Below are 288358 nucleotides of genomic sequence, written 5' to 3'. Positions count from 1 at the left end.
TTTCATCTACAAATGAGTCATCAGTGACGCTCGAATCAAAAAAAATAAAAAAGGCCAAATCAAGTACGAAGTTGAATAGCATTGAGGGCAATGAGCATCTTGTGTTTGAGCAGTTTTTAAATAACAGACGAATACCCTTAACCAGAAGACTGCTTTAGCAAGACTTCGTGGAAGAATGACTTAAGATTGTAACTTAATATTTTTTTCAGTCGCCACTATGCATTGTTTGTTCTTAACATTGTCACATTGTTCTGCTTCTCACTAAATTAACTAGCTTTATAGATCCCAATTAATCTCTATGTCAATCTGTATTTATTCTCGGTTTCGTCACGTTTCTGTTTTTGACAGTTACTAATCTATTTTGCTACTGAGTTTGACTTTGAAATCGTGGTACTGGTGATGCATGCATGCCAGGAAAGTATTTTTAACGTTTGATTTCAATTCGTTCTCTTCCGACCTGATCTCACTCTCATTTTATATCAGACTTAGAATATAAATATTGACGGAAATCGTTTTTATAATCTTTTTGACCAATAAGAACTGTCAAACACCATTATAAACAATCCTAAAAAAAATCATTCAGATGACCGGCAAGTTATAGAAGCAACTTCTCTTACAATATAAAAATAAGGAGATGTGGTATAATTGCCAATGAGACCAGCTATCCACCAAAGTTCAAATGAAGCGAATGAAAGCAATTATAGGCCACTGTACGGCCTTCAACAATGAGAAAAACCCATACCGTATAGTTGGCTTTAAAGGCCCCTACATGAAAAATATGAAACAATTCAACTGAGAAAACTAACGGCCTAATTTAGTCATTATTTCGTCGTGAAAGTTACTTCTTATCAATGATTGACTTATTATTCATATTTGTCATAAATTCTTATCAGCCGATGTCAAATAAAGTTACAATGCACTCTTCACTTGTGTTAGTGATTTTACAAATTACTGCGTCCTTTGGATTACTTCTTAATAATGTTGATATATCTGATTTAGACCGAATAAAACAAGAAATTAAAGCAGAGCTTACTAAAGAGTTTGATCTTAAATTAGCAGAAATAAAGAAGAATGTCTCAACTGGTCTACCTAATGTTTGTAAGTAGCCTCTGACTTGATAATGTGAACTTTCCCCAATTTTAAATGTTTATTTTCTACTATGTCATCTAATATGAAAAACTATGTGTTACTTTAAACTGTTTATTAGCTGATATCCTTTAATCTCTATTTTCTAAATTTCCTTTCCTTTTTATTTTGCGTTCTGCAAAGCTTCATTTCATTAGAATCTATATTTGGAAGATATAACTACATGTATGCTAGTAAAAACCAGTATTGATAAATGTCACTAGCTCCCTTAAAAAAATGAAAACACGACTTCGAAATCCGCAGCTATAAATCTGCTTTATCTGATCACAGAGTAGCTTACATTTCCCTTATTTGAATGACTCTGGGGCAAAAAGGGGGTTGCTGATTGTACTTCTAAGCTATATTCATTTCACATGTCTTTTATCCATAGTAAATAAACATCGAACTTTGTAAATATTTGGTCCTGACAATAATATAATTTTGTCATTGTCGAGGTTTGATATTTATACCTGTCGAATGCTTTACATTGTTCAAAAGTATCCAAGTATCAAAACAAGCGATTCCTGACAATAAACGTTTTTTGACAAACACAAAATCTGTGAAATTAATATGTCAACTCTATATTAAGAAATCTTTATAAAACGTCTTAATAACACAATTTACATTTGCATGGTTTAACAAATACATATACCGTATCATTACTACTTAAATGGTGTTCGAATACGTTAATTGGGCTTCACATTATGCCGGTATGATCTACCACGGTGTTCAACGCCTTTTATTTTCTATTTGTCCCATTCTTATCATCCGCGTTGTAGTCTGTGCTTCCATCTATATTTGCCTCGAATGTTTGTATAAGCATCAAGCGGATAGATTTGTCAAAAAGCTACATCTGCGCATTGATAAGCACAGATACAGAGACACAGACTTCAGCTGGCATAAACAGACAAATTCATTCAATAAATACTGTCATAATGTGCCCGACAATCACATTGTACAATAGAGAAACATTATGTGTGATTTTTTTTACAAAATGGTGTATTTAACGATCAAAACAACTGTTGCACAATACTAAACATGCTATACTTGGCTTTCAAATATTCATCTGTGGGCGTTCCTGATGAAAGTAAATACAGAAAAGCGCTTCGGACGCATGAAATTTATAAAGTGTTGTTTTCATTTTTTACAGCGCTGGGTCGATACCTCTGCTGAGCAGGGGTGGACTATCAATCCCCGAGTGTATCATCAGCCCAGTAGTCAGTACTTCGGTACTGACATGATTTATAAGAAACCTGTCTAAAATTGTCCTTTAATAAATTTTGAAATTGTTAGAAAAATATGGTTTCAACTCCCTCAGGCAAAATTTACCTTAGATGGATTTGGCTATTTTATTTAGGTCCATATTGGTTATATAGCTCTTCAACTGTTTCGATCCTTGGTTTTCAAATATTCGGCTGTGAGTATTCCTGATGAAGGATAAATCTAGAAAGCGCTTCGGACGCATCAAATTTATAACGTGTTATTTTCACTTTTTTTTCTATCATCGTCGTACAAAATTATATACAAATAGCACGCGTGTTAAATTACACACTCAATGCTCTTTAGGTAAATTCTAATGATGACATTTCATGGTTGTATTATCTAGGTTTTACTTAGTAAAATACCAAATATTCCTTATAGATATAGATAAACATACACTATTTACTCCCAACTTGCAATGTATTATCAACTTTTACTGATGCTAGCACAAACGTTCTTATTCTGGTCTGAAAAAAAGAATCATATATTGACTCTTAATTAGTCTATGTATCCTATAAAAAAAAGAGGCAACATTATATGTAATAAACAAATTTTGCATTCAGATAAAATGTTTTTTAAACCAATAGCGGCGAAAATATTAGGACAATAAAGTTAAGGCGAATTCAAAACTTCAATAAAAAATTTTCAAAACAAATTTATCATGAATATACGTTTACCATGCATATTATCTATTTCAGCACCGATTGCATTTATGGCGGGACTGTCACATAATATTGTCAATCCAACCAGTGGCCAACACTTGATCTTCGACCAGGTCATCACCAACGTAGGAAACGCTTACCGAGCGCTGCATGGTATATTCACTGCTCCAGTTGCCGGATATTATTCATTCACTCTAAATATGGCAATTCAAAATATTCCAGCCTCACATTCCCTTCACATGTACATTATGGTAAACAGCAACACAATGGGATATATATTTTTTGACGGTCAGCATAATTACTGGTTAAGAAGATCCGATACTATAGTTGTTCACTTGAACCAAAATGATGATGTCTGGCTGAAGAATACACGTACCGGGAATGTTACAATCTACTCAAATTTCTTACATCAACATCTGTCCGGATTTCTCATTGCAAGAGATTGAGATGGGATATTAAAGACAATTATGAGCTTGTTTTACTTATATATGAATATACATGAGGAACATATGTCAATCGAATAGTATTAAACATCACTGACTTAAATTTTGTTTATTCTTGTGCAAGTAAGTTTGTCCCGGTTAAAGTTAAGCTTACATGGAATGCAATATCAGCACGAACATTTCCAGATACATATTACAAATAACTACACTAGGTACACATGCCGATAGTGTGATTGGTTAATTGATTGCTATTTGCTTAGCGCAAAGTGAAAAAAAATTAATTCATACATATGCAAGACAGGAATCTTCCTGGATAAAGAGCAGAATATCTAAACTGCCACTGAAAAACTAAAAATCTCAACATAAAAACAAACGCCGCTCTTTAGCGTTAGTGACCAGTTATCTATACCATTTAGGCTGCCGATAGTAAGACCCTCGTTGGTTCAATGATAAAATTAAGAGTTCATATGCCCAAATGTTGTTAACACCTTTTGGTTTGACTTTTTACCTTAACATATATTACAATAACTTTTTTTTTAGATTTCTGCATAACCTGACACTACGAAAAGTATTCAAAATTTCATCATTGAAACGATTAACTTTCCTGATTCTAATACTTTTATTAGTATTCAAAAGGACAATATTGCTCCTATATCAAACTATAAATACCAAAATACTTGCATTATTGTCAATAAAAATTCAAGTGTATTCCCTGATGCCCAATTCTATGAACACTTTGGGCCAATAGGACATCCAAAAAGTGGCCTTAACATTGACATTTCTATGAATGATTTCCACAAATGAATCAGTTGTATCGATCTGATGATAAAAAGTCTAATTACAGCGCACCATTTTTGGACATGCAGTGATATCGACCTAATATTTTTTAATTCCTGTTTTTACTAGAAATGATACTAACTGTGCCTATGAGGCACTTTATATCAAGCATCAATTTGAATGTTATTTGTTGGATAAAAGACAAACAATCATTGTATTCTCACTTTCCTTGTACGGTTAGTTGTTAATACATATATTCAACAAAAAAAGAGGCAAAAGATAATAGTTAGTAAAGGGGACAATACAAAAATACAACTTTTAAACAGACAAAAACACCATGGTCAACAACATGACCCCCCCCCCCCCCCCCCCCCCCCCAAAAAAAAAAAACACAAAAAAACAAAATAACAACCGGTGATTCACTGAGAAGTCGCATTCGGTAATATTATAAGCGAGGAAAAGAATGTAGGATTTTCAATACGACATGTATCATACATGTACGTCCGTGGTCTTTCAATTTCAGAATTTTAAGGCCACGTGTGATTCTATAGTGATTTTTTCGTTTCATATATCATTGTTCATTGCCTCTTAGGAAATGCATGTGCTTCTTAAGTTGAACCCGTTTGGGGGGTAAAGTATGTAGTCACTAAATTGCCATATAGGGCGATATAGCAAAAGTCAATCATTTCATTAAGGTAGAAATAAATCAATAATTAAGCAATTTGAACTTCATATTAATCACTGCCTTAGCTTAACTTGTAAAATTGCCGAAATTCCTATTTGAAAGTATAAGAATAACTTTGTTTCATATGAGAGAATGGCCAACGTAGATACACATTTTTTTTTAGGAAGAACATTTGGTGGACGTGTTTTCAGCAGACAATCAGGATTTCAATGGGAACCAACTGTGATCTCTTCCTTGTCGGCTTGTTCATTTATTCGTTCAAACCAAAGTTCTTACAGGAGCTTCTCAAGTAGAATTAAAAGAAGAATATCTTCTAACTGTATGTTCCGCTTTTTAGATGATGTCCTGTCATTAAATAAGTCAAAGTTTGGTGACTATAGTGATCGCATTTACCTCGTAAATCTTGACATAAAGTAAACCACAGAGAATTAAACATTACGACAAAAGAAATGATTTAAACTTTCACATTGTTAAACTCTTCATTTCTTTGTAGAAACATTCCAGCAACATCTGCATACTGAGTAATTATCTCATGTTGTTCTCTTTTCTTCGATTGTGACATCAACGAATGTGACTTATCTCCGAATTTTTTACTCAGCATGAGTAACAGGACGGGTGCCACTGGAAATGCAAGTACTACTAACCGTTTTGTAGCTGCTAAGTTCACTACTGATTTTGGTGAGGTTCAAGTTGTACAATCTCAAGTTTTCTAAGTGGTGTTATGAGGATATTGTTTGTCTTTACGAATGGTGTTTTTTTAAGGTATCTCCTTTTTAGCTCACCTGACCCAAAGTGTCAAGTGAGCTTTTCTCATCACTTGGCATCCGTTGTCCGTCGTCGTCCGTTGTCGTTGTTAACTTTTACAAAAATCTTCTCCTCTGAAACCACTGGCGCCAAATTAAACCAAACTTGGCCTAAATCATCCTTAGGGTATCTAGTTTAAAATATGTATCCATTGACCCCGCCTATCAATCAAGATGGCCACCATGGCTTAAATTGGAACATAGGGGTAAAATGCAGTTTTTGGCTTTTAGAGCAAATCTGACGGGAAAAATTTGTTCATCAGGTCAAGATCTATCAGCACTCAAATTTTCAGACAAATCAGACCACCCGTTGTTGGGTTGCTGCCCCTGAATTGGTTATTTTAAAGAAATTTTGCAGTTTTTTGTTATTATTTTAAATATTATAATAGATAGAGATAATCTGTAACCAGCAAAAATGTTCAGCAAAGTAGGATCTACAAATAAGTCAACATGACCAAAATTGTCAATTGACCCATTAAGGAGTTATTGCCCTTTAAAGTCATTTTTTCACAATTTTTCGTAAATATTGGTAATCTTTTACAAAAATCTTCTCCTTTCCAAAACCACAGTAGATACAGGTGAGCGACACAGGCTCTTGAGAGCCTCTAGTTTCTGTTGCATTGCCATCATTTTAAGGCTATTCTGATAAACATACGTCTATGTACAGTTTAAAACATGTCTTATTTATTTTCAATTGTACAAAAATATTTCACTAGAGAAAAAAGATAAAACTATATTTTATTTTGCAGTCCCTTTCACTGGTATATGACAATCATGAAATGTTTTATATTGTAGAAACACTATCTAAAACAATAAGAACACAATTACCCTCCGAAATTAACATTTAATAATTTGATATACTGAAATTTTACATAATCAACAATTAAAAGCAAGTCAAAGACCATTCCTCTATAAAGAAACATTTTTTTCCACAATGTGATGATTAAGACATCCATTTTGGGAGCTGATTTGGACTTCCTCTGTTATTTCAATTGGTTTGAATATCGAGCAGCATTCAAACAAAATAAGCTTATCTTTTATTTTTAAAATGACGTTCGATATTATGATATCTTTATTAGAAACACTACGTCTTGGTTGAAAGTCGGTGAATACCATATGTGGCTACGGGAATTGTTCGGGAATCATAATTGAACGTTAAACAATCATTATGCCAGAAAAAAAACAAGCAAGAGATAATCAAACAACTGCTAAAAAAAATAAATAAATTGGACTTATTTGATTTTTCTATTCTATTTTCTAGTTCCAGCTTCAGGCTAAATATGTGATAAAAAGATCATTTAATGGCATTTTCACTGTTAGCCCTTGTATCATCTCTTGACCCATATCGGACCCTTGGGTTTAAACCGTCGGTCCGATATGTGAGTACTGGGCAGTTACCATGGCCGATATGAAAAAGCAATGTAATAATGTAAAATTTTCTTTGGAATTCTATCTAAATTTTACCAGAAGACAAAATGTGCTAGCGTCTTCTTTATGTACGGTATGTTCGTAGATTAGCTAAAATTACGTACATGCATCAGACGTAAAATTGGAAAAAAATTGGACCATGAAAAACTAGTTTGTCAAACACAATTGTTAATTAGAAAACAAATACATTAAAAGTCTATCAACTAGGTTATATACACAGACAGTAGATGACAAAACAGAAAAACCCTGGAGATCGTAGATATTTGGTGATATCATTTTTATTCGATAAAAGTGATTAGCTTAAAAGGCTTCTGTAAATAATTCATAACTTTTGTAATTAAAAAATCAAATAGTAGTTGTTATCTGACACTTTGATGCAGCATGTGTTATATTGTATGACAGCGTATATAAAGATGGGGATTTTATTTCTTTTAATTGCATTTATTTCAATTTTGTTGACATACATCCGGGTTTTTTTTCTCGTGATCATAATTAAAACTGAATATTTTATGTTTAAATTATTGAATTGGTAATTCCGGGATATAATTCAGCTACGACCTGAATCAAATTGATTTCTCGGAGCATTATTTTGATCAGATCAATACATAAACCAGCTATTCTGTAATATTTTGTAGCGTTGACACATGTGTTGATCGAGTTTTGTCTAAAACAGAGGAAATGAAAACAACGTAATGGTATAAAAAGAACTTAATTAAATCAAAAGGTTTAATAGTAATGATTAAATAATCTGCAATACAATTTTGTAAACATCACAATAATCATAAGTTTCCACATGCTTTCATTTTTCTATCTTCTTGTTATCTAACAACGTTTCTTTCTTTTTCTTTTACGTTCGAGTTTAAAAAATCAATGTTTTTGTGTTCGTCTAACGGTCACGCAAGCTGGAAACAATATAAATCATTTCTCGCTTTACTATATCTGTCCATTGTTTGACAAATATGTTGTTGTCCCCGCAGATAGAGCCCCAAACATCACCGTGTTTGTGTGTAAATCACATTATAGATTGCTTGATTAATGAATTAGGTAAAGACAATTCACTTGGAAACTCAACATATACCCCCCACGACACTCATGATGGAAATCCTGGATAAACATAGGTCTCTTCTATGCTCTTTTGGAATTTCAACCAAAGATGAAGAACTGAATCCCCCTTCTCTGTACTGAATGCCTAAATCACATAAGTTTCTTTACAAACAACGTTATATTTCTAAGTCTTCGTGCTCCACGAAACCCCTTTCTATGTTATCAACATCAATTATATCAGCAATCAAAGCCGGGCTTCAAAGTTATTGTGAGACTACTTGTTCTAGAGGTGGCGTAAATCAGATGTGGATGCTTAAAAAAACCCAAAGATCTTTTAGAGTACATTCAATCTAAGACTCTTTCATCTTGCGATAGTATTAAAACATTTGACTTTTCTACACTTTACACAAGTAATCCTCATTCTAAACTGAAAGACAAATTGAAAGAGTTGTTTGGTCCTGCTTTGTTTCATAAAAAAGAATGGCCAACATAAATACAAATTAGGGAGGGATAAATCGTACTTTGCAAAAAAAAATCACTCTGATTCAAACAAAAAATTCTCTGAAACTGACATTATTAAGATGCTTGATTTCTTGATTGACAACATATTTATTACGTTTTTCTTCAACAAACAATCGGCATTCCCATGGGAACCAACTGTGCTCCTCTGCTTGCCGACTTGTTCCTTTATTCAAATGAGGTCGATTTCATACAGGAGATTCTTACGGAAAAAGAAAATAAGTTAGCAGTATCCTTTAACTTCACTTTCCGCTATATAGATGATGTTCTCTCACTATATAATTCAAAGTTTGGTGACTATATTGAATGCACCTATCCCATTGAACATGAGATAAAGGATACAACAGATACAGCTAAGTCTGTCTCATATCCAGACTTACATCTAGAAAATGACAATGAGGGTCAGTTGAAATAAAACTTTTTGACAAAAGAGATGATTTCAGCTTTCCAATTGTGAACTTTCCATTTCTATGTAGCAACATTCCAGCAGCGCCTGCATATGAACTATATATCCCCCAGTTGATACGATACTTCAGGGCTTTCATTTCCTATTATTATTTACTGGATAGATGGTTGCTGCTCACAAGGATGCTATTAAACCAAGAGTTCCAAGAGGTGAAGTCGAAATCACCTCTTCGTAAATTTTACGGACGCCATCTCGATTTGGTTGACCGTAATGTAAAATCTGTTTCACAGATGAAGACAGATATTTTCCTATTGTTGTAAGCACAATCCCGTCCTCTTTTCTCCGAATGTGACATACCGAATTAGACTTATCACCGGGTTTGTACTTACATGAGCAACACAACGGGTGCCACATGTAGAGCAACATCTGCTCACCCTTCTAGAGCACCTGAGATCCCCCCGGTTTTGGTGGGGTTCGTGTTGCTCAGTCTTTAGTTTTCTATTATGTTGTGTTTTGTGTACTATTGTTTGTCTTTTGGTTTTTTCCCTTTTATTCGACTTATGCGTTGGAACGGCCCATTTGGTATCTTTCGCCTCTATCCTTAAAAGAGTCTGGCGAGATTGCCTTTTTTATTTATTGTGGAAAACGGCACTCAAGGTAAGTGCTTGAAATTGATTAAATCACCTGATAGTAAGTAATGTATCAAATAAAGTATTTGTTGGTGCTAGTGAAACAGGTTTTTTTCTATCATAAATTTGGACTAAAACAAGGGGGTATTTTGTCTCCTACACTTTTCTGTGTTCTACAATGAATGACCTCCAAGTATGCTTGATACCAGTAATTCGGGCGTCGTGTCGGGCTATCCTCACAAATTTTGAACTGTTTAATGATTCGCTGACGATTTACTACTTATTGGGGAAGTCCTAGGAGGAATTATTGTGTCTTCTAGATATAACAGCAAAATTTGCATTAAAGTGGAATTTAAAATTAAACCCAAACAAATCTGGGTTTATGATAAAAGGAAAGTGCTTAGATAAAAAAAAACCCTAAGAAATGGCACCTAGGAAATGAGCTTTTGGACAAAACTAATGAATACAAATATATCGGAGTTCATTTAAGCCGTTGTTTGACTTTTTCTTACCATATCAATCATTACTTAAAAGATTACTACGAGCGCAAACTGAATTATATGACTGGGCTTATAAATGAGCACGGATCTTTAAATCGCATATCATTTGGGAATGCTCTTTGAAATTTGGTTATGCGACTATCTCTAGCGAACGGATGTGCCGTATGGCTGCCGTCATTCTCTTCAGGTCATAAAATGCTTGAATCATGAGAAAACAAAACGGCAAAACTGATTTTTGATACTGTGACAAATATTCTAAAACCCGCAATTTTCTAAGACTTGGGATGAGATCCAATAAACGATTGTTTTCTTGGTAGACAAAGGGTGTCTTATCTTCCTAACATTCATGGCATTGATACAAGTAAATAATGTCGAATTAGGGAAAACTTTGCAAGCCTAGATTGTTAACACGAACAAACTGTCTACCTATGAACCCAGTCATACAGAATGAATTTTATAATGAGTCCCACTAGTCAAACGCGTTAATGTAGATCTGACGAGTCCGTTGAAGACTTCCTACTTGAGTGTTCTGATAAAAAAAACCTATACGGATAGGTGATCTTTTATATCAGGTTGATAAATTTATATCATAGTAAAAACCCAGTTTGAACAAAAAAAAACGTTCAGTGGCAATTATTTTATGCATATTCTGGACGAAAACTCAGTAACAATGAATACACTAGATAGGTTCTACAAGGTGGGGCAATCAGGGTTAAAGGGCGAGAAATTTGGGCACCAAAAACCCCCAAAATATTTGTGTTTCAAGTGTACTGTTAGGTGCAGATTGCGTGGCACTATCTCTCCGTTGTATCTGAAACGTCTCCATTTCTTATCATATGATACTGAATAGTGTATTTGCGGTACATTCATATCATCGTCCTCATTACTAATTTTTTCGTTATTATTGTTCCATCTTTTTTTCAATAGCTAGACTCGTAAAGTATTGTATATTTTGAAATATTGTATGCTCATATTAATATTGTATTGTTATTTATTGTTATTCGGAGCAGACTTCACAAGTATGGTTTACTTGTGTCCCAATTCATTTTACTTTGAGTAAATAAAATATGTTTAAACTAAACTAAAATTGTTATCTTGAAAACCATGAAAGATCAAATAAGATGTTTATAAAAAATATTTTAAGAAAAAATCACTGCAAGTTAGTGTACAAAATGTAGAATAAAAATGCAAGTCTTTCTTTTTCGAGAGAAACCTTCTTGAAATAAAAATTTGTAATAAAACAGGAATAAAGCAAAATAATGTAAACGGAATAGACACCAAATAGAACAATTGACTGACGAACCGAATCAAATAACATAGCAACACTTGTTTCCCGAACTGACAATCAAAATAATGCATATATTGCTTCAAATAATTAGATTTTAGTGAAACACCTTCAAGTTATTTTAAGGATATAGTTTATTTATTATATTAACAGAATTCAAAACGTCATTGGCCGTCCTTTAAAACAATTTCCAGCAGACGTAATCATCATGAGAATCACCTGCTGTTTACAAGTTTGAGTTTTGAGCTTATCCTTAAGGTCATCCTTACTCATTACGGTTTTTCTTTAAACTGTATGTTTGACAGACTAATTTACTGATGTGTTTTCTTTGATGCAACACTTTTTTATGGGGTGGAGCATGGCTTTTTCTTCTCAAGACACACTTCCAACTTTAATTTTCTAAAAACAAACTATTTTTTTTCAATATATTTACAATCATTTTTGAAAATCAATGCTGTTTAATTTTGTGTCTTCCTTTTTTATATGAACATGTTTACTCGTGGTGTTGGTGTCTTATAAGATACCAGACGGACATTCAAACTTATAAGTCGAAAATAAACTGACAACGCCATGGTTAAAGAGGGAAAAGACTAACAGACAAATAATAGTAAAGGATAGAGAAGTCAATGTCCCAATACTATTACACGAGGTAGGACACTATTATTGTGTGTAATCCAAGAAGCATGAGAAACCTTTTAGCATCTACATCTGATTAAATCTCTCAGTTTTTGTTTGTTACTTTGATTTGTCTCCTCTTAATCTATTTACGAGATTTGAATATCGGTAAACTACAGTAGCTTTAATTTACATCACCCCTTAAGATTGCAGTTTCCCAGTAACTCTGGGGCTCTGTTTTGATTGCTGATAGAAAAGATCTTATTAGTCGGCCGGATAATAATATGAATTGGGAATTAGCACAAGTGACAATGACAATTAAAGTTGTGAATAATGATTTAATGTTAAATAAACTCAAAGTTATATTGGATTTCTACTAGTTCCTAATTTCATTTTGTAAATTTGAATTTCGATATCGTATAAATAACAACTCGTTATTCAGTTGCTTAATTTGCACAGAAGTCATTGTATCAATAAAAGCAAATTAACTAATACACATTTTTTAAATAAAACTTGATTAAGATCTTATTTTATTAGTTAGTTGGGATGTGCCAGTAATCTCATTTAATTATCAACGAGACCTGTAGAAAATAGTTACGGATTTTAATGTGCAAGATGATCATTAATTTGTTTCAACATCATAAAACAATGTTATGGTATATTGTAAGCCAAGAGTAAACCGATATTATCCTGTCCTATACTGGGCAGTTTACTTGCGAACGCTCGGTGAATGCAGTATCTGCTCCCCGGAGCACTTTACATGTGTATATAACATCGTCAGTTATTGTGTTTGGTAAGGTTCTCTGATTGAGTAATATTTATGTTCCTGTATTTGTTTGTTACTGTGCTATTTGTACAACTAATGGTTTTCCATAGATTTTAGTTTTGAACGAGCGCCCTCCAGCAACTATTTAGTTTCACCTGTGTAAATGAATATTCTTTTTTTTATATTTTATTTAGAATAAAATAGTGTTATTTCAATATTAATAGTTTTGTTTGTTGAACTGTTTGAATAATACGACGAATCAAGCATTTCTGACAATTCTACTAGTAGTAAACAATGCAGTGCATATGCACTAAATATAAATTTCAATTCATATTTGTGTTGTCCGACGTGATGGGATAAAGCTTACTGTACAAATAAGGCGGCTATTGCTATGGCATTATATAATACCCTAATGCTCACCTAAAGCTGTTAATAACATAAACGGTACCAATCTTTCTGCACCAGATGCGCATTTTGACAATCAATGTCTCTTCAGTGATGCTCGAGGCCAAAATATTTGAAAATCCAAATCTTATTAAAAAGATGAAGAGCTAAAAACCAAAAAGGACAAACAAAGTATAGCCAAAGCCGGGCAAGGAATCAGAGCTTTGCATGAGGGAGATACATTCCTAAATTTTAAATAATTTCCAACATTTTGTAACAGCAAATTTTAATAATACAAAATCCGTATTTTCATGCCAGTACCGAAGTACTGGCTACTGGGCTTGTGATACCCTCGGGGACTATCAGTCCACCAGCAGAGGCATCGACCCAGCGGTAGTAATAACATAAACGGAACCAATTTTTCTGCACCAGATGCGCATTTCGACAATCAATGTCTCTTGGTTGATAATTTTATTAAGGTTTGCGTTATGTTCCCTATTTGAACTTACCACCAAGAGAATAGGGCTATCTTACGTTCCTGAGCGCTCAAGCGTTTATATAAAAAAAAATTGGAAAGTCTCACGTGATAAACAGAACCAATAGTTGTTTGTCCTTAAGATATTGAAAAACATAGATTGGAAATCTTCTCGAGTTAACCTGTGATTGTCCTTTACCAGAAAACTATATAAAACAGTTCATCACCTCAATAATAAAAATTTGTAATAAACTAGGAATAAAGCAAAATAATCTTAACGGAATAAACACCAAATAGAACAATTGACTGACGAACCGAATCAAATAACATAGCAAACACTTGTTTCCCGAACTGATAATCAGAATAATGTATATATTGCTTCAAATAATTAGATTTTAGTGAAACACCTTCGGGTTATTTTAAGGGTATAGTCTATTTATTATATATACGGAATTCAAAACGTCATTGGTCGTCTTCTAAAACAATTTCCAGCAGACGTAATCATCATGAGAATCACCTGCTGTTTACAAGTTTGAGTTTTGAGCTTATCCTTAAGGTCATCTTTTCTCATTACGGTTTTTCTTTAAACTGTATGTTTGACAGACTAATTTACTGATGTGTTTTCTTTGATGCAACATTCTTTTCCTAAAATAAGTATGTTGTAAAGCTTAATCGACTACGATCAGATATCTTTTATGGGATGGAGCATAGCTTTTTTTTTTCTCAAGACACACTTCCAACTTTAATTTTGTAAAAACAAGATATTTTTTTCAATATATTTACAATCATTTTTGAAATCAATGCTGTTTAATTTTGTATTTTTCTTTTTTCTATATGATATAAATAAGAAGATGTTGTATGAGTGCCAATGAGACAACTGTCCTTCCAAGTCACAATTTGTAAAAAGTAAACAATTATAGGCCAAAGTACGGCCTTCAACACGGAGCCATGTTTAATCATGGTGTTGGTGCGTTTCATTTATGATGCGTTCCTCCTCGTTTCTTGAAATATACAGTACAGCAAATATCCTGGCTAACACGACAGGTTACACATGTGGAGCAGGATTTGCTTATCCTTCCGGAGCACCTGAGATCACTCCCTGTTTTTGGTGGGGTTCGTGTTGCTCCGTCTTTAGTTTTCTATGTTGTGTTTTGTGTACTGTTGTTTGGCTGTTGGTCTTTTTCTTTTTTAGCCATGGCGTTGTCGGTTTATTTTTTACTTATGTCCCTCTGGTATCTTTCGCTTCTCTTTAACAATAATTAGCTTATGAAAATTTGTGCAAGCAGAAAAAAGTGTTGTTGTTACGGAAACCTTTGACTTTTACTTGGGGCTGCTTTATTTAGCGTAAAAAACTCTTTTTTGTCCCTTCCTCAACAAGATACTATTAATTGTACATATGCCACTTCTTAATGAAAGTTTAAAATGAGGAATGCGTGTGTAAAGGTTAGAAAAGTCAATGTCCTAATACTATTGCACGAGGTAGGACACTATTATTGTGTGTAACCCAAGAAGCATGCGAAACCTTTTAGCATCTACATCTGATTAAATCTCTCAGTTTTTGTTTGTTACTTTGATTTGTCTCCTCTTAATCTATTTACGAGATTTGAATATCGGTAAACTACAGTAGCTTTAATTTACATCACCCCTTAAAATTGCAGTTTCCCAGTAACTCTGGGGCTCTGTTTTGATTGCTGATAGAAAAGATCTTATTTGTCGGCCGGATAATAATATGAATTGGGAACTAGCACAAGTGACAATGACAATTAAAGTTGTGAATAATGATTTAAGGTTAAATAAACTCAAAGTTATATTGGATTTCTACTAGTTCCTAATTTCATTTTGTAAATTTGAATTTCGATATCGTATAAATAACAACTCGTTATTCAGTTGCTTAATTTGCACAGAAGTCATTGTATCAATAAAAGCAAATTAACACATACTAGTACACATTTTTTAAAAAATAAAACTTGATTAAGATCTAATTTTATAAGTAAGTTGGGATGTGACAGTATGCTCATTATATTATCAACGAGACCTGTAAAAATTCGTTAAAGATGTTAACGTGCAAGATGATCATTAATTTATTTCAACATCATAAGACAATCTTATGGTATATTGTAAGCCAAGAGTAAACCGAGAGTATCCCGTCCTATACTGGGCAGTTTACTTGCGAACGCTCGTGGAATGCAGTATCTGCTCTTCGGATCACCTTTACATGTGTGTATAACTTCTTCAGTTATTGTGTTTGGTAAGGTTCCTCTGATTGAGTAATATTTATGTTCCTGAGTTTGTGTGTTACTGTGTTATTTGTATAACTAACGATTTTCCATAGATTTTAATTTTTAACGTGCGTCCTCCAGCAACTATTTAGTTTCACCTGTGTAAATGAATATTCTTTTTTGTTTGTTCTATTTTAGAAAAAATAGTGACATTTCAATGTTAATAGTTTTGTTTGTTGAACTGTTTGAATAATACGACGAAATAAAGCATTTCTGACAATTCTATTAGTAATAAACAATATAGTGCATATGCACAAAATATATAGTCTCAATTCATATTCGTGGTGTCCGACGTGGTGGGATAAAGCTTACTGTACAAATAAGACGGCTATTGATATGCCATTATATATCCTAATGCTCACCTCAAACTGTCAACTGCTTGGTTAATAATCTTATTAAGGTTTGCGTTGTGTTCCCTATTTGAACTTTCCGCCAACATAATAGGACTATCTATCATTCCTGATCGCTCGGGCGTTTATATGCAAAATTGGTAAGTGTCACGTGATAAACAGAACCAATAGTTGTTTGTCCTTTCCGGGAAGCTGGAACTATACAGTATTAAGATATTGAAAAAACATAGATGGAAATCTTCTCTAGTTATCCTGTGATTGTCCTTTAGCAGAAAATTATATAAAACAGTTCATCACCTCAATTTAAATACTAACAGTATATTTGTGTCCGGCAGAGTATAACCATAGAATATTTAATCTGTTGTATTAAAAATGAAATAATAGATCAGCTACATACATTCCTTGCCATGACACCTGTACATCATATGTTTTCAAATGAAAAACTAATTTCACTTCCAGTGTTTTACACATTAAAGAAAACCATTTGATTAACTTATCCATCTTAATCTCAACCTATGTACAAACATGACTTGGAAATTTAATTTAGCTGTATTTTAGCTGATGTAATGCCCCCTCTTATATTTGGTAAAAACTTGAATCTTGACTGGCGATATTCATAAAAAATAGTGGATTACTGCCACACATGTGAATATCAGTATAAAATATTTATCAAGCTTGCTACGCATAAAATATATACTTATTTGAAAGACTTCCGACACAATCTTCTCCCTATTTGTCTTTATTACTTTTTCCCAGTACCTTACACTCCCCCTCTTTTCAGAAATGAATTCTCCTGAATTAAATCTACGAGCACATGCAAATAAATTTGAGTTCAAGAAATTTATGTTCTTTCGTTGTCTTCTCCAAGTCTAAGTGGTATCTTCAGAGCATCATTTTGTCTATCACACAATCTGTTGAGTTGTCTCTCTCATTTAAAGCAGTTTCTCACATTGTGAAAATTTGTGATTATTTTGATGTGTCTTGTTTGTCACTTGTAACAATATTAACTATTGCTTTGTATAAATAAGATCTTGAATTCATAGCCACGGTGTTCTCCTCGTTTCATGTTCCCGGTAATGCCAAGAAATGGTATTTGAGTAATAATTTCTCCTTTGCAAATAATAGTTGTTTTCCCGAAGATCAATTCCGAAGCGAAGTAATTTTGATCTGTGTCATTCCGTTTTACAGCGTTATTAGTGTTAAAACTTCCTCTTTGCAAATCTCCCCTTCCAGCCGGACAACGTGGCATTACACCTTTTCTAAAGAGTTTACTTGTCCGTTCACTGGGGTTTTTACAGTGTGAATCTCTTCATGTTTCATGATCTATGTATGTTTCCTGCTCTTCTCTGTTAATTTCTTAAGTTTGTAGTTGTCTTAGTTTTTCTTTTCCTTACTTCCTCTTTTCCTCCTGTCTTTTGCCTTCCTCAAACAGAAGTTGCTTGGGTTTTTCTTCTTTTTGATTCCTGTTTTCCTCCCTCCTAAACTTTTCTACTCTTCTGTTTCCTTTATTTGTCCTCGATTCCACTTCTTTCTTTTCTTTGACTTGGATTTTCTTGAGCTCTTCCTCCTACAACCTTCTTTTTTCATCCTGTTTCTGCTTTTCTTTTGTTTCTTTCTCTCCTATTTGTTTTCTTTTATCATCTTCTTAACTGGTATCTATGATGAGTGAATCCTGTTGTTCTTCCTCCCGAATGTTCTTGTCATCCTTCTATTAATCCTTTCTCTGATCAAGTTTCTTGACCTAGTGGTGTTCAACCTTTTTCTTTCGTTTCTTTCCATTTCTCTCTCCTCCTTCTTATTTTTCTTTTGATTTGTGATATTCTAACTTTCTTGTTGTTCCTCATTTTTTATCGCTGTCATCCTCTAACATAATTCCAGATGTTGATGGTGTTTTCAAAGGAGATAATGTCTTTGGAATTGTTGTTTGTGGTTGTTTCCCTGGAAATAACTCATCCTATGTTTTGATTTCTTGGTGATTGATAGTTTTCTAGCCACTTCTGCTGTTATGACTGACCTCGACTCCCCGTCTGTTGTGCTGTAGTAAGCAAACACACCAGTGTAATTCATATTTACCATTGCTGTCATCCTTCTGATCAAAACATCCAAATCTTCTGCTGCTAAGGACATTGTCTTTCAGGTTAACTTGATAATATCTGAAAGACACACCAAAATCCAGTTTAAATATGGAGGTGGAGTCTTTATATTCAAATGTGAGTTGTTGTAAAGCCAATCTCTCGTAAATTGTTGATCTGCTTGTTGGGTTTCTTTAATCATTTCTTTGAGGCATTTCCAACCAAGTATCCATTCTTTTGGTTTTCTGTTGCTGTTTCCTACTCTGTTAACAAACTGGAGAACCTCGATCCTTGCTTTCATGGCCTCTTAAGAATTCTCATTTGATGGAGAAATTACCTTGGCATGCGTTTCCGGATAATCCGCCATCCAAAATCCATTGTTCTCAGAGAGAAAGCTGTATGGCATCAGTTCAATACTGCTCATATGGTTTGCCATGATATGTTCTTTCAAGTCAACCAATCTCCTGTACGTTTTCTCCCCAAGACACCAAACACATGTGACGGAGATTCTTTTATGTGGAGCTGACGGCAGATGGTTTTTCATTTGCCTTCTAGTCCTACAGGTCATTGGACACAGCCAGCACTTCACCTCCATTTGTGATGATGGTATCATGTTGAAATCGAATCAAAATTTGTAAATTCCTACACCATACAACATATAATAAAGTAGAAAGATGTACATTTATGTAGTGTGCTGTATCGTTACTATATTTTATTGTGATATTGTAATCCTCCCCCTCCCCATATGGCATCTGCTGGTTATGAACAGATCAGCCTAACGATCAGTAATAATATGGTTTCCCAAATTTCAAGCTTTTCTCAAAATCAAAGTTATCATCCAAGTTGTCCCTACACACTGATCGCAGTGCAACTTGTGAATGTCTATTTTCGGCATTACATTCAAATCTGCTATTCCACTGGCTGGAAGGTCCCACATAACAGTTTCTGACCCGCCAATATTCTTAGTAAAAAATAATTTTGCCCTGTCAGACATATACTGTAAAAAAGTATTTGACCCGCCCCAATTTACATCGGCCCATCCCTCAGATAAATATTATACAGTCCCTTATATTTGGTCAAAACTTAAATCTTGACTGGTGAGATTTATAAAACAAAATAGTAGATTTTTCTACACAAGTGATTATCAGTATAAAATGTTAAACAAGTTTGCTACCCGACACTGTCGTATCCCTATTTGTCTCTTTTACATTTCTCCAGTACTTTACAGTAAACATACATGTAGCAACCGTTTTAAAGGATCAGATTATTATTTCATAATAAATACACATAGGACATTAAGTCTTTTATTTCAACAACAATATACAAAATGATGGTAACTTAAACAACTACTTCAATACAAAACTAGATCCATCGAAGATGACAAAATATGTTGTTTAAAAACGACTTTTACAAAGTTTTGTCTGCAAAAATAAGCTGGTTTTAAATTAGAGTTCTTCGTAGGGGTTCAATGAGGTATAGACATTTATTCATAGGGTCTTCCTTCAGTCCGGCAGTAAATCCAATGCTAAAGCGGGCCGTCTGTTTGGCTGTCAGGCTGTATGAATACACAGCTACGTCCGTGCTGAATAGGGACGTTAAATCCGATGACTCGTATAGGGAGAATGACACGGTTCAAAGACAAAACAAAGACAAAAACTCAAATATATATGTAAGACTCAGATCGACGTCCGGTCTCTAATCGACGTCCGTTCCTCAAATCGACGTCCAAATCTGACGTCATAATAAAATAAGATTCCAAATTGACTGCCAATTCATGATATGCCCCTCTAATCGACGTCTTTCTTCTTGTTAACAAATCGACGTCCTTTTTACGGATTTGCCGCAATGACATCACAACTTTATTAATTGGTGGACTTAACCTAAAACTCAAAAAGTCCAAATGATAATACTTTTCAACAATTGGCTGTACTTTTCTATTCTGTTTATTGTAAGACAGTGTATATTGCCCTCTAAATGTCAATTGTTGTTGGGTTGTTGTCTCCTTGTCGTATAACCACATTTATATGAATATGAAAAAAATGAAAACAACACGTTATAAATTTCATGCGTCCGAAGCGCTTTTCTGGATTTAGCTTCATCAGGAACGCTCAAAGCCGAATATTTGAAAGCCAAGGAAGTATAAAAACCGAAACAGTTGAAGAGCTATATCACCAAAAAAGGACATATAAATAGCCAAATCCATCTAAGGTCAACTTTGCCTGCGGGATTTCAAAACTTAGTTTCTTATAATTTCAAAATCTATTAACGGACAATTTTAGAAAGGTTTGTTATAAATCATGTCAGTACCGAAGTGAAAGGAATATGACAACGTAGATCGAGAGGACTCTTTTCACCAAATTATTCAAAATGTGCATGTACATGTAATATGATGTCGGTAGTTGTCTTATTATCTTTTTCTGTTGTTTGTCCTTTTATTTTGATAAAGATATAAGAAAACAATTAGTTTCTTTAAGAAGCTGTACACTAAGACAAAACTATACAGATAATATAAACAAAGATCAAACTAAAATAAATGATTGAATGCTATTGGACATCGACGAGAGGAGACTCCGATTGCGAACATCGTTTTGGTTTTGGTAATACACAACGTCATATTGGACGTCGATTAGAGGGTAAAAATATTGGACACTGATTTGAGAACGTGACGTAACATTGGACGTCAATTAGAGGAACAGACGTCGATAAGAGACCGGACGTCGATCTGAGTCTAACATATATATGTTTATAAGGAAGACAAGGTTTATTGATCAACATATTATTTTCAGAGCTTTTTCCTATGTTGTCTAAAAGTTTCATCACATCAGAAACCTACAAATTTTCATAATCGAATTTCAATAGTGTTTGGCCAACCAGTTTTTGCTTTCTTCTACGGCTGACAATATGAGTTTCATTCCTATTCGAACGATGAAGTCAACTTTTCACACTTTTAACTGCATTTTTTAAAGAAAACAAATTTTAATCACGCAAATTTTATATTTATTGATTGAATCTATAATAGATAGATATTGAAATGCCCAAAATTTCTTTAACCAATAACTCGATTGAATCGTTAAAGGGTTTAATATCTTATTTCTTTAAGAATGTTATTCACAGTCATGACAGTTTAAGTGTGGCAAAATCAATCGACAAAGTCCTTGAATGATTTCAACAATAATTTGTTTTCATCTAAATAAACTTTGAACAACAACGATGTTCTTCAACCTAGAAACAACGATATTTCATGACCGATAAGTCATCAAAGTAACGTGTTTTTTCGGTTCGTTTCCAAACTGATAAACGTGTTCAATCCATGCTAAAGGGTAAGGATGTCAAAACAGAAACCGAACTATAACACGGCAAAATGAAGCATAGGAAACACACAAAATTTAATAAAATCAATTAAGAACCTGTTCAGAGGGATATATTTGTGAACAGTAACCATTTGACACTGTTAAGTTGTATTTAAATGTAATGTTAGAAAAAAAGGGCTGCATATTTTCTTTAAAATTCTGTAATATTTTATATAAGAATGAAATATTAACTTCAAAAATCCATTACATATAGTGAAAATGAATCAGTTAGTACGTCTATAATCTTTAATTTGAATCTGAATTTTGCGTGGTTTTTTTTGGGGGGGGGGGGGGAGAGGGAAGGTGTTTATGTTATATTTTGCTGTTTACTGTTACGCTATATTTATTACTGATTTTAAGGTTTCACATTAACATTTGTTTTAAAACATAAGCAACATAAGCACAAAACACAAAAATATACTTTGGATGTTGAGTATCGTAAATGAAACCGAGAAAACGTATTTTTCCATGTATATAGTTGTGTAGCAATCATATCTTGAGTAAACTTCATCGGCATGTCATTTTGCAGCTGACTTTGGCAGAGATTCTATATAATAGCTATGTCAACTTCATTATGTGGAACATTAATTTTAAGTACTCAAAAATGCAGAATTATTGTAAACAAACAAGGATTTGGAAAATATTTCTTTACAAGTCCATAATTATTGTAACATCTTAAAACACTCCCTGGCCCCCTACACAATTTGAAAATGTCATTATTTACTTTAATCACGTCAAATATCGTTAAGATTTCTTTGGTGTGACTACACCGTGAAAATTACACAACGAAAGAGTGTAAAGCAAGATCATGTGCTTTACAATTGTTTGTTTTGTAACACATTGTTACAATAATATTCAATGTTTTAAAAATACACCCCCACCTTACCTCTCCACAAGATCGCTTCACTCATTCTACGATATTTGTTACATATTTATGGTAACCTTCATAATTCCCAATATCTTAAAACATTTGACTTCGGTAACTAACAAATTTTCGTAATTATCTAAAAGATGATAGATTTAATACCAATTTTGGTTTTCAAATTTAAGGTCATACAAACAGAGCCTCACCATTCCCTTTTTTATATAGCTTCAATGCAACTTTTTTTATTTTGGTTATTAAACTTTGGAGAAGATAAATATTAGATATGCAAATTTTAAGAAGTGAACAACATTTATTTAAAAGTATTTAGATCGACTGATTGATACTTTGTTTTCCTTTTTTTCTAGGGTACTGTCTGTATTTCTTCAACTTATTGTTTTTGTATACTTTGATATTTTCTTCATCTTTTTATATGATCAGAATTTTTCATTACAACAATCAACATACAGAGTTGTTGTAATGGTTTTTTAACTTGCAGAGAGCGTGGCATTCTCCCTATACGAGTCGTCGAATTTAACGTCCATACTCGGAACGAACGTGGCTTCCTGATAGCCAATCAGCTTTAACATTGGTTTTACTTCCGGACGCGGTAGTCCCCACTCACCTTAGCAAGAACTTAATTTTAAAATTGTTAAGTTTTTTCATGACGGTTTCAATCAATTGATAAAACCGAATTTTTAATTAACGTAGTTTTACTGAACTTGCGTAGTCCTCAATTGTCGCGTCCTACTTTTCAACAGTTAACCCAACTACGCCCGGTCGGATTTTGGACGTTAAATCCTCTGTTCTCTGCACGTTTAAGAACCCTTGCAACATATCAATGAGGGGTCCGCTGGTAACCTTTTGTAACCCTATACAACATACCCACTTTTCCTAACGACAATCTAAATTATCTATCTTTTGTATCCCAGTCGGTCTATTTTCAAATTAAGCATATTTGATTTGTTTATTCTCTTCTGAATATTTATGAAATATTTGCCACCGGATGTTAAGCAAACATCAATCAATTTATTAATCCAACTGTACACTGATCATCGATAAAATAGGATGTTCACACAGACAGAATAAAATACATGTACAAAAACATCGGCTAGTGATCAAAGCCAGTTAACTAATAACCTGTATACGAGAATATATAATAATTAATCTACTTCTGAACTATTTGATAGTTATTTCTAGAAAATTAGTTGTTGATGCATTTTTATCTGTTGACTCTTATTGTATTTTTGGTTACCTATACACTTACTTTCGATTGCGCTCATTCTGTATTGTAGATACAATGAATAAGCGTTGATTCTTGAAAAAGAAACCATGAGCCCGGAGTCCATTGTATCTCTAACTTAAACTATTGTGTTGGCGTCCTTTCAAAATTAAAGCCTTTTTTAATTAGAATATAGCAAAGTGCTCTCGACCAATGAAAGCGTAGAGTTTGGTGTTCCTAAATTGTGAAGAATGAATGTAAAGCATGTTCTTAGTAAGGGATTATCCTTTTGTTTCGGCCTATTTACAGTTCAAAACAAAGAATTTCTATAAATGAGTTACAACTGCCCGAAGCACATTTACAATTGATACCGTTTGTGTTATTATGCGAATATTTATAACTTTCAAATTACAAAAAAAGCAATGTCAAAGCAATGCTAAAGAGAAGAAAAAGAAAAAAAACTTTTTTAGATATAAATTGAATGAACTTTTGAAATTCCCATAAAAAGCCTTTTCTTTGAACATTAAAACTCTAATTAATTAAGTAGTATTAATTTTGATGTAAAGAGCTGGAATAAAATTGGCTGTGCAATACAATTTGATTTTTAATTTATTAAAATGAACTGTAAATAAACAAAAAGATAGCTCCTCCAAAAATATTACATAATTTACACCCATACTCACAATTAGGAAACTTATACAATTTCTACCATTTCATTGTAACGTTGTGTCATCTAATGTCTAAAACACAATTTATTTAAATTTCCCAAATTAAAAATTAGTCCTTACATCACTTAGACCAATACATAAATAAAATGCCTAAAAGGGAAGTCATTCATTAATTATAAACTTTGCACTGACAATGAAAAAAATTCTTGAATAATACCAATTAGGAGATCATTTGAAACTTGAGCACTTTACAATATTCTAAGTTTGTAAGAGAATGATAATCCCTTTCATCATGATAAGTACTCGCTAACGCTCGTACTAAATCATGAAGAAAGGGATTATCATTCTCATACATATACTTAGAAGATATTGTAAGTGAGTTTAAATAGCCATTTTATCATGTTCAACGATGCATTAATAAATCTAAGTTCACAATTAATTGATTAAAGAAATACAAATATAAAATAACACGTCTGTACTCAAATTATCAGGCATCTGAATATCATAATTTACAAAATAAGACATATTCGAACTGATTTCTTAGTATATATATATATAATAAGTATGCTACCGAAAATTCTATAAAAAAAGCCTAATTCTAGGTACATCACGATCTACTCGCATTGGGATTTGCGAATTAACATTTGTTAAGATAGTATCGTGTTCAGTGCGGACGAGACCATTTTTTGGCGCGCTCAAGTCTCCCATTGACTGGGTTAAATTAGGTGAACGTTCGTCTGTAACGCTCACTTATCAACGTCGTATTTATCATAAACATTTAAACTGTGGGGTCACCAAAGGTTCTCAACGCCTGACTCAAATAATTCGAAAAACTAGTACAGGAATAACCTTTGCGTTTTGATTAATATTGAATACTTAAACGTTCTTTACTTGCGTTTTTTTATGTTTTGATCAACAATTTCATTTTGTGTTTCGAAATGTGTAACAATTGTTTATCTAAATCCCCACTAGAGGGCCTTTGTCAGACTTCGCGAGCGTTAAAATCATTGTTATCGATAGCCGACGACAAACAAGTAAAGGTAAATGATTCAGTAGTATAAACAACAAAAGTACTACGGTTGTCCACACTGTTACGGGAATACCTCTATGTAGTTAAACAGATGAAAACATACTATATTTACTAAAATAATGGACAAATTGAATGTAATCATTTTCTTTTCAAATATGTGAATAGCTAGTGATAATCCAAAAATAAACGGGAAAATCCATCATTATTACGAAAATATCCACAGTAACATACAAAATAAGAAAAACGGAAAAAACTAAAAAAGGGACAACAAAGAGGATACAGGTTTTTGAACCTAAACCGACAAGTCTCTACCCTTAACTTGACATGTTAACTCATTGATCTTAACCACATGTTAACCTCGTGGCTATCAACTTATACAATACGACTGTCTATTATGTATACATAAAGGTACAAGCCCTGTGTGTCCGTTGTACGTAATAGTTATTCCATGAGGACGCGGTTTTTCAGTGTAAGATCAACCCGATGGCCGGAGGCCAGAAGGGTGATCTTACACTGACACACCAAGTCCGAGTGGGATAACTATTTTACATCCCAGCTCTTTTAGACTATATGAAAAAAACATTTAGGCTTCATAACATCTAGCTCAGAATGCCATACAATAATTATAATATACTTTATTCATTACTTTATAGTATATACCCTTTATGAGCCCCGGATACAATGTTTAAATATGTTATATTAACAGTGAGTGTGTATCCAGTCGTCCTGGTGTAGGGGTATGAATCGTTGCTTCATATGCTTAAGGTCTTTAGTTCGATTCCCCGCATAGACACTGGAAATTTAGTGGATTTTTTTTATTCCGAATAAATATTTCTAAGTTTTATTGTGTGTTCAACATTCCCGCCAAAATGTTACAGGACAAAAGAAAGCATGCAGAACAAAGAAACTCAAGGAAGGATGATTTGGTGGGGATGATCCGACTCGGATCACCCCTGTTAGAACAAAGGAATTGGGATGTAACGATATTTTAAAAAAAAGAAAAAATCCACTAAATTTCCAGTGTCTATGCGCGGAATAGAACTCAAGACCTTAAGCATATGAAGACACTATTCATACCCCTACACCAGGACGACTGGATACATACTCCGGCCATTGAGGTGATCTAACACTGACACACTGCGTCCTCATGGGATAACTATTACGTATCATATGTTCATTTATATATATATAAAATAGACATTTGAATTGCAACCCATTGGTAGCCTAGAGGTTTTGTTGGTGAGTTAATGTTAGTTACACATAACAGATTTCAAGGAGGGGTTCGATTCCCAGTGAAGGCATCTAAAATTACAAAAAAATTAAAGGTAAGTTTTTAAATTGATTCCATTAGTGAACAGAAATCAGTAAATTAACCAATTCAAACTAATGGAACTTAGGCACACATAGGAAACAATTAAATATAATTTGGTGAGTCCAGCGACAGATTTAGGAAGCGTTGATTCTAGAAAAAGAATCCTCAGTAAATGAGTATGCTGACGTCACGACAATAGTTTGAACTGTTTTCTTTATGGGTTGTCCGATAATTTATCTTTGTCATTTGCAAATTTTTAACATTCTAATATTGATATTTTAAAAAAGTATCCTGCTAAGACTATCCATCAAACATCAAACTCTGCTTGAATCACTACATAGTAGTAAAGATTATGAAATAATATCTAAGATGGGCTATTATGAAATTATTAATCAAATTTGCCATGTCAGCTTTTTACAATTAAAATCATATTTCTTCTAAAGTTTAAAAGTCAAATGCAAGGACTGCAGCAGTAAATGGATAAAGTCGAGAACAAAACTATCAATTTTATGAGTAAATATTGAGTTAAATTAGGTTAAAGCTTTCAGTTCCCCTTAACTCCGTCACACTAAAAAATTTGCTTATTTCTTGATTAAGTTTAAATAGTCCATCCTTCAATTTTTTAACTTTTTAATATTGATATTTTTTAACAGTATCCTGCTAAGACTATCCATCAAACGTCAAACTCTGCTTGAATCACTACATAGAAGTAAAGATTATGAAATGATATTTAAGATAGGCTATTATGAAATTATCAATCAAATTTGCCATATCATTTTTTGACATTTTAATCAAATAATAAAAATAATAATGTTTACTAAAGTGTATAGAGGTCAATAGTAAAAAAATATCAAATGCAAGATAAGCAGTTATTAATGTCATTAAATGTAAATCTTAAGTTAAATCAGTTTAACACTACTAGTATTAGTTCTGCAATCTCCGTGATACTATACAATTGCTCATTCCTTGATTTCGTCCTCGATAATTGTCCATCCACAGATGTTTCGATAGACACCCAGATAAATGTCTAGCACAAAAGGTACTCAAAAATTTGTGAAAACATATAGGTATAAAGTCAGAAGAAAAAAGTCATTAACAACTGAAAATATTGGTAAAATATTTGACTAACTGTCTTTTTTTTCCTGGATATGTTCCGTTACTCTTATAAACCACAGTTTAGAGCAAAGTACCTCTAAAGGTGACTGGGGAACAGAAGTGTGGTTACTTTTGGTATTCTTCCGACCGGCAGTAAAACCTTTGCCGAAGTGGGATGTCCCTTTGGCTGAGCGGGATGTACAAGTACGCAGTCACGTCTGGTCAGAATGGGGAGGTAAAATCTAATGCCTCGTGTAAAGAGATTGTCACGCTCTCTGCACGTTAGGAATCATTGCAACAACTACTTGAGGGGTCCGTATGTTGCCTGTTGTAAGGCTAAATTTCTGTCTCTATCCGCTATACCCTCACTTTCCAGTGGCAGTCCAAATTTTCCAGACCTTCATCCCGGAGGGCCTTTTAAGGATCTACCTATTGTATTCATTGTTAATTTGTTCTCGTCCTGAACATGCATAAACTTTTTTTACACTGAACGTTAAGGAACCAACAATCAATCAATTATAGCAAATTTTTATTAAGACCCATCTAACCATTCATCTTAGATTTTTTAGCAATACTTGCAGACTGAACGTTAAGCAACCAACAATTAATCAATTGAAGTTGTTTTGATTAAGACCAAATGAACCATTACATCTTAGATTTTCAACAATACTTGCAGACCTATCATTCACATCTTTTCTAGATTTGTTCTTTATATTCCAGTGAAGTGTATCCTTCCTGAAGTTATTCTTACTAAACCCAATGTGAAAACACCCAACGAACCATTACATCTTAGATTTTCAACAATACTTGCAGACTGAACGTTACGTTAAGCAACCAACAATCAATTAATGATAGCAAATTTTTATTAAGACCCAATGAACCATTACCTCTTAGATTTTCAGCAACCAACAATCAATCAATTATAGCAAAAGTTTATGAACACCCAACGAACCATTACATCTTAGATTTTCAACAATACTTGCAGACTGAATGTTAAGCAACCAACAATTAATCAATTGTAGCAAGTTTTGATTAAGACCAAATGAACCATTACATCTTACATTTTCAACAATACTTGCAGACCTATCATTCAAATCTTTTCCAGATTTGTTCTTTATATTCCAGTGTAGTGTATCCTTTCTGAAGTTATTCTTACTAAGCCCAATGTAAAAACTGATTGCTATTTTTTTAAACATTAATATGAGAACGTTCTCTGCATGTTAAAGCAATCTTCTAGAAGAAAAAAATCAATAATATTGCCACCAAACGGGACCACTTTACAATCAGCATTTCTTTAAAATGTCCTGCGTATTAATGCGATGAGTCGTACATTGATATACAAGATTTCGATGTTATGTAAGCAGTCGCTACGTCGTCTTAGACCCTTCTATACAAATAGAGAGCTTTATGGACAATTAGAAGGCTGATTAATTGGTATATTACAAATTACTAGCAACTATGAATTATATTAGCACCAAAAGGTAGAATGCCCCTTTTAGCAGCTTATAATCATTGAAGTATAAAGGGAGATAAATCCAAGAATTCAATAAATAATTTTATTTTGTTTGGAATAATTAAAATTATATAATGAACGGGACATGAATTATACCTAATATTTAATATTTAAAACATTGACAAAAGGGTTTAAACATAACGAAGAAATAACTATGACCTACACTTACTTTTTCTGTCTAGTTTTTATTCCGTAGTTGTCTTAAATGTGGAGAAAGAAAAGCATACACCTTGATTTGAAGACTTTGTCGTGGCTTTATTTCAACAATCAAATTTTCAAAAGGCCAAAGAATGGACTAAGTCAGGAATATGGCAGTTGTTATCACATAGTCCGTTTCTATGTATGTTGGCGTTTGTTTTTGTAGCAGTTCAGTGTTTCTGTTGTTCCGTTTTGTTTCCTCTTATAGTTGATGTGTTTCCCTCAGTTTTGGTTTGTGACCCGGATTTGTTTCAGTTAAATCGATTTATGACTATTGAACAGCGGTAAACTACTTTTGCCTTTATTAATGACAATTAAATGTTTTTGACTCTGTTCAGATTAAAGCAACCACTGTTGCAAAAAGATGGTAACATGGCTTCCGTCACCTAAAACAGACAGATTTCGCCAATTAACAAACATTTTTAACACAGCCAAATAGTTTTACAAAAAAAACTTCTCATATGAGACAAGTCACAATTACTGCAAATGAAAAGATCACTTTAATCACATTGATTAACAATAAAAAAATAAATAGATAGGCCTCCTCATTTAAAAGTGCAATAATCGTCCTTTCACCATCAGCACATTTTATCCCTGACTAATAAAGCCAAATGATGTTTGTATTATTTCTTATCAAAGCATATATTTGCATTATGATCTGTTTCCTGGATGTTCTAAAGTCTTTTTCTTATTAAAGACGACCCAACAATCCAGATGCCAATGATTTCTAAATAAAATAATTAACTGAGACGTATGTATCGTATTAATGTAGAGGACCTCCAACAACCAATGCTTTTATTTCATCTTTAGTTTTCCCAATTAATGTGTTGCTGCACCTATTGTAACGGAATATAAATCGAATCGCTTAACATCATAATCAAGAAAATCTAATGTCGGTAAGAATTAAATGAAATATATATCTTGTGACTGCTTTTCCGTCTAATTTACAAAATATTAGACCATCATTTATTGGTTTTAATGAATTATAAATTGCAAGTGCACATATCAAAACTGCTGCTTGATTCTATTGCGTATGTAGTTGTCTAATCTACTTAGTCTGTATTGATAAGGAAAAGTAACAAAAATAATCTTCATATTTAAATGTATAGTAACCTCATCCCTCGGCAAAACATTCGTCATATCATTATCAGACTTGAGACCCATTTTCCACTCTTAGACATGGACCAAATTCTTATGACATACTCTCCAGAATAAAGTACTTTCATGTTCAAGTAGAAAAAACGAATATTATCAAACATAATAATGCATCACATCGGCATGTTATAGGCTGCCTTATATCAGGACGATAATTCAACCTAAGAAAATTTAAGTATTTCAGGGCTTCCATCACTTAAAACAGATAAATTCCATCAAAGTTAACAAAAAATGTTTACATCGCCAAACAGTTTTTTAAAAAAAAGACTAGCATATTGATTAGCTAAATGCCCAATATGTCAAAATCCTCTAAATACACTTTCAATAACTGAAATGTTGACATTATATCAACTTTTGCTAAAAATGCTCGGTGTACTAAATTTTTAACCATACTTATTGCATTGTCAGATGATGAATATTTGACTTTTGTGTAAATTTCATCCAATCATTTGCAAAGAAATTAGGTTGATATTATCAAGTGCATTATTTAAAGCCCTCATTCTTTTAACGTATTAAACAAAAAATGTATCAAAGATGATATTGGAATCTAAAGGTCTATCCAGTCTTCCAAGGTCGAAAACGTTTCTAAGTTTTTAACAGTTTCATATGGGCTCTTTAACAGACAATAGTATATATCAATTCTGTTGGGTATATTTGAAATGTATTATTCAATTTAAATCCCTGTTTATGTTACTATCTACCAATAAGTTTGCAAAAGAAAAATAAATTGGTAATATTTTAACATATTTTCCAATACTAGTATTCCAACTTTTATGGACGAGAATCCTAAGTGCCATATGTCAAATTTAATTTTTTTCAAAATTAAAAGAATAGAAAATAAAGTGTTTTGGCTAATTTATTACAAACATTTTGCTGTAAACGTCTGCTTTAATTCAGATTGCGTGATTGCAAAGTTCTATTAACTATATTCTGAAACCTTGGCCTAGCGTTATCTTAACCTAAATATCTCCTACATCATATAGCTGGGTGATTCAAATTTCATACTAAAAACATGTGAATGGAATATTAATTATTACGAGTACAGCTTACCTTTAAAGTGAAAGTCATAACATTTGTTAATTCGTGGTTGTTCCATATAAGAAGCAAAAGTCATTATTTTAAATCATAGTATACCATCAATTATACCCCAATTATTAAAAGGATCTCTTCGGGAAACGGCAGAAATAACCAAAGGGACAATACAAAAATCATAATTCTAAGAAAGGCCAATAAAACCATATCAGATAATTAAAACAAAATCGACGAAATGATTTCAACTGGCATACACACTTCTCAATGGTAATATTGGCTGCCTTATGTACGCTATGTTACCAAACAGCCGACTAGCTTTAACATCATGGTGTATCTGAATTAATACTTGTGAATATGCTTAATAAAGGCAACAGTAGTATACCGCTGTTCGAAATTCATAAATCGACAGAGAAAAAAACAAATCCGGGTTACAAACTAAAACTGAGGGAAACACATCAAATATAAGAGGAGAACAAAGACACAACAGAAACACTAAAATACAACACACACAGAAACGAACTATAAGATAACAATAACCATTTTCCTGACTAGGTACAGGACATTTTAATAAAAATTGTTGGGTCGAACCTGGTTTTGTGGCTAGCCAAACCTCCCGCTTTAATGGCAATGTTAAATAGAATACAATACAATACAATAGAACATTACGACAAGCTGATAGTTATCAAAGGTGCCAGGCTTAAAGATGAAGAGCATTGAGTACCTAAAATTTCCAAAAGTTGTGCCAAATACGGCTAAGTTATCTGCCTGGGATAAGAAAATATTAAGTATTTAGAATAATTCTATTTTTGCAACCAGTAAATTTATAAAATATAAAAATGACCATATAATTGATATACATGTTAACACCGAAGTGGTGACTAACTACATAAACGGTATCTCTTTAGGTCTCGATATTGATCTTGAAAAAATATGAAAACGAATATTTGATTATTGTTTTCTTTTGCCCAATTTGCTTGAGTAACCAATCTTGTATATTTATATCATGATAATAGTGCTTATCAAATTGAATATTGAAATTGCCCCATTTTTTTGTTTTTAACTGTTTAACTAATAAATACATCAATATATATATATATATAAAGATCAATTATTTAACTTTCTGTGGAATTTGTTTTCGGTGAAATTTATGCTTCGCATCTTAAAGATCTAACAGAGTTTAGCACCTACCATAATCGACTGTTTTGTGAACATTTGTCTACGAATATCTCTAAGCATGTTTTAACTTGAGTAGTTACACTATATAAGGTGCAATAAATCACAATGAATGCACCTACGTTAATCTTAAAATGCCATAGAAACAGATGTAAACAATTCAATTATACCAATTTGGTCATTTTAACCTTCTCTAATAAAGACTTCCATTTCTATTGTTTGATTTCATTTGAATATCAGCATCAAATGATTCATCACATGATACATTGTCAACAACATTGACCTTTTAGATAGGATATATGTGAAGCCGGAAGATGATTTACATTAAAAGCATCAAAGGTGGGAATATCACTATCATGGTTTGACTGAAAAGAGATATTCAAATTAACTTCTGGAACAGCCTAGCCATAACGACTATTTGTGTAGGTTGTTCTTGTGTACCAAAATGTTGCACCCTCTTTCTCAAGTTTTGAACTGGTTAGCCAGGTTATTACACTGATGTTAACTTATATTCGTTCGGATAAATGAGTAGAATAACTTACTTAATTTCGTAAGAATAGTAAATCATTCTTGTGAATTTTTTTCTTTTTTTTTCCAACTTCAGATATTTCTGATTTTTTTTCTTAATTCTCAGCGTTGGTTTAAAACAGAAACACATGTTGGGCATATCCCATGCAGAGACTAATATTTAGTTAATAAATCATTCGTACAAAAATTCGGGATGGTGTCCTCCGTGACCGTAACATTTTCTTTCTTCCAACCCCTATGGTAACCCCAAGAGTTGCCTAGGATATAGAAATATGGTCATCTCATGGTCTTCCGATCGATAATTAAACCCTTGACAATCAGGGGCGTTCGTTTGGCTGTACGGGATTATACATTGGCAGATAAGTCAAGATAGGGGGACGTTAAATCAGATGCCTCGTGTAAAAAAGTGTCGATCCTTGTTTCCTTTTTTTCTTACATTGTCATAATATTTTGATTTATTTGTGTTTGTTGAAAATTTTTAAGGAATACTTTATGTGTGAGTAAAAATATATTACTACAATTCAGCTTGAAATGTTATTTGTATCATGTTATCTATCCTTATTATTTGAAATTATTGTTTTTGGTATATTTTTTCTATTTGTATTCATTCATATTATATGTGTTAAAATGAACAATTTTAGAGACACGTTTTAGTTGTGAAAAGTGATTTCTTTGTTGTTATCATTTCTGTAATTTTAGATAGAAAGCTTTCCCCATTAAAAATCCAGAATGTCCGCATCAGTGAATATTGTTCAATAATGTACAACAGCCCGATTCTTGCTCATACCTGTGCGTTTTGATTCAAACTGGATATGTGGTATTCCAATAAGACAGCTACAACAATTGTTAATGATACATGATTACCATGCAATGAGACAACACATAGTTAGAGATGGTGTCTGATCGCAAGAAAGACAATCACTAAAAATTGATATTTTGTTTGATAGTCAATACGACTACTACAAACTTTTGGAGATGTTGCTTGATTGCGAATGAGAAATACCAACAGTTCAACTCAATGTAATTGCTAACAAGACAAGATCAACAATTAGAGTTGTGTGGTTGCAAATAAGACAACTACCAACAATTGATGATGTTATGAAATAGCCAATAAAACGTATATCCACAAATTGAGATGGTATAAATGACTGTCAATAACACGAATACCAACAAATGGCGATGTTATATGACTGTCAATTACACGAATACCAACACATGGAGATGGTATATGACTCAATAACACGAATACCAACAGATGGCGATGTTATATGACTGTCAATTACACGAATACCAACAAATTAAGATGGTATATGACTGTCAATAACACGAATACCAACAAATGGCGATGTTATATGACTGTCAATTACACGAATACCAACAAATTTAGATGGTATATGACTGTCAATAACACGAACACCAACAAATGGCGATGTTATATGACTGTCAATTACACGACTATCAACAATTAAAGATCCGTTGTAAATACAAATATCAATAGTGGGAGATGTGGTAAGGTTGCCAATGAGACAACTACCAACAACTTTAGGTAATGTATGATTGCCAACAAGTGAACATGAGGCTAATGAGATTACTATCAATAATTGGTGATGAGACTTAAGAGAAATACAGTTACAACTGTCAACGTGGTAAAAGAGAAACCTACCTACCATAGTCAATCAGAAACCTACTGCGGAAAGGACGAGAAAGAAAGTAAAAATGTGTTATGTTGTTGACTTTCACTCGTAAAGCGTTGAGTTTAGCACTTACACTGAGATTTCTTGTTCAAATCTAAGCTGCATCCGTTGAGGGGATTATGGGAACATTAGAGTATCAATATTAAGGCGTAGTAATGTAGCAAGTAGCCCTTCTCTTGATTTTCATTATATTTTGTAGATTTTCATACACGTATCCGGGCCACCGTCAATTCCTTTTACAACTGGTGTTGTCTAAGTAACAACTGCTCGCATGTGTGAGTTTGCTTTTTATTTGTTTTTGCTTTTTTTATCTGTTCTTCCAGTTTTATTCTTCTCTACGATATATAAATCTTATTAAGATGTGGCATTGGTTTTGGTGTTCTGTTTCTCAATTAAAACCCTTATTTCTTTTATTGTTCTTGTTGCTACTGCAAGTGCATTTATTTGATCAGTAATTTTCAACCAAACTTTAGACAATTGTTCATTTTAGACAATGTTACTGTGTTGTCCCCTGATTGAAATTTGAACTCTGTTTGATTTCAAGCTTTGATATTGAATATCGCTGAAATGGCTAATTTACTTTTACTGGACCGAAGAATATAGTCACTAGACAGAACAACAGTTTTATCGTCTGATCTATACATGTTGTGTTAATTATTCGCGTGTAATGAATTTACACTTAGTCCCAGGAAATGTACTTTATGGAAGAAATCAATATACTCAGAATTGAATCCCTGAAGGGACGGATTTTGTCTGCTGTGTGACATAATCTAAAGGAATGAATAATCATGCCATATTTCTAATTACCATAATAAATATTCAACTAGGGAATATTGCGAACAGTTTTGCGATTATTAGTTTTCACCTTTCCTATTAGTGAAATTTGTTTATTTCACCATTGGCTTAAATCAATATTCTGAAAGGTTCATCTTGCAATGAATATGTTTTTATTGTTTGGTCCATTAATACTCGATCCCAGCTACTAGAAGCTTATATTTCTTTCTCTTACCTCCTTTAGATTTGATCGGATGATAATCACGGTTGTAAGAGGTAATCGTTGAATAGACTGACCAGTTTTCTAAACTACAAAGAAAAAGTTAAGTGTTTAGTGTATTAATGATTGAAAGACCATCTACAAACAATCCTCATACACTTAATGTTAAGCGGTTGGCACACATTGCAGCATTAGTGGCAAAAAGTGTCCATTATACTTTCTTCTTGGTTGATTTAAACCAAAATTGACAGGAATGACGTATACAGGTCCCCTACATTAGAACATAATGAGACGAAAAGTGTTGTCACCAGGGGCAATCTTTAGACTGATTGGCCAATTTCAAAATGCTCTTCTGAAACTAAAATGACATATCTAAAAAGTTTATTTTATGGTTTAAACAAAGCTGCCTAAAACGCTTAATCTGTAAGAATAATTTTTTTAGCAGTAAATTTGCCAACACATAAGACATCTATAGTTCAGTTTTATAAACAATGATTTTGTCAGATTAGCAGTTTTAAAGAAGATTAAGGATGAAAACTGAATATTTGGTAAAATGTTCGATATCTTTCCCTAGGTGTGCAATCAACATTTATGTTCCAAGTGGTGAAGTTGAAATCGTCCCTTCGTAAATTTTACGGACGCCATCACGAGTTGGTTGACCGTTATGGAATATCCGTTTCATACATGACAACGGCTATGTTCAAATTGTCGTAACTACAATCCCGTTCCCTTTTCCCCAATTGTAACCTACCGAATTAGACTTATCACTCGGTTTACTGTCATAAGCAACACAATGGTTGCCACATATGGAACAGGATTTGCTTGTCCTTCCGGAGCACCTGAGATCACCCCCACTTTTTGGTGGGGTTCGTGTTGCTCAGGCTTTGGTTTTCTGTGTTGTGTTTGGTGTACTGTTGTTTGTCTTTTTCTTTTTTAGCCATGGCAGTTTATTTCGACTTTGAATGTCCTTTTGGTATCATTCGCCTCTCTTTTATCTATTAAAACAAAAGTTCCCTTTATATAATTAGAGGGGTTCGTAGTGGGTGGGGTTAAAAATATTTATAAGATGGATTTTTAACTCTTGTTTTTACGATACAAGAGACTCATGCATAGTTTGTATGCTTTTTTTATTCCCCAAAAGTCTACTTGCTCAGTTAGATAGATAAAACTCTAAAGTGATATGAATTTGATGTTTTAAATTTATCAGGATTGCATATTGTTCAGTATATTCCAAATATTTTCTATTTTATCCAGACCACCACTTGCACTTTTGGGGGAGCTGTAAAGGGTAATTTTCTATTTGTTAGTAAAACTGTTGATAAATCCAACATTAAAAGTGAAAAATTTGACCCTTTTTTCCATTTTATTGAAATCATGTTTATTTGTTCGTTTGTTTGGTTTTTTGTTTTTTGGTTTTTTTTTGTTTTTTTTTTTTGGAGTTGCAAAGCTGAAACTGTCTTCAACATCTTGGAATTTATCCAGAACTTTTATTGTATATTCTCTCAAATACTGGGCTACTTTTTTTACCGACATCGTCATACAGATTGTTGGATTTAATATACATGTTATTGTCATTATTATAATATAGGTAATCTACGACCAGAGAATTTGCTTCTTTCCCAAAGGTACTCGTTAACATTATTAAAAGTGTTGTAGTGATGTAAAAAGGAATGAACTGTAAGTATTTATAATAAGTATCATTTTATTTGATTGGTTTCAACTGATTATAAGCAATAGATTCATCTAAACACATGGTCACATGACTTTATTGACATCCGAGTAAATTAATTTTTTTGTGCGTTTGGTGTTCGTGATAATGTGTAAAATTGAATTGTTGTGACATACAAAAAAGCGTAATTTCGAAATGTGCGCTGAAATGGGAACCCATTTTCCATCAGTGACATAATTTAATTTACTTAACATTACATAATAATATTGACAATATTTTATTAGTCATAAAATAATTTGTTTCTGTGCCACCACATAGAATAATACCCAGAGGTTTTAGATAACGCAGTTAATATCAATAATGACTTCTTGATGTCGATATAAACTTTCCAGGATTGGTCTCATCATAGACTTATTATCCATAACACCATTTTACTGTATCGATATAACATGGACTTTTATGTAAACAATAGTCTATACAATATTCATATCTATATTACATATCGTATAAATGTCTTTATTTGCTGTGAGTATTGTCTGTCTGAACAAATATAGATTCCGTTTTAATTTATTGAAAATCAACACAAGTCTAGAATGTATATCGTATAAAGATATTATCTTTTAATTATACTTCTAACTTTTATTAGTTTAATGCAGTATGTTTATTTTTTAATTCTAGTTCAAAGAAATCACATTAGTAACACAAATGTCTAAAGTAAAAAGGAATCTCGGGAATAGCAGAATAATATGATATCCATGAAAGAATAATAAACACGTAGTGCACCTGAGTTCACCCCAAATTTTCGCTGGGATTTGTGTTGCTTAGCTTTGAGTTTTCTTTGTAGTGTTTTGTGAACTTTTTTGTCTTTACGTCGTCTTTTGTATTTTTTTTTTCTTTTTTGTCATGGCGTTGTCAGTTTCTATTGATTTAATATTTTTTAAATGTTCCATTGGTATCTTCCGCTTATATTTTTTTAAAGAAATATCAGCACCAAATATCACGTGATTCCATTCATACGTGAATGAAAGTTGACCGTGGCCTTTCAGCGCAAGATATTACAAATCTAACACAAAATGTATTCGAAAGCATACTCAAATCAGATATTTGAAATCAATTTATTATTGTTAGCAGAATTTCAATTTGAGATTTTGGATAAATTTATTCTTCGTGAACTTAAATCTCAATTTGTGCAATTAGTTATGATAAATTTTGAATTCTGAAATTCTTAATCACATATTAAATCAGTTATAACAACTTTTATAATCCAGTCAAGTAATGTTAGTTTACGAGAAAGTCATTAGATAAATGCTGCTAAAAAACCGTTGCATTCTTAAATCTCATTGCATTGGTAGAACTGAATGTAATAAATTCCTTCGCGAACTTGATTACCACCTCCACAAATCATATAGTTCGTTCCTGTCTATCTGTTTGCATTGTTGCATAATATAGAAATAGAAATCCACATTCAATTGACATGGTATCTCAGTCATGTCGACTTTAATTTTCTCTCTGCAATAAAAACATGTAAATAAGCCGCAATGGGGAACCAGCTTTGACGTTAATTTAACGAGACGTTCTATGCAATTGTAGAATCATTGTTTACGTTGAACTATGTTTTGTTTGACAGGAAACTTCTTTTAGTATTATTAAAGCTGCTAGGTGACGGTAAAGAAATGTATATACTGAAAAGAAAGGCGAAGAAGTAAAGTATTTAAGTAAAGATGGAACAATTGTTTATGTCTTAGGATTGCTGGTTAAAAAAATGATAATTTTAGTGCATTTAGGATAGGCTTTCGAAGTCTATAGCGTTGATAGATTTTTGGCTGTTTTCTTATCGCCTCATTTTTGTCTAATCATGTACTATATGACAAGACAATATACAGTTATTGGAACTGACATTAAGTAACTAACTATGAAATATCCATACAATTTATATAGAACACCCTAAATACATTCTAACTGCCGAAGATAGAACTATTTTATGCACAAAGAGACAAACATTCACATCAGTACGTATGGTTCTGACTCATGAAAATGGCACTGGACAATGATTTTGTTTCAGTTCACGAACACGGGTAGCAATTGATATACAATATTATTTGTATCTTGATTTTAATATACAATCGGTTATTTGATTTGTTTTTTAAATGTGCTTTACGATTCCTTACACAAGACTCTTGGGGTATCTGGGAAGTTATAGATAAAAGTATATAAACCTTTCGCTATGAACTGTGAGGTTTACTGTAAAAAATACTGTTCTGTTTTACGTGTAGCACCTTTCTATGCAAGGTTTTGATAGAATGTATGAAAAAAACTGAATGATACTGTTACTCGTAAGGTTGTAGGTATACTGCATTGATGTTATATATTATCTATAATTATTTAGAAATAAGAAGATGTGGTATGAGTGCCAATGAGACAACTCTCCATCCAAGTCACAATATGTAAAAAGTAAAAAATTATAGGTCAAAGTACGGCCTTCAACACGGAGCCTTGGCTCATGCACACCGAACAGCAAGCTATAAAGGGCCCCAAAAATGTCAGGATTCACCTCAAAAGCTAACAAAACCTTTAAACAGACTTATTAAGAAGGGATATAGTTACGATACTGTTGTCAGGTCATTAAAGATTGCATATTTTGGCTTTAATATTGATTCACTTATAGGGTCTTTGCATCGGAATTAAACATATTTATTCTAAAACCAGTTGTTGGCATGACACAGGTTATGTTCTTCTCATATATTTTATGACAGTATAATACTAAACCCCTAACAGAAGGGATTGTGCCTGATATTCATATGATGAAGACATAATCTTTCAATCAGTTTAATTGAGGTCTGGAGCTGGCATGTCAGTAACTGCTAGTAGTCTGTTGTTATTTATGTATTATTGTCATTTTGTTTATTTTCTTTTGTTTCCTATTCTGACATCGGACTCGGACTTCTCTTAAACTGAGTTTTACTGTGCGTACTGTTGTACGTTTGTTTTTTCTACATTGGCTAAAGGTATAGGGGGAGGGTTGAGATCTCAAAATACATGTTTAACCCCGCCGTATTTTTGCGCCTGTCCCAAGTCAGGAGCCTCTGGCCTTTGTTAGTCTTGTATCATTTTTAATTTTAGTTTCTTGTGTATATTTTGGAGTTTAGTATGACGTCCATTATCACTGAACTAGTATACATATTTGTTTAGGGGCCAGCTGAAGGACGCCTCCGGGTGCGGGAGTTTCTCGCTGCATTGAAGACCCATTGGTGGCCTTCGACTGTTGTCTGCTCTATGGTCGGGTTGTTGTCTCTTTGACACATTCCCCATTTCCATTCTCAATTTTAGTTTAAAACAATTCAAACAGGAAAACCAACGGTCTAATCTATATAAAAAATGAGAAACGAGAAACACTTATGAACAACATCAACAAACGACAACCACCGAACAACAGGTTCCTGACTTAGGACAGGTGCAAACAAACGCAGCGGGTTAAACGTTTTAATAGGCGATAAACTTCACCCTAACCTGAAATAGTAGTGTAACATTACAACATAGAAAGACACACTATAAAATATGCCTAGATGTAGTTCTTATTCATATTTGACCTATCGAATTGTTTGCGTTAATTAAACAAATGATGCTGTGTCTGGAATAACTCTCATCAGGTACTATCGAGACTGAAAGTTGGGAAATAAAGTGCAACAAATATTTGAGAGAATCAAAACCAAAAGGGTATAAAAATCCATCAAAGATACGAGGCTTATCCGCTCAAGCCGGTGCTAGGGACCGTCTTAAACTTTCATTGAGGTCAGAGTTTGGTTTTTTTTCAGATGAAGAGCAGCAATAAAAGCGCTGTTCCTTTGCTTTTTGTGTGTTTTTAGCTCACCTGGCCCCTTTTCTCATCACTTGTTGTCCGTCGTCGTCGTCATCCGTTAACTTTTACAAAAATCTTCTCCTCTGAACCTACTCGACCAAATTTAACCAAACTTGGCCACAATCATCATTTGGGTATCTAGTTTAAAATATGTGTCCGATCACCCCGCCTGATAACCAAGATGGCCGACATGGCTAAAAATAGAACATAGGGGTAAAATGCAAGTTTTGTCTATTATTTTGAAAACCGTCACAAGTAGAGAGAATCTGACAAAAAACAAAAATGTTTAGAATGTTGAGCTCTACCAATTGTTTATATACGTCAAAACTGTAAGACTTCTTATAGGAGATATTGCCCTTAAATGACAAATTTTACCATTTTTTTCATTTTTGCCTATTATCTTGAAAACTATACTGTAAATTCAGAAATTATTGCGTCCATTTATTATTGTGATTTTTGAAGAATGGACATAAATGCGAGATTAATTATTGCGATTTCAGGAAAAGCTGCATACAAATATATAAAATTGATCAGAAAGACAAGATCTATATATAAGTCTGCAATGGTCGAAATCGTCAGTCGACTCCATACTAGAATTATTGCCCTTTGATGACTATTTTTTCCAATCTTTTGTGTGTTTGCCTTATGTCTTAAAAATTATAAGAGATAGATAGAAACTTAAATAACCAAAAATGATCAACAAGACAAGATCTACAAATAAGACATATATGATAAAAATTAAAATAGATAAATACACACTTTAAATCACAAAAATGATCAGTAAGGCAAGATCTACTATTAAGTCAAATTCTGCCGATATAGTAAGTAGACTGTCACTCTTTGTAGGAGTTATTGTCCTTAAATGAGGATTTTTTTACCCTTTTTTGTGTTTTTTGATTTTTGCCATGGCACTGTTAGTTTGTTTTCAATTTATGAGTTTGAATTTTCCTTTGATATATTTCGCTCATCTTTTTCAGACGTGCCTACGGCTATTCCCTTTTTACCGTAGGTTTTTGACAAAATATTTGTTTTCGCTATTAAATGGATAACGTATCTCTCGTTTTTATTATACCCACTGCTAACAGAACAATTTCTTGGTTTGCAGAAGGCATAAAACTGTATTTGGGATAGCGCTTAATAATGTTGAATTGGATCGTTTAAGCAATTCCCATATCTATCGCGCAGTCACAATTTGTTGCCTGAAGGGTTGAAACCACTGGATATGATCTCAAAAATGTTTGGCATGTATGCGATTAATATTTGCATTGAACTTCGTTATGTTAGGTTTTGGGTCTGATTAAGAAGCACTTTTCTCATCTGCTGTGCAGCCACTTTTTTTTATATATATATTTAGAACGGGGCTTCATAATGTTTATTAGTACCCTATAATTGGTTTCAAGCATGTCGTGCATAAAAACTTCCTGTTTGTCTATACGTTAGAAGTCAACTGCGGATATTGCTTCCTCTGTTTACACGGCCCAAACATGTGTTTTCATTATTACAGAATAGCACGATTTCGTAGGAAACTTTGTGTTCTTACGTACATGTAATTTCATGAGATCTGGAAGGAATTTGCATTTTAATTTCACCAATTTGTTTATAAATTATCCTGAAATTTGAAAAGAATTTCAATATGTGTTACATACACATGTGTGTATCGCTATAGGTGATAGAGAGCATATTACATTTGTAAACTTCTATGTCATTTGGTCTCTGGTGGAGAGCTGTCTCATTGGCAATCATACCACATATTATTTTTATAATGACATATCGTAGTGAAAAACGATGCGTACACTAAAAATAAGTTTAAAATGTACAATAAAACAAACTATATGAAAAAGAATAATTAGCTTAAACGGTTTTCAATACATAAAAATGCAAATAGATCTATCTGTCCTTCGTTAGAATCAGTTGTCCAATGTAAAACTGTGGCAAAAACTTTTTTTTTGGAAATCATACAAACTCTAGAACCAGATATAGGCCAAAAAAGAAAAGCATTTCTGTTCTGTAATCTTGAGTAGCATATAAATTTATTAATAGATTAGGTGGGTCTTGCAAAGTGAATCGATCGTGAAGAAGGGCGGATAACTTCGACTAGACAGTCACTGGAAAAAAAGAAGACGAGATTTAAAATAAAAATAGATCACAAAGTGATCCCTGAATCTTGCAGAGAGCGTGGCACTTTTTGATTAATCGTCCAACCGACATGCGTATTTGTATATCCCGTCAAACAAAACGGATTCCTACTCTAGATACATTAGTATGACCCTGTGTCGTATCTAGTCCTCCTCCTCAGCATGGATCTTTAATACTGCCGGACGGGAGAAGTTATCAGATTTCAATAACCTTGTTAGCTATTTGTTTTTGTGCTGTGGCGCAAAAACAAGAATAAATGAAATGAATAAGTAAATAAAATAGACAACGAAGAGAGGCCATAAAAATGGACAAAAAGTTTAGTCTTAGTTTTTGTTGTAACACCAATGTCCCAGATTAGGGAAGGGGGAAGGGAGGGGTGCGATCACAAACATGGTTTACCCTGCCACGTTCTGTATGTGTTTGTCCCTCGTCAGGAGCCTGTAATGCAGAGATTGTCGATGATTGCTGTATGTCAGATTTGTTTTTCATTATTAATTATTTCATTATTTAGTCATAAATCAGGCCGTAAGTTTTCTCATTTCAATTTTTTCATATTTTGTCATTTCGGGTGACCTAACTTAGGGTCTGATAATAACAACTTTTCGTCCGCGCAACTGAGAAGATATGTTCTGTCACCTTTTGAAAGAACTGACGTAACAGCAATTGGCATATAATTGTCAGTAAAAATACCGGCTTTGAAATTAACGATAGGTACAAAAAAGTACACGGGTAAATTCCTTGAATATGACACAGTGAATAAAGTATAGACAACAATACAAGTAGCCTGTAGGGTGTATATTTCAAATGTTCTACAACAAGATCATCGCTGTCAGCAGCTTTTTAACCATTTAATGATTTTACAATGGTTGCACCTCATCTTCAGTTAGCTAGAAGGGTTTGGTGGTTTAACCCTAGATAAGAGTGAAGTGGCGGTGATGGTTGATTCCTGTTACTTTTTGGTCCTGTTGGGATCTGCCTCAGCACTGCTAAACCTCTTCTTAGCCTCCTGTCCTTGGCATAAGTCTTACCATGTTTCTGGTCTGCCCTCCACAGAAACTTAAAGCAGGAGTCACACCAGTGACTTACACCGTAAAGCTGTTCTATCTAAGGTCTTCTGATTATTGTTTTTTTTTTCTGGCAGACATACATAGATCTTGCTGCCTTGGCGACACAGGGAGCCTGACTTGTGAAAAGAATAAAATTTTGAATATCGTGACTTTGATTAATAACAGAGGCCATGGTTTCCAGGTGACCATAACTTGCATCGCATACATTAAAACTCATACTAGTCATCAAGTTTATACATTCATCGAGCACATTCTCTACAATGGATGCTAAGCAAACAATAACTTTATAAGGGCAATAGTTTTATGTACTTATACAACTCATTGTAAACAAAATTGATTTGTTTAAGTATTATGTAGTTATGCTCGAGGTATGAAGTTTAAACCAAGCAATTACCAATTACACACGTACTTAAACAAAAATCTTAAACAAATATACAGTTTGTCACTGTATTAAAAACCCTTATGGAAATGCATATCCCATTGCATATCATTAATTGATTGTACAATAATATTTAAACAAATAAATTATTTTTTAAATGACACTAATTGAAAATGGTAATCATTTACATCCATTATGATGACACCGATTTCAAACATGTTTATATTAACTTATTCGATCTTTACATAAATTTATATTATCACAGCCCAATGTTTGTAGTGAAAGTTTTGACAATATTATTGCTCATTTCTAAACTGATCACCATCTTATAAATGCATGAAGATGGCCAAAACCGTAATTCTGACTTTAGAGGATGTATCTCGAGAATTTAAAAGAAGCACATCGTTAACCGAAACAAAAATTATGTTGTAAGTGAAACTATGCATAGTCTTTCGGATGCAAATTAATTCAGTATGGTTAACAACGTCCTTCGATACAAAATCTGACAAAAAACATGTAAAAATTTACATTTTTTATCAACATGCCGTTAAGGTATAGAACCTCTAGTCCGGACCTGGTCACAAGAAAAAACATTTGTGTTGTTTTCGGACCGAGCCCGAATAAACGGAGAACTATGAACTCATTTGGAGTGGCCTAAATGTAAAAAGACTGGAACTTTTAAGCCCTGTTCATATTAATACCACTAACTTGACAATAGACTGATCGTTAAAGTTGGCAAGATAAACTCATGCATTTATTCTTTTGATTCTTTCCGTATCTAATTAGTGCATTTCATGTCAGTTTTAGTACCGAAAGGGAACGGTTTTGATGTTAACAGACGAAAGCATGCCAAGATTTATCCAACGATTATTATTAATTAGGAAAATACTGTTCAGTTAGATTATACGGCAGTGTCATATAAAGTCGAATAAAAATAGACATGCAGGCAAACTAAACCTTAAAACAAATGCTGTACATCCGAGACTGGGTGGTGGTGAGGGATATAACCTCCAAAAACAGTTAATATCGCATTTACCATAACCTTTAATTTACTTCAAGTAATAAGGAAAAGATCACTCAAGTTTGACAACGATTTATTATTGATTTCTTGATTGTTGTGATTATATTCGGAAGATATCAGTATATTGTAGGATTAAATGTTATTGTAGTTTTCGTTTTTAAAATCAAATGCGTAAAGTAAAGTTAAAATGTTGTATACCATAAAATGATTAATTGAAATAATATATTAAAGAGTACTGTGACAGTACTTTTTATGTCCAATTGTAATCCAAAATTCGAATTTTCAGACAACTTGATATTTTAACGTGGAAATAAAGGTTTCAGTCTGACTGGTTTATATTTTCTTACAACTAACCAGTTACATAACATTCGCTACACTTATTAAAAAAAAACCCTGAATAGTTGAATCTGTGTCAACTTCAAATAAATCGCTTTTTATAAGATATAGTGGGGTTCATAGTTTAATTGTATTCTCCAGTTTTTAAATCCATGAATTATGTTCCACTAGAGGTTAAGCAAACATCAGTTTATACAGAACAGATTTTTTTAAATTCAGTGGATTAATTAAGATTTACTTCTGAAATTGTATTTCTTTTCTTTTTGCTTTTTTTCTTTTTTTATGTTTACCTTTTTTGTCTCACGAACATTTCATTGTTTAAAAATATTTCTAAAATGGGCCTTTTATTGTGCAGAAAATGATAAAGCGTTTTCGTGGTGTTCTCGCTTTCGGTAAATAAGAACATAACAAATTCCCAACAGAATCACAGTTGATTCGAATATCTCGTCAAAATTCTAGATTTGTCTGAATATCTTTGAACATAACAGTAAATCACTACCAGACAAATATACAATAAAACCATTATGAGAACTGAGAGACTTAGATGTTTTCCTGAAATTAATTACTTAGATGTTGTACTTAAAGACTCGCCAAGTAGAAATATATTTAACCTTAAATAAATCTAATAAGTCACCATTCAGATAAGAATCCAAAAATGAATAATAAAAAATCGTACTCTTTATATATTTAGTGTGTCCGGGGCGCTTTTCTGATTTACACCAGGAACCACGTAACGATCTCCTTACGGTGTTGAGTATGACATCTTTCTCGTAACTCTGCTCCAAAACTCTGTTTTGTTGGTAGCTGTTACTTAAATAACGTATGTCGCACATTACCTATTATACAGTATGATCACTCAAATGAACAGAATTGAGCACCTGAGATGAACCCGGCTGTCTGTTGGGGTTAGTGTTGCTCAGTCTTTAATGCTCTATGTAGTGTTCTGTGAACTTGCATGTCTTTTCGTCGTCTTTGGGTTTTTTTGTCATGGCGTTGTCAGTTACTTTTCGACTTCTGAATTTCGAATGTCCCATTAGCATCTTCCTCAATTCAAAAGTTCTTTTCATGATATACATCGTTCCCCTTTTTATTGGCGTATTTTCAAAATTACATATTTTTACGTGGTCACTGTGTATTTTCTTATTTCTAATACCAGACTACCACTATCAATTGAATTCACTTGTTCCGTCTTTGGAAATTTGACCAAGTTTAAATGACGGAATCTAAACTAGTATTCACTAATCATAAACATACATATCTTCAACTATGAACCTTTTTATTTTCTACGGCGGTGTTAAGTTCTTGTTGACGATCAAAATATCATAGTGATGGAGCTGTAAGAGATACCCGCATAATAACTCCGCCATATTTTGAAGGAAAAAAAGGTCAACATATTTTTTCCCTTTACAGTAGTCCGACAGATACCTATCTGTTACTCTTCCGGGACACCTGAGTTCACCGTCAGATTTTTGTGGGGTTAGTTTTTTCTGTTTGGTCATGGTTTTATCTGTTTTTCTTCAACTTAAAATATTTCATTGACTCTTTGGTTTCCTCGTCCTCTTTTTTTGTAAAACCTTTTCGTCTGTGTTCTTTCAGCGTGAAGAAAAATCTGCATCTATCAGATGATATAAGCTAGATTTAAAATTGCATATTTTTCCGTGTAATTGCAGATTCCCTTCTGTATATGAATTTTTTTTAGAATGAGAAAAAGAATCTTCCAAATATGAAATTCTATAAAAAAAAGTTGATGCGACTCTTTAATCTCATTTGTTAAAAGTATGTCATAGTTCTATAGTAAATTTATACAGATCTTTTTATTGTGATTTTAGCTGAAATAATTATATTTTTTCATTTTATTGTGATTTTAGCTAAAATAATTTATTTTTTCAGTTAAACTTTAACGATTTCAATGGACATATAAATACAATGGTCTGAATCAATCAAACAGCATTTACATTTGAAATAGTAATGTAATAATAGAATTTGAAAATTTAATCCGTTTAAAATACAATCAATTAACAATAAAAATATCTCACAGCTTTCAATCTAATTATATTTGTACACTTTCATATATTTTTTTTCTTCCATAAAACAATTTTACATTAAGGATAAATTACTTTTTGTATTTATAAAACTCAGCGATTCATTTCACAAGAAATCTTACACGAGTAAAAACACTCGTGTAATTAATGAACATTTCAGTATAACTTACGATCAATTTTAGTTGTAAGATGTTTTGCGAAAAGCTTGTTTATGTGATGTAAACTTTCACAAAATTGGCTATTTTACAGTCTATTTGTGTCTGAAGACTCGTTACGCATTCGTACGCCATGCATTTCCAAATATCGATAGATGCATACTACTAGAACGACATGAATTCACATCTAGATGTCTATATGACAAATATGCCCCCGTCTGTAGCCTAATTGCGATAAGTCGGTCGTCAAAAACGAAACCCTTACTCTATCTGCAAGTCATGATTTTACGCTTATTTACTAAACATCAGCTCCAGACCTGAAGGCATTGCAAAAATAGTTTGGACAGGTAGAAATTTCTCGAATTACAAACCAAAAGCCATAATTCAGCACAAATGCAGACAATCGATACGAAACGCATCCTCGATCTTCATGTGGCCATTACACACTAATGAACCAAAAACAGAATCTTATCTGCAAGCAAAACAAAAAAAAACCAATGTTTGATTTCAGAAGGACGGAATGACATCCAATGGTAAGATTGCATGTGATCGACCACTTATTGGCGGGGGCGTAAAAAATACCTGGTCCGAGATTTGATCCAATTAATGATTTTTTTCCTTTCCATTCTTCGTATCATTCCCAGGGATAACCTTAGCTGTATTTGGCAAAACCGTTCGAAATTTTGGGTCCTCAATGCTCTTCAACTTCGTACTTGATTTGGCCTTTAAACTTTTTTTATTCGAGCACACTGTTGAGTCTGTTTTGTGGACGAAACGCGTAGTATGACGTACACAATTATTTTCCCAGTAATGTATCCATTAGATAACAGACTTGCTCTCAAATAATGATGTAAACGTTTCGTGACTACAAAAGAGTTTCGCATTTATAAATATAGCATTAAATCGATATATGACACTGAAAATGGTTAAACTAAATGTTAATGGAATAAAAACAATAAAATGAAGAAAAAAAATATGTATTAACTAAAGGTAAAAAAACTTGGGTCCAAGTCATTTATCAGGACTAAACGACATATATAGGAGAGGTAAGCAGCTAAGTAATAATGGTACATGTATAAACGATTTTTTGGGGTCTTTATAACAAGAAAAGAACCGTATAAAGTAAATATATGAATTTTATGTATCTGAAGCTTATCTTTCGACACATTGTAATTCAAATAATTATATCTTACACAACCTCCCTTTCTCCCGAGAAATAAGTCAAATGATTTCCACTTAACATGATTATCCTTAATTGATATCAATTTGTCACATTAGACATCTATATGTCACAATGCGGTCTTACAACTGAGATGGACAATCAACAAAAGCAACGTATTGCAAGATCTAAATTGTCGCGGGCTAATACAAGGTGTAGATTATCAGAGACAAAAATTAACATCAACACCAGATCCCTTAAATGGTCAAAAAGGAGGCAGCAATAACTACTGAAGATATTCAAAACTGTGGCAAAATTTCGACCATATATTGGTATTAAAAATAGTAAATGGTGGTAATAATTTCAGGCAATGAAATAAGAGGCTAAACAGTTGAAAACACGCGCACATAATAGATACAATTAAACAAAAAGCCGTTTAAATTTCAATAAAAAGTGAAATAACAAAAAAAGAAAACGAACTCCAAGGAAAATTCAGAACGGAAAGTCATTTATCAAGTGGCAAAATGAAACGCTCAAACACTTCAAACGAATGGAAAACAACTGTCATATTCCTGACTTGGTACACACATTTCCTTGTGTAGAAAATGGTGGATTAAACCTGGTTTTATAGCTAGCTAAACCTCTCACTTGTGTGACAGTCGCACAGAATTCCATTGTATTGACAACAATGTATGAGCAAAAATGTTAAACCTCTGGTGGTTTGTTTGGGTTGTAGGAGGAAAGCATATATAGTGGACATAAATACAGGTACAACAAAATCGCATGATATTAATTTCCGTGCGTAGGAAAAATATTTGAAAGTTAAGTATAATCATCAGTAAGCGTTCGGACATGTACCCCTAATGTGCGTTGTTCTGATTTTGAAAAAAAAACAAAGGCGTAAAAAAATCGAACGGAAACCTGAGATTGAAAACAACTGGTGAATAACACCATGTAACCGTAATTGATGATAGTATTATATAATTATCCTTGAACTGGATAAGTATTTCTTAATCAGAGCCAACTTAATTCAATCATACAAAATTAGTATTATGTTATCACGGGAAGATCTTTCCATTAAGACAATCGATTTGCAATATTGTATTCTAGAGGACTGTTGAATGTAATGTCACAAAATGGAAAATTGACTATCTTGTTTGGTTGACAAGACATGCTTTTTATAAATCTTCTATGTGATAACTTAAATTTCTTTCTCAATTTCTCTAAATATTCTAAATAAATGTTGAATAACTTCAAATGTATTCAATATTGGCGGAACAGTACAGACAAAAATTACGAAAGTTGATTATTATATCAAAACGGGATAACATAAAATGTCAGAATGATATGATTTAAAATCAACTCAAATCGAAATCTTTTTTTAGATACATAACTTCAGAAACATATATTAAATAAATCTAAAATTAACATCAATAGTTGTCATTTTCTAGATTTGGATGTTTCAATTTCACGCTGGAAAAATAAACCCCAAAAATTACAACAAGAGAAGATTTTCCGTTCCCTGTTGGGAATTTTTCATTTTTTGACCGGCATTTCCACAATAAATTACTTAAACCTTTAACTAGATTCTTTCATATCTTCAAATGTTTAGCTCTGTACCTGTAGAATCCTTATAAAACGTGAAATCACATCCATTCCTTTACTGTAATGTTGTTTATAAAACCCCTAAATTTAGATACTATCCATGCAAACTCAATGATCCCTTTGAATGGACTTATTCTTAAAAAGATATCAATTATATACCGTATTAAATTGATATTGTTTCATCGGTTACAGTTCTTACGTTGATTTTGTTTAAGGTGATTAAAGCCATAGTAAATACGTATTGCTATACATTAATATAAAACCAGTTTCAATACACCATTTTCTATACAAGGAAATGCCTGTACCAAGTCAGGAATATCACAGTTGTTTTCCATTCGTTTGATGTGTTTGAGCTTTTGATTTTGACATTTGATCAAGGATTTTGCGTTTTGAATTTTCCTTGGAGTTCGGTATTTTTGTTATTTTACTTGTTAACGAAAACTTATGGTCTGATATTCTGTCGATTTTGGTGTACTTTAGTCTGGGAGATCATGATGTATTCATAAGTTATTATTGTCGTTGAGCTAGCGTCCTGTTACTGCGAGAACTGTTAGATTGGTACTTTTGTCTTTTTTTAGTTGCATTTTATGCTTCGTGCCAATCTGATTAGTCAGGCAATTTTCGACTATTTTACAGTCTGTTATTAGGTTGTGCTTTAACACCACTGTCCTAGGTTGAGTGATCACAAGCATGTTTAACTCCGCCACATTCAATATATTCCTGTACCAAGTCAAGAGCCTATAATTCAGTGATTGTTGTTGGTTACTATCTGTCAAATTTTTTTTATTATTTTGTCATTAATCTGCCGTTGGTTTTTCGTTTGATTTGTTTCACATTGTGTTATGTCTGGCCTTTTACAGTTGACTAAACTGTATGGGATTTGCTAATAGTTGAATGCCGTACGGTGTCTCATAATTGCTTGAATCCACGTGATTTGTTGTGTCATAAGCAATCGTATCACATCTCCTTGTTTTGTATTAAATTATAAGGAGGAACTGTATAGGCATGAGCTGCAGTTTAATGTAGAAATTAATATTTTGTAAACTGCTCCAAATGTGTCCCTAATATAGATTTCGAAAATGAGACGGTATATCTGCTGTTTGATCGTATCAAAAAGAATAATTTTGTTATTATACACATGAACTTTCTTGCATTTATGGATAACTTTTGTTTAAAAATCAAAAACGTTTTTGTAATTGATAGATTTCCCCTCTTTGTACTACTATATTGTTCTATTGCATGGTAGATAATTCCATACCTCGTAACCATGCCAATTAGTGAATATGACAACCCTAATGAGATCGACATAATGAAAATCAGTCACTTGCTTTTAATTGTTTACGACATTAATCCATTTGTCGACCTTGTAAATTCCACATTGGAAATCGTTATTATTTTCCATATTTTACATATTAAGAGCTATCATGTGAAGTAGGCAGCGTGCTTAATTAGATACACTAGAACGCATTAATTGTATTGGCCGTCCTAGTTTATTAATATAAGTGTTGCATAATGTATACTGTAACAAATTGTTGCAGCTAATTACTTGAGTACATTAATCTAATGGAACAAAATACTACAGTATCATGCTATCTCTAGTCAGTTTTTTTTATCATATGAAAACGATTACCTTTGTTTTCAAGGATAAAACATTCCATCGAGGTAATTGATCAATTGTAGGTTTGTAAGTAAAAGCACTCTGGTTAAGCATACATACCTGTATTCAAGTACATTTATTAAAAAAGAAGATGTTGACATATTAAATAATCTGTTATTGTCTCGCCTTGACGGAGCCAAAAGGCGAGACATAAGTATGCTGTTTTTGCCTTTGGCGGAGGCGGCGTCGTCAACGATGTATTAGTTTGTGATTAGGTCAAGTTTATGGAGAACCACTAGTGGTCAATGATATTTGGTATGCAGTTCTATAAACATTGGTATATCTAATTTCCATGCAGATTATTTGGCCCCGCCCTCTTAGTCATGGTCTATTGTCTTTTACTTAGTTTACATGTATAAGTTTGTGATTAGGTCAGTTTATGTAGAACCACTAGTGGCATACTAGTGGCATATTAATGATATTTGGTTTGCAGTTGTATTAACATTAGCACATCTCATTTCCGTGGAGATTATTTGGCCCCGCCCCCTCTGTCAGGGTCTATTGACTTTTGAAACTCTTGCTTAGTTTACATGTATTAGTTTGTGATTAGGTCAGTTTATAGGGAACCACTAGTGGTCAGTCAGTGCTATTTGGTATGCAGTTGTATTAGCATTGGCACATCTCATTTCCATGAATATTAATTGTCCCTGTTCCTCTGTCATAGTCTATTGACTTTGAAACGTTTGCTTAGTTAACAGAAAAGCGCTTTGGACGCATAAATTTTATAACTTGTTTTCATTTTTAGCTCACCTGGCCCAAAGGGCCAAGTGAGCTTTTCTCATGACTTGGCGTCCGTCGTCCGTCGTCGTCCGTCCTCGTCGTCCGTTAACTTTTACAAAAATCTTTTCCTCTGAAACTACTAAGCCAAATTTAACCAAACTTGGCAACAATCATCATTAGGGTATCTAGTTTAAAAAATGTGTCCGATGACCCCGCCTGCCAACCAACATGGCAGACATGGCTAAAAATAGAACATAGGGGTAAAATGCAGTTTTTTGCTTATATCTCTGAAACTAAAGCATTTAGAGCAAATCTGACATGGAATAAAAATGTTCATCAGGTTAAGATCTATCTGCCCTGAAATTTTCAGATGAATCAGACAACCCGTTGTTGGATTGCTGCCCCTGAATTGGTAATTTTAAGGCAATTTTGCAGTTTTTGGTTATTATCTTGAATATTATTATAGATAGAGATAAACTGTAAACAGCAATAATGTTCAGCAAAGTAAGATCTACAAATAAGTCAGATGACCAAAATTGTCAGTTGACCCCTTAAGGAGTTATTGTCCTTTATAGTCAATTTTTAACCATTTTTCGTAAATTTTTGTAATCTTTTACAAAAATCTTCTCCTCTGAAACTAGTTTTTTGTTATTATCTTAGATATCAATATAATATCTAATATCTAATACTATTAATTATGATTTTAACCTTATTTTACATGATTTCCAAAGCATCAGTAAATACAGGTGAGCGACACAGGCTCTTGAGAGCCTCTAGTTATTACAGCACTGGGTCGATACCTCTGCTGGTGGACTATCAGTCGCCGAGGCTATCATAAGCTAAGTAGTCAGTAATTTGGTACTGACATCATTTATAATAAACTTTTGTAAAATTTTCCTTTTATAAATTTTGAAATTATAAAGAAACTAAGGTTTCAACTCCCTCAGGCAAAGTTGACCATAGATGACTATGGAACGCCACAGCTGTCTTATGTGGAACTCTGATATTACTTTATGTTGTTTTATTATTACTTGATGATATTTTGTCTTTACTTAATATGGTTTTGACATTACGTAATGATGTTTTGATATAACTCAATATGGAATAGTCATTACTTAATGATATTTCGATATTACACGATATGGTTTCGTATTGACTTGATGTAGTTTTGTCATTACTCAATATGGTTTTGTCATTACTCGATGTGGTTTCACCATTATTTAATGTGGTTGTGTCATTAGTAAATGTGGTTTTAACATTACTTGATGTGAATGTGACTTAACGTTATGTAGTTGTTTCAGTGCATGATGTGGTTTTGTTATTTTGTAATGATGATTTGCCTATTCTTTATATGGTTTTAACATTACGTAATGATGTTTCAAAATTTGACGATTTTACACTACATGATGTGTTTGTTTCATTATTTGATGTGGTCCTGTCATTCTTTGATGTGGTTATCCCATTACTTGATGAGGTAAAATCACGTGACCAATTCGGAAAAAAATATGTTCTATTTTTAAACAGATTTCAATATATCATCCATTGAGTTAAAGTTCAAATTAAAGTTCGAGTGGTTGTTCAGAGTTATTTGGTATGAAAAAGGGGAACGGCGGATAATAATAAGAAAAAAAGTATTAAAAAGTTTACAGTTATTCGGACATAATTGGGATATCCCCTAACCACTTGGTCTTGTAATTTTTATCCTAAGTTCTCAAACGGAAGCAGTATTTCTGTAATAAATTTGTAAAATATTCCACGGAACCCTGTGTCTCGCCTGATATTGCTGCTGTAAGTGTAAAAGCGTCATGTCGATCGGCTGTACATTTATCTATACATTTATCGGTAAAAACAAAATTAAAAAAAAAATGTTTTTCTGTAGATGCTTTTTCTTGAAATTGAGGAATAACTCCTATACAAGTTTCAAAACACTTCATGGAGGTTTACAAATTTATCATGTCAAAACAGTTTAATTCGGTTTTATTAAACTAAAACAAAACTGTATGGTTTTCAACAATAAGCAAAACCTATACCCTATAGTAAGCTATAAAAGATCCCGAAATGAAAAATGTAAAAAAACTAGAAACCTAACGATCTATAGATAGATAGATAGATAGATACTTTATTCTCTAAAAACTAATTACAAGTTTACAGAGAAACATACAATACAAATACAGATACAATAGTTGAGGTAAACAAATACAGTATGATATTCTAAAAGTACAAAATTATGATGGCATACATGTTTAGTGACATGTATAATGAAAGGTTTAACTCAATAGAATTTTTTTTAAATGGAGATGGAGACGCCGACGCCACTACCGACGAAGAACTATAGGTTTGTTGTGTCTCACTGCCGCTACATTGATGTACAGCGAACTTATATGAATATCAATCTTTTATTTGTAATCAATTGAAATCAAATGAATTCCCTGATCTACCTCGCACTAATTGAAAAATAAACTTTTTGGAATATCTGTTTCACATGTGACGACGGACATGTTCCAGTGGTCGTAACCATAATACCGTCATCTTTTCCTTGAATGTGAACTACCAAATAAAACCAAATCACTGGGTTTGTACTTTCTCGAATAACACGACGGGTGCCTTTCTGGAGCATCTGAGATCACCCCGATGGATTTATATTACCCAGTCATACCGATCTATTGAGTCAGCCAAATGAAACTGTTTTGTATGCCGCCGCAACTGGAAGTTGGGGTCATATTGTTTTACCCCTGTCCGTCCGTCCGTCTGTCCGTCCCGTTATAGCTATATAGTTATTCCGCATAACTCCTCCTACAGTTTGAATCCTAGGAAGTTTTCTCTTTACTGGCTGTTTGTACAATTATTGAAGGTGTACATGTGGTCAGGGTTTTTATTTTTATTATCATTTGCTCTTTTGGGAGATAATTGAACTTAAACTCCGCCACGTGCACTCTCTTTATGTACCTGCCCAAGTCAGGAGCATGAAGTTCAATTGTTGTCGTTGTATAAATGTGTGTCATTTTTTTTTTTGTAGATTGTTTAAATATAAATAAGACCGTTTGTTTTGTCGTTTGAATTTTTTCACATGGTGCATGGTGGCCTTTTGTAGCTGACCTGACTATACGGTGTGTTGAAGGCTGTACGGTTGCCTATATATGATTTCTTACACCCACTGCATTTAAACTCTGGTGGATAGTTGTCTCATTGTCAATCACACCACATCTAACTTTATTTCAACTTCTACATGTATGTTGCGTTTTGTATACTGTAACGTTGTTTATCTTTTGTACGCATACCCAGGAGCCCTTTTTTCGGAAGCCCGAGCAAAAGTCCTTGTTCCGCGATAGAAAATTTAATTACGAACTCATATAAGATAGCTCGAATTTCAACTCAAAATCTTAATTAATCTGAATGAGACTTAAATTCGAATCTTACTCAAACTCAAAAAGTGACTCAAATTTAATGTTGTAACTAGAACTATACCTTTAAATGTGACTCAAACTCGAAGTTCAACTCGAAACTCAATGCTTACTAAAACTTTAATTCTAATAATGACTTGAATTCGAAATCGAAGACTAACTCAAAGTATAACTCAAACAGTAACCCGAACTTTAATTTGAACTCTAATTCGATGGATGGCCACACTCATCCAAGGCACATATACAACATGGAAATCTATCTAAAAATAGAACAGGTTTTTCCGAATTGGTCACGTGATTTTACCTCATCAAGTAATGGGATAACCACATCAAAGAATGACAGGACCACATCAAATAATGAAACAAACACATCATGTAGTGTAAAATCGTCAAATTTTGAAACATCATTACGTAATGTTAAAACCATATAAAGAATAGGCAAATCATCATTACAAAATAACAAAACCACATCATGTAATGAGACAACTACATAACGTTAAGTCACATTCACATCAAGTAATGTTAAAACCACATTGACTAATGACACAACCACATTAAATAATGGTGAAACCACATCGAGTAATGACAAAACCATATTGAGTAATGACAAAACTACATCAAATCAATACGAAACCATATCGTGTAATATCGAAATATCATTAAGTAATGACTATTCCATATTGAGTTATATCAAAACATCATAACGTAATGTCAAAACCATATTAAGTAAAGACAAAATATCATCAAGTAATAATAAAACAACATAAAGTAATATCAGAGTTCCACACAAGACAGCTGTGGCGTTCCATAGAAGACTTTGGCTATGTTTTTTAGGTCCTTTTGGTTATATAGCTCTTCAATTGTTTCGGTTCTTAAACATCATTGGCTTTCAGATATTCGGCTTTGAGCATTCCTGATAAAAGTAAATCCAGAAAAGCGCTTCGAACGCATGAAATTTATAACTTGTTGTTTTCGTTTTTTTACATGTATTAGTTTGTGATTAGGTCAGTTTATGGGAAACCACTAATGGTAGGTCAGTGATATATGGTATACAGTTGTATTAGCGTTGGCACATCTCATTTCCGTGGAGATTATTTGACCCTGCCTCCTCAGTCAAGGTTTATTGACTTTGAATATTTTGCATAACTTATAAATGTTAAAGTTTTGCTCTTTTAATTTCAAAATTTGCATTTTACTATGAAAATAACAAAAATGTGAGATATATCTCTGTGTCAACAGTTTATCTATAAAGTTATTATGAAAGTGTAAAGACAGTGTATGTTTTTATTCCAATAATTTTGAGTCTTAAAGTGGAACATAAATTGCTTAAGATCGAAAAACCAATTCGCCGTTTCAGAATCTAATGCATCCTGGGTAATATTTCCAAAAGCGTACACCAAAACGTTGTGATTGGTTTAAAACGTTCTAAACAATGGATATTCAACCAATGACGTAACGTTATTTTCATTTTGGTGTACGAACAATGAGATTACCCATAGTCCTTTAGATTCTGAAACGGCGAATTACAGCAGAACATGTAATACAAGTAACGGCAATGATATCAAAGGTTAACATGACAGAAATGTGCAGGTAATACATACGAGACAATTAACAATATGAAACTGTTCAAAATGATATAAGAACCATGAGGAAGAGAGCTTACATTTTTACAATTTTAATAACATAATTCGATATAAGTTTTTGTTTTATGTCGAAAGAAAACTGCCTTCTAAAATCAATATTAATTGTACGTCATAAGGCACTCTTTCTGTCATTTCTTAGTATTAATTGTATGCTTTCAAAATTTCCAGAAAAATGAATTAAATCAAGAATATTATGTATAATGTGCAATTTTGTGTTTCTGAACTGAACATTTGAACACTCCGAATTTTACTAAGTCTTTTGTGAAGGTAAAACCATCATAATAGTTTGTCAATGGTGCAACGAGTATTTCGAAAACCATATTCAAATATTTTATATTCGGTAAAGCAAAATTCATCTAAAACTATTTCAAAAGAATATATGAATATTGATATACTGAGTATATTGATATAAAAGCCTAGATATAAATATATTAGGGAGTCGTTTTAACGGTATCTATACCTTTTTTTAAATTGCTGCTAGAGTCTGCAGATCATGTTTCCAAATGTAAGAGTTACTGATCTAATAACTCAAATTTGATATAATGTTAATGTCAAAAGAAAAGAAATCTTAAAAAATATGTAAATGCTGATTTTATGTTTTCCGGAATGCATTATGTATAAGTTCATATTAGTGGTTTGACACTGTGTACATAGATAACAAGAAAAATCGCATAAAGCCCATATACTTGGTTTGAAACTGATGTAAACAAAAAAATAAACATATACTAAATCACATCCCAAGGGTGACTGGGGAATAGAAATATGGTCATCACAGGTCTTCTTCCGACCGGCAGTAAAACCCTTGCCAAAGTGGGGCGTCCATTTGGCTGTGCAGGATGTATCAAGTACGCAGCCATGTCCGGTCAGAATGGCGACGTTAAATCCGATGCCTCGTGTAGAGAGAGTGCCACGCTCTCTGCACGTTAGGAACCCTTGCACCAACTCTTTGAGGGGTTCGTAGGTGGCCTGTTGCAAGGCAAAATTTCTGTCCCTATCCAATATATCCTCATTTTCCAGTGTCAGTCAGAATTTCCCGACCTTCATCCCGGACGTCCTCTATTGCAGGACCTACCTATTGTATTTATTGTTAATTTGTTCGCGTCCTGAACATGTATGAAATGTTTGCCACTGGACGTTAAACAACCAACAATCAATCAATCATATACTAAATCACAGTGATGTAAATAATGATCTCAAACTTTTAAGCTGAGGTTGAGACATTCAGAAGAAAAATTAAAACTACAAACTGATATTAGATTAAATTGTCGGTCTTAAGTTAGTTTTGTTTGTGCTTCGCGCAAATCCGATGAATCAAGTAATTTTCAACTGTTTTTTTTTACAGTTTGTTTTTATGTTTTTCGTTTACATCACTGTCGGGGAGGGTTGAGTGCCCACAAATACGTTTAACCTCGCTACCTTCTATATGTGTCTATCCCAAGACAGGAGCCTGTAATTAAGTGGTTGTTGTTGGTTAATGTCAGTCATATTTGTTTTTCCTTTATTGTTTTGTCATAAATCATGACGTTGGCTTTTTCGATTGAATTGTTTTCCCATTTTGCAATGTCGGTGACTTTATAATCGACTATACGTTTTGGGTTTTGCTCCTTGTTGAAGGCACGCCTACAGATATCTATTATTGCTTACATCCACGTTATTTTGAACTCTGTTAGATAGTTGTAAATATGCAATCAAACCACATTTCCTTTTTTATGTATATACACATTAATATTCAGTGGCTTGATAATCTACAATGCCATCCCTTGTATCTGAATCTACCAGCTATAATCTGCATGATGGCCCAATTTTTACAGTTTCAATAACTTGACCCAATCAGTATCAAAAAGAGAGGCGAAAGATACTAAAGGGACTCATAAGTCGAAAATAAACTGACAACGCCATGGCAATAAAAGAAAAAGACCAAAAGACAAACAACAGTATACAAAATACAGCATAGAAAACCAAAGACTGAGCAACATTATTGTCAATATAATACTTCCATGGTCTTACTAGCGATCAAGCTTTATCGAAAGATTTTTTTGTGAAAAGAGCACTAGGTTATTGAACAATTTATACATTGCTATACGAAATTTAAATACTATCCATATCTTTAAAAAGGTTTCAACAGTATCATATTACATTTACTTATACAGTTTTTGGATGATTTTTTTTTGTAAAGGAAGTTTTTGACTAAGATATATACCGTAAATATTCTTCATGAGAGATTTTATATACATCAAAATATTCAGTATATATTCTGGAAAATATTGTCCCTAAAAATATTAATTTGCATATTTAACGTAACGTTGACAAATTTTCCGGCTTCCTGTTTTTGGAGATTTCATGATAAAAATCTTAGTTTTTCCTCAAAATAGTTATTGTCTGGTTATGACATTTTGTCAGTTTCCTTATAAAATCACGTTTGTTATGTTTCAATTAGAGTTATGTTTTTGTAAAATTTTCCGGTTTCTTATTTTCGGAGATTTTATGATAAAATCTTAGTTTTTGTCTCAAAATACTTATTTCCGGTCATGAAATTTAGTCAGTTTCCGTATACAATCATGTTTGTGGTGTTTCATAGAGTTATATTGTAATAAAATATGTTGCTCCTTTGATAACATAAATATTAAAATTTCGTAGTTTTCTGTGTTTATTCAAAATAAAACAATTTTAACCAAAAATCATCAATTACCACCACTGTTAACTTTTAATATTTCCTTTCTCCTTTTAAACTGTATACTTAACAACAAAATTATTTTCATTTACCTGTGTATAATATTATTGTAAATGGCGGATTTTTGTTTAAGGTTATTGTTGTTTTTCTGAAATTGTTTAACATTTCACAGCGGTATAATACTGTTACTTTAATTATTCATCCCTTATTTTATTGATTTTGTATTTACATTGTATCATAGCTCAAATTTATTCGTTCAGTGTATGTTCACTTGTGTTAATATGTCTTTTGATTGAGTTAAGCCATTTCAATCGATATTTTATAGTGTGTCTTTCTATGTTGTGATGTTACACTATTGTTTTTAGATAAGGGTGAAGGTTTGGTACCATTAAAACGTTTTAGGAATCTGATGTTCAGTAGTTCAGTTTGTTGGTGTGGTTCATAAGTTTTTCTCGTTTCTCGTTTATATAGATTAGACCGTTGGTTTTCCCGTTTGAAAGGTTTTACACTAGTAATTTTTGGGGCCCTTTATAGCTTGCTGTGCGGTGTGAGCCAAGGCTCCGTGTTGAAGACCGTACTTTGACCTATAATGGTTTACTTTTATAAATTGTGACTTGGATGGAGAGTTGTCTCATTGGCACTCATACCACATCTTCTTATATCTATAGACATGTCTCTGCTTACTTCCACTTCATTTTAACTTTGGTGGATAGTTGTCTCATTGGAAATCATACCACATCTCCTTATTTTTATATGGAATAGCAAGACCAACCATGGTAAACTCTAAGAAAATGCAACCTCTGGTTTATCACAATAACATTATCTTATGAACTCGAAAAACTGTATCGAAGTACTAATATGCTTATCTTATACTATATTTTCGCTTTTTGCGTTATCGCATATGAGAAAACTGTGTGTTATTTAAATATACAGTTTAAGTTTAGAATAAAACACACTACAAAGATTAATCTCTTCTCATTGTAATGTCGTCATTATACTTTCTACTCAGTATGCTGATTTTTTTTTTATCTTATGGCATAGTTTTACTGTATTACTGTTTAGCCTTGTGCTCTATTGTTTTGTTTTGCATATATTTCTCTGACCAGTTATTCATCGATCAGTACTATGCAGCTACAAAAACTGCTGCTTCAAACACACAGGTAAACGAATACCTTTGTTAATTACTTATTTCCTCCCCTTATTCATATTTTTAAACATATTTGTTTTATATTGATTTCCTATGTCGCTTTTGGTTTCTAAATTTTCTTATTTTTTTGTCGTAAACAAGTTAGCAATTTAAATTTAATGACATCACATCATTGTACAGAGTTTCTTTTTTGTGTCATTAGCAGCCAAATCAATACTATAAATCGTTTTCATTCACTTTCAAGTAAGTATCAACGATGCCCTAGAGGTATACAAACAGAAAGGGAAATCTTTATAAGGTTTCACATGAAATGCCTGCTTGCCACAGATTTATGATGTTGACTTACTACTGGAAATTACATTTATAGGTAGAACCACTTTTTGACTTGCCAGATAATCTGTTGTTTTATTAATTGCCAACTTTACAATGTTTCTTTCATTTTCATTCCATCCACAATATAAGAACACGAAATTCTCCTGTAACATTCTCCTGTAACAGTATGGTCATCTGATCTTTTCACATCCAGCATTAAAACCCTTGCAAGCGAATGACACCCGTTTGGCTGATATAGATACGTAGTGACATCCGGTGGGAATAGGGACGTTGTGTCGATTATCGATGCCTTCCGTAGGGAAAGTGCCGCGCTACCTGAATGCACATTATGGAACCTTTGCGACATTTATTTGAGGATCCCAATGGTGCCATGCTGAAAAGCAAAATTTCGGACTTTTATTTCATATACCCACATTTGTAGTTGCAGTCCTTATTTCTTTGTCGAACTTACCTAGTGTAGTAATTATAAAAATAAAAAGATGTGGTATGTTTGCCAATGAGACACCTCTCCACCAGAGAAAAAATGACATAGAAGTTAACAACTATAGGTAACCATATGGCCTTCAACAATAATCAAAATCCATACCCCATAGTCAGCTATAAAAGGCCCCGAAATGACAAATGTAAAACAATTCCAACGAGAGAATTAACGGTCTGATTTATGTACAAAACAATGAACGAAAAACAAATATGATATACAGCAACAAACGACAACCATTGAATTACAGGATCCTGATTTGGGACCGGCACATACAGAATATGGCGGGGTTAAACTAGTTCGTGGCTCCAAACCCTCCCTCTAACCATTGACTAAGACTAAAATATCAATCAGTACACATCCAACATCCAATGGATTAGTGTAAAGACGTCATTAACAGTCAGAGAAAAACATAACAATGTGCAATGCAAAGATATAAGGTGGTTCTCGGCTGACTACTTCACTTTCTTCAAAGAGTGTAGCGTAATACAAACGGATTCCAGTTTATGCCAAGATATAGGTATCTACAGATGATAGAGTCATAAATGTTTATATGACAATAAAATTTAGTTGATTTTAAATTACTGATAACAAAATCAATATTTATACCAATAAAACAATATTCAAAGATACTGAATTGGTAACCTTTTAGAATAAATTATTTAAAGGATCGATAAGTTTACCCAGATCGTATCTAAATTTCCGGGCTCGGTAAGCAACATCTCTGTTAAAAAGGGGATATGCTATCTAGTTTGAAAATAAGTTTTCTACAGGTACAGCAAAACGTCCAAACCAAATATGTTGATTTATTAAAGAATTTAGTGAAGGTTTAAGTAATTTGTGGTAACGAAATCCCTGACTTAATAATTTACCATTAATACATAGATTACGTTCATTGAAATCTAAAACGTCACTACACATACGAGCATAGCGAACGAGTTGTGATTTATAAACATTAAGATGGTGCCAAAGGAACATCACCGTCCAAAAAAGGAAATTAACAATATGGAACGAAAAATCGTCCCTTTTGTCGTAAATTTTGTATAAATGTTTCCCGTGTAAAACTGTTTATTTGTGTAGCATATGCATCAAATATTGGCTTTTGGACATATGTATACAACAATCAATAACTAGTAATCATGATTTACCTTTTACTTGTTTTTTTCTTGCTTGTTCTCTTTCTCTAGAAGTTGCAGGCGTATCAGTTTATCTCCATGTAATTAATTCCCTGTTCTTAAAGACAACCATGGCTACGTAAGGCTGAATAAAGGGAGATCTGGGATTTTCGTCCATGAGAGAAAAACCGAACGACCCTAAAAACAAACGACATTTAGTTTTCAATATATGACCTTCGTCAATAGACAAGGTGTATAAAATATGACAAGCTCTAAACCTCCCTCACTTTGGGATTCTTGAGAATAAATAAAACACGGACTATCAAAGATCTGCAATATATTACTATGGACAAAAACATTAAAATATAATAAAACACAGACTATCAAAGATCTGCAATATATTACTATGGACAAACACATTAAGATATAATAAAACACAGACTATCAAAGATCTGCAATATGTTACTATGGACAAAAACATTAAAATATAATAAAACACAGACTATCAAAGATCTGCAAAATATTACTATGGACAAAAACATTAAAATATAATAAAACACAGACCATCAAAGATCTGCAATATATTACTATGGACAAAAACATTAAAATATAATAAAACACAGACTATCAAAGATCTGCAATATATTACTATGGACAAACACATTAAGATATAATAAAACACAGACTATCAAAGATCTGCAATATGTTACTATGGACAAAAACATTAAAATATAATAAAACACAGACTATCAAAGATCTGCAATATATTACTATGGACAAAAACATTAAAATATAATAAAACACAGACTATCAAAGATCTGCAATATGTTACTATGGACAAGAACATTAAAATATAATAAAACACAGACTATCAAAGATCTGCAATAAATTACTATGGACAAAAACATTAAAATATAATAAAACACAGACTATCAAAGATCTGCAATATATTACTATGGACAAAAACATTAAAATATAATAAAACACAGACTAATCAAAGATCTGCAATATATTACTATGGACAAAAACATTAAAATATAATAAAACACAGACTATCAAAGATCTGCAATATATTACTATGGACAAAAACATTAAAATATAATAAAACACAGACTATCAAAGATCTGCAATATATTACTATGGACAAAAACATTAAAATATAATAAAACACAGACTTTCAAAGATCTGCAATATATTACTATGGACAAAAACATTAAAATACAATAAAACACAGACTATCAAAGATCTGCAATATATTACTATGGACAAAAACATTAAAATATAATAAAACACAGACTATCAAAGATCTGCAATATATTACTATGGACAAAAACATTAAAATACAATAAAACACAGACTATCAAAGATCTGCAATATATTACTATGGACAAAAACATTAAAATATAATAAAACACAGACTATCAAAGATCTGAAATATATTACTATGGACAAAAACATTAAAATACAATAAAACACAGACTATCAAAGATCTGCAATATATTACTATGGACAAAAACATTAAGATACAATAAAACACAGACTATCAAAGATCTGCAATATATTACTATGGACAAACACATTAAGATATAATAAAACACAGCCACTAAAATGTTCTGGGGAAGTGTTTTTAATCTAGATCAGTGGAAAAAAACAAAAGATTCAGTAAAGGCACTCTTTTTCTAAACTAGCGGTATAGTAGACCATCACAAGGACAAGTAAAACGTTACTTAATATACTGGATTCAAGTATGCTCGAAATTACCGAGAGAAATTTATCAAAAAACTGAACCTGCTGATAAAGGAAATCGTATCGTCCTGTATTGTCACATAAGTTCTTTGATAGTAGCCGTGTATAATATCTCTTTTACGGATGTGAAGAGGGGAAATTTGCAAGTCTGACACATGCCCCTTACGTCTAAGAAAACCATAGTCATCTACAGAAAAACATTTCTGTCTTAGTCTTTACTGAATTGATTTGTTATGGGGAGAGAGAGAGGGGTAAATAAAAGGATATTTGGTTTTAATATCAATTTAGACAATAATCTAATATCGAAAATTTACCAAACAAGTATATTAGTCAATACGAGTTATATTAAGATTGAATAGCCCTTTTACATAAAAGAAAAGATAATATACCGGAAATATAACTTGAAGAGTTTTCATTCAAAAAAAATAGTTTTGTTTATTATAAAAATTTACGTTTGAAAGGCATTTTGCAATTTACAACTGTTTTATTTAAGTATTCTATAATAATCAATTAATGAAAAAATAAATAAATGAATGAATAGATGTATAAAGACGCCTGTCAGCTTGCAAAGTTAAAAGTAATCTGGTATTTTTGTGATCTTCACAAAAAATGCTGCTAAAATATTGACTGTTGCTCTCCGTATTATTGAAGTTTCATCATATAGATCAATATGTTTGGAAATATTATCCTCAAAATGGTTTCCTTGGGGATAACTAAACCGTCAAATTCCTAGACTCGCGGTTTCCTAATCAGCTTTTGTCGTTATATGCAATTTGATTCCAGTACGCTGATGTAACAGAAACGCTACACAATAGTCTAATGCTTTTGGTTTTACTCAAAATCAATTGTGAGCTACAACTTTACTAAAAAGATCTTTAAGGAAATTGTGTCTCTCTAAATGTAGTTTCATTAGATTTTCAGTAACTGCTATGAATTATATAATGAGATTACAATAAGACAAAGTGCTAACATTAATCTGTCAAACCATATTATGCAGGGCATTTCACGAATCTGTAAACTTACTTTTAAGCACCTGCTTTAAAAGTTCCATTTCCCCTGTGTGTTCCGATTGGGTACACAGTATGATGTAATAAATGTATAATCAGGGAGCGTATCAGTAAAAAAAAAAAGCATATATAATGGTCATTATTACAAAAATAAGGATATCAACAAATAGGCTCCATAATACTATGAACTATACCCTTAGCTGGCCGGAAACGAGAAAAAGTAGATTTAAATATAATAGATCTTTCCATGTTGCAAAGGAAACTCGTCGTTTCTTTGGTCAGCGATTACGTTAGACTGGGAATTTCTGGATATTTTAAAACATATTTCTAAAGACTGTCAAACCTTTCTGCACTCTAAAAATTACACGTGTTCATTCACTTCGTGATCTGCTTAATTAATCAAAATCTATGAAGTTCCGGGTGTTATCCAGTACTGTTAGAAATTCATGTAACAAATTGCGTGATTTTTTTAATATGAATGGGATGTTTTTGTTTGTTTCATTTTTATCTTATCCGTACCAAATTAGTTTCTTTGCTTTTTGTTATTAGCAATTTATAAAGCACCTTGCATTCAATACTTTGTATACGTGATGAAACATTCAATTCGATATACTTTTTTTTAAATGATCGTGATCGATTGTCGTATGTTTGTGTTTAATTTTAAATGACAATCAAACAAATCGATCTCTAGCGGGCGGAAGGGAAGATCTAATGATCTAAACTTGTGTGTGATTTTCATATTTTTGCACGATTGGAAATTGGACATGCGGTAACCTCTTTTGACTTTTTCAGCACTGATACGTAGTCATTTAGATGATGACAGTCCTTCGCCCAACAGTATTGACTGATGAATTGGAGGCGATGACAGTCCTTCGCCAACAGTATTGACTAATGAATTGGAGGCCGATTACAGTATCCCTTGAGCGGTTAAAAACATGTATCTCACAAAAATAATGAACGATAAAGATTTCTGTCATAACCATAATATGCTACATTTTTCAAAATAAATGTCTCAAGTTCTTATTATGGATAAGAACATATATGGTGTGTCATTTCCTGAAACAAAGCATTACGCTTACATGAAAAAAAAACCCAAACAAGTAGTGCTTTAATTGCTACTCTTCTGAAGTTCATACCAAGTCACAATGATGCATTTAACAGTCACCAAACAATTCTACTCTCACTGTAATTTTAAGATGACCCCTGGTCCCGCTTTGAGTGGAATTTTTTGTTAGATGTCAATCAAGCTATTCACAACTGTGCATGCAGAACACGGCTGTGGTATAAAATTTACAAACTACAAATTATTTCTGGCAAAGAAATCTAATAAATATTAACGGACGACGGACGCTAAGTGACGAGAAAAGCTCGTTTAGCCCTTAGGGTCAGTTGAGCTAAGAAAAAAAATACTCAGCTCAAACTGGTAGGGTTAATTTTATCATATTACAAAATGTATTCTGTAAAAGAGACTTGAATTAGCTGTGTCAAACTAGTTTAACGATAATCAGTACTTCCTATATGAAAGAACAATAATAACAATAATAAAACACATCGTAAAATTCAATTAAGAGAAAGACTTATTTAATAAGCTAGGCCCAAGAGAAGAAGAAAACGAAAATCGAAAAAGACACTTGAAAGTATCGTTGATTGCAATTTATAACTCAGAGCTAACTTAAAATAACATGCTAAAGAATACCAAAGACATTCGATATTATTAAACGATGAATAAGTTTTGATAAGTGTTACAACTGTATGTATTAGATACACATTGAGGGCGTTAAACAAACAATGTATGTATCTAATTTACACCAAGATATAATTGTTAATGCAGAATGATAGTTTTCAATAATTTAGGAAGGGGGTGTTTCAGCGATTTGATCGTATGTTATTGAAAAGCATGATAAATGCAGGGTTTTCAATTTCATTTAACGACATCTTGGTGTAAATTATTTTGTCAGCATTAGTGAACATTCTGTTATAATGGAAGTAACCGATAGCAGTGGAATTTTCAAAACTTATTCTACATTATCAGATGAATTCACACTATATAAATAACACATAGCTGAGAGGGTGATAGAGCAGATTATTACCCCGAGAAAACATTGTCAACTGAGGCGAAGCCAAGGTTGACAATGTCTTTTCGAGGGGTAACAATCTGCTCTATTACCCTCTCAGATATGTGTTATTTAATTTATTATACTGAATGTTCTGTTATTACTGTCTATTAAATATTCAAATTCAAAGTAATAAACTATGTCGTCTTGTTCAAAACAATCATCCGTATTTATTAAAGCGCACACTTGAGCAAGCATCTCCGTGAAGGGTAATAGAGTATTTGCCATGGGATAGAGTAAATTGTCTCCCTCGTATTAACCAATCAAAATCTGGCATTTTGACATGAAGTATAATAAATAAACATGTCTATCTAATTAATCTGTAGAGAAAGAAGACATTTCTAATATACTCCCACACGTTATAACTAGAAGCCCTCTGGTTGTTTTTCTTTTTATTGTGAGCGTTAATGCAATTATCAATACTTTCGCATTAAAGATTTTACTTGTTTAAATTTAATAACATTGCACAAGACTTGTATTGTCGATGGCAGCCAGGCTTCAAAAATCAATATAACTTAACGGGTCGTCTGTGTTTCAATAAATTACATATAAATGTCCCATAACACACCTGATACATTTTACATTATTAGTGGAACATGTAAATTTTAGAACTATCCAATGTTCACATAAAATGTTGACTTGACATTATTAATCCTTTTCTTTAAAATTTTACTTTACATATTACAGGGTGTGCAGAAAACCATGACAAACCATAGTTTGTGCATTATAAATTCAAGGACATCGATTTACACTTGACTGTTTTTTTCTAAACCTTAATTCAGTTGCAATTTTATTACATATTTTTAAACTGCAGATTATAAACGTAAACATCCATCTCTCAGAACATCGTAAGACTTTCACCCTGATGTCAAGAAATTTACAGATATGTAAAACATGTCTAAACCAAGGAATTTCAATTCCGATGGCACGATTAAAGTTTAAACTAAAGATTCCACTCTTGTGTTTGTTGATTTAAGTTTAAACTAAAGATTTCCCACTCCGGTATCCGGAAAAAGGTTTGAACTAGATATTTTCCAGTCCGGTACCAGGATTAAGGTTTGAACTAGAGATTTTCCAGTCCGGTACAAGGATTAAGGTTTGAACTAGAGATTTTCCAGTCCGGTACCATGATTAAGGTTTGAACTAGAGATTTTCCAGTCCGGTACCAGGATTAATGTTTGAACTGTTCCGGTGTCTCAAACAAGAAATCTTCGTTTGGTTTTCGTCTATTATGATTCTAAAAATACTATTCCATAATATTTGGCAGATATGTTTCAATTGTCGTATCTACAATCTTTCCCCGAATATGACCTACCGAATTAGACTTATCACCGGGTTTGTAGCAACACGACGGGTGCCACATGTGGAGCAGGATCTGCTTACCCTTCCGGAGCACCTGAGATCACCTTCAGATTTTTGGTGGCGTTCGTGTTGCTCAGTCTTTAGTTTTCTATGTTGTGTTTAGTGTACTAGTGTATGTCTGTTTGTCTTTTTTCTTTTTAAGCAACGGCGTTGTCAGTTTATTCTTAACTTATGAGTTTGAATGTCCCTTTGGTATCTTTCGCCTCTCTTGTGGTAACTGAAGAACTTAGGTTAAAATGGTATTTCCATACAGCGCTTTCTAATAGATATTGGGTTTGATGTTTTATTTACATTATGCAGCCATGCCTTTAACAAAGCTACTAATAAGAACGGAGAAATGCAACCGTTTTTTTATGGTTAGTTCGAATATAGGGATATATTATGTACACGTCATAGAACATCGACACCAAAAGACATCTAAAGCTCAACTATGTCACTCTCTAACACGGGACAAGATTAAAATATATTGCGACTAAAATTAACAAAAGTTTTAGAGTTAAATTATAAATTGCAAAAGACAAAATTTTGATATAACAGTTGATAGAGTAAAATTATGAATTGACATAAAAAAAAAACTTTTAATATAACGGAAGTACTAAGATCTATCGGCGTTACACCAAATTTCACCATTCAAATGATTAAAACGACCACCAACGAAGATTTTCCTAACTTGAGACAGACACATGAATATGCAGCGAGGTTGAAATAGATCTTTGGCCGAAATCCCGTGAAACACAAAGTTAAAATAACAATGGATTCAGTGGAGGATTATATGAGACAATGAGAAAAACGCGAATAAAAATACATAGATACTATCTTTCGAATGTGTTAAGCCCATGAGGTAGTTGACACAAATCATAAAAAAACTCGTACTTCATATATCTCTTAAGTCCCAAAAGTTTGTATAGAAAATGAAAGGATATGGAGTAAATGTACATGGAGCAAAATCGCACACAATACATAGAAACATAGAAAATTATCAATGAACAGGGCTTTTATTCCTGTTCTTCATCTTGACAGTTGATGAGGGTTTTCAAAAATGAACGAATCATTCATACCCTACAACAAGGTCAAGACGGCCCCTAGCGTCGACTTAAGCGGTACTATTGATAAAAATAAAACACAGTTCATCTTCTTGCTCCCCATCCGCCTCGGAGTGCCAACTTGTGCGATGCTTGTGTACGACGGTTCTCCAGTCGAAAGCAACAGGAATAAGAAAAGTGCAGTAATTTTGAAAGACATCGATCGCCGCTAAAATATGCCTTGAAGTTACGCATGTCGGGAACGGTCAATGAATTACTTAATTTATAATTACGGGCGAGGTTATACCTCCATGACAAATATGTTATTGTTATCGCGTTGTAAACAAAGCCCTAAACAATATCGTTTTGGTTTCGTTTTGTCGCATTATCTAAACTGCTTGATAAGAGAATCATCTATGGGTGATTGACATTGAAACATATACTTCAACGGCACTTGCCAAAAAGGAAAACCCGAACAATATAATTATGTTAATGTTTTTCTTCTTTCAACCAAAATGAACTAGGTCTTACTTTTCATTGCTAGATATTTTGATTGAACACATTTTGTTGAGGGTGTGTTCTTCGAAGGACAATCTACCTTCCTAAGGGAACCAACTGTGCTCTTCTTCTTGTTGAATTGTTCCTTTCTTCTTATGCGGCAGGTTTCATATACAGGAGCTTTTAAACAAAGAGAAAAGAAGGAGGCATTGACCATTAACACATATTGCGCTATATTGACGATGTCCTTACACTCGGTAATTCAAAGTTTGGTGACTATGTCGATTGAATCTAACATAAAACTTAAAATAAATGATATCACAGATACAGTCAAGTTTGCTTCGTATCAAGACAATGAGGGTCGGTTGATAACTAAATTCTACGACAAAAGAGACGATTTCAATTTTTCAATTGTAAACCTTCCATTTATGTGCAGTTACATTCCAGCAGCGCGTGCATATGGGGTATAAATATCTCCCAGTACATACGATATTCCAGGGGTTGGGTTTTATATCATGATATCCTTGTTTCGGGGTTGCTGATACCAATGAAGCTATTGAACCAAAATTCTATCCAAGTGGTAAAGTTGAAGTCATTTTCTACCATTAACTAATTCAGTTTTGCACAAGGACCGAATCTAGATAAATTAGAAACAAAAATGCATAAAAAATCTAACGAAATGTTAAAGAGCATTTAAAACTCATTTAAGGTAATATGTGCGTGAGGTCGCTGAACCTTAGATCTAAATATAAATTTTACCACACGTCAAATGGAATCTGTATATATGAACTAAACCTCGCTGTTTCGTTCATGACTATATGACAAAGACTCGGTACTTGTATATATATATAGTTGACAAGATAAACACTGTATAGCATGACGTAGTAAAGCCAATTTTATCTTCCACTAGTGCATCTTATCGACTCTGGTAACTTTTGAATTTTCTCTTACCTCGGAGCACAGTGTTATAATTTGTCATTAAATATTTTTACACGCACATTTTATATTGAAGTAAATTTCTAAGCAAAATCTCGTATGGCCTAATTCTATAAGCAATATGTTACAATATCAGATATCTTATTCAATTCGCCTGTTGTTATTTTTCTCTTACCATAAATCGATGCACTTATTACATTATTTAATTCAGTCAATGACCTTCGTTGACTTTCTATACAGATCTAGAAATACTTAATCTTCCTTGGTTTTCAATCATGTCTCATCACACTTTTATTGCTGAATATGATTAAGAACTAAAGGAGATATGTGCATAAGTCAATGAGATTGCAACCAAACGACACAATTAACCAAATAATAATAGCTTGCTATAAGGTATGGGTTTTGCTCGTTGTTGAAGGCTGTACGATGACTTATAGTTGCTAACTTATATATGAAAGGAATTAGTATTAGCCTATATTTAAGACCAGATCAAGTTAACCAATAAACCAATTTTGTTGATTTGAAAATACTTGAATAAATGTTGTACATTTTAGAGCTATTTGGAAAAAAAGAAGTGCAAATGGTATTGTCAGACTTTACACTGAAATATTTTATCTTCACTTCAACTTAAAAATAGTTAAAGCCATGTGACTTGTTTCAATGATCACTTATATACTTTCACTAACATTTCAATAATCTTTAAAAAACGCCAATAAAGTATTAATGAGACAACAGAGACAAGGAGGACATCTTTATATCTAGATCTTTGTCAATCTAACCAAAATATATATGGTGAAGTCCATGTTGTGCAATGAGAATCACCAAAATTCTTTATGTTGAACTACTGAAATAGGATACCCAATGATATTCTGTAAGAGAGATTCTTTGAAACTTTTGATGAAATTGCAGTAAACATACTTTGTACAGTGTGCCTTAATATAGAAAAAGAGCACTATACATTAACTGTTAAAAAAATTAAAAACTTTATAAAAGAAGCTTCTTGTTTTTGGTTATATTTCAGAGTTGTCTCGTTAGTTTTTACATTTAAGAATCGGTTATATGAGGTTGTAAGGATATAATCAGTAAGCATCGTCCTTGGTTTATTTTTTTGAAATGGAAAAAAAGTTAAGTAAATTCAAGCAACTTCCATATCATACTGTGATTTAAGATGTCAAATGCTTATATAAGAATTTTCACTCTTTTCGGTATTGTTTTGTTAATTACACCATTTCCAACACTTTAAAAATTATTTACTTTAGTGGCACTAACGAAGTATTTCTCAGGTGCGCAAAAAATCAACCATTCTCTACCTAATGCTTCCGTAATACGTATGTTGCCATTGATTTTCTACGCCTTTGATATGTCAATTTCGTATTATGTTTAGTAGTCCGTTAAATTCTTACTACTGACTAGTAAAACCTAGTATACCTGACTAGAAATATCTGTTTCATTATTGCAACAGATGGAATAAGGATTTATCTATAATTAAATATTTTACATTTTTATGGAAAATGAACTTATCAATAGGAAACAATTAATTGAATAAGTATACTAGTATGTAACCATCAACAATAAAAACGGTCGAACTTATGTTTTGTAGTTTTAATTCAAATTTAAGCAACAGTAGTTTACAGATGTTTAAATCGCATACATCGATACAGACTTGTAGTTTGGGGTCATCTTATGAATCTATAATTTTGTTACATAACTCGATATTACGGCATAATGTGCATACATGACACTGTTTTAAGTATGAAAATGACCCAGGTGCGAAATAAATTCAGGCGAAATTTGCCCTATAACTCTGTCCCCTAGAGTTTCATTCACATGGCCAAAAAATTCGAAAAAAATAATGAAAAACATAGGAATTTAGATTTGATAGGCGGTAAATAATATTTATTAAACAAATTTGTATGACGATTTTAAATCTGTCTACAAAATAAAATTCTGTTATAATTATATACAGCAGTATTTGGTCAAATTCGAATGGATTTAATATGAGATCTAATAATAGTTGAATATCATGTTGACTGTAAAAAAAAAACATTCACAGAGGAGCCAAATCTTTGGTTGAATCGTAAACCAGACTGAGTCATTGAAAATTTACAGTGCAAGTTGTCGAAAATTCAAATCCAATGAATTTGCAACCAATTCACATGCGTAACTTGAATTAGTCAAGCAACAACTGTCTACATTGCCCAAGGTTAAAAAGCATAATACCAATATAGACAAGTCATAAAAAAGTAACTATACTTTGTTTTCCAATTGTGAGTTGGGAGGAGAATGAACACTTTATTAACTTTTTGCACTTATTTAACACCTAAACGTATCAAAAGTATATTAGACCTGACTACATTGTCAATATTGCTATATAGAATTATAACAGAAATGGATAGGTACTTCCAGTATAATTGGCTCTCTAATTCAACATTATGATAGCATCATGACATTTTGCACATAATAATGTAGGCCGTGAAATCAAAGTCTATTATACCTTATCGTCTAGAACTTGTCAACCTGAATCATATCTACATGTCTCATTACAATTCTATTGAAACGTACACCAAATTGATCTAAGTTCCTGTAATTACACGTTAAAACATGCATTTATACCCAAAGGATGCTATCTATCATTTTCACTGGATGCTTAATGCACATTTTCCAATATTTGATTAAAAAGCCTACAAACAAAATACCGGCAGTGAAACAGATGAAAGTGATCTGTATAACAACATTCTAAGGATCAATGCAGAATGCGTAATGCTACGGTGACAGTCGTAAATATGGCTGGTTTGATAAGCCCATAACGTGACACAGTAATCATAGTTAATATGCATTTTGATTCTAATATAATTATGTCAGGCTGTTGTGTTGTACAAGAGATGCAATTTGGCAAATGTATTGTTACATACTTCCACAGTATGCAGGCAAAACAGTAATGCTTGATTGTATAGGGAAGTTAACAATTGTCCAATTTGAGCTAAACTTTTGCTCACCTGACCAAAATTCCGAAGTGATTTTTTTCAGTCGAATGCAAGATATATTTTTGTTGTCGGGTATACATCAACTAGACAGTACCCAGGGACATTAATAAATAAAACCAAAAGACACATAGAGGGTGACATATATACAGTAAACAATAGACAAGTTTTTTATACTCCGGCAATGTGTCAAGCTATTAATATTCTTGGATTTAACAAAAACAATCGGAGAGCTGTACCACTATAAGACTTTCTCATAATATAATAAATACATTGAGATAGGACAACCTGTGACGAGGTTGTTCTAGTTTTTTATCATATCGTAACCGTCTCCCTTTATCTTGATTGGCCACTTGACCAAAAGTATCCTTAAAAATAAATAGGATGTTTTTTAAGAAACTTGTCCATTGTTGAAGACCGTATATTGACCTATAGATGTCTTTTTGTATTCTATGTCTTTGTATTTGGCGTCATTGAAATAGATTCCACATTTCTTTTATTCCTACATAAACCAATTTGGTGTCGTAGGGGTAGACATATAAACTAAAAGAGATGTTATACGTCAATGAGGCAGTAATTAAAAAAACACAAACAAACCCAACCCAACAATATCAATCTTCAATTGGAGTGCCGATGGTGGTGTCGTCTCATTTTGTTACAAATCCCTTTAAAACGTTAAAAATAAAGAAAAGGACAGAAAAAGAGGAAAATTACAACTATGTATTCCTGCATGGTCTTTACTTGATCGTTCAAATTTACATTCATTGACCTCCGTCGCACGTACACTATGATACCCATAACCAAGCATAGTTTGGATTCAATCGGTCATGAAATAATTCCTAAATGCCATCACACAAGTATGAACCCCATAAAAACGAGGTGGACTTGTGCACTAGTTGTACACGTCTTGTTGCTAATCACTCGTTTTAGCAACAAGACTTGTATCACCAGTGGAGCATATAATGCTTCTATTTCGGAGAATTTATGGGCTCCAATTAGCTCAATCTTTAGTTATCTTAATAGTTTTGTTTCAACTATTTTTATTCTTTAAACAGTGGTATATCTATATCTTTTTCGACGTGGTTTTAATTGTTGAATTGGTATCTCTTGACTCGTTCAGTCAGTGTATGTTAAAATAAAACAAGAATCACTAGTGGAGCAAATAATGCGTCCATGATTGGGTTAATGTTGTTCAATCTTTAGTTGTTAACAATTGTATATCTTTTCGCCTTTATTCTTTTAACAGCGGTATATATGTATTTCTCTAATTCTTACCCAATTATCCTTTTCATGACCTGTTGATAATTTTATTTAATCAACGTGTGGTTCGTTTGATCTCAGTTATTCATTGGTCAAAATTTGATTATGACGTCAAATTTTCTTGCTTTCCTCTTAATTTCCTATTGTGACGTCATATACAAAGAACACATCTTTTTACAGTTAAGGCTGCCTCATATCTTGATTTACGTCTAGAAATTGACAATGAGTGTCGGTTGAAAACAAAACTTTACGACAAAAGAGATGATTTCAGCTTCCCAACTGTGAACTTTCCATTTCTATGAAGCAAAATTCCAGCAGCGCCTGCATGCGGAGTATATATCTCCCAGTTGATACGATATTCCAGGGCTTGTATTGTCTATCATGATTTCCTTGATAGAGGGTTGCTGCTCACAAGGAAGCTATTAAACCAAAAGTTCCAAGTGGTGAAGTTGAAATAATCCCTTCTTAGATTTACGGACGCCATCACGAGCTAGTTGACCGTTATGGAATATCCTTTTCACAGATGATAGCGGATATGTTCCAAATGTCGTAACTACAATCCCGTCCCCTTTTCCCCGAATGTGACTTACAGAATTAGACTTATTACCTGGTTTGTACTAAAATTAGCAACACGACGGGTGCCCCATGTGGAGTAGGATCTGCTTACCCTTCCAGAGCACCTGAGATCACCCCCAGTTTTTGGTGGGGTTCGTGTTGCTCAGTCTTTTGTTTTCTATGTTGTTTTTTGTCAGTGGCGTAGCTACCATTGACGCAACGACGCACTTGCGTGCACAAACGAAATGGCCCCAAAAAAATCATAATTAAAAAATCATAGCAGTCAAAAAAAGAAAGAGTGCGATTGACTGTCACTTTGTATATATAGGTGTTTCAACTTGTCAGAAAGGTTTCCGTGTTTTCTATCAGTTCAGTTTTGTTGTGCGTACATCGGTATACTAGTATACAATTTTTAGACCATCTACTAATTTAAAACGAACTACGAGATCGTCTCGTCAATTCGGAAGAACGTTTTCTTGCCCAAATGCTTCTTCCAAACAATCTGAAAAGTTTGAATCAGGACCATCAAATTCGCATATTTCGCGCCTACGAGTCCGATCTTCAATCAGAAGATCAGTTTCTTCTCAAAATTAAAAGGTGGGTTGCGCGATGGGATATTTATCGGTATCGGGTCCGTTCGCGCCCAATACACGTTCGCACCCTACACGTTCGCACCCCACACGTTCGCCCCCTGGGTCCGTTCGCACCCTTTTTTTTTTATTCAAAAACCCGATGAATTATAAGATGTTTTTTAAGATGTTTATCTCAAAATAAAGAAAAATATTTATCCATCTAAGAAACCAGACCATATCTGTGCAACATTGAAGATGACGCCGAAAGAATTTTGCCAAAATATATTCTGTATTCTGCAAATACTTCTCACCATGTCACCCTCAACCTCTACTGCTGAACGCTCTTTAAGCGCTCTGAAACGCGTAAAAACGTATCTGAGATCGACCATGGGACAAGAAAGACTTTCTTCACTTGCACTGCTGCACGTTCATTCTGATTTTGACATTGTCACTAAAGAAGTTATTGACACGTTTAACAATGCTAGGCAAATGAAAATGTTACTCTCCTAAAGGACCTCGGTTGTTAACTTCAGTCTTACATACGGTCTTACATACGAACGTCAAATTCATATATCACCAAATTAAAAATTGATTGTTTGAATTGCTTTGTTTTCGTAATGTATGTTAACATATATGTCATGAGAGGATCCAGTTCTCTAGCCCTTTCTTCCTTTGATGCATAATAAATTGGCGAGCATTGCAAAGTTTTTTGAATGTTTTAGTCAGTTTTAGGTCTTTGATTTGATATACTAGTATAGCAAAACACTCAACTGTGCATACTTCACTTCAAAATTAACCATCTTAGATCGAAAAAAGATTCGATTTCTGTAAAAAAGGGTCCAAAATTTTTTTCGCCTCGCTCCGCTCGGCAACTTCTGCGTACAGATCATTAAAGGGAAACTTCGCAAAAAAATGAAAAATTCATATTCTGTTCATTATGTATAAAAAAGCACAAATTCATAGATATTAAAGTTTTATTCTGCAAGTTAAGAGATCACCATCGATTTTAAATTTAGAGTATCAATTCTCCAGATGCGGCCATTTTGACATCCTCCCCGAATATTGACCACGATATATCTATAAACCACAAAGGACCAAAACAAGCAGTAACCTAACGTAGCCGTAATTGAGTGTCGATATCTTGTCAAGCGTACGGTTGTTTTATCCGATAAGGAAAGCATAAACAGTTTCCCGGGTCACAAAAAAGATTATGATAGACATGGTTGTGCAACCTTTCCTAACTAACTTGATACGGAAAATGTAATTTTATATATATTATTTTTTAAATAACTAGTACTAATAGTATGGTCTGTCGTTTTGAAACTTTTGTTTACGAAGTATTTAAAACAAGAAATTGAAATTAGTTAAAAAGTCAAAGTTCAAAGTCATAAATAAGTGTTCCGTGTAAAATTGTTTTTGAAAATCTAGTTTGTTCATAATTGTTTTATGTAATAAACTTTTTAAAATACATTCGGACCTTCCCTTATCTGATCACCAGAATGGCTAAAGGAATTGTTCCCAGAGGTATTGTGAGGTGACACGTACAGGTATTCAAGCGATTTCCTGTCGGGCTTTAAAACTGTTATTACACAATTACATAAAACAAGTTCGTGCATCACTTTTTTTCTGGGGGTATTGATCAGTGTACACGGCCGATAACCGTCATGTAACTTCCATTTTGAATCTATCAGGTGTAATATACAACTTTGTCTAGCGTATCCGATAGTGATATACTAGTCATTGCTAAACTCATACGCTTGTTTATAAATAACATTTTTGGTGTAAAGAATGATATATATGAAAATTTAAATAATAAAAAAAAAAAAAAGAATTGATGAAATAAAAATCTATTAACACATTTACCAAGGGTAAATTGGGAAAAATGTAAGTATATACTCGTTGTCAATAATTATGGACATTTTGAAACATACAAATATTGATTTAACAAAATGTGCGGCACTTGTCGATCATTGGTTTACACGCCTAGATGGAAGGTTTATAGGGAACTATGGACAGTCGCAATATAGAACTGATATCATACAAGTATATTGAATATACGAGAGAAACATCCAGAACCAATCTGATTTAAATACAGGTCGATATCTAACTTGCTTTGGTTCATCGAAGCTATAGACATAGTAAAATCACAGATTTATATTACAATAAGATTATTTCGAACAGTTTAAGAAATTCGTCATCATCACATTTTCCTGGTCCGACATGCATGTTATATATATATGCCACTGGACGTGCACTAATGATCCCCAAAAGCCTATTTGAAGAAATAAAGAAACTTCACTCCGGATAGACTGATGGTAGTTGTATTAACGTCTGGTCAGCTAGAGGGTTGTTTAATTTATTTAGTTAGCTTGTAGGGGATTTAACCACTCTTAATATTGCACTTATGCATTAGATATTAAATGACAGTACCGGTAATATAAGAGAAAATATAAATACGAAAAGTCGCATATCTGATAGAAAAGGACTCACCATGAACTATAGGATTGTACGTACGATTGTCATTCTTATTCGCATAACGGACAGTCATTTAAATGCATGCATGTACGCTGTGATAAAAAGGGGTGTCGCAGTTGCAAAGTATTCATCATAAATCTATTTCAAGTTTATTATTTCCTTTTATTTTTATAAGTTAACGCAGAGACATGTATACACTAGATCTCTATTTAACGACAAGCAACTATATAAATATCTGAATCTGATGTGACTTACCGTTCATCTCTTTCTTTTTTCTCATTTTTATTTTTTATTTTTGCAGGAATATAAACATTGTAAGATATACTGTTCCTCGATTTGGGGGGTGGTGGTGGTGGTCTGAGGTCATGTCTATCTATCTATGATTAACCTTGACATTTCCGGGTATAACAGAGCTACTTGTATATTACCTGAATGTGGTTAGGTGACGTCCCATGAGGTCTTACGTATACATGTTCATATTTATAATGGTTTCTGATATAACAATTAGGTTTTATAATATTCACACTTCTGCATGTTCTGTATACCAAATTCGTTTCTTTTTTTCAGACCGAATGAGGATGTGAATATTTTCCAGGATCAAATTAATTTCGGGATTTTTTTTATTTCTTTGTATTAAATCTCAGAAATTTACAGAATAGTTTAAACAGACGTATATATGTCTCTGGTTTAGAGTGGGTTTATGAATGAATGATAAGTCTTACAAAGGTACGAGATATCAAGCACATTGAAAATTGATTTCGCCGTTCTGTCTCCATTTAAAAAAGGAAAGTTGACGTTAGATTGATTCTGTTAATTTTTTTAAACATCGTTGGTCAAATAGCTTAAGAATTATATAAATACGTTGTGAGATTTATAATATTTTAATAAGGGCATTCCTGATTAGGTAAATGAAGATCGCTTTGGACGACAAAACTATATTTTCGTAACTGATAATTTTCTCTGCACATTTAAATATTCAAGGTTACCGATGATAATTTAAAATAGTACCGTTTTGATTTATACGCTCGTTTTCGTGGGCCATTTATAATATTTATATAATTATTTTATTGAAAGTGATTCAGAATTTCGATGTTACAACAAAATACTCACCTATTTATTTAAAAACTGAGCAAATGCAAAATGTTAAAAAAATATATATATAACGGCGATTAAGGTATTTTGCCACCATATTCCTCCCTTAATAATTAAAAAAAATCTGTCTCATACCTGCAACGGTGAACCCTTGAGGACAAACACCACTCTAGTGAAGATCAAAGGATTAAAATTACATAATGCTAATCTTTTAATTACCGTGAATTTAACCACGCCTTTACCAGGTGGTGTCAGCATAATACACATGCATTGTATTTACACAGTACTAGACAGAAGCAAGGATTTGTGTAGTAAGACAAATCCTCGACTGAAGTAATAGGGGAGAATACAAACGTGAATTTCTATATACTATCAGTTATATATGTTGTTCCACATATCCGTCGAAAAAAAAATCATAAAAAAAAATCGATTGTATGATTTGCTTTTATTTCTATAATCATATCAGAAATTCTTAAAATATAAATCGTAAATTTTAATTTTAAGATATGCACGGCTGATCACTTTTCTTTCTGAATTGTTAGTTGGTTAATAGCTACACCAAAAGTCGTTGATGCGCTTTAAATTGCGTTATTAGATGATTAACGAACAAGACTTTAAATGAGATTAATCCACTCCCGGCATGCAAAAAGACTTAAACTACGTCACATAAGTCAGGAAGTTTGAATAAATAGAATTAATAATTCCCAATTTTCTTCTTTATTAGTTTTCATATCCAGATAAAACTTGGTGAATATGTTTTTAATGGTATTATGAACATAATAAGATGATAAGTAAAAAATCGCGAATTTTCCCTTTAAAAGTCTAGCTTTGCCACTGTTTGTGTACTGTTGTTTTTCTGTTTGTCTTTTTCTTTTTTAGCCATGGCGTTGTCAGTTTATTTTCGACTTATGAGTTTAATGTTCCTTTGGTATCTTTCGCCTCTCTTGCGCAGAGCATCCGAAAAGAATGATTAAGATGGTCTGTATATCGTTTAAAAATCATTAGAAAAACAGATTCCACCACCAAATTTGGTGCAATACGATATTTATCAACTCTCGACAGTTAAATTTAAAATATTTAAAACTGAAAAAAATAACTGTCTCGAGTGGATTAATATCGTATCACACTTGATGCAGTGGTAGAATCTATATGTCTTTTAAGACGGAGTTTTAACTGTTCTCCTAGTATCTTTTGTCTTTTTTTAGTTGCTTTATGTTAATTGACTTATCTATTTATTTTGAGATAATAATTTCAAAAATATATATAGACTTTGAAGAGACAAAAAAGTACAGTTCTCACTGGAGATCCATTAACGGTTATAGTACATATGTCTTTTATTAGCACAGTGATTGGTCTTTTAATCTTGAATTTAAAACCATTTTTATGTCACATGCATGAGCATGTTCAGTTAAACATGTTGACATCGTTGATTGTTAAAGAACAATGGTGTCTTGATAAACCGATTTGAAGAGTAAAAGCAAATGCATACATGAATAATCATTTTACTAAAAACTTCATCAAATATTAAAGATTATATTTTCCTTGCAGTAATGAAATTTCATTCGTTATCCTTGATGAAAAATCGATCAAATGTTACATTAACGGTAACTTCGTGAAAGGTTATCATTAATAAATTCATATAGCGTTTAGAAACATAACATAAAATATCAAATTACATTGGGTTTAAGTATGTACAAGCTTTAAAGTTCTCATATATCGCTCTTTATTACAACACCTGTGAATTCCAAATGAATAGAAATATCAGCTCAGAAATATACATACGACACCAACTATTACTATACAAGTTCTATAATGTATATCAACATAAACTTGAAACTACAGTCTCGATCTTCCATCTCCCAAAAATAGATCGTATTGATATTTAAGTAATAAATCAAGATGAAAAAAGTCATCTATTAAATCTTCCAAGGAATACATGTACTGCACTGTGTATATGTTCATAATAATGTTTGGGTAGATTCAATGAACAAATCAATCATTCTTGTATTTTTATTTTGTGATGTATGCTTGTATGTTGTTAACATGTCAAAATTATCATAGGCCTTATCTTTTGGCTTCATAATATCTATATTTGTTTTGAAGAAAATGTATGTCTCCTTGGTATGTGGTGCCTCTTTTTTATATGTGTAGGCATCACGTGCCCTTGACTTTCAGATGGGACTAAATGTGTACCTCGTATTGCAGATTCGTTCCTTTACTGTTATGACTTTATAGTTTATGACCAAACTTAATAAAGTCCCAACGAAGCACCACTTGATAGATATTCGCGTGCTTGCAGTGATATCTCATATTTCATTGAACGTAATATTTTCGTTCTTACAAGATTTATAGCATGGATAAAGATATCATAAATCGGTCAGAACATTTTCTAAAGTTTATCAAAAATATAGTAATGAAAAAACACGTTATAAATTTCATGCGTACGAAGCGCTTTTCTGGATTTACCTTCATCATGCAGGAACGTTCAAAGCTGAATATTTGATAACCAAGGATGCATAAGAACCGAAACCGTTGAAGAGCTATATAACCCAAAGAGGACCTAAAAAATAGCCAAATCCTTAATTCCAAGGTCAACTTTGCCTCGGGGAGTTGAAACCTTAGTTGCTTTATGATTTAAAAATTAATAAACGGATAATTTAAGAAAGATTTGTTATACATAATGTCAGTACCGGAGTACTGACTACTGAGCTGATGATAACCTCGGGGACTGATAGTCCACCAGCAGAGGTATCGACCCAGTGCTGCTAAAGTGATATTTTACATCAGCTTTAATGATAAAAGTATCAATTCTATCAATTGTTCTCCAAATCTTTCTCTTTTGGTTTAAAATAATAATTACAGTCGACTCTAGTTATCTTAAAATGTTGACTCGAAATTTCATATATATATCAGTCTAAATATTACTGCGGACCTCGGATACAGTAATACTGCAGTTCAACCACAGCATCAGGTATTTTGGGGAAAATAAACATCACTGTTTACTTATATTTTGGCATTGGACAATGTCATGCGTATCTTAGACTGTTAATGATTGATTGATTGATTGATTGATTGGTGCTTAACGCCACTTTCAACACTATTTTGCTAATTCGTGGAGGTCAGTTTTTAGTGGTGGAGGAAGCCGGAGTGCCCGGAGAGAACCACCGACCTTCGGTAGGAAAACTGACAATCCTAGTAAATTAAGATTGGAGTCGAGTGCACCTGCCCCGTGCGGGATTCGAACTCACAACCTCAGTGTTGACAGGCTAGCGATACATAGTTCGACTACTTAGACCACTCTGTCACCGAGGCCCCGACTGTTAATGACGTCTTTATACTAAATCCGTTGGATGTGTACTGATTGATGCTTTAGTCTGAGAGAACATGATTTATTTATTAGTTGTAATTTGCTTTAAACTAGCTTTCAGTAACTGCGAGTACTCTTATTTCGGTGCTTTGTGTCTATTGTTTTTATGTCAGTTGTTGTGTGCCTCGTACAGATCTTTTGAGTTAAGCCAATTCTTACTGATTTTTGGTTTGTTCTGATGTTGTGCTGTTGCAACACTTTCCCAGGTTAGTGTGGGTTGAGCGCTTACAACCATGTTTATAAACCCGCCACATTCTTTATGTGCCTGTCTCAAGTCAGGAGCCTGTAGTTCAGTGGTTGTAGTTGGTTCATGTCGGTGATATTTGTTTTTCGTATAATGTTTTGTTATAAATTAGGTTGCGGTCTTCTCGTTTGACTGAATTGTTTCACATTTTCATGTCGGAGACTTCTATAGCCGACTATACGATATTAGTTTTTCTCGTTGTTGAAGGCCGTATGGTTGCCTTTAATTGCTTACACCTACGTCATTTGAAATCTGATAGATAGTTGTCCTATTGGCTATCATATCACAGTTCCTTATTTTTATGTCAATTTGCTTATTCAAAGTTTGAAGCAATGCTTAATGATTTTTTTCTACATTTAGAAAATTCTGTACAGTTTCTTTTGAGCACTGCACAAGATATTGTCTTTATGTACTGTTTATGACGTTGCTGTATAAAATCTTTTATGAAGTACAACAACTGGTATTATAGTGTAGAACATTATGAATTCATATGTGCAGTGAGCTTGCCTTCAGTGATTGCGAGCATTTTTTAAACGATATACTATTCTTGTTTAGTTTCAATTAGTAATATTTGTACTTTTTTATTCATCTATGGTATTGATATTTTATAGGTAACTGATTATTTTTCAAGATTGATTTTAATCTAATATTCTTTTACGTATCGTTTGTAAATCCACTGTTCAGAATTAAACATATGTATGTGCCTGTCCCTAGATAGGAATCTTGTCAGTAGCTGTGTTATGTCATTTTAAAATGTTTTATTACTTAAGAATTTCGTTTTAAAGGCAGTTATTTTATAGTTTCTGTTTCATTTTTGCGTATAATTGTATTGGACTCTAAACGATTTAGAGTTTGACATATTGATGATGATGATGATGATGATGATGATGATTATGATGATGGATACAGTGGCGGTTCCGGGGGGGGGGGGGATTCCGGGGGTTGGAACCCCCCTTTTTTTACAATCAATGCTTTTGAATGGGGACATATGGTTGGAACCCCCCCCCCCCCCCTTTTTAAAAAGCTGCTTAACGTCCAGCGGCAAATCAATATGCATATTTAGGACGAGAACATGTTAATGTAATATGAATATTAACCCTGCTTTGTACTAGACCGACACGCTGAGTGGAATTCTAAACGTTCTTGTTCACAAGGTAACAATCCGCAGGAAGACATATCACCTTACCCGGACACATTATTCTGACTCCGAGCCGACCAGTCTTTGCTCTTACTCCTTAATGCCGCGTGCTTGTCTGAGAAGCAGCAAATACCAATTTTAAAGTCTTTGGTTTGACCCTGCCGGGGTTCGAACCCACGACCTACCGCACTCGAGGAGAACACGCTACCACGAGGCCACCGAGGCGGTTTTTGACATATATTGTAAAGACCAGCTATTGTTGAAAACTTTTAGATAAATTTCGGTCATTTCTTCGTAGAGTTCCTGTCTCATTGACGTAACTTACCTGCATCTCCTTTATTCATAGTTAAATCATATATATATACATTTGGTCCATAGGAAGATAGTTTGGTCTTGACATATCAGGGGTTACGAGACAAGAAAATTTCTTAACAAGCAAGCATATGTTTTCTTATTCACCGGGAGGGGGATTACAATCTCCTATTCAATTTTCAAATTTAAAAATAAAGAGATGTGGTATGACTGTCAATGTGACAACTACCCAGCCGAGTCCAAATGACGTAATTAAGCAGATGTAAGCAACCATATGGCACCATACGGCCTTCAACATCCAGAAACCCATACCGTTAGGTCAGCAAAAAAGGCACCAGGATTACAAAATGCAAAACAATTCAAACGAAAAAACCAACGGCCTCATCTATGATAAGACATCAAACAATATTATACTTCACGTTAAAATGCCATATTTTGATTGGCTCATACCAATTTACTCTATTACCCTTCATGGAGACGCTTGATCAAGTGTGCGCTTTATTTAATACGACTCTGTCCTATGGAAAATACTCTATTACCTTTCACGGAGACGCTTTATCAAGTGTGCGCTTTATTAAATACGGATGGTTGTTATGTACAAGACGTCAGAGTTTATTACTTTGAATTTGAAATTTAATCGACAGTATTAACAGAATATTCAGTATAATAAATTAAATAACACATATCTGAGAGGGTCATAGAGCAGATTGTTACCCCTCGAAAAAACATTGTAAACCTTGGCTTCGCCTCAGTTGACAATGTTTTCTCGGGGTAACAATCTGCTCTATCACCCTCTCAGCTATGTGTTATTTATATCAGACTGCTGACTTTGGACAAGCATTCAGAATGTGGCAGCGTTATATATACATGTTTGTAAGCTAGTATTCATTTTACCTTCTAACGAAACTAGCAAGCCCAAAAGATATCATCACCATTTTTTCCAATTGAAGGGGGTGCGAGAAAAGTGTGCATCAACAGCATATGTTTAGGTTTGAGCATATATGCAGCCGTGCATTATTATCAATAAAAATAATTAAAAGGTAGTAGATTCTTTTTGCAAAGGATGACCATTAGGGAACGCGAAGTTATGTTTTCCACAAAAATTTACGGACTTCTTTTTCGCTACGTAAAGGTCTACAACTCAACAACGATAAAAGCAAAAATCGTGAAAATCGAACTTGACCTTCGTTAAGTCACAGGAAACAACACATCTAAATTTGAAAAGATTTCGTCATAGCGTTTTTAAGATATTGCACGGACACCGCCCTCCCAACCGCCCGCCCGGCTTGCATCACCAAATTAATAACCGATATTTTCCTTTGGAAATCCGTTTAAAAAATCAATAGGTTAAAGTAAATAAACCATAAAAGAAATACTGTTCCTTTCTTTATTTAGTTGTTGTCAAATGCTTGTAGTGATTTGTGCCATGAAATAATACATATAAAGCTACAACCCTTATTTCCAGTGCATAAACTTATATAAATATAAGAAGATGTGGTACGATTGCCAATAAAACCCCTCTCCACCAGAAACCAAATGACGTAGAAGTTAGCAACTATAGGTCAACGTTCGGCCTTCAACGATGAGCAAACCGCATGCTGCATCAGGTGCGGATTCAGGCGGGGGCGTGGCGGGCGTGCGCCCACCCTAAAATTTGCAAAGCATAGGTTGTCCTCAGCTTGATAAAGAATATTTCGATCATTTTACCTCAAAAAAATTTGCGCCCCCTAACCTAAATTCCTGGATCCGCTCCTGTGCATAGCAAACTATGAAAGGCTCCAAAATGACAAATGTGAAAACATTTATAACGGCCTGTACGTTCATTATACATTTGATCAGCGATGTTATCGGAACCCGATTCATTTTGCAAATTCTTTCAAAATATGGGAAAACTGGATTGGGACGTAGAACCAATTTTCCATATTTTTGTTTCAATCACAAAGTCAACATCTAAAATTGGTCAAGTCTCCTGGAATTTGAATTTTCAAAGACTCTATAGCAAATACTTAATTTTTTTCTAACAATTTTCTACATATTTTCATAAAATCCAACATAAATCGGCGATACATATTGCTTTTTAAGGAATGTTGATACAAACTAGCCAGTACCGGTACTGCCAAGATTTCATGAAGCAAATGCGCTAAAATTGTAAAGATCAAAGAGAAAAACAATAGATCAAAGGAAAATGCCGCCAAATAAGCATGAAAATGCGTGGGTTTCAATTTGTATGAGACTTGGCAGCCCTGCAGAACATGATTTGTAAATTTTTGTATCGCAGAACGTCACTCCAACAGCATCTTGTTTTTGGTTAAGGATGTTCTTCTTATTTATTTTCGGATACATACTCAAAATTTGCCAATCAGTTCTGCCAAACTTGCGATAATGTGCTATCGTCAGGCAATTATAACTTGGTCATCTGTTTAGAATTCGCCATAATAATGTAAGAACCTCAAAGAACACACATGCATGGAGCTGTGATGCTGTGAATATTTAAGATTGAAAGACTTTTCTAAAAATGGCCTTACTGTGAAATAAATCCAGTGGAAATTGGCTCTACTTCATTGGTTTTAAAGCCAAATCAACCTTGAATATGAATAAGCACACACATACACTCATGCATTCATGCATTACAATTTGAAAAAAAAATACCGGTGTATATACTATATGGCATGCTCTAAATCGTCCCGTGTAAAAAATTATGTTAAGTTGAGATATTTAAGCATAGATATAGTCACTTATGAATTTTTAATTTGTTAAAAGAGAAAAAAGACAGAATATTTAAACCTTTTAGCTGAATGTTTGCCCAGTTAAGTGGATTTTAATGAAATGTACTAACAAAATGACATGTTGTAGATCTGTTGTAGACTGGCAAAGATATAAACCAAAAAGTCTCAGCCAGAAATATTTTCTTTCAGTTAATTGTTTGAGGTCAGGCATTTATGCACCTTATTCCTATTTCCAAAGTCCAAAAAGACGAAATGTGTTTCTGATATACTCTGAATTTTCAATATCATAAATAGTCTATAGATGTCTATATATATGCGTTTTAATTTATTTTGTCAGGTTGGTGATAATAATATAAGGCTAGGTCCAAACCCTCTCATAAAAACAGACAAATCCATGGCAAAATAAAAATAAAAACGGTAGGAAAAACAACGATAACAAGACATGACAAAGACATTACATAATAATTAAACAATTGAAATTATGAGTATTGTAGAAAATAAAGGAATTCAAAATTTTATTATGGGATCATGGCAAAGTTAAGAAAAGGGTCAAGGATGATGTCTTGCTTTAAAAATTGAGAACTATTCATAACTAATCAAATAAGCACAAAATACTGTGTTAAAAATAAGAAAGTTTTATGTTGTGGATGTTATATAAGGGAAATGGGCAACCGACGCATACTGTATAGACACAAGCAAGTGTCACGTGAGTATATAATTATGGTCACTTGGACTTCTTTAGTCATTATCCAGTGTTCATATAGTGTCTATTACCTTCCTTTTTCAGTTGTTCCATTCGACCCTCTGTGTCCAAATAACCTAGCAAACTGGTTTACTAGTAAACATGTTATCTTCCTAAACGTTCCTTGAATATTTGACTCTGGGCGTACAAAAATTAACTGCAAATTACGTCTACCAGTATATACAGGGAGTTAGACAATTTATTCGCCAGCAATTAGATCTTTGGTATTCCGAATTAACAGAACTCCAGTACTTTGATTAAACTTGTCAAGAGAGAGACATTACGCAGAGTCTCTAGTTTCATTAAAGAAGGAGTTTGCAAGGAGCAAGATCTATATATCTAGAAGGACTCCAAACGAATCTTTCTTGTAATCAGAAAGAATCAGCAAAATGAGTTTTTCCCGTACCTGTCAAAGTCGTCAAAATCATCATGTAAAAACAGGCCGAACGTACTTGAATACCTTTAGTATTTCTTCAGTATTTGAGTGTTTCACGGAATGCCAAGTAAGAGATCAGTAACTGAAGTTTGACATAAAAAGGAGACCTGACAAGACAATTGAAGTCTCTTAGAAGTTTCTTCAGTCCGCAAATTTGCTTCAAAGTATGTGTATCCATTGAAGCCTTCTTACTTATTACATATGTTTGAAATGTGAGTGTGACAGTTTAGATTAAGATCTTTAGTAGCATCAAATAATTGAAATAAAACATCATCATGACTATATATATTATATATATAAGTACATCTAAACAAGTGACAACTCTACGACAGATCCATCTATTGGATCACCAGTGAAGGTGATACACGGCTGAAAACACATATTATATTCATAATTACTCTAAATATCAGCACAACAATGTTAAATCTGCAAATGTGCTCTTACCTCGCCGAGATTCGTACTAATGCTATTGGGATATCGAGACCAGGGTCGGATTCAGGCGGGGGCGTGCCGGGCGTGCGCCCCCCTAAAATTTGCAAAGCATGGGTTGTCCTCAGCTTAATAAAGAATATTTCGATAATATTTCCTCAAAAAAAAATTTCGCCTCGCTCCGCTCGGCTAAAATTTATGTTTGCGCCTCCCCTCCCCCACCTAAAATCCTGGAACCGCCCCTGGAGACAACACCTGCATTGTGTCCAGCGCTCTAGACCACTCGGCCGCCTAGACTGACCTTAAAATTCAGCTTTCGGTGGCCTAGTGTTACCTTTCCTCGTCAGTAGAATCAGGGACAGTCTACACTAAGTTAGTATAGACAGTCCTTGGTAGAATCTAGAATTGTATCACAGTACATGATATATATATATATATATATATATATATATTATATTGCTAACGCAACTTGAATTTACATTGTTGGGCTGTTATTTAGACGAATTATATATATATATATATATTTATATCTGTACCAATTCCATCTTCATGTCTTATATATCATGTACTGTGTTACAACGCTAGATAAAAAATGACGAGAAAGGTAACACCCGACCACCGAAAGCTTTATTATTATAGAGCCTAAGCGGTCCAGTGGTCTAGCGCGTCGGGCATTGTGCAAGACGAATTGGTGCCACGATATCTCAGTAGCATGTGTTCCAATCCCGGCATACCCAACTATATCAGTCCTATTCAGGACCGATAACTCTGTCGATAAATATTGTCGGGTATACAATGTTGTTGAAATCAGAGCAATTGTATTATATGTCTCTGTTGAAATGTATACAATAACAAATTTTTTTACACAAGTTTAACTTTTTATCGATTTATTGAATGCCTGGATTTTGCTTAAAATATTGAATTAAAAAAATAAATAATAAAATCATATTCAATGAAATCTCGTTTAATTTTTTACGAAATAATACAAAATAAAGAAACATAAATATTAGTTTGATTATTTTTTAAAGCAAAAATTATTTTTTTAAAGATTTTTTTTTATAATATTCATATTTTCTTTAAGTTTATTATGATACATACTTCTTCTGGTTTGACACGGGGAAGAGAAGATATTTATTTGTACAGTTATGAAAACTTTTGTATATCACAAAATTTAAACTCTGGTAATACATGTATACACAGGATGTTTAATGTCACCTGGTTGCTTTTGGTTTGCACGTCTACCTGACAATATATTGTTATGTAACATTACATCCAAAGTCAGAGTTCACCTGTTCGTCAAGTGATGGGATTTTGAAGGTATGGAATATTTATCTATAATAATTGTTGGGATTTTTTTCTCTCTTGGGACGTAAATATTTTTTTGTTCTAAAAGGAATGTATAAATATATTTCTGAAGAAAGATAAATTATACAGAAAACAGGAAAAAAACCTTTTAAAAAAAGAAGAGAAAAAATTTTATTATAAATTTTATTGTTAACTATTTTCTGGTAACAGTATATCCTGGATATCTGTCAAAATAAAATTTTCCCGTGTCACACTTAAAATAATATTTTTTTAATCAATAAATTTTGAAATCAATCATATCGAAATATCACCAAAGAAAATAACAGAAACATCAGAGATTCTACATGAAAATTAAATTAAATCAAGGAAAGTCTTACTATACAAATCCTCGATTTGATGCAACATTTCCATATACATCATCCGCCATTTTGAAAAATCCCGAAATATTCACTTTTTTAAATCGATTTTTGACCGAAATTGCCCAGAAATTAAACTGTTTTAAATAGTATTTTTCGCCAGATATATGTTTGAATATACTTAATCGAGTTGCAAAGTTTTATTTTTATTAACGGAATTTCTTTATTTGTTATACAAGTAGACATGGGTATCGGTAATTTAGCATTGAGTCAACGGAGAAATAACGAGAAAAAGTACATGTTTTTACGTACTCCAGTGACCGAATTTAATCAAAAATTAAACTGTTAGGACCAACATTGTTTGATAGAAATATGTTTGAATATCAAGGATTGATTTGCAAAAGTTAGAAAACGGGTCAGGTTCATGAGAAAACTCAACTTTATTGAAGCACCTATGCATTTTATATGGGGCAATATAATACAAAATGGCGGCTAGTATACGTCACAAAAGTCACGTGATGTCTGACTTAGTTGGATATGCCAGGTAACAACAAAAAATGTTCTTCCGCAAATTTACAGATCTAACCGTCATTGTTTGCCTGTTGTTTAGACGAATTATATACAAGTCTATTTTGAAAACAACGTTCAAAACAATGATTGCGTTGGATAAAAACTGCAATTTTTATACTCTGCATGTAAAATAAATTTATTGGTAGAGGGGCCAGTCTAAATACAGCACAAACAACATTTTCCAAAAGACCAAAAAAGTGAAAAAGTATATTTTAACAAAACGCATTTGACTAACAGGTCGAACAACGGAAAACTAAGATGTAAAAAAAATGTATAGAAATGATACTTATTAAGTGTCTATCGTTTTAATACACATTTTATCAATATAGATAGATTTGTTAATCCGGCTCGCCATACTTTTGCAACATTGACACCGGGCGTTGGCAAGGTTGCGCAAATAAATGCGCAGCATAGTATTTTGTATGCAAATAAGATGTCGTTAACGCCATCTTGATAAGAATTGTTTACTATTATTGAATCGGGGCATATCGACAAAAATAAGTGCCATCTAAGGCACATTTTAACGAAATCACCTCTATAAAGCCCCAGGATGGCTTCGACAGATCCTAAGTTGTCTACAAAGGAAAGAATTGTAAAGGGTAAGTCAATGGCTATCTCCGTTCAATACACAACAATATTTATGTCCGCCATATTGCCTGTCGGCCATGACTGCAAGTGATACTTTTCCGTTTATGGATGGTATCCTTGGCAGTCTTGTATATTTTACATTATATGATAACATATTTTCCATACAAAATCGTGCTTGTATATATTGGTCATCAAGCTTTTCTGCATTTTAAGTGCATGTTGAAATATCTGAATACTTGCGTCTGCAGTGATTCTGCTACCGTTGCTGCATAAATTTAAAGGGAGACATCTTCTTACTCCTATCTTTTTCTACTCATTTAACAGCGACGTACGTTAAGAGACCATTTTCGTGTTTGCCTTTACTATACATTAAATGTTCTGATGTGTTTCAAAACAATATAAGGCCATTCATTGTTGCTATTTATAGATTTTTTTTGTCAGCTGAGGATTGTTTACACTACATCAGTACATGGAAAAGACCTCCTTACTGTCCTAACATTCCTACATCATCAGAATACTTCAGAATTTCAATAAGTTGAAGATGACTATGTCAGTTGTATTAAATCTTTCATTTATCATGTTTGTATTTTTATCTGAATTCCACCACTTTAATTCATTAAATATTCCTGTAAAGATTACAAACTTTGTAACTTTGTTGACCTTTCCATTGACTAATTGTGAAGTGTTCACTGATTTGACAATCTACCAAACATTAAAGGAATGAACCATAATGACCTTTTTTGACTGACAAAACAGTCATCAGATGTGAAATTTTGAATCTGGAACAGTTGACTCCCATTCTTGTTAGCACCCCACACCCCAGGACTGTTTGCCCCGTTTTTAAAGGTTTTGTGTTGAATAAATTTTTTTATTGTTTCAAAAATAAAGTCACATTAAAAGAGCGTTTTTTTGTGAATATTATTTAAATTTGACGTAATGAATATTGTCATGATGATAAAAAAACTAAGTCATTCGTCTCTAAGATTTGTAAAAGAGAGACAGAAAATTCCAAACGGCTATCAAGCTAGCTACTTGTATTTTACTCTTCACCGAACACCTAACAAAAATACCAATTAGCAGAAATCTTAAATAAATCAGAGTTATTAATTAATCATCTAATCACAAAAAAAAAAATTTCATTAAAAAGAAAATCACAAATTTTTATTCCTGAAAATATAATATAATTTTTTGGGATATACATTTAATATTTCAACTGGTATTTGAGTAAAAATAGGGTGCGAACGGACCCTGGGTGTGAATGTGTTTGATACCTGAAATTTTGGTGGTTATGATCGACAAGTCCAACGGTTTTGCATAGTCTGTATGGGATCGATCGGGAGACATAACCGCCTCAGTGGTCTTGTGGTAGCATGTTCGCCTCATGTGCGGGAGATTATGGGTTCCAAACCTGGCCAGGTCAAACCAAAGACTTTAAAATTGGTGTTTGTTACTTCTCCGCTAAGCAAAGACTGGTCGGCTTGGAGTCAGAATAATGGGTCCGGGTAAGGTGACATGTTTTCCTGCGGACTGTTACCTTGTGAAATAGCACATTAAAATCCAGCTCAGTTTATCAGTCTAGTACAAAGCAGGGTTAATATGCATAATAATTTGCTGCTGGACGTTAAGTAGCCATCAATCATCATCATCAAAGAGACAAAGGTATTTTTCATACCGTAGGAACTCGCCTAATAATCGATCCCACTATAAGTCTGTTGCCTTTTTCAGCTCAAAATTCTAAGGATTAAGTCTTGACCCTCGTATAAGTCAAACAAAATTTCTACATTTTTTTTTGCAGCTGAGTTACAGAACGCCGGTAAAACCAATTCAAATCCAGGAATTATATTCATTTTTTGCATCTTATTAAGACTTCCGAAGACTGCCGATGGTCATATAACCCGGTATAAACATAAATATAGATATCAGATGATAGCGAAACGTGCAATTGGATATTTCTAGGTCTGTTTGATTTCATATTATAGGTTAAACAAATATGTTAATCATCGTTTTTAAGTATAAGAAGGAGTTTTTGTGGATCGAATCAGTCAACCACATGGTTTACCCTTTTTTCGCTTTCAATGTTGACATTCTTTTCCTTTTAACCTGTAGACTGCTACGCGTGACTATTGTCGTTCCGATAAAGCAGTCTGCTACTGCTACACTGAACTATTGTCGTTTCCGTATCTCATGATTTGTTTACACAGTTACCATGGAATGGGCGGAGTCAATATTCATGAGATTGCGGCAGTTTAGACTTGTATGGATTCTGATTGGTTAAAATTCAGCGTACTATCGAGTTTCTCTTGACTTTAAATCAGGTATAAGCGATGAAACCGAAAGTGAAAAATTTAGATGAAAAAAGTAACAAAATGGCGGAAATTGTTTGGAGTGATGGCCAACACGTTCAGAAGTATTTCAATGATAACGATGTAACAGCGGCGGCCAATTTTAATGACTTGGACGAGAACAGAAGATATAATAGATGGAAATAGAAACATTCTAGCAAAACTGCAAACAGAAGACTTTTAAAGCGGGAACCACGGGGATTCCCCAGACGATGTTCGAAATGGATGACATGAAACAGGATTTGCGACGTTTATCATTGCCCCTTTCAACTGTGAATCAATATTGATTACTGACATGGATAGATTCAAACATTATGTTTGTCAAGATTATTTATTGACGAAAATTATATCAATGAACTTGTTGTTAAAACATATTTGTACATGGAAGTAAAAGTCGAAAGTCGGATTGAAAATACCGGAAAATAGTTGCATAAAAAAAAACGTTGGTCCGAGAAGAAACTTTTTTCTTTTGATAATCGCAATGGAACTAGTTCTTAAAAGAGATTTTTAACAATATTGGTTCAATTCTGAAGTCATGGATACCTTTGAAAAGTTTTTACATTGATGGATTCGCGTTAATAAAACATGAAAAAAAAAAATTTACCTTTGTTTACCTCTATTTGCACCTGTACAGGTTATAAATGACCAGAGACTCACACAAAAATAAAATAAATAAAAAATACAGAATATAACAATACTTTTTTATACAACTTTTATTGATGAATATTCAATATTTACAAAGATATTGCAATTGTAAGTAAACATGTTTATTTCATCAGTGATTAAAATTTTATTCAGCAATAAACAAAAGTACAATAGAAATGAATGCAGCAGTCTGAGGGTTAATAGCTGAACTCGTCTAGTTCATTTGTAACCCATCTTAAGCTAATGGGTTAAACAGAAAGTCACATGAATACGGTTTCAATGAGGTTGAATTATTCACTTGCAAGTGAATAATTCATCAGCGATGTTTCTTGGCTCCTTTTTCCCCACTATTTTTGGTTTAAGATAATTAATACGCAAGAACATATTCCTATTGCTACCCATGAAGTTCATAAAATTTGTATTAAAATTTATTTTCATATTTCTGACACAAAACTATAACTGAAAATTAAAAGAGCTGTAGATTAAAGTACTATTCTAGATATCAAAGGAGCAGGCACATCAAACGATTTGATTTGGAACCTTTTTCTGTTGTCATCAATAGAAAAAAAAATGTTTTCATAAAATAAAATGTTTTACCTACCTACCCTACCTAATTTTTTTGGAGGTGAAATAGGAAACAAACTATTTATTTTGGCCTAAGGGAAGGGATGAGTTCAACTATTTTTGCCTTCAAACCTCCAAATTGTATGATAAAAAGTTATGTCCAATACAAACTGATTTGATGCATTTTGATATGTTGATGATTTTTAGGTGTTCCTTTTCCACCAAGTCACAGACTGTCAGATAGTGAAGTGTTCGACAGTAAAGATAAACCAAGACCAGATGTTCTCAAACAGCATTTTATTTTGGAAGGAAGATTACAGGAAGAGGTTGCACTTAAATTAATCAACAGAGGAGCTTCCTTGTTGAGGCAGGAAAAAACAATGATAGACATAGAAGCACCAGTCACAGGTAACTACAATTTACATGTGTTTATTTATCATAAGAAGCTTGTTGTTTTCCCAATACTAACATTCAGGGCTAGAAATTAAAAATAAATCCCTCATTGCCCTGCCAAGTTTATTTTTGTAAAATCAGGTCAACTAGCTCAACAAATCCGTCTGGCTGGTCTGCTAGACTAAAGGTTGCCCTTACATTTTCCAGGAACAGATAAGAGATTCCATGTTTTTATGCCCCGCCATAGCGGTGGTGGCATTAAGTTTTACCCTTGTCCGTCGTACCAAAATTGGTTTCCGTTCTCTAACTTGAGTTTGCCTCAACCAAATTTTATGAAACTTATACACAATGCTTATTACCACAAAACACAGATCAAGTGTGAATTTTGGTGGCATCACGTTAACCGTTCTAGAGTTATGCCCCTTTATAAATGGAAAAATTACAAAATTTTTAGTTTCCGTTCTCTAACTTAAGTTTGCCTCAACCAAATGTAATGAAACTTATACACAATGCTTATAACCACAAAACACAGATAAAGTTTGAATTTGGGTAGTGTCACTTTAACCATTATTGAGTTATGCCCCTTTATATATCAAAAGATTACAAAATTTTTAGTTTCCATTCTGTAACTTAAGTTTGCCCCAACCAAACATTATGAAACCTATACACAATATTCATTACCACAAAACTAAGATCAAGTACAAATTTTTTGTTTCCGTTTTCTAACTTTAGTTTGCCTCAACCAAATGTTATGAAACTTATACACTATGCTTATTACTACATAACACTTTTACCATTCTTGAGTTATGTCCCTTTATAACCATAAAAATTGCTGAATTTTTCGTTTCCGTTCTCTAACTTAAGTTTGTCTCAACCAAATGTTATAAAACTTATACACAACCGTTCTAGAGTTATGCGTGTTTACAAATAGAAAAATTGCTGAATTTTTAGTTTCATTTCTCTACTTAAGTTAGCCTCAACCAAATGTTATGAGACTTACACACAATGCTTATTACCACAAAACTCAGATCAAGTTCAAATTTGGGTAGCGTCACTTTTACCGTTTTTATACGACCGCAAAAAAATTTTTGTGGTCGTATATTGGTATGACGTTGGCGTCGTCGTCGTCCGAAGACACATTGGTTTTCGCACTCTAACTTTAGTTTAAGTGAATGGATCTTTATGAAATTTTACCACAAGGTTCAATACCACAAAAAGAAGGTTGGGATTGATTTTGGGGGTTATGGTAATAATTGTAAAAGGAATTAGGGGCCAAAAATAAGCATTTTTGTAACTTCCAGACATAACTTGTGTGTTAGTGTATGGATCTCTCTGACATTGTACCACAAGGTTCCATATCACTAAAGGAATGCTGGGATTGATTTTGGGGGTAATTGCCTCCAAATTTTAGGAATTAGGGGCCAAAAAAGGGGCAAAAAACAAGCATTTTTCTAGTTTCATGACAATAACTTGTGTGTAAGTGTATGGATCTTTCTGAAATTGTACTACAAGGTTCCATATCACAAAGGGAAAGCTGGGTTTGAGTTTGGGGGTAATTGCCCTAAACGTTTAGGAATTTGGGGCCAAAAAGGGGCCAAAAAACACATTTTTTTCTAGTTTCCAGACAATAACTTGTGTTCAAGTGTATGGATCTCTCTGAAATTGTACTGCAAGGTACCATACCACAAAGGGAAGGCTGGGATTGAGTTTGGGGGTGATGAATCATAATGGGGGTTCAAAAAATTTTGGGGGGGATTTATTTTTTTTTTCCTTTTTTTTATTTTTTTCCTTTTTTGTTTCTTTTAAAATTTTCCATTTTAAGTTGGTTATTTCTGATTTATATTTAAAATCAAATAATAATGATATGGTAGGAGATACACACCAAACAGGATGTGTAAATTATTATATAATAAGTATTGTGCAATAGCAAGAAATTTTCAATTGCACAGTATTGCACAATAGCAAGAAATCTTCAATTGCACAGTATTGCGCAATAGCAAGAAATCTTCAATTGCACAGTATTGCGCAATAGCAAGAAATATCCAATAGCACAATATTGCGCAATAGCAAGAAATTGTCAATTGTACAGTATTGCGCAATAGCAAGAAATATTTAATAGCACAGGATTGTGCAAAAGAAGATACTTCCTATAAATTGCTTATTTCTTGACCAATTTCAATGGGGTTTTATTCTTGATTTCATGGGGTTCTTTAATATGCTGAATCTAACCGTGTATTTAGTTTTTGGATTTTGGGCCCTGTTTTTAAATTGGTCCACATTGAGGTCCAAAGGGTCCAAAATTAAACTTTGTTTGATTTCATCAAAAATTGAATTATTGGGGTTCTTTGATATGCCGAATCTAACTGTGTATTTAGATTCTTAAATTTTGGTTCCGTTTTCAAATTGGTCTACATTAAGGTCCAAAGGGTCCAAAATTAAACTTAGTTTGATTTTAACAAAAATTGAATTCTTAGGGTTCTTTGATATGCTGAATCTAAACATGTATTTAGATTTTTGATTATGGGCCCAGTTTTCAAGTTGGTCCAAATCGGGGTCCAAAATTAAACTTTGTTTGATTTCAACAAAAATTGAATATATGGGGTTCTTTGATATGCTGAATCTAACCATGTATTTAGAGTTTTGATTTTTGGGCCCCGTTATCAACTTTGTCCACATTGAGGTCAAAAGGGTCCAAAATTAAACTTTGTTTGATTTCATCAAAAATTGAATTATTGGGGTTCTTTGATATGCCGAATCTAACCGTGTATTTAGATTCTTAATTTTTGGTTAAGTTTTCAAATTGGTCTACATTAAGGTCCAAAGGGTCCAAAATTAAACTTAGTTTGATTTTAACAAAAATTGAATTCTTAGGGTTCTTTGAAAAGCTGAATCTAAACATGTATTTAGATTTTTGATTATGGGCCCAGTTTTCAAGTTGGTCCAAATCGGGGTCCAAAATTTAACTTTGTTTGATTTCAACAAAAATTGAATATATGGGGTTCTTTGATATGCTGAATCTAACCATGTATTTAGATTTTTGATTTTTGGGCCCCGTTATCAACTTTGTCCACATTGAGGTCAAAAGGGTCCAAAATTAAACTTTGTTTGATTTCATCAAAAATTGAATTCTTGGGGTTCTTTGATATGCTGAATCTAACCATGTATTTAGATTTTGGATATTGGACCATAATAGGTGAATGTCCAATTTAAAATTTTTAAGTTCTTAGACCACATTCAATCTGTGTTAGAAACCTATGCTGTGTCAAATATTTAATCACAATCCAAATCCAAAGCTGTATCAAGCTTGAATGTTGTGTCCATACTTCCCCCAACTGTTCAGGGTTCGACCTCTGCGGTCGTATCAAGCTGTGCCCTGCGGAGCATTTTATTCAGTTATGTCCCTTTATAACTATATGATATGCAAGCGGGGGCATCGTCTGAGTCCACATTTATTTTGTTTGTGTTCTACAATGCCACAGTCACTGAGTGTAGTTGATGTTCTGACTTAAATTGTTAAATTGACAGTGCATCATTCGAAGTATGCAACAACATGTACTAATTCAAACAATGTGGTTCTGACAATTTTTGGATTAAAACCTTTATTACTTCCTTGTGTAATTTTTTTTTAACAAATCATATTTTAGAATGTATTTCTGATATTCTAAATTTTATTGACGATTGATTTGAAGGAAACTGCTTAAATTTAAGAAAATAACTTTAAAATGACTGATTAATAGTTTACCTGTCGCCTGAACAGGTAAATTTAGCTGTCGGACAACTAATTAACCTTGATTGTAGTGAGGGGATATTAAAGTAAGGTTTGTTTTGATAGTACTTTAGGAAAAATTATCAGCAGGATAAGATTACAAATATGTTAACCTGACTGAAATTTTCAGTTAAAAAAGTTTACTCTTAATAGAGTTTTTCCCCTTTAATAATGATTTTTACTGAAAAGTGGCCATTGTTGAAGATGCAAGTGAGCGACACAGGCTCTTAAGAGCCTTTACTTTTACTTGTATTGACATTACATTGACTGTGGTGACATTCCACTCTTACTCAAAGGGAAAATCTCCTCAGGTCTATTTTATTTTTCACCACCTCTTTCAACTAAATATATTTTTGCGGCTTTCAATTTTTTTTTCTCAACTTATTTTCCTCTTTGGGAACAAAATAAATTTCAATTTGCAGCGTTGACGTTACATGTACATTACATGATTAGTCCATAAACTATATATATATAGATAAATGAACCCTCAATTAGAATAGTTTATGTCTCGCCCTTGGTGGAGTCAAAAAGCCAGCCATTGATATGCTGTTTTTGGCGGTGTCATGGTCAATTGACTTTGAAAATTTTGTTTAGTTTACATGTATTAGTTTGTGATAAGGTCAGTTTATGGGGAACCACTAGTGGTAGGTTAATGATATTTGATATATGCATATGTATTAGCATTGGCACATCTCATTTAAATGGAGATTTTTTAGCCCTGTACCGTCAGTCATGGTTCATGGACTTTGAATATTTTACTTAACTTACATGTTAAAGTATTGCTATTTTAATTTCAACATTTGCATTTTACTATCAAAATAACAAAAAGGTGAGACATATCTCTGTGTTCACAGTTATTTAATTAAATTTCTATATACTGTAAGCAAATTACATTACAAAGGCAATAAAACTTTTTGGCTGCCCTAGGCCTTATTTTGTGGAATTTCAGAGTGCTAATAATTATATTTGTATCCAAAACTTCATTAAGTCTGGATTCTTCTTTAATCAGGTTATTGGATATTACTGTCTAGTTGAATGGCTCTGAAAAAAAAAGATCAGAGAATTTTTTTTTTGCTTTTGTACATGCAGGTGTCTCTTTTCTCTCCAAAAAACATATTTTTTGCCCAATATATATTTAGAGTGGAAGTTAAAACTTAAAAAATGAGTTTAAACATGTTGCCAAACTGTTATGAAGTACCAGCTTTAAACAATTATAAACAATTTATTATAGTTGTAAAACAGATCTTTTAAGTGACACATTTGACCACAAAATTTGTTTAAACCATACAATTAACACCTTTTTATAATCAGCTGATTATTGATTTTCTGTCAGAATCATAATGCATGAGGAGTTCAAGGTAAAATTTAAAGGTTGAGTATTGACTGTTGAGAGAAAATGTCAAAGAATTTGCTAAAAATTTGATTGAAGATGTCCAGTTCTTTTGCAATAGTTTTTTGCCAATAGTTGTGTTTTCGACACCATTTGATTTTTTTTTACAAAATTAGATAATGGTGACACCCAGCTTCCACATATCACTATAAATAAAAGTAATTTGTCATTTGAGCCTTTAAATATAAAAAATTAAAGGAGTTTAAAGTCATCAGTTTTAAAAGTAGAAATGTTAACGTTCTTACAAAAAATTTCAGACCTGCAATACTTCAAAAATTGCATTCTTTAATTAGAATAGCACATGTCTTTAGGATTGGGAATGTGAATTCTAAAATGGTTTTCATAGTTCAAAGGTCAGCTTGAGCTAATACATGTAGGAATTAACCAAAAGTAAGCTAAGTAATGTTACCATTTATGAATATAAATATCTCACAGTATGTTAAAGACATTGTTTTTCCTTATTTCTTTAAAGATTAATGTAAGGGAACTGAAAGGTTCACATTTATATAACATCATGTAATAATACAATATACATATCTATTGTATTTAAATCATGTTTTTATATGATGTTTGTTAGCACTACCTGCAATAGATGATAGGTGAATAACATTTTGCAAGTGGTTGGAAGTTATTGATAAGCCAAATTCTGTCTGATGGTAATTAAGTGAAAATCAATCTGATTATGACCTTGGTATCAGAAAATCATTGACAGCACACATCTATGAAGTGTGCAGTATTCTTGCTCTAACAGATAGTTGGAATTGATACTGACAACATACTTGTTACTGTAATAGAAGTGTGATTACTTTAGCAGACATCTTCACTATGCCCCACTGAACTAACTTGGGATGCCAATCAAAAATAACCTTGCATTGATAGATTTAGTGGAAAACTAGTATGACCAAAATTTTTCTTGATAGTAGTTTTTTTTCTCTTTTGAAAACATTTGGCAAAAAGGTTTATACAAAGTTATTCAAATGTAGCAAATAAGGGCATTTGAATTATTTACCCAAGTAGCTTAGCTAAAAAAGAAGGCTTTATTGCTTTGCATGTACAAAATGAAAACAGTTGAGAGGAGATTATGGCATAGTGACAAGAAATGCATAACTTTGTTAATGTGCTTACTTCTGATGAAGATGAATGTAATTGTTTTAATACCTCATTAGCACATTTTACAGATTGAAGTAATATGCTTGTGTTTGTTTGAGAACATCTCTATTTACAAATCGTGTGTATCCAAAGAGAAAATAATCTGAATTTAATTTTCTTTCTATTTATCCTAATTTATCAACCAGAAAAAAGCATAGAATTTTTATGCCCCACCTACGATAGTAGAGGGGCATTATATGATTCGGTCTGTGCATCCGTTTGTCCGTCTGTCTGTCCCGCTTCAGGTTAAAGTTTTTGGTCAAGGTAGTTTTTGATGAAGTTGAAGTCCAATCAACTTGAAACTTAGTACACATGTTCCCTATATGATCTTTCTAATTTTAATGCCAAATTAGAGTTTTGACCCCAATTTCACGGTCCACTGAACATAGAAAATGATAGTGGGAGTGGGGCATCGTGTTCTATGGACACATCCTTGTTTTACAGATAAGATAAGATGAGATACATGTAAGATAAGAATTTTATTAGTTTAAAATCCAAACAATACTATATAGCTATGAATAGAATTGTTACTAAATAAACAAACCAATACAAAACCAAAACAAAACAAAACAAACAAACAGACAGACAGGCATATTAATGACAAAACTATAGACATTAAACAATACAAACATGTAGCATTGAAAAAAAATAGTATAAAGATTATTAATATTAAGTAAAATACTATTTTTGACAGCATGACTCCTCTATAAAATTATCAATTCAAATATTATGATTATATATAACATTATAAGTTAAGCCACCAATCACACACAGTTCATATATTGACATTATAATTGTTTCTCTCATTATACATTTCACTTATATTCCTAACAATAAGTAAAATATCACATTCTTCACAAGAAAATATAAAATCAAATTTGTTTTCTTTACTCATTGAATTAAAACTGGGGACAATACTAGAAATTTCATGAAACATTTTGATCCTAGTTTTATTAATTTTTATACATGTTATGATAAAATGGTATTCATCTTCCACCTCTTATGGCATAAAGGACATATTCTATTTTCCAAGGCTGTTTTGTTGTATCTACTGCGTTCAACAGCCAGCATACTATTACTTATTCTTATTTTGGCATAATTTTTTGTAATATTTTTATCTAAATTCAATAAAAGGTACTTTTAAAAGGTACTTTTCTAGTTCATACTTTACTTTAAATTTCTGTAGGTTCTTAGTTTATTTCCAGTTATTGAATTATCATCATTAAAGGCACATTTTTTCCAAAATATAATGTAATTTTCATTGAGCTTCTTCACGAGGGCTGAAAGTAGTCAAAAAGAGTGAAATAGTAGTGCTATTTCATAAATAAAAAGTGACATTAATGACTGCAATGCTTTGACCTTTTCTCATGGGAAGGTAAATTAAATATTTACAATGTACATTTAATGCAAGGACAGAAATAGGCCTTTTCATATTTTATGTGTACATGCATTTCTGACTTCTTTTTTTTTGTCTTTTTTTGTTTGTTTGAAATTTGTCTTGTAAGGTATAATAAACAATTAATAGCTGGTAATGAGAGTAATGGCAAGTTTTTTTACCCATCAATACCAATATCCATGGCTTTGCCTCAAGCAATAGCTGGTGTCTCATGGATGACAAACTTTCTGATACCCTAATAACCAGTCACTAAGTATGTACTTTTTAGTGTAAAAAATTGTTCTATAGTTCAAAACAAGAGTTTTGAATTCAATTCATTAAATTGAATAAGACAGTCAGACCTGAAAGTTAAAAAAACAATGGTCAAATTAGATAATTTAGCATATAAAACCGACCAAAAACTGAAAGTGAACGTGTGTGCTGCGGAGGCGTAATCAGTTTATGCTATTCATAAAACATCTCCTTATTTATGATAACTAATGTTAGTTTCACCTTTGTCTTGAACTCAAAACTTAGGCATTAGCTAGCTGTGTCAGCAAGTTATATTTTTGTATTCTGTCTGTTAAATCTTATAGTAATTACCATTAATGGTAAGTCAATGAACCATTAAGACTGAAATTGTGAATTGTGTTACTATTTAATTTAACTGATATAATAATGTATGTGTATATAAATATTCTTTCTACCTTTTAGTTTGTGGTGATATACATGGTCAGTTTTATGACTTGATGAAACTTTTTGAAGTGGGTGGTCCTCCTGCTACAACTCGCTACCTCTTCCTGGGAGATTATGTAGACAGAGGCTATTTTAGTATAGAGGTAAGTAAAAGGACAATGAACAAGTGAAAAGTGAAACATTTATATATGTTTGTGTTCTCCTAATCAGTATGAGAATGAAATCCTCATGAATAGTGAATAGTATGCTTTTATTAAAGTACCAACAATAAAATGTTGTGTTACAGGTTTAAAGTTTTGTCTCCTCATGTTGATACTGTGTTTCATTTGATCAAATAGTTAAGATGCATTTCACTGGGAGTGTCCAATGAACTAGAATCTACTAGAAATAATAAAGTAGTTCAATACTACTCAGAACATGTAAAATTGTGTATTCCCAATCACATCTGATTATTAAATTGTTCAAATGTGAAAATCTACAGTTTATGATCAAACATTCATCCTAATCACACAAAGGTTCTGAAATTTAAACCTCAAAGTCTACTCTTGAGACCATAACAATGTATTGTAAGTAATGGAGGAGAATGAAAATGATACATAGAAAACAGGATGAAGTACTAACATTAACAATAACATTAAACATACTTTAAGCCAATTTTTTGGTCATCTAGTTTGCATAAAGTCTTGTTTCTTTGACATTTTTATGCCCCCGCCGTAGCCGAGGGGGCATTAAGTTTTTCCCTTGTCCGTCTGTCCGTACGTCCCAAATGGTTTCTGTTCTCTAACTTCAGTTTGCCTCAACCAAATTTTATGAAACTTATACACAATGCTTATTACCACAAAACACAGATCAAGTTTGAATTTTGGTGGCGTCACTTTAACTGTTCTAGAGTTATGCCTCTTTACAAATAGAAAAATTGCTGAATTTTTTCGTTTCCGTTCCCTAACTTTAGTTTGCCTCAATCAAATGTAATGAAACTTATACACAATGCTTATAACCACAAATTACAGATCAATTTTGAATTTTGGTGGTGTCACTTTAACCATTCTAGAGTTATGCCCCTTTACAAACGGAAAAATTGCTGAAGTCTTTGTTTCCAATCTCTTAAGTTTGCCTCAACCAAATTTTAAGAAACTTGTACACAATACTTATTACTACAAAACTCAGATCAAGTACAAATTTTAGTAGTGTCACTTTTACTGTTCTTCAGTTATGTCCCTTTATAACTTAATATGATATGCAAGCTGGGGCATCATCTGTGTCCCATGGACACAGTCCTCATTTCTACTCGTCGCGTGACTTTTTGAGAGATACCAAGTGACAAAAGAAAGGAACATTTTTCTTTAAATTAAATTTTCTAAAAACTTCAATCAATTATCTGTCAGATGAGTTTAAATTGGCCTGTTAAAATTTCCAATTTGATTGAAATTGGACAGCATTTATTCGGATAGAAAACTTCAGAAGTCCTTGAATGTTAAAGGTTTTCACCATTGATAAATGTTGTACTAAATTTTATTTACATCCATGCATCTTGGTAACCGTCTTTGTATTCAGTCTTTCCTTTTCCATGCTTAGTTTTCTGATTTAGTGTGCTAATGAAGAATAAGATACAAAACTGACATTTGAAATGCTATTGTAAAGAGGAAATATTACTTAAGGCAGACTATGTATAAATTTTGTTGTATTTATAGCATCTGAATAGAAAGAAGATTCCAAAAATATTGTGCTTTGGTCATGCTACAAGGAGTAAATAGTTACTAAGTGGTTCAGTGTTAAAGTTCTCATTAGTTCATATTCAGTACATTAAGTGATGTCCTATCCTATATACATGTATTGATGTGGCAGTCCATCAAATCACTGTTTTTGATCCTGCTGCAAAGCGTGCAAGAGGTGTCTATTTTTTAACAGGTTTTTATTTCTTAACATTGATTGCTTTCAAGGTCTTTTACCATGGCTAATAATATCTAATGGTAGAGAACTAGCTGTGAAAAAGCAACTGAAAATTCCATTAATCATCCCGGCTGAATTTGATTAAAAGATTTTATAAATTCTGGGGGAAAATATGCTAACATGAATTAAAAGTGAAAAAGATGTAAATGTCATGATCATAAAATTTCTGGTAGTAAGTTGAAAAAAATCAATAATTTGAAGGCAGTCTCCCACTATGTTGTCAGGAAGATGCAAATGGTTTGATCTAATTGGCTAATCAAGTTGTCAAATCTGATTTCATTCAAAGCTTTGACATGTTGCTGTTCACTTGTGGGTTTTTCTTTGTATATATATATATAGTAAACTGATAACATTGTAATTTTCATAAAATTTACAAGATTCTACCTAAATGCCTAATGATTCTTTTTATTTGGTGTTGACCACAGAACATTGGGCTGTATGGACACATAATGGCACTGGGATCACTTGTTGTCTTGCATAGTCCTCTTTGTCTGTAATGTTGGCGTCAAATTTTGTTAATATGCAACAACTTGAAAACAGCTTGACAGTCCAACCAATTACATACAGATTTTTCTACTGGACAATAATTGTCAATGTATAATATCCTCTTCATTTGAACTCTTGTGGATAGTGGTCTCATTGGAAATCTTATCACATCTCCTTATTTTTATATGAAGTTCTGAACCTGCTTTTTTAATTTTTAGCTCACCTGGCCCAAGGGGCCAAGTGAGCTTTTCTCATCACTTGGCGTCCGTCGTCGTTAACTTTTACAAAAATCTTCTCCTCTGAAACTACTTGGCCAAATTAAACCAAACTTGGCCACAATCATCATTGGGGTATCTAGTTTAAAAAATGTGTCCGGTGACCCGGCGAAACAACCAAGATGGCTGCCATGGCTAAAAATAGAACATAGGGGTAAAATGTAGATTTTGGCTTATATCTCTGAAACCAAAGCATTTAGAGCAAATCTGACATGAGTAAAACTGATTATCAGGTCAAGATCTATCTGCCCTGAAATTTTCAGACCAATCAGGCAACACGTTGTTGGGTTGCTGCCCCTGAATTGGTAATTTTAAGAAAATTTTGCAGCTTTTGGTTATTATCTTGAATATTATTATAGATAGAGATCAACTGTAAACAGCAATAATGTACAGCAAAGGAGTTATTGCCCTTTATAGTCAATTTTTTACAATTTTTTCATAAATTTTGTAAATTTTTGTAAATTTTTTACAAAATATTTTCCACTGTAACTACTGGGCCAAGTTCATTATAGATAGAGATAATTGTAAGCAGCAAGAATGTTCAGTAAAGTAAGATCTACAAACACATCACCATCACCAAAACACAATTTTGTCATGAATCCATCTTTGTCCTTTGTTTAATATGCACATATACCAAGGTGAGCGACACAGGCTCTTTAGAGCCTCTAGTTTATTTCCTCACCTTTCCCTTGGTTTGTTTTCAAGGGGTATTTAATGTTATCCATCAAATTCAGAGAATTTTTTTATTTATTCTTACTAGAGAATGCTCAGCTATATTGTCGTTTTGGATTGGTGACAGTAAGCTCCCTTTCTAGTTTGATAATTTATATTAAGTTTTTTTTTCTGTACAATTTTTCACATGTTCAGAATAAATGCCTTTTAAAGTATTGCATTTGATACTTGCATTAACTTTAAAATGTAGACGTATGGTGTATCTTTAGCTCCTAGTGCAGCCGTTTATTATTTTTTTAAGATCTGTTGAAAGCTACAGTTGAATCTAAATAATGAACATGAAATAGACTGCCTTTAATACAGTTAAGCATAACTGACCAGTTTCATAATGATCATTGATGTGGAAATCTAATAAATACTGTCAAATCCTGTCATTGATATCAAATCTTATCGTATGAAATGATAAAGGCAAATTTTATTTAGTTCCATGATTTACACATTTTTCATTGAGGGGCATAAAGGGGGGTATCTGCACGGAAGTACACAAAATAAAATTGCCATTTCACGATGATTGAACAATTAAAAATTTCTTGCACGTTGATCTTTTAACGGATTTCATGAAACACGGTGAATAACGAACCTTTTTCACAGCTGCACGAAAATAACCCTTTACCATCCTCTTCATTAAAAACGACATGAAATGTGGGATAAACCAGAAGATTTGAGCATGTTTGTCAAGTGATGCTGATCTGTAATACGGTTACCAATATGAATATATTTACTGTGGCTGAAATTGAAAAATTGAAACCTGCATGAGATCTTTTTAAACAAATTTCACCTGATTTATATTTTCAGTGTGTATTGTATTTATGGGCTTTAAAGATCTTATATCCAAGCACATTTTTTCTGCTACGAGGAAATCATGAATGTAGGCACCTTACAGAATACTTCACATTTAAACAAGAATGTAAGTATGTACAGAAAAATGTTAGATTCATTCTAAATGTTTATCATAATACATTAGTATACATAATATTCATCTTGTGACAAATCAAATCGAATCATTTATCAACATGTATTTTAGTGAACTAATCAGGGTTCATATCACAAAGTTTTCTAGAGTATTGCATCAGTATAATACATTCCATGTTCTACTGGAAATGTAGACATTAGTTGTTAGCCAAAACTTTATGTGGAATATATATATTATTTAAGATTACAGATACACAAGTTGGCTATTATTCATTATCAAAAATCTTTCCTAAAACCACTGTGACAGCTGAAGTCAAATTTAGTCTGCAATTTTCTAAGGGAGTTAACTTTAATGTTATATCTGATGACCCTGTCAGCAATCCCACATGACTGCCATGGCTAAAAATAGCATGTATGCTAAGTAATTACATAATAAAAAAAATCTGATATAACTTGTGCATCAGACTTCGTGGAAATTATATCTTTGTGCCCCTGTTTATGAGTTATTCTTTGTGAACCTACCCACCTACAGACATGGCCTGAGAGAATAATCCTGTATTTTACATAAATGAATAAAAACATGACCCTGTTACCGGAGAAAAATATGTGATTGGTTTGCTTTAATTTAATTCACTAGAAAAGATGTATATATATTTGACAAAAAGAAATTTTATTCTGAAACAAAAATTCTGATTGGGAAAAAAAGTGAATAATGAATATCAAAGTTGGATATATTAGCCAGATAAGCAATTCAGGCTTTTGTGAGCCTCCTGTTGAAAATTTACTCATTTTCAATATGTGATTTTTCTGCAAAGTAAATTAAACATATTTCTTTGCATTAACAGTTGTATTGTTTACAGGAGTGAGATCATATTGCAGATTCAGCTAATCACATCACAGTGTAAAAATACATAGCTTTATTGAATTGATCAAGTGGATCTGAACTGGTTATAATTATAAGTGTTGACAATTGATGATCAGACATGACCTGTCTATATTTGATACATATTGATATAGTATCATAAAGAATTTAGTTTTACACTGTACAGCAAAACAAACATGTATTGATTTTGTCTCTCTGTTTAAATGTCAATTGTTCCAGGTGAAAAGAGTATTAATTACAACCACACACAAAATATATGTTATATGGAAGGTGTTAATAGATCTATTGATAATGCTGCATTCATTATATTGCAATAGGACTTCCATTGTTGATAACTTGTATAGAACTGGTCATGAAAAGCTACATACATAGGAATGTTTCAGGATAAGACATATAACTTGTAAACCTTCCAATTGTTCATATCAATGTCCCCAGCAGTATTGTGATTGAGAGAAATAGTTATGGAAGTAATCTGTCTGATTATCTATATGCTGGTTCAATTGTAAACATGTTTCTTTGGGAGGTTTCTTTTCATTACTTAATTGTTGTATATGTTTTATAGTAATTCATGTTGATTTGTCATTTATTCACCTTATCAGAATTTTATTTCAGCTTTAGACATAGGACTTGTTTTTTTAAAGGCAGTGCTTTAATGCCTTTCTAGTTGCCGGGTTAATCCTTCCTTCCGCGATATCCAACTTATCTACGTGGGGGGTCATTAGACTCTAAGTAGATCCGGAAATGTTGAATTCTCTCCTCTTCTTATTGCGATATAAAATGTTTTTTGTTTCATTTCATTTACATTGGGAAATAGAGAAACGATCATTGTGTTTTGTTAGTTTTAAAAACTTTTGATATATTAGTATTTTGCATTATAAGCAGTCAACCGATTGACAAACTAGAATTATTTGAATTCCGTGTGGAAAGAGCTCGGGTTAATTTCGAGTGTTATCTGCAATCTAGATGTTTATAAATCATTTCAGTCGTTGATATAATAATTAAAGGTCGACTGAACATGAATTATATTATACAATTTAAAAGCGCATTTCTGTTTATGCACGTGAACCCGTCTAACGTTATTTTCGCAGTTTATATAAAGTAGCAAATTATCGTTCCTGAATAGGTGGCGCCGTGGTAGCGGATCCTGTTCCTCTTCTTCCGGTTTCTGCACTGTGCAACTATTTCAGTTATATTTTTAATTAACGATGCCAAGTACTTGTTGTTGTGTACCTGGATGTCATTTAAGAGGAGGACATGCATTTCCAAATGACTTAAAAAGAAGGAAAAGTTGGATCAACGCCATGGCCCATACGCAGATTGGACGAGAACACGATGATATCATGGAGTCCATCTCAATCAGCTGTTGTTTGCAAGGCACGTTTTACTGAAAAATACTACGTGCAGGAAACTATTCATGGTAAAACTCTATTTTATTTGTGAAATATATAGTTATATATGTAATCGCCATGCGAATAAACCAAAGTCTGTTTACAACCGCAATTATCGTTTTAGAATAAAAGGGGTGGTAATTCAAGACGTCATAATTTTTTGGATTACGATTCAATGTGATCTGTTTGAGATTTTTTGGTGATTGCTACAATTATAATGATTTCTTACAAGAGGTATATCATACTGAGAATTATTTTAGCAGTAATTATGCTAATGTAGTAATGACAGGAATGCATAAGCTATGCCTCATAGTCATAGACTTTCTTGAAAAATATCAATGACAATGTTAACAGGAACAAAACAATGACATGCTCTCATCTATATTATAGTTATTTAGGTACAAACAATGTACGTTTGTTGCATAAGTCTCTCATTGTTTGTCCTTTGGATTTACATAACATACATTGAATCAGGCAAACATAGTTTTATCCAGATTGTAATGAATAAATCTAGTTAATATTTCGCCAGGTAGTACAAAGTATACATTGCTAATGGAAGTTCATTTAATTATAAAAAAATTAATGTTTTATAACCTTTTTCAGGGCGCAAACCCACCATACAGAGACTTAAGTCTACTGCAATTCCCAGCCTATTTTCCTGGACCAAGCAAGAGACTGAATCGTCCGCAAAAAGAAAAATCAGGGCAGTTTCCTGTGAAAACAAAAGAACTAAACTTGATGAATATTGTAGTAGAAATCTAGAGGAAAGTTTTGATTGTAAAGTTGGTTTTCCTGAAGAAGTCATTCATACTGCAGAAAGGATTTATGACTGTCCACCACCAACTGCCGAGCTAATGTTGAGCTTCACAGATGGAATTACGCAAACACCATCAATGCCTATGTTTTTAACAGAATTTTGAAATGAAGACACGTGACACAGCCATGCATTTTTATACCGGTTTAGAGTTGTATACTAAATTTTTATTTGTTTTGACCACACTTGGTCCAGCAGCACATTGTTTGAGATACATATATTTTCAAATTGATAGGGTGTCAGTTGAAAATCAGTTTTTTTATGACTTTGATGAAATTGAGGCATCATACAACCAACTTTGAACTGTCTAGATTCTAGATTGAATCTAGTGTTAAGAATATTGTGTATACATGGATTGTTTTTATGTCTAAACAGTGGTGTGAGGCTAACACTTGGCCATCTAGTGGTTTAGTCAGGTATTTTTCACCATCCAACTTCAAATTAAAGTTTCCTACGACTTGGATTATTATTGACAGCACAGAATATCCCGTGATAAAACCTAAAGCTCCTAGAGCTCAGGCAACCTTTTCATCAAATAATAACAGAAACACTGAAAATTCTTGAATGTTCGACACCTGGTGGTTTAGTCAACTATGTCTCTATGTCACATAGAGCGAATTATTGGACTTGGCAAAACATACAAAATTCTAATAAATCCTATGAATGGAACTGAAACAAAACTTTCATCTGAAATAACATTTAGTTGTTTTATGTTGTGTAATTTGGACTTGGCAAAACATACAAAATTCTAATAAATCCTATGAATGGAACTGAAACAAAACTTTCATCTGAAATAACATTTAGTTGTTTTATGTTGTGTAATTTTAGAACTTGTATTGTGCCAAAGGATGCATAAATAAAAGTGACGCAATGAATTTTGTTCTGATATATATATATTTACAATTACATGCACATGTAAATTGTAATGCATATAAAAATAAGGAGATGTGGTATGATATTCAGTGAGTTTATCAAACTAAAGTGCAAAAGAAATGGGTTTAAGCAGTTACAGGTGTTACTGTCACCGTACAATCTCGAACAATGAGAAAAACTCGTACCCTGTAAAAAATTTCAGAGATCTTACAACTAAGTTTTGTTGTCTCACCTTGACTTTGGTGAATTTTTTTATATCTGTTGATGTAAATATAAAAAAGAAGATGTGGTATGATTGCCAATGAGACAACTCTCCACACATGCACAAGAGACCAAATGACACAGAAATTAACAGCTATAGGTCACAGTACGGCCTTCAACAATGAGCAAAGCCCATACCGCACAGTCAGCTATAAAAGGCCCAGAAATGACAATGTAAAACAATTCAAACAAGAAAACTAACGGCCTATTTTATGTAAAAAAATGAACAAATATAACAAATATGCAACACATAAACAAACGACAACCACTGAATTACACTTTTATAGGCTTCTGACTTGGGACATGCACATACATGTACATACAGAATGTGGCGGGCTTAAACATGTTAGCCGGATCCCAACCCTCCCCCTAACCTGGGACAGTGGTGTAACAGTACAATATAAGAAAGAACTATAAAAATCAGTTGAAAGAGGCTAAACTCATCAGATGGATAAATACAAATACAAGTGGACGTGGTCGGGTAGTTGTACATCCAAACAACAAAAAGACACTAAGTACAAATCTGAGAGTACTCGCTGTTACTGACAGCTAGTTCAAAGCCACTAACAACTGATAAAAAAATCTTGCATCTAAGACTAAATTATCAATCCGTAAGCTCCCTTTAGAATTTTATAAATTTTAGATTTTACATTTCTGAGTTATGGGGTTTTATTCATTAAAAAAGGGGGGATTTTCCAGTTTTTGGACAACAACTCAAAAATGCTTTAAGCAGTTCACAGGAAACTTTGGTGAATTATTTATAGCTATTGATGTAATCTCCCTATTGATTTTCATAAATTTCAAATATGACATTGAGAAGAAATTGAACTTTATTTGTTTATAGTCTGGCAACAGATTTATTAAGTATTGCACAACAGCACAGTGTATTGCACAACAGCAAGAAATCTTTAATTGAATATAAATTCAATTCATATAACCGATTTCAAGTTCATTGACTACATTTATTCAGAAACTATAATATGTCAAATATTTAATTACAATCCAAATTCAGACCTGTATCAAGCTTGAATATTTTGTCCATTTTTGCCCCAGCTGTTCAGGGTAGTACCTCTGCGGGTGTATCCAGCTGCGCTCAGCGAATCAGTTTATTTCTCAATTAAGAACTCCTTTTTATACGACAGCAAAAAAATTTTTGGGGTCGTATATTGGTATGACGTTGGCGTCGTCGTCAGAAGACACATTAGTTTTCGCACTCTAACTTTAGTTTGAGTAAATGGATCTCAATGAAATTTTAAAATAAGGTTCAATACCACAAAAGGAAAGTGGGGATTGATTTTGGGGGTTATGGTACCAACAGTTAAGGAATTAGGGGCCAAAAAGGGGCCAAAAATAAGCATTTTTGTAACTTCCAGACATAACTTGTGTGTAAGTGTATGGATCTCTCTGACATTGTACCACAAGATTCCATATCACAAAGGGAATGCTGGGATTGATTTTTGGGGGTAATGGCCTCCAAATTTTAGGAATTAGGGGCAAAAAACAAGCATTTTTCTAGTTTCATGACAATAACTTGTGTGCAAGTCTATGGATCTCTCTGACATTGTATCACAAGGTTCCATATCACAAAAGGAATGCTGGGATTGAATTTGGGGGTAATTGCCTCCAAATTTTAGGAATTAGGGGCCAAAAAGGGGCAAAAAACAAGCATTTTTCTAGTTTCATGGCAATAACTTGTGTGTAAGTGTATGGATCTTTATGAAATTGTACTACAAGGTTCCATATCACAAAGGGAAAGCTGGAATTGAGTTTGGGGGTAATTGCCCAAAAAGTTTAGGAATAAGGGGCCAAAAATAAGCATTTTTCTAGTTTCCAGACAATAACTTGTGTTCAAGTGTATGGATCTCTCTGAAATTATACTGCAAGGTACCATACCACAAAGGGAATGCTGGGATTGATTTTGGGGGTAATTGCCTCCAAATTTTAGGAATTAGGGGCCAAAAAGGGGCAAAAAACAAGCATTTTTCTAGTTTCATGTCACTAACTTGTGTGTAAGTCTATGGATCTCTCTGACATTGTATCACATGGTTCCATATCACAAAGGGAATGCTGGGATTGATTTTGGGGGTAATTGCCTCCAAATTTTAGGAATTAGGGGCAAAAAACAAGCATTTTTCTAGTTTCATGGCAATAACTTGTGTGTAAGTGTATGGATCTTTATGAAATTGTACTACAAGGTTCCATATCACAAAGGGAAAGCTGGGTTTGAGTTTGGGGGTAATTGCCCTAAACGTTTAGGAATTTGGGACCAAAAAGGGGCAAAAAAACAAGCATTTTTCTAGTTTCCAGACAATAACATGTGTTCAAGTGTATGGATCTCTCTGAAATTGTACTGCAAGGTACCATACCACAAAGGGAAGGCTGGGATTGAGTTTTTGGGTGATGAATCATAAGGGGGTTCAAAAAATTTGGGGGGGGGGATTCTTTTTCCTTTTTTTTCTTTAAAATTTTCCATTTTAAATTGGTTATTTCTGATTTATATATAAAAGCAAATAATAATGATATGGTTTGAATAGGTAAATTAAGTTTTTTTAAGTATCTTAGACCACTTTCATTCTGTGTCAGAAACCTATGCTGTGTCAAATATTTAATTACAATCCAAATTCAGTGCTGAATCAAGCTTGAATGTTGTGTTCATACTTGCCCCAACTGTTCAGGGTTCGACCTCTGCGGTCATATCAAGCTGCGCCCCAGCGGAGCATTTTATTTCATTCATAAATTACTTTATGCTTGGAAATATAATTTTGCTTGGAGTTGAAAGAGTTGACATGTTGCAATATTAATGTACATTTACTCTACATAGTTCTATGGTACCAAATCAAAAGTTTATATAAAGAAAGAAGTCAAAGGTTTCCCATCATAGTTTAGTTACATACATTTTTTTTGTACCTGAGGTCGTTGAATATAGATCATTATATAAATAAGGAGATGTGTTATGATTGCCAATGAAAAAACTAAGGATTTTCTTATCCACGGAATAGATTACCTTAGCCGTATTTGGCACAACTTTTTGGAATTTTGGGTCCTCAATGCTCTTCAACTTTGTACTTGTTTGGCTTTGTTACTATTTTGATCTGAACGTCACTGATGAGTCTTATGTAGACGAAACACACGTCTGGCGTATTAAATTATAATCCTGGTACCTTTGATAACTAATTTGACTATAAACATAGATAAAAAAGGTACAAACTGGACATAATGCACTAGTTCATAAACAAGTGAGAACAATAGCCTTCATATAGTGCTCAGAATATGACATTCATAAAACTTATTCAATATCATTAGAGAACTCTAAATCTTAAATACTGAAAGCCACCTCTGATAAGTACACTGTACTATGCAAGATAATGATATAACTGGACTTAAAATACACACAACCTGTAATTAACTGCCTTTACAGCGCTTTCGTGCTTTGATTTTTTTTATGTAACAGAAATTCAAATTAAAGAACGCCTTGAGAGCTAAAATGAGTCTGGCAATACTGAAATACTTAAATAACATTAGCGGAGGGGGCATTAAGTTTTACCTTGCAAGTCCATACGTACGTCCTAAAGTTAGTTTCCGTTCTTTAACTTTAGTTTGCCTAAACCAAATTTTGGGGTGGTGTCATCTCGACCGTTCTAGAGTTATGCCCCTTTGCAAATGGAAAAATTGCAGAATTTTTCATTTCCATTCTCTATCTTTGCCTCAACCAAATTTTATGAAACTTGTACACAATGCTTATTACCACAAAATACAGATCAAGTTTCAATTTTGGTGGCATCACTTTAACCGTTCTAGAGTTATGCCCCTTTACAAATGGAAAAATTGCAGAATTTTCCGTTTCCATTCTCTATCTTTGCCTCAACCAAATTTTATGAAACTTGTACACAATGCTTATTACCACAAAATACAGATCAAGTTTCAATTTTGGTGGCATCACTTTAACCGTTCTAGAGTTATGCCCCTTTACAAATGGAAAAATTGCAGAATTTTTCGTTTCCATTCTCTATCTTTGCCTCAACCAAATTTTATGAAACTTGTACACAATGCTTATTACCACAAAATACAGATCAAGTTTCAATTTTGGTGGCGTCACTTTAACCGTTCTAGAGTTATGCCCCTTTACAAATGGAAAAATTGCTGATTTTTTTGTTTCAGTTCTTTAACTTAAGTTATCCTCAACCAAATGTTATGAAACTTATACACAATGCTTATTACCACAAAATACAGATCAAGTTTGAACTTTGGGGTTGTCACTTTTATTGTTCTAGAGTTATGCGCCATTACAAACGGAAAAATTGCTGAATTTTTAGTTTCCGTTCTTTAACTTAAGTTTGCCTCAACAAAATTTTATGAAACTTATACACAATACTTATTACCACAAAACTCAAGATCAAGTACAAATTTGGGTAGCTTCACTTTTACCGTTCTTCAATTATGTCCCTTTATAACTTTATATGATATGCAAGCGGGGGCATCATCTGTGTCCCATGGACACATTCCCCATTTATTTTTTATTGATTTTTAACCAAATTTTCGAAGGAAAAATCAGTTATTGATTTGGGGATGTATGGCGGGCGGCTGCCAAACAGTGTCCGTTCATTAACATGAAAACACTGTGACAAAATCTTTTCAAATTTAGATATGTTGTTTCCTGTGACTAAATGAAGGTCAATTTCAATTTTCACGATTTTAGCTTTTCTCATTGTTGAGTTGTAGACCTTTCAGTAGCAAAAAGTGATAATTATTATTTTATTATACGACCGCAAAAAAATTTTTGTGGTCGTATATTGGTATGACGTTGGCGTCGTCGTCGTCCGAATACGCATTAGTTTTCGCACTCTAACTTTAGTTTAAGTGAATGGATCTCTATGAAATTTTACCATAAGGTTCAATACCACAAAAGGAAGGTGGGGATTGATTTTGGGGGTTATGGTACCAACAGTTAAGGAATTAGGGGCCAAAAAGGGGCCAAAAATAAGCATTTTCTAGTTTCCAGACAGTAACTGTGGAAAGGTGTATGGATCTCTCTGAAATTATACTACAAGTTTCCATATCACAAAGGGATGGTTAGGATTTGCTTTGGGGGGTTATGGCTCAAACCGTTTAAGAATTAGGGGCAAAAAAGGGGGAAAAACAAGGTTGTCCTGGTTAATGGACAAACACTTTAGTACAAAACATAATTTAAAGCAGTGTAAGGGAGATAAATCAAATACATCATTGAAATTATCTCCCTTACACTGCTTTTAAATTATGTATAAAGTAATGGTTAATGAACAATTAAGATAATTTAAAACAGTGTAAGGGAGGTAATCCAAATACAACGTTTTGGTTACTTCCCTTACACTGCTTTTAAATTTTGTTTAAAGAAATGCATATTTATAAAGGAAGACCAGTAAAAATATTTGCAAATGTTGCATCTTTTTTTTTTACAACAAAATCCATATGAAAGATTTGACACTATATTTTAAATTCTATTATAAAATAGATTAAGTTAGCACTATGGTAAATTTAAATGGGTAATTATGGTTGCAAACTCCATTGGAAATTTGAATTGAGATTATGACCATATCTTGAGGGAAAGAATTTTTTGGGGAAAAAAAGGGGGGGGGGGGGGTTTAAAGAAATTGTGGGGGGTCAATTTTTTCTCATTTCAGATTTCAGAAATTAAAAAGAATTATTCTTCAAATATTATTTTTTTTTCAAATTTCAAATATTGAAAAATTTCAAGAAGTAATCTTTAATTGGACAGTATGGCGCATTATATTTGTAAAATCTTTGACCACATTTATTTATTTGTTATGCAACATCTAACCGTGTATTTAGATTTTTAATTTTGGGTCCAGTTTTCAAATTGGTCTACATTAAGGTCCAAAGGGTCCAAAATTAAACTTTGTTTGATTTTAACAAAAATTGAATATATGGGGTTCTTTGATATGCTGAATCTAAACATGTATTTAGATTTTTGATTTTTGGTCCAGTTTTCAAGTTGGTCCAAATTGGGGTCCAAAATTAAACTTTGTTTGATTTCAACAAAAATTGAATATATGGGGTTCTTTGATATGCTGAATCTAACCATGTATTTAGATTTTTTATTTGTGGCCCAGTTTTCAAGTTGGTCCAAATTGGGGTCCAAAATTAAACTTTGTTTGATTTCAACAAAAATTGAATATATGGGGTTCTTTGATATGCTGAATCTAACCATGTAATTAGATTTTTTATTTGTGGCCCAGTTTTCAAGTTGGTCCAAATTGGGGTCCAAAATTAAACTTTGTTTGATTTCAACAAAAATTGAATATATGGGGTTCTTTGATATGCTGAATCTAACCATGTATTTAGATTTTTTATTTGTGGACCCTGCTATCAAATTGGTTCATATTGAGGTCAAAAGGGTCCAAAATTAAACTTTGTTTGATTTCAACAAAAATTGAATATATGGGGTTCTTTGATATGCTGAATCTAACCATGTATTTAGATTTTTGATTTTTGGGACCCGTTATCAACTTTGTCCACATTGAGGTCAAAAGGGTCCAAAATTAAACTTAGTTTGATTTTAACAAAAATTGAATTCTTGGGGTTCTTTGATATGCTGAATCTAAACATGTGTTTAGATTTTTGATAATTGGCCCAGTTTTCAAGTTGGTCCAAGTTGGGGCCCAAATTAAACTTTGTTTGATTTCAACAAAAATTGAATATATGGGGTTCTTTGATATGCTGAATCTAACCATGTATTTAGATTTTTTATTTGTGGCCCAGTTTTCAAGTTGGTCCAAATTGGGGTCCAAAATTAAACTTTGTTTGATTTCAACAAAAATTGAATATATGGGGTTCTTTGATATGCTGAATCTAACCATGTATTTAGATTTTTTATTTGTGGCCCAGTTTTCAAGTTGGTCCAAATTGGGGTCCAAAATTAAACTTTGTTTGATTTCAACAAAAATTGAATATATGGGGTTCTTTGATATGCTGAATCTAACCATGTATTTAGATTTTTGATTTTTGGGCCCCGTTATCAACTTTGTCCACATTGAGGTCAAAAGGGTCCAAAATTAAACTTAGTTTGATTTTAACAAAAATTGAATTCTTGGGGTTCTTTGATATGCTGAATCTAAACATGTATTTAGATTTTAGATTTTTGGCCCAGTTTTCAAGTTGGTCCAAATTGGGGTCCAAAATTAAACTTTGTTTGATTTCAACAAAAATTGAATATATGGGGTTCTTTGATATGCTGAATCTTACCATGTATTTAGATTTTTTATTTGTGGGCCCGCTATCAAATTGGTTCATATTGAGTTCAAAAGGGTCCAAAATTAAACTTTGTTTGATTTCATCAAAAATTGAATTATTGGGGTTCTTTGATATGCTGAATCTAAACATGTATTTTGATTTTGGACATTGGACCATAATAGGTAAATTAAAAAAATTGAAGTTCTTAGACCACATTCTTTCTGTGTCAGAAACCTATGCTGTGTCAAATATTTAATCACAATCCAAATTCAGAGCTGTATCAAGCTTGAATGTTGTGTCCATACTTGCCCCAACTGTTCAGGGTTCGACCTCTGCGGTCGTATCAAGCTGCGCCCAGCGAAGCATTTTATTTTTTTTTATTTTAGGTAAAATAAAGTATACCGAAAAAGTATATGATGCATGTATGGAAGCCTTTGATTGTTTACCATTATCAGCTTTAATGAATCAACAGTTTTTATGTGTGCATGGTGGATTATCACCAGAAGTTCATACATTGGATGATATCAGAAAAGTATGCATTAAATTGATCTTCTTCAGCTGCAGCCATTCCAAAGGGTTGTAAAACATAGGCAGGAGTCAAATAAACTTTGGTTCAATGCAGAGAGTAAAAAATCTGTTATGGTTTTTGTCTCGCCTTGAAAAAAGCGAGACCAAGGTATGCTGTTTCCGGCGGCGGCATCATCAATGTATTAGTTTGTGATTAGGCCTAGTTCATGGTGAACCACTTGTGGTAGGTCAATGATATTTGGTATGCACTTGTATAAGCATTGGCACATCTCATTACCATGGAGATTATTTGACCCGCCCCCTCAGTCAAGGTCTATTGACTTTGAAACTTTTCATAGTTTACATGTATTAGTTTGTGATTACGTCAATTTATGGAGAACCACTAGTGGTAGGTCAATGATATTTGGTATGCAGTTGTATAAGCATTGGCATATCTCATTACCATGGAGATTATTTGGCCCCACCCCCTCAGTCAAGGTCTATTGACTTCGAAACTTTTCATAGTTTACATGTATTAGTTTGTGATTAGGTCAATTTATGGGGAACCATTAGTGGTAGGTCAATGTTAATTGGTGTTCAGTTGTATAAGCATTGGCATATCTCATTACCATGGAAATTATTTTGCCACCCTTGATCATGGTTCATTGACTTTGAAACTTTTACATAGTTTACAAGTTAATGTTTGTGTTTAGGTTTGTTTAAAGGGAACGATGTATAATAAGTCAATGGTATTTGGTATGCAGTTGTATTAGCATTGGCACATCTCATTCCATGGAGATTGTTTAGCCATGTACCTTCAGTCATGGTTCATCGACTTTGAATATTTACATAACTTACATGTTAAAGTGTTGCTATTTTATAATTTCAACATTTGCATTATCAAAATTATAAAAAGGCGAGACTTATCTCTGTGATAACAGTTTATTGGTCCTATTATACATACTTTGTTGCTATTTACAAATTAAAATACATTATTTAACTGTATCTATTTCCTTTTTACAAAACACAGTTTAAAGCTTTTTTGAAGAACAGATATGAAAACAAGCAATTTATCATTTACTTTCCACTAAAAGTCACATCATAGCTCTTAACCATTGGTATCTTACAATCAATGCTGTCCTTTTTCACACGAGTCGGTAAAGGATGCTGGTTCAACAGTTTAAATCAGTATAACACTTGGGCCAAACAAAAAATGATTGTTCAGGGTTTCTTTTAGAAAAATAGGATAAGTAAGTAAAAAAAATTGTAATGAGGAAGAACTATATTTTCATGTCAAAATTTCAGCTTTTTTAGGTCTTTTAGATTTCATGATCTTTGGGCTGAGAGTTTTTTTTTTTTAAATTTATCAGTTTTAAGTTTTACATTTTCAGTTGGACAGATTTAAAGAACCTCCAGCATTTGGTCCAATGTGTGATCTTTTATGGTCAGATCCATTAGAAGATTTCGGAACAGAAAAGACTACAGAGCACTTTACTCATAATAGTGTCAGGGGTTGCTCATATTTTTACAGGTGAATATTTGAAAATGAAGCAAATCAGATTATGAATTCCTTGCATAATAGAGAACATTTTCATATTCAACATTTAATATGTAGACATCAGTGACAAATCTTGAATTTTAAAGACAAACCAAACATTTTTATGTTGATTTTTTTATACGACCGCAAAAATTAAAAAAAAATTTGGTGGTATATTTGTATCATGTTGTCATTGTCGTCGTCAGCGTTGTCCAAAGACAGATGGTTTCCGGATAATAACTTTAGTATAAGTAAATAGAAATCAATAAAATTTCAACACAAGGTTTATAACCACTAAGGGAAGGTTGGGATGGATTTTGGGGGTTATGGTCCCAACTGACTGGAATTAGGGGCCAAAAAGGGGGCCCAAATAAGCATTTTTGTAGTTTCCAGACAATAACTTGTGTTAAAGTGTATGAATCTCTCTGAAATTATACCACAAGTTTCCGTACTACAAAGGGATGGTTAGGATTGACTATTGGGGGGTTATGGTTCAAACCATTGAGGATTTAGGGGCAAAAACAAGGGTTTTTCTTGTTAAAAGGACAATTGAGACAATTTAAAAGCAGTGTAAGGGAGGTAACCCAAATCAATTTAAGGAACAATGTTTGATTACCTCCCTTACACTGCTTGTAAATTATGTATTAAGAATGGTGATTGTCTGAGATACTGACCATAAATTGAGGGAAAGAATTACTTTTTTGAATAAGGGAAAGGGGGGAGGTGAAAAAAATTGGAGGGGGACAATTTTTCTCATTTCAGATTTCAGAAATTAAAAGAAAATTTCTTCAAATATTTTTTTTTGGGGGGGGGGGGAGGTTAATATTCAACAGCACAACAGCATAGTGTATTGCACAAACCCCAAAAAACGAGGTAAAATTTTTTTGGGGGGTTGGGGTCAATTCGCATAGTGTTTTGCACGAAAGCAAAAAATTGAATATAAATTCAAATCATATAACCAATTTGAAGTTCTTTGACTACAGTTATTCTCTGTTAGAAACCCATTATGTGTCAAAAATTTAATTACAATCCAAATTCAGACCTGTGTCAAGCATGAATATTGTGTCCATTTTGGCCCCAACTTTTCAGGGTTGGACATCTGTGGTCGTATCCAGCTGCGCTCAGCGAAGCAATTTATTATTTGTGAATTCACAAGAAAACCTTTTCAAAAAATTAAATTTAACATGTAAAACTTCAATCCATTCATTGGATCTAAAAAGTTTGGTTCAGGTAAATTTTAAATAATGGATAAATTCATGAAGAATTTATTTTGTTTTCAGCTATGCAGCATGTTGTGATTTTTTACAGCAGAATAATCTATTATCAATTATACGAGCTCATGAAGCGCAAGATGCTGGGTGAGTTTACAACTTAATAGGATCATGATTTAAAGGGCTAAATTCAATTTTCTTCTGCAGAACTACATAACTAATGAACCCAAAATAAGTAGGCACAATCATTTGATGGTTCCCATACAGATTCGGTTCAGTTGCATCCTTGGCTACTCTTCAATAGGTAAACTCAGTTTGTGTCTCTAAATCTGATGTTTTGCAAAGGCCAAGGTTAATACTGTAAATTCAGAAATTTTTGAGTTTTTTGGTTGTAAGCACTACTTGAGTTTTTCATTGTATATTTTCATATCTTCATAGATAGCATTGAAATAAATGGTCACAATACTGTAATGTCGAAAAAATCAGTAAATTTAAATACCAATCTTTAATCTGTGCAATGTACTAACAATTGGTAAGAATACTTTTTAAAAAAGCAAGAAAAAGATTTTTTTTTAAATGAATGTTTTCTTGTGCTTGAGCTTATGTAAATAACGAGTTGGCCATGCATATTATCAGATATCATTAAATCATCCTTCATGTCTATTACAGGTACAGAATGTATAGAAAAAGTCAAACCACAGGCTTTCCTTCATTAATTACGATATTTTCAGCACCTAATTATTTAGATGTTTATAATAATAAAGGTAAGAATTGTTTATTGAATGTACCAGATGCTTATATAGAAACAGATGGAACATATTCTCTGCAGTAGAAAATGCATAATTCTATTTAAAAAAATGAAAATTGGTGCAGAAGCACTGTATTATGAAGTTGAATAACAAGATGTGATAAATTCTGAAAACAAAGAAATGAAAACTCAATATTTGATATAGGATGTAATGGCATTCACATATCTTATTACTCCAGGCGAAATACAATTTAGATAAACCAGTAGGTAAATATTGCAACTGTAGTATCAGTAAAGGAGACTTTAGGGATGGAATACTTTTGTCCACTAGTATCACACTTTTCAAGGCAATTTTATGTCAGCAGGATTATGAAATAATTCATGGGGGCTTGAATTTATTTTGAACGATATACTGTTCCCATTATTGAACACACTATTAATATTAAAGGAGAAAAAGAAGAAAACAGAATGAGTGACACGATTATATGATTTAAATAACATACTATTAAAGACCGGTTTGAAAAAAAGTTATATGATTATCTTACTTTTAAGAAAATGGGCTTTCAACAAATTTTGATCAACGTCTGTATATGTTTTCAAGTTAAGACGACCTTCATTTTCACTTAGTGTTTTTTTCTGTAGAATGCTTATGGTACATTCTAACATCATCCTTCAATGATGTCGTCTACACCGTCTGACCTTGGGTAACTCGTTCATAAATAGCATAGGACGTGGGAGTAAGATTGGAACAGCCCAAACGAATCATGATGTTGTCGATCAGCTAATATATAAATATATTCATATTTTATCACTGGTGTGTACTCGAAGCATTTGAAGAACGTCATATTAGAACCATAATATATGATGTCAAGAACAGCATAATATTAAATTCATATGTTGATCACATATTTATCATGATTAATATCTTGTCTACAAAACGTTTGAATGATTTTTTGATTTTTTTCAGCTGCCATATTGAAATATGAAAATAATGTGATGAACATCAGGCAATTTAATTGTTCCCCACATCCATATTGGTTACCCAATTTTATGGATGTATTTACCTGGTCATTACCATTTGTAGGAGAAAAAGGTTTGTACAAGACAAAGGTTTGTACAAGACATGATGATGCAGACAATTATATTTATATTATAGCCTCTACACTTATAGACTTTCAGTTTGGGTAAAAAAAAAGTTTTGTAAATACATAGTTGTTCATTGAATGAAACTACAAAAAGTTTTGACAAGATAATGTTTTTTTCGAGTTTGAGGTCAACATTATTCTTTTAGCTTTGTTATTATAAATTTCTTTTGAAAAGATCAAAAGTTCAATTTAAGTGATATTATTTTAGAAATTGATAAAGGTTATAAAGTGTTATTTCATTCGTACTTTGTTACAAATTGCCAATGATGCAGGAGCTTTAGTTACACAAGGTGGACAGACAATGACTAAAATCTGTATTACATTAATTACCTATATTCGTCTTTGTATAAATTCTTTTTTAAAAGTAATTAGATATATAATAGAAGTACAGTTGTTTGACTGGTACACAATATGTATAGTTATTTGTAACTATTAAAAGCAATTAAACATTGAATTTGTATTTAACAAAAAAGAATGAAATATGTAGGAAGACTTAAAATACAGATTAAAAAGCAATATTGTAAAAACTGAACATTAAATTGAGTGTGAGAACATGCATTTCTTTTAAAATTTGCACACAACTTCTTCTTGTAAGTTGTTAGAAGAGAAGTCACTTTCAGAGATTGATTCTGAAGTACTTTGAGCTCTTGTACCACTGAAATTTGGTATGGTATTGTATTAGCATCTGTATATTTTAATCAATTCATGAATGTCATATTATAAAAAGTAATTTTCACAGATGCTAAGTTTGGCTTATTTTTAGAAATCCAATATTTTATCCAGAATAACACATTCGTATGAATAAAAGGTGTGTGGTTTCATCAATAACAGCAACCCAACAACATAAATAATCAAACAACATTACAGGGCATCATACAATGTTCAACAATAGACAGGTGTCCAGCTCTATTTAATATTTGTAAATAAATTAATCATATTAATCACATTAGTCACAAACTAATTCTAACAGAAGACATTTGTTTTACAGTTACAGAAATGTTAGTGAATGTATTGAATATTTGCTCAGATGATGAGCTTATAATGGCAGGCGACGAGATCTTAGATGGTAAGTTTAACTTCTCTGTATTCTGTTTTACAGTGAGAATAAGTCGATATGTGTAGAAACATTTAAATTGCACCAGAAAATAAAAAGTATTTATACATGACTAAAACAGTTTATTGAAATTCCAATATAGACATAATATATAGAGCTCTTTGTGCTTCAAATAACCTGCCCATTGATGACTTATCAATTTATTTACATGTATACTTGAAACTTAACTGTTATAAAATAGCAATACATAATTATTAACAACTCAATTCATTATGTTCAGAAGACATGCTTCTGTCATTTGTCGAACGAGTATCATGTACTATGGTACTAATTATGTCACAACGTATAGTATTATGAATTTGACTCGAGAAAGTAAACACTAGCTTCTAAAAAGAAAGTTTTGAGAGAGATAGTCTGAAACAAAAGTTTATTTCAGTGCCAATATTGATACAAGGTATTGTTGATTGTTTGAGCTAGTGTTTTAGGAGTGAAGGGGCCTGCTCATATAATAGGGTCAGTGTTAAAGGTTTCACATCATTGTCACTCACTGCACTGTTTTACAAATAATATTAACTTCATTTGAATGTCTAAATCTGATCCTATTAAAATTAAGCTGAATTTATGAGAGTTGATAGACAATTCTGTTAAGTCTGGAGTATAGAAATAAGATCAATTCTGGCATATGAATTTTTCTGCCACACAGGTATTGGATTTCCCAGTAAATTTACCTCTTGCAAGCCTTCAAGTATAGATATAATTTGGTGATAATACACTGAGAATATGAATAGAATTCTAGCTAGAGTAAGACTAATTTTAAAATGGTACTAGAAGTGATTCGCTGCAGTACTTCACTTACCCATTTGTTGTGCATGTAGTACATGTTCCTACATAGTACATTGTTAGAAAACAAGCTTTTGAAACTCATATTAACTCTAGAAGTTAAGGCTATAAAGCATTCAAAGTATTGTTGATTGTTTGAGATTGTGTTTTAGGAGTGAAGAAGACATTTGTTTGTTTGTTCACCAGTCCCTTTGTGCAACACACTTTTCTCTGGTACTACTGTATTGATTACTATACATATGATCAGCAGCTTTTCAGTGATAAGTTGTGAAATCAGAACACACTAAGGATCTGCCAGACACTTACTTCCTATTTGCCAATATTTTGAAATTTTTCCCACACTTTCCTTGGGTACTAATTAACAGAGTGACTTCATATTTGTTAAGAAGCGTGACAGTGGTGGGTTGTAATGTGTCAGACATTGTCAGACACCTACCTCCTGTTTCCCACACTTTCCTTGGGTACTAATTAACAGAATGACTTCATATTTGTTAAGCAGCGTGACAGTGATGGGTTGTAATGTGTCGGACATTGTCAGACACCTACTTCCTGTTTCCTACACTTTCCTTGGGTACTAATGAACAGAATGACTTCATATTTGTTAAGCAGCGTGACAGTGATGGGTTGTAATGTGTGAGACATTGTCAGACACCTACCTCCTGTTTCCTACACTTTCCTTGGGTACTAATTAACAGAATGACTTCATATTTGTTAAGCAGTGTGACAGTGATGGGTTGTAATGTGTCAGACACCTACTTCCTGTTTCCCACACTTTCCTTGGGTACTAATTAACAGAATGACTCCATATTTGTTAAGCAGCGTGACAGTGATGGGTTGTAATGTGTGAGACATTGTCAGACACCTACTTCCTGTTTCCCACACTTTCCTTGGGTACTAATTAACAGAATGACTTCATATTTGTTAAGCAGCGTGACAGTGATGGGTTGTAATGTGTCAGACATTGTCAGACACCTACTTCCTGTTTCCTACACTTTCCTTGGGTACTAATGAACAGAATGACTTCATATTTGTTAAGCAGCGTGACAGTGATGGGTTGTAATGTGTGAGACATTGTCAGACACCTACCTCCTGTTTCCTACACTTTCCTTGGGTACTAATTAACAGAATGACTTCATATTTGTTAAGCAGTGTGACAGTGATGGGTTGTAATGTGTCAGACACCTACTTCCTGTTTCCCACACTTTCCTTGGGTACTAATTAACAGAATGACTCCATATTTGTTAAGCAGCGTGACAGTGATGGGTTGTAATGTGTGAGACATTGTCAGACACCTACCTCCTGTTTCCTACACTTTCCTTGGGTACTAATTAACAGAATGACTTCATATTTGTTAAGCAGTGTGACAGTGATGGGTTGTAATGTGTCAGACACCTACTTCCTGTTTCCCACACTTTCCTTGGGTACTAATTAACAGAATGACTCCATATTTGTTAAGCAGCGTGACAGTGATGGGTTGTAATGTGTGAGACATTGTCAGACACCTACTTCCTGTTTCCCACACTTTCCTTGGGTACTAATTAACAGAATGACTTCATATTTGTTAAGCAGCGTGACAGTGATGGGTTGTAATGTGTCAGACATTGTCAGACACCTACTTCCTGTTTCCTACACTTTCCTTGGGTACTAATGAACAGAATGACTTCATATTTGTTAAGCAGCGTGACAGTGATGGGTTGTAATGTGTGAGACATTGTCAGACACCTACCTCCTGTTTCCTACACTTTCCTTGGGTACTAATTAACAGAATGACTTCATATTTGTTAAGCAGTGTGACAGTGATGGGTTGTAATGTGTCAGACACCTACTTCCTGTTTCCCACACTTTCCTTGGGTACTAATTAACAGAATGACTTCATATTTGTTAAGCAGTGTGACAGTGATGGGTTGTAATGTGTCAGACACCTACTTCCTGTTTCCCACACTTTCCTTGGGTACTAATTAACAGAATGACTTCATATTTGTTATGCAGCGTGACAGTGATGGGTTGTAATGTGTGAGACATTGTCAGACACATACTTCTTGATTTAGTTTTAAAAAAAGCAGCTGTACCATGATCTTTTTATTTCTGAATATTTTTCAATTTTCATAAATGTTGTTGATTTTTCTATACAATTCCTGTTCTATGAAGTTTTTGAATTTCTCTTCATATTTGCTAAAATTTATGGTCAGAAGGTTGTAAAAACAAAAATGCTTAATTTTTGTCTCGCCTTGACGGAGTCGAAAAGCGAGACATAGGTATGCTGTTTCCGGCAGCGGAGTCGTCGTCAACAATGTATTAGTTTGTGATTAGGTCTAGTTTATGGTGAACCACAAGTGGTAGGTCATTGATATTTGGTATGCAGTTGTATAAGCATTGGCCTATCTCATTTCCATGGAGAATATTTGGCTCTGCTCCTTAGTCATGGTCTATTGACTATGAATATTTTGCTTAGTTTACATGTATTAGTTTGTGATTAGGTCACTTCAAGGGGAACTATTAGTGGTAGGCCAATGCTGATTGGTATTCAGTTGTATAAGCATTAGCACATCTCATTTCCATGGAGAATATTTGACCCTGCCCCCTCAGTCATGGTCTATTGACTTTGAAACTTTTGCTTAGTTTACATGTATTAGTTTGTGATAAGATCAGTTTAAGATAAAGTGCTAATGTTAAGTCAATGATATTTGGTATTCAAATTTATTGGCATTTGCAAGTATTGTTTCCATGGAGATTATATAGCCCCACCCCCTCATCATGGTTCATTGACTTTGAAACTTTTACGTAGTTTACAAGTTAATGTTTGTGTTTAGGTTTGTTTAAAGGGAACGACTTATAATAAGTCAATGGTATTTGGTATGCAGTTGTATTAGCATTGGCACATCTCATTTCCATGGAGATTGTTTAGCCATGTACCTTCAAGTCATGGTTCATCGACTTTGAACATTTGCATAACTTACATGTTAAAGTATTGCTATTTTAATTTCAACATTTGGATTATCAAAATTAAAAAAGGCGAGACACATCTCTGTGATAAAAGTTTTATCTTGTTAATGTGTTTGTTATGGGAAAAGCTTTTCTTCTATCTGTCAATGTTTTTTTTTTTTTTTTTACCACAAATCTCAAAGTATTTTGATATGTATGAAGTGGCATGGTGTTTTGAATTTTGAATTGAAAGTTAACTTGCTTAAGTTTAGTAGACACTAGAAAATCACCAGTATACTGTTATTGTTATATTTAATCCAGATAATAAATGATTAAAAATTGAGTGTGCAGGTTGCTTTAATGTTAATGTTTGTTTTTGTGATGTCACTAAAGAAATGTGTTCATAAAAGTTTAAACAAATATCAGATTAATTAACTAATGATTCATTATTGGAAAACCTTTTAATTGTTTGGAAGCTGGAAGTAACATCACAAAAATGAATTAAAAAGCTGTTCCATTAGAAAATTATCCAGTAGTTTTGATCAGTTAATTGAAGAAAAAAAAACATTCAAAATTTCTTTGTGTAAAAAAAAATTTTTTTCTCATTTTAAATTTACGTTTTCTTATTTTAACAATGTCGTAGTGGGACAGTCTTGTTTATATATACATATCAGCCACATATTTATTTTGCAAGCTGTGCTACACAAATTTTTGTTATGTTTTTGATGAATGTTTGTAAATGTGTTTTGTTTTCTTCTTTTTCTTTTCTTGTTGGGTTCCTTGAAAATCCCTGCATGTGCTCAATTAGGGCAGCGTAATGGTAAGTGCACAGCCCAAGCTTTATATATTAATAACTATATTACCTTTAAAAATGCTAGTTTGCATATTTTAATCGTGTTACAGTGTATAATCTTTAATTTGTAGAATTTTTCCGCATATCTGTTTGCATCTTTCTCAACTCTTCTCAAATCTTTAAATTCTAGACAAGGCGAGAAAAATAACAATAAAAGAGGTAGACAGAGAGACAAGTAAGTCTAAAGTCCTGAAAAAATAATCTGACATGGCTAAACATATGGTTTTATATATTGTGTTCCTGGTTTTTTTTAAGTACAACTCACACAGCATTCTGTGATGTCAAGTTTGATCTATGTTTTTACCTAATTATATGTACCGACAAATGTATAACAGTGCAGTAGTTCAATAACCTTCATATAAATGAATGTTTTATGTATAATAATAACAACAATAGTGATGATGATAATAACAATATTTCCCAACTTAACTTGCAGTACCATGTGTAACTTGTCTTTAGAAATTTTAGGGGTTGAAATGGTTTTTAGAATAATAAATTTCATATGTGAGGAATATTGTAACAAACAAATCAGGAACACATTATAAAATCATGAACACTTAACTCCATTTTTAATCATGTAATCACTGATACAAAAACAAATGTTTCTAGTGGAAATGTTGCCAGTCCTATTTTCTAAGGACTTTACCAAGCTTGCATGTTTGACATGTTTGACCATGTTAACATTGATGCATTGTTAAATACTGGTCATGTGAGGCCACTAACAAGTCAGGCAGCTTAGTTGCTTGACTCTCTGTCTGACTTATATAACCAAATAATCAGAATAATGCCTTATCTTTCAGATCTTTCCACGCTTTTTACTTTGCTCTAATTCACCTCAATATTTTTTACTGATTATGTCTTAGTCATTTGTTTGCTTTTTGTAGTAGTCCTGTGCTAGTTGTTAGTATGTTGCAAACACCAGGGTTCACAGTCAGTTGGACTAACAATTACACTGGTAATAAGTAGAATTTGTTTGTCACTAGTGAACCCTGGACTCCAATTTTCTGCTGTTCTTTATCTGGTAACCCACCAGTTTTGAGTGCAAGCTATTCTAGCACATGATGTTTAATTTAAATAAAAAGATATTTGATGAGTCTAGCTAGTTGCTTTGTTAGTAAATTGTTTCAACTGCAGCTGTGCAACAAGAATTGGCTATTTTACTATATAAATATTGAAATGCTGCCGATGATCAAAAGCTGCAAATCTGAATGGAGTAATAGCACAAGTAGGTTTAGATAAGGCTTTGCATTTGCCTTGCTGAGTTTTTACATAGATAAGTTTTATTTATGATTCTAAATTTTATTTTTATGATTTAACATTTTAGTTGTAACTTCTCCCTTATGGAAATTCTCTGCTTATTGAAATTGTTTTGTTTTGAAAACAAAGAGACAGTTTTCGTCATTTTTTTTGACAGAAACAATGATATAAACTAATTGAAAAATCAAGTTCATTTAACACAGCACAAGATGGCACTAGAAGGAATGTCAGTTCATGTGTTTTAACTGTTCTATAGCAGGGTAAAATGCAGATGTGCTTTGATTCCAGGGAGTACAGTAGCAGCTAGGAAAAAAGTGACTAAAAACAAGATCAGAGCCATAGGCAAAATGGCTAGGGTCTTCTCAGTACTCAGGTATGTTAGCTTGACAACTTAAATCTCAGTGTGTGTTTGTTAATTACATTACAGATGGTGCAGTGGCAGCAAGAAAAGAGGTGATTAGGAACAAAATCAGAGCCATTGGAAAAATGGCTAGGGTCTTCACAGTTCTCAGGTATGTCAGCTGACTTCATGATGGATTCTTACTTTCTTCCTGGATTTTTTAGTTTTTCCATGCTTAAAAATTGAAGCCTACAAGATTCAAAGAAAGAAAAAAAGTTATTAACAAGACAAATGTGATCATAAAGTTGCTTTGAAATCACCAGTAATCATGGCAATGAAATTTTATTTATGCCTTCTGCTTTTCAGTTCAAAAAAGAAAAATGTTAGATAATTGTTATTGAATTTTGTTATTTAATCAACTGAATTACAAGTATTTAAAGTGATTTCAATTTAATAAGCATGGGAAAGTTTTTTCTTTGATTTTTACAGGATTTTGCAATAGTTTTGTTTATTTTGTAGATGTTCACTATATAAAATATCTGTTTTGTAATATATACATTTCCAAATTTTTCCTACCCTATATGTGTACCTGCCATGTTGTATCTATTCACTTCTCTTGGTACTGGTGAAACCGCACACAATGACTAAGTAGATGAAAGTCAAGTTCACTGTTCTTATTGATGTACCAATTTTGGAAAATATTATCCAAGATAATATCTGTCGCAGAGCCATTAATCAGATCTTAATCAATGTTTAGGGGATAACTGCCTTGTTGGTGATAAATACCCTATTGATTTTGAAATCACTTGGTTGAAAGTCAGGTCACAGTAGCAGTTTAGACTTTAGATTTGGGCAAATCTTTGGTTTTCCATCATTTGACAGTTTTTATCTCCAAAGCCAAAAAGTAATTAGCACCTGACCCGTAAAATCTATAGTACTACAAATCAATAAAAATCGCAACTCAGCTTATGAAGGTGCTTCTGTAATTTTTATACGACCGCAAAAAAATTTTGTGGTCGTATATTGGTATGATGTTGGCGTCGTCGTCGTCAGAAGACACATTGGTTTTCGCACTCTAACTTTAGTTTAAGTGAATGGATCTCTATGAAATTTTACCATAAGGTTCAATACCACAAAAGGAAGGTTGGGATTGATTTTGGGGGTTATGGTACCAACAGTTAAGGAATTAGGGGCCAAAAATAAGCATTTTTGTAACTTCCAGACATAACTTGTGTGTTAGTGTATGGATCTCTCTGACATTGTACCACAAGGTTCCATATCACACGGAATGCTGGGATTGATTTTGGGGGTAATTGCCTCAAAATTTTAGGAATTAGGGGCCAAAAAAGGGGCAAAAAACAAGCATTTTTCTGGTTTCAGGACAATAACTTGTAAGTGTATGGATCTTTATGAAATTGTACTACAAGGTTCCAGATCACAAAGGGAAAGCTGGGTTTGAGTTTGGGGTAATTGCCCTAAACGTTTAGGAATTTGGGGCCAAAAAACAAGCATTTTTCTGGTTTACAGACAATAACTTGTGTTCAAGTGTATGGATCTCTCTGAAATTGTACTGCAGGTACTATACCACAAAGGGAAGGCTGGGATTGAGTTTGGGGGTGAAGAATCATAAATTTTCCATTTTAAATTGGTTATTTCTGATTAATATATAAAAGCAAATAATGATATGGTTTGAACAGGTAAATTAAAAAATTTTTAGTTCTTAGAGCACATTCATTCTGTGTCAGAAACCTGTGTTGTGTCAAATATTTAATCGCAATCCAAATTCAGTGCTGTATCAAACTTGAATGTTGTGTCCATACTTGCCCCAACTGTTCAGGGTTTGACGTTTGCGGTCGTATCAAGCTGCGCCCAGCGGAGCATTTTATTAATAGGTAGATTGGAAGGCATAGGCTTTCAAGTCATTTCTACAGATGCTTATTATTAAGAAAGACTATGTCAGGATCTTGACTTGAGATTATCATCAAAGTCAAATTTAAGATTGTCAACATTCTGTTTTTATTTTATCTAAATTTGTTACCAGTGACTTGGGGACCTACAATCACCAAGTTTAAATACTACCCAATAGCTTTAACTACTTTTCCTGTTACAGGAGTCTTACATAGTGACCTTTCAAAATCTTTTTAATTAAAAAAAGCCGTTAGAAGGATTAGCAGTTAGTATGTCATTGTCAGTGTTCATTTTGGAATATAATTGTGAGCTTACAAATAAAACAAGTACCGAGAGAAGTATTATCCTATTTCCATTTGAGACATTTTATATTTAGCATTTGGTGAAAGATTTCAGAAGATAACTTGTTAGATGATTGATATTTCCTCTCCCATTTACTGTTTAGATGCATTAAATCTTAAATATATCTAGTGCATGAACTACACCAATATTATTAAAATCAAACATCCATTTGCTCCCATTTACTGATATGTTGCATGGAGATCTGTTGAAATGAAGTGATCATAATTGGTTAACTGTATCATTGTGTTTAGCGTCTCTCATAAAACAAGTATAGGTTAATATGTGTGTGAAAGATTTACTAACTGTAGACATTCACCAACATTTACTATGGAAAAGTCTTGAAACGGGTCAAAGTTGATCATGGTCTGTATTTGTTTTGTTTGCCATTTTTGGATGTATAAAAAGTGAGACTGAAAGATGCTAAAAAGAACTGAGATAAATCAACATTACATGTATAGTCAGGAAGTCTAAACAAATTTATCCTTGATTTGCATTATATAAATCAGCTTTTTTGGTTAGTCTGATTTTAACATTTAAGATCAGCTGAATAATGCTGATAATAACTCTATCATCATGTAACATAGTTGTCAACGGAAGCAAATGAAAGTTGGATTTTAACCAGATAAGAACTGTGTATAGTACTATCTACTAGGAATGGGACTGCACTTTATATTCACTCTTTATTTGTTAACTAGTGCACACATTATAGAGTTATTCATTAAAAACACAATTTAATGTATTACTAAAACCTATAAAATTTGTACACTTTCCTGTATTATTGAATCGACTAATTTTCTAAGTTATTGCAAGATAGTACAAAAGAAATCATATTGTGTTTAAATTGAATTTCATGCATATATATATAAAGCCCATTTTACTGGAAAGTTAAACTAAAAGTTTTCTTGGTTAGATCTGGTCCTTGATTACTCTAAGCAATAGATAGGTATTTGGTGTGGAATTATTGTAAAGGATAATAGTCCTCCTTCAGCAGGATTCTCATGGATCATTGGTTATGCGCCGTTTGTGATTCCTGTAGGTAAAACCTTTATCTTGAATACTTTCTACATAAGTTCAATCATGATCAGTAAAGCAGTTAAGGCATTGTGTGTATTTTTGTTAAAAACCTGAAACAAGACTGAATTTGAAGAAACAACTAAAATTTATCTGTCATTTTGTTGGAATTATACATGTTATAGGCGAAACCAAAGGATATTTTATTTTGGGTTAAAGATTTAAATGAAAACCAATATGTGAAAAGATTCAAATGAAAACCATATGTAAAAAGTCTTGCCTAAGGGAAGCTAATGCAATATCACATTCAATTTGAATTTTGAACAGGATTTGATAATCAGATTATTATATTGATTACATTGTTTAGATGTCATAAAAATCACATCATTTACAATATACTGCACATGTATAAATGTTTTGTTATTTTGAATAGCTTACGTTTTAGTAGATGACAGTTTGTTTGTACATAAAACATTTTTTTTAAACGTGTGCATCAAATGATAAGATTGGCTGTGAAACAAAAACTTGGAATTGGAAAAAGTGAAATCAATGAACTGAAATGATCAGGGTGCACAATCTTCCCATCAATTCAATTATATCTGTAGTCTATTAAAGAAAATACTTTCCCAACTGCTAAGCCAATTGCAACCAAATTTACTTAAATCATCAAAAGAGTATCTCAAATCATGAAGAATTATTCTAACCATCCTGTAATGAGGTTTGGTACTAAAGATAGAACTAATGTTCATACAAATGACTGTCTTATGAAACCAAATGCATAAATTAAAAAGTTTTCCAGGTTCTGCAGGCTGCTGTCTTCAAAGACAAAAAATTGAGATGGAAAATAGTATTTACCTATTATTGCATTGGAACTCTTAAAAATTACGACATTAAAATTCCTTCAACAACATCAAATATAGGCTTGCGATATATATAAATGACTCTTGTCAGTCCCATACCAACTTTTCAAGCCAGCTACAGAACTCTTAGAAAGCAATTTGTCTTGCCAGACATTTGGACTGACTAAGATGGAAATTGGTCAGTCCTAAAAAAAAATCATTTATAATAGCCCAATTCTTTAATTCTATTGAAAAAATTGCTGGCTAGTGCTAGACATTTATAATGACATGATAACAGCATATTGCTGACATTTCACATTTTTATCAGACAAATAATCAGGACTGACACTTTTCAAGAACTCTGCAGCTAATGTTAGTAGTATCATAGAAATTTTTCAATAACATATATTAACAAGGTAAGTGTTGCAGGTTCAACAGAATATTGTTATATACCAAATGTGAAATATTGAAATATAAAGAAAACAAAATTTTATATTTTTCAAATTGCAGAGAAGAAAGTGAAAGTGTGTTACAGCTCAAGGGACTTACTCCAAATGGTCTTCTTCCAATGGGAGCATTATCAGGAGGAAAAGATACACTTTCAAATGGTATGTTATCTGTAATACTTGTCCATTTAGAGAGAATAAAAAATAATGCATACTAGTAATTGAAGTAAGGTCTTCCATTAAGTATGAGCTTCTTTCATTTTACAGGAGATGCCATGAAAGCTAATGTAAAAAATATCAGTTCATGTACCTGGTACAGCCCTCAATGAAAAAAAAAATTATTGTTATAAAATAAATATTTACATGAATGAAACTTATGTTTTACAATATATATAAAATATCTATTGGATATTAAAATCATTCATATCAGGATGTATGTATCAAATTAAAAATCAATTACTATTAAGCTTTCATTACCTGATAATACACATCTTTATATTTGTAGCTCTCAGTGGTTTTTCACCTACACACAAAATCAGTGGATTTGAAGAAGCAAAATGTTTAGATAAGATGAATGAACGAATGCCACCTAGGCGAGAACAGTTAAATAATACCCACAATAGTAGTTAAAATCTTATCAAATGACATGAATGAGCTGGTCTCCTTACGTGATAATTTTAACCATGTCCAATGGGTCTGTCCCAAGACATTCCTGACTAAAAGCTGGCCTATGTATGTATGATGTTTAAACTGGAAAAAGATTGTACATTTTGATCTCTAGTTTGTATATTATTGAATGCAGTATTTATAGACTAAAAGCAATTCAGAAACATAACTTAAATATTTTATTACTTGAAATTTCTGCTGAAATGTCTACACAATTCATAATTTGAATGCTCACAAACTGTATAAATGTTCTGTAAGTTGTTCCTTTCAAGATCTAGTCAATCCGTTATATGAATGTTTGTGTGTGTGTGTGTATTTGTTAGGCCAGCTTTTTCTTAGTATGTCCCTTTATGGACAGCTTAACGAGAGTTCTCCACAATGCTCAGTCCAACGCAGCTTAAACAGAAGGCAGAAGGTAACAGTCAGTTATTGGAATTTGTGGACCGGCTTATCACAGCAAGGACCTAGCAAGAAGAGACATTATCTTGGCAAACCATCTTATCTCTGCCTATTATTGGTTGTGCTGCAAGTGATGAGTACGCAGAATGTTACATTAGAACAAATAACTTTTTTTCTGAGATTCAAATATTTATTATTATAATTAATCAATTTTTTTATTATCCATGGCTGTAGATGTCCACATCGACACTGCTTCATAAGGAATGTTTTAAATCTGTTTGTTATATTTCCCCCTGAAGTGGATGTCAAGTAGGAACTTGCCAGATGAATGTTTTGTTTTAATCCTCTTTAGTCATAGTGCTAGTCCCAGTTTATTTTCATACTAAGTGTAATTGTCATCATCTTTTTTCTGTGGCATCTTTGTGTGCTGGGGAATAATTATGTTCCAGATATAAATGAAAAGATTTTTAGACCTATGTGTTTATAGTTGATGTGATACTAAGAACATTCAAGTTTGAATTTTTTTCCTTTGTAAGTGTTTGTTTGAATTTGATCAAAGTTTGTTCTATTATACATTGATTTCAACGTTGTTTTTTTCCCTCTGGAGCTTGATATACATTAGCAGTCATAAAGAACTGTAAGAATACAATTCTATATAACACTTCACGCATGTATAGTAAATACCATGAAGATATAAAAATTTATACATTTTTAAAGTAAAGTAGGATTGATTTAATTTGAGGAATCACTTTCAACAGATATTTTCAGTTAATAAATACAGTATCTTTCGTATATTTGTCTATTGGAAAACTACTACAATAAAGTAATCAAATAGTGCTTATTGAATGTTCTTGGTACTGAAGCACCTATTGTACTACATACATTTTCAAATGGGTAAATGTTATTATCTATTGTATGTCTACAAAATTTCTGTGATAATATCTAATGAAAAACATCTCAGGATTGTAAAATATAAAATATCCTGCAGTTGTTAGTGTCTAGAGTTTTTATGTTGCTTTTGCTTTCATGTGTTATAGCAGAAGTTTAGTTAGAAATGAAACTTTAATGTTTACCCAACAGAGTAATGCTGTAACTGTTTTAGCATATAATTCTTAAAATACAAGTTCTTACCCTCCCATGTAGATTAAGCCAACATTCCTTTCACTTGTAAATAAGAATAACAAGGTTCAGGCTTGTGATACAGAATTATCATTTGAGTTTCTTCAGTTCAGATATAGCTAGGAAGGTACAGTATCTGATATTAGAATCTCATACTTTAGCTGTCTGTGTTTATATTTGTGTGAATAGGAGTTTTCACATGTTATAACCATAAGTTACAGATATTTTCTTGTGCATAATCAGTTCAGAGAATGAGATGAGTATTACATAGATATAACTAAAATGCCACATGAAGTTTTTAAGGAAGTACAATTACATCGAGGTTTGAATTTCATCACCGATAAAACTCAAAATCCATCAGTTATCAAATACGCTGTAAAAATTTATAATGAACAAACAATTGATGAATGGCTTGTAACGCCTCCAAAGTGCAAACTTGGAAATTTTCTAGCAGCAATGAGTGACAACACTTCTCCATGTGAGGGAGAATGTGTAATTTGAAGGAGTATTCAGGTCAAAATTAACCATGCACAAATGTACATATCTCTTATATTTAAAACTGATCTAATTTATAAGAGAAAGAATATATTTAGGGGCAAGTGCAAGATAGATATAGAAGATTGTTCTTTAAACTTTTTATGTTGTGTACAGTATGTTGGTTCCTTTTTGTTTGTGTTGTTCATAGGTTTATTTTCCAGGGTTAAATGTCTTGTTCTAGCAGACTATTTTGTTTCTATCTCATGAATGGCTATATTATAAGTGTATCATACAACGTTATAAATTATATTTTCAATTTATTGAAATCCAAATGCAAGTTGATACGTTTTATCATTTGTGTATACATGCTCATGATGGTTGTTTGAGTTTTAATTGTGAGAGATTTGTGTTATGAATCTATACCTATTCCTTATATTTGCAGAATCTGTTAAAAGTTGCATTCCATATATTTATATTTATGTATAATCTTATATTTTCTGACGCAAAAACAGACATAATAATCCTTGGTATTTATTAACAACTGATACAAGTAGTGGATTTTTATTTGCTCCTTAAATTTGTGATATGGATGCTGGTCAGTTTATATTATATATAATATATCTTAATATGAGTGTACTGTAGGTGTCATTTGAGGTACTGGTATCATAATTACATTCACCAAAGCAGAAATGGTTGAACTGTCTGACAGTGCAATTTTGTGGGCAAAAAGTGATCAGTTGTTTGAAACAAATATTTAACATTTTATTTGCATATGTTGTAGTTTCATTCTGTGACATTTATGTTAACAGCAAAAAGGATTTTAATAGATAATTATATATCATATCTTATTGAAAATTAAAATTTTGCAGGCTGGATACGGTCTTTGATAACTAACTGAAATATTGGTATATCCAAGCATTTTGGCTGAAAACAAAGTTAAATGTAAAAACTTGGTTTTGGAAAAACGCTGTTGGACAGGTCATCAACTGCTGTATATAGTAAAATGAATAGTACTAAAAGTAATGCCCTCTTGAATTCCTCAAAACATTTTTTACAGTTTATGAGACAAATTCATAGACAAAATTAGAATAGATAACAAGGCCACATGATATCAATAAGATGCATACTTTCTTTTCTAAAGGAGTTATTTTTTTTAATAGTTTTTTCGGCAAAATTATTGTTTATATTTAGAACAAAAATAACTTTTTGATCCTCATTTGAGGATGTCAATTATAGCATGATTATTTTTTTATTGTAACATCATAAAGGATGCTGAATCTGTATAGTTGTACTAAAGCATTCTTTTTCAGTAAAATTGTCATATTTTAAGAATCTTAAACATTTTCGTTGTCTAGTTGTTCAAATTGTGTCTTTTGATATGTCTGTTTCAAGATTTCAACAAGTTATAGTATGTATAACTATGATAACTACAAGTAATGTTAGGGCAGTCATATTATAGTTATCTAGCATTTATAATTTGAGCTAGTAGTAAACAACTATACCAGGAAGAATGTCTTCCATTGAAGCAGATGAAGAATCCACTACATTTTATCAGTGGTGATATTTCAGTACAGTTGGTGCACTTGTGGTACAGTTTATTTCCTGATGTATAAATGGTATTATTATTATTGATGTTCATTCGGAACGGTTAATGTTCCTTTTTCATTAAAATGATTTTCAAGATTCAAATATGTTAAGAAGTTATCTGTTGTTAACATGCATTTAAATTTTTTTCATAAAATTTAAATTTTTGGAAATTTTAGGTGTTGTTCCCTATTAATAGTCTTTTGCTTGAATTTGAAAGCATATTGTTCCTTCACACCATTTTCTCTACCACCAAAATCTTTTTTTATACTTAATAAAAATAATTGCAATAATTTATGAACAAATCTTGTTGTCAATTTAAATATTGGGGAGTTCTGGAAACAATGATTCTGTTCTAGGAATCAAAGTTTGCCTGAAATTTCAAGTTAGATAATTGCGAAAAGGTTGTGCCTTGATTATTATAATGAAATATCAACTATATATGATACAAAGAATCAATATAGGAATTACAGATCCATCTGAAAGATGATCTGAATGTGATCTCATTTTCTTGATTCATCGATAGTCGCTAAGTTTCTCATGATAAAGTTAAAGAACCATAATCTAGAAAGTCATTCTAAAGTGTTCATTCTGCTAGACAGGGTGACAACCGTGTTCCTTCATTTTAAGAGGTTTAGGAGATTAGATAATTTTATCCAACATTGCAATACCAGAGGCATCAAATTTATTTATGAGTAAGTCTGCTAGTTAGTTTGAAAATTAGAAGATGTTGTATGATGGTCAATGAGACACTCTCAAGAGGACCAATTGCAGGACCTTTTTTTGGTTGGATTGGTAGTGCTTAATCTCGTTTTTATGCCCCCGCAGTAGCGGAGGGGGCATTAAGTTTTACCTGTGTCTGTCCGTACTTGTGTACGTCCCAAAGTTGGTTTCTGTTCTCTAACTTAAGTAAGCCTCAACCAAATGTTATGAAACTTATACACAATGCTTATTACCACAAAATACAGATCAAGTTTGAATTTTGGTGGTGTCACTTTAACCATTCTAGAGTTATGCCCCTTAAATGGAAAAATTGCTGAATTTTTCGTTTCCCTTCTCTAACTTAAGTTAGCCTCAACCAAATGTTATGAAACTTATACACAATGCTTATTACCACAAAATACAGATCAAGTTTGAATTTCGGTGGCGTCAGTTTAACTGTTTTAGAGTTATGCCCCTTCACAAATGAAAAAAATGCTGAATTTTTTCGTTTCCGTTCTCTAACTTAAGTTAGCCTCAACCAAATGTTATGAAACTTATACACAATGCTTATTACCACAAAATACAGATTAAGTTTAAATTTTGGTGGTGTCCCTTGTACAGTTCTTCAGTTAACTTTATATGATATGAAAGCGGGGGCATCATCTGTGTTCCATGGACACATCCCCTATTTATTTGTTTTTGCCATGGCGTTTTAATTTACTTGCTAGTTTGAACATCTGTATGTTATGTTGTCTCTTTTATGGCAACATTGAGCAAAACCCTTTAAGAGCTATAAAAAGTATGATAAAATGTTAACAATTCAAGAGAAAACTTAACAACCAGATTTATGTAAACAAAAACCAAATATGGCTGACTGCAACCAACAACCATTGAATTATAGGCTTCTGACTTTTAAGAAGGGCACAAAAAAAGTGTGGTAGGGTTTGTGAACACTCGCCCCCACCCTAACCTGGATTGGTGTAACAACAGAACACAAATACTGATTTGGTGTCATGGATGGATACCCTATATCCTTTGCTTTTCTATTACAAGAACAAACTAAAAATTGATTATAAAGGGCTGGTCTTTCAGACTACAGGAAGCATAACAAAACATTTTGAAGAGGAGACTAAGCATGAGTACTTGCAGTTACTGAAAGCTAGTTCAACAAAGCTTATTAAGAGTGCACACGCTGAAATGTCTCGCCTGCTTTACTGACCATTAATTTTATGTTGACAGTCCTAAATATAAAGCTTTACCACAAGTATCACATGTACACCTACAATCAATCTAAGCAAATATAGTTGACCTGTTGTTCATAGTATCTAAGAAACAAACTTAACCACGAAAACTTAACATTGACCAATGTACTATAAACGAGGTGAAGGTCAGATGATACCTGCCAGACAGACATGTACACCTTACAATCATTCCATACACCAAATATAGTTGACCTATTGCTATAGTTTAAGAAAAAACAGACCAAAACAACAAAAAACTTAACACTGACCAATGAACCGTGAAAATGAGGTCAAGGTCAAATAAAACCTGCCAGACTGACATGTACATCGTAACATATTTCCATACACCAAATATAGTTGACCTATTGCATACAGTATTAGAGAAAAAGACCAAAACACAAAAACTTAACTTTAACCACTGAACCATGAAAATGAGGTCCAGGACAGATGACACCTGCCAGTTGGACATGTACACCTTACAATCATTCCATACACCAAATACATGTATAGTAGACCTATTGCTTATAGTATCTAATATATGGACTTGACCACGAAAACTTAGCCTTGTTCACTGATCCATGAAATGAGGTCGAGGTCAGATGAAAACTGTCCGACAGACATGAGGACCTTGCAAGGTACGCATATACTAAATATGGTAATCTTATTACTCATAATAAGAGCACTTAACAGTACAAAAAATCTTAACTTATTTTTCAAGTAGCCACTGAACCATGAAAATGATGTCAAGGACCATGGACATATCACAGACGGAAACTTCATAACATAAGGCATCTATTTACAAAGTATGAAGCATCCAGGTCTTCCACCTGAAATATAAAGCTTTTAAGAAGTTAACGCCGCCGCCGGATCACTATCCCTAAGTCGAGCTTTCTGCGACAGAAGTCGCAGGCTCGACAATAAACCCATATTTTCTCGGACTAAATCAATCGGTGAACTGAATGGATTTAGTGTTAAGATATCAATAACACCGCCAAAATATAAGTATTGACAGAATAAAGGATCCTTGTTAACGGACCAGGATCAATCAAAACATTTATAACCCATGCACCAAATAGCATATGTATCTAGTTTTGACCTGTCTTAGTCATTTTTGAGTCTGGATGATGATTGCAACATTACATTATTAAACAGTCACACGTAAGATTTTGATTTGATTTTTTGGTGTTTTAACGCCACTTTTAAGCACCGCTTTTGGGCTATTTCGTTGCGGTCAGTTTTTATACGCCCGTTTAAGGGACGTATTATGGTATAGCGTTGTCCGTCCGTCCGTCTGTCCGTCCGTCGTCAACATGTCGGACATTAACTCAAAAATGCTTTAACCAATTTGCATAAAACTTTGGTGAATTGTTTATATCTATTGACATGAGCTCCCTTTCGTTTTTTATAAAATTTAGATTTTACGTTTCCGAGTTATGGGGTTTTATTCATTAAAAAAAGGGGGGATTTTCCAGTTTTCAGACAATAAGTCAAGAATGCTTTCATCAACTTGCAAGAAATTGTGGTGAATTGTTTATATCTATTGACATGAGCTCCCTTTCGATTTTTATAATTTTAAGATTTTACGTTTCCGAGTTACAGGGTTTTTTTTCATAAAAAAAGGGGGGATTTTCCAGTTTTCGGACAAAAACTCAAAAATGCTTTCAGCAATTTTATGAAACTTTGGTGAATTGTTTGTATGTATTGATGTAAGCTCCCTTTAGAATTTTATAAATTTTACATTTTACATTTCTGAGTTATGGGGTTTTATTTATTAAAAAAAGGGGTGATTTTCCAGTTTTCGGACAATAACTCAAAAATGCTGTCACCAATTCTCATGAAACTTTGGTGAATTGTTTATATCTATTGATGTAAGCTCCATTTTTATTTTCATAAATTTCTAATATGACATTGAGAATTAATTGATCTTTATTTGTTTATAGTCTGACAACAGATTTACTAAGTATTGCACAACAGCAAGAAATCTTTAATTGAATATAAATTCAATTCATATAACCAATTTCAAATTCTTTGACTACATTTATTCAGAAACCTATAATATGTCAAATATTTAATTACAATCCAAATTCAGACCTGAATCAAGCTTGAATATTGTGTCCATTTTTGCCCCAGCTGTTCAGGGTTCGACCTCTGCGGGCGTATCTAGCTGCGCTCAGCGAAGCAGTTTATTATTGGTGGAGGAAGCCGGAGTGCCCGGAGAAAACCACCGACCTTCGACAGGAAAACTGACAATCCTAGTCAATTAAGATTGGAGTCGAGTGCACCCGCACGAGCGGGGTTCGAACTCACAACCTCAGTGTTGACTGGCTAGTGATTACAGTAGTAACTACTTAGACCAATCGGCCACCGAGGCCCCATCACACATAAGATGAAAATCCCTATTGATTTCAAGGTAATAATACAACTACAAAATCCTTACCTTGAATTGGTACCACATTTAAATGTATGATTAGAAATGCCCCAATCTCATTATGGGATCACTTTGGCCAAGGTCAAAAGTAATTGAAATGGACGAATATGTATAGAAATGGAAACTAGAATCTCGCATGGGATTGAAATCGGAAACCTATATGGTCCATCTATTATCTCATATCTTGCACTGGATTGGAATCGTTAAAATAACGAGATGTATTATACTAGCATTATCATGACTTTCAACAAGTTAATAATAATCAATTATGCAGCCAAAATATTCTATTGGTGTCCAAACTTTTAAACTATTTTCTTTTCCATTTGCTCTGACATTCAATGTTGAAAATTCAGATATTGGTTAAGATTTCAATAAATGTTCTAGCGATTAAACCAATAATTATGTGGTGGGACAATGTCTATAATCAAAACCCACCAATTAACATGTACCTGAAAAACAAACTAGTCGAAAACACAATTGTTTTCAGTCTTGTCCTTTTCTCTAAAGGTTTCTTAAGGTGTTTTCTTGTAACAACACACATTGGGGTGTCAGAATTGCCCAGAATATTTAAGATTGAAATTTAAACAGAAAAAACCCAATTTACAACAACACGAGGTTAATTTCAAATGAATTAAAGGTTTTAACAAACTGTAGTTAACGTTTGTATAAGTTTTTGGATTTTCAAATATTTTCGCCCCGAGCATCACTGAAGAGACATTAATTGTCGAAATGCGGATCAGCTGCAGTAAAATTGGTAACGTTTGTTATTGCATTTGAATTGGGATTCTGCCTTGGAGCACATTTCATTGAAACATATCGGCATCGTAGAGCTGGTTTCTTCAAAAGCATATCGTTCTGAATGGAAATAACTCCATATAGTTATATAATTAAAAAGAACACAATCAACACCATGACATAAGGCCAAGGCTTCGTGTAGCAAAGTAAAACATGTACTTACAATCGTTTGTATTGTCTTGGACAGCCAAATGATGGGATCCACTTTGTAATCATCGTCTACCATAAAAAAGACAACACATTGGTTTCCACCATCTGGAAGATTTCCAAACGAGTCATAACTGAACAATATAAATTTCATATTTTTTCCAAGATTATGAAAGTGCATTGAAACTGGATCATGTTGCCCCTTCCTTACTATCTTGTTGGCTTTCTTCGTATCTTTCAATTGTGCTAGTCTTAAAATTTGATGAAATAGTAGCAACAACAAAAGTAATGTCTGGAAATGTAGTATGTCTTACCATCGTAATTGTCCTATTTTGGACCTCATTAAAGTCTGCTCTGGTGGTTTTCGCCCTGTCCTTATCTATTTAAAACTGTCTTCAACATTCTGACATAGTCGTGCTGGCTGAGAACAATACTATTATTACCTTGGCTAAGATCTAGTCCCAAATATTTGAAAGATTTACAGGATTCTTTCCTAACCTTGAACAGATCACTAGATATCGTGGGTATAACACTCTACTCGAATGATTTGGATCCTGCCCAAAGAAAATAATCGACATGAACGGCTTAGACACCAGTCGAACCTTTCTCACCAAGCCAATAAAATACTGATGATTCAATCTTTGACCCTGCTCCTCCACCATCTAACAGTGTTGTTTTTACTTTTGCATACCACCATTTTTTGCTAGCAATGATTAACAAAACCAGTCAAAGAGACTTTTGTTTGAGAATTATTCTCCTCTAAGCTTTTGCTACCGATCTAGCTTTTCTATGCAACTCATTCTACAATTCTTTCATAACATTAATCCACCTAGTGAAAATAAAGTTTTGATCATTGTCCTCAACTTCTTCATTGTGTTTTCTCCAATTATCCATTTCTGCCACCTCAGAATCGCTAAATCAACATGAGTATATCTTCAATCTCATCGTCTAACTGGTTTACAACTTTTAGATCATTGACGGTCACCTATTAAATTTTCTGGCTTAATGTATTCTATTTTGTACGAGTTCTTCTTATCGGTTTTAGCCTTTCAAGCTCTGTCTGAAATAAGCGCATCTCTTGTTTCATTTTCACCATAAATTTTTAAATTCACAATCTGATCCTTCTTTAATTTCATGCATTCATTATCTTATGACTCGGCATCATATTCCATACTTTCCTCATGTGTATCATTATTTGCCTGAATTTCCAGATCAAGGCTGTCTCCATCATCAGTATTAAGAGGGATGTCTTCACATTTTAAACTACCATTCAGGTTTCCATCAGCAACGATATTTTCGGCATGACAATCACCCAATCATAACTATCAGTAATACTCTTGTATGCAGAATCGTCACCATTTTCTTGGCTTTCATCATTGTCATTATCAGTATCATGAGGTTTGTCTTCATCATTGTCATAGTACATGAGGTTCGTCTCCATCACTGTCATAGTACATGAGGTCTTGAAGAACATCAGTATTGTGGTAATTGTGGTAGTAACGTGTAAACTTGTTTTCTTCCAACCTCAATGTCGCTGAATTTTACTTTCATGTACACGCACATATGTTCCTCCGATTAAATAAACTACAGTGTCTTGACCAATAACCCAGCCAGGTCCTTTCCACCGATTGCTACGAAGAAAGAAAGCTTTATTGGCATATTTGAATTTTTTCCTGAGGGCATGATTTGTTACGTAGTGTCCTTACTTTCTCAGACGATTTTGCTGCATTAAAAGCTTTAACTTCATGTAAGCTAAATTAATGATTTCCCATAATATTACTAAGTGTTGCACCTTCTAATGCAGGACGTTTGTTAGAAATTAACAATGTCAGGATTGGATTCCTTCCAAAAACTATTTGGACTATAGCTAAAGACACTTAACAGACTGTTCTTAACATGAACTGTCCAACTGAGGGAAGTCTCCCATAAAAGGTTGGGGTCTCTGTCATTTTATTGATTGTTTCTGTAAGAGTTGGATTGTGTCTTTCCGCTACTACATTGGACCATGGACTGTATCTTGCTCTTGTTTTCACTGACAGGTTTAAATGTTCTGCCATGTCTCTAATATCTGTGTGTGTGTGAATTAAATTAACCTCCATTGTCTGTGTAAACACTAACTTCGGGAGCACCATAAAAACCGACCCATATCTACAATAACTTTTGAAACCTTTTTTTATGATCATTGCAGCTGCACTCAGTCTGCTGAATCGTTCGGATCTTGGGTGTTGGAACTTGTGGTAGATTAAACATCGAGCATATATCCTAAGAATTGTCTTTATTTCAGAATCAACAGAACCAGCACTTTGCAAAAGGGATATTATTTCATCTGATCATGCATGTCCAAAGTGCTTGTCAAACATCAATAGAATCTCCTTTTTCTTCTTAAAAATTAAATTTATATCAATTCACAAAACCTCCTCACACTCATTGGAGTTTCTAGTTGAATATTGTGCGTCTTTAATGTTAATACAGTAACGACCACTTGAAGATAGATCAAGTAACTGTCCAAACATGGAAATCTTGTCATTGCTGAGATCGTGAATAGTGTTTGCCCGTTTTATAGAGATTTTACATAACAGTAACGGTATTTCACAATAAACTACTCCTGTTTCAATTGAGCATTTAGAGCTTATTTCCTAATGCTTGTAGAGTAAAATACTTTGGTTGGCTTGCTTGCTTTGATTGTATGCATGTTTGATCAAGCATTGTAATTAATATTGACATCTGCAAACAATATAAATATGCGCAGTTAAACCTGTCTACAGTATATTTGGATTATTAACCTCAAGGATAACATCCAATCAAGTTTAAGTATAAAGGATACAGGTTTAACTCCGCCTATGACCCAATGGAATTTGGAATCACATTTTCTACATCTTTACGGTTACAATAGAATCTTGTTTTCCAGGAGCATCGTGAGATTGTGATGCAGATATTGAATCCAAAAGTGATTCCTTGTGTCCAATTTAAAGTCAGAGCATGCCATTAATGCCAACTGAAGATTACTTTGACTTAAACCAGCATGTCCAGAAGCTTTTTATTAAAGCTAAAATTGCAACAGGAAGTGCCATATCATGTTTCTTAATTTCAATTTTTATATATTTGTTCAAACCCAACAATATAATCAGACATGCTTATGCTTCACCTATGCATAGGCACTATTTTAAAAAAAATCTTCTACTTTCCAGTATGTGGTTTTTTGACCGGGTTCTATCCAAATTATTTTTGCAAAGAATTCTGCTCGAGCAGGTGCTAGGGACCGTCTTAAATTTGCAGTGAGGTGAGAGTTTTTTGCTCCGTGTTGAAGACCTCATTGTGACTTTGAGATGACGAACAGTAATAAAAGCGCTGTTCCTTTGCTTTTTTGTGTGTTTGTTGTTATGCATGTACTGAATTTGTGTCATGGATGGATATCCAGTATCCTTTGTTTTTTCTATTATATTCTCTCATCTGTGAAAGTTATCAAATACACTATAAACAGCATTATATGATCCCTCAAAAAGTTTGTCCACCTCTGCTACCAGATTATCTACCCCTTCATCGACATTCAAATCACTGGGATCGACTTCTAGGTCTATCTCACTTGGTTTTCCTTGTAACTAACGACAAACTAACGCTATACCTCTTTTCTTCTTGTCAAGTTCAGTCACAAGTTGCCACAGTTTTACCTCATTGTTTCCATTTTGATAAATTTTAGCGTTGATTAAACTTGGTGGGTTCTTGTACCAAAGTGTTGTTGCCATTTTTATTGGCTCTGCTACCTATGTTAATTGACTACTTATGGCTTCAATATAAATATCTTTACTAATCTATAATAAAAACTCACCAAGAAGCATGTACCAGTTTCAAGAATTTTTCCTGTTCTTCAGAACTTATACATTATAAGTCAACATTTTATGAAAAACAGCTGACGAACACATATTGCTGTTAATATGAGTGATTACATAAAGATCAGACAAAGGTAGCTGTTCGTGGCTGTCTATCTCTATACATAACTATATTGATTAGGAAAAAGGATATGCGGAGTAGTGACAACCCAATTGTAATTAAATAAAAAGTAGCTGTGCAAGAAATTGTGCTAGATCACACGAGATTTTTATTCCAAATTGACCTATTTCTGATATAATTGCTTGAAGATTTCATGCAACATTTACGTTTTCTCCTAGCTCACGGCTGTCATTCGGTATATCGAGAAAAAATGATCGTGAGAGAATAAATCATGGTAGTCAAGTATCGAGATCACAAGAATACGTAACGGTGGTCAAATATAGCATTCTTATCGTGAAAAATCTGGTATCGGATTAGAAATGCCATTTAATATAATTCAACTTAAAAATCTGTGAAAAAAATACGTTGTGTTATCAAAAGGGGGAAAAATAAGAAGTATTCCTCGATAATACTGTGCATAAAGGTAAAGAAAAATGCAGTACTTTTAGGAAAACACAAAATACGACACAATACGTACGCAAAATAACAAAGAAAAAAATAACACGTTTCAAAATCAATCATATAGTCACATTCTAATATATATTATGCTACATTTGAAACTAAATCTGAAAAAAAAGTTCAGATTTTTAAGAACTTATCTGGCATATATCCCCATCACTAAGGCAATTGGAATGAATATAAATCCTGGACCATCTCATCCTGGATCAAACTACCTGTGTGGTATATGTGATAAACCTGTCACCCGTGGAATTCGAGGTATGCAATACTTTTAGTTTAGAGTGTCAGTTGCCAGTCAATTTAACCCAATCTGTACCTAGTCCTAGAAGATGTGAACGACTCTGCAGTTGTCCGAACCTTTAACATTCTATTTTTCCATGGTCTTCAGTAATTCAAACCAGTCGAGTATTCTGTCTGACGCGCCAATTCAAAGTCCCACATCAACAAAACAGATGCAACCAATTCATGATCTACAAAATCATCCACCAAGACAACTAAATCTAAGCAGATCTGAGAATTCTGAATGTAAATTTTCAATCATTTAAAGCAAAACAAATTCAGCTTGAAAATATGATCGACTGAACAAACCTGCATATCATCTTTGGTACAGGAACCTGGATTGACTGATTGTGAAATCGAACGGTGCAAACTAGATCTCGTTGGATACAAGCAACATAGCTATCCTCCTATAACGACTCTAGAACGCCAAATAAATAAAGCATTAATTAGTTCATCAGGAATATAGAAAAAGCATCAAAGATAAATATTATATTTTTTATTACTGCTATTTCAGCAGATTTTTGGTATAATAGATTATGGTATTGTTTATACTATTATTGGTATTACACCTGTTAGACACCAGGAAACCTTGCAAGATAGCATTATTTGGTAAAGCAAAATTAGAAATGAAATCAAAACGATCCATCACTCATTATTAGTTTTTATATGAAAGCAAGCAGAAACCAATATGTGGAATATATTCCAGCAAAAAGTTAGAAGAAAGTATTACAACCTATCTCATAAAAAGCGAGGAGTAAAAATGTATGCCCGTGGATAAATAGACCTAAAAATCATGAAAAAAAAACGGGATAGGTGGTACAAACGAAAAAAGGAAAGCCTGGAACCATGAGGATGCGGCATAGTACAAACAGCCTTAAATTGGAGGATAATTACATTCAGATTCAAATGATAAGACGTACATTTTAAATACCTGAATTCAGAAGGCTTTTTCACTAAAAGCAAATGTAACACAATAACCCAAAGACACATGCAAGATGACACGATATTTTCCTACTAGGCCTGACTTAAATATCACTGAAAATGGAGTCACCAAACTGCTAAACAACTTAAACTTACATAAAACAGCTGGACCAGATTGTCCACTGAAGTATCACCCATTCTAACTTTGATATAAAATGAGTGAAACAGCACCGGAGAAGTACCCAGCATATGGAGATTAGCAAATGAATGTCCGGTAAGAAAGGAAAGAAATTTGAAACAGTAAAGCATAGACCAGTGTAGCTAACTTGTATTGCATGTTAAATTAACATCATGACTTATGCTTATCAGAACAATAGCTTAAGGTCATTACAAGAGAGGCGCAAGATACCGAAGGGATATTAGTACTAATTAGTCGAAGACAAACTGACAACTCCATCACAACAAAACCGTACAACGACGAAAAGACCGTCTACAAAACGCAATATAACAAACTGAAGACTAAATTCACAACAGGGTTTTCGGAAAAGAATATCCTCTGGGATGCCACAGGAATCATTTCTCTTATTTCTATACTACATTAATGATATGCTAAAATATATCAGATCTATGTAAGATCATTAGCGGATGGCACCATTGTATATCTTACGATAACATCAGTTGTCGACAGAATCTGACTTCAAGTCGACCTTGATAAACTGGCACTCTGGGAACAAACCAGGTAATGAGTCTCCATCGAAAAAATGTAACGTACTTACCATCACTATATGTATGGATAGCTTTCACGTTGACTATCATACAACATCTCCTTGTTTTTATAAACATACAAGAACACTTTTATCGCTAATCATTCAACCCAAGAGCATAAAAATCGTAGAATCGCAAGCATTTTTTTTGTTAATATTTGTGTTTTCTTAGGTTTTGTTTTTTGTGTCATGTCATTTGCACATTTAATAGAGGTAAAACAATTGTAACTGCTCATTTAACTAACCCTAAATGTCTCTGATATGGAGTGAAAAAATAGGCGCAAGATAAAGGTACATACACAACTCATACAAACTGACAACGTCATGCCTAAACCGAAAGACAACAAAAAGACAAACAAGTTCACAAACCACAAAACAGAAAACTAAAGACTGAGCTACTCGAACGCAACCAAAAACTGGTGGTGATCTCGTGTGTTTGGGAAGGCTAATCTCCACTGATTGTCTTTAAATGTATATTTCATTTCTTTTTCCGTTAAAGGATTTAATGATACAAATCAAAGTTATTGATAAATAAACAAGTAAATATAGACTAGATTTGCCATTGCAAGCAATAGTGGATGTCACCCTTTCCCCATTGACACTAGGCAGCCATTTCGAAAGTTTTAAACAGTGAATGCACTTATATGCATGGCAATACATATTTCTGTAATTTTTTAGAACATTTGAAGCATTTTGAAATTTTCACATTTTTGCTGTTTCCATGGCAACGGTGGCCATTTTGGAAATTTCAAAGTCAAAAAGTTCATCAACACTTGCCAGATAACATTCTTATCAAGTTTCATTAAGTTTTGAGCATTTTCAAATTTTTGACATTTTTTCAGTTACCATGGCAACGGTGGCCATTTTGGAAATTCCAAAGTGATAAGTCTCATCTGTAACAATCTTATTAACTTTCATAAAGTTTGAAGCATTTTGAAATATTTGAAATTTTTGTCATCTTTGCTGGTTTCCATGGTAACAGAGACCATTCCCAAAATTTAATGACAGATGCCACATTGTACAATGGAAGGAACAAAACATCAAAGTTTCAATAGATTTGACCTACCATTTAGAGAGAAGAAATGCTACTTTAAGGTTTGACCTTTTTTGCATGTTTTCATGGTAACGGCAGCCGTTTTGGAAATTCCAACGCCAAATTCCACATCAACCAATGATGCTCATCGTTATTGTGAAGTTTCATCAAATTTTGATATTTTTTAAATTTTTGCTGTAGTTTCCATGGCAACATAGTAGTTCCATTGATTGCCAAAATCATCCAAAACCAGTGTATAGTGGACACCTACACTGAATTAAAATCTAATGATTTTAAGTTTAAGCATATCCAAAAAATTCACCAAAACCAAAAATTGGATTTTTTCACTTTTTTTCAGTTTCCATGGTAACGGCAGCCATTTTTTTATGTTCCAAAGACCTACTGCAACTCTAAATTTTGTGTTTCCTCATTATAGCAAACAATCATTCAGATTGGTTCCATTAGCTAAAAAAAACTGCCGAACAAAAATCATTGGAAGAATAATAATAACTAAATTTGCCATTGCAAGCAATAGCGGATGGCACCCTTCCCCCATTGCCAGGCGAGCGGCATCCATTTAGAAAATTCCAAAGTCAAAGAGTGCATCTACACATGCAAATTATCATTGTTGTAAAGTTTCATTAAGTTTGGAGCATTTTAAAATTTTGGACATTTTTGCCGTTTTGCATGGTTACGGCGGGCATTTTGAAAATTCCAACTTCAAAATGCAACTCTGCCCATGCCAGTTACCATTTCTGTAAAGTTTCATCCAGTTTGCAGCATTTTGATTATTTTGAAATTTTGGACATTTTTGCTGTTTCCATGGTTACAGTGGATAATTCCAAAATTCTAAAAGCAGGCATCTCATTGCCACATGTCATGTTATATATCAATAAAGTTTCATTGACTTTGGTGAGATACTCTTTAAGAAAATGCAGATTATATGCATATTCCCGAATGGCCAATGTAAAACTTGCCCCCAGTTGCCATGCAACGGCGGCCATTTTGGACTATCCAAATATTGTCTTGACATCTTAGCATAACGGGTAACATTTTCATAAAGTTTCATCCAGTTGGGTCTTATAACGAAAGAATTACAATTTTTGATAGTTTAGCTATTTCAATGGTAACGGCAGCCATTTTGAAAATTCCGAAGTCAAACTGCAAATCAGCACATGCCAGTTACCATTCCTGTGGAGTTTCATCCAGTTTGGAACACTTTGATTTTTTTTCGCATTTTTGCTGTTTCCATGGAAACGGTGGCCATTTTTTACCATTCCATAGCAAGGTGCACAACTTTACAGTGGGGTCCGCATTATAGAAGAGTTCCATCAACATTGGTTCATTGGATTCCAAGAATTCGCGCGGACAAAATGTGTGGAAGAAAAATAAGAAAAAAAAGAAACGTAGAATAAGTTATATAGATACAATGGATAAGCGTAGATTCTTGAAAAAGAAACCATGAGCCCGGAGGGCGAATGGTTTGTTTTTCATGAATCTACGCTTATCCATTGTATCTATAACTTAAACTATTGTGTTAATTTCTTTTCAAAATTAAAGCCTTTTCTTAGAGGGTATTGTAAGTGAGTTTAAATAACCATGTTATCGTGTCCAACGATGCATTGATAAATCTCAGATCACAATTAATTGGTTAACAAAATACAAATATAACACTTCTACCTTTAAAGATCTTTATATTACCAGGCACATGAATATTATCTGTTTATACAAAATAAGACATATTCGAAATTATTTCTAATAAAATTGAGAATGGAAATGGGGAACGTGTCAAAGAGACAACAACCCGACCAAAAAGCATATATAAAGTATTTATAATAAGTATGTTATCAAAATTTGTCTACCACTCTAGGCACATCACGATTTTCTCGCATAGGAATTTGCGAACAAACCTTTGTAAAATTATGTAGTAAAACAGATGAAATCATACAATATTTATAAAACAAAAATTGACAAATAGAATATAATAATTTTTGTTTCAAACATGTGAAAAAGCCAATAATAATTAAAAAAAAACCGGTAAAACTCGCTATTATTACAAAAATATCCACTATAACATGCAAATTTTGAAAAAAAAACCAGGATAACTTAAGAATTGGAACAACAGAGGGAATACCTAAACCGACAAATCCCTATCTTTAACTCATTGATTTTAACCACTCTAACCTCGCGGCTACCAACTCATACTATACGACTGCCTATTTTGTCTATATAAAGGTACAAGCCCTGTGTGTCCAATGAACCGATGTATATCAGATATTCATTTAAATATATAAAGTAGACATCTATAGTGTAACCCATTGGTAGCCGAGAGGTTTCGTCGATGTGTTGATGTCATTCACACATAACAGATTTCAAGGAAGGGTTCGATTCCCAGTGAAGGCATATAAAGATTACAAAAATTAAAGGTAAGTTTTAAAATTAATTCCATTAGTGAACAGAAATCAGTAAATTAGCCTATTCAAACTTAATGAAATTAGGCACACAAAGGAAACAATTGAATATAGTTTGGTGAGTCAATTTCAGCGGCAGATTTAGGAAGCGTTGATTCTAGAAAAAGAATCCACGGTAAATGAATAGGCTAACGTCACCACAATGGTTTAACAGTATGTCACCCCAGCTCCGTTGAGGGTGACATAATAACTAGATTTGCCATTGCAAGCAATAGCGGATGTCACCCTTCCCCTATTGCCACTAAGCCGCAGCCATTTCGAAAATTTGAAACAGTTAATGCAGGCATTTTGGAAATTCCAAAGTCAAAAGTCTCATCTATCCTTGCCAGATAACATTAATATCAAATTTCATTAAATTTGGAGCATTTTGAAATTTATGAAATTTTTGAAATTTTCATGGCAACGGTGGCCATTTTGGAAATTCCAAAGTCAAAAGTCTCATCTATACTTGCCAGTTAACAATCATAATAAGTTTCATAAAGATTGGAGCATTTTGAAATTTTTGAAAATTTTGACTTTTTTGCTGGTTTCTATGGTAACAGAGACCATTCCCAAAATTTAATGACAGATGCCACATCGGTACATGGGAGGGAACATACCACCAAAGTTTCAATGTATTTGACCTACCATTTTAAGAGAGGAAATGCTACTTTAAGGTTTTTGGAGCATGTTGACCTTTTTTGCATTGTTTCCATGGTAACGGCAGACATTTTGGAATTTCCAAAACCAAATTCCACATCTGCAAATGTTGTACATCGTAACTGTGAAGTTTCATTAATTTTGGAGCATTTTGATATTTTTGAAATTTTTGGTGTTGTTTCCATGGCAACATAGTATTTCCAATGATTGCCAAAATCATCCAAAACCAGTATATAGCAGACACCTACATACTATTAAAATCTAATGATTTTGAGTTTAAGCATATCCAAATAATTCACCAAAACCAAAAACTTGATTCTTTCACATTTGTTCCGTTTTCATGGTAACGGCAGCCATTTTTTATGTTCCAAAGACCTACTGCAACTCGAAGTTTTATGTTCCTCATTATAGTAAACCATTAAGTTTGGTTCCATTGGCTCCAAAAAAACTGCCGGACAAAAATCATTGGAAGAATAAGAATAACTAGATTTGCCATTGCAAGCAATAGCGGATGTCACCCTTCCCGTATTGCCACTAGATTGCAGCTTCCACACATGACAGTCATCATTATTGTGAAGTTTCATTAAGTTTGAAGCATTCTGAAATTTTTGAAATTTTTGCTCCTGTATCAATGGTAACATAGTAGTTCCAATGATTGTCAAAATCATTTAAAACCTGTATATAATGGACAACTAGATTGTATAAAAATTTGATGATTTTAAGTTAAAGCATACCAAAATTATTCACCAAACCCTGAAGTTTTTGGAGCATTTTGACCTTTTTGCATTGTTTCCATGGTACCAGCAGCCATTTTGGAAACTCTAACTCCAAATGCCCCATCTTCCAATTTGCTCATCGTTACTGTAAAGTTTCATTAAGTTTGGAGCATTTTGATATTTTTGAAATTTTTGGTGTAGTTTCCAGGGCAACATAGTAGTTCCAATGATTGCCAAAATCATCCAACACCAGTATATAGTGGTCACCTACATTGTATTAAAATATAATGATTTTAAGTTTAAGCATATCCAAATAATTCACCAAAACCAAAAACTTGATTTTTTCACATTTGTTCCGTTTCCATGGTAACGGCAGCCATTTTTGATGTACTTAAGACCTACTGCAACCCGAAATTTTGTGTTCCTCATTATAGTTAACTATCATTAAGATTGGTTCCATTGGCTCCAAAAAATCTGTCAACCGACATTGTCGATTGGGTGACATAACTAGATTTGCCATTGCAAGCAATAGCGGATGTCACCCTTCCCCCCATTGCCACTAAGTGGCAGCCATTTCAAAAATTTTAAACCGGGATGCTTATGCATGGATATACATGGTTCTGTAAATTTTTAGAACATTTAGAGCATTTTTGATCATTTTAAATTTTTTGACATTTTTGCAGTTTCCATGGCAACGGTGGCCATTTTGGAAATTCCAAAGTCAAAAGTCTCATCTAGACTTGCCAGTTAAGAATCATATTAAGTTTCATTAAGTTTGGAGCATTTTGTAATTTTTGGAAATTTTGGAAATTTTTGCTGGTTTCCATGGTAACAGAGACCATTCCCAAAATTTAATGACAGGTGCTACATTGGTACATGGGAGGGAACATACCATTAAAATTTCAATGGATTTGACATACCATTTTAAGAAAGTAAATGCCACTTTTAGGTTTTTGGCTCATTTTGACCTGTTTTGCATTGTTTCCATGGTAACGGCAGACATTTTTGAAATTCCAACTCCAAATTCTCATCGTTATTGTGAAGTTTCATCAAATTTTGATATTTTTTGAAATTTTTGCTGTAGTTTCCATGGCAACATAGTAGTTCCAGTGAATGCCAAAATCATCCAAAACCAGTATATAGTGGGCACCTACATTGTATTAAAATTTCATGATTCTAAGTTTATGCGTATCCAAATAATTCACCAAACTCTAAAATTTAATTTTTTCACCTTTCTTTGGTTTCCATGGTGATGGCATCCATTTTTTAGTGCCGAAGTTGCACTGCAACTCGTAAGTCAGGGTTCCTTGTTATAATGAACAACCATTAAGATTGGTGCATTAGGCTCTGAGAAAACTGCAGGACAAAATTAGGTGGAAGAATAATAATAAAAATAAAATGAAACGGAGGAAAAGCAATATGTCACCCGACATTGTCGATCGGGTGACATAATAATAGTAAAGAAACAGAGGAAAGCAATATGTCACCCGACATTGAATAATAATAATAATAGTAAAGAAACAGAGGAAAAGAAATTTATCATCCGACATTGTCGATCGGGTGACATAACTAGAATTGCCATTGCAAGCAATAGCGGATGTCACCCTGGTTAATTGCCAATAAACGGCAGCCATTTCGACGTTTTCAAACAGTGAATGCAGATATATACATGACAACATATCTATCTGTTAGTTTTGAAAGCGTTTGGAGTGTTTTTCAATTTTAATCAAATGTGTTGTTTCCATGGCAACGGCGGCCATTTTGAAAATTCAAATTCCACATCTCAGTTTGGTGGTTAACAATTCTGTAAAGTTTCATTAAGTTTTGGGCATTTTGAAATTTTTGCATTGTTTCCATGGTAACGGCAGCCATTTTGGAAATTCCAAAGTTAAATTCCACATCTACATATGCCATCTAACATTTTTGTAAGGTTTCATAAAGTTTAGAGAACTTTGAATTTTTTTATATTTTTGATCAGTTTCCATGGCAACATCGTAGTTCTGATGAATCTCAAAATCATCCAGAACATCCCCCTAGAGGCCAACTACATTATATAAAAATTTGATGATTTTATGTGCAGGCATACTCAAATTATTCAGTAAAAAGAAAAATTGCATTTTTTCGCACTTTTGCCGTTTCCATGGTAACAGCGGCCATCTTGGAAGTGCCAATCTCGACTGCACTTCTGCACATGGTGGTTAACATTGTTGTATAGTTCCATTACAATTTGTCCATACAATTTCCGAGAAAAAGTGTGGACAAAAAGTGTGGAATAATAATAACTAGAATTGCCTTTGCAAGCAATAGCGGATGTCACCCTGGTCCGCCAATTGCCACTAAACGGCAGCCATTTCGAAATTTACAAACAGTGATTGTAGATAAATGAATGACAACAGATTTATTTGTTACCTTTGAAAGCGTTTGGAGAGTTCTTCAATTTTAAACAGTTGTGCTGTTTCCATGGCAACAGCGGCCATTTTGAAAATTCAAAAGTCAAATGCCACATCTACGTTTGGTGTTTTACATTTCTGTAAAGTTTCATTAAGTTTTTAGCATTTTGATTTTTTTGCATTGTTTCCATGATGGTGGTTAACATTATAGTATAGTTCCATCAAAATTGGTCCATTCAATTCCAAGAACTAAGCTGGACAAAAAGTGTGGAATACGAATAATACGAAAAAAAGAATCGTACAATAACAATATATCACCCCAACTCCGTTTGGGGTGACATAAAAATAAAAAAAAAGAATCGAACAATAACAAATATGTCACCCGACCTCCGTCAGGGTGACATAATAATAATAAAAAAAAAGAATGGAACAATAACAATATGTCACCCGACCTCCGTCAGGGTGACATAATAACAAAGAAACAGAGGAAAAGCAATATATTACCCGACATTGTCGATCGGGTGACATAATAACCACAATGAGTATATCTATGCTACAAGGGACTAGTGAAAAGTAAATATAGATAACCACAATGAGTATATCTATGCTACAAGGGACTAGTAAAAGTAAATGTAGATAACCACAATGAGTATATCTATGCTACAAGGGACTAGTGAAAAGTAAATATAGATAACCACAATGAGTATATCTAGGCTACAAGGGACTCGTAAAAATAAATGTAGATAACCACAATGAGTGTATCTATGGTACAAGGGACTAGTAACAGTAAATATAGATAACCACAATGAGTACATCTATGCTACAAGGGACTAGTAAAAGAAAATGTAGATAACCACAATAAATATATCTATGCTACAAGGTACTAGTAACAGTAAATATAGATAACCACAATGAGTATATATATGCTACAAGGGACTAGTAAAAGTAAATGTAGATAACAACAATGAGTATATCTATGCTACAAGGTACTAGTAACAGTAAATATAGATAACCACAATGAGTATATCTATGCTACAAGGGACTAGTAAAAGTAAATGTAGATAACCACAATGAGCATATCTATGCTACAAGGGACTAGTAAAAGTAAATGTAGATAACCACAATGAGTATATCTATGCTTCATGGGACTAGTAAAAGTAAATGTAGATAACCACAATGAGTATATCTGTGCTACTAGGGACTAGTAACAACAACCTTCAGGGAATCACGTTACCATTGTTCTGGGGCAAATTTCACTATGAATTCATATAGCGTTTGTTATTGAAACCCTTTCAAATGAACTTGACATAACCTGGCCTATGATCGTGTGATTTATGAATGAGATTTAAATGTAAGTAATAACATTACTCAAAGGAAGACTAAACACGAGATAAAATCAGTGATTCATCACGACTTGAGTAAGCTGAGCGATTGGTCTAAGAAATGGCTGATGGCATTTCATCTTTCTGAACCCAGAAAAAAACGAAATTAAGCTGGTTTCTTTTTTGAAACTCCAGAAATAAATTTTATATTCAATTGTAAGAATACTCAGTTTACAGATTTTCATAAACACTTGTGGGTTTCGTGTTGCTCAGTCTTTAGTTTTCTATGTTGTGTTTTGTGTACTATTGTTTGTCTATTTGACTTTTTCTTTTTTAGCCATGGCGTTGTCAGTTTATTTTCGACTTATGAGTCTGAGTGTCCCTTTGGTATCTCTAGCCCCTCTTATTTAGCTAGGCGTTACATTTAGCAGAGATGCTAAATGGAACACTCATGTGGAATGTATCAAAAGAATGTATCGAAATTCGGAAACATTTGAATGCACATAGGAAATTAAAGTGCAGATTGAGGTCGATTAACTGTATGCCGCCATCTTTGATTGTAAAATAGCAGTAGACAATCGATCTAATTCTTTACTTGAATTTGCAAATTTTGAGACAGATTTACAATTAATGTGTAAGACTGTTATCTAAATGAAAAAAAAAAATTATTACTTGAATTATTCAAACTTATTTTTGTTCAAATCAATTTTTCAACTTAGTCATTTAAGGGGTTCAGTTCAGTTTCAGTTTCTTGTATGTTCCTCCATTAATTGTGGAGCACCACCCATAGGGTATAATTGTAGCAACTATATACACCTTAAAACATAAGGAAACATAAAATTATGTACAGTTGACTGACAATAAAAATTTATAAATGATTAATATTATTATTAATTCATAGGATTGTCATTACAGAATTTAAACCAAAAATTTTAAGAATAATATCATAATGTGCTGAGGTGTAAGAAAAAGTTAAGTAAGAACTGGATATATTTACAAATAAGTATTAAGAATTTAATTAGTCTTAAATTTAAATTATACTTATAATTGTTAGTTAACGGTGCTATTCTTACATCAGAATTTATAATGAAAAGAGTGTTTAAAAAGACTGTTATGTAAAAGGGTTGGGGTTAGAACAATTCAAATACATAAGTTTTCCTTCACAGTTTAAGATTACCTATTTTTTCGGATCTTGTCATTATTCTTTAAAGGTACTTGATATCTGAAAACTTTGCAAAAGTTATTTTAAGTCCTAATAAGTCATAAAATAATAAAAGGATAAAAGTAAGGAACTATTTTATTTTAATATTTTTTAACTTATACTGTACTTGTGATCAAGTTTTTATCCTTTTTGTGCTCAGCATGTGTATCTCATAGCACATATTTCTAGCCAGAGTTTCAATGTTTTCATACACAGTTGAGTAACAGTTTATGTCCTTGCTAGTACAGTCCATTATGAGCTGCAGTAGATTCCCTTGTTGTATGATCTTCCTGTATGTTGAGGTATCAATTTCATCCATTTTCTGTTTGATTTTTGTGCAATATTTAGATCTTATTTGCTCCAATTCTTTGCAATGTAGAATAAAATGTTCTAGATCTTCATTTTCCTGTTCACAGATTGTACATAAAGGGTTAACTTTTGGATCGAACTTCGCTCTTTTGGCTTGGAATATGTACGTTTGACTACTTATTCTTGCTTTTATTTCTCCTGCCTTTACATCTTTACTATTGTTTTTTTACACTTTTCCAGATATTGTGAGCTTCATTTAATGGATTGTTCTGTATTTCTATGTATTTAAGTGATGTTTTTTCCATTTTTTTATTATGACATTCATTTTTCCAGTATTCCTTGATCTTTATTCCTATTAGCCTTTTCCATTCGATTTTCTTACGTGGTTTTTCTATGTAGTAACTACTAGTTTTCAGATTGTATTTTGATAGAGTTTTTTCCACTCTGTTGATAAAGTCTTTTCCTCTTTGGTCTGAAAATGCTATTTGTCGGCGCAGAATTTCACATTCTATGGTCCCTGAATTTCTAACAGTATTCATGAAGAAGGTTAGTAGATTTTTGTCTAATGTGATGGCAATAGGTTCTGCTCCTACCAGGGTATAGACAGCCATATTTGCTGTATTATTTGGAAGCCCTTGAATTTGTCTGAGAATTTTTCTCTCTGCCAGTTCTAGCATATCCTTTTCTTTTGCAAGTAAGTTCATCACCTCAAGTCCGTAGATGCTTCTTGGTACTGCATATGTTCTCCATAGCTTGTATGCGACCATGGGTGAGAATCCCCTTCTGACATGTAAACCAGCTCCCAGAAGGCTGTATATTGTTGCCCTGTCGGTTTTTATTCTTTCTGAGATATTTGCCCGGTTTTGATACCAAGATGTTTGGTTTCATTGGTTATATTGATGTAAATATGTAAGGGAAGATAATTCTAATAGTAAAATTTTTATAAAGGAATGTTAAAGAATATTTTTTCTTACTTATAGCAAGAAAACAAGTTCGGTGACACCATTTTTCTTTTTTTTTTCCTGATGCATATTATAAAATCTATCTTCTCATAATTTATTTCAAAATTCGATCAGCTAAGATTTATTTTTTTCAGATAGGTCTCTGTTTTTATTATTATGGCAATTTTGCACGACTTGTAGCTTGAAAAATAGCACGGTGACCCTTTTCATAGAAGTTTTTAAAAAGGCATGGTAAAACTAACATTTTGGCAAAGTATTAGAAAATTCTATCTGATGAAATATATACCGATGATCGAAACTAAGAAAAGCTGTACTACTTGTCTTTTAAAAGACCGAATTGTAATCAAATCAGTCTAACATTTTGAGACTTATCACATTCTAAACGACGTGCAATAAAATACATTTTAACATACTAGTAGAAATAGGCATAGGATAAGATATGGTCTTTCAAGTCATTATATATTGTTATACAAATCCTTGGGAACACCTACTCATTGGAATTATTTCCAGATGAGGAGTTATAAAAAAGTTTATGTCGCACACATAAAAGTTTCTAGTAAAACTAAGAATATATACACTAAAATCCAAAGTTCACGGATTAAAATATAAACAAAAAAATAAATAATAACGAAATCACTTAAGCTTTAAAAAAAAAAAAAAAACCAGGACACCCCTACCTCTACCTTATCACATATGTACAAACAGCTCATATCACAAATTTTCAATATATACGGGTTCACTTTATTTACAGTTAATTGGACGGATTTATGATTTCTGCAAAATGCAAGTTCTCTGGGTATGCAACCTATAACACATATCGGTAGACATTTTCTGAATTTTGTCTAAATCGGTACGACTGTTAATCTCAGGCAACAAGAACGTACTGTCAATAATAAATTTAACTATATATGATTGATTTTTAAATTTTGCGGTCCATCCTGACGTGCCAATAATGGAGATCTAAGACCTTTAGATTAGAGAATGTCTCTTTTCTCTGCTGATGTAATGCAGGACAGAGAAGTAAGAAGTGTGTTATATAGATATAAGAAGATGTGGCATGAGTGCCAATGAGACAACTCTCCATCCAAGTCAAAATTTATAAAAGTAAACCATTATAGGTCACAGTACGGTCTTCAACACGGAGCCTTGGCTCACACCGAACAGTAAGCTATAAAGGGCCCCAAAAAATTACTAGTGTAAAACCATTCGATCAAACGGGAAAACCAACGGTCTAATCTATATAAAAAACGAGAAACGAGAAACACTTATGAACCACATCAATAAACGACAACTACTGAACATCAGATTCCTGACTTAGGACAGGTGCAAACAAATGCAGCGGGTTTAAACGTTATGTCCTCATTAGATGTTCCACAGCATCTGCATAAAGAAGACTCTTTTCCATCACTAAATTTGTGTTTATTTGACTCAAAGAGGTAAGTTCCAGTTAAGAGACGTATTTTTATTGCTCCTTTCTTCACATTTGAAATTTTTGATGATAAGCTGGTCCAAACAGGGTGTACAGATCCGATTTTTAAGAGAGTTCTATCCAGGTGTACCAAAGTAGTTTTAGATTCTATTTCTTTAAGAAAAAATTTTGACCAATAATCTCGGAGAGCCAGTTTTACAGACAATTTCCATTTTAGTTTTGATGGTGGCCGTTGCTTTAGTGAATCAATGCTTGGCAAATCATACAAGGTTAACGTACCCGCGACCTTACAGAAGAAGCTATGTTGATTATCCAAATTCATAATTAGTTGTCTGTCTACCAGATCCTGTAATGTTCAATTGTCGCATGAAACAATGTTATACAGGAAAGAGAGTTGTCTTTTATGGATTTCAGCCTCAATTTTCAGTGCGCCTAAGATGAGGTATACAGCTCCAGTAGCTGTTCTTGCAGGCATTGACTGGAAATTTCTTAAAGTTTTTTTATGAAAGCGTGACAAGATGTCCAATTGCTTCTGGTTAAGTGGTAGAATCTTCATACCATACAACAGACGTGGAATGGCGTAGCTCTGATAGATTTTATAAGAAGTTTGCGGATTAAGACCATTTGTGCCATGCAGACCAGTGTTCATCAAGGAATACAACGTTTTTCTAGCAATGCTGATACGTGCATCGATGTTTACTTCATTTTCCTTTATTTCTGCTCTTTTTAGAACAAGGTGTGTAGTATCTTCTGAAGGATATATAGAGTTGTTGCCTAATGTCCATTGTAAATCAGATCTGTTAACGTTTTTAGGTTTATTTAAGATGACTGCCTTAGTCTTTGAAGGATTGATGGTTACTCTAGATTGGTTGGCATGGTGATTTGTTACAGAAAGCATACATTGCAATTCCTGTTCACAGTTGCTAACGAAGGCTACATCGTCTGCACATGTTGGACAGCCAACATATGTTGTGCCTATTTTAAGTCCCCAAACTATGTGATTTAAGATCTTCAAGGAGATTGTTGACATATACTTTGTAGAGAAATGGAGAGAGGATTCCATCCTGGCGTACTCCTTGATGAATTTGGAAGCTATCGCCAATGTTTCCTTTCCATTTGACCTTTGAGAGTAGACCACTATATAAGTTTTTTACTACAGTCCACATTGAATGGTTTTGTGTGTGTTCATGTAGTTCATCCAGCATTATTATATGATCCACTACATCAAATGCTTTCTGACTGTCAACAGTAATCAGATACAAAGGTTTAATTGTGAGATGTTAAACTTCTGCTCTAGCCTCAGTGATAATTAGCCCAGCCATAAAGCATAGACATGCCCTTTGTAAATCCAAATTGAAGAGTTGACTGTTTAAAATTTTGAGTCAGATATGGCTGTGGTACATTCAAAGAGCTTTGAAACAACAGGTGTGATGGCAATTCCCCTGTAGTTGTCCATCATCATTGGATTTTTCCCTTTTTTAGCACGGGTATTACAATGCCAGATTTAATTATATGTGGAATGGGTTTATCTTTCATGATAGTATTAAAACAGTCTGTAAGAAATTGTGTAACTATAGCCGGAGAATTTTAAAAATGTTCAGCAACGAGACCTAATTCGTCTGTTGCCTTGCCGGAATGAAGCTGTTTAATGGCATCGCAGATAGTTTGAGTGCTGAATTCAGTTGTAATATTTTTCTGTTCGCACAGTTGTTGGATGATTTTGTGCCGGACATTACATAGGTCTAGAAAGTCTGGGTCATATCCTTTGTCTTTGGGGAGAGCCAGGTCCTCGAAATATTTTGAGAAGCTTTGTGTTTTGTTTTAGTCAAGTGTAGCCCTGTTGTGAAGCGTGAAGATTTACACCACCATCTGATTTCTAATTCTACCTGAGTGGTCACTTCGTTGATCCCATAAACCAAAGCCTTTACTGTCAGTTAGGACAACAGGTGTAAGTCTTTTATTCCAAATTATAGGAGGCAGTGCTCTTTTTAAGTATTTCTTTAATTTTCTTTCCGACATGAATAACAGGAGAAAGCAATGATGTTAACTTTGTATCTATTGTTTATAAGTATGTACCAATATTATATGAGGATGCGAAGCAAGTCTGCAGCGTTCCAACGGCAGTGAAACGATGAGGATTTTTACAAGTTATATGCTACTGTTGATTATCAGATGAGTAAAACTATGTTCGAAAAGCAAAAGGCCAAAAGAGCCAACACGTCGTGGATATTCCCGCCGTTGGAAGGCTCAGTTGGGTAACGGATTTAACTTCGGTTTGATAACTGAAAAGCCTCTTTTTTTTCATTAATTATAAATAGATTGAAGACCTGAGATTATTCTACTAGATGTATAATAGTAATCTCAGCTTGAACCTTGCCGAAATCCTTTGAACCAGAAACATATATATACATGTCTCTCGGTCTGCTGATATTTTTTTAAATAGCTGCGGAGAATATTTTAAATTTCGCGCATTTCAATATATTCAGTCAACCGCCATCTGACGGAATTAAAACACCGGAAATGAGATGCACGGAAGTTAACTTGCCATAATAATCAGACGCAATGGCGAAAATACTGACAACCCAGTATAAATAGTGAATTTACCATAACATGTTCAATGACAGATTGACATTAAGATCAAATTCAAGTATGCCCATCTTTTTCAGTTTTGCACATTTGATGTTTTGTTTGTAACGCAGGGAATTCCTTTATTCAACAGTTGTACATTCCATCACTTCAGCTGCTGAAACAGAAAATGGTTATCGATCATAAATTTGCAGATTTTAGGCACATTAAATTGCAAATCTTTACTTCTCAGTTATGATCAAGTTCAGCACATTTAAACATTAATTTCTTAAGTCTTTACCATTATCAGTTGACTATATGTGCAGGAGAACAACATTAAAAAATTTGAAGTTATTTCAGAAATCAAAGTTGTGTGACATTTTATTGTAAGAAAATTATTCATAATCATACTTTCAGACTTACAAATATTTTATTGCATCAGATCCTTAAGTTAGAAAAAATTACATGAGGATGAGGGAAGTTAATATGGGTCAGTCTTTTCACTGCCGAACACCACCGAACACCCAAAAAGTGAATTAATACTATGAAAAAATTTTTCAATTTAAATATTTATGTGATTTTTACGGTCTGTTTTGTCATTGTGTAGTTCAATTGCGCCTTCCTGATCCTTCCTTAGTATTTTAACAAATAAATAAATGTTATATTTCTTAATAAACATTTATTAAAAATGACATCCATCAACTTGGTCCTTTCTTTATCATTTGCTCCAATTACTTAATGAGTTTTTGAAAAACTCTCCACCATTTTTGATATTTATTTACACTTAGCTATTTAATGTGGTATTGGATACAGGTATTATTCCTGAAACTTGGACAGCAGGAATAATTATACCAGTTTTTATACGACCGCAAAAAATTTTTGCAGCTGTATATTGGTATGACGTTGTCGTCGTCGTCGTTAACTTTAGTTTAAGTGAATGGATCTCTATGAAATTAGACCATAAGGTTCAATACCGCAAAAGGAAGGTTGGGATTGATTTTGGGGGTTATGTTACCAACAGTTAAGGAATTAGTGGCCAAAAAGGGGCCAAAAATAAGCATTTTTGTAACTTCCAGACATAACTTGTGTGTTAGTGTATGGATCTCTCTGACATTGTACTACAAGGTCCCATATCACAAAGGGAATGCTGGAATTGATTTTGGGGGTATTTGCCTCAATATTTAAGGAATTAGGGGCCAAAAAGGGGGCAAAAAACAAGCATTTTTCTAGTTTCATGACAATAACTTGTGTGTAAGAGTGTGGATCTTCATGAAATTGTACTACAAGGTTCCATATTACAAAGGGAAAGCTGGAATTAAGTTTTGGGGTAATTGCCCAAAACGTTTAGGAATAAGGGGCAAAAAATAAGCATTTTTCTAGTTTCCAGACAATAACTTGTGTTCAAATGTATGGATCTCTCTGAAATTGTACTGCAAGGTACCATACCACAAAGGGAAGGCTGGGATTGATTTTGGGGGTAATTGCCTCAAAATGTTAGGAATTAGGGGCCAAAAAGGGGAAAAAAACAAGCATTTTTCTAGTTTCATGACAATAGCTTGTGTGTAAGTGTATGGATCTTTATGAAATTGTACTACAAGGTTCCATATCACAAAAGGAAAGCTGGGTTTGAGTTTGGGGGTAATTGCCCTAAACGTTTAGGAATTTGGGGCCAAAAACAAGCATTTTTCTAGTTTCCAGACAATAACTTGTGTTCAAGTGTATGAATCTCTCTGAAATTGTACTGCAAGGTACTATACCACAAAGGGAAGGCTGGGATTGGGTTTGGGGTGATGAATCATAGGGGGGTTCAAACATTTTGGGGGGGGATTTTTTTTCTTTAAAATTTTCCATTTTAAATTGGTTATTTCTGATTTATATATAAAAGCAAATAATAATGATATGGTTTGAATAAGTAAATTAAAAATTTTTAAGTTCTTAGACCACATTCATTCTGTGTCAGAAACCTATGCTGTGTCAAATATTTAATTGCAATCCAAATTCAGTGCTGTATCAAGCTTGAATGTTGTGTCCATACTTGCCCCAGCTGTTAAGGGTTCGACCTCTGCGGTCGTATCAAGGTGCGCCCAGTGGAGCATTTTATTAAATTTTCATTTAAAACTAAATAATTCAAATGATATTTCAAACTAATCTTTGGAATCTTTCAGTTCAACCATATTCACAAGCAGTCAACCTGCTGGAAAAATGCACAGAAATGTATATTGGTCATGCAAGTTGCCAACATAACAGCAGTTCTAAGTCTGGATCAAATGTGAATATCAATCTGATCAAATTAACAGAAAATTCAACCACCATGCTACTAATTTTGATTAATCATTTACATTATCTTCATTAAAATGATGTTTTCAGTGGTCTAAATAAGGGTCCAGGAGACCCCCAAAATGCAGGATTTTGCACCATTTTTGAAAAAAATTCTTGGGCCCTTCAGTGGGCCCCAGACCCCCCCCCCCCCCCCCCCCCCCCTCCCCCTGCTGTAGGCACGACGAGCAAGCTCGTCGCTGCGATTGGCTGTTTAACCTGCTTCATAAAAACTTACTGACACCACTGCATAGTGTATTAGTGTATTTCACAAAAGCAAAAAATTGAATATAAATTCAAATCATATTACCTATTCTAAGTTCTTTGACTACACTTATTCTGTGTTAGAAACCTATTATGTGTCAAATATTTAATTACAATCCAAATTCAGACCTGTATCAAGCGTGAATATTGTGTCCATTTTTCGCCCCAACTGTTCAGGGTTGGACCTTTGCGGTTGTATCCAGCTGCGCTCAGCGAAGCATTTTATTTCAAATAGTATTATGATGTCGTTTAAGGAAATTTTGTCTTTTTTATTCTGGACAAAAACGACACTTCATCGGAATATCATTTTACTTAACAATTTTAGAAGAACACGTGAGCTTGAATGACAAAAACTATTTTCAGATATTTCGGTATGCCTTACGAGAAACAACTTAAAAAGGATTTTGCCAACTGTAACTTGAATGTGTTCTAAATGTATAATAAATTTATTTAAGCCTGATCTATTTAAATTAAAGCTTTAGTCTTATTATTTGTTTAAGTGTTAACTTCATTATTAAAAATGATAAAAAAAAAATATTTGTCAAACGTTTTACTAAAATACGTGAAATAGATAAGATAACATAATAAGATATTGTTTTTTTCCTTAGTTTAAAATAATTTTGGGGTGTTTGGTGATGTGCGGTGGCGTTCGGCGGTGAAAAGACCAACCATGTTAATATATAATTTTCCCCAAGATAAAAAAGATGATTTTATCTGAAATGTAGGAGGAAAATTCAAATGAAGGATTCCCTATGTTAAAAGAGTTTTAAATATTTTACTTGCAACAAGCCTCTACCTTAATATTGACAAGATAAAAAAAAACAATTTCGGGGTTCAACTTATCTAATCCTTGGCATTCTGCAATAACATGCCACTCAAAGAATCCAGTCTGTAAAATTTTTAAAAGTTATCGCATCTAGTGCCAGTACATTTAACACATCCTGCAACAATATGTACACTCAAAGCAGGTATTCACTAAAACAGACACATTTTCAACCAGAATCCATTGTTATTATGAGAATAGTCATACCTGCCAACTTCTGAAACCTTCAATGAGGGAGATCTTTGCTATGACAGCTGAGGGGGAGATTTTGCAACATTTTCAAGCTAAATATATGACCTGTGCACTATATACATCAACAAAACACCAATATGGGTTAAAAAATATACTTTATTTTTTTAATTCATTGTTATAATCATGATACATGTAATCCATACTACAAATGTGAAATATATCTTTTGGTTTTCAGAAGAGAAAAAGCCAATCAATTTTATATTTTTTTAGCCTCCACTGCCTTATTGTGAGTCACACATAGCATGCCTTTTAACATCGTACAGACCACCAAAAGCAACCGAAGAGTTGACTCAACATCATGTGCAAAATGAAGATTCATAATTTGCGGAGTGAACTTGATCATGAATTCATCCAATCTGCATGAAATCAAACATAAAAGATAATCAAGCAAAAATTTCAAATAAACGCCCATTGTTTGTTTATTTCTATTGACAGTAGTGTAAAATCCCAAAAATTCGACCTCATGTCATTCCAGGTTAAAATATCCGAATGCAGGAGATTCAATACTCCTGCGTGGGAGCCGACCAGCTAGCGGGAGATTTCCTGAATTTTTGTTTGTGTGGGAGACTCCCGCTTAAAACAGGAGGGTTGGCAGGTATTAAATACTTTACCTTTAACATGTTTAACAGTAGTTATATACATGTTAATCAATTTTGTTAAAAAAAAGTGTTCATTACAATAATAATTTCTGGACCTGTGGCTGGTCTGGCTTTGAAAATACAGACTGTCAATCAGAAACTAGCCCATAAAATAGGTAAAAAATAATCTTGATGTTCATATAAACCCACTTTGAAGACTTTATTAGTCATCAGCTCTCTAAAAAGGAATTATATTACACAAAAGCTTTCATATTTGAAAAATTCACCTGGGCTAATGTGAAACCACACACCTAACTGCATGCTACCTTATGTCCATAAAATGTGTTAGGATAGATACATGTAGGCAGAAATATTTGTATTTGTCTAGAGAAATTTCAGAAAAATGATTCTGGAAGAAAAAGAGAATACTTTTAGTGCTTAACGGTGTACTGGATGTACAGAAACACAATGACTCCAGGTGTGATAATTTGTTGAAATATTCCAGGCTGATTTTTTGCCAAATTGTGGCTATGAAATTGGATTCTGTAAGCAACTAAATCAGAAAGTAGACCCATACTCAGAATCTCAAAAGTATTAGAGTTAAACTTCTATCCCTTAAAATTTTTTTTGAGAAAAAATTTGCTAATTTGTATTCATATGAATTGATTGATTGTTCTTTAAGTAGATAGCCAAGGTTTCTGTTAAACTTTTGTTCAATGCATTCTGGTAAGGTTCCATACTCTGACAGCCCGTTTGCTGTCATCTATTGGTCAAACAACACATTAAGTCAGACAGCTCATAATAGTCCAAAGACCCATGTCCTTAGGACTAAATATTTTTTAACCTAAACAACAAAGAATGGGAGACCTTTCACCAGGGTTACTATATTGGCACACTTTGCAAAAAATAACTTTTGATGGGTTTTCATTGAATTAAACCCTGTTAGGAATCATAATGTCAGTATTTCCCTGAAATTGCTAGAACAATATAAACTAAACTTGGATAGAACATTATCTTTGAAGGTTCTTTATGATAATTTCACTTTTCATTTGGTTGGAGGACATATGTGGGTATGGTCATCAGAAGGAATTTGTCACTTTTTTTCTTTTAAAGGGGCATTAGCTGTCAAATTCATGTTCACCTATTTGACTCAAATTCTTATATTTGATTTATAACATACTAAAACATATATCCAAATTATAAAAAGTCTAAAATAAACATTTTAAATTGAATGGACTCAATAATATGTATCAGCATTTAGTGTGTATTTTAATCTAGACGCCATCTAATTAACTATCAAGGTGACCAACGGTCATATAACCCAATATAAACATAAATACAGATATAAATAGATAGCAAACACGTCAAATTGGATTTTTCTAGGTCTGTTTGATTTCACATTAAGTTGAAAAAATATGTTAGTGTATAAGAATGAGTTTTTGTGGATCAAATAAGTCAACCAAATGGTTTACCCTTGTTTCACTTTCAATGTTGCTATTCCTTTTAATGGCTGAACTTGCCTAGTTTATGCTTCATCCATCCTAATGGGTTAAATTGAAGGTCACTTGAATACAGATTCAATGAGGTTGAATTATTCACTTGCAAATGAATAATTCATCAGCGATGTATCTTATCTTATTTTGACAAAATTGAACCAAACTGTCTTCTATAAGCGAATTATTATTTCACTATTTCACTTTCATTAATGATTGAACGAAATCAAATCATATTCTATTTTTTTTATATCTCGTAGCTAATGCCACTTTAAGGTAGATTAACTGTATACCGCCATCTTGGATTGTAAAATAGCAGTGCACAATCGGTCTAGTTCTTTGTCTAAATCTGCAAATTTTGAGACAGATTGCCAATAAATATGTATATTTGAATAAGGAAAAATAAGTAATTTATTGAATTATTTGGACTGTTTTAACAAAACTAAATACAATGTACTTTATTTTGTTTGAATCAATTTTTCAACTTAGCCATTTAAGGGGAGATAACTCAAATACATGTAGTAAAAAATTTATAAAGGAATGTTTCAGAAATTTTTCGTTTTTTACTTGTAGCAAGAAAACAAGTTTGGTAACACCGTATTTTCTTTTTATTTACTTTAAACATATTATAAAACCCATCTTCTCATATTTTATTTCAAAATTCTATCTCCTTGATTTCTTTTATTTTCAAAAAAGTGTTTTTTCTATGAATAATATATGCAAATTTGGTCAATTTTGCACGACTTATAGCTTGAAAAATGACACGATGACCATACCTTTTATTATATTTTTGAAAAAAAGTATGGTAAAATCTACATTTTGGCAAAGTATAAAAAAATTCTATAAGAGGAAATATGTACTGATATTACACCTTAAATGATTAAGCTATTGAATAAAAATAATAGTAAATTTTATGTAGTAATTGAATTAAAATCATTTCTTCTATTATTAAGGTCAAGAAAATGAGTAACTTTTTAAAGAAGATGATGCCAGGAAAACATACAGATATGAGCCTGGGATTAAATCATCTTCGAAAATTGTTTGCAGAATTCCGTCACCCAAATAGAAGGGCATCTCAAGATGAACAAGAAGAAAAATTGTATACAATGATACCATTGTTTTGCAAGGTAATGTACATTATTTAGTTGTTAATCTAACATTTATTACATCGTATTAAAATTAATCCTTAATGGAACAAGGAAATAAAATATTGAATGATAAACATTAGTTTGCACTCATAACCGACAATAAAATCAGACAACAGAGGTCCCAGACCAAATTAAATGATGAAAAGTAAAATAGAATGGCTTATAACCATAAAAAAAACACAAAAGTTGTCAGATGATGAGTTGGACAAGACAGATGATAGATGCATAGTTACGAGGAGACCAAGAAAAATTTTGGTGAGACAGCTGTCTCGCAACACAAGTTTGATGGTGCCATAGCGAGTCTGTTTTATTGGACATGATTTTTGAATTCCCCCTTGGTAACTTTTTTTGTAGTGACATCTAAAGGTAAACTCTACATTTAGACTTGTGCTAATTAACAGAAATTGACAATGTTTTTGAAATGATATTGAATGTTTGCTTAAGATTTTCTTGAAAATATCAAATATATTTGATGCATGTAAGTGACACAGTCAGGAGTCAAAATTAACACTTTTCATTAAGACCTAGTAGAATATACAAAATTGTAAGTGTAAGTCTAGATGAACACTATTCATGTGGTGGGTTGGTCAGTCAAATTTAAAACATGGAGAATATAATTTTACATTGATGGTACAGAAGTTAGGTTGAGTTTATTCTCCTTTTGATTCCAGGAAAACCTTAACATTTTTTATTTATTAGTCATTTAGGTTTCAGAATTTTTAAAACATTAAATTGGTGTGGGGAAATGCTACATTTTTTCTTACAGAAATTAATGGGGGAAAATCCAATAAATTTACCACATTAATAAAATTTTCTTGCAGACGTTTGGAGAGGTACCATCCAGTGAAATGATGGAGAAGTTTGGTGATATTTTACAGTTTTCTAGCCACTTATCTAAATTAATGGTCACAGAGATAAGAAGGAGGGCTTCAAACCAATCTACAGGTTTGATTAACTAGATTATTATTTAAATAGAAACATCATCAAGCATTTTGGCATGGTGTACCTTGAAATAAAGTATTGATCCTTTACAAAAGTTTTACATTATTTTTCTTTCCTTCTGAATGTTTAGAAATTCTATAGAAATAGACAAACTAGCCTTCATAGTAAAAAGATCAGATGTTGATTAGAAATTTAATCACATACCTTCTGCAGCTGTAGGCATTGTTGTATTACTTGGACTTTTTTCAATATAAGGTTGTTGTCTGCACCAGTCTTTTTGTCACTTTTATCACATATTAATTAGGGCCATACCTAGTGGCGGGTCGCCCTATAGTGATCAGTCTGTCCGTCCGTAATAAATTGTGTCCGCTCTATATCTAGAGAACCATTATAATTTCATACTTTATACTTGACATGTATATAAACCAACACCAAGGGGTGTGTCATAATGTTTGTACAACTTCCTAGGTCAAATTTCAGGGTCAAAAACTTTGGTTTCAGTTCACAACCCACAAAGGACCCACAGAGATGGCTCTCATCTCAATGATGTCTAGTTGAATCCCTGTATAGTTTAAGATTTAACAATATTGAAAAATTACTTGGTTAGCAAAACTTAAATTAAAAAAGAAAAAGAAAAAAGTCCAACAAAATCCAGTTGGAGGGTAGTAAATATTGTTTATTTTCAGCATTAATGAAACAAAGTTTTTACCTTCTTACAGAAGCTGCAAGTTGTGCAATAGTTCGATTTCTAGAGATAAACTCATCAGAAGAAGCTAGTAATGGTTGGATGTTACTTCAGGCTTTAACTCTCCTATCTTCTGGTGGACAAGCTTTGATAGACAACATGACAGGAGCTTCTCTGCCATCAACTCTTGTAAAATGTCTCTACTTATTCTTTGATCTACCAGAAATCCTTGATGGAGATGCAGTTGAACCTGGCTGCAACTTTACACACACAGAAAGAAGAATTTTATTACAGAAAGTGTTTGTTCAGGTATATCTGTTTAATAAGTGTATAAATTAGGACTGAAAGGGTTTATCGTACTTCAGATATTACTTTGATACTTAATTTTACTTTTTATGAAGAAAAAAAAAATGACACTAGATTTTTGTCGAGCCTTCGACTTTAGTCGAAAAAGCGAGACATAGCGATCCTACATTCCGTCGGCGTCGTCGTCGTCGTCGGCGGCGTCCACAAATATTCACTCTGTGGTTAAAGTTTTTGAAATTTTAATAACTTTCTTATACTATTTTGGATTTGTACCAAACTTGGACAGAAGCTTGTTTATGATCAAATGCTAGTATCTAGAAGGAAATTTTGTTTTCTTCCAGTCAACATTACATTCAGTCTGCAGTTAAAGTTTTTAAACATTTATTAGATTCATAAACTATCCTGGATTTTTACCAAACTTGGACAGAAGCTTCTTACAATCAAAAGATAGTATCAAGAGGAATATTTTTATTGATTTACTTCCTCATTTTTGTTGAGCCTGTGATTAACAGAAAAAGTAGGCGAGACACTGGGTTCCGCGGAACCCTTACGAATTTTTATATTTAGTATACTGTTGCATCATGCTATTGTACTTTTTTCTGAATATGCCATTTTCAAAAAGCTTTGGATGCTGAACTCATTGGTAATTTTCAACTAATATCAATCAATTTAATTGTTCAATATTAATTTTTTAAATTATTTACATAGATGCCATTTTAAAGTACTTTAGCAATAAGGGATAGCCACCTTTATAAACATGCATAAATATTGTTGATTTAATTTTGCTGCATAGCAATGAACTATTCTTTGTTTAAAATACCTTTGGAACTGTAGTTATAGGTATTGGTCAGACGGTAAATATTTTCTGATTTTATGAATTGGTCAGACTGTACTAGCATGTCTGACTTCATTTTAGAATGTGTGTTGGTCAGTCTATGTTTTAGGTTATGCATTTGATCTTTTCTTTTAGGTTTTAGTCAGATTATGTAATTATGCCTCCCCAGCCGAAGAACTGGCTAAAAAAGATGATCTTAGTTTACTATTCAGTGCAATAACAAGCTGGTGCCCTGCTCATAATGTGGTATGGAGAAAAAGTGCTGGAGAAGTGTTAGTGACTCTGTCCAGACACGGACTGATACCAAATGTGGTCAAATATATACATGGTAAATCATTTAATATATTTGCTTTATATTATATTGTTTAATTAAACATGAACATTCAGAGCAATTTAATGTCACTTATTATGGATTGATTGCTATTTTGTGTATTTTTCCTTTGATCTTTTTGTGATAATTTTTTATATTATGCTACTCGCTTGAGATAGAAAATTATTGCTAGAATCTAAGGGTGCACATGCTGTTGCCAATGTAAACATCAACGACTTCATTGGCAAAATAGTGATAAACAGATTATCAATGGTCTTTCAAAGTCGAGGATGTTTCTCGACCACATCTCATCTCAGGGCTGTCGCCCTTCCATGAGATTGCAGCTGAGAATCATTAAAAAAACCATTGATAATCTATAAATACACTACAATGAATTAGACAGACATCCTGAGTTTGATATTTATACTCCCACAAACAAGGTGTAGAGGGGTATGTAGGTATCACCCTGTCTGTTTTCTGTCTGTCCATTGTTCTGTCCATCTCCATCTGCTTTGTTAACTCAACTACCCCTAAAATATTAGAAGAATATTGATGCAAATTTGCACAGATGTAGAACACTACTTAAAGATGTGCTTTAAGGAATATAATCCAGGTCCAACAAGTTACAGTGGAAGTGAACACTACTTAAAGATGTGCATTAAGGAATATAATCCAGGTCCAAGAAGTTACAGTGGAAGTAATCCAATTTACTTACATTAATGTATAGTAATAGTATTGCATGGTGGAGGTTATCCTTTTGTGAGTTTGCCCAGTTTTAGTTTTCACATGCTAGCTCAGAAGGTTACAGTATGCAAGAAGATTTGCCACCATTTCTGGACACATTATCCTGTCTATGAGCTATCCCGTCTTTTCTCTTACTATTAGTATTGTATCAGTTTTCGAATGGCAACTTGTATTAAATACAGTGTATAGTATTTTTATAAGTTGAATAACATACTGTAAAAGCAGAAATTTTCGTGGAGGATTTAATTTCGTTTATTTCGTGGAAAGAATATATCCACGAAATTAAAACCCCCACGAAAATTTAACCTACATATAATATCACTTCCATTTACTGGAAACCACGAAATTAAATCCCCATGAAATCTTATAAAGAGACAAAACCACGAAATTTTAACCCCACAAAAATTAATGTTTCTACAGTACATCAAGAATGAAAAATTAGCTGGCAATTTGTTTAAGCAGCAAACATCCTGTAAAATTGCTGCTTGATATGGATGCCTACTTAAAATGTCTTGTTATTTCATATGTACAAAGATAATTTTTTGTATATCTATTCTTTGAAATAATTCTTTTATTTTATAATTTCAGACAAAGGCTGTGTTCGACACTGTATAGAAAACATGCAACGTATCCAAGAGTTATCTCCCATAGAACAAGTAGAGATGTTTGTTACTGTGTTCTGTTTTCTGAAGGATTCCAGTGAAGTGTCACAGGTGTTAATGGAAGATTTCAAATCTTGTCAGGGATATAACTATTTATGTGAATTTTTATTAAGGTAAATATAGTTTGATCTATTTATATATATGTAGGGTTTAGAAACAGCAACAATAAAAAAAAAATAAACAAGTGATTAGTCAGCAGATGTTACCCTTAAATATGATGTTGATCCATGTTTTCTCACTACCTGAGTACCTTATATCTAGAATTAATTAGGGAGAATGTCAAACTTACGGAATATGTCCTATTATATTTTTATGAATAAGACAAAGGTGTTATATATGACTTGTTTTGCTGCAGATTGAAAAAAAACGAAAAAAAAACAGGACAATATATACCTGTAACTTGTGCATCAGGAATTTTTTGACTCACTTTTTATGCAAAAGTCAAGTTATTTCAGTTCTGTTGTCAATTTACAATAAATTGTTAAAACCACAAATATAATAAACTTATAAATGTCTTTATGGACTGTGGTCTTTAGTACACATCTGCTTGTATTACATATGCAGTAAGAATTGAACATGTGACAAGATCTTTGTGACAAAAATAATTCACAAGCTCACAATAAGGTTTTGAAAAGAGTGAGCATTCTGAAACAATAAAGCAAGTTCTGGATAGCAGCACACATTTAATGTCCAGATATGTCAGAGTGATACAATTAAATAAATTTACAACAAACAAAAAGAAATTAAGAAAGAAGACGAAAGACAACACATTCTTAACTGGCTAAACATCTTGATCCTGGTTTTGTCCATGTTTTGAAGTTGGTAATTTTCAAACAACAAGTCTAACGATACTTGATAAAAATTATATTTATTTACCTCAGATTAGAATTGGACACTTGTTTAGAATCCACACAGGCATTAAGAAATCTCTTATTACTGGTTGGTTCCCTGACAACTTGTGGCTACATGGAACTTAAACCAAATCAAGCTAGTTCAGGGTCACTCTATCAGATGCCAGGATTTTCTCTCCCACAACCTGCAGGCAAAGGTATGAATTAAGAAAAAAACTTTTCATTGAATTTTACATGTTTGTTACAAGATTATGTTGGTTATTTTCTTTTCTTTCCTTTTTTTAGAACTAATTGTATTAAATGCTTTTAGTGGAATAAATGATATTCTTATTTCATTTAACTCACACTTTTATTTATTTTCTTTTATATGAAGTATAATTGCACTTTGTATTTTCTTGCATGAACTTCTGCACGATGAAAATTATGGTCATTTAAGTTTTTCAATACAAAGAAATTTAATTTTATTTTGTATAATTTGCATGTTGAGAAATCCTCAACAGTTTCTGTGTTGTTTTAGATGTGCAAGTGAATGCAAGCCCTAGTTCCAGTTAAGTTTTGTAAAACTTTTAGTTTTAGTTGCTTGAGTGGCATAAAGCTTGTGATGTTATATTCTTTGTTTCATTCTTTAAATCTCATAAGAAACAAAAACTGATCTTGTTTCTCTTTCTATAAGCTGCTTACATGTAAAGGAAAAAAATTGGTTCTCTCGTTTTGTTAAGACTTTCTCTATTTGCACGAGTAAATGTTTTACAGTTTATAAACACACTAGATAATCATTTTTGGTTTTGATCTTTTTACTTGTGTTATGTTTATTCAAAAAACATATTTATACTACAAAACCTTTCAAAGCCCTTAAATTAAAAGAATGTATTTAAAAGAAAGAAAAAAGGATCAGTCAAAACATGACCAATATTTGTTGGGATTTTGTTTTTGTTATTTTGTTGTTGTTGTTTTTTGTGGAGGGAGGAGGGGTTGGAGATTAGATTTGAATTGTATTTGTTATGCTCTGTGTTGCATGTGTTAGATTTAAAAAATCTTTACATATATAACACATGTTCAGTATGGCATTATTAGTCGGAACATAATGTATATCTGGATAAAATGCATGCATATTAACTTTTGATTTATTATTGAATAGTGATTACAAAATACTAATATTGTATAAAATGTAGAAGGGCTAGAAGTTTAAAAGATAGTTACTTTATGATATTAAATTTTTGTATTAAACAGATGTGAAGTCTATATTTGGACTGAAACTATTTAAACATAGTAATATATCCATATTACAGTAGTGTCTGCAATTTGGTCCTAGCATTTCGAATTGAGACCCATTTAGAACAGACCAAACATTATATAAATAACACATAGCTGAGAGGGTAATTGAGCAGATTGTTACCCCGAGAAAACATTGTCAACTGAGACAAAGACAAGGTTGACAATGTTTTTTTCAGGGGGTAACAATCTGCTCTATCATCCTCTCATCTATAAGTTATTTAATTTATTATTCTGAATGTTCTGTCATTATTGTCTTTTAAATTTTTGATTTAAAGTACTTTACTATAATATCATGTACATAAAAACGTTACAGTTATTAGAAAAACAAGAAAAATGAAGCAAGTTTATTTTGATGCCCCCGCAACTGAAAGTTGGGGGGCATATTGTTTTACCCCTGTCCGTCCGTCCCATTATGGGTATATAGTTATTCCAGATAACTCCTTCTAGAGTTTGAATGCTAGGAAGTTTTCACTTTGCTGGCTGTTTGTACATATATTGAAGGTGTGCATGTGGTAAGGGTTTTGATTTTTATTAATATTTGCTCTTTTGGGAGATAGTTGAACTTTGTCATTTTTGGAGTATATACTTGCATAATTTTTTTGGAGTATATACTTGCATAAGAGGTGAATAGCGTTTCCCGATAACTCCTCCTACAGTTGGAATGCTAGGAAGTTTTCACTTTCCTGGCTGTTTGTACATATATTGAAGGTGTGCATGTGGTCAGGGTTTTGATTTTTATTTATATTTGCTCTTTTGGGAGATAATTGAACATTGTCATTTTGTGAGTATTTACTTGCATAAGAGGTGCATAGCGTTTCCAGATAACTCCTCTTAATACAGTGAACCATAGACCTATGTGCTCCCATGCTCAACGTTGTGTATTTTACCTTGCATCTGCGGGGGCATCATTTGTGTCTCCCAGACACAATAATATCTCAAAGAAAGTTCTACAATGACTTTGTTATAATACAGTTACTGAGAGTAAAATATCTTCCTCATATTAGCCAATCAAAATCTGGCACTTTAATGTGAAGTATAATAAAACAAAGTGCTAACTTTGTAAAAAATATTTATGTTAAAAGTTAACATTTTTTTCTGTTTATTGAATATAAAATTAATATTGTACAAATATGATACGGGTTATGTTCTTCTCATATATTTTATGATGGTATGATACTAAACCCCTAACGGGAGGGATTGTACTTGATTTTCATATGATGAAGACATAATCTTTCAATCAGTTTAATTGAGATCTGGAGCTGGCATGTCAGTAACTGCTAGTAGTCCTTTGTTCATTTATGTATCATTGTCATTTTGCTTAGTTTCTTTTGTTACCTATTCTGACATCGAACTCAGACTTCTTTTCAACTGAGTTTTACTGTGCATATTGCTATGTGTTTCTTTATTCTACATGTACATTGGCTAGAGGTATAGGGGAGGGTTGAGATCTCACAAAAAATGTTTAACCCCGCCGCATTTTTGCGCCTGTCCCAAGTCAGGAGCCTCTGGCCTTTGTTAGTCTTGTATGTTTTTTAATTTTAGTTCATTTATATGTTTTGGAGTTTAGTATGACATCCATTTTCACTGAACTAGTACACAATTTTATTTAGGTGCCAGCTGAGGACCACCTCCGGGTGCGGGATTTTCTCGCTGCGTTGAAGACCCATTGGTGGCCTTCGGCTGTTGTCTACTCTTTGGTTGGGTTGTTGTCTCTTTGACATATTCCCCATTTCCATTCTCAATTTTATTATATATATGATAGATTTCATTTGTTTTACCAAAAGTCTATCTTTAGGTAACAATTCTTTGTTATACAAACACCTTCCTTGACCTTAAGTGTAAACAGATAATAAAATAAAAGTTTAGCTAATATTTGTAATGTTACTTGTTAATAAGTATAACTCTTCCTCTGTTTTAGGTGTAAGTGTAAGGAACATTCAAGCTTTTCAAGTGTTGCAGTCAGTTTTCATGAAGGTATGAATACAAGTACAGTCAAATCTTTGGTTTTCAGTTTTCTAATGGTTATGAAATACTGTTGAAACTTTTTTTGGTGATGGGGGATGGGGTTAAAATTCATGGTATTGTCATTAAAATTGATTTTGTAGGGATGATTTTTTTTGTTTACAGTTTTAGAAAGTAATGTTCTTTCTAGACTAATTTGCACCAACAAAAAAGTTCTGCTTTAACAGTATATAATTGAAAATTGCTTTTCAAAGGAGCTCAATGAATTGCAAGAATTCTGGTCTGATTAAAAATATATGCTAAGGTATTAAGGAAATAAAGTCATAAAACAGATACATATGTAATGTATGAAAAAATAGTATACCTTAGCACAGAATATTTCTATAACAAACACTGTGTAAGATCTTATATTGATCAAATGTGTTAATATCTTGACAATGAAACTTTTCTCCTTTAGGGCTATTCCATTAAAATGTATGTGGGAGGGTAGGAAGGGAAGTTTAATTATTGAATGTGGGTCATGGGTTTTTTTTTAGAACGCGTCTATTACCATTATGCAAAATTATCTAAAAAATGGTTCTTGGTTGTAGGGATATTTTGAAAGTCCCTTCCTACCCTCCCACATACATTTTAATGGAATAGCCCATAGTATGTTGAGAAATGTTTTTAATCAGGTCAATGCATAAAATTGGAATGATGTCTGGAAATTAAAAATGGCTAGGTCATAGGATTATCAGACAGTATTCAGAAATATAACAGTTTACCTGACAATATTTTTAGTAGTCCGTAGTAAAAAATATTGAAATTTTGAAGGGATTTGATTGATTACTTATATTGCACTGAAAAATGAACTCTTATAGGATGTTTTCAGATCTTACATGCCGCAACACACAAAACTTGCAGAGCAAATTCAAAGATCTGATTTTATAGTAATCAGTTTGTCCTTTCTTTTGTTTGTGCATCCGCCATCACAAAATGTTTCAGTTCTCTTAACTTTGAAACTCTTTTGAGTTTTGCAATGCATGATAATTCCCCAGTAATAGAAGATGTGTCAGATACATGGAAGAAAAACATACATTGAAATTAACTGTCAAAAACTTAGTTCAACCTCTGTGCATATGTATAAAAATCCTTAAGGCTCTCTTACTTTGAAACCTCTTAGAGTTCAGTGATAAAACTTGGCATAATTATTCATCACAAGTCTACTTGATGGTTTTTTGCTTACATGGAAGAAACTAGGTTCAGCTTAGCCAACCCTTTGTACATGTAAAAAAATTGTTACACCTCTCTAATTTTATACCCTTGGAATTGGTTATGAAACTTTACTTAGTATTAACGACTTCCAGACGATGTGTCATGCACAAGCAGAGAAACTATATATTAAAAGCAATGTTAAAAAAACTAGCTCAACTTAGCCACCCACTAATTAAAGATGTGTCACATACATAAAGGAAAACAGTCATTGATGAACATGGACAAAGAGTTATTTGAACCAAAACACCCCCTGCAAGGCATGGATAAAGAGTTATTTGAACCAAAACACCCCCTGCAAGGTCCTCTGTGATAGCTCCAATCACTATTATTTACTCTAAAGTTTTCTCTATACCATCAAATCTTTGATCATGGTATGAATTTTTTTTATCAATATTCTCTTATTTTATTAGAAGTATGTTTTAATATCACATGTCAGATATAATTGACTTACAAAATCATATTTTTCAGGGCTCCACCAGTTGTCTTTGTAATACCATTTTAGAAGTCATCAACAGTATATATCATCAGGACAATGCTAACTACTTCATATTAGAACCACAACACACCATGTCACAGTTTGTAGAAAAAATCTATCTGAAACCACAAGATGTTCAGGTACATAAAAGGAAGGCTTGTTATATTAATTTGCCTATTGCATAATGCTTCACAAAATTCACAAAGAACTGTTGGACATTTGATCTGGCAAGCTGCAATAATTCATCTGACTGACCAACAATTAATGGGAAAATATGTTATCTGAAAAATATTGAAAAAGATTGATGTTTTTTTTTCTGAAACCATATTGGAGTATTCCTTGACTTCCCTAATATATGCACATTTATATATTCTAAAAGTTATTTTGTTACAGGAAAAGTTTTTTGAGCTACTGGAGTTTATTGTGTATGATTTGAATTTTGTACCCTGTAAAGAACTCATCAGTATCAGTATACTCATCAAATCAGATCAGTAAGTTTTCATATAATTAAGTATACTCATCAAATCAGATCAGTAAGTTTTCATATAATTAAGTATACCCATCAAATCAGATCAGTAAGTTTTCACATAGTTCAGTTACTCATCAAATCAGAACAGTAAGTTTTCAAATAATTAAGTATACTCATCAAATCAGATCAGTAAGTTTTCATATAATTAAGTATACTCATCAAATCAGATCAGTAAGTTTTCATATAATTAAGTATATCCAACAAATCAGATCAGTAAGTTTTCACATAGTTCAGTTACTCATCAAATCAGAACAGTAAGTTTTCATATAATTAAGTATACTCATCAAATTAGATCAGTAAGTTTTCATATAATTAAGTATACTCATCAAATCAGATCAGTAAGTTTTCATATAATTAAGTATACCCATCAAATCAGATCAGTAAGTTTTCACATAGTTCAGTTACTCATCAAATCAGAACTGTAAGTTTTCATATAATTAAGTATACTCATCAAATCAGATCAATAAGTTTTCATATAATTAAGTATACTCATCAAATCAGATCAGTAAGTTTTCATATAATTAAGTATACCCATCAAATCAGATCAGTAAGTATTCACATAGTTCAGTTACTCATCAAATCAGAACAGTAAGTTTTCATATAATTAAGTATACTCATCAAATCAGATCAGTAAGTTTTCACATAGTTCAGTTACTCATCAAATCAGAACAGTAAGTTTTCATATAATTAAGTATACTCATCAAATCAGATCAGTAAGTTTTCATATAATTAAGTATACCCATCAAATCAGATCAGTAAGTTTTCACTTAGTTCAGTATATCCATCAAACCAGATCAGTAAGTTTTCACATAGTTCAGTAACTCATCAAATCAGAACAGTAAGTTTTCACATAGTTCAGTTACTCCTCAAATCAGATGAGTAAGTTTTCACATAGTTCAGTTACTCATCAAATCAGATCAGTAAGTTTTCATATAATTAAGTATACTCATCAAATCAGATCAGTAAGTTTTCATATAATTTAGTATACTCATCAAATCAGATCAGTAAGTTTTCATATAATTAAGTATACCCATCAAATCAGATCAGTAAGTTTTCACATAGTTCAGTTACTCATCAAATCAGAACAGTAAGTTTTCATATAATTAAGTATACTCATCAAATCAGATCAGTAAGTTTTCATATAATTAAGTATACTCATCAAATCAGATCAGTAAGTTTTCATATAATTAAGTATACCCATCAAATCAGATCAGTAAGTATTCACATAGTTCAGTTACTCATCAAATCAGAACAGTAAGTTTTCATATAATTAAGTATACTCATCAAATCAGATCAGTAAGTTTTCATATAATTAAGTATACTCATCAAATCAGATCAGTAAGTTTTCATATAATTAAGTATACCCATCAAATCAGATCAGTAAGTATTCACATAGTTCAGTTGCTCATCAAATCAGAACAGTAAGTTTTCATATAATTAAGTATACTCATCAAATCAGATCAGTAAGTTTTCATATAATTAAGTATACTCATCAAATCAGATCAGGAAGTTTTCACATAGTTCACTCAGTATACTCATCAAATCAGATCAGTAAGTTTTCACTTAGTTCAGTATATCCATCAAACCAGATCAGTAAGTTTTCACATAGTTCAGTAGGTGCACTCGACTCCAATCTTAATTGACTAGGATTGTCAGTTTTCCTATCGAAGGTCATGGTTTTCCCCGGGCACTCCGGCTTCCTCCACCAATAAAAACTGGCCGCCACGAAATGCGGTGCTTAAAAGTGGTGTTAAACACCAAAAATCAAATCAAATCAAATCATAGTTCAGTAACTCATCAAATCAGATCAGTAAGTTTTCACATAGTTCAGTTACTCCTCAAATCAGATCAGTAAGTTTTCACATAGTTCAGTTACTCATCAAATCAGATCAGTAAGTTTTTGCATAGTTAAGTATACTCATAAAATCAGATGAGTAAGTTTTCACATAGTTTAGTTACTCATCAAATCAGATCAATAAGTTTTCACATAGTTCAGTTACTCATAAAATCAGATCAGTAAGTTTTCACATAGTTCAGTTACTCATCAAATCAGAACAGTAAGTTTTCAAATAATTAAGTATACTCATCAAATCAGATCAGTAAGTTTTCATATAATTAAGTATACTCATCAAATCAGATCAGTAAGTTTTCATATAATTAAGTATACTCATCAAATCAGATCAGTAAGTTTTCATATAATTAAGTATACCCATCAAATCAGATCAGTAAGTATTCACATAGTTCAGTTACTCATCAAATCAGAACAGTAAGTTTTCATATAATTAAGTATACTCATCAAATCAGATCAGTAAGTTTTCATATAATTAAGTATACTCATCAAATCAGATCAGGAAGTTTTCACATAGTTCACTCAGTATACTCATCAAATCAGATCAGTAAGTTTTCACTTAGTTCAGTATATCCATCAAACCAGATCAGTAAGTTTTCACATAGTTCAGTAGGTGCACTCGACTCCAATCTTAATTGACTAGGATTGTCAGTTTTCCTATCGAAGGTCATGGTTTTCCCCGGGCACTCCGGCTTCCTCCACCAATAAAAACTGGCCGCCACGAAATGCGGTGCTTAAAAGTGGTGTTAAACACCAAAAATCAAATCAAATCAAATCATAGTTCAGTAACTCATCAAATCAGATCAGTAAGTTTTCACATAGTTCAGTTACTCCTCAAATCAGATCAGTAAGTTTTCACATAGTTCAGTTACTCATCAAATCAGATCAGTAAGTTTTTGCATAGTTAAGTATACTCATAAAATCAGATGAGTAAGTTTTCACATAGTTTAGTTACTCATCAAATCAGATCAATAAGTTTTCACATAGTTCAGTTACTCATAAAATCAGATCAGTAAGTTTTCACATAGTTCAGTTACTCATCAAATCAGATCAGTAAGTTTTCACATAATTCAGTATACTCATCAAATCAGATCAGTAAGTTTTCATATAGTTCCACTGCTCTTTTGTTTTTATAGCATTTTGGTAGTCTGTATAACTACTAAGGACCACTCTCAGTTGTCTAGCATCTCGGTCTTATGAGGTAAAAAATATGTTAAGAAATTAGTAAAATTTACTTTTTGTTTTAGTGTTTCCATCTATTAGGGTTCATTTTATTAATTTATTTTGAATGAACAAATTATATAAGTTAAATGATGTGTAATGTATTTATATATATAAAGTACAGCTCATAAAATAATTATATGGTTCTTGTTTTCAGTTCCACACAATGCAATATACTTTGTATGAAGAGTTTACTCAAGATTTTACAAACCCACACACTATATAAAGATGTTTTCCGAGAGGTTGGGATGTTAGAAGTGATGGTCACATGTTTACACAGATATGCTGCTCTTTTGAAAACTCCAGATAACGATACAGGTAAATGTTAACTAGAATTTCATTTTGTATAATGAATGCTTATTACAATAAACATGTGTACCAGATAAAATTACAGAAAAAAAAATTATTTGGTTGCCTGTGTTTTTGTATAACTGTTGATATAGTCATTTCTCAGATTTAATTGCTGGGTATTTAGAGATTGTGGCAATCTTCTTTTTGAATAAGCAATGTTTTAGCAGAAACTAATATGTGGAAAGCATAAAAGAAAATTTAATTCCCTTATTATGATTCACTTGAATATATTTGATTGTTGAACTCAACAAGCACATCTCAAAGCCAATATATATGCAAAAAAAAAAAAAAAAAAAATAGATGAAATTTGTGAAATGATAAAAGATAATAATTCAAAGGAAAAAAAAAATAATAAGGGTTAATTTTATATCTTTAAAAATTATCCATTGCAAAGAACGTTAATAAAAACAAAGTAATATGAATATATATATATTAGATTTGGATCATATGGAATGCTTTTTATTCTATCATAAATTAAGATATGCATACTACAAGTGACCATGTAATCTTACAAAAAGTGTGTAGTTTTATATAATTCTATCGATAACTAATTTTATTTTTAATCTTTCATTTCTATTTATATATTTGTTACCACTTCCGCTTTTATCTACTTCTGGGAGTCCACATACAATGTACTTCAGGGATAATTTTTCTTATTATAACCGTCCTGATGACACCACTCATGTGGTGAAACATGTAGACATAATTATTTCTTTATTATTTCTGTATAACATGGGTGTTGATGTCTTTATTTTCTATAATTTTATGTACCTGTAGAAAGACAAATATTGAATACCACTAGGTATCCCCCTAACTTTACCGCTACCACACGTCGACCACTTCAGGGTATTGGTTCACATTACACCCATTACAAAAAGCATGTAGGTACAAAAATTACTGCATGGCCTTGGTAGAGAGCTGTTTATTCAGCAAACAGCAGAAATTAATGTGTCTTATAAGTTGACTGTGGTTTATAATCAATTTATGACTAGAATTTAATTTAGAATTCAAGGGATATGGATTAGGAAAATTAATTATGTGAAAGAAACAACACATAGATAAACAAGAGCTTTAATATAGAACTTTGTACATTTGAAATTTCAGTAGAATTAGAACCAATAGCTGCTGACCAACAAGAATTAGGTTCTTTGGTCATGGAATGTCTGACAGCTCTTCTTAGTGGAAATAGCAAAAATGCTGGTGAGTTATGGCTTAACATTTATTTTAAGGATTTCCATGAACAAAATTACAAGCTTTAGTTAAACTTTTTTTATCTTCAAAACACTGAACAAAAGAAAATTGTGAATATTTGTTTACTTAGTGTTGGACCAAACTGTTTCTTTTTATACAACTTAGTTTATTAGCAGGACTAGCTGTTACAGCTGTTTCCAGACCATGCATCTTTTGGGGAGATATATAATATTCATAGATATTTTGTTTTGTCTACCTACTGGTTCCCAGATATGATCTCTATGTTTCATCTCATAGAGACACAACTTGGGGAACTTTACCAGTATAAATACACATGGATAGCAGCCAAATTGAATTCTGAGGAAGACCCAAAGTTGAAGGCAGGGGTTGTACATAATTTTAGTATAAGTTTAACTTCTTAGAAGTTTGAGGCATATAAATGTAGATTGTATGCCGCACAGCCCAATGTTCTAACCTTTGAACAAAAATTGTAGTGCAAATGAACTTTCCATTCTAGAATATAGTTTTTTAGGAAACTTCATAGTAAAAGAGGCACAGTTTTAGCCGTAAAAGGAGTTACTTTGGGAAATTGCATTGTCTATAGTTACAGAAATGCAACCTGTATCAGCAATCATATTATTGATTGCTGCTTGTTTAAATAAAACAAGCACTTTTTTGTGAAATCAATATTCTTTCGTTTAGAAATTTTTCTCCAATATAGAACATAATGGTTTTTATACGACCGCAAAAAAAATTTTGAGGTCGTATATTGGTATGACGTTGGCGTCGTCGTCCGAAGACACGTTGGTTTTCGCACTCTAACTTTAGTTTAAGTGAATGGATCTCTATGAAATTTTACCATAAGGTTCAATACCAAAAAAGGAAGGTGGGGATTGATTTTGGGGGTTATGGTACCAACAGTTAAGGAATTAAGGGCCAAAAAGGGGCAAAAAATAAGCATTTTTGTAACTTCCAGACATAACTTGTGTGTTAGTGTATGGATCTCTCTGACATTGTACCACAAGGTTCCATATCACAAAGGGAATACTGGGATTGATTTTGGGGGTAATTGCCTCCAAATTTTAGGAATTAGGGGCCATAAAGGGGCAAAAAACAAGCATTTTTCTAGTTTCATGACAATAACTTGTGTGTAAGTGTATGGATCTCTCTGACATTGTACCACAAGATTCCAAATCACAAAGGGAATGCTGGGATTGATTTTGGGGGTAATTGCCTCCAAATTTTAGGAATTAGGGGCCAAAAAGGGGCAAAAAACAAACATTTTTCTATTTTCATGACAATAACTTGTGTGTAAGTGTATGGATCTTTATGAAATTGTACTGCAAGGTTCCATATCACAAAGGGAATGCTGGGATTGATTTTGGGGGTAATTGCCTCCAAATTTTAGGAATAAGGGGCCAAAAAGGGGCAAAAAACAAACATTTTTCTATTTTCATGACAATAACTTGTGTGTAAGTGTATGGATCTTTATGAAATTGTACTGCAAGGTTCCATATCACAAAGGGAAAGCTGGGTTTGAGTTTGGAGGTAATTGCCCTAAAGGTTTAGGAATTTGGGGCCAAAAAGGGGCCAAAAAAACAAGCATTTTTCTAGTTTCCAGATAATAACTTGTGTTCAAGTGTATGGATCTCTCTGAAATTGTACTGCAAGGTACCATACCACAAAGGGAAGGCTGGGATTGAGTTTAGGGGTGATGAATCATAAGGGGGTTCAAAAATTGGGGGGGGGGGATTTTTTTTTCCTTTTTTTTCTTTTAAATTTTCCATTTTAAATTGGTTATTTCTGATTTATATATAAAAGCAAATAATAATGATATGGTTTGAATAGGTAAATCAAAATTTTTTAAGTTCTTAGACCACATTCATTCTGTGTCAGAAACCTATGCTGTGTCAAATATTTAATTACAATCCAAATTCAGTGCTGTATCAAGCTTGAATGTTGTGTCCATACTTGCCCCAACTGTTCAGGGTTTGACCTCTGCGGTCGTATCAAGCTGCGCCCCAGCGGAGCATTTTATTTTGTCTGTTTTCTAAGTTTAATTATTATATTTGAACTTTCATTGAATTTCAGATGTTTTTAGAGAGTGTGGAGGTGCTCGCTGTGCACATACAATGATTCCACATATGCAGTGTCGTCAACAAACTTTAAATATTGTACAACAACTAGTGCTGTCCCCTGGTGGTGATGATGATATGGGAACATTACTAGGGCTGATGCATTCTTCACCAGTGTTGTCACTTCAACTAAAAACACATATTTTAAAGGTAACTATAATAAAGATATTGCTCAAGGAATTGAAGACAAGAAAGACAAATATACTATAAATTCAGAGACTATTGTGTGCATTTATTATTGCGATTACTACATGACAGACCAATATGTGAGAATGATTAATGTGATTGCAGGAAAAGCTGCATACAAATATATGTGTCAGATATCAGGATGTGAGTTCTGATTGTTGCAATACTTACCCATTTACATTATTTTGCAATAATAAAAACCTTGTATCAATTTCTGAATTTTCAGTGTGTGATTTCATTTAAAGCAAAGAAAATTTAGTCATGTGGTCTGTATTTATTTCCAGCATATTCATAGCAAAAGGTCACTTATAATGATATTTATATGAATACTGTGATTTTTTTATGCCCCACCTAGGGGCATTATGTTTTTCGGTCTGTGCGTTTGTTTGTTCGTCTGTTCGTCCGTCTGTCCTGCTTCAGGTTAAAGTTTTTGGTCAAGGTAGTTTTTGATGAAGTTGAAGTCCAATCAACTTAAAACTTAGTACACATGTTCCTTATAATATGATCTTTCTAATTTTAATGCCAAATTAGAGTTTTGACCCCAATTTCATGGTCCACTGAACATAGAAAATGATAGTGCAAGTGGGGCAACCGCTGTACTATGGACACATTCTTGTTCTGCTTATTCCAAAACCAAAACAGAAACCCATAACTATTCCGGGATATTTTTTTACAATTTCACTATTACAGAAATATCTCACAAAGAGCTTGATCATCTATTTCAGTGTTCACAATTCAACAGATCTCTTATTATATATATATATATATATTGATCTTTATTCTCAAACAGTCAATGCATAACATCGCATTGTATATTAGTAATCTTAATACTAAAGTTATCAGTTACTTTTTTTGTGGTTTTGAGAGCTTGATGATTTATATGGCAGCATATTTTGCATTATTCTTACGGTTTCCAAGCTATGAAGGGCTAATAGGGTTGAAAAATTGCTATTTTACTTGGTATATAAAATTTCTCTGTCAATCAAAATACTATCTATGTTCACAATTACCTTTAATATACATTTAGCCCTTAATAGTATGAATGTAATTACAAAAATATTCCAAAATAAGACACCTGAAAATTAAAATGTTAACAGTATTTCTATTAAAATTGCATCACCAATGAACATGATGTTTTTTAGGCACTATTGAATGTATTAAGAGAGAGTCACAGATCAAGAACAGTATTCCGTAGAGTAGGAGGATTTGTGTATGTTATGTCTGTCTTAGTGTCTATGGAAGGTTGTTTGTGTGATCCACCTAAAGTTCCCTGGGATCAAGGTAAATCTCAGTTTCAGATAAATTTTCCTTTTTCTCATTATAACAAATTTAAACATGGGTATTTTCCCAATTTCAATGCATCAACTTTTGGTGTGGGATTAAATATGTGCATTGGATAATTAGTGCAACCGTCATATCAATATTATTTAATAGAACAAGTGCTATTTTCATAATTTTTGTGTCATTGTCTTTATTTTTAACCGGATTTTCGAAGGAAATATTGGTAATTGATTTGGGGATGTACGGTGAGCGGCTGCCAAACAGTGTCCGTTCAATAACATGAAAACGCTTTGATGAAATTTTCTCAAATTTAGATATGTTGTTTCCTGTGACTAAATGAAGGTCAAGTTCAATTTTCACGATTTTAGCTTTTCTCCTTGTTTAGTTATCGCCCTTTTAAATATCCAAAAGTGGTATTTATAATGTGATTGAGTTATTCCTTTTTGTACAGAAATGGTTAATTATATATATAAAGTCTGATTACACTAATATTTTTAAATAATTTTCTCCTGTTATCAGATTATGACAAAGCATATGGTAAATGTCTTATCTCAGAATTATAATTGGAGTGACATATTTATTATATCCCACGCAACGAGTTGCAGAGGGTATAATGTTTTTGACCCGTCCGTCTGTCTGTCCGTCTGTCTGTCCGTCCGTCTGTCTGTCCGTCCGTCTGTCCGTCTGTCAGTCCTATTTCTTGTCATCACAACTCCTCTCAAACCACACAACAGAATTTCACAAAACCTTTTTAGATAATAAGGACATACAATGTAGTTGTGCATATTGACAGGAAATTACGATTCAATTTTTTTTCTAGGAGTTACGCCCCTTTGAACTTATTTACTTTAATGTACTACTGCAACAGTTTGTCATCGCAACTCCTCTCAAACCACACAACAGAATTTCATGAAACCTTTTTAGATAATAAGGACATACAACGTAGATGTGCATATCGACAGGAAATTACGATTCAATTTTTTTTCCAGGAGTTACGCCCCTTTGAACTTATTTGCCAAATATACTACTGCAACAGTTTGTCATCGCAACTCCTCTGAAACCACACAACAGAATTTCATGAAACCTTTTTAGATAATAAGGACATACTATGTAGTTGTGCATATCGACAGGAAATTACGATTCATTTTTTTTCTTAGTGATACGCCCCTTTGAACTTATTTGCTTCAATGTACTTTTGCAACAGTTTGTCATTGCAACTCTTCTGAAACCACACAACAGAATTTCATGATACTCTGTAGATAATAAGAACATACTACATAGATGTGCATATCGACAGGAAATTATGATTCAATTTTTTTTTCTTATACAATTTTTTTTTCTTACACTTATTTTATTTCTCCAATGACAATGTGGGGACGTGGGGTATGTGAGCGCGCTCACTCAGGTTCTTTAATTTGAAAATTTTCTGTTTCCTAAATGCTGATGATTATAAGCTATATTTTTAGACATTTTGAAGATCATTACAGATAAGTTGTATAGATTTTTAAAAGACATTGTATAAATGATAAATAAAATTTTGGATTTTTATATGACTGCAAAAAGAAGACACATTGGTTTTCGCACAATAACTTTTAGTTTAAGTGAATGGATCTCTATGAAATTTTACCACTAAAGGAAGGTTGGGATTGTTTTTGGGGGTGATGGTCCCAACCGTTTAGGAATTAGGGGCCAAAAACAAGCATTTTTCTAGTTTCAGGACAATAACTTTTGTATAAGTATTTTGATTGCTCTAAAATTGTACCACAAGATTCAATACCACGATTTGAAGTTTGGGATCCATGTTTGGGGTAATTGCCCAAACTGTTCAGGAATTAGGGGCCAAAAAGGGTCTAAAACAAGCTTTTTTCTAGTTTTCAGGCAATAACTTGTATTTAAGTGTATTGATGTCTCATAAATTGTACATTTTACAAAAAGAAATAGGGGTGTAAAACAATTTTTTTTTTGAGGGGGGGGACAATTTTTTATCCTAAAGATTTAAGAAATTAAAAAGAAAATTTCTGCAAAAACTTTTTTTTGGGGAAAAAAGGGGAGGTAAACAAATTTTTTTTTTTGGGGGGTCAATTTTATTTCAAGATTTAAGAAACTGTCAGTTTTCCAAAGAAAAATTGGGGGTCACAATTGCTAATTCTTTGTATATAGTTTGAAAACAGATTTACTAAGTATTGCACAACAGCAGAAATCTTCAATTGAATATAAACTCAAAACATATATCCAATTTTAAGTTCTTTGACTACATTTATCTGTGTCAGAAACCTAAAATGTGTCAATTATTTAATTTCAATCCAAATTCAGACCTGTATCAAGCTTGAATATTGTGTCCATTTTTGCCCCAACTGTTCAGGGTTGGACCTCTGCAGGAAAATCCGGTTTGCTGTCACTCGACAGCCCCTTGTTCAGGGCCTAATCTAGGATTTTTGAGAGGGAGAAGTGACTTCTCCTTCCATGAGAGAGTTGAGAGAAGTGATCAATTTCATGGAGAAGTGAAATTCCATTACCGTTTCGCTTGCATAGTGTTTTCGTGTACATCATTAAGGAAAAATTGTTTTATTTATGCAATGATAAATATACTTGCAATGTTTTATATGATATTGTATAAAATGTATGAATTGAAAATTCTTAATAAAAAGGTTTAGACAATGTAGTTGTTATTTATTCATTCAACCTTTGTGCTGTCATCTTGAAATTAAGTTTGTTGCTTGCCTAGTAATATTATCATGCATTAATCCCATGTGCATCTGCTTCAATAAGTCCAGAAAAATATGGCTTCCAGTTTATGTGATGACTTTTTAATGACTGGGCAATTTAATGTTTATCATCACATGTCATAATTTAAAAAAAATATTGACTGTCCAGGACATCATGTCAGCTGTAAGTTGAGAATCTCGTGAAAGATTGCAAGCCTATATATAAATGAAAATATTTAGCAATCACATTTTAATAAGTCGATAAAGAGCTAATTTTTATCATTTTGTTATAAAAGATATCTCCCCAATAAAAAAAATGGCAATTTATGAGCCCTAATTAACAAATAATTTGGTCACAAGCTGGCCATTTGTTGTACGTTTGCAGTCAAATTATTCATTAGCTGTCTTTCTACCTTTTAAATTTCAATTTTTGATCAAAGAATGTAAAAAATCTTCGGTTCATTCCCACCCTTGACCTACCGAATAGTAAAATTGATCGTCTCGTAATAAATAAAAATAAAACAAATCAGCTGAGTGATTACGCAACATCCTCGGATGAAAATCATCGTAAAATGATAACTCAAACAGACGCTCTGCTTCTTTTTTCAATAGTTTTGAAAGTTAAATCTATGGATGCTCAAAGTCGCCGTTGTATTTATTTCATTTAAACGTCGAAAGTATTAGTCCTGGGTCAATTCGAAAATTTCGATTTTCCTTGTCGCCGCCATTTTTGTTACCTGTGAAACTTGTAAAATTGAAGTTGTCTCCCTTTTACCGATTTTGATAGTGATTTGACTTCGCCATGAAGTCATTCAGCTGGCGAGTTTTAGCGATTTTCAAAATTCCTTGGCGATTAAATCGTCTTTTCGCCGGCAACATTATGGCCTGCTTGTTAATTTTGGATTATTGAATATTTTAGTAAGAAGAACTGATGTATTAAGTATGCTGAAGACTGTGTTCAGTACTCTAACTGTAGCCATGAGATATGAACCTGCTAATGCCAAATTCTTTGAGACTGAGGTATGTAACACTTCTAGGTTATTAGGATAAATGCAGCAATAAGGATTCTGTTCATCTGTTTTAATACGCCCGTTTACGGGACGTATTATGGTATACCCCTGTCCGTCCGTCCGTCCGTCCGTCCGTCTGTCCGTCGTCAACATGTCAGACATGAACTCAAAAATGCTTTAACTAATTTGCATAAAACTTTGGTGAATTGTTTAAATCTATTGACGTGAGCTCCCTTTCATTTTTTATAAAATTTAGATTTTACGTTTCTGAGTTATGGGGTTTTATTCATTAAAAAAAGGGGGATTTTCCAGTTTTCGGACAATAAGTCAAAAATGCTTCACCAACTTGCAAGAAATTGTGGTGAATTGTTTATATCTATTGACATGAGCTCCCTTTAGATTTTTATAAATTTTAGATTTTACGTTTCCGAGTTACAGGTATTTATTCATAAAAAAAGGGGGGATTTTCCAGTTTTCTGACAAAAACTCAAAAATGCTTTCAGCAATTCTTATGAAACTTTGGTGAATTGTTTGTATGTATTGATGTAAGCTCCCTTTAAAATTTTATAAATTTTACATTTTACATTTCTGAGTAATGGGGTTTTATTCATTAAAAAAGGGGTGATTTTTCAGTTTTCGAACAATAACTCAATTTCATAAATTTCAAATATGACATTGAGAATTAATTGAACTTTATTTGTTTATAGTCTGACAACAGATTTACTAAGTATTGCACAACAGCAAGAAATCTTTAATTGAATATAAATTCAATTCATATAACCAATTTCAAGTTCTTTGACTACATTTATTCAGAAACCTATATGTCAAATATTTAATTACAATCCAAATTCAGACCTGAATCAAGCTTGAATATTGTGTCCATTTTTGCCCCAACTGTTCATGGTTGGACCTCTGCGGGCGTATCTAGCTGTGCTCAGCGAAGCAGTTTATTTATTGGTACTTACATATGTGAGTTTACACTTTGGAATACTTTCTGTTGCCTTGCATTGTGGAAATTAGTCATCTACTTTGTCGATATCCAAAAAGGACTTTTTAATGAATCATTAAGTGGTATACATTGTCTTATCTGCAAATCCTTTACTATTTTCGATAGAATCTCATTATACTTGAACAAAGTCTTTAGCAGGAATTATAGTTTATGGCTTTGTTTTTCTGATAGCCTAAAATGGGCTTTTGTGTGATTCATATGTGGATGCCATATGTAAACTGGAACTCCTCTTAGACCCATTCATCCGAAGACAAAAACAAACTTGAACAGAATGGAATTTTAAAAAAAATTTGGAAAAATTATTTATTTAATTGCTTCAGTCATAATTTTAAGGATTCAGCATCTGATTGACTTCTCCCGGATAGATCCTGTTAATGTTTTTATTAAATTAAAATTTGATGAAGAAAACGAGTGACATAAGACACTGAAAGGGAAGAAAATCTATGTTAAAAAAACTGATTTAATTGGGAATCAAAGTGAGAACTTCATTGATTTGAGAATAATTTAAATTCATCTTAATCTAAACATACCTCAGTCTAACTAGATAATTGAGGTGGCCATTTAATCCTCATTTATCAATAGGGATAGTATGACATTATGTTATACAAAACTTTTGTTTATATTGGTTTTGCTAAATTTTTGCTTTGATTGGACACAATTGAAAAACATGAGATGCAATATACATTATAAACACAACTTATTTATTACAGGTTAGATATGATAGTCTGACAGAAGCTGTAAGATTACTGGGCTGTTTCTCCTCCACAATAGATATACAACCATCTGGTGAAGTGACAGAAGCAGAAGAACAAAAAATGCTGTTTGAAGATGTTTTTGTAAATACCAAAGAATCTAAGTTAGTAGTTAATTAATCCTTATCTTATGGATAGAGGTATTTCAGAATAAACTTATATCATACATGTGATGGACTGTGAAACTCAGATCAGGAGATTAGGAAATTTTGGTCAGGAGATTGGGACTCAGATCAGGAGGTTTTTAATCGACATAAATTTTGTCGTAAATGTAACCGTGTGCTGTAGAAATTGTCTTTTAAAGTGTGTTTTCTTCAACTTTCCATCCGAATGTATTATGTTTATAGTACCCTTGTACTTATAAATTTTCTCTATCTTTATTCAACATGTTCAATCTAACATTCTTTTTTTTTTTAATATGTTCTTTAAATTTTTTATTTCATATCTTTTTTATCATTATTTTTTAGAACAATCCTTGCAATCAGAACATTTGTTTGACTATCTGCAATTAACTCTTTTTAGTATGTTAAGAACACTTTCAAGAACCCATGCAAATTTAATAAGAAACCTAAGTATTTTCCTGTTAATAGTAATTTGATTCCCATGACCCATGCATTGTTCATTTTAAGTACCTTCAAGTTACATTTTTAATTTTTGTACCTTTTAACTTCACCATCAATCAAACAATTGTTCCTGAAACAACTCCTCAGAAAAATGGTACAAAGACGTTGTATTATTCAGATATTATCATGGTCAACTTTATATCGGAGAAGATAATGCAATCAATGTCTCAGTGCATTTTCACAGCTCAAATAAAAAAACTGCTTATCTGACTGAAATGTTTGTTGTATGCTGTAAAGAGGTGCATATTAAATCAGGTGTCAGTGTAAGATATACAAAATTTAAAATTGTTTTATGTTATTGTATGATATTAGTATTTTATGTATATTTTCCTTTCTATTTTACAGGGGCTATGATGACATTCCCATGACACTGTTATCTGCTTGTGTAATGTTAAAGTACTTGTATAATATGGCTCAGGATATCTTTGATAAGTAAGTGTCTAAGTATTTGCATAATAGGATGAATAGGAATAGTATGAAGTATGAATGATATGATACTTTTATACTACAGATAAATAGTAGAGGAAAGTTTTACCTTGAAATTCATAATTATTGGTTATGTAATCTTATATTTAAATTCATAGGAAAATCATAAATATTTTTCATTATATCATATGAAAAGTGTAATATCTTTGTTTAAGATAATTGATATCATCTATCTTTACATTTTAGACCAACATCTAGCCAGGCAAAGACAGATTCTCCATCATTAAAGAGGCTGACAATGTTTAAAGAGAGTAGTACCTCTCCCCAGTCCTCACCTAAACAGAAACGAGCCAGTACAGGAAGTATACCTGAAGCATCACATGTTAGTGCAGATCAAATTATTGTACATCCTGGTGCTGTCTTGTCTTTGTTCCACCTGCTGCCAGCCATAGAACATGATGATGATAAGAAGGTATGTATTTAAATAAAAACCTTGAAAGATATAGAAATAGCATGCCTTTTCTCAATATTGTTTGTTGTTACATTTATCCTAACAATTCCATTTTACTTGGTTTCTATATGCCCATTATGCTGTTGTCTGTCCGTCTGTCTGTCATCAAAATGTCAGACAATAACTCTAAACGCGTTTGAGTTATTGTCCGACATGTTGACGACGGATGGACGGACGGACAGACAGACAAAGTTATACCATATTATATCATGTAAACTGGCATATAGAAAGGGTTTAACCAATTTTCATGAAACTGGTTAATAGTTTATATCTATTGACGTAAGCTCTTTCTCAATTTTTATAAATTTTGGTTTTTAGGTTTCCGAGTTATTTTTTTTATAAAAAAAGGTGGGATTTTCCAGTTTTCGGACAAAAACTCAAAAATGCTTTGAACTGTTTTCATGAGACTTTGGTGACTGGTTTATATCTATTATAATAAGCTCCCTTTAGTCTTTTATAAATTTCTGATATGACATTGAGAAGTTCTTCAACTTTATTCGATTGAAAAAGCATATCATGTGCTCATGGCGCAGCTCTTTATTTATGTATGAAAACTGCCTATGCAATCTATTGTAACATGCTCACCTTGGATGAGGGAAGTCATGGGATTCATCCCAGACCAGGTAATATCAAAGACTTGAAAATGGGTATTTGTTGCTTCTTCACCAAGCGCAAAAATTTAGAAGTAAGAGCAAAGACTGGTCGCCTCAGAGTTAGAATAATGTGTCTGGATAGTGTTACAAACTGACCATGCGAGAGCTTATTAGCTAGTCAAGGTCATAACACACACCCACTAGTGTTACATGTTTCCTGAGGACTGTTACCTTGATAACTAGCCCATTGAATAGCCAGCTCAGCATGTCTTTTTAGTCCAAAGCAGGGTTCATATTTAGTCACATTTTTCTCAGGAACTACATTACAAGGATTTCTGAAAATTTGTTTCAGAGTTTATATGAGTCAGCTCTATCGTGTGATGCATTTTCAGATCTATCTCTCAACAACTTCCTGTTTACCGAACACTGACATATATTTACACTATTAAAATTCCACTAAATAACACTAGTGGGTGTGTGTTATGACCTAGACTAGCTAATAAGCTCTCGCATGGTCAGTTTGTAACACTATCCAGACACATTATTCTAACTCTGAGGCGACCAGTCTTTGCTCTTACTTCTAAATTTTTGCGCTTGGTGAAGAAGCAACAAATACCCATTTTCAAGTCTTTGATATTACCTGGTCTGGGATGAATCCCATGACTTCCCTCATCCAAGGTGAGCATGTTACAGTTGTGGCATGGGTATCATCATTGTGCAGTAGCTCGCAGTTTCACTTGTTTTTAATTTAATACATAAAAAGATAACAGGAATTACTATAAATATTGGATAGTACAACAGACCACACCAATATTTACATGATCTTGTCCTGATATGCATGTAATATTTATCACTGGGCTTAATCACTAATCCATCCATCATTTATGGAAATGGTTACCATCCATCATCTATGGAAATGGTTACCATCCATCATCTATGGAGATGGTTACCATCCATCATCTATGGAAATGGTTACAAAATCTGTTTATTTACCTTGCCAATAAACACTCTTCATCATGTTGTATTATTTGCATTTTTTGTAAGAATTTTTCCAATTATCTATGTAGCCTCCAACATGCATCAGAAAATGTTATTTCATCTACTTTAATATTTTTTTCATCCCATTTTACATACAGTGTTAATTATAACAAGGCCATTAATAAAAAAAAAATCATTTCAGCCTGCCCTAGCTCTCCAGATTAACACAGCTGAACTATTGAAGAGTCTGTTACACACAGAAAGGAATCAACAGATAATGTGTGAATATGGGTACCCTCATGAACTTTTAAGTCATGGATATATAGCATTAGCTGACGAGACACACCCACTCCACCCCTCACTCAGATCTATGTTTGAAAGGCTGGCATCACAATCTCTAACACCTAGAGACTTGAGGTATATATATTTAAACAGATAAAAAAATGTTCTATGAAATGTGATAGAACAAAGTTTAAAGACTGTTAAAATGTTAAACTGAAATTGTGAAATATTATATTGAGAATACATAAACATAAACATAATCATATATTTTCTTTTGAAATTGATCTTCAAATCTGTCATGTTTAACATTTGTTAAGTTTTAATTGTATATTATAAAATAGAGATCAGATTTTAGTATTTATAGTCTTAAACTGTTCAAATTTGCACCGAAAACCATATATATTTTAAGTTGCCACAATATTTCTACTTCACCAGATGAGTGACCTTTATACATGCTGTAGATGAAGGGGAGACATTTAATTTTGATATTTAAAAAAAAAATAATGTAAAATAAAGAACATTAGACTCATTAGCACATATTTTATGCTTCAGAGATTTCTTACGATTGGGATCTCCTTTGAATTGTCGTCCTATGGACAATGACTATGATATAGGTTCTAACAATTGGAGTTGTAACTGGCCTATCAGTAGGGCATCTAGTGTTGAGGAGAGAAAGACACCTGTTGAGGTAGAAAGAAAACTGAAAACTGCTGGTGAGGCTGTCCCATTGACCAGAGTCAAATGTTTAGTTTCTATGACAACACCAAAAGATGCGAGAATGCACGGATCAGCTGTGACACCATCTTTTGTAGAGTTTGATATGACAGCAGAGGGATTTGGATGTCTATATTTACCAAGTATTGCACCCCAGGGACCTCCAACACCATCTGTAGTTAGTGGTGTAGTTGGAGGTAATGATCCTGTGGTTATAGGAGGAATTGGAACAGGTATTGCAATGTTTTCACTCTAAAATAACAAAAATAGGATCAGAATACCTATCAGTGTTGTACATCCCCCTATCATCAGAAAAAAAACACCTTTTTTTTTACAATAAAAATGTCCCAAAAAATTGCCTCCCTGCAGTTGAAATACCTTTATTTTAGTCTTGTTTTCCACTTATTGATACAATCCATGTTATATGTATTAGTTGTAAAGAAGATGTTTTTTTATAGTCATAGCTCAAATTTTTACATTACAAAATATTGTTCCAATCAGTTCATATTTATTAAAAAAATAAATGTTTTTGTCATAAGAATTCCGATGGTATTTTGCACAAAATATCTTTCAATAATTATTTATTTTACATTAATCTTACTAATTTTTGAAGGACTTATTATTGTTATATTTAAAATATGTTTTCTTTTCTAGGAGAAAGAGTATTTCCACCCCAGGCAGGGATGACATTTTCCACATGGTTTTGTGTAGATAAATTCAGTAGTAGGTCTGATCCACATCCAGTTAGGCTTCTTACACTAGTCAGGAATTTACAGGGTAGAGAAGAAAATTTAATATGTCTCAGTGTCATATTGACATCTAGAGAAAAGGCATTGATAGTGTCAACAGAGGAGCATTTGTTACCTAATACGGGTAAGATTTGTGGATTATATCTTGGTAATGGTAGCTAAATATATATGATCTAAGAAAAGTCATGTGCATCCAGTCAATAAATTAAGTCAATAGAATTAACTGTTACAATTAAAGCAATGGAATTATTAGATAGATGTTCATAAAGACTGCAAGGAAAACCCAAAATTTATAAGATAAATGCAAAAAGATGCAGCTCAACATGCTGATAGTTTTTTTTAATTTCTAAAATTATGATTTTTTTCTATTCTAACAGTAGGTTAGAGATTAAAAAAATATGATAAACAGTTGACCATAATGATGAAAAAATATCAACAGAAGAAAAGACATAAAACAATAATACCCATATTGCACATAAGGGCAATTTCTGTATTTGAACTAGCGTTTGAAAGTTGTTGCAAGCAGGTTGGAGTATTTGTTTAATTGAAACTTTTTCCTTTACTGAGAAAACAGTAGAAGAATATGACATCAATATCAAATATCTGAATAGACAAAATGAAATATCTTTTGTTGTTACATAGCTTTTATATGATATTTATATAGAAAAAAAATTCATATATGATATATTGATTTCTTTACTTTGTTAGTTACAGGGTCAGAAATAGACGAAGAATTATCTTTAAATGACAATAGAGTAAGATTCTGGTATCCTGAACTAACACAGGAAGGACAGTGGCACCATCTGGTGTTAATATTTCACAGAGCAGGAATTATGAAGAATAGTAGTGTTGGTCTATTTGTAGATGGTGATCATGTGAATACTCAGAAGGTATCTCAATAAGTCATTGTTTAGCTATTTATATACATCCTTTGATTTGAAAGATTGATAAGGATTTTTTATATGTTTATGTGTTTATTAAAGATAGCCAGCAACTCCTTCTTTTACCTATTTAGTAAGTAAGTGGTATTTTGTGTTTGGTTTTTTAAATGGGGTTGGTGGAAATTATTATGTCATATATTTATTATATGGTTGTTTTGTAATTTTCAGCTACACTATGTATCCCCTAACCTTGGAGTAGGAGGAACAGCTAGTCCCACAGCCTTTACCTCAGTCTTTGCCTACATTGGAAGTCCTCCTCAGGTCAGACGTAATTCACGACTAACTTGGAGACAGGGCCCATGTCATCTTATGGAGGATATAGTCAGCTCCAATGTCATTAAAAATATCTACAACCTTGGACCCATTTATATTGGCAGTTTCCAAGCACCAAATATGGGTAATATGCTGTTAATACATCACATATTGATTATGTTTTGAATTTTTGTATCACTATATTACTGTATTTTTAGGATGTTTTTTAGTCCTCTACCAACAAAGTCGAAGGGGACTTCAGGTTTGCACTCCGTCTGTCTGTCTGTCCATCTGTCAGTCCGGCAAATCAGTTTTCCAGACTTTTTTTCTTCGTGCTTGAAGATATTGATTTGATATTTGGTTTATTGATTTATCATGACAAGTTACAGGTCAAGTTCCATTTTCACGATTTTAGCTTATCTCTTTGTTCAGTTAAAGCCCTTTCCCTAGAATAAAATTTTGATGAAATACTTATTAATTAGTAGATTTCTGTTCAAAGGGAAATAACTCATTTTTATTTAAAAGATTTTTAAAAGACAAAATGACATTTTGGATTTTTTTCCTTTTCTTTGGTAAATTGTTTGAAGAATTTAGTGGTAGGTTTGTTTGTTTTTCTTGAAGATATTGATTTGATAATTAGTATATAGTTTTATCATGACAAGTTACAGATCAAGTTGGAATTTTGTTCCAGTCTGATAATTTTGTGCAGAGTTATGGTCTTTGGACATAGAAAATTCACTTAAATAATCAGGTTTCAACAGTTTTTTCGTCATGCTTGAAGGTTTTGACTTGATATTTTTATGTAGTTTACACCATGACAAGTTATAAATCAAGTTAGAATTTCGTTCCATTACAATGAATTTGTAACCGTTAGGGGACTATGTATTGCCATGCAATACTCACAGAATGCTTGTTTTTTATAATCTTTTCACCAAAAACGAATGTTTTAACCACTAACTTGTGTCATCAAATTTTGCATTCAAATTGATCAAAAACATGTAAAACATCATAACTTCGTTCTAATGGCAGAGTTCTTTATTGGAGATATGTATAATACTGGAAACAGATCTGGTGAAAACACTGGTTTCCATATTGTGCCCAAAAATTTTTTTCTCTACCAACCATATAATTTTAGGAAGGAAATCCTTAAAATACATATTTTGTATATCATAGATGAAGTTGACTTCCAAGGACCATATATTAATGAAGAGAAAGTGATGTATGGTGTACATGCACATACTGTATTGCAAATGACTGTATCAAAGATCAGAAAGGCTTACAACAAAATAGATAGTAAATCTATTGCCAAGCAGGTAAACATCTTATTCCAATGGTTCATATTTTTAAAGACATTAAATTTATCAGAAACTTTGATAAATTTTGTAATTTTATGTTATTTTTTTCAAAATTTTACACAAGAGCTGATGCAGGAATTCAATTATAAAAGTTTGAATAAACTAAAAATGTCTGTACACTGCAAATTTTATTGATAACTTTGAAAAGGTAAATAGCGTTGTCAGAAAATGAATCTTAGATTTATCTGAAACTGATATCACTACTGGCATATATTTACATATAACTAGAAGTTAAATTGTGTTTCCAGCTTGCCATGTCAGCACATGATAATGCTACTCCTATCAGAATCCTGCCAAATTCAGCTGGTCATATGAATGGGCCTGCCAGAAGTCTTGGAGCTATACTGATTGGATATTTAGGTAAGGAAACATAAAACATTGAAGATATCACCATTGTACAAATGGATAAGACCTTTATGTAACAAAGACGTGAAAATTCTGGTCATTGAATTTATATATTAGATTACAACACTTTCTAATAAAAGAACTTGTTGGGAAAATGGGAAAGTTTACTAGCAAGCGTTGAAAAGAAGTGTGTTTGAGGATATGTTGAAGATATTTACGTATATTATATTATTGTCTGTTACAGGTGTTAGGACATTTTGTCCAAAAGCTGTAGCTAAGATGTTAGAGAATGTTGGTGGAGCCTCTGCATTACTGGGGTTAATTGCCATGGCAACAGATGTAGAAGAGCTGTATGCTGCAGTTAAGGCACTTGTGTGTGTTGTCAAGAGCAATAAAAACATTTTAAAAGACATGGACAGAATACAAGGATATCAGGTATTTATGCTAAAATTCAGTTACATAAGAACATATGGATTCAAACAGTTATGGTGACCCCTGTTTATCAATGTTTATAATATTTCCAAATTTTTTAAAGCACTTGATTTGAAGAGACAATTTCATGCTGAAATATTAGTGTAAATCTGTTGCAATATAAAAATACTGATTGTTTTTATTTTTCTTATTCAATATGATATGTGTGTATATTAGACACTTTCTATGTTAAACAAAAAGAAACAACATCTTTTGAACAGTCACATCTTATTTTTCTTATTCAATATGAAACTTTTAGACACTTTCCATGTTATATAAGAAGAAACAGCACCTATTGAACAGTCATATCTTACATCTGACTTTCTCACTGATTGGTACGGTAGACAGTGGCAAAGAAAGTTCAGTCATACCAAATAAAAAGGCTTTTGAAGATTTACTCTGTGATTTGGAGGTAAGTTTAACTCTGTGATAGAGTTGAGAAAACCTTTTTTTTTTATTTTAAGTATTTATAAGTGTGTGTTGAGAATGTTGACAGTGAATTTCTATTTGTTTATTGGTTCATTACTTGATCATATACATTCATCAACTATAAAAAATAGCATAAGGAAACTGAATATAGAATCATTTATGTCATGGATTAGTGTTTTAACTACAAACACACTGCAAATGGTTTATATTAGTGTTTGCTTGTTAAAGTCTCATATACTTTTCAAATGTATAAAAAAAAACTGAACTAAACTCTCTTGCTATTATAAATACTGTATTTTTTAATGCTTTGTTGATTGATACATTTCTCAATTGGATAAAGTATGTGATTTGTTTGTTCTCAACAAAAATTAGATTGTGAGTTCTCTGATTTTGCAATTAAAGACAGAGTGGAAAAGGGGTATCATGTCTTATGATGTTACAAAAAAAATATTTTATACTTGGACGAATCAAAAAAAAGGATCAATGTGTGACTGAATTCATGTTAGGTGATAAGAAAAACATATTCTGTATTTTGTGAAATAAGTTATTTCTTCTTTTACAATACCTTAATTATGCCCCTGCTGTAGGCAATGGGGGCATTTTGTGTTGCCCTTGACCCTCCTTCCGTCCTTCCATCTTTCTGTCTGTTTGTCCCATTTTCGTTTCTGCACTCTTAAGTTTTCCTCATCCAAATTTTATGAAACTCATACACATGCTAAGAACCATAACTCGCAGTCAGAGTTCGAATTTGGGCGTTGAGTCATTTACCGTTATAGAGTTGTGCCCCTTTTTAACTTGGAAAATTGCAAAGCTTGAGCAGGAGGATTTATGTCCTCATAAACATTCTTCTTTTATTTTCAAATATTTAAGATGCTTGGATATGTGTTTCAACAAAATGTTTTGATTATTATTCTATAGGTTTGGCACGAGGCACCATTCGATCTTCAGAAATCCCTTTATGAACATTTCTTTGAACTTTTAACTGAATCAAGGTAAGTATTTGATGTAAAATTTCAGTTGCTTTACTCTTCTTTTTATAACTTTGCATGTGATGGTTGAATGCTTTAATTATCATTACTTATTTTAAAATGTAATTGTATGCTAATTTATCAATGAATTCTAAATATATTATCATTATGTTGTCCTAATAATTTTTAATTGCTTTAATATTGATATTTTGTTGTCCCTGATAATTTGTAATTCTGCTATTAATTAATATTTTGTTGTCCTTTTATAATTTGATATTCTGCTTGGAATTAAACAAATAATTGTTCTTCTAGATATGTTAGCTTGCTAAATTTGCTAAACTTTGAACAGCATTGGAATTTCGGAGAAATATGTTATTAATAATTAAATTTTTAATTGGTACCATCTGTAACAAGTATATACTGTAATTTGCTGGATTTTTCCAAATAGATGGATTAATGATAGGTAAGATAGAGTTCACCTTTGGTAGTGGTTCACTAACCAGTGTTGATAAGATTTTGTACTCTTTAAGTATATTGTTTCCTATTCTTTTAATGTTGTAGAAGTTTTACATTTTTGTGTTTCTGCGATGAAAGTTGCAGTATGCGAGACATAGGGATAACTATCAAGCAGTGGCAGGGGTGTAAACTATATGTAGTAAGCCTCGGTCACACCTTAACGGATAGCTCGAACGGATGCCGAACGTATAACTTTTTTTCAATCCGTTCATGTCCGTTAGACATCAGTTCTTATCCCTTAGACGTCCGTCCATATCCGTTTCATGTCTGTTTAGCGTCTGTTTTATCTGTCGACGTCCGTTCTTTCTGTTGGAAAATTTTGAGCATGTTCAAAACTTTGAACAGACGTCCAAAGGATGAAGTGTCCGTTGAACGTCCGGTAGACGTCCGTTTTGTACGGTACTCGTCCGTTTCGTTTCCGTTTTGTATCCGTTACTTGTCCCTTATACATCCGTTAGAGGTCTGGTAGACAAATTCGCCAACGGACTTCTACCGGATGTATAACGGATGAAACGGATGATGAACGGATGGGAAATGGACATGAACAGAAGGATAACGGATACCTACCGAATATAAAACTGATAAATGCCAATTGAAAATTTCGCGTCACTCAGAAATGACAATTATTGATATGTCAGATTTCTTGAGTGTCATGAAAGTCTATCTTGGAGTAAATGCATGTCTTCACTATCAAGCAGCTCTTATTCAGGGCTGACTGAACTTAAAAGTTGCAAATATAAACCTACTAGTTGTCGAAAGGAGAAGAAGGAGAAAACAAAGGAAATGGTGGGCAAGATCATTGCTTAGTCCTGAAATATGTATTATTATTATCGCTTTTAATTTTCCGCTTATCTTGTTTATCCGTTTTATCTGGTACGCTTCCGTTAGGTGTCCGTTTTATGCGGTACTCGTACGTTGGTTGTATGTTCGACGTCCGGTACGTTTCCGTTTCTCGTAAGTTGCATATCCTATGAGTGTCCTTTAGGCATTCGTTACCCATTCGTTTTATTTGATCAGTATACCAACGGACACCCAACGGATACAAATTTTGTCCACAAAAAACTTTTTTTCATCCGTTTGGCATCCGTTCGAGCTATCTGGTAAGGTGTGACCAAAGCTTAACATTTACATTTTACAATGTAGAAGACCTCGGTGCTTCATACCTTGTATATAGATGCCTTATGTTATGAAGTTTCTGTCTGTCATATGTCCATTGTCCTTGACCTCATTGTCATGGTTCAGCGACTGTTTGAAAAAATGTTGATTTTTTTTTTCATGTGAATTTCTCTTTTATTATTAGTAATAGGAACTATATTTGGTATATGGGTTCCTTGCAACATCTACATGTCTCTCAGACAGGGCGAACCTGACCTCAACCTCATTTCATGGATCAGTGTTTAAGGTTAAAGTAACGTGATTAGGTTGGTTTCTCAGATACTAGAAGCAGTAGTTCAACCATATGTGGAATTATTGCAGGGGTACATGTCAGTATGGCATGTTTCATCTGACCTTGACCTCATTTTCAAGGTTCTTTGGTTAATTCTTAGATTTTGTGTTTTGGTCTGTTTTTCAAGTACTATAAGCAATAGGTCAACTATGTTTTGTGCATGGAATGACCGTAAGGTGTACATGTATGTCTAGCAGGTATCATCTGACCTTGACCTCATTTTCACTGTTCATTGGTCAATGTTAAGTTTTTGTGTTTTGGTTTGTTTTTCAATATCATAAGCAATAGGTTAACTATATTTGGTGTATGGAATAATTGTAAGGTGTACATGTCTGACTGACAGGATTTATCTGACCTTGATCTCATTGTCATGGATCTTTGAAAATATAATGTTTATGTGATACTTGTAGTAAATCCTTTTTCTTTAGTCTTTTCAACATAAAATCAATGTTCAATAAAGCAGGCGAGACATTTCAGTGTGTGACCTCTTGTTTTATTTTACAACTATAAAAGCTAAATTACTATTTTATGTTAAGATTTGTTTTTTATTTATATGACTTGTCTTTAAGACAATGCATGATATTTTTCAAATGTTGGTACAATCTTTATCTGTATATTTATCTGACTACAAATTTATATGGTGTTTTTATTGTATGAGTGTGTTTTCATCATTATTTTCAGTCTGTTGAAGATGTATTTTCAAATTAACCTAAGTATTGTTGGGTGATCCTTATGAAATTTTAACACAGTGTTCCTTTCCATAAAAGAAAGGGTGGCATTAATTTTGATGATAGAGGCTCAAAACAATGGATTCACTAGTTTTGATGTTAACACTTTGAATAACATAAATAGTGTATGCAGATTTACTGTAAAAGGTCGTAGACCAATAAGATATATTGATACTAAGTAAAAATGCTCTTTAGTGAATATTTTACAAAGAAATGACTGACAACTATAGTAGGAAAATCACCGTTGGGAATTGCATGAAGTTTAATAGCAATGTATTATATTAACAGATATATGCATGACATATTTATGCACTAGTTTAAAGAGTATAAATACTTATAATCCATTTTATTATTATATAGATCTTCTGAAATATGCTTTTCACTATTGACTGTTGAAATGATTGTATTTACGTGGTTAGTATGATGCTGGGCGGTAATTTTGTTAATCCTTTAGTCCATTCATTTAATGCTATATTAACTAAATAAACAGATTCATTTGACAGAAGCAATTACAAAGTTGAGGGTAGTTGCAGAATTCTCTCATCTATTTAGTATGGTAATTTAAAGGAGCTAAGATTTATACCAATAATGAGAAATACACAAATTAAATATATGAATGATTAACCTGTATTTAAAATCATTTGCTTTAAAAGAATGTTTTGATATGTACTGAAGACCAATAGAATAAAGTCCTAGTTAATTCGGTAGTGTCCTTGAAAAATTTGCATCTTGGAATATATTAATAGGTTTCATAACGAATTGAATTTGATTGGTTGATTTTAACTCCAGTTATTTCATTTCAATTGATAACAAACAATCCTATGGCAAGTTTTATTATTATTAGCTCATATACTATTTCAAAAATCTCCTCCTCTGAAACTACTGGGCCAAATACCTTCAAACTTTAACTAAATGTTCCTTAGGGTATCTAGTTTATAAAATGTATCCGAAGTTTTGATCCATCTACAAACATGGCCACCATGGCTAAAAATAGAACATAGGGGTCAAATGCAGTTTTTGGCTTATATCTTAAAACTAAAGCTTTTAGAGCAAATCTAACATGGGGTAAAATTGTTCAATTGGTCAAGATCTATCAGCCCTGAAATTTTCAGACGAATCGAACAACCCATCGTTGGGTTGCTACCACTAAATTGGTAGTTTTAAGGAAATTTTGCAGTTTTTTGTTATCGTGAATATTATTATAGATAGATATAAACTGTAAACAGCAATAATGTTCAGCAAAGTAAGATCTACAAAAAAGTTAATAAGACCAAAATTGTCAATTGACCCCTTAAGGAGTTATTGCCCTTTAAAGACAATTTTACACAATTTGTTCATCAATATGCTAACATTTAAAAATCTTCTCCTCTGAAATACAGGTGAGGGATTCAGGCTCTTGAGAGCCTCTTGTTACTGATATCAAGCAATATTCTATTCTTTTATGTTGTATATCTATTACTTGTATGGTATAAAATATCTTGGTCCTGGTGAAACATTTTCGATTTTGCATGTTTCCCTTCAAATATAAGTCTGCCTACAGTACTGAGAATATTGTGTTGGGAACCAGACTACTGTTAACATCAGATGTTTTCAAATTTTTTGTATGCTTGAGAATGGAATCAAATTAGACAAAATGAATATTTCAGGTAAAAAGTGTGAGTGTTTTGTATATTATTGAAGAAATAAAAAATCTCCTCTGCCAAGGGGGGAATTTGACCTTTAAAGTCATCATTGTTCTAATGATTGCAAACGGAAATGTAGCAATTTCGTAAAACATTGCAGTATATGCCAACCAAATAAACACCTTTTCTCGTATCACACTCTGCGCATGACTTCTCACACAAGAACAAAATCTTTTTGTTAATAATAAAATAAACAAACCAAAGATACCGGTAATTTGTTTGTCTAAAAATAGATAGAGAAACAGATTCTACCACAGAATTTTGTGTGTTTCAATATTTCTGCACTCTTAACAATTAACTCCCATTATTTCACCATATAAAATCAAATTGTAATATCAATCCAGTTTTATATATCCTTATTACACATGTGAGTTGTGATCTAGTTGTCAAGAATAACAATGAAAAACAGTGATGTTTTTTGTGTGTGTTGATATGTTCTCTATCTCTAGCTCTCTGTCTATGCATGTATTATTTTTTGATATGATTGTGTTTGGTTAGAAATTATTTTTGATGATGAAGACTTTTTCGGTAAAATCTGCAATATTAAGATGTTTACATATATATTAGGGCATAGATAACAGAGTAAAAATGTATTATCTGGAAATATTATAGACCACTTATAAGGAGATGTGGTATGATTGCCAATGAAACAAGTATCCATCAAAGACCAAATGATGAAGATGTTAGCAACTGTATTTAGGCCATATTTGAAAACCTTCCATTTACTGTCAAGAGCATCAATGAATACTACTCCTCTGATAAATGGTTTTCTATGTCATATATCATTGGAAGGTATCCTCCTTAACCCTCTCTAGCCCTTCCCAAATAATTCAAATTTATATATTGAATCTGTTAAGTTACAGTAATGGATAATTGTCTTTTAGTATTTTAGAATTAATTGTGTCGGGTAGTCATCATCTTGTTGTTAATGAACCAATGAAAACCGTACTAGCATGACTGTAATTATTGTCTGATCATTTAGATGGATTTTGGTCTGTTGTTTGTTTGCTGATATTTGATGTACTCTGTGGCTGATGCTGTTAAATTAAATAAAACTATATTTCAAGGTTGGATTGAAAACATGCAACGATTTTAAATATGCAATTCATATAAATCAATTTATTGACATTGGTTGAAAGACTATAATGCAATACTCTATATCTCAATATGGTTTAAAACAATGAAATATTCACTATTTCTTATCAAAATATGAAACACAATATTTTAATCTGGATAATTCTTACTTTAAAATTAAATGTAAAAATAAAAAATTTGTCTGCCAGGCAATATATTTTAGTACCAAAAAGTAAGAATTGTTTAAAGCAAACATACTTTTGCATTCAAATGTAATTTATGAATTACATTTACAAATTGAAGATATCATAAAAATTGAAAAGAAGTTAATTTCTTATGTACAAAAAAGAAAAATGATGGATTTCAAGACAAAGTCTTTCAAATCTTGGGTCCTCCTATTTCAAAGTATCTGGGATATCTGTCTACCCAGATAAGAACAGAGGAGTCACAAATGAGACTTAAACTAAATTTAGGTAAAATTACCTCCTCTACCCCAAATGAATATTCAAATATGCCAGTCCTACAAGATAAAGATAGAAAGAATTACACCTTTGTTACTTTGTCTTCAAGTTATTAATAAATATACATGTTTAAAGAAACTTCGAATTTTGATGTTCTGATATGAATTTTAAATTAATTTTTCTTAAATTTTTAATAGGTAAAGAAATAAACAAGTCCAGAAAATGGCTTTCCGGATCCTTGTTCATAACTTAAAATTAATGATTTTGTGTTGCAGTGAACAGATAAGTAATTTCCAGTTGATGAGAGACATAGGCCTGGTATCCAGATTATTACACATCCTGAAAGACAACAAACTTACTCAAGCATCAATAGACACAATAACAAGTGTGATACATGTACTGTTACAGAGCCCTCCAGATCATCATTCATTACTAAGGTGAGTTTGTTAGCCACCATGAATAGATAATATGTGTACTGATACAGAGCCCCCCTTGGTCATTGAATAGGTGTGTAAGTGTGTATTAATTACTAAGACAAATGTGATACTGGTACATATCCTAGTAATAGAGCCAACCATATCCTGCCCATCACATTGGCCTGTCAAGCTTTTAACATTGACAACTGTGGTACATGTTCTATAAACTCCACATCATTCGTTACAATGGCTTTCCAAGAGATTAGCACCATGACAAGATTGATAGGTGTTCTGTTAACAAAATCCTCCATATTATTATCCATTTTATTGGCATGTCAGGGTGTTAACAAGACATGTGGGATACATGTCCTGTTAACAGAACCTACCATATCATTACCGGTCATATTAACATGTCAGAAATTATGCACAAAGACAAGTGGGATATATGTCCTGTTAACAGAACCTTCCATATCATTACCGGTCATATTGACATGTCAGAATGTAAACACAAAGACAAGCGAGAAACATGACCTGTCAACAGAACCTTCCATATCATTTCCTGTCATATTGACATGTCAGAATGTAAACACAAAGACAAATGGATATATGCCATGTTAACAGAACCTACTGTATCAACGCCCATTTAATTAGTGCATCAGGGTTTAAACGCCAAGGCAAGCATGATGCAGATGATAAAACTATCAACATAATAAATGAAAACATGGTATGGAATTTATTAGAAAACTCCAGCATATCTTTTTGCTGGTTGTGAGGTCTTAATATTACTATAATAATTTACACTAAAGTTAAAAAAAGTCATAATGAAAAGGCTATGCACTGTTCTTCTGGTATATGGTAATGTCAATTATGTATCAGATTATTGTTTTGTGAACAACCATGCTTATTATTCCTTCTCTACTTGTAATGATGAAATTTTCAGATTTGGTCAGTTTATTGTATCAACATTACCTCAGATGTCTAATTCAGAGAAAAATCTGGCTCTTAATGGACTGAAGGTACCAGCCGAAGAGACACAAGAGGACAGCATATCAATTTCAGGTATTTTCAGCAAATATTTACATCTATGCATCTTTTTAATTTTCAGCAAATATGTAAAATTAAACAATTTTTTATATAATACCAAAGAAAATAAGATTCTGAAGTAGTAAGTCAGAAATTTATACCTTGGTATTATTAATTTTTGATGATTTTAATTTTGTTTCATTAATTATTTTGAATTTATATCCTTTTTATTTCAATACAGCAACTAAACATTTGTACTGTTGCTAGTATTAACCAATGGAATTCGTTCTACCAATCATGAAGAATTTCAAATGTATGTTAATTAATTACCTCATGGTTTTCTCTTTTACTTCTTAGATGATGAACAAGTGTCATCCTACACAATTAAACTAAGGAACATCTGTTTAGATGTGATACATAAGTTGATACTGAACACAGAGGTAGAACCTGTACAACTAAATACTCAGTAAGTATCAACATGGTTTAATAGGTGAGGGAAAGGGTGGCGTGGACCTTAATTGATTTAATGCTTAAAACTGGCCCCATCTTTAAAGAAAATTACTACAGGCCATCTTTGAAGGCTCTGATTAATAAGTAACTACAAGTTTTTTTTCCACTCAGGCTTTTATTACTTTTTCATACATTATAGAATGTCAGATGAGATTCAGAAAGTTCTTGGATTTGATTGGTTACTGCTGTTTATGCAAGGTCACATTCATCCTTCAACAGTTGTCAAGGCATCGCTGATCCTACTGACAATGCTACAGAGCCAATCAGCAACAGCGAAGTTCAGAGAGGGAAGTCTGGGAGGTGGATGGCTTAAAGGAACAGAACCAGTACTTAAACAGCATGTTGGAGTTATGTTAGGTAAATTAATCTTTATAGTTAACCTTCTTTTTCTTATTTTACATCATAACCTGGGGTTGATGTTTTTGCTCGCTTCTTCCATGCAGGAATTATATGTTAAAAGATAATCAACGGAAATGATAAATTTAAATGGTATCAGATTAAAGTTTTATGCATATAACTGACAACTGCTAGTAATTTTGCAATTGTCTGTCGTTTTCCAATTAATTTTTTCAAAATATCTTTTAAAATCATAGATACTGGCTTGTTCAGATAAGGTTAGAAAATCTGACTTTTAAAATGTATGAAGTTTCATTTCATATTACTTAATGTTAATAAAAAGATGGGCTATAGGAAGAAGCTCAAACTTAACCAAACACAGGTTATCCAGGATTAAAGATATTTTTAATTTGGCACATCTTACTTTAGAAATTTACGGGAAAAGTTGGTGAAAAAAGTACCTTATAATTTTTTTCCTTTTCCCCATCAAACTTCTTGGCTAAACATCTTTTTAATTGAAATGAAAATGGGGTGCAACCTTTTTCAAAATTTTTATTCATACAATGCTACCAAGAATAAAAGTATTGCTATGCTTTATTACAGAATTATCTGGATGTGATGGTATATAATGTACAATATATTACACCTATTTCACTTGAGGAACTTCCCGTTTTGGCAACTCTTTTTGTCTTGCTTGTGATGTAGTGAATGAGAAGCAACACATAAGTGTTACTTTTCCAGTGTCTTCATCAAGTCCTGCTAATGACTAGTTTTCGGATTGGGTTAATTTCAGATGTTTAGACCATTGATGTTTTGTGTAATGTTGTATGCTTGCATCTCAGTTACAATCACACATCATTCTTTGGTTAATTTCAAAAGGTCTAGATATTGTTCTAGTGAATAGAATTGTTCAGATATTAAGTTTGTTTTAAAAGATAAATGTATGATTAACCATAAATTAATGGTTTAAAACATGAATTTCTGTTTCAGACAGACTACTGTAAACTTAGAAATAAGTAGAATATTTTTATTTCTGCCAAAAAAAAGTGTCTGTGTAAAATTTCCTTTATTTATGTAAAATCACATTTTCATTCTAATTATACATATTTTAGTAGAAAATCTATGTTAGCCATATTTACTAGTTTTAAATTTTTGTAAATTTTAACCTTGATAAATACATGCATTAATTTCCAGATAACATTGCAAGTAATACAACCATTTATTTCTGAATACTGTTGTAGAAGCATCTGAATATCTTATTTTTTCAAGAAAATTTTGATATATGATACCCTAATGGTGCATTTCTGTTTAAAACTAGAATATAAGACCCAATTCAGTTTCAGCATCTTTTTTATACGACCGCAAAAAAATTTTGTGGTCGTATATTGGTATGACGTTGGCGTCGTCGTCGTCGTCGTCGTCGTCCGAATACATATTGGTTTTTTCTAGAAAACTTTTTTTCTTAACCTGATTTTTATACGACCGACCGCAAAAAATTTGTTGGGATCGTATAATGGTATGATGTCGTATGCGTCTGCGTTGTTGTCTTCGTCTGCATCGTCGTCTGCGTCCGCGTCCGAAGACACATTGGTTTCCGGACAATAACTTTAGTTTAAGTTAATGGATCTCTATAAAATTTTTGAAGAAGGTTCAATACCACAAAAGGAAAGTTTGGATTGATTTTGGGGATGATGGTCCCAACCGTTCAGGAATTAGGGGCCCAAAAAGGGGCCCAAAACAAGCATTTTTCGAATTTCAAGATAACAATTTGTGTATAAGTATTTCGATTGCTCTGAAATTGTACCACAATGTTTAATACCACAAGTAGAAGGGTGGGATTCATTGTAGGGGTTATGGGGGCCAACAGTTTAGGAATTGAGGGCCAAAAAGGGGCCAATAACAAGCATTTTTTTAGTTTCTAGACAATAACTTGTGTGTAAGTGTATGGATCTCTCTGACATTATACCACAAGGTTCCATATAACAAAGGGAGGGCTGGGATTGAGTTTGGGGTTAAGAGGGGCCAAAAAAGGGCCAAAAACGCATTTTCTAGTTTCCAGACAATAAGTTGTGTGTAAGTGTATGATTCTCTCTGAAATTGTACTACAAGGTTCCATACTTCAAAGGAAAGGCTGAGATTGGGTTTTGGGGTTATTGCTCCAAGAGGGGGTTTCAAAAAGTTGGGGGGGGGGGGGGGGGGGGGGGGATTTTTTTCCCAATTTTTTTAAGGGATTCATATTTTTTTTCAAAATTTTTAAAATTTCAATTTTTTTGAAAAGCTTCAAGAAGAAATCTTCAATTGCACAGTATTGCACAATGGAGTTATAAAATCTTTGACCACATTTATTTTGTGTCAGAAACCTATATTATGTCAAAAATTTGATCACAATCCAAATTCAGACAGTATCAAGCTTGAATATTGTGTCCAAATTTGCCCCAACTGTTCAGGGTTCGATCCTCTGTGGTCGTATCAGGCTGCGCTCAGCGAAGCATTTTATTGGATTTATATGACTAAAAAAATAATTGGTGAAGAAATAATCATATAGTGGTGCACTTCTTTTTTTTCTACAGCCATTTGAAAGTACCCAATTTTGATGATTTTCTCATTTTTCATCAATTTTTACCCATTTTTGGGCTATTATCATGACAAAAAGTCACAGTTTCACAATTAAACTTTTTTTCATACTTTCACTTAAGATGAAGTGGACCAATCTGAATAAATTTAACTTAAAAAAACTATAGGTAGGTGTTGTATTAAGAAAGTTTAATAAAATTTTGTTGCTTTTTCGTGTCAAATTTACCATGTTGTCAATTTTGTAAATTTGGGATTTTTCTCTTTTTTTAGAACAAAAAGCATATTATTTCAACTTCTTTGTTATAAATGATTGAAAAATACATATCTAAGAAATTTGAAAAGAAAAAAATTATATGGGATGTACATGTATCTGGTAAAATCATTTGATATTTTCCACTTGTATCACATGTTTTGGAAATAATTCCCAAAATAGATTTCAACGAGACTGAAACATCAGAAGAATACATCCTTAATTAAGAACCATTAAAAAATATACATCCCCAAAGCAGGTGAGAGACATACAGTTGTGTTAGCAGTTTTTATTATCTGCAGAGTGCTTAGGTGAGGTAAACAGGTTTTCACCAACTTTCTGCTCTTCATTTTATTTTGATTTGGTTACATATCACAATAAACAGACGGAAAATGGATAGTTTTGTCTTTTTCTCACAAATTTTGAATTTGGTCATTTTTATAGCCTTAAATGTTTATAGTGAATATTAGTAAATATTTGAAAAAAATTTTAAATTCTGACTCTGCTCATTTTTGTCAAATAAGTAAATGCTAAATCTTTTCTCTCAATTGAGAAGCTCTATATACACATGTAGGTAAATAAAAAGTTGTCAAAACTGGTAGTTTCCTTAAATTTTTTATTTTGCATGACTGCAATTTTAAATTATGTCAATTTTCTTTTACTACGAGGAGATTTTAATGTTAGAGAAAGATTAATGCTGTTGATAGAAGATTATATTATGCATATAAAGAATAAGGGCTAGTGTGAGCTGTCACACACCTCTTTTCACATTTTCATCATCTCCACTGAAACTGATATTTGCATGAATAATTTATGAAGATCCTTTCTAAAAAAAAGTCCTCATTTTGTTCTGATTGATATAAAACATGGTTTCTTGATTCAGAATGGTCTGAGGCAACAGGCCCAAATTGTTTTATGTTTTGCAGTTTTACTTGCTATAGACTGTTTTTGAATGTTGTAGGAATGATCATTGAGATATCAATTAATAGGAATCCACACTTTGTACTGATTCAGAAAAAAATAATGTTATTTAGTACACAATTCATTACACAATCAACCTATATAAGCTAATACTTGAATTAATAGTTACAGTACAAAATACCAACAACTGGGACACATTACACCGTACATGTACAATCTTTCAGAGCACACTACAAAACGAATCCAGGACTAACTACCGGTATATACACAAGGAACTTAACACACTAAGTCATGAAAGACTTATTTACCTGTTACATACAATTGAATTGAAAGAGGTTAAAGTGGATTAATGGATATCCAGACCTCATATATCTGTTCCAATATTCTAAATACCAACTCATAATAAAAACCAGTTGATAGATTCATTAAAAGTCTGTATACTGATATGCTGTATCTGTAATTCTCTTATCAACAGGTTTGAACATAGGAACAAGTAACAAAGGTCAGAAAAGGGCACTCAACAGAGAGGTGTGTCAGGTCCCTGGATTTACTATAGTACAATGGTTGCTACCAAAACATGCCAATGCTGCAGAAATATACTTCATACTGATGGCCATGTTACTGGGTCAACATATAAAAGAACTGCCCTCTGATGTACAGGTAAATAAACAATGTGACAGAAATATACTTCATACTGATGGCCATGTTACTGGGTCAACATATTAAAGAACTGCCCTCTGATGTACAGGTAAATAAATAATGTGACAAACTTTAAATATTTATAGACATGATCTGTACATGTGTTTTGTTTCATATTAATGGCAATATTCTTGCATCAACTACTGTAGTTTGAAAACTTCACTTAAATATAAAAGTAAACATACAATGAGCTTCACTTCTTTTAAACAGCTGTATTTTTCTTCAAGTTCACAAATTGTCTCCAAATGTAGAGTTTAAAGTACAGTATAATGGATCTGTTTTACATTTCAATGACCATGTAACTGGGCATTCTGCTATCATACCAAGACTTAAAAGCACTGCTTATAATTTTAGGTATAAGATGATATACTTAAGAGGTATAGGGGGAGGGTTGAGATCTCAAAAAACATGTTTAACCTCGCCGCATTTTTGCGACTGTCCCAAGTCAGGAGCCTCTGGCCTTTGTTAGTCTTGTATGATTTTTAATTTTAGTTTCTTTTATATATTTCGGAGTTTAGTATGACGTCCATTATTACTGAACTAGAACATATTTTTGTTTAGGGGCCAGCTGAAGCACGCCTCCGGGTGTAGGATTCTCGCTGTATTGAAGACCCTTTGGTGGCCTTTCGGCTGTTTTCTGCTCTTCTGTCGGGTTGTTGTCTCTTTGACACATTCCCCATTTCCATTCTCAATTTTATTAGAAATAATTCTCTCATGTCATGCTCTTTGCTCATTGTAACATAGTTAAGCATTATATTTGTCAACATCTTAACATTGACACTTTGTTGTCAACATGATTATTGAGAGAGAAAAGAATCTTGTCATAATAATATGGAAAGTAAAATTTATAAGTTTCCAACCAGCACATGATCGACAGTTATAATTTTTTTATTAAATGATTATAGTTTGTTTTGTATCTTTCAGTTAAACTTGGATCAAGTATGGACAGTAATATTTGGTGTCCCTGCCAGTAAACCTGTTTCAGCCATAGCTAAGGAAAAACAGGCTGAATTGTGTCCTGATGCTGCTCTAGTGTTGCTTGCACTTATCAGACACATGCTGAATCAGGTGGGTAACAGAGAAGGTTCTTGCAGTGGAAAGACATTGTTTGTGCAAATGATGCCTTGTCCATCAATATACTAAATAAAAAGATTTCACAAAAGTGAGCACTGTTGATAAACAATATGTAGTAGTTAACTTAATGTCTTGTTTACAGATTTTATAATTTAATGCTGGAATAAACTTTGAAAGTAAAATTATTAAAGGAAATGTATTTATGGATTTGGAATTTCAAGACTTTAGAAATATATACATGTATGAAAAAAAAACAAAAATCTTAACTGAATTTCAACAGATATATTGTATAATTATACATATTTATGTTAATTTAAAACAGATAAATGAATGTCAGATCAAGGGATCATTGTTGGAAAGTCACTTGAGTGAGTGACCTAAATGGAAAATTTGATCTTCAAAAACAAAAAAGTGATTATTGAGGAACAGCAAAAAATCTGCTTTCTCTGTTTCTTCCAATTGGCAGTTTATGCTGATATCAAAGCAATGGAAAAGAAAGACTGAATATTTGCTATTTTTATGACCCCGCCGTAGCGGATGGGGCATTAAGTTTCACCCATGTCCGTCCGTACGTCCCAAAATTGGTTTCCGTTCTCTAACTTTAGTTTGCCTCAACCAAATGTTATGGAACTTATACACAATGCTTAATACAACAAAACACAGAACAAGTTTGAATTTTGGTGGTGTCACTTTTATTGTTCTAGAGTTATGCCCCTTTACAAATGGAAAAATTGCTGAAATATTTGTTTCTGTTCTCTTACTTTAGTTAGCCTCAGCCAAATGTTATGAAACTTATGCACAATGCTAATTACCACAAAACACAGATCAAGTTCGAATTTTGGTGGTGTCACTTTTTACCATCTAGAGTTATGCCCCTTTAGAAATGGAAAAATTGCTGAATTTTTTCGTTTCCTTTTTCTAACTTAAGTTTGCCTCAACTAAATGTTATGAAACGTATACACAATGCTTATTACCACAAAACTCAGATCAAGTACAACTTTGGGTAGCATCACATTTACAGTTCTTGAGTTTTGTCCCTTTATAACGTTATATGCAAGCAGGGGCATCATCTGTGTCCCATGGACACATTCCCCATTTATTTCATAATTTTTTTAATGGAAAGACAGTCCAATGTTTGAAATATTTAAAATGTTAAAACCACTCATTACAGGAGTCAGACCAAAAATGCAGTACATGGTTACAGGAATACCCGGTAACACTGATGCAGTTTTTGTTGTTTCTGTACCACAACCAGCCAGATTTTATCTCTTTGTCTATCACATCAGAATTTATCTCGGGATTGGTAGCAACACTGTTTCCATCCACCAATGTAACCACGGAAAGTAAAGTTACAACACCACAGGAAGAATACATGGTAAGAATGTTCTTGAAATGATTTTCACTTGTTTTCTTTAGAAAAAAAGTAACTGCATAGACAGACATTTTAATGATGCCATTTGTTGTTCTTTTGATGCTATGATTGTCACTAATTAGTCCCCTATCGACAAAGTCGAAGGAGACTTTAGGTTTGCACTCCGTCCATCTGTCAGTCCGGCAAATCAGTTTTCCACACTTTTTTTCGTCATGTTTGAAGATATTGATTTGATATTTGGTGTATTGTTTTATCATAACAAGTTACAGATCAAGTTTGAATTTTGTTCCGGTCTGACGATTTTGTGCAGAGTTATGGTCCTTAAACTTAGAAAATTCACTCAAATAATCAGTTTTCCTCACATTTTTTTGTCATTCTTGAAGATATTGATTTGATAATTGGTATATAGTTTATCGTTACAAGTTACAGATCAAGTTCAAATTCTGTTCCGGTCTGATGATTTTGTGCAGAGTTATTGTCATTGGACTTAGAAAAATCACTCAAATAATCAGTTTTCCTCACTTTTTTTTTGTCATGCTTGAAGATATTGACTTGATATTTGTTATAGTTTACACCATGACAAGTAATAGACCAAGTTAGTATTTTGTTCCAGTACAATGAATTTTTAACTGGTAGGGGACTGTATTGCCAGGCAATACTCAGAGAATGCTTGTTTTTATTTAAATGACATTTCGTGAAATTTTGATTATGTATTTGATAATTTCTACTTGACCAGGGTTTTTAATTTCCCTTGGCTATGAAAAGACATAACACTGTTATAGTATTATCATTGTTGATTGATATAAGACAGTAGTACATAACATCTCATGCTTCATGTCAAAAATTTATCTTATTTGCCCTAAGTATAAAGTTGTGCAGAATGATGTCCATATATCTATCTTGTAGTGAAAGCTTTAGCACTTTCAGGTTTAATCAACTGTAATTGAAACTTTCACAGTTTTTGGCCTTTTACTCAAGTTTAAATGTGTATGCTAGTAGTAAATTAAAAGGAGTTTTTGCCCTAGTAATTCATGTTTCTAATTTGATTTCAAGTTAAAATCTACATGATGAAAGTGTTTCAATATCTCATTTTTATTCAAAACTTATGTATGGTATTATTATACAGTCATTATAGAACGATATCACATAAAGAAATTTTAATTGTAATTTCAGCCATTCCCAGATGCAGATGGATATATTCACATAAAAACTCCAGACCCTTCACATGCCAGTATGTATTTCTAGAAGATGCTAGATTTTGTTATTCTTCAAAACTTTTATTTGTTTGTTCTTGGTCATTATGTGAGGCCAAAACAATTTAAGATGAAGCAGAGTTTTAATACCTAGATGGACTGTAAATTGACAGCAAATATATCTTTTGTAACATTTAGATAGGAAGAAAAGGAGATGTAAAGTATACAAAAATGCACAACCAAACAACAGAAGTAACGAAAAGATATCCTATACAATGTGTCAAGCTCTATTAGGCTCTTTGGTCACATGAGTTGTCTTATTGGCACTCATACCATATCTTCTTATATCTATATATGGAAAGTTTTTCACTATATAAATTTGCGTATATATGTTTTACATATTTTCTCTTTTGAAATCAAATAGTATGTAGGAGATGGAGACTTAGCATCAGTACAAAAACTAAAGTAAATTTTTTAAAAAAATTTTTGGGGGGTCAATTTTTTTCCTCAAGATTTAAATTATCAATTTTCCTAAAAAAAAATTGGAGGTCACAATTTATTTTGCTACTTCTTTGTATATAGTCTGAATACAGATTTACTAAGTATTGCGCAACAGCACAGTGTATTGCACAACAGCAAGAAATCTTCAATTGAATATAAATTCAAATCATATAACCAATTTCAAGTTCTTTGACTACATTTATTCTGTGTCAGAAACCTATAATGTGTCAAATATTTAATTACAATACAAATTCAGACCTGTATCAAGCTTGAATATTGTGTCCATTTTTTCCCCAACTGTTCAGGGTTGGACCTCTGCGGTCTTATCCAGCTGCGCTCGATGAAGCACATTTTTCAGAAAATCAAATCAACTTATAGAACATTTATTCAAAATTTCAGGTGCATTAAGTGAACATCCAGCCAGAAAATTTGTAATAGATTTCCTAAGGACTATTATACTTGACAGTTTTTCCCAGCAGTCATCTCCTAAACCAGTATTAGATGTTGTTCTAGATGTAAGTTGATTATATGACATTATATTGATACCAGTGAATTAGGGATGCATAATTGATATTGGGGATAGGCCTGTAGACCTGTTACTTATGTTTTACACAGATGAAATTAGTATTGTTAGGAAATGTTTATTATGAAAAGAATGAATTCAGATTTGTTGTAATTACCAAACTGCTATATTGTACATTTATGTCCAGCAAAGGAACACTTTGGGGTGATACATACATTGATGGTGAAGCAGGATATGCTATATTTTTTCAGATTTATTATATTGTAAGGTCTCTCCTCAGAATGCCTTTAAAATTTTCCTGAAATAATCATATGGGGAAAATTGGAGCCTTTTCAATTGAAACTAGAATTAGTGATGGGGCATTTATTCATTTAATTATTTTTCTTATAAAAGAACAATTGAAATTGCATGCAAAGAAAGGGTCTGCAACATATAAATGTGCTTCCTGCATTTATTTCAGGGATTGCTCATATACATAATTACACCACCTCTCTAAAATTGAAGATTATATTGCAAACTTCTTGTATGTCCGTCTGTTAGTCATCTGTCTGTCTGTTTGTACAACACACATATTTGTCACAATTTTCTCAGAAAGTGTAGTACAGATTTACTTCATATTTGGTCAGTAGCTTGACAGTGATGAGTTTTAACACATGAACACTTTTCAGATTTGACATATATGTCTACTTCCTGTTTGCCAATTCTTTGATCTCAATACGGTTTCAGGCTTCTCCAGACAATGCCAACAGACAACAAAGACATGAGTTTCAGACAGAGATCATGAAGACTATCATGGAACACTTAGTAGCTGCTGATGTTTTGTTAGGGGAACAAGCTGCATTACCTATAGCTACAGGAGGGAGCTATGTCAGCATGGCTAACAATGTCTTTTACTTTGCCAGTAGGGTTGTTGATAAATTATGGCAGAGTAAGTATTCTTTTGTTTAATCAGAAGAATTTTTACATGATTTCTTTAAGATGCTTCACTTTTAAAATCAATACAGTACTTGCACAAACAAAGCTATCAAAGTCACATGCTGTGACCAGAAAACAATTTACTTATTCATGATGATTATTTGAATTTACAGTTTATTGATTTAAATCCCAATTTCGTAGAGTCAGTAGGTTTAAAACATTTGTTCTTATTCCACAACTTTCATAATCTCATAGTGTCAAATCAGCAATTATGCTGTTAAAGTATTTACATGTTCTTAGCATCATTTCCATGTATAGAGTTTTCTGCTTCTACAATTTTATAAGTGATGAAATCAATTCAATTTTAATATTTGCATGCAGTTGTACATCAGTTTTATGGTATGATGGTGGCAATGATATTTAAAACATTGCCTCACAACTATACTTAATTCAATTTTTAAAGTAGCTTGCAATAACAGCAAACATATAAAGTTTGATATATTGTAGACATAAGTCTTCATTTTGTTTGCAAATGATGTTAAAAAAGAATGACTCATTCACAGGTATTATGTCAGCCTAGATAAATTTGGTTGTATAGTGAACTCTTTTTCTTTTCTTATTACCACAAAACACAGATCAAGTTTGAATTTTGGTGGTGTCACTTTAACAGTTCTAGAGTTATGCCCCTTTATAAATGGAAAAATTGCTAAATATTAAGTTTCTGTTCTCTAACTTAAGTTTGCCTCAACCAAATGTTATGAAACCTATACACAATGCTTATTACCACAAAACACAGATCGAGTTTGAATTTTGGTGGCATCACTTTAACCGTTCTAGAGTTATGTCCCTTTAGAAATGGAAAAATGGCAAAATTTTTATTTTCTTCTAAATATCAAGTAATTTTTAAAATTGGAGTTATCTTCCTTTGTCCATGATTAAAGTTGAATCAACTACAATCAATGCTTTATACAATGCAATGTTTAATTTTGACTTCCACTGATAAAACACAGATCAAGTTGAATTTGGGTAGTGTCACTTTAACCATTATTGAGTTATGCCCCTTTATTAATCGAAAGATTGCAAAATTTTTAGTTTCAATTCTGTGACTTAAGTTTGCCCCAACCAAACATTATGAAACCTATACACAATATTCATTACCACAAAACTAAGATCAAGTACAAATTTTTTGTTTGCCTCAACCAAATGTAATGAAACTTATACACAATGCTTATTACTACATAATACAGATTAAGTACGAAATTTGGTGGCGACACTTTTACCATTCTTGAGTTATGTCCCTTTATAAACATAAAAATTGCTGAATTTTTCGTTTCCGTTCACTAACTTTAGTTTGTCTCAACCAAATGTTATAAAACTTATACACAATCGTTCTAGAGTCATGCGTGTTTATAAATAGAAAAATTGCTGAATTTTTAGTTTCTGTTATCTACTTAAGTTAGCCTCAACCAAATGTTATGAGACTTACACACAATGCTTATAACCACAAAACTCAGATCAAGTTCAAATTTGGGTAGCGTCACTTTTACCGTTCTTCAGTTATGTCCCTTTATAACTATATGATATGCAAGCGGGGGCATCATCTGTGTCCACATGTGGACACTATCCACATTTATTTTTTTTTAATTTTTGGTCCTGTATTGTTTGGTATAGTATCTGATATCTGTCCTTTTCCACATAATACAAACACCATTTTAAAGGCAGTTGTTCTTTTATTGTGCTACTTTATCTCAAAATCTTTTTAACCCTATCTGGGTTTAAATTCTTAGATTAAATTAGGTTAGATAAAGTACTTTCTAAGAAATACATATATTTTACAGGTGTATTTATGAGAGAATCTAAAGAAGTTTTTGAATTCATAAGCAAATTGATTGCTCAGGCAAAGAGAAAAGGTATGGTATATTTACTTGTCTTACCTCCTATACATTTCTAGGAATATCATTGGTTAATAGTGACCATGTGGAGACCCTGCATATTTGATATTCAGTTAATGGGTGTGGTTTATTTCAATACATGGTTAGTATTGTTGTAATTTCCCTTTTTAAAAACAACACGGTATTGAAGAAAAATCTGAAATGTTTAGCTGGACAACAGTTGAAGAAATTGATGATGAAGAACAATTGAAGTAAAAATGCAGAAATCACATTAAAAGCTAATCATTTGTTATTGTTGGCAATTGTTTTTGTATAGACCAATGAAAGTAGGTTCTTAATATTGAAGACTTCATCACTTTGATAGGCCACTAGTCTAAATACCACATGTTAAGATAGTCGGTAAGATAAATTTGTTACACAGTGTGCTAGTGACCTAATACGATATATATGGGGTCGGTAAATTCCATATATATTGTTTTAGGTCACTAGCACACTGAGTATCTAATAAAATCCAGAACTTATATCATATAACAAGTAAACTAATATATATTTTAATGTTTGATGATGTCAGGTTAGTTGCTTACTGTCCTCACATCATTCTAAGTAATCTAATAATCAGAAACTAAATCATTAAGTATATTCTAGAGTGGCAGGGATAAAAAATATTTTGGTTTATTTAAAAAAAAGCAAAAGAGTGATAGCTATATGTAAGACAGATTTTTTGTTTTTTATGGAAACCATGTAATGACTGTATATGATTACTGGTAATATAAATTAATTTCAAACATATATGGCATAGGTAAGATTGAAAGGCTGTAACTTAAAAACTAAAGTAAATATTCACCCCTCCCTTCCATACTGAAAGAAGTTAACAGCACACTCATTTTTATACGACCGCAAAAAAATTTTGAGGTCGTATATTGGTATGACGTTGGCGTCGTCGTCGTCCGGCGTCGTCGTCCGAATACACAATGGTTTTCGCACTCTAACTTTAGTTTAAGTGAATGGATCTCTATGAAATTTCACCATAAGGTTCAATACCACAATAGGAAGGTGGGGATTGATTTTGGGGGTTATGGTACCAACAGTTAAGGAATTAGGGGCCAAAAAGGGGCCGAAAATAAGCATTTTTGTAACTTCCAGACATAACTTGTGTGTTAGCATATGGATCTCTTTGACATTGTACCACAAGATTCCATATCACAAAGGGTCAATGCTGGGATTGATTTTGGGGTTAATTGCCTCAAAATTTTAGGAATAAGGGGCCAAAAGGGGGCAAAAAACAAGCATTTTTCTAGTTTCATGACAATAACTTGTGTGTAAGTGTATGGATCTTTCTGAAATTTTACTACAAGGTTCCATTTCACAAAGGGAAAGCTGGAATTGAGTGTTGTGGTAATTGCCCAAAACGTTTAGTAATAAGGGGCCTAAAAAGGGGTTTAAAATAAGCATTTTTTAGTTTCTAGACAATAACTTGTGTTCAAGTGTATGGATCTCTCTAAAATTGTATTACAAGGTACCATACCACAAAGGCAAGGCTGTTATTGAGCTTGGTTTGGGGGGAAAGGGGGGTGGGGGGTGATGAATCATAAGGGGGGCGGGGGTCAAAAAAGGGGTAATTTTTTTTTTCTTTTTTTTTTTGTTTAAAATTTACATTTTAAGTTAGTTATTTTTTATCACGAAGAGAAAGTAGGAATTGAGTTTTGGGGTTAATTGCTCAAACATTTATGAATAAGGGGCCAAATATTGGTCAAAAATAAGGATTTTTTTAGTTTGCAACAAAAACTTGTGTTCAAGTGTATGGATCTCTGTGAAATTGTATTGCAATGTACCATACCACAAATTGAAGGTTGTGATTGAGGTGGGGGATGATGAATCAAAAGGGGGTTGAAAAAATGTGTGGGAGGTTGGATTTTTTTTTTCCCTTTTTTTTTCTTTAAAATTTTCCATTTAAAGATGGTTGTTTCAGATTTATATATGAAAGAAAATAATAATGATACGGTTATATATCATGAGGAATTGAAATTTAAAATTATGTATATTGGAAATTTAAGTTACATTGGAAAGTAATAATTGGCTTGGGGGGGGGGGGGGGGGGGGGGGGGGTGGTTATGGCTCTAGTTGTTTAAGGAATAAGGGGAAAAAAGGTTAAAAAACAAGGGTTTCCATTTTAATAGACAAATAATTGAGTAAAGAACATTATTTAAAAGCAGTGTAAGGTTGGTAATTCAAACTCATTTAAATATCTCATCTACACTGCTTTTAAATTATGTAAATTGGAAATTTGCCAATAACTTTATTGTTAATAAATGCATTGGAAATTTGCCAACAATTTTAGTGTAATAAACTTCATTGGAAATTTGCCAATATAAAATTTTGCTGATGAAGGTTTTTTGTTTACCTTTAGCCTTGACTATGAAGTCATTTTCTATTTTTATACGACCGCAAAAAAATTTTTGTGGTCGTATATTGGTATGACGTTGGCGTCGTCGTCGTCGTCGTCCGTCGTCGTCGTCCGGCGTCGTCGTCGTCGTCCTTCGTCGTCGTCCGAATACACATTGGTTTTCGCACTCTAACTTTAGTTTAAGTGAATGGATCTTTTTGAAATTTTACCATAAGGTTAAATACCACAAAAGGAAGGTTGGGATTGATTTTGGGGGTTATGGTACCAACAGTTAAGGAATTAGGGGCCAAAAAGGGGCCAAAAATAAGCATTTTCTAGTTTCCAGACAATAACTGTGGAACAGTGTATGGATCTCTCTGAAATTATACTACAAGTTTCCATACCACAAAGGGATGGTTAGGATTTGCTTTGGGAGGTTATGGCTCAAACCGTTTAGGAATTAGGGGCAAAAAAGGGGGAAAAACAAGGTTGTCCTGGTTAATGGACAAATACTTTAGTACAAAACATAATTTAAAGCAGTGTAAGGGAGATAAATCAAATACATCATTGAAATTATCTCCCTTACACTGCTTTTAAATTATGTATAAAGTAATGGTTAATGAACAATAAAGATAATTTAAAACAGTGTAAGGGAGGTAATCCAAATACAACGTTTTGGTTACTTCCCTTACACTGCTTTTAAATTATGTTTAAAGAAATGCATATTTATAAAGGAAGACCAGTAAAAATATCTGCAAATGTTGCATCATTTTATTTTACAAAAAAATCTATATGAAAGATTTGACACTATATTTTTAATTCTTTTATAAAATAGATTAAGTTAGCACTATGGTAAAATTAAATGGGTAATTATGGTTGCCAACTCCATTGGAAATTTGAATTGAGATTATGACCATATCTTGAGGGAAAGAATTTTTTTGGGGAAAAAAGGGGGGGGGGGTATAAAAAGAAATTGTGGGGGGTCAATTTTTTCTCATTTCAGATTTCAGAAATTAAAAAGAATTATTCTTCAAATATTATTTTTTTTTCAAATTTCAAATATTGAAAAATTTCAAGAAGTTATCTTTAATTGCACAGTATGGCACATTAGATTTGTAAAATCTTTGATCACATTTATTTATTTGTTATGCCGAATCTAACAGTGTATTTAGATTTTTAATTTTGGGTCCAGTTTTCAAAATAGTCTACATTAAGGTCCAAAGGGTCCAAAATTAAACTTTGTTTGATTTTAGCAAAAATTGAATATATATGAGGTTCTTTGATATGCTGAATCTAAACATGTATTTAGATTTTTGATTTTTGGCCCAGTTTTCAAGTTGGTCCAAATTGGGGTCCAAAATTAAACTTTGTTTGATTTCAACAAAAATTGAATATATGGGGTTCTTTGATATGCTGAATCTAACCATGTATTTAGATTTTTTATTTGTGGACCCCGTTATCTAATTGGTTCATATTGAGGTCAAAAGGGTCCAAAATTAAACTTTTTGATTTCATCTAAAATTGAATTATTGGGGCTCTTTGATATTCCAAATCTAACCGTGTATTTAGATTTTTAATTTTGGGTCCTGTTTTTTAAATTGGTCTACGTTAAGGTCCAAAGGGTCCAAAATTAAACTTAATTTGATTTTAACAAAAATTGAATTCTTGGGGTTCTTTGATATGCTGAATCTAAACATGTGTTTAGATTTTTGATTATGGGCCCAGTTTTCAAGTTGGTCCAAGATAGGGTCCAGTATTTAAACTTTGTTTGATTTCAACAAAAATTGAATACATGGGGTTCTTTGATATGCTGAATCTAAACATGTATTTAGATTTTTGATTATGGGCCCAGTTTTCAAGTAGGTCCAAATTGGGGTTCAAAATTAAACTTTGTTTGATTTCAACAAAAATTGAATATATGAGGTTCTTTGATATGCTGAATCTAACCATGTATTTAGATTTTTTATTTGTAGGCCCCGCTATCAAATTGGTTCATATTGAGGTCAAAAGGGTCCAAAATTAAACTTTGTTTGATTTCATCAAAAATTGAATTATTGGGGTTCTTTGATATGCCAAATCTAACCGTGTTTTTAGATGTTTAATTTGGGTCCCGTTTTTTAAATTTGTCTTCATTGAGGTCCAAAGGGTCCAAAATTAAACTTAGTTTGATTTTAACAAAAATTGAATTCTTGGGGTTCTTTGATATGCTGAATCTAAACATGTGTTTAGATTTTTTATTATGGGCCCAGTTTTCAAGTTGGTCCAAGTTGGGGTCCAAAATTAAACTTTTTTTGATTTCAACAAAAATTGAATATATGGGGTTCTTTGATATGCTGAATCTAACCATGAATTTAGATTTTTTATTTGTGGGCCCGGCTATCAAATTGGTTCATATTGAGGTCAAAAGGGTTCAAAATTAAACTTTGTTTGATTTCATCAAAAATTGAATTATTGGGGTTCTTTGATATTCCAAATCTAACGGTGTATTTAGATTTTTAATTTTAAGTCCTGTTTTTTAAATTGGTCTACATTAAGGTCCAAAGGGTCCAAAATTAAACTTAGTTTGATTTTAGCAAAAATTGATTTCTTGGGGTTCTTTGATATGCTGAATCTAAACATATGTTTAGATTTTTGATTATGGGCCCAGTTTTCAAGTTTGTCCAAGTTGGGGTCCAAAATTAAACTTTGTTTGATTTTAACAAAAATTGAATATATGGGGTTCTTTGATATGCTGAATCTAACCATGTATTTTGATTTTGGACATTGGACCATAATAGGTAAATTAAAAAAATTCAAGTTCTTAGACCACATTCTTTCTGTGTCAGAAACCTATGCTGTGTCAAATATTTAATAACAATCCAAATTCAGAGCTGTATCAAGCTTGAATGTTGTGTCCATACTTGCCCCAACTGTTCAGGGTTCGACCTCTGCGGTCGTATCAAGCTGCGCCCCAGCGAAGCATTTTATTTGTAATATTGTGAAGCATGTCATGCAAACCATTTCTATTTAAATTAATTTTAAATATGACTGTAACCATTATAGAAAAACAAAGGACATGGGGTATCTATACATGACACAAAATCAGTACATGCACAGCAAAAAACACACAAAAAGCAAAGGAACAGCGTTTGTATTGCTATTCTTCATCTCAAGACCAGAATTCTTTTCAAAATAATTCGGTTAGACTTTGTAAGATGTAACCCCAAATGAGCTTATAAGAAGTAATTATAGTTACTAAATGATGATTTCTTTGCAGCTTCTGGTGTATCTCTGGATCTGATCTATAAATCTCTAAACAGAACCATTCTCTACCAGCTGTCTCGCCCGCTCACCAATGTAGCCTCATCAACAGGTGTACTGGATGCCCTACACAAACTAACCAGTAACAGAAGTCTTGTGTTTGGACCAAACAATTATGATACAGAGTTCCTTGTGTGTCTGTGTTACTGTTTGTTACAACTTACAGAGGATCCAGAGAAAGGGTAATGTCTTTACAACATGCAAAATTAAATTTGGATAAAAAGAAATTCAACTATTGCTTGCAAAGCTGATTAGATAATGACGATTCATGTAGATTTACTGCTTTATTTACTGTAATAGATATTTTTGCAGAGTAATTTTTGCTATTTCAACTTTTTAAATATATAATACATTTTGCAGGTGTCATAGAATTAGATTTTTCAAACAATAATGTGAAAAAAGCACCAAAAAGCCAAACTAACAAGGAATGACCTGAAGACCAGTAATATTTGAACCAAGCTACTTAGAGTTCACATGTCTGCTGAAGATTTTATAGATTTAGCATTTCTGTACAACATAAGCACTATTTTGAAAATTTAATCAATTACAATGAAGAGAAAATAGTTAAATATTGATTCAGCTTTTAATGTGATTACTATTTTTTTACAACAGTTACAAGTAAGTAAATCAGATGTAATAAAATGTTATCTTAACCGGATACATGTATAGGACTGACTCACCTTGCTTTAATTGCTTATTTACTATTGGTATATTTATATTCTTATACTGACAGTTTATAATGCTTTGCTGTGTTTTCTCACTTATTTAAAGCTGTGGTATTCCAGACTTTTACAAATATCCAATGTTCAATTTATAAAAGCTTTTTCACATTTGTAGCAAAAAACTTTAAATGCTGACGGCAAAAATAGTTTTTATACGACCGAAAAAAAATTTGTGGTCGTATATTGGTATGACATTGTCGTCGTCGTCGTCCGAAGACACATTGGTTTTCGCACTCTAACTTTAGTTTAAGTGAATGGATCTCTATGAAATTTTACCATAAGGTTCAATACCACAAAAGGAAGGTTGGGATTGATTTTGGGGGTTATGGTACAAACAGTTAAGAAATTAGGGGCCAAAAAGCAGCCAAAAATAAGCATTTTTGTAACTTCCAGACAATAACTTGTGGGTTAGTGTATGGATCTCTCTGAAATTGTACTACAAGGTTCCATATCACAAAGGGAAAGCTGGAATTGAGTTTGGGGGTAATTGCCAAAAACGTTGAGGAATAAGGGGCCAAAAAGTGGCCAAAAATAGCATTTTTCTAGTTTCCAGACAATAACTTGTGTTTAAGTGTATGGATCTCTCTGAAATTGTACTGCAAGATACCATACCACTAAAGGAAGGCTGGGATTGATTTTGGGGGTAATTGCCTCAAAAATTTTGGAATTAGGGGCAAAAAAAGGGGCAAAAAATAAGCATTTTTCTAGTTTCATGACAATTACTTGTGTGTAAGTGTATGGATCTTTCTGAAATTGTACTACAAGGTTCCATATCACAAAGGGAAAGCTGGAATTGAGTTTGGGGGTAATTGCCAAAAACATTGAGGTATAAGGGGCGAAAAAGTGGCCAAAAATAAGCATTTTTCTAGTTTCCAGACAATAACTTGTGTTTAAGTGTATGGATCTCTCTGAAATTGTACTGCAAGATACCATACCACAAAAGGAAGGCTGGGATTGATTTTGGGGGTAATTGCCTCAAAATGTTAGGAATTAGGGGCCGAAAGGGGGCAAAACACAAGCATTTTTCTAGTTTCAGGACAATAACTTGTGTGTTAGTGTATGGATCTTTCTGAAATTGTACTACAAGGTTCCATATTACAAAGGGAAAGCTGGGTTTGAGTTTTGGGGTAATTGCCCTAAATGTTTAGGAATTTGGGGCCAAAAAGGGGTCTAAAAACAAGCATTTTTCTAGTTTCCAGACAATAACTTGTGTTCAAGTGTATGGATCTCTCTGAACTTGTACTGCAAGGTACCATACCACAAAGGGAAGGCTGGGATTGAGTTTGGGGGTGATGAATCATAAGGGGGTTCAAAAAATTTGGGGAAGGGATTTTTTTTCCTTTTTTTCCTTTTTTTTTCTTTAAATTTTTCCATTTTAAAGTGGTTATTTCTGATTTATATATAAAAGCAAATAATAATGATATGGTTTGAATAGGTAAATTAAATTTTTTTAAGTTCTTAGACCACATTCATTCTGTGTCAGAAACCTATGCTGTGTCAAATATTTAATCACAATCCAAATTCAATGCTGTATCAAGCTTGAATGTTGTGTCCATACTTGCCCCAACTGTTCAGGGTTTGACCTCTGCGGTCGTATCAAGCTGCGCCCAGCAGGGCATTTTATTTGGTATTTAAATTACATTTGTATTGTATATATTTCACCTGATCTAAATTGTAATCACCTATATCTTTTTTTTCTGCTCAGAAGATTTATATACATGTATATATTTATATACAATATACATTTTATTCTTTGTAATTGTGATCCACAACTGCTAAATATTATTTTCTTTAAAAATAAGATCATGGGTACTTCATCTGTCCTCTCACTTATCTGTTTGGTTTTACAGATATATCAGATAATTACAAAACATGATTTGTAATCAGAACTTGCTTACAATATATTAGCAAATGTTTGTATCTGGATTTTTACACAAAATATAACTAATGATAACGAACCTTGGCATACAGGCCAAGTTATTCAAATGTCAAAGATGGGGGACCTTTCAAAACAAGTCAGTGCAACAAAATATTATTGAATACTGTGTTTTTATTTAACTTTTTGTTTGATTTGTTCAAAAGTGGTTTTAGGGATGCTTATAATTCAAGTATCACAGTGTGAATTTAGTTCATAAAATTCATGTTTGCCTCATTTAGGAGGACCTTTAGTTCTTAATTTGCTGTTGTAAATACAGAATCAGTCTGGTTTTTCAATCATCCATTATTTACCCATTTTATGATTTGACTGGCCAATTTATATTCTTTTATCATGGTTATCTAGATTTCCTGTTCTACCTAGAAAACAAACGAACTTTACTTTGTTCTTTGTACTTAATCTGATAAACATATTCTGTTATCAAGTTTCTTATTTTTACTTTCTATGTATAAAGTAAGTGTCGAAAACTGAATTAATTTAAATATTTGATCAAACAAAATGGTTTAAGACAGAGTCGTACAGCTAACATAAAAAAATTTGATAAAAACTTACCTGACAATTTTAATAGATCAGTTAAGAAATTGTGTTGCAATATGAGAACTGAAAACATAAAAAGTTTATGAGGATGTTGAAAACTTGAAAAGTTATTTACGAATTATTTATGAATGGAATGTAATTTCTGAATTGATCATTTATGGTCAGTGCATAAGATCTTTGGTTTAATTCTTGTCTGTGATTTGATTTTAGAAAATAAAAAAACCATACATGAGAAGTTTGATCAATAGTTCATTATTTTCAGGTCATCTAACTTACATGGAGGACAAGCTATGACAACAACATGGCATGTAAACTTAGGAGAAGAAGATCCTTACAATGATTTTGTTATAGAGGGCAGTGCAGTTCCAGAGGGACATTTATTGGTCTGTAAAGCATCAAAAAGAGTCTGGGAAGAACTATATGCACACAAGAAACCTGTAAGTTTTTGTAGTTCACTACACTCATAGATTTGCTAACTTGTCATTAATACTGCATTAAGTAAGTATGACATATAATTACAATTGATAAAATCTAATTTTTCAGGTCAAATAAAGTCATGTGTTTACAGGTTTAGAAATCTTACATATCTTCATCTTAAAGATAATTTAGTGCAAGTTTGTATTTCTTCTAATAAAAGTTATTCTGATCTTTTATTGTATTACTTTCCCTTGATACATCTTTAAATCTTTACTACTTACTTTTAGTCTCTAGAAGAAGTATTTAAGACACAGTTAAATAATATTGACTCCATGAGTACAGACTTCACATCACCAGATTTGAATACTGTCAGGTAAGAATATTCATGTCTCACTTTAGTGATTTCCTCTAAGAATTGACTGCAGGTATAATGAAATTAAGTAAACTGCATGATCATAATATATTTTGTACACACTACACAAACAACAAAATTTATATTTATTTATCAACAATTCAAAATTTACCTCCCAATAGTACAGTTATTTGATGGTTTTATTCAAGCCAACTAGTGGCACCTTTGCGCCCAGGCCGAAAAGTTAACTTTTGAATGTTTATGGATAGCAATAGACCTAAATCATTTGATTAAATTTGTCAAACTTGATATTATTGTTGCAAAACTGCTAAATCTGTAAAAAAAAAAACCTTTATTTAGAGATCTTGTCATTAATATTTTGATATGATCAAAGGCTTTACCCGAAAAGATATGTGGCTACAAGATATCTTATAGAAAGATGTTAATTGGATTAGAATATCTCTTATATTTCCCTCATATCGTAATTATCAAAAACTAAGTGTAAAATGGTCTTTTTGGTCAAATACGCCAATTTCAACATTCTAATGACATCACAGTGACATTTTAACTGTCTATTCTGTACTGAAGTATCAAGATTACATAACCCTATTCATTTATCAGTAGAACTAACACTATTTGGAAACAATTGGAGAACATTATTTTTGCAATTTCAGGAGCTGTGTTATCACATATCCTGTGTTTTCTTAAAATGTAAAAAATCTGTCTACACTATAAAAAAAAGCTTATATTTCAGAGGGTTAATACAGGAATCAGCTTCAAAAGTTTGGGTACAGTATGTTGAGAATGAGAGAAAATGTAACTTCTCCTACACAGATAGAATACCAGCTCAAATTCAGTCTGTAAGTTTCATCTGTTACTTTCTCATACGTTTTTCTGCTGGATCTGCTTTACATTATGATAGAACCAAATATACTAGTCTTCTCAGCTCTGTATTCTTTAAGGATATAAATTTACTTCAAACTATGGATTAATTATTATTCCTGGGAATACCAATTTTTGTGGATTTCGTTTGTATCAGTGAATCAAAGATTAAATGTTAATCAAAGTATAAATCTTCTATGGGCATGTATGTACACTTTGCTAAAATCAGGAAATCAGATATCCATAAAAAAACAAATTTTTCTCAATCCACGAAAATTGGTACCCACGAATCCACAGTATTTGAAATTTCTGATATGTTTAAAGCAAAGTATATTAGATAATGAGTTTAAATTCTTTGTTTAATTATACAAAAGATTTATTGTTGTTGATCCATAATTGAAATAAATATTTTCCAGAAAATAGCTAAAATGGGAAATGCTGTCCTGAAATTTTCAGTAAGGAAAAATAAAAAAGATCTACCTTTAAAATCTTCACCCTCGTCTACAGTTCATATGACAGTAAGTATGGTGTTCATTGCTAATGTATAGATTAGTAAAATAAACTATAAAACCTATAAATATATTGTTCTAGGTTATTTTTTTGCTTCACAAGATATTTTAACCAAATATAAAAATATTAAGGACAATTTATCTAAAAAAATTAGAAATTAAAATTAAAAATTAAAAAATCAGTATTTTTAACAACATCTTGATAAGAATTAATGTACCAGTAAGCTCTATAGTAGTAATTGCTTTAGTTTAATAAAAAGATATTGTAACTTTATATTTAAGGTTAGTACTTATATTTTGTTTGATTGAGACCAGATAAACCAAAAATGTTTTGGAAATTTAGAATATGCAGCTTTAAAACGACTGCTTTCCATTTTCCAATTACCTTATCCTTGAATTTATACATTTTTTTCCTTTTTATACGACCGCAAAAATTGAAAATTTTTTGGTCGTATATTGGTATGACGTTGGCGTCGTCGTCGTCGTCGTCGTCGTCGTCGTCGTCGTTCGGCGTCGTCTGGCGTCGTCCGAAGACACATTGGTTTTCGCACTCTAACTTTAGTTTAAGTGAATGGATCTCCATGAAATTTTACCATAAGGTTCAATACCATGAAAGGAAGGTTGGGATTGATTTTGGGGGTTATGGTACCAACAGTTAAGGAATTAGGGGCCAAAAAGGGGCCAAAAATAAGCATTTTTGTAACTTCCAGACAATAACTTGTGTGTATGTGTATGGATCTCTCTGACATTGTACCACAAGGTTCCATATCACAAAGGGAAGGCTGTAATTGATTTTGGGGGTAATTGCCTCAAAATTTTAGGAATTAGGGGCCAAAAAAGGGGCAAAAAACAAGCATTTTTCTAGTTTCATGACAATAACTTGTGTGTAAGTGCTTGGATATTTCTGAAATTGTACTACAAGGTTCCATATCACAAAGGGAAAGCTGGAATTGAGTTTGGGGGTAATTGCCCGAAACGTTTAGGAATTGGGGGCCAAAAAGGGGCCAAAAATAAGCATTTTTCTAGTTTCCAGACAATAACTTGTGTTCAAGTGTATGGATCTCTCTGAAATTGTACTGCAAGGTACCATACCACAAAGGGAAGGCTGAGATTGAGTTTGGGGTGATGAATCATAAGGGGGTTCAAAAAATTTTGGGGGGGGGATTTCTTTTTTTCTTTTTTTCCTTTTTTTTTTTCTTTTAAAATTTTCCATTTTAAGTTGGTTATTTCTGATTTATATTTAAAAGCAAATAATAATGATATGGTAGGAGATACACACCAAACAGGATGTGTAAATTATTATATTATAAGTATTGTGCAATAGCAAGAAATTTTCAATTGCACAGTATTGCACAATAGCAAGAAATCTTCAATTGCACAGTATTGCGCAATAGCAAGAAATCTTCAATTGCACAGTATTGCGCAATAGCAAGAAATATCCAATAGCACAATATTGCGCAATAGCAAGAAATTGTCAATTGTACAGTATTGCGCAATAGCAAGAAATAATCAATTGCACAGTATTGTGCAAAAGAAGATACTTCCTATAAATTGCTTATTTCTTGATCAATTTCAATAGGGTTTTATTCTTGAATTCTTGGGGTTCTTTAATATGCTGAATCTAACCGTGTATTAAGTTTTTGGATTTTGGGCCCCGTTTTTAAATTGGTCCACATTGAGGTCCAAATGGTCCAAAATTTTACTTTGTTTGATTTCATCAAAAATTGAATTATTGGGGTTCTTTGATATGCCGAATCTAACCGTGTATTTAGATTCTTAATTTTTATACGACCGCAAAAAAATTTTGAGGTCGTATATTGGTATGACGTTGGCGTCGTCGTCGTCGTCGTCGTCGTCGTCGTCGTCGTCCGGCGTCGTCGTCCGAATACACAATGGTTTTCGCACTCTAACTTTAGTTTAAGTGAATGGATCTCTATGAAATTTTACCATAAGGTTCAATACCACAATAGGAAAGTGGGGATTGATTTTGGGGGTTATGGTACCAACAGTTAAGGAATTAGGGGCCAAAAAGGGGCCGAAAATAAGCATTTTTGTAACTTCCAGACATAACTTGTGTGTTAGCATATGGATCTCTTTGACATTGTACCACAAGATTCCATATCACAAAGGGTCAATGCTGGGATTGATTTTGGGGTTAATTGCCTCAAAATTTTAGGAATAAGGGGCCAAAAGGGGGCAAAAAACAAGCATTTTTCTAGTTTCATGACAATAACTTGTGTGTAAGTGTATGGATCTTTCTGAAATTTTACTACAAGGTTCCATTTCACAAAGGGAAAGCTGGAATTGAGTGTTGTGGTAATTGCCCAAAACGTTTAGTAATAAGGGGCCTAAAAAGGGGTTTAAAATAAGCATTTTTTAGTTTCTAGACAATAACTTGTGTTCAAGTGTATGGATCTCTCTAAAATTGTATTACAAGGTACCATACCACAAAGGCAAGGCTGTTATTGAGCTTGGTTTGGGGGGAAATGGGGGTGGGGGTGATGAATCATAAGGGGGGCGGGGGTAAAAAAAGGGGTAATTTTTTTTTTTCCTTTTTTTTTTGTTTAAAATTTACATTTTAAGTTAGTTATTTTTTATCACGAAGAGAAAGTAGGAATTGAGTTTTGGGGTTAATTGCTCAAACATTTATGAATAAGGGGCCAAATATTGGTTGAAAATAAGGATTTTTTTAGTGTGCTCTAATGTTTAAGGAATAAGGGGAAAAAAGGTTAAAAAACAAGGGTTTCCATTTTAATAGACAAATAATTGAGTAAAGAACATTATTTAAAAGCAGTGTAAGGTTGGTAATTCAAACTCATTTAAATATCTCATCTACACTGCTTTTAAATTATGTAAATTGGAAATTTGCCAATAACTTTATTGTTAATAAATGCATTGGAAATTAGCCAACAATTTTAGTGTAATAAACTTCATTGGAAATTTGCCAATATAAAATTTTGCTGATGAAGGTTTTTTGTTTACCTTTAGCCTTGACTATGAAGTCATTTTCTATTTTTATAGCCTTATGATGTAGTTGAATTATTTAATACTTTTATGATGTGTTTAAATGGGGTTTTATCATGTTTATGGTTGCAAATTTATTGTTTTAGTATAATAAACTCCATTTAAAATTTGCCAATAAAAAAAAATTTTGTTTATTTTTAGCTATGATTATGATGTCATTTTCTATTTTACTTTTATGGTTGCAAAGAAATTTTTATTTTTAGATATTACTGTTAAATGATGCTGATTAAGGTTTTTGCTATGTTTAGCCATGACTATGATGTCATTTTCTATTTTAATATCTGTTATGATGTATTTAAATGGGCTTTTATGGTTACAAAGGAATTTTATTTTTAGATATTACTATAAAATGTTGCTGATGCTGATTAAGGATTTTGTTTATTTTTAGCCATGACTATGATGTCATTTTCTATTTTAATACCTTGATGATGTAATTTCCATTTTTAGATATTACTGTTAAATGATGCTGATTAAGGGTTTTTTGCTATGTTTAGCCATGACTATGATGTCATTTTCTATTTTAATATCTTTATGATGTATTTAAATGGGCTTTTATGGTTACAAAGGAATTTTATTTTTAGATATTACTTTAAATGTTGCTGATTAAGGATTTTTGTTTATTTTTAGCCATGACTATGATGTCACTTTCTATTTTAATACCTTTATGATGTATTTAAATGGGCTCCCATGTATTTAGATTTTTGATTATTTATACATGTTACCAAATTGGTCCACATTGAACAAAAACGGTCCAAATTTCAACTTTATTACATTACATCAAACATTGAATTCTACATATTCTTTGATATATTGAAATTAACAAACAATTTAGTTTATGGAGATTCCACCATAATAGGTAAATTAAATTTTTTCCAGTTCTTACACCACATTCATCCTGTGTCAGAAACCTATGCTGTGTCAAATATTTAATGACAATCCAAAGTCATAGCTGTATCAAGCTTGAATTTTGTGTCCATACTTGCCCCAACTGTTCGAGTTCGACCTCTGCGGTCGTATCAAGCTGCGCCCCAGCGAAGCATTTTATTGGTTCTGTTTTCAAATTGGTCTACATAAAGGTCCAAAGGGTCCAAAATTAAACTTAGTTTGATTTCAACAAAAATTGAATATATGGGGTTCTTTGATATGCTGAATCTAACCATGTATTTAGATTTTTGATTATGGGCCCAGTTTTCGAGTTGGTCCAAATCGGGGTCCAAAATTAAACTTTGTTTGATTTCAACAAAAATTGAATATATGGGGTTCTTTGATATGCTGAATCTAACCATGTATTTAGATTTTTGATTATGGGCCCAGTTTTCAAGTTGGTCCAAATCGGGGTCCAAAATTAAACTTTGTTTGATTTCAACAAAAATTGAATATATGGGGTTCTTTGATATGCTGAATCTAACCATGTATTTAGATTTTTGATTGTTGGGCCCCGTTATCAACTTTGTCCACATTGAGATCAAAAGGGTCCAAAATTAAACTTTGTTTGATTTCATCAAAAATTGAATATATGGGGTTCTTTGATATGCTGAATCTAACCATGTATTTAGATTTTTGATTATGGGCCCAGTTTTCAAGTTGGTCCAAATCGGGGTCCAAAATTAAACTTTGTTTGATTTCAACAAAAATTGAATATATGGGGTTCTTTGATATGCTGAATCTAACCATGTATTTAGATTTTTGATTATGGGCCCAGTTTTCAAGTTGGTCCAAATCGGGGTCCAAAATTAAACTTTGTTTGATTTCAACAAAAATTGAATATATGGGGTTCTGTAATATGCTGAATCTAACCGTGTATTAAGTTTTTGGATTTTGGGCCCCGTTTTTAAATTGGTCCACATTGAAGTCCAAAGGGTCCAAAATTTAACTTTGTTTGATTTCATCAAAAATTGAATTATTGGGGTTCTTTGATATGCCGAATCTAACCGTGTATTTAGATTCTTAATTTTTGGTTCTGTTTTCAAATTGGTCTTCATAAAGGTCCAAAGGGTCCAAAATTAAACTTAGTTTGATTTTAACAAAAATTGAATTTTTAGGGTTCTTTGATATGCTGAATCTAAACATGTATTTAGATTTTTGATTATGGGCCCAGTTTTCAAGTTGGTCCAAATCGGGGTCCAAAATTAAACTTTGTTTGATTTCAACAAAAATTGAATATATGGGGTTCTTTGATATGCTGAATCTAACCATGTATTTAGATTTTTGATTTTTGGGCCCTGTTATCATTTTTGTCCACATTGAGATCAAAAGGGTCCAAAATTAAACTTTGTTTGATTTCATCAAAAATTGAATTCTTGGGGTTCTTTGATATGCTGAATCTAACCATGTATTTAGATTTTGGATATTGGACCATAATAGGTGAATGTCCAATTTAAAATTTTTAAGTTCTTAGACCACATTCATTCTGTGTCAGAAACCTATGCTGTGTCAAATATTTAATCACAATCCAAATTCAGAGCTGTATCAAGCTTGAATGTTGTGTCCATACTTGCCCCAACTGTTCAGGGTTCGACCTCTGCGGTCGTATCAAGCTGCGCCCTGCGGAGCATTTTATTTACTAATCTGTTTCATTAGGACTACATTTCCTGGACCTTGACACACATGGCAGTCGTGAGAGATTTAGTACAGTTACAGTTCCAACAGTATCTTCAGGTAAGACAATAATCTTATTACTGAAGCAACTGAGTTGCAAAAAGGTATCATTTATATAGTTTTTAATTGAAATATTTAAGGAGAATCTGTTTTCCATTGAAATGAGTTTATTGCATGTAATAAAAAGGGCAGTATTTTTTCATAATTAACTTGAAATAAATTTTTTTAGAAATGGAAGGATATACAATTGACCTAAATTTTCTATTACAGGGACATGAACACATGGAGAGATATCTGGTTGAAGAATGGGAACAGTGTGAGAATGAGTTATTAAGAGAGAAAGGACTATGGGGTCCATATGTTGGATCCAGGTTTGACAAATGGATGTTAGATGTAACAGAGGGACCGTGTAGGATGAGGAAGAAAATGGTTTTCAATGATTTGTTCTACACCCACTATCCTTATAGACCAGATTTAGAGAACAGTGTAAGTCCCTTTATGTAAGCTAGGGAATGCAGGTTCTGTTGAATTGGAAAGTGTTATATACAAAAGTAATAAAAAAAATATTTCATTTGCTTTTTATGGCAAGAGAGTAGTAGGGGCATTATGTTTTCTGGTCTGTGCGTCCGTTCATTTGTTCGTCGTTTGTCTGTTTGTCCATCTGTCCTGTGTCAGGTTTAAGTTTTTGGTCAAGGTAGTTTATGATGAAGTTAAAGTTGCATCCACTTGTAACTTTGCATACATAGTCATTATGATTGGGACTTTCTAAAAAGTATGGCAAATTTGGGTTTTGGTCCAAATTTTACGGTTCATTGAACCTGAAAATGGGATTGTGTGAAACAGCTTTTTAGCTCACCTGGCCCGAAGGGCCAAGTGAGCTTTTCTCATCACTTGGCGTCCGTCGTCCGTCGTCCGTCGTCGTCCGGCGTCGTCCGGCGTCGTCCGTCGTCGTCCGTCGTCTGCGTTAACTTTTTACATTTTGAACTTTTTCTAAAGAACCACTGAATGGAATGAAACCAAACATGGCATGAATGTTCCTTATGAGGTGCTGACCAAGTGTTGTTACTTTGTAGCCGATCCATCATCCAAGATGGCCGCCAGCGGGGGACTTAGTTTAACATAGGACCCTATGGGAAATGCATACAAATGACTTCTTTTAGAGAACCACTGAATGGAATGAAACCAAACATGGCATGAATGTTCCTTATGAGGTGCTCACCAAGTGTTGTTACTTTGTAGCCGATCCATCATCCAAGATGGCCGCCAGCAGGGGACTTAGTTTAACATAGGACCCTATGGGAAATGCATACAAATGACTTCTTTTAGAGAACCACTGAATGGAATAAAACCAAACATGGCATGAATGTTCCTTATGAGGTGCTGACCATGTGTTGTTACTTTATAGCCGATCCATCATCCAAGATGGCCGCCATCGGGGTTCTTAGTTTAACATAGGACCCTATGGGAAATACATACAATTGTCTTCTTTTAGAGAACCACTGAATGGAATGAAACCAAACATGGCATGAATGTTCCTTATGAGGTGCTGACCAAGTGTTGTTACTTTGTAGCCGATCCATCATCCAAGATGGCCGCCAGCGGGGGACTTAGTTTAACATAGGACCCTATGGGAAATACATAAAAATGTCTTCTTTTAGAGAACCACTGAATGGAATGGAACCAAACATGGCATGAATGTTCCTTATGAGTTGCTGACCAAGTGTTGTTACTTTGCAGTCGGTCCATCATCCAAGATGGCCGCCAGCGGGGGACTTAGTTTAACATTGGACCTATGGGAAATACATACAAATGTTTTCTTTTAGAGAACCACTGAATGGAATGAAACCAAACATGGCATGAATCTACCTTATGAGGTGCTCACCAAGTGTTGTTACTTTGTAGCCGATCCATCATCCAAGATGGCCGCCAGCGGGGGACTTAGTTTTACATAGGACCCTTTGGGAAATACATAAAAATGTCTTCTTTTAGAGAACCAATAAATGGAATGGAACCAAACATGGCATGAATGTTCCTTATGAGATGTTGACTAAGCGTTGTAATTTTGCAGCCGATCTATCATCCAAGATGGCCGACAGCGGGGTTCTTAGTTTAACATAGGACCCTATGGGAAATACATACAATTGTCTTCTTTTAGAGAACCACTGAATGGAATTGAACCAAACATGGCATGAATGTTTCTTATGAGTTGCTGACCAAGTGTTGTTACTTTGCAGTCGATCCATCATCCAAGATGGCCGTTGGGGGGGGGGGCTTAGTTTAACATAGGACCCTATGGGAAATACATACAAATGTCTTCTTTTAGAGTACCACTGAATGGAATGAAACCAAACATGGCATAAATGTTCCTTATGAAGTGCTGACCAAGTGTTGCTACTTTGTTGCTGATTTACTCTTCAAGATGGCCACCAGGATATTTAATTAAATAACGGGACCAATATTAATCAAAATTTGGCCTCAATCATTATTTGGGTATCTGTTATGATTTTTATCTATCTTTACATGATTTCTAAAACCAAAGTAGAGTCAGGTGAGCGACACAGGCTCTTGAGAGCCTCTAGTTTTGATGAAGTTGAAGTCCAATCAACTTGAAACTAAGTACACATGTTCCCTTTGATATGATCTTTCTAATTTTAATGCCAAATTAGAGTTTTGACCCCAATTTCACGGTCCACGGAACATAGAAAATGATAGTGTGAGTGGTGCATCCATGTACTATTGCCACATTCTTGTTTATCTTTTCTTTCTGTGTATTTCTTATCTCGCCACAATATAGCCTTTTTGTGCTGATGCGATGTAAAGCAACCACCAATCAATCAATATTTCATATCATTTAGACCACCCTTAACAAATTCTTTGTTTGATGTTGCCTACCCATGCCTTGTAGAGTTGGGTAGGTAGGTAGAGATTTTATTAATTTTTTTTGGCCAACAACATAAAGTACATGTTTTAGACAAGAAAACAACGTTAGAGCTCGAAAAAAAAGTAAAAAAAAAAATTTGAAACAATTTGTGTCATAAAATTTTTCAGGTAGGCTGCTTTTTAGATGGGTAGGTAGGCAACATCAATCAATTCTTATTTTATTTTGGGCCTTATAAGGGGAAAATTAGGTGTTTGATAACCATAATTGCTTTATTTTGTAGCCACTGAAGTATAAGGTAGCAATGTGCTTAGACAGTAGAGAATATTATGAGAGGTACTTGCCCAAGACTTTGATAGGATTAGGCAATGAAATACTGCCCATACAGATTGGTACAAATGTTGGCAGTGGTAGTGAAGACAGTGCAGAGGAAAGGTCACCTGAAGGTCAGTATTAAAGACCGGAACGATTTATAGATAAATTACTTGTATTAAAACATGTTACTACCAGTGTTGCTAGTAACAGACATGTTACATGATGGTAAAAGCAAATCCCAAAAATCACTTGTAGATTTCAAAACCTGACTTAACTGATATATGGCAAAGCAGATCCCTGTAAGTACCTGTCTACTGACCAGTTTTTTTGGCAAGTCACTCCCTGAATTTACCCACTTGCCCAAGTTTTTCCAATCATATATTGGGTCAATGAATAATACTGTTAATTTTTAGTTTGCCTGTTTCTTCTTTTATTTGAGTCATGTTTTTACTTTTCATGTCTAAAATCAGATAAAAATGATCATGATACTGATTTAAAGAATTTTGACATGCATACAATGAATCAACTTTTTTCCAGATATTTTGCCAAAGTTAGTACCTAGAAAAACAGATCAGAAGTCCACCGATCTGGATGAAGATATAGAGGAAATAATTACAACTGATAATAATACAGAGACCGACAAAGCAGATGGTCCTAGTGAAGGACAAGGTGATCAAACTGATGGTAAATCTGATAACCAAACAGATGTACAAACCAACAGCAGGTCCGATAATAACCAAGCTATATTTAGGATTCTTGGGGAGGGAGAGAAGGTATTGTATTCATTCATTATATTTGTTAAATTTCGTGTTCAATAATTCATTATAACATTGTTAAATTGCAATCTGGCAGTATTTGTGCTTGTTATCTGAATTAATGATTTTTCATTGTAATATTAAAGAAATCGATTTAATATTTATAAAGAAAAAGTTATGATATGAGATGAGCTACGTCGGATATAGATTGACCTTATGCAAGTGCACATATACATAAAACATTCAAATATGAAATAAAAGATGAATTTTGGTCTGTTTTGTAGTCATTTTTAAAACAATTACAGGCTTTGCATAAAGATTTTTTCAACCCAAAATAAGTGAACAGATGTATTGATATTCATTTGCATACGGTCAATTTCTATCTTACGCAGCTCAGATATTAAAGAGATTAAGCATTTAGCAAAACCTATATCAAATGATAAAGTTATGCAAGGCCCTGTGATGACACATTGTGAAAAAAATTCAAAAGAAAAAACCAACATCTTGATTTATAAAACACCAACAAACGATAAAAAACAATTATGGCGGACTGCAAACAATGAAAATCACCAGATTACAGGTAATTCTTGCACTGTGACTTGAAAGATAAGACAAGTTTTATTGTTTCAGATCACCAATATTTTCCGTTGTGCCAGAATCCAGGGTTTGGACACTGCTGAGGGACTGTTGCTGTTTGGGAAGGAATACTTTTATATTATAGATGGCTTGACCATGTTAAAATCCAGAGAAATTAGAGATATTGACAGTCTACCACTTGAGTAAGCACATGATTTTATTAACATATTATTTATAAGATTTTAGAAATGATATTTGTAATGAATTTCCATGGGAGAAACAAGACATTGTAGATGCATTATTTTGGATGAACAATTTGAATGATCCATTCATAAAGTGTACTGATAAATTATTGTAAATTCAGAAATTATTGCGAGGTTTTTATTGATGCGAATAAGCGATTGCATGAGTATCACAATAAAAAGACCTTGCATTATGATATCTAATACGTATATTTATATTTACCTTTTCCTGAAATCGCAATGATTAATCTCACATTTTTTCCAAATTTTAAAAAATCGCAATAATTTCTGAATTTACAGTATATGTAAGACTTTTTAAAGACAATGTCAATAAGTTTCAAATCTATTATTTTGAGAAAATTTATCTTACTTATTTTTATTACATATTTAAAGATCGTTTCCTTCCTCTTCAGCCTTCATGATCCTATCATACCATCTAAGGGATCATGTTCACACAAGCGAACGTAAGTATTAGTTTAAGTGTTTCAATGAAATACTGTTGAAATAAGACAATACATGTTACATGCAATGAACAGTGAAAACTTTGTGAACAGAGAATAAATATGCAAAATTATTTCATGAGCTTCTTATTTTCATTAAAGAAACTCAATTTTGAAATCAGTTTTAAGTAATTTGATTCTCTATGATTTTAAGCAAAGCCTTGTAGTAGAAAGGGCACATGAACTGTTCAATTCTGTTTAAAATGATGCAAAAAGTTAGAAAGGGTAGATGGAATGCCTGTCCAACTAAATACGTTAAGGATATGCAAAATAATGTTAAAGTAGACATGATTAATTTGAAATCTAGTACATTATAGTAGAGTTTTTTGTTTTCTTTTTATGCCCTGCTGTCATCGAAGGGGGCATTAAGTGTTACCCTTGTAAACCCATCTGTTCGTCCGACTATACATACATATGTCCCAAAATTGATCTGTTCTCTAACTTTAGTTTGCCTCATCCAAATGTTATGAAACTTATACACAATGCTTATTACCACAAAACACAGATCAAGTTCGAATTGGGGTGACGTCACTTTTACCGTTCTCCCCTTTATAACGTTATATGCAAGTGGGGGCATCATCTGTGTCCCAAGAATGCATTCTCCATTTGCTCTTTTTTTTTAGCAAAAAGAGCATGGTACTGTAGCATTTGAAATTATATTAATGCCACTAGAAAAGGCCACATGGTAACAAATTAAAACAGTCAATGAAATGTATAAAATAACTAATGATTAAAAATAATGAATCTAAGCATAAATGATAGACAAAGTGAAGAAATTTGAACAAAATGGGATGGGTCAGCATGCCTTCCTAAAAAAGTGCAAGGTAAGTTCATGTTCTGTGTTATATTCATTTAAGAATGGAATACAATGTTAAATTTTAAGAATTATTACATTGTTTTATTATAAATCTTTGGTTTTTGAACAGGAACAGTAAATTTGCTTATGATGATATCAAAGAAGTTCACAAGAGAAGGTACTTGTTACAACCTATAGCAGTAGAAGTCTTCTCTTCTGATGGAAGAAATTACCTCTTAGCATTTCCCAGAAAGCTAAGGAATAAAGTCTATGCAAAGTGAGTACAACATATAATGGCAAATAGATATTTGTTAGAACACCAATGAACAAGGTCTCGTAGAAGCTATAGCCCAAAACACATAAGTTTTTGGTTGCAAGATGCATGAACAGTAATATAAAAATAATTCACATTTCTGTGCATTTAAATTTGAAGCATGCTAACATTTTGTACCATGCTTCTACTAGGTCAGATCTACAGTGATATTAATTCACACCTTATGCATTTAACTTCCATTTTAATGATGAAAAAGTGTTTACTAGGTCTACAACTACAAATCTCACAATGTTGAATTTATCTAGGTCAGCTTTAAGGAAGTTCGCTACTCAGTTTCAAAATAACAAGCTTTTCATAACACTAGTATATATTGATAGGGGATTAATAAAGGAACAAAAAGAGCGAGAAAAAAAATATAGGTCCGTGTGCTTGAGATATTAGCCATTGAAATTTTGGCGGGAAAATGTTCTCTCTTGAATTTTCATAGCTTTATCATTGACAAGTTTAAGTTCTCAAAAACTATTAAAAAGTAACAAAGATTTTATAAGACTTTTACAGATGGCTTATAGGTATACATGTAAAAGATTTATAAAAAGAAAAATGGGGGTTTAGTGGGCAAAATTTTTTAAGGCATTCAAATGAATAAAACCAGAGGATTCTGAAAATCTGACAAAAATTCCAAAACATGACAAGCGAACATCCTTAACTGGCAGTATATCCTAGTTTCTGTGACATATCGAGTTCATGTTCAATAAAATTATGTGTTGGCTTACACATGTAGGTAATATTTGCTGCATATATCACAGCAACAACACAATAGATAGTTGTGTAGGTATACAAGGGGAAACATTTAAACACCTGTTGCATGCAACTTCCTATTGGAGGAAAAGATATGCATTTTTAACTGTAAATTGTGTACTTATTTTGAGCTACTATTCTCTAAAATATGTATGATGGGGAACATAATTATTTGTGATAACTAGCTCATCTTACCTATTTGTGTTACAGATTTTTATCAGTAGCAAATGAGATGACAGATAATGCTCAGCAGTCAGTATCTGGACAAAAAGTGGGAGCCAAAATTGAAGCAAGGTAAACATAGTATAGTGCCTTTGAAAGGTATATTGGGTCATGATTTTAAAAGTAAAAGTAGATTTTTGAAGATATATTGAGTGGGCCAATTTGAAGAATCAAAACGGAAAATAGAATAGTTTGAGGGTTAAAAGAATTAAAAGAACCTTGAATATGAAAATATTGTTTTAGATACATTTTTATTAACACAGAATAATATTTGAGATACAAACATTTTTTCAAGATTTGTATTATTATAATGATGCTTATGCAATAGAATAAGATGAGATGGTGATATACTGTGTTTTCCCATTTCAGTTCTGGTTTGATCAGTTCCTTTATTGGTGAGAAATCTGTTACACAGAGATGGGAGGTAACTCTATGTTGAGATATTATTTTTAAAGTTATAAATTGATATGCTTATTCAGTATTCTTCATCATGTTACTGACTAATTTACTCAAGATAGAGTACTCAGTAAGATTAGTTTAGCTTCATCATATTACAGACTAATTTACCCAAGATAGAGTACTCAGTAAGGTTAGTTTTGCTTCATCATATTACAGACTAATTTACCCAAGATAGAGTACTCAGTAAGATTAGTTTAGCAAGTCTTGAAATAAACAAATATAAGACTTAGATGTTTTTGAAAGGAATTAGTTGGGCAAAGTTATGGTATTGAATTTCTGGTTGAAGGTGCATAAAACTGTCAAAAATATTGCAAAATATTCAAACTTGTGAATTGTTCAACAATATCATCTTCAAAAAGTTATGAAAATGTTAAGAGTTTAATTGATTGCTGAAATAATGTATGTGTGATATTTTTCTTATGTGTGTTATGGTATTCTTTATGTAATATTGTGTTTAAAATTTGTAGAGAGGAGAAATAAACAATTTTCAGTATTTAATGCACCTGAACACATTAGCTGGACGTTCTTACAATGATCTGATGCAGTATCCTGTCTTTCCGTGGGTCGTGGCAGATTATGATTCTGAAGTAAGTTTGAGCATAATCCAAATATATTCTTGCAAAATTAACAGTGAAGATGTTACTTATATATATCTTATATGTAATTGTTCATGTATAATTGTTATCCTCTTGTAGCACATACGTGAGCCTAAGTTGTTATAAATTGTCTTGTCTTGTCTTGTCTTGGATTTGATATCAAATTTTTTTTAAAGTCAATACCACACATGAAGGATTCATAGAATATCCTGACAACTGGATAAACACACTACTACTGTTTATTTGGTGTTAAAAGGGTCAACAATGATTGGATTGGTTTAAAATTTTAACTCATTGCTTTTAACATCAAGGAGTTTAAACTCTGTATAAAGAAGAATTTTACAAAAGTAATTTTTCTATCTGAATTTTTTTTCATTCCATATTTAAAAAAATTTTTTTTGAGAAAATTTTAGTCTGTTGGAAATTTTCTAAATGAAAGAAGGTTAATAAGCGAGAATGTCAAAATTTTATGATTATTTACATCGGTTTATTTTCAGGAGTTAGATCTGTATAGTGAAACTACGTTTAGAGATCTGGCTAAACCAATGGGAGCACAAACTCCAAACAGACTGGCACAGTTTAGGAAAAGGTACACTGACTGGGATGATCCTCAAGGTAAATTTTCATATAAGATATTTTCTTTTTTATCTGGTAATGTTCTCAATATACTAATTATAGCCTCACTTACTGAAGTGAAGTTTATAGTATCAAATGGCATTGTGTACCTCCTGCTTAATGTTTAAATTAAAAATAAGTTTTAGAATTTCTCAAAGAAAAAAATGGACTGTGTCATATGTAATAAAGGGTAGACATCTTATTTAAGCAAATCCTCTAAAAAAATGACTGAATGTCAATGAAACTCTGCTTTTTTGCATCTCAATTTTTTTTTCAACCTCCAATTCTTTATTTTTTTTTCATTTTGGAGGGAGGGTACACATTTTAAAAAAAAGACTTGTGATAATTTGAGCACAATGAATTCTTGGAATATGTTATTTGTGATGCTCTAGTCAATATTTACTTATTTGACTTTTTTTAGGTGAAACCCCACCATACCATTATGGAACTCATTATTCTTCAGCCATGATTGTAGCTTCTTATCTAGTCAGAATGGAACCATTTACACAACATTTCCTCAAATTACAGGTAAATTTCTTTATTTTTTTCCATAGAATTCTATAATATATATTTAAGGATATTTAAAAAAGAAGTGACATATATATGCTCTGTTTCTGTTGGTGAACTACTAGTACCCTTGGTCTATGAGATTGGCAGGTACTCCAGGCCGCAAATCCAGGTAGACTGTGTTTTTCTGCAATCTGGGACGTGTAAAAAATGAAAAAAACATTTCCTTCTTGAGTTTGAACTTTACGATGATTTACTATATAACTTATTTTCCGAATGCTCTAAGTATATTGATCACTTTAACATCCTTAACATTGAGGATAAATTTATAAAAATTATGAACTGTTCAGATATCCATCATTATTTTGAAATTAAATTGATATGATTACATTATATGTTTTAATTTATAATTTATATGCAATTTCTTAGTTTTAAAGTACATGCATTATTGTTATTTTAGGGTGGTCACTTCGACCTTGCAGATAGAATGTTTCACAGTATTAAGGAAGGATGGTGTTCTGCTTCTAAAAACAACATGGCTGATGTTAAGGAACTGATTCCAGAATTCTTTTATCTCCCAGAGTTCCTTGGCAATTCTAACAACTTTGATTTAGGTATGAAACAATTCAGAATCAATCACAATAATGTCAGGTGTAATTCTATATAGATTGCATGAGATACAAACTTTCTATTTTCGAGATATGTTAATATTTGAATACTGTAAATTCAGAAATTATTGCGTGTATTTATTATTGCGATTTTGTCATTTTAGACTAAAATGCGATTTTAATTTTTGCGATATTCAGAAAAATCCTGTTTGATTCATATAAAAAATGTCAAAATGCGAGTTTTAATTATTGCGATGATAACCCTGTCGCATTTTTCGCAATAATAAAAACATCGCAATAATTTCTGAATTTACAGTATATTTTTGTGCAATGTCATTAAGCTGATCACCTATTTTCATGCTGGTCAAAATCAGATAATAAAGAAGAAATGTCGAGTCATAATTGATTTTTATCCAATAAGGAGCTGATGACAATCAAGCCATGTATTAGCTTTAAAGAATTTGCAAAAACATTTGATGTAGATTCAGAACTACCGTATCATATAAAAAACATTTACAAATATTGAAAAAGTAAATCTAAACTATGGTAATTTTTGGTTTGTGGAATTATTAAATGTAACACTTTTAAACAGGGATGAAACAAAGTGGTGTGCAGTTAGATAATGTGATGCTTCCAAAGTGGGCAAAAGAAGATGCACGGGAATATATCAGAGCACATAGAGAGGTAAGGCAGAAATAATTATATGGAGCATGATATACATGTAAAAGTGATTATACACCCACTCCTTGTCTGACATATGCACGGGAATACATCAGAGCACATAGAGAGGTAAGACAGAAATAATTATATGGAGCATGATATACATGTAAAAGTGATTATACACCCACTCCTTGTCTGACATATGCACGGGAATACATCAGAGCACATAGAGAGGTAAGACAGAAATAATTATATGGAGCATGATATACATGTAAAAGTCATTATACACCCACTCCTTGTCTGACATATGCACGGGAATATATCAGAGCACATAGAGAGGTAAGACAGAAATAATTATATGGAGCATGATATACATGTAAAAGTGATTATACACCCACTCCTTGTCTGACATATGCACGGGAATATATCAGAGCACATAGAGAGGTAAGACAGAAATAATTATATGGAGCATGATATACATGTAAAAGTGATTATACACCCACTCCTTGTCTGACATATGTTACATATTTCTTAGAAACTAGAAACCATTGAACAAAATGACATCCTATTTGATCAACAATTTGATAGTGAAGAGTTGTAACATGTGAGCATTTTTTATGCCCCACCTTTTCATATCTTTAGTTGAAAAACATCTTGAAAACAGTTCATATTCTTACTCTTAACCATGTATATTCTTAATTGTCAGAGCAGGTCCGTTACAATACACCACAGATTTTGCCCTTGTGAGGTCATGCCCTGCCCCCTTATATTGATTATTGATAATGTATTAAAAATGTTCAGATCCCCACCACTAAATCATATGTATTCTGAACTGCTGTGATCTTTTTAATGACCAAAGATTTTGTCTAGGGTTGGAATTTTTTGGTCATGGCCCACCTCCTCATATCACAAATAGTTAAATATATTGAAAACAGTAAAAGTTCCAACCCATTAACCATAAATAAATATTCCTAATTGCCATGATCATACCTTTTAAGTTCTACAATGTGATCTTTACTGGAGTGTCTTTTATAAATAAAGGGGAAGATATAAGGTTGGCCCATTAAACAATCCCACCTAGTTATTAAAAATATGGTCTGAAATAGGAAAATAAGATAACAGTTACCTTGTCAATTACAGTATGGTTTATAAATTGTTAATTATGTTACTAAATAATTGAGGGCTGACATACAAAAATTCAAATTCGAGAAGTTTTATCTAATCTAAAACAGACTTTAGCATGATACTGATAGACAATTTCATCTCACACCTAACGGACCATACCATAATACAATGCTCATCATATCATTTAAATCGTGATAATTACCATACAGGAAATCATACACATTTGACAAACTCATATGACTATAATCTGTCTACAGTACAATACTTTTTTGCTAGTTTTCCAATGATAGAAAAAGATTCTTTTATTTAAATAAGTACAAAAATTACATGAATGGTATATATTTCAGGCCCTTGAGTGTGATTATGTGAGTGCCCATCTACATGAATGGATTGATCTGATATTTGGTTGCAAACAACAAGGCCAGGCAGCAGTTGATGCAGTGAATGTCTTCCATCATCTGTTCTATGAAGGAAATGTAGACATATATAATATAGACGATCCACTCAAAAAACATGCTACCATAGGTTTTATAAACAACTTTGGACAAATACCAAAACAAGTGAGCATTATACTATCATTGGGTGTTATTTTAAGAAGTTTCATTTATTGGCTTTAAATATGGATTTTTAATATTGTATATTTGGGAAAACATTTTTACCTGCCCTTGTAAAATATTTAGATTATCTGTACTTGATGAATTACAGAATAATACTATGTTTCATGTTGTGGCCTTTTATAGCTATACAGTAAGGTTTTTTTCATTATTAAAGGCTGTACAGTGACCTATAATTCCTTTTATCTTCGCCATTGAACTCTGGTGGATAGTCGGCAATTACACCAGATCTTCTTATTTTTGTATTAAGTTATATTTGCATCCAAGTAAAAACATGAAATATGCTTGATAAACCCTTTAAAGATCTACATATTTTGTTTGAAAACTTTACACAGTACCTAAATTAATGAGTAAACTGATTTTTTTCCACTAGATAGATTTGAAAGAAGAATGTGTAAAATACAAAATACATGTAGCAAGTTTCATTTATAAATAAGACATATTCTTCTATATAAACAGCTGTTTAAGAAACCTCATCCACAGAAGAAGTTAGCTTTAAGACTTGGTGACGCCATACCAATGGGACCACTACCACCTAATGCCAATGATAAGTTATTTTTCCACAACGTAGACAATCTCAGACCAACAAAACAAGCAATTAAAGGTATGGAATATTTTATATAATATCATTGTAAAGTAAAGAGATAACATATTGGGTGAATTCTTTTGTCAAAATGATGTAGAAATGATATTCATAATCTGTATTATCTTAGTTCTGAAAAATTAACAAGCTTACCAAACAAAATGAATAAAAAAAAAAGAAATTAAAAAATGAAGTGAAATTTTGATTGGTATCAACTAATTTAAGAATTCAAATTTATGAACATTTTTCGACTGATGACTGAAGAACACATTAATTTACAAATGTGCATATTGCATTAACTCTGACCTGCCAACTTTCATAAGTTATGGAGAATTTCTCCCATGAGAGGTGTTGACATGAATTTTGATGTTCTTGATTATATAAACTGAGAACTTCAAAACAGGTATGAAATGAGTCAAAAGGGTATTTAATCACATACACACTCATTTAAACAATATAATAGTAGATTAAAAACACTAATGAAAATATAAGAGAAGCATTAGGTCCTCTTGCACTTAAAATGCCCCATGGAGATTTTGAAAAGTTGACAGGTACCTTGACTTCTAACGTAAAAACATGTAAGGTAGAAACTATACTTTGTATCATGATATCTCATTTTGTTTTGATCTGGTCATTGACAAAGTCTTGATATCACCTATTGTTGTATGAAGTTATAGGAGTCACATGTGAAATTATCTGTTTTTATTTGATGGGAAATCACAATACCACATTGCAACCAATATGATAAAATAGAATATTGTTTTTTTTAAAGACAGGAAATGCTAAATCTGATTTAAATTGAAAAGCCTCCTTCGTTTTGATGTATGCAATTGAAATACAGGTAAAAAGTACTGAAAATGAAACTAAACAAATATATTATGTGACATTTATAAATCTGCAGTACTTTTTATTTTAATTGTGAAAAATATGAACTCAAGCCAACTACCTGATAGAATAAATTTACATTTTATTGTATTTTTGAGTAGAATTGAAAGGTGCAGTTGGACAGATTTTTCACCATGAAAGTAAAAATGTGCTAGCTGTAGAACAGAACAAAGTGCTGATACCTCCACAGTATAACAAATATTTATCATGGGGATTCTCGGATCTTAGTGTTAGAATAGGCAACTATGAATCAGAAAAAGTAAGTTTATGGTACTTTATTTAAAAGAGAAATACTTTTTTAGCAACAAATGTATATGAAAATATTACCTATGATCCTGACAAAAGTAAAACAAAATCACATTGATAAAAAAAATGGATAGCTTGGTGCTCAAAGATATCACATTTTGGTTATTTATGAATTAACCAGGATGTGATACTTGAAATATATGTAAACATGTTTCAACCGAAGAATTAATTACTTGTTTATACAGTCACCATGTAAAGAGTTTTATTTCAAGGTCAGAAATCAAGTATAAAGTTGATGTTTGGCAGCTAAATTTCAGTAAGAAACACATCAAATGACCTCATCCTATGTAATATACATAATATCACCAGGAGTTTTAGACTCTAAGTTGATATTTAAGCTTGAAAAAGGCCATTTAAATTATTGCTGCTTGAACAGAATTCTTATTTTTGCAGCTTCAACATTCACCATAAAAAAATTCATATCCAGAAAGTTAAAAAACATGTTTCAAATGTTTTTATCTTTTTTTATAGGCTTTACATGTTTTTGAGAACCTAGACAATGGAGAAATCCTGTGTGCTTCCTATCCTAATGCCAAAACATTCATAACTGGAGGTACAAGTACTGTAAGTATACACAATCAAAATGGTTCATATGATAAAATAGCTGTTGAGCCAAAAAAAAAATTTTAAACCATGAAAGAAACGTTACGTACTATGTAATCCAAACAAATTCAAAATATTACAGTCCAAATTTACTCTCTTCTTTTTTATACGACCGCAAAATAATTTTTGTGGTCGTATATTGGTATGACGTTGGCGTCGTCGTCGTCGTCGTCGTCTGGCATCGTCCGGCATCGTCCGAAGACACATTGGTTTTCGCAATCTAACTTTAGTTTAAGTGAATGGATCTCTATGAAATTTTACCACAAGGTTCAATACCACAAAAGGAAGGTTGGGATTGATTTTGGGGGTTATGGTACCAACAGTAAAGGAATTAGGGGCCAAAAAGGGGCCAAAAATAAGCATTTTTGTAACTTCCAGACATAACTTGTGTGTTAGTGTATGGATCTCTCTGACATTGTACCACAAGGTTCCATATCACAAAAGGAATGCTGAGATTGATTTTGGGGGTAATTGCCTCAAATTTTAGGAATTAGGGGCCAAAAAAGGGGCAAAAAACAAGCATTTTTCTAGTTTCATGACAATAACTTGTGTGTAAGTGTATGGATCTTTCTGAAATTGTACTACAAGGTTCCATATCACAAAGGGAAAGCTGGAATTGAGTTTGGGGGTAATTACCGAAACGTTTAGGAATTGGGGGCCAAAAAGGGGCCAAAAATAAGCGTTTTTCTAGTTTCCAGACAATAACTTGTGTTCAAGTGTATGGATCTCTCTGAAATTGTACTGCAAGGTACCATACCACAAAGGGAAGGCTGGGATTGATGATGGGGGTAATTGCCTCAATATTTTAGGAATTAGGGGCCAAAAAGGGGCAAAAAACAAGCATTTTTCTAGTTTCAGGACAATAACTTGTGTGTAAGTGTATGGATCTTTCTGAAATTGTACTACATTGTACAAGGTTCCATATCACAAAGGGAAAGCTGGGTTTGAGTTTGGGGGTAATTGCCCTAAACGTTTAGGAATTTGGGGCCAAAAAGGGACCAAAAAACACATTTTTCTAGTTTCCAGACAATAACTTGTGTTCAAGTGTATGGATCTCTCAGAAATTGTACTGCAAGGTACCATACCACAAAGGGAAGGCTGGGATTGAGTTTGGGGGTGATGAATCATAAGGGGGTTTAAAAAAATTTGGGGGGGGGATGTTTTTTTTTTCCTTTTTTTCTTTTTTTCCTTTTTTTTTTCTTTTAAAATTTTCCATTTTAAGTTGGTTATTTCTGATTTATATTTAAAAGCAAATAATAATGATATGGTAGGAGATACACACCAAACAGGATGTGTAAATTATTATATAATAAGTATTGTGCAATAGCAAGAAATTTTCAATTGCACAGTATTGCACAATAGCAAGAAATCTTCAATTGCACAGTATTGCGCAATAGCAAGAAATCTTCAATTGCGCAGTATTGCGCAATAGCAAGAAATCTTCAATTGCACAGTATTGCGCAATAGCAAGAAATATCCAATAGCACAATATTGCGCAATAGCAAGAAATTGTCAATTGTACAGTATTGCCCAATAGCAAGAAATATTTAATTGCACAGTATTGTGCAAAAGAAGATACTTCGTATAAATTGCTTGATCAATTTCAATTGGGTTTTATTCTTGAATTCTTGGGGTTCCTTAATATGCTGAATCTAACCGTGTATTTAGTTTTTGGATTTTGGGCCCCGTTTTTAAATTGGTCCACATTGAGGTCCAAAGGGTCCAAAATTAAACTTTGTTTGATTTCATCAAAAATTGAATTATTGGGGTTCTTTGATATGCCGAATCTAACCATGTATTTGGATTCTTAATTTTTGGTTCCGTTTTCAAATTGGTCTACATTAAGGTCCAAAGGGTCCAAAATTAAAGTTAGTTTGATTTTTAAAAAAATTGAATTCTTAGGGTTCTTTGATATGCTGAATCTAAACATGTATTTAGATTTTTGATTATGGGCCCAGTTTTCAAGTTGGTCCAAATCGGGGTCCAAAATTAAACTTTGTTTGATTTCAACAAAAATTGAATATATGGGGTTCTTTGATATGCTGAATCTAACCATGTATTTAGATTTTTGATTTTTGGGCCCCGTTATCAACTTTGTCCACATTGAGGTCAAAAGGGTCCAAAATTAAACTTTGTTTGATTTCATCAAAAATTGAATTCTTGGGGTTCTTTGATATGCTGAATCTAACCATGTATTTAGATTTTGGATATTGGACCATAATAGGTGAATGTCCAATTTAAAATTTTTAAGTTCTTAGACCACATTCATTCTGTGTCAGAAACCTATACTGTGACAAATATTTAATCACAATCCAAATGCAAAGCTGTATCAAGCTTGAATGTTGTGTCCATACTTGCCCCAACTGTTCAGGGTTCGACCTCTGCGGTTGTATCATGCTGCGCCCTGCGGAGCATTTTATTCTGACTTACATTTACTTCCAAGATTAAATTATGTTCTGATAAAACTTATAAAAAGGTAAGTGGGGATACGGTTGAAAATAATACTTGCCTGTGCAATCAACACCAGAGATATAAATTCAACACAATTTGACTTGCAGGTTGTTAATGTCTGGGAGCTGAAGCCAAAGAGTAAGAAAGTTTGTCTGAAGCAGCCTTTATATGGACATACAGAAACAGTAACCTGTCTAGCATCATCTCAGGCCTACAATGTGATAGTCAGTGGGTCCAGAGATAGAACCTGTATTATTTGGGACCTAAGTAGATTGGTCTATGTCAAACAGCTGAGGGGTCATGCAGCTCCAGTGGCTGCTGTGTGTATTAATGAACTAACGGTAGGTACTAAATACAAGAAATAATATCTTCAAATGTGTGTATTAATGAGTTTATGGTAGATAGTAAATATAAGAAATACTATCTTCAGATGTCCCTTATTATAGTTTGAAAATTCTAACATTTTTCTGTAATCATTTCTGCATTTTTCTACTGTTACGTTTCTTATATTGACAGTGAGAGTTAGAGCTCTTTAGAATTTTGTGTCATTGGTTTGATGTCTCATTGTTAATATCCAACATCTCCTTTTGTTTATATTTGTAAACTATCGGTATTTCAGTCCATAAATGACTGTTTGGTAAAACTTGCAATTTTCCAGTATGTTATTCAACCGTCTTACAAGAAGTCATCTGTTTTGTAAAGCAACATTTCTCCTGTTGAAAGAGAACATATTTCGGTCAGTGTCCAAGAAATATCCTGCTTGTCTTTTCCTTAAGAAGGTGTTATGATATGGGTTCTTTTCTAAAAATTTATATAAGATTTTAAAGAATTTTTCCACGTAAACATAATAAAAAAAATGAAAAGCAAACACGATACCTGATAATTTGATAAGATTTAGAATAAAGACAACAAAAGAATGTATATATATTTACAGGGTGACATTGCAACATGTGCAGGAACATACCTGTATGTTTGGTCCATAAATGGTGAAGAAATTGCATGTGTAAACACAGCTTCATTGAGAAGTCAACAGATCCTTTGTCTTGCCATGTCACAGGTAAAGTTGTATCCTACATGATGATACAGATTAGAGAGCATGAATAGTCAGAATTTATTAGACAAACAGATTCTTTGTCAGGACATTTTTACCCCTGTCGCTGAAGGCAGAAGCAGGTCTAGTAATAGCTCGACTCTGTCCATCTTTCCGTTCGTTTTTCTGTAAGTTTGTCCCTCCTAAAGAAAAATTTCATCAAAGTTTACTTGGCTTCTATGAAAGGGACTGATTTAATATTTGGTCTGAAGAATGTTGAGTTGTAGCGATTAAACAATTTTTTACATCTGCCATGTATCCACTTCCTGTTTACAACACTCATTGTACAAGGAAAATTTTCTTCAAACTTTAAACAAGGCTCCTATTGAAGGGAATGATTAAATATTTAGTCTGCAGCTTTAAAATGACAAGTTGTAGAGAGTAAGCAAATTTTATATGACCACAAATTTTTTTATGAAATGATGTATGACATTGTCTGAGGACATTTGGTTTCCAGACAATAACTTGAGTATAAGTTTATTGATCTTTATGAAATTGTTCCACAAGATTTCATATCACAGAAAGGAAGGTTGGGCTTGATTTTGGGGGTTTTTGTCCTGACTGTTTAGGAATTAAGGGCCAAAAACAAGTATTTTTCTTGTTTTTCATGACAATAACTTGTGTATAAGTGTATGGATCTCTATGAAGTTGTACCACAAGGTTCCATACTTCAAAACGAAAGGTTGGGATTGATTTTGGGGGTTATGGCCCAAATTGTTTAGGAATTAGAGGCAAAAAGGGGGCCATAAAACAAGGATTTTCTGGTTTCCTGATAATAAGTTGATTTTAAGTCTATAGATCTCTATGAAATCGTACCACAAGGTTCCATGCCAAAAAGGGAAGGTTGGGAATGATTTTGGGGTCATGGCTCTAACCATTTAGGAAAAACCAATACTTTTCTAATACTTTGTATGAATTGCTTATTTCTTGACCAATTTCAATGGGGTTGAATTCAAAGTCTTGAATTCTTAGGGGTTCTTTAATATGCTGAATCTAACAGTGTATTTTGATTTTTTATTTTTGGGCCCCATTCTCAAATGGGGTCCAAAATTCAACTTTAATTGATTTCAACAAAAATTGAATTCTTATGGTTCTTTAATACGCTGAAGCTAATAGTATATTTAGATTTTTGATTTTGGACCTGGTTTTTAAATTGGTCCTTATTAAGGTCCAAAGGGTCCAAAATTAAACTTGAATTCTTGGAGTTCTTTTATATGATGAATCATTTTATTACATCTGCCATGGAGCCACTTCCTGTTTGCTGATAGTTTGAAATTTTACAACACTCATTGTACAAGGAAAAATTTCGTCAAAGTTTTCTTGGCATCGTTGAAAAGGAAGGATCAGTTATGCTCCTGTATTCATATAACCTCAATAAATTGCTTGTAGTGACGTAGGTCCAGACCCGGTATTGGTCTTGTTTAGTTTAGAAATGATAAAGAAAATGTTATGGCCATCTTCAGTAAGGATGTTACAGATGCTATGTTAAGACCAGTATCATTTAATCAAACAATTTAAACTTTATCATTTGTAGGTTATCTAATACAAAAATTGTATTGTGTCAGAAAGTTGCTTCATAGCCACTACATTTTATACTGTTGCCATGATAGGGTGGAATACAAAATTGAATTGCTATTTGACTATAACTATCAATTTGGTGCTCAACAAAAACTAGACAATTTTACAAACTGTTTTTTTTACAATTAATTATTGAGCCTATGTATAGTGTAAAAACTATGGATAATACTCTAATAAACCTGCTAGTTCTCTATGGAAATGTTTCATATTTTGCAGTTAATAAACAGCAATATCAGAAACAATGACAGGTCATGTCTTCAAAGAAGTTAGGAAATGGACTGTCTGATTTACTGACACTTATACAATTACATTTCTATTTTCACAGATCCTTGAGTGGGATAACAGAAATGTAATATTAACTGGCAGTGGTGATGGTGTTGTAAGGGTAAGTAATGTGTATCAGAGCTTGAATTATTTACATAGAGCTGTTTAAGGTTGTAAGATACAGGATTAAATTAAGGCAACGTTTCATTTATAATGGTGCTTTATTTTGATATCTATATATGGATAATGTACACTTAGTAAAACTTTCATAATAAAATGTTCTGATTATGGTTCAATAAAAAAATGTATTTATTGTTTAACTCTGTCTTACTGAAGCAGGGGTTATAGTGAGTGTTGTGTCCATTTGTTCATTAGCTCATACCTTCATTTTGTTTGTTCATCTGTCTGACTATCATGTAAACCAGATATTGGATTTAATAACTAGAACAAATTATACCCATAAGAGGGTCAAAGGCATAATAACAATTACAAATACATGTATAATCATGACATTTACTTGAAAATAAAATAAAATATTGAACACACAACACAAGTGCCCTCTGTCCTCAGTCCCTTAAACTGTAATATAAAGGAGTCTTGCTGACTAGAAGTTGGATTTAGAATATATTTCATTTTATTATCAGAAAAATATTTGTATTGGTTTTTAAATCGTTATTAGCGTCGTGTCTTAAATCATTATTTATTTAACGTAATAAAAAGAAATGAGATTCATCTTTCAGAACTTTGCTCTTATTACAAAGGCTTTGAGGGCGTGGAATATTTTTATATCTAATGAAACATTCGGAAAATTCATGAGTGATTTTATGCACTTACTTATTACTTGTGGAAGGTGGGTCATACAAACATTAACACAAAGGCACAGAATCATTAATGAAAGATGGATGTAGGATAAAATTACATTAAATACAAGCATACAGCTGAAAAAACAAGACAGAATATGTTATTTCTGTTTTAATACCACCTGTCTGTCCAAACTAGTTTTTGAGAATATATGTCTGTCTGTGAGCCTTGTAAGTGAACTCCAGGACAGATAGTGATGAAACTTTACATAGCTGTAGAACATTACCTAAGGATATGCTCCTGGTTCAACAAGGGGAGATAATCAAAATCATTTCCTTCAATAGTGCAATGTGGTAAAAGTCCTTTGTTAGCGATACAAATAAGATTATAAACGATTGAAAAATGTGTATAAAGGAATACTAACAACTCAGCTCTGTATTCTATTTAGTAAACGTTTATAGACCAAGTCATTTATATTCTAAATATACTGATTGAATTTTGCTGCAGGGGGTATCGTTTTATTAGCTCATTCACAGCAATAGTCAACTTGAAACCTGTCAGTCACTGCAGAACGTTACACTCATTGTCTTCTTAATTGGTTCAAGTTCTTGTTTTGCTGTCCATCAGATAGTCATTTTCTGAATTGTCTGCTGTATGCTGGAATATTATTTCCACTGGAATAAATATTACAGTATATGTTCCTAATGGAATAAATGATATAGAATATTTGTTCCAACAGGAACAGATATTATGACATTGTTTATAACAAAGTTTCTGGTGGAACATCTGTTAGGTGGAACAAATATACGTTGACAGCATTACTATTAGTACATATCAGTTTGACGACTATTTTAAGGCTCTGCTCCTAGGTCAGGTCCATTGACTGAATAAATAAGCAATTTTCAATGTTAAGATATTTTCTATATAATAAAGTTGCATTACTAACAGAACATATCAGTTTGATGACTATTTTGAGGCCTGCCATCTAGGTCATGGTCCAGCAACTTTTAAATAATAAGCAATTACCAATGTTAAGTTTTCTACTTCAGCTAATTTGATAGGAACGAGGCCCTAACCCCGTAGAAAAGGTCCAGTGACTCAATTAACTACCAATTTTCAATGTTTAGTTTTCTGCTGAAGTTAGTTTGAAAGGAACTTCTTATAGACAATGATATATTCTATAAAGTTGCATTACTATCAGTACACCTCAGTTTGAAGATCATTTTGACGTAAAGCCCTCTATGTCATGGTCCAGCAACTTTGAATTAATTAGCAATCTGTCCATCAGATTGTTTTTTTCTGAATTTTTTTGCAAAAAAAAAAAGACATATCTCTGTGTCAACAATTTATTTGTAATGTTGGCTACTAAATTTAAAAGCCATCAGTTACATGTAAGCTGTGCCTCATACTGTTCATGAGTTATATCTGATTGCACCAAATTATTAAACATTTTTTCTGTACTTTTAGATGTGGTCCATTGAATATGTGCAGGTTCCTGTTGAAGAAAGACCTTCCAAAGATGCACAAAATGACAGTAGTGATACAATGACAAAGGGAACAGGAGGAGATTTAACAAGTCCTACATCCAAACTGTCACGTCAGGTATCTTGTGATAGTTATGGACTTCAACAGAATTCAGCCATTGAAAGGTTACAGGAATTCAGAGAGCCAAATCTTGTAGACATTAGTAGTTCTTTAGAAAGTGAAAGTAATATGACAAAAATCTTAGGATCAAAGGGTAAAGGTAGACTTCCTGGAAACCTGGATAGGGAGGAAAGTATTACCAGTAGAACTAGTAGTACTAGTGACTTTCAATACAGTCGGACAGGATATGGTGACGATGTAATTCCTGATGATACACATTCCGTTAAATCAGCTGATTTATCTATTGACACAGCCGTGGAAGCTTACGATGAAATGGTTCAATCAAACATCAGCGATACTCAACTTCCCAGCCTTTCTGAACCAAATTTGGTTAGTCTAGCAGAGGGTTCTGGAATGGATAAGAGTCAAAGTCATCCAGACTTGAAGACTGGGGAGTTAGAGAAACCAGATTTTGGGAGATCGGGATCTTCAGAGTTTGAAATAATATCCGACAAAGAAGCAAGAAATTCTCCAAAAACAGTGGAAGACATTCTTAAAAAATACAGACCAAGAACACGACATGCTTTGAGAGAAGGTAAATTTCATTTGTCATCATTGACATGGTAATCTTTTCACAGACAAAAATAATAAAATTCTGGATAATATTGTTTTAACAGATGACAAACACATAGTGACAAATACTAGATATTATCGCTATTTCGTGCATTTTTCCTTTGATTTTTTTTGTGATAATTTTTCATATCATGCTACTTGCTTGAGATGGAAAATTATCGTCAGAAACTAAGGGAGCACGTGACGTCAATATAAACATGAACGACCTCATTGGCAAAATAGCGATAAACAGATTATCAATGGTCTTTCAAACTCAAGGATGTTTCTCAGCCACATCTCAGCTCAGGGCTGTCACCCTTCGATGAAATTGTAGCTGAGAAACACCCTCATGTTGAAAAACCATCAATAATCTATAATTACTGAAAGCAAGCACAAAGTGATAATAAGCTGATATAGAAATCATGTTGTCTTACTTACATTCTAACATAAGCCTTTGTACTTCAAAAGAGATTTCATGCAGCAATATTGTGAACAGTTCTGCAAACAGGATCTTGTGGAATGCCTGAAATAAATGTTATAACATAATTTCAATAAGGAAAATAAAACCTCAATAGAGAACTCTATGGGAGATTGTGTGTTTATCCCCAGTTATTTACCTTATGAACTATAGCAAGTTAAAATTACGACTCAGCGTGTTAGTCTAGTACAAATGGTCTATTACAAGACAGGTTTATATTGTTATCACATTAACATGTTCTTGTGCTGATATGCATGTAATAATTGCAACTGGATAATAAATACTTATCTATCGTCATCATTAAGAAAGAAAAGAAAATATATAAAAGATGAAGTTCACAGAGGCAATTAAGTTTTTGAAGTTAGTAAACAATATTTACTAGAGACAATTGGAGTTTTGAATTTATTTAACTATGCATACAGATTTAACTGAATGATGTATTTATATTCAGGTTTTAGATGGCAGAGACAGTTGGTATTTAGAAATAAATTAACAATGCACACAGCATTTGAACGAAAAGACAACAAAGACCCAGCATCTGTTACATCTATAGCTATTTCCAAGTAAGATTTTTTTGCCTCTATGACCATTCATTAAAGGGCAATAATCAGGATATTATTGCAAAGGTGATTTTTCATATATTACAGTATGGAATACTGAATTGAGGCTTGTATAGTCTGCGGTTTTATTCTCCAAAATTGAAGCTGCCAGGTAGGGGTTGCGGATTATAGAGTACAATAAGAAAGAAATAAGAGAAAAACTTGATATTGCAAGGTTCCGCCATGTTTGTTCTTGAAATTGTAGAGGGCACCCTTATTGTCAAAACTTATATTTTACCTAATCCATATAAATGTGCAATTTTAATTCAAAATTCATTTGATAGTGATTAATTCTAAAATCAAATGCTTCATTTATACAAATTCTCATTTCTTTTCACAGCATTGAATAACATAAACTGGAAACGGCTTGTATTTAACAGAATTTTTTAACGGAAAATGTGTATAAGTCAGCCGGGAACCAGCTTATGCATAACAAAACAAAACCAGTTATTCATTCCGTTTTGGTGATTCATACTGACGCATGTGTTTTGTTTTAGCTTAAGATCCTTCAAATGTTAATATGATGGATATGTTTAACGGTATTTTACTAAAAGATGAAACTGTTTTAATTTCTAAGATGTATTCTAGTAATATCTTTAAAATATGGATTTTCTGCACTCTCTCACCGTATTTGTTTTTTCAATTTACACGTGCTATTCTTACTTCTGGTTTCAACTTTCCAAATTGTTTTTTTTGTGATTTTGACTTATTTTGACACTCTTGAAATGTTCTAGAATCATTTACAAACATTTTCAACTTCTACTTGAATGAAAAGACCGAAAATGATAACATATGATTTGATAATATCGGAGTTTTAAGGAACGTTTTCAACCAGTTTCAAAAATTTTTTTTACCTGAATTTCCGTGGCGAGTAGGGGGGTGCGGACTATGAACCAGTGCGAACTATACAAGGCCGATTACGGAAGTGTGTTTATTATACAACTGCAAAAAATATTGGTATCACGTCGTCGTCATCGGCATCATCCGAAGACATTTGGTTTCCGTACAATAACTTTAGTAAATGTAAAACGAAATCTATGAAATTTAAACACAAGGTTTATTACCACAAAAGGAAGGTTGGAATTGATTTTGGGGGTTATAGTCCTAACAGTTTACCAATTAGGGGTCAAAAAGGGGCCCAAATAAGCATTTTTCTAGTTTCCAGACAATAACTTGTGGTATGGTATATGGATCTCTCTGAAATTATACCACAAGTTTCCATACCACAAAGGGATGGTTAGGATTGGCTTTGGGGAGTAATGGCTCAAATCGTTTAGGAATTATGGGCAAAAAAGGGGGAAAAACAAGGGTTTCCTGGTTAATGAACAATTAAAAAAAAGTACAATATTATGTTTTGATTACCTCCCTTACACTGCTTTTAAATTATGTATAAAGAAATGTTGTATTGTCTTGAGGTGATTAGCTGTCAATTTACTTTCAGAAGTTACTATTTAAAAATGCTGATTAAGGAATATTTATTTTAGCCATGATTATGTATGTCATTATTATACAACATTTTTTTGCGGTCGTATATTGGTATGATGTTGGCGTCGTCGTCGTTGTCGTCCGAAGACACATTGGTTTTCGCACTCTAACTTTAGTTTAAGTGAATGGATCTCTATGAAATTTTACCATAAGGTTCAATACCACAAAAGGAAAGTGGGGATTGATTTTGGGGGTTATGGTACCAACAGTTAAGGAAAAAGGGGCCAAAAATAAGCATTTTTGTAACTTCCAGACATAACTTGTGTGTTAGTGTATGGATCTCTCTAACATTGTACCACAAGGTTCCATATCTCAAAGGGAATGCTGGGATTGATTTTGGGGGTAATTGCCTCCAAATTTTAGGAATTGGGGGCAAAAAAGGGGCAAAAAACAAGCATTTTTCTAGTTTCATGACAATAACTTGTGTGTAAGTGTATGGATCTCTCTGACATTGTACCACAAGGTTCCATATCACAAAGGGAATGCTGGGATTTGGGGGTAATTGCCTCCAAATTTTAGGAATTAGGGGCAAAAAAGGGGCAAAAAACAATCATTTTTCTAGTTTCATGACAATAACTTGTGTGTAAGTGTATGGATCTTTATGAAATTGTACTACAAGGTTCCATATCACAAAGGGAAAGCTGGAATTGAGTTTGGGGGTAATTGCTCAAAATGTTTAGGAATAAGGGGCCAAAAAGGGGCAAAAAACAAGCATTTTTCTAGTTTCATGACAATAACTTGTGTGTTAGTGTATGGATCTTTATGAAATTGTACTACAAGGTTCCATATCACAAAGGGAAAGCTGGAATTGAGTTTGGGGGTAATTGCCCAAAACGTTTAGGAATAAGGGGCCAAAAAGGGGCCAAAAATAAGCATTTTTCTAGTTTCCAGACAATAACTTGTGTTCAAGTGTATGGATCTCTCTGAAATTGTACTGCAAGGTACCATACCACAAAGGGTAGGCTGGGATTGATTTTGGGGGTAATTGTCTTAAAATTGTAGGAATTAGGGGCCATAAAGGGGCAAAAAATAACAAGCATTTTTCTAGTTTCAAGACAATAACTTGTGTGTAAGTGTATGGCTCTTTATGAAATTGTACTGCAAGGTTCCATATCACAAAGGGAAAGCTGGGTTTGAGTTTGGGGGTAATTGCCCTAAATGTTTAGGAATTTGGGGCCAAAAAGGGGCCAAAAAAACAAGCATTTTTCTAGTTTCCAGACAATAACTTGTGTTCAAGTGTATGGATCTCTCTGAAATTGTACTGCAAGGTACCATACCACAAAGGGAAGGCTGGGATTGAGTATGGGGGCGATGAATTATAAGGGGGTTCAAAAAATTTGGAGGAGGGATTTTTTTTTCCTTTTTTTCCTTTTTTTTTTCTTTAAAATTTTCCATTTTAAATTGGTTATTTCTGATTTATATATAAAAAGCAAATAATAATGATATGGTTTGAATAGGTAAATTAAAAAATTTTAAGTTCTTAGACCACATTCATTCTGTGTCAGAAACCTATGCTGTGTCAAATATTTAATTACAATCCAAATTCAGTGCTGTATCAAGCTTGAATGTTGTGTCCATACTTGCCCCAACTGTTCAGGGTTCGACCTCTGTGGTCGTATCAAGCTGTGCCCCAGCTGAGCATTTTATCTATTTTTAGACTTTTATGATGTATTTAAATGGGTAATTATGGTTGCAAACTCCATTGGAAATTTGAATTGAGATTATGACCATATCTTGAGGGAAAGAATTTTTTTTGGGGAAAAAGGGGGGGGGGGGGACAATTTTTTCTCATTTCAGATTTCAGAAATCAAAAAGAAAATTTCTTCAAAAAAGGGGGGAGGGTCAATTTGCAACACCATAGTGTATTGCACAAAAGCAAAAAATTGAATATAAATTCAAATCATATAACCAATTCTAAGATCTTTGACTACAGTTATTCTGTGTCAGAAACCTATTATGTGTCAAATATTTAATTACAATCCAAATTCAGACCTGTATCAAGCGCGAATATTATGTCCATTTTTGCCCCAGCTGTTCAGGGTTGGACCTCTGTGGTCGTATCCAGCTGCAATCGGCGAAGCAATTTATTGATGATTGATAAGCTTTTTTAAATTGATTCCTGGGGCCTCAGTGGCCGAATGGTCTATGTAGTCCAACTACTGTATCCCTAGCTTTTCAACACTGAGGTTGTGATTTCGAGTCCCCCACATGTTAGGTGCATTTAACTCCAATCTTAATTGACTAATATTGTCAGTTTTCCTACCAAAGGTTGGTAGTTCGAAAGGGCACCCCAGCTTCCTCCACCAATAAAAACTGGCCTCTACAAAATAGCCAACAGTGCTGAAAGGGGTGTTAAACACTTACCAATTAATCAATCAGTCAAATGGTATCTTAACTTGCCTGTCCTCAATAGTTTCAGAAGACAAGACAGAGATGCAATCTAGCAACGGAAATGTCAACTATGAAGTAGGGCTTCCATAATGTTGTATTGTCCGGACAAGTTTGATAAATTATATTCTTGTCATGTTGTGCTGAGCATGAACTGGATTTGTATCGTGGGTTTGTCATTTTAACATTATTCAGTAAGACAAAAGTTTTGGTGAATTTTATGCCACCTTTATAGCCTGACCTTTTTTATGCCCACGCCGTAGCGGTGAGGGCATTAAGTTTTACCCTTGTCCGTCTGTACATATGTACATCCGTACGTCCCAAAATTGGTTTCTGTTCTCTAACTTGAGATTGCCTCAACCAAATGTTATGAAACTTATACACAATGCTTATTACCACAAAATACAGATCAAGTTTGAATTTTGGTGGCGTCTCTTTAACAATTCTAGAGTTATGCCCCTTTATTATTGGAAAAATTGCAAAATTTTTAGTTTCCGTTCTCTTACTAAAGTTTGCCTCAACCAAATGATATGAAACTTATATACAATGCTTATTACCACATAATACAGATCTAATTTGAATTTTTTTAGCGTCACTGTAACCGTTCTAGAGTTATGCCCCTTTATAAATGAAAAAATTACGAAATTTTTAGTTTCCGTTCTCTAACTTAAGTTTGCCTCTACCAAATGTTATGAAACTTATACACAATGCTTATTAAGACAAAACACAGATCAAGTTTGAATTTTGGTGGGGTCACTTTAACCATTCTCATGTTATGCCCCTTTATAAATGGGAAAAAAAATGCAAAACTTTTAGTTTCCGTTCTCTAACTTAAGTTGCCTCAACCAAATGTTATGAAACTTATACACAATGCTCATTACCACAAAACACAGATCAAGTTGAATTTTGGTGGCGTCACTTTAACCATTATCGAGTTATGCCCTTTTATAAATCGAAAAATTGCAAAATTTTTAGTTTCCGTTCTGTTACTCAAGTTTGCCCCAACCAAACATTATGAAACCTATACACAATACTTATTACCACAAAACTCAGATCTAGTACAAATTTGGGTAGCGTCACTTTTATTGTTTTTGAGTTATGTCCCTTTATAATGTTGTATGCAAGTGGGGGCATCATCTGTGTCCATGGGGACACATTTTCCATTTATTTTGCCTTAAACAGCCACACATTTCCAGTCAGAAAAGTGACTGATAAGAACTACAAGATAAGTAGGCATATCAATTAAAAACATAAATTTCTGAATTATGAATGATAATTGCTGTAATTGGTTATTAAAGTGATCTACTACACAAATGTTATACAGATATTGACTTGAAATTAAGCAGCAATATAGATTTTAATAAAAACATTACAATATATAGAAGTTGTATCTGTAAAATGATAACAGTAACTCTTCCCAATAACATAAAAATTATATGTAAAGGGAGTTAACTGTTAATGTTTTAAATTTACTATTGTGCTTACCTTTTTTTTTGTATGCTCATTCAATTATCTCCACAAAAAAAGATTCACAAATGACTATTATGAGTTGCAGCTGATATTTTTTAATACATTTTGATATATTTTTCCTATAAATAGTTTATTCTGTTTTCCAGTTTTGATATGGACTTAAATTCTCAAATACAACAAGGGACTTCAAGTAGTCAAACTACTATATCGCTAGTCTGTCAACACTGAGTTTGCATTCGCCTCCAATCTTAATTGACTAGGATTGTCAGTTTTCTCATCAAAGGTCTTTGTTCTCTCTTGGCACTCTGGATTCCTCTACCAATAAAAACTGACTGCCACGAAATAGCACAATAGTGCTGAAAGTCGCGTTAAACAATAACCAATCAATCAATCAAATATAACATGAACTATAGCAAAGAGGGAAGTAATTTTTCCATCTTTTGAACAAAAATATGTATCGGTTGGTAACCCGTTAGTTTTTTTTTTTTTTATTTGAGCAAAACTTATATTACCGGTATTTGATTTGATATATATATTTTGATATCTAGTTGAAAGAGTCCATAGAGGTTTTAGCTGTGTTAAGCAATATTTGCAGAATATCCTTTTCTTAAGTACTTAAGTAAACTAATGACACCCTACAAATAGTCTTTTTAGTGAAAATCTGCATAATTTTTTTCAACATTTTGCACCAAAAATATCCTTATGTGGAGCTTATTAACCAACTATGTGTTCCCTTTTCACACATCACCCTTCTAAATGACGCTATGTCAATGATCTGTTTCTCGACCTAACACTAAAAATATTATAGTCAGGAATTTGTTTCCCATTATTTGCCCCTATCAGTAGTTGAGGTCTCTAAAACAAGCGCTACTTTAATATCCCCTCATTAAAATCAAGGTTTAGTAGTTGTCTGACAGCTGAAATTTACCTGTTCTGGCAACAGGTAAACTATTTTGTACCAGACATTGATAAGTCTATTTTGAGTTATTTTCTTAAATTTCAATAGTTTGCATTATACGTATTAAAATATGATTTTATGATAATTTAAAAAGGAAGTAATAAAGTTTGTTAACAAAATATCATCAGAACCATGTTGTTTGAACTATTACACGTGTGCACATGTGCGCAGGTATGAGATTTGATTATGCGTCTGAATTCTTCAAAAATGCTGAAAATATCATTGATACCTTTATCTTACGTTTATTAGTCCCCTACCGACTAAGTCAAAGGGGACTTTAGGTTTGCACTCTGTCCGTCTGTTTGTCCGTCCGTCTGTCCATCCGTCAGTCCGGCAAATCAGTTTTCCACACTTTTTTTCTTCGTTCTTGAAAATATTGATTTGATATGTGGTATATAGTTTTGCCTTGACAAGTTATAGATCAAGTTCGAATTTTGTTCCGGTCTGATGATTTAGTATCTAATGTTAATTTCTGTACAAAGGGAGATAACTCATTTTTTAAAAGACATTATTTGGTAAATTATTTGAAGAATTTTTTGGCTGGTTTGCTTGTTATTTTGTATAAACTAATTTTCTGAATGCTATATATATAAAAAAAAATTATGAAGTGAAATCCTTTAATTAGATAATAATCTATTTTTATTAATGTATATATTACATTACATTGTGTAGATAAAGATTGTTGACATTTTATAGATAAGTTACAAATCTATATTAGTTTGTGACAAATAAAAGAAAAAATTTTTGGAACTATTAATTATATTTGATTATAATTTGAAAATAGATATACACTGTATTACATCATATCTAATTTTAGAGGACTATTAATCATATCTAATGTTAAAGTATTTTCCACACTTTTTTTCATCATGCTTGAAGATATTGATTGATAATTGGTATATAGTTTTATCATGACAAGTTATACAGATCAAGTTCAAAATTTTGTTTCGGTCTGATAATTTTGTGCAGAGTTATGGTCCTTGGACTTGAAAAATTCACTCATTTAATCTGTTTTCCACACTGTTTTTAGTCATGCTTTGAAGATATTAACTTGATATTTTCTTTTTGTTTACACCATGACAAGTTATAGAATAAGTTAGCTTTTTGTTCCAGTATAATGAATTTTTTCCCGGTAGGGGACTATGTATTGCCATGCAATACTCTCAGAATGCTTGTTTCAAGTATTTTCTTGAAGAAATAACATGGAAAGAACTACTTTAACTCATTTGTGCTTTGTAAATGTACACAGATTTTAGGTTTCTGTATGGCCTGTTTTACCATTGTCAAGTCAACATCCTGTATTAGGAAAATGTGCTTTTTAATAACGAAAGTAAAGCTTTTGACAGTGTACTTTTGCAATAATAAAGAGTCTAAGGCAGATGTTAGTACACTGATGTTCATACTTCGAATGATGCACTGTCAATGTAACAGTTAATTTCAGAACATAGAATTTATATCAAAAGTCTCAAGTTTGATATCGTTTTTATGTCAATCATTGTTGTGATGCCTGATTGATTACCATGATTGCCTTTTGTTACTAAGTCTAAAGGGATTAATATCAGGATTAGAAAAAAATGGCTTGCTGGCTCAAATATTTTTTGGAAGCTCTGTTTTAAAGCTAAAAATTTAAGCTAGATAATCTATAATTTGTCTGTCTGGCTACTCTTTGACTTCGTTTTTATGTAGCCATGTTATGTTAGATATTCAGAAAAAGGTGGTAAATTATGTGAGAAAAAAATTGTGTTTAAAGTTAAATATCCTCTCTCAAATTATTAGTGTTGACCAAATAAAATAATTTTTTGTTTAATATCTGTTTGATATATTTTTGTTTAATATAAATTCTGCTTTCTCTTTTATACAGAAACATTCAGTTATATTATTATGCTTTTCAGGGATCACAAGACAGTGTATGTGGGTGATAACAAAGGTCGTATCTTCAGCTGGACGGTAAGTGACCAGCCTGGCCGTGTTGTAGCAGACCACTGGATGAAAGATGAAGTAGCTGATGCTTGTCAATGTGGTGTTAAATTCTCATTTTCAGATAGACGACATCACTGTCGAGACTGTGGAAATGTCTTCTGTGCAAAGTGTGTACAAATTCTTCCTTCATTAGACAGCTGACTGCTTCACCTATATTCTATCAAATTGTCTCTAATTCATGTCTTCCCTTGCACATATATACACTGATTTCTATGATTTGACTAGAAATATATAAAACATTTCAGTATACACATAATTTTCCCTTGTTAGTACACGTATTGATATAGAAAGTTAGTGTTAGTTAAAGCTTAAGTTCCATTTGCAAAAATAGTTTGAGGTGCTAGATATATATTCAGATTAGGGAAAATTACCCATTTCTTTTAACAAAAATGAATCATCTAGATATATTGATACTTATAAATCATAGTTTCTTCTATCACGATAATAAGTTACTTTTTCTTAGAAATATATATGCACCTCGCAGAATGTATTATAATAAGCAAGTATATTATGCAGTTTTACTTTTGCCATGATTTATATCAGCTGATACTTTGCTTTACAGATATCATAATCTGTTTGTATTGGCAGTTGTATTTGACAAAGTATGAAATATATGGGTAAATTCTCGTATCAACAACCATATTTCTACACAAAATTATCTATAAATGAATAGCATGTCCAGTATTATGGTAAAGTTTAAGTAAATATTCTTTTTTTACAGGTGCACAAGATATGAAACAGAAATAAGAAGACGGATGATATTACGACCAGTACGAGTATGTAAGGAATGCTATAAATCTATCAAGGGAGATAAATCATGATCTGAGTCGATGATCTTCTCTATGATAATCTAGTCATTATTGTAAATTAGAATTATTTTGTACATTTTTTACATAGAGATATAAATTATAAAGTATTATTTTGTTGTTGAGATAAGGCATAAGTTTTTTTTTTGACAAAGTATGTAAGTAAGTGATTGTAAAAATGTCGGCATACTAATTTTATCATGGCATTTTCAGAAGACAAATTTTGTCATTCTTAAAAAGATTCTGTTTTACTTCATATTGGCATTGTTACTTTTTTCTATGGCATTTCATTCCATATTGTCAGATTGTTAAATATATTTATGCTTGTCAGTAGTGCTTTTCTACTTCTACTAAATATTAGATTATACTCAATTTATGATTAAATTATTTAACGAAACCTGTTTAGTATTTGTAAACCACTTATATAATTCATGCTGAAATAATGTGAGTTATATTTCATTTTTTGTGATATTTGGTTGTGATAGAATTAGATAAAAATATAATATCACATTCCATTTTGACTGTCAAGACAAGGCAGATTTTTTAAATGTTGTGTGATTACACAGAAGTGTGTAGTCTCATATTGGTTCGGATATATTAAACAATTGATAGAGAATCTTTACTGGAATTGCAAAAAATAAGACTTTTCACAAGTCAACATGCTTTTTGCTACTGCGCAATTTGCATGTGTTCAAGCATATCCCCTTTATAAAATAATCTTATGGAAAATTACATAAATAAAATATTAAACATATTTAAACACTTAATTTTAACCAATGTTCCCTTAGTATCTTCAATCTCTTTTTTATAGATATGAAATTAAAAATATAATGATTTACTGCAATATGATAGTGGGTGGAATCCTTTATCTTAAAACAGAATTTGTTTGTAATTTATTATCTAGTGTATCTTTTTGTTTACTTGTTGTCTAAGAATAAAAGATGACATAGTTGATTTTTAAGGAATACATGGATAGTTCTATTTTAAATACTAATTACCCATTAATGACTCATCCATAGACCCATTAAAGAATTTCCCTTGATTTTCAAATATGGAAAATATAATGTGTCCTCAATCTTAATGCTGAATGCATTGCAACACAGGACTCCAAATAAAGTCTATGATTTTGTTTGTAGAAAGATATTCATTAAAACTGCTGTCATACTTCAGAAAATTGAATGCAAATTTTTTTTTTTCTGTGAAGACAGAAGCAGCTTTATCAGTCTTACTATAAAATGAGGTACTTCAAATTGTTTTGTTGAAGGATGTACGGTTGCCTTTAATTGCTAATATCCACTTCCTTTTTAACTTTGGTTGGTAGTTGTCTCATTGGCAATCATACCACATGTCTGTATTTCTATATTGGTAAATACAAACTTAATACCTGAATTTCTAGAATGACAAGGCTGCATACACAGATTGTCTTAGCAGGAGATAAAACTTGAATATCCTGTTGAGGTTATTTAAAAAATCTCCAATTTAGTTTGTTAGAATCATTTTAATTAAAACAGGTATGTAATGAAATAGTGGAGTGCCAGAAGTAAAACCATGGATTGATTTATGCTGTGATTTCTGGTGTGAATTTTACAATTTGAATAAGTAAAACCCTGACTTTCAAGTTCTATAAAAATGATTGAAAACATGTAAAAATATCCACACTTGATAGAAAAGGTTACAATTTGTTCTTTTGACATTTAATTGTTATTTTACGAGTAGGTTAACATGATTTTGTACAGGTAAACTAACGAAAAAGTAAAACCAATAACTGATAAAACCTTCCCATTCCATTATTGTGCCATTTAAATGAATTTCATTCCGACTTTCAAAAAGTCAGTCAATATAGATAATGATTAATTACTGCTGAAGCTAAGCTTGTTACTAGTGTTTCTTATATTGTAAATGTCAAATCTAAAAAAAAAAAGACCAGTTTATTGTGAAGTCACTGTTTCTTCTTTTTAAAGCCACAGAACTAACTGTTGATAAAAGTGCAATAAAATATATATGTATGTATGTATGTATCTATTGTTTAATTCTATTGTAAATAATTGTTTGCATCATAAAGGTGTTGTTAACACATTCCATGTAAATTGGAATGACGGTCAAATTACTTGAAATGGCAAGGGCAATACTAATTTGTTAGAGAGTTGTAAATCTTTTTTCAGAAAACGAACAACTGTGTAACCTGCTTCGGCTTGATTTTTTATGCCCCGAAAAGTTGGCCCTTGAATCATTTTCTAGGTGGAAACAAATTGTTATGTAGATTTGCTAGTTAAAAATATAACATTGTCTGTGATAATTGTTTTATACATTTTTGTACCTGCTGTATATATCCATGCTTTGTAGCCAAACGTCTCATTGTAGGAGGTAGTCTTGTGTGTTATACAGGGTGCAAAATAGCTTACTAATTCATGAATCTCATTAACTGAGTAACTTTCATGTGATGTTTCAGAGTTAACTTACTAACATGTAATACAAGAATTCTCTATAAAAGCATAATATATTCCAATCATATGGTTACAGTTGAAATAATATAGCATGCAAGTCAAGAGTTTAAATGCCTTGCTTGCAAACTTTGTTTGGCTGTTTAATCAGACATTGTAATTAAGATTGACACCTAAATTCAATGGGTAGGCGGAGTAACAGTCTGTGTACTATAGCTCACTATACAAATCATTGGCCTACCCATTTAATTTAGGTGTCAATCTTAATTGCAATGTCTGAGCAAATAACCAAACAAAGTTTGTAAGCAAGGCATTAAAACTCTTGATTTCCATGCTTTATTATTTCAACTTCAATACAAAATTGTAATCAGTGAATAACAAAAGTATGAAATGTTTTGTAATTGTGAAAATTATGTGTATATATACAATATCAATTGTTTATAAATCTAAGAATAAAATTTAATAATTAAAAAATCAAAAGAATTAATACTGATGTCTGTGCACATGACACATGTGTATCATAATGCCATCAAATATATTTGAGACTAAAAGTATGGGACCATAATTCAAGATTAAATTATGTGATTTTTAGAGCCAAACCTGTTTATGGGGATTTATTTTTCATGTTTTTCTTGTCCCTGATTGTAGTCCTTCTTAAATATCAAATTTACACAAAGAAATATTTATGCAATTTTATCTCAATCCTAAAATAAAAGCCTATATGGTCAAAAACAGAACAGTAAAAAAAACCTTGAAGATCAACTTTTTTGCTTTGCCTCAGAGAATTACAACCTTAGTTATAGTGTAATTCATGTAATTGTTATCCGTTAGGTTTGAGATCAAAATTTTGGGAAGGCAGAAACAAAACATACAATGTTTGTAGAGGTATAACTTTATAAATAGGAAATTTAAGATAAGATTTGAAAGACGATATCTATCAATTCAATGATTTGGAAATTGTAGTTCAGGTAACAAGATTTTAATTTTCCAGACTAGTAAATTGATTGTCGTAGTGGATTTGTACACTTAAAGAGTATGTTAATTTTCTCATAAATGATTAAGGGTTGTATTTGAGAGCAGTATTTGCTTGTCTGGATTACCATTTTACAATATGAATAGGGCCTGTATTTTATAGTAATTAGTCTTATATTTCAACAATATCCATCAATACAACATACATATGATATACCAGTTCATGATGTCATGCATTACCTTCCCAATTCAATATGACTTGCAGATCAGGGTTGAATTTTTTGTCTCGGTAGATTTTTACTAGTCTCTAGAGCAAGGCTTCTACATGGATGGACCATTAATACCTGATATCACATACATAAAGACATTACTACATGGGTTAATCTTCCATTCATTGTCTTCATCTTACACATGTGTTGTATATAGTTAGTTGTTGAGTATCTATAAGGTAAATAGAATGTGAGTGAAGCTTAATATATAGGTAACACATATATGTAGTAAATCAAAGATGGATGCAAAACTTGTGTGTTAATTTATGTGTCAACTGTGTACATTTGTTTTACGATAATTTATTGTTATATGTGCAATATTAAACATATATATGTCTAAAGTAGTCTAAAGTAGATTGATATACACAGGTTATAATACATACATTGTAGTAGTGGTGTATTTTTACGGTTGAATAAATCCCAATGCAGAAAGATATCTATGAACTCTTACTGCCTTCTTTTACATTTTTGTAAGCTCTTAAATGATAAAGCTTTAATTGATGATTATAAGGGAATAAACTTCATAGTATATTTGGTAAACAATCCAAGTTCGTTTTTTTCAATTATTAAATAGTGCAAACCAAATGTTAAACTATACTGAGTAAAAAAAGTGCACAATAAATTAATATATTTTTATACTTTTTGCGGTCGTATATTGGTATGACGTTGGCGTCATCGTCGTCGTTGTTGTCCAAAGACACATCGGTTTTCGCACAATAACTTTAGTTCAAGTGAATGGATCTCTATGAAATTTTACCATAAGGTTTAATACCACAAAAGGAAGGTTGGGATTGATTTTGGGGGTTATGGCTCAAACTGTTTAGGAATTAGGGGCAAAAAAGGGTTAAAAACAAGGGTTTCCTGGTTAATAGACAATTTAAAAGCAGTGTAAGGGAGGTAATCCAAAAACAAAATTGTACAATGTTGTTCAATGTTGGATTACCTCGATTACACTGCTTTTAAATTGTCTATTAACCAGGAAACCCTTTAATTTCCCCCTTTTTTGCCCCTAATTCCTAAACAGTTTGAGCCATAACCCCCATTTAAATTGGTAATTATGGTTGCAAACTCCATTGGTATTTTGAATTGAGATTATGACCATATCTTGAGGGAAAGAATTTTTTTGGGGGAAAAAAGGGGGGGGGGGGCAATTCTTTGACTACAGTTATTTCTGTGTCAGAAACCTATTATGTGTCAAATATTTAATTACAATCCAAATTCAGACCTGTATCAAGCTCGAATATTGTGTCCATTTTTGCCCCAACTGTTCAGGGTTGGACCTCTGCAGTCGTATCCAGCTGCGCCCGGCAAAGCAATTTATTAATTTTTGATTTGAAAAATAAACTATACTAAATATAACAATTAATAGATTATCATAACAAAGCAAATAGACCATACAGTGCAATGTTAACTCAACCAGTAAATTAATAAAATATATGTTGCAAACTTTTTTGACTCAGTATATTTGTGGTAATTTTTGATTACATGGAGAGTTTTTTCTGAAGTGTAAGCAGTTGTAGAGCATTGTTGCTACACATGATAAAAATTTTGGTTGTGGTTACTTATTTCGTTGTCATGCTTTATATTAAATTATCTCATTTCAATAAGAAAAAAATGATATTAGTTCTTAAAATAAAAAGAACCAAAAAACTTAGAATTACATTATTTACTACTAAGCTTTATAAATCAGATTATTTTGATGGCAACATTATATTTTTTATGAAATTGTCATGCTTAATCAGGATGATGCAACAGTTTAGTATTAGTACAAGCTTTTGAGAGCAGATTTCATATACTGGGCACTGATTATATTCCATTATTTAAATGCAATATTTTTGTAAACACCTATAAGGATACAATACTAAAATAAAGGTGTATATTTAAACAGAAGTAAAATTGAGAGATTCATGTTACAGTCCTGCTTCTTTGTCTCAATCTTTGTTTTATAATATTTAAGAAATATATTACAAAATGTCTTATTTTAAAAGAAGTACCATCACCTTGCAAAAAATATATTTATAAAATAGAGAATCTAGAGAAAGAATAAATGCAGAGATAAAATTTATATCTAAAAGTTGTGAAGAATGCCAAAGCTAATACAACTGGTCACACACAAGTTGAGTATAAAGAAAAGTATTTCAGAATAAATTCCAAGAACTATTGAATATCCCAGTGATGGAATTCTATTTCTGAAGTGTTGATTAAAAACAAATAGGAATTCCTGCAGAGGATGTACTTTGATCTTTTGATGATATCCTATTGGTAACATGTAGACCATTCTATTTTCCCCTGATAACTGACAAACTAGTTTGTTCCAGGTATAACAGGAAATTCTCTGTATATCTTATTTGCAAATCAATATTGCTTCTTGAAGGCAAATTATAAATCACCTGTAAAACAAGCTGAAGTGTGAGCCTCTTGTATTTTACTTCATATTAGAATGACATTGTTATGAAATACATGCAAGTGTATAAACTAATTTTTTTCTTTCAGTGTTTAAAATAGATAGTTGCAAAGTGAACCTGAATTCCATTGTATATAATGGATATCAGATAGTAAATAACTATATGTTTAT

The 288358-nt window shown here is 32.7% G+C and overlaps 3 protein-coding genes and 2 long non-coding RNA genes across 24 annotated transcripts; 4 read left to right on the top strand and 1 right to left on the bottom strand.

The window, feature by feature from the left end:
* Positions 1–49939: 49939 nt before the first annotated feature.
* On the top strand, positions 49940–68718 carry LOC127708964 (uncharacterized). The gene is made up of 2 exons (XR_007985451.1): positions 49940–50040; positions 68469–68718. It is a non-coding gene; the product is annotated as an uncharacterized LOC127708964 (long non-coding RNA).
* A 25861-nt stretch (positions 68719–94579) lies between these two features.
* Positions 94580–144379, top strand: LOC127708485 (protein phosphatase 3 catalytic subunit alpha-like). Of its 10 annotated transcripts, none has more exons than XM_052213365.1 (15): positions 94580–94767; positions 98515–98715; positions 107095–107219; positions 111315–111426; positions 123264–123409; positions 124776–124915; positions 126202–126279; positions 126802–126896; positions 127848–127973; positions 129014–129091; positions 129516–129533; positions 133650–133661; positions 135379–135463; positions 139902–139999; positions 140343–144379. In XM_052213365.1, the coding sequence occupies exons 1-15, from the start codon at positions 94719–94721 to the stop codon at positions 140465–140467; spliced, it is 1488 nt and encodes a 495-aa protein (XP_052069325.1). In that variant the 5' UTR covers positions 94580–94718; the 3' UTR covers positions 140468–144379. The 10 variants fall into 10 exon arrangements, with proteins under 10 accessions (XP_052069325.1, XP_052069326.1, XP_052069322.1 ...); XM_052213366.1 differs by lacking the exon at positions 135379–135463 and adding an exon at positions 135240–135324; XM_052213362.1 differs by lacking the exons at positions 129516–129533; positions 133650–133661 and adding an exon at positions 133825–133869.
* Positions 113416–115391, top strand: LOC127708500 (uncharacterized). Its single transcript, XM_052213391.1, has 2 exons — positions 113416–113731; positions 114306–115391. The coding sequence occupies exons 1-2, from the start codon at positions 113647–113649 to the stop codon at positions 114620–114622; spliced, it is 402 nt and encodes a 133-aa protein (XP_052069351.1). The 5' UTR covers positions 113416–113646; the 3' UTR covers positions 114623–115391.
* LOC127708502 (uncharacterized) lies at positions 129540–132226 on the bottom strand. 10 transcript variants are annotated; one of them, XR_007985287.1, is made up of 4 exons: positions 131846–132226; positions 131316–131645; positions 131106–131215; positions 129540–131005 (listed from the first exon to the last, which is right to left on the bottom strand). It is a non-coding gene; the product is annotated as an uncharacterized LOC127708502 (long non-coding RNA). The 10 variants fall into 10 exon arrangements; XR_007985286.1 differs by having other exon boundaries at positions 129540–130355; positions 130466–131645; XR_007985285.1 differs by having other exon boundaries at positions 129540–130575; positions 130676–131645.
* A 26434-nt stretch (positions 144380–170813) lies between the features above and the next one.
* On the top strand, positions 170814–284008 carry LOC127708473 (WD repeat and FYVE domain-containing protein 3-like). Of its 2 annotated transcripts, none has more exons than XM_052213342.1 (69): positions 170814–170924; positions 177522–177695; positions 178538–178661; positions 179378–179652; positions 180620–180812; positions 182127–182313; positions 183082–183248; positions 186245–186300; positions 188011–188157; positions 188411–188508; positions 191774–191934; positions 193072–193167; positions 195250–195443; positions 196622–196760; positions 200385–200485; positions 202195–202340; positions 203205–203291; positions 203532–203757; positions 205570–205784; positions 206202–206596; positions 207018–207236; positions 207821–208002; positions 208222–208450; positions 209479–209618; positions 209909–210020; positions 210250–210440; positions 210736–210888; positions 211824–211897; positions 218057–218218; positions 219138–219256; positions 219578–219686; positions 219870–220087; positions 224287–224471; positions 225435–225578; positions 226756–226959; positions 228130–228187; positions 229050–229165; positions 229900–230101; positions 231927–231998; positions 237620–237845; positions 241121–241295; positions 241563–241648; positions 242382–242487; positions 242926–243027; positions 248623–248700; positions 248911–249126; positions 251802–251964; positions 252371–252606; positions 253219–253367; positions 253820–253870; positions 254833–254979; positions 255985–256068; positions 256366–256420; positions 256923–257042; positions 257549–257666; positions 258088–258194; positions 258634–258787; positions 259374–259465; positions 260914–261126; positions 261640–261784; positions 262750–262907; positions 263426–263518; positions 266116–266349; positions 266943–267065; positions 269002–269061; positions 271209–271920; positions 272867–272978; positions 281208–281262; positions 282017–284008. In XM_052213342.1, exons 2-69 carry the CDS (start codon positions 177531–177533, stop codon positions 282029–282031), a joined length of 10446 nt encoding a protein of 3481 aa, XP_052069302.1. In that variant the 5' UTR covers positions 170814–170924; positions 177522–177530; the 3' UTR covers positions 282032–284008. The 2 variants fall into 2 exon arrangements, with proteins under 2 accessions (XP_052069302.1, XP_052069301.1); XM_052213341.1 differs by having other exon boundaries at positions 281208–281402.
* Positions 284009–288358: the final 4350 nt, after the last annotated feature.

This window comes from Mytilus californianus, unplaced genomic scaffold, assembly GCF_021869535.1.
Source record: "Mytilus californianus isolate M0D057914Y unplaced genomic scaffold, xbMytCali1.0.p SCAF_7, whole genome shotgun sequence".
NCBI classification, from domain to species: Eukaryota; Metazoa; Mollusca; class Bivalvia; order Mytilida; family Mytilidae; genus Mytilus; species Mytilus californianus.
This window is presented reverse-complemented; position numbering and strand designations above follow the sequence as displayed.

Bases quoted from the DNA above. Each gene is read 5' to 3' on its own strand.
- LOC127708485 (XM_052213362.1), top strand. From the start codon at position 94,719: ATGGCTTCGACAGATCCTAAGTTGTCTACAAAGGAAAGAATTGTAAAG. The intron at 123,410-124,775 runs GTATGCATTAAA...TTACATTTTCAG, and splicing joins CATTGGATGATATCAGAAAA to TTGGACAGATTTAAAGAACC. The intron at 129,092-133,824 runs GTAAGTTTAACT...TTTAAATTCTAG, and splicing joins AGGCGACGAGATCTTAGATG to ACAAGGCGAGAAAAATAACA.
- LOC127708500 (XM_052213391.1), top strand. From the start codon at position 113,647: ATGATATCATGGAGTCCATCTCAATCAGCTGTTGTTTGCAAGGCACGT. The intron at 113,732-114,305 runs GTAAAACTCTAT...AACCTTTTTCAG, and splicing joins CGTGCAGGAAACTATTCATG to GGCGCAAACCCACCATACAG.
- LOC127708473 (XM_052213341.1), top strand. From the start codon at position 177,531: ATGAGTAACTTTTTAAAGAAGATGATGCCAGGAAAACATACAGATATG. The intron at 191,935-193,071 runs GTAAATGTTAAC...TTGAAATTTCAG, and splicing joins AACTCCAGATAACGATACAG to TAGAATTAGAACCAATAGCT. The intron at 207,237-207,820 runs GTAAGATTTGTG...TTACTTTGTTAG, and splicing joins GCATTTGTTACCTAATACGG to TTACAGGGTCAGAAATAGAC.